The following is a 243,793-nucleotide window of genomic DNA, read 5'->3' on the forward strand; positions in this document are numbered from 1 at the left end:
TGAACTGGCTTGCTAGGTTACTAGGTGGCGCCTCTATCGACCAACGGATGAACTATCAATGACAAAATGGATGCACTTAATTCTCATGTTTCTTCGCCATTTTAATTAAAAAAAGTTGTCGAAATAAAAAATAATCACAGAAATTAATAATTGAAAGGAAAACCTTAAAAGGGATAGTTATGGCGGAAATTTGTCAAAATTTATCGACGCCATCTTAGAATCTTTCGCGTTATTCCTGAGGCCCTTTGAAATACTACAGCCGACAACTAAGTATAGACTAATCTAAAAGCGCAATGTAGATATATTTAATATTCTTATTAAACGGTTCTATTAATGCGATTTTTGTGTATTAACTGCGCCGCGTGCTTTGCGCATCATGCAATCTTACTGCGTATAAGTGAAAAAATAAATCTGCATCCATCAGAGTTACGATACGCTATTTTCGAATATATCGTGAATGTAAATACTGTGAATATACATGATGTATTTTACTTACAGATATTTTTGATAAATTTTCAATATTTTAGTAGAAGTTTTGGGAGCACAAATTTGTCACCACACCACACCACATGAAGTGTAAAAAAGAAAGAGGGAAATGAAATATTTGAGGTTAGGATGTGTTTCATGCGTTCGGCCTTTTCCAACTAGGCCGAAGAGGAGTCGATATTTCACGAAGAATATCCGTTAATATCGGTTGCTAGGCAACCATATAGAGAGAAAAATAATATTAAAAATAAAATAAAAATTAATCCGTTGAAATGGGTAGGCCATCATGTGGCGCCTCTATCGACCAACGGATGAACTATCAATAACGAAATGGATACACTTAATTTTCTTTTAAGTTTCTTCCCAATTTCAATTAAAAGAAGTTGTCGAAATAAAAAATGGGCACAGAAATTAATAATTGAAAGGAAAGACTTAAAACGGATAGTTATGGTTGAATTTTGTCAAAATTTATCGACATCGTCTTAGAATCCATCTCTAATCTCTAAATCCTGGGACCCTTTTATCTAAAACCGACGGGTACATATTTATAGTTTTATTAATACATAGATGTATTTAAGGCTTTGGTGTTTGCGCCGCTTGCTTTGCGCATCATGGAATCTTACTTAAGAGAGAAAATTGTTGAGAAAATAGAAATACTGCTATAGAGTATTTTAAGGGAATACGATTGTTCAAGTTTTCCTACTCGTCATCTGCAAAATAAAACTGTAATAAGGTGTTTGTGCCAGTATTGGTAACACTTATTCTATTTTCTTAACTAATTGAAAAGCAGGTCTTATTTTATACGAAGTTTCCGTTAAAAATATGAAAATAGTTATTATAATCCATAATAATATTCAATTATAAGACTACTTTGAATTGTACCATGTGATAGTAAAAATGATCAAAACTGATGGTGAATCATTATTTCAAAGGTTTTAAGTTTTGTTTGCTCATATTTAGCGATCGGTTAATATTCAGGCAGTTATTATAGAGTAAACCGGGAGAATATGCCGCATTGGGTAATACTTCTCAGTTCTATTCGAACTAGTATGGAAGGTTGACGCCGGCGCAGCAAGAGTCGCCTTTTTTATACGATGAAGCATGTTTCTACTTGATATTTCGTTTTATTGATACAATTTGGTGAATTGTGCCACAAAACCGGTACGTAACTTCCAAGAAATTTTGTTAAACTAAATTTAATAAGAGGTTTTTCAATCAAGTATTATTGATGTCATTTATATAGCATTATTGGTTCAAATTAGGCTTCTAACCCCACTTTTGCGATAGATAGTCTTTACTACGTTTAAACGGAAGATTGTGAATTTTTGAGTCAATTGTTTTCGTGCTCTTCATGGTAATATGCCACATCACAATGGTAGTGTGATATATTACCCCAAGAACTTTATTATCGAACCAGATCTAATCACTTATAGATTCTTTTATTGTTTTAGGTAAATAGATATAATACTATTTTACGTTCTTATGTACAAAGGAATCTAAGAGGGCAGTGGTCAATAATAGGTCAATTGAAAAGCCCGACCTGACACATAGATGGCGATACTAGAATTAAATCCATATGCTATATATCCATATAGCCCTAATCCTCAAAAGATGCGTATATAAATTTGATAGCTGTCGGATCGTTAGTTTGTGAATTACAGCATTTCGAGTGAAGCAACTTTTGTTGTTATGAAAAAAATTGATAAAAAACATGGCAAGGCATCACATGGCTTTGCTTTATTAGCTTTTGATATCAAAAAACTTGCGTATTTCTTTGTCATTCAGTAAATTATTCGCAATATTTTTAATAATTAGGCAATGGCAGGACAAGACTGGTTTCTGTCATTTATGAAAAGACATCGTGAGCTGGCAGTACGTAAAGCTAAAATACATTCAACCGTTAGAGCTAAGGGATTGACAAGACATAATATGCTAAATATTTCGAATTGCTAGAGAAGATTTTAAGAGAAAATATTCAGTTTAATAACCCACAGATAGCCATACCTTGATGAATCAGGATTGCAGCTGAATAATAATCCTGGAAAAGTTGTAACAAAGAAACGCGCTAAGATGGTGAGTTGTATTTCGAGAATTATCTGAAATAGCTAATAAGAAAAAAACAGATTAAAGTAGGTCATTTTTAATAGTTATTATTTTATATGAAAAAGTATTTTACATATATTTAATTTTTATTGTAAATTAAAGTTTATTTTAGTAAATTTGAGACTTTCTTTTAAAGACTGTATTTTCCAATTATAAATTGATGTTACCATATTACCCAATGCTACATGCCATATTGCAGTATGGGTAATATGTGTATTCATTTAACATTTATGGTTATCTTCACGACATCGAACACTTCACAACACATATCCGTATGTACACGCTCTAAGATACTACATTCACCGTGCGGGTAATGGGAGCGATGACCGTATGGGGGCAGCATTTACATCGGTGATATCTTTATATATTTATAGGGCCCTAATTTCAGTACAAGATGTGCAAGACAAACAATTAGTTATCGCCTCCGATTCAATGAGCTCCTTAAAGTGCCTCTAACCATATCTACCTCTACACTCCCTAGGAGTGCTTATGCGTGAACTAACCTCTAAAGTGGAGAGAAGCAGCAAAACTATAACCTTTATGTGGCTCCCTTCTCACTCTGGGATCATTAAAAATGAAAGAGCGGATTACTTAGCCAAGAAGAGGGAGGGGTCACTTGATGAAAATTTCCTCTTCTGGAGTAGAGATTCGAAGCACCACTCTACTAGAATCTTTAGATATCTAGACCAACTCAGATTGGATCTGACAGAAAATAACAAGTTGTGGGAGGTAAAAAAGAGTATTATCAATGCCTTAACACCAATAACGTCAGCAGGCGCAACTTAGGCTTATTCTCGCGTTTCAGAATTGGTCACTACAACCTGACCCATGAGTTTCTCATTAAGGGAAAAAGTCCATCACTGTGCATCGAATGTAGTTTCTCAGTGTCAACCAAACGCATACTAATCGATTGCCGAAGATATAACTCGCAAAGACGGTTGGTCAATCTGGGAGAGACGGTGGACCAGTGCCTTAGGCCGGAGAACCCCTACAAGCTGATTAATTTTCTTACCGTAACAGGACTATTACTAGAAATATAATGGAGTGCATTTTATAGTGTCGATATATCATTTACTTTTGATACTTGTCATTTAATATATATATATATATATATATATATATATATATATATATATATATATATATATATATATATATAATCCTATTTTGAGTTCCTTTGTGTAAAAGATCGACGTTTATCAGTTGATGGCCTTCTTGATCATTCTTTAGGCCTGTTTGGGATGGTAAAATCATCCAAATATATGACTTTCCTTTTGAAAGTGTTTCATTATTTTGATATGAATTTCTGCCTTAGTTAGCCAACAGCTTATAAGAGACTTTAATGCAGTGGTTAAGCTTGAGGAAAAATATGGCTTAGCATCAACGGTCTTGTAGGCTGTGGAACGGGATTTTCGAGATAAACGTAGTTCATGTTCCAATAATCCAAGGTTTTTAAGGGAAAAAGAATTATAATTATTGTAGACTCCCACAGTGATTTAAGTTATAGCTTCAGTTTTTAATATACCTTAATTGTAATGGATTTATAATGGTTTCGTTTATTTATGACTTATATGATGCTGACTTAATATATATGACGATCTTAAATTGAGAACACTTAGTGAATACACGACCTCTACGAGACTTCATTGTTTTGAATTGTGAAATAGGTAATTAAGCCATTTTAGAAATATTTGAAAACTTTATAAATATAAATATTTATTTTTCATAAATAAGCTAATTGTTATAGTTTGAAAATAAAGTTGAAAAATGTTTCTATTAATAATATATACTATTACATCTTGATTAAAAAGAAAACATTTTTGTAGATGCTTAATGGTTTGTCAAATATATTACATAGTTATACAAAAAGAGAGAACAGGAATTTCCTACAATTTTTTGTCCCCCCACTGGGCTCTAATTAATCTGAACCATCCCACTATCAACAGACTTCTTGATATCAAGCCGCCTCCCTTCCAAAAGTCGCAAAACATCCTCATTATTTAAACCTAGAACTTCTGAGTCATTAATGTCAGAATCCGAGGGAATATTTAGCAAATCACTAACTATGTACTGTTTCAACTCAAACGTCTCTGGAGGTGTTGTAATCGTGATCCACGAGTCATTAAACTTCCAAGCTTAATACGGAACTTGAAGCCGTTACTGTGAGTTGTTACTGAGCATACGCTGTATCTACCTTTCCCCATCCTCAGATAACTCATATAAATCGCTCACCTCCCTAATCTCCCAACTTCCCTTTCATTTGTACCGGGTGTTAACTTTAACTCTCATCACTTTTTATGAGATATAACCATCTCCAAAATGGATAGATTATAGGCCTATATCCCCTAACCCTTTCCTTAACCTATTTCTAGCAAATTAAGGAATAACGTTACTCCCACCGTACTCATTGCCCTGTTCCCTGGTGTAGCGACAGATGCCCCCCAGTAATTAGAGATATTAAACGAGCACTGTTATTATTAAGGTCCAGCCCATCGTTGGAACGTTTTATGGTCTCTAGAACCATCATCCAAGTCAAGACATCCTCTTGGTCAAATTTCACAAAATTACGTCCTACATTGTGCTTCTTCCGTAGACATCTTCTGCAACAGAATTGAAAAAAAAAGGGTTGCCCCTCCAACATGATATCAGGATCATATCCAGGCAATTCCTGGTGTTCAGATCAAACTGAAATCCTTAATGTCCTTGTTGAGCACTCTTTGTAGCCTCTACCCCTAGGCCCGACGAGATTTATAATGATTTTTGGACAATGGGCCATTTTTATCCTTATCTGGAAGAAGGGTAAACCCCGTTCGTCAGTTTCCCTCAGACCCACATATCTAACTTATTCGAAAGAATCATCCTTAATCTTCTTTCATGGTCCCTGGAAACCAATTCTTAACCCTCTCTCATTCAGTGTGGTTTTCGTCCAGTTAATCTACACTAAATCATCTCGTGGGGTTTGAAAGAGGCATCAGGAATACATTCAGTACCAAACATCATCTCATAGCACTATCTCTGGATCTGTAAAATGTGTTTGATCGAGTGAAAAGAGAGTAGATCATGAGTAGGCTTTACTACCTTGATTACAAAGGCAACCTTTCAATATTCATCCGCAGCTTCCTCAAAAATAAATCATTCCGAATATGTCTGAGAGGTGTCTTCTCCTCGGTCTATTCTATCTCAACCTCTATCTACACTGATTCTTAACTTATCGTCTTTTTGCGGAGGATATATTGGCCTACTGTGCAGTTTAGTCACCCAGTCTTGGAGGAAAACGTCTACAGAGAGTTCCATTCCACATCTCCCCGCCCAAGTCCTCAGACCACAAATATGGATGTTATTGTAGCCATTTTTGTCTTGATTCTCTTGTGTCCGCTTACTTGAAATCACCATATTGCTGAATTAAGGAAGTGCTACATTCGTGATCTTTTCACGCTGTTATGGCTTTACCATCGCCGCCCAGCTGCCAGGAAACTATATTAAAAATATATCTATCAATTATTCACCCAAGAATGGACTATGACTTGTTGGCTTAAACAACGTTGTCTTCTCTTATACAAAACCTACCTCAAGGCGCTTGAGGCCATTCAAAACTCGACACTCAGAATATCGTTGGGTGTCTTCCGGTCATCACTGAAAATAAGTTTGTTTAGCCTTACGTTTCTACTATTTCACTCTCACTTACTACCGAAAATACCTATTTTTAAAATTTTCTGTAAGATCGATTACTCTGTGTTCCTCAACCTCACTTATATCTCCTTGTACCTCCTTGACTCTTCAGTATGTTGTCGATAACATCAGACTTACTCTCCGAGGCTAGATTTAGTTTCCTTCATTTACTTCTTGTTGAATTTTTTATGTTTCATCACTTCATTGCTTCCTTTATTAATATTTATATCTTCCTCTACTATGAACACAAACATACTTATATTTGGTGATTGGTTGGTTGTGCTTTTGTTTCTAATGGGCGAACCTACCTTTTCAACTTTGCTGCACAGGAAACGATACTCACTGATGAATTATAAGTCTTACACCATGCTTAAATATATCTCTATATAACAATACAGGTAATAGGCCATCTTTTCTGATGCCTACAACTCTCTGGATTGCTTCTATGAACGGAAATGTAGTCATGCTTTAGTCTCCAAGTCCTTAATTTCCCACTATACTTCTTCCTAAACCTTTATCAGAGGCAACCTCTATCTGTACCCATGAATCGAAACTGAATCGGCTGATATTCAGACACTGTTACTTCTATTTATATTGCCCATTTGATGTCTTCGACCGCTCCAGTAAGTTATATCTTGTTATCTTTTACATCTTGAATAACTACTAGACCACTCTGATTGGTGATAATAATTATAGGTTGATGGGATTTATAAAAGATAATTATTACTATTCTAGGTCCTAGGATCCTATGAGTTAAACAAACAGTTTACTTAACTCCCAATAATAACAATAACAGGTCTATTCAAAAGTTCCCGGCCTGACACATATACGGCGCTACTAGGATTAAATCCATATGCTTTTTAGTTAGCCCTAACCCCCAAAAGATACGTGTATAAATTTGATAGCTGTCGGGTCATTAGTTGTTAGTGTGAACTGCAGCATTTTGAGTAAAGCAACTTTTATTATTGTACAAAAAAAATGAATAAAAAGGAATTTCGCGTTTTGATAAAATATTGCTTTTTGAAGGTAAAAAATACAGTTGAAGCAAAAACTTGGCTTGATGCCAAGTTTCCGGATACTGCCCCAGGAAAATCAACCATCAAAGATTGGTATGCTAAGTTTAGACGTGGCGAAATGAGTACCGAAGGCGGTGAACGCAGTGGTCGCTCAAAAGAGGTTGTTATCGACGAAAACATTTAAAAAATCCACAAAATGATGACCGTAAATTGAAATTGAGTGAAATAGCAGACACTCTAAAAATATGAACTGAACGTGTACATCATATTATTCACGAATATTTGGATATGAGAGAGCTCTATGCACAGTGGGTGCCGCGCGAGATTACTTTTTGAACAGTGTTTGAAGATGATCAAGTGTAATAAACCCGAGTTTTTGCATCGATATGTGACAATGGATGAAACATGGCTCCATCATTTCACTTCAAAGTCCAATCGACAGCCATCTGAGTGGACTGCACACGATGAACCCGCTCCAGAGCGTGGGAAAACGCAACAGTCTGCTGGTAAGGTTATGGCGTCTGTATTTTGGGATGCGCATGGAATAATTTTCATTGACTACCTTGAAAAAGGAAGGACCATCAACAGCGACTATTTGACCGTTTGAAGGACGAAATCGCCGAAGAACGGCCGCATTTGAAGAAAAAGAAAGTGCTGCTTCGCTGCTTCATCAAGACAATGCACCATACCACAAGTCAATGAAAACGATGGCAAAAATCCACGAATTGAACTTCGAATTGCTTCCTCATCCACCGTATTCTTCAGATCTATCAAATCAATATCTTCAAAATATTTAAATTAGACGGTTATTATTTTTTGTTTTACATACGCAGTAACATGTTCTTGAAATGGAATAAGCTGTACGTAAGGGATAAACGATTTTTATTTTAATTTTTTTATTTGATACACTTGAGTAGTACAATTTTCAATGACTCTTCCGCTGATAATAACAGATCAGGCTGAATTTGAACGATGACCTTAGTTATGTTAACTTATTGCTATAATCATTAATACAATAATACATTGCTACTAGTCCTTGCTAACTAACCTATAATTTGTTTCTACAATAACTTAAAAGCTAAGTATATAGCTAGGAGAATTAATCGATAGCATTGCCGTTTCTCGGTTAAATACATTTCTTTACACTACTTCTACTCCTATTACACCTACCTCAATTCAAATGGTTAAGTTTTTTGGAGTATGTAATCTGCTAGATTGTTTGAGTTGCAATACTTTCGTATTAACATGAGAGTAGAGATTTTCCTTATGTCTTTTTGTGATTCTTTTGATTTCCTGAGTATCAGCTGGTGTCTGAAGGTCTCCAAGTAAGTAATTATTTCTATAGTAAGTGATTGTATCTAACATAAGTGTTTTTCTGATTTTTTTTACTTTAGTTATGTTAGTTCTCGCATAACATCCCCATAACTGAATTCCATAAATCCATATCCGTGTTAGAGTTTGTTTATAGAACAGCAACTATTTTTGTACAGATAATTGAGATTGTTTTTCACTTAACCAATACATTTTTCTAATTTCATGACAATGATATGTAAAAATAATTGTTGAAGTTGAAAAGGCATAAGTAACTTCGAATTTCATTTAAAATTTATTTTATTAGTTAGACCCGGACCCTGCTGAGTTATAAATCTATATGAATAATAATAATTCCTATAAGCAGAAATGTTAATAAAATAAATTTTAGTTAGTTAGAGTTATCAACAATAAATTTATTATTAAATAATATAAACCATAGTATAATAAAGATATAATATTATATCAATATTAACAAAAAAATTAATTTAAATTTGATTTACAGTCTGTTTACGTACGTATTATATTTTATTAAGGTATGCAATCACTATTATATTCAATATATATTTTACACGATAGATATACACTTAATGTAAATATTTAAAAATTAATTATAATTAATGAACGAACGAATTTAATCATAATACTAGTAAATTAGCTTAATTGTGGGAATTAACAAAGTGGAATGTAAAGATACAATAAATGTAAACAATATGTAAAACAAGAACTTTAATTGTTTAGTATTTAGTCAGATAATTGGAAGAAATGAAGAAGTCATTATTATTTTGTTATTGTTCACACGCTAGATGAACAATATCACAATATTTGTTCCATTTTTACACAACGTTAGCCGCTAATTGTTTTTAAATTTAATTCAGTGAAAACCAGCAAAGCATGAATAACGGAAATTTATATATCGGCAATCGATTAATTCCGTAGAAGTACCCATGGTACTAGTCAGCTTCGGTTGGCGTACCAAATATTGCCTTGAAAGTAGGTTTGGCAACATAGTGACATACAGGGCGTCTGAGGTTGGGCTTAAAAACTGGTTTTGTTAACAGGCCAATATCGATGGGGAAAGCCAGAAGAGGCCATTTAGTCCGCAACGGTTGGTCAGTTCTTAAGATGTTTCCTTGGAGTCAATTGTCTTCCATTTCAAAAAAAAATTTACCTCTCTCAAACAACCATCTTTTTTTTCAGTCTTAAGGTGTAACTAGTGCGCGACAATTCACGTGGTTTGCTAACGATTAGAAGGATTTTGTTCCCAGTTCGATCACATATTGGTAACTATTCTTTAGCATATTACCCATTATTGGAATTGACATTTTCTTTGGTTATCTAGCTGTATGAGTGATTTGGACGTCATAAAGCTAGTTGACCGGAGTTAAAAACAATTCCACTCACGTCTAGCTTTTAGTTTGTAAGAATTTACGTATCGAATTTTTTATATTTACTCGAACAGTTTTCGTAATTTTTGGAATCAGGTACGAAAACAATATTTTTTTATTACTTTATGTCAATTTGCATACGTGTCCCTCCCTGTCTCTATAATTAGCTCAACATATGGACATATCTTTGTATAATATTGGTTTACTTGATGCATTAAAAAACATATGGCAGGTACGGCAATATTGAAATATTCTAGAAAATCCTATCTAATTATTTAAGTCAACAATATATTCAAACACTTCGACGTTTGCTCTTGTAGTATTTTATAATAACATAAAAATAAATTTACTATTACAAACTATTTATGTATTTACACGTATATGTCACTAAAATGTATTACAAAATTAGAAAATAAAATATGTCCAAATATAAGCAAACTTTCACAAATAAGAAAAACTAATTTAACTAGATAGAAATTAAATTCCCATGTCTTAAATTTGAATGTCGAGAATAGCAAAACAGAATATATCAATCATTAAAACTTATTCTCGAAAACCAAAAGTTAAAAATAGAACTTACTCAAATATATAGGATTATTAACAATAACATTCGAAAGGTTTTTCATAATTTACCACAAATTATAATACAGTTATTGATGTATAATGAATAATTTATAATGAATAAGATAATAATAATGCATTATAATTACAATATTTTATTAGGGACAACTTATATACATGCAAATTTTGATTAAAATTTAACCAAAAATTAAGTTGTTGGACTTTTTATTTATAACATATTAGACAGTCTTATTGTAACCGTATGTCATATTTATTAAGCCGTTTCAAATAATGTTTAACTGGTTTAATTAAAAAATATATTATATTTTATATATGTTGAATTATATACACATATGCAGTTGTGTAATTATGTAGTTATATAATTTATATAATAGATTTAGTAAAGTACTTCTTAATGTGGATACATATTTGTATTATGTGTATATATTGTACATACTGTGACTGATGACAGTACTAATTAATTAATTTACACTAATAATACAATATAATCTCCTTAATTATAAGTTTTATTCATAATAATGCAGAAGCAATAAAACAATATATAAAAGAACATATATTTATTAAAAAATAAATGTACAAAAGAATCCAGTTTTATATTTTTAAAATATTACTTATTTTAATAACACATAGTTTCAACAGTTTTGTTTCGCCATTCTTTAAAATTAACTAATTTAAAAATATTATAGAAACCGGAATAAATATTTCAATAAATTGAAAGAAGTTGGAGAAATAATTAATGAGGAACTGAATATTGTTATATTGTAATTAATGTAAACTTACGAATAGCGTTACTTTATGTAAAATTATTTAAAGTGTGAGAATATTTCTTAAAATAGTACAAAAGTGAGTAAAAACCACACTTAACTCACCCAAGTATTAACTGAAACATGTTAAAATCCTGTTGTTTTAACCATTCTTAATGTTGAAAATAAACCAATATAGCAATATATGTATACTAATTTAATAAATTCCGTCTAAATTCAGCTATTTGAAGAAATATAGTTGTAAATTTGATATTCATTTATAAATGATAGTATATCTAACTGCAACAATGTGGGTACACATTACTACTCATCGGCTATTGATTAAGAAGACCAATAAATAAAATGGACTAAACCGGATTATAACCGAAACTACAGGTGAGATTTTCATATAAAGACAATTTAATCATATTACATATACATTTTATAAATTTTATTTACCTCTTTCAACTTATATTCATCTTAGTTTTATATTAAATGTAAATGTATGTTATTTAAATCATATGTCTACAATTTTGTCATATATTAAATATATATATAGACCTATGTAAATTTATTTTAATAATATATCCTAAAGCCATAACAAAGGTTTGTATTAAAGCTATACGCATATTTATAAGTAAATTAGTTCAAGACGTATTATTAAAAAATAGGTACCTTTGTAATAATTGAACTACTATAATTTATAATAATTTTTATTGACCTTTGAACTATATAATAAGATTTATATATAAAAATATATTTTAAAATGTTCAAAATTTTTTGATTCGTTAATCAAAAATTACATTTATTTTTATTTATTTGCTGATCATATACCAGATTTATTTAATAACCATTAAATTAATTTTTAATTAATGAAATAAAATATTTAATTCCAATATATAATTTGTTTGTTTACTAGACACTATCAAATGTCCGTTCAATTAAATATTTTTAAACAAGCAACCAAAAAATCTGTTGAAATAACGTATTGAACATTTTAAAACAATTCTCATGTAATGACCAAACATTATTTAAAATTCCTTGCGTTTGATTGTAATAAAATGGAATTTACATTCAAAAAGTATAGCTGGTATTGTCATTGTCGACAAATAGGTATTTGCTCATCAGAATTACTTTTATTGGCTATGTCTATTTTATTTATAAATATTCGATTTAATAAATAGAGAATCATCTGCAGTTTTATTTTAATATTAAAACCCTTCCTTGTTTTATAAACTTTATCCTGTTTGACGGTAAATGAAGATATTAAAACAATAATTTATGTGTTATGATATATTCCTTAAATTAATTAGATTTCAATAAGCATATTTACTTTCGGAGTACCAAATAACTAAAGTTAAATCAAAATTGGGAAGGTACACCTTTAGTACCTTCTTGAAATATATTTTATCGATACGCCAAAAATAAAACTCAAATTTGCATTGTCTTTTACACTAGAATAATAATGATTTTCCGAGAAAACAGACTTCTTAGTAATGTTTGGGTTATTTTAGCATATAAATAATTCAATTTTGTTCATACTTTATTTACTATAAACGGAACTTCTGAATTTGTTTTTTATGGGGATATAATTTTATGATTTGAATAAAACGCTATTAATACGTTGATTTTCTAATTATAAATTAATTATAAATTATATCGGGGCCTATTTATTACAATCCTATCTTTCAACGATTAATAATTTAGCTACAAAAAATAATTTAGAATATATAAAGGCCAGTTTTTTTAATATAAAAGTCTCCTTTTACCACCTAGGGATTTATCTGGACTGGACTTACAGTTTAACGTGGGCTCTGAACCACGACCTTCGGCATTAAGCCTACCGACTGGCGAGTGACCAACTTAGACATCATCCCAGAAGACATCCGGTCTTAGTCTGGTTATTGGCGTCTCTGGGATCATTTCTTGTCGGATTTTGTACTCTTGCCTAGGATAATCACAAATATTAAACAATCACAAACATAAATGTACGACCATGCCACAGCAGGATTCGAACCCGCGACTATCGCAATAGTGGGTGGACCGTCCTGTCGCCTATGCCACCAAGCTGGCTAAATGCCAACTTGTTTTATAAGGAACATTTTGAAACACTACATTAGGTAGTGTAATAAAATATACAATATCCCTATAGGAGATCTAAAGAAAATCATAGAACTTGTCTACGGATCAACCTACGGTGAACACTATTCATGGATAAAAAAAATGTGAATATAGGTGTCGACGCCCTAGAAGTTGTAATTACTTTATTATAGGCAAGGCATAGAGGTAGAAATATATAATTTGCAGCTCAAAATCGTATGAATTATCTTCCGAGGGTATTATCCTCAGCAATCAAAACGTTTGAGTCGATTTTTTAAACATCCAAGTAGAAACTGAACAACTTCATATCACCAAACATGTTCTTACTAGTTAAAACTTATTTCGATTACATTTCCATTTTTCAAAGATATTCAAAAAGTATCGGTCTTGGATAGTTTCAAATGACGAGTCCGTCTCCTAACCTGAAACAAAAATACTACCAGAGAAATGTTAGTGTTTAGCCAAAGAAAATACTTATAGTTACTAATAATAATGTAAATAGTTTCTCAAAATATAACAATAAGAAATGCTGCTCGTTTAAAAGTAATTTACAGTGTTCATAATTGAATCTAATTAATTTGTTAAATTGTGTAGCTCCAATGATTTAGATGAAACTATAAATCGTATATCAAATACGTGTATAACATGTTGAAGTGTTGAAATAAAATAAATAAAACACATTATTATTCAATATCTCATTTATTTTTATTTATTCACCTAAACTTTTAATTTAATTTAATTAAAACTTGACATTTAATTAAGTTAAAATGCAATAACATACATATATACAATACAAGAAACATTTCAAAAAAATTTAGAGAATACATTTATTCTTAATTGAATATTATTGGCGCAATTAAATTCAATATTTTATTAATAAATAATAATAATCAAATATTTCAATATTAAGTTTATATGTTAAATTTAAATATCTCTTTAGTTCGTTATTCTTTTTTAAAAAAACGTTAATTAATATTTCACAAATTGCTTATATGTTTGTTGTTAACTATATAAATTTAAATGATAAATCTTGAGTATAAGAAATAAATTAGTTTTCAAAATAGCTAATAGCATAATAATAAAAAAAATGTATATGGTTAATAGCTTTAGAAATTCCATTTGTTAAATTTACTACTTTATTCATATTTTAGAGATGAAAAAGCTTTAAAAGTTTTGATGTTCTTCTATGATACTATAATATTATTGCACATTATAGAATTTAACTCATTTCTCAAAACCCATTTTGAATTTTAATGTATTTTAATCAATCTATTTTTATTAGTAAGTATAAAATTTATTTGCTAATAATTATTAAATTTAATACATTGGCTTCCATAATACAAACTGTAGCAATATTTTTTCAATATAATTCATATTTATATAAAATGGCGAAAATAAACAACTGTAGTTATCAAATTTCCAAGTTTCTTAAATGAATAAAAACTAATTATCTATATTAGCATGAATTAAAAAAACGATTTTATCTATTTTAATATTATTTGAAGCTAATTCAGCTTCTGATACAATTTGATTATGGCAACTTAGTTGCCTTATTACTTCTGTCTTATTTTAAACTTCCTACTTCCTCTTTTAGAATGTTTTATATTTTTTAATTAAGATCCTATACACCTGATGTGTTTATTTTAATCTACAATTAATCTAGAAAATTTAACAAAAATATCTCATAAGGTAATATTTTATTGAAATATTTTAATATTCATAAATATTTTCATTTATTGGGTGTAACATTAAAAATACTTGTATTGTTTTATAACTCAAAATTGAAAATATACTTTGGTAAAATTAGCATTACAATTAAGAGACTCATAACAAGTTATAAATATGATTTACAATTGGTACATTAATAAACACTAAAAAATAATACTTCCTAATTTAACTTACACGACTTATTTAACAATCTGGCAAACGTTGCACCATTAAAAACTAATCAGACTTAAAAGCTTATAGAAAACAGGTAAAAAAAATTAATGATAGGAAAAAGCCGGCTTTTAAATTTACTGAACTTGACGTGTAGGAATATGTTATGATCACCAATACCTGGTCAGGGTAACGACAGTCGTCCTCTGAAAAAGAAAAGAAGTCAGGTAGATAAAAATCGTTTTGAATACATGTCCGTTGCAAGTGCTTTTGACGTGCCCTTTTTAATGAATAGGAATTCTTTCGACATAGGGGTCCCACTGATTGATACAATCATGGACCCTTTAACAGGTACACTGCATTCCGTAGTGGGATACTGTGTTATTCTTAATTCTTGAATGACGTCTGTCATGTTTGAATAATGATACCTTACCCTTGATGTAAAAAATGTATTATTAAAAAAGAAATGCTTTCGTTTCAAAAGGCAATCAAATAATAAACAAATTAAAAAAAAATAGAATAACTACTAATAATAAATTAATTGTTAAAAGGATATGTACTAACATTAAATTATTAATTAATAAATATATTTAATAATATAAAATTAAATTATATAAACTTTATTTTTGTTTTTTTTATATTAGCCATAATTGTATGTATTTGATTGGTTAATTATCAGTATTGCGGCGAAACATATAAGAGTAAATTATATATTTAATAATAATAATATATTATTTTAATATCCTATAGTTATTAACTTTAATAAATTGAGTTCTCTGATAAAATCAACTGTTTTTGTAAAGATGATTAGCAGCATTAAAATATATTGGCAGGACCTATGTTTGTTTAAATATTACATAACAAATTTTCGGTGAATATTAAACTTAGTAAATTAATATATTGCATATATTAGTTTTATATAAGATAGGTTTAAATTTTAAAATTTTAAATCGTCCTTGCGTCAAAATAAAATGTTTAAATTATTTAAATACTTCCACTTAATCCTCTCTTTCTTAACTCTTTTATTGAACTCATTTTCTAAGTAAATGATTAACATGAAATTGATTGTTTCTAATTACCACATATAATAGAATAAAACACTAAATATATAAAGAGATAATCAAAAACTGCGCTATAGTATTAAAATTCTATATAATTATATTAGCATTCATATTTTAAAAAATTGTTCCTCAGATTTATTATCAAGTAATTTTGAGTTGTTATTTATCACATTTTTGCTCTTATAAAAACTCTAGCTTAATAGAACTTTGTATTCAAGCAATATTAGTAGGTTTTACTTTTAATTTCCTGTCTTTGCCTTGGCTAAAGTTTAAATATCAGCTAAGTTCTCAAATTATTGATTGAAATTGATGATACTGATACAAACATTTAAAAATGACAGTACTATAAACAGAAATGCAAGACACTAACAAGACATCGCTTAAGAGTAGGTTTTAGGTCGATAAATTCAAATGCTACCAAAAACATAAGAAAAGCTGCTGGTATAATAATATAATAATATAATAATATTATTACAATAAACCAAATTTTTGAAACAATATCACTGAAAATTAATTCTCGGTTTATGTATATTATTATTTTCAGAACATATATACCTATAACGAAAATGTTTAACTGTTACATTTGAATGGTAATAATTAACAAAAGCCAAGTTGAATATTATCATACTCTACTTTATATTAGAAAGAAAATATAGATTGTCACCGGTATAATTTCAATCTATTTTTCTGTAGTGGTGTGACATGCCCCCGCATTTGTTACGCCCATGACCTAAAAAAATAGCTTACCTGCACATATAACTTGACTGTTACTGGCTGTAACAGAATACTGAACGTCGCAAGCCGACTCTGTCGTGCATAAGCTACTTGATTTAAAACTGATCTCATTGTTTACCGTTACGTCTTGACACGATTTATTTACCTTTGACGTTTGGCTAGTAAAAGAGCATATAGAGAGATCACCATAGCCCTTATTTAGAAACTAAAACAAAATTAATAAGGTTAAAAGAACAATAAAAACATTGTTGAGTATAAAAAACAAATCATTAGCAAGACGAATTTGGAAATTTCAAAAAAACTTTATACAAAGGTCGTTCAATATGATTTTTAAGGTAAGCTGTTTCTAATTATTGTTATAATTAGTTATATATTGAATTATAATATTTATTAAAATATTCATTAGTAAAGTAAAAGTGGTTTAATATCTGTTAACCTCCGCTACATGAATATTTCGTGATAAAATATAACTCTTAATATAGTAAAAAGATATTTAGATTTAGTAATGTGAATATCAGACGCTGTCCAAATAGTTAAGAGTAAAATACTTAAGAAAGCATCTTGAGAGATGGAGCAAATTCTTCATGCAGCTCAGCTCTACAATCATGACCTTTCGTGGTACTAATAACTTCGCCAATAATGGAGTGGACCAAATATCAGCGGAAATTATCAACGCCGAGCGTAAACATGTTTTTGTATTTGGCTTCGGATGTGGTGAAGAATGTAAAATGTAATACAAATATATATATATATATATATATATATATATATATATATATATATATATATAATATGTATTAACAACTATTTATATCTAAAGCCGCTAAGGACGGTCCCAAACTCGACTGTAAAAGTATGATGGTTGCATTGCATCGGTGATTAGAACTAGGAAATCAGGCAGGATACCGATGGAGAAGAATATGATTGTTAGAAATAACAAATCCTATTGTATTCGGGGCCGCTGTGGCGGTGAGAAATGGACTACCGGCCAAGAAACACATACTACTGCATTCGGCGTAACCAATACGCCAGAATTAGGGAACCAGGGCGCTGGCAAAAAGTGGACTATTATTCAAAAACTAAAAACAACGAAAAGTAATTGATGAAATTTCTGTCGTCGAGGAAAAGGCCCCGCCTAGAACCATGGAATTCGGTACGAACGGTGCATCATTTTGGACAGAAAGAGACTATCGCTTTAGAATTTCCAAATGTAAAATCATCATGCATATCATTAACCTACAAACCAACCGATTAAGTGTACATACACACACAGTAATCGTCGGCTTCATGATCGATAAAAGAACGGCTTCTAGTGTCATGTGACTTTTCGACTTATACCAAAGTGTGCAGGCGTTCTCACTCTCTACAGTACAGTGAAAACATATTGTAACAATCATTGTATCTGTATATTGTACGACTCTAGTAAAACATGCCCAGATATAGTTAAAGATGACTTCTACAACCAATTTCAAGAAGTTTTTAGTTCATTCCTGTAATTGATCCACGTATTCTGGCTAGAGAAAATATCGGAAGGAGTTAAAAGGGGTCAAATCAAAACTACAAATAAGTTCTAGGTACTAGGATACCTATATCTGAAACAATTCTTGAGCGTGTCACAACAGTATGTTCAGCAATTCGTTATAACACACAGTCCTGGATATCTGACGAATGTGTACAGACCATAGATGATCGAAAACAAGCAAAACTAATTTATCCCGAACGAATTGAAATATCGAAAATTAAATAGAGCCAACTGGTCAACTGGAATAGTGTGGCAACCGATTTGGAAGTTGGTTTATTGAAACATGAATATCGGAGTTTATATCAAACATTTAAGAGGTTGAGCGTCAGAAACACTCTTTCACAAACCGTTACGAATCCTTCGTAAAGCTATACGAATTCTTCATACAATTCTACAATCATAACCCACCAGAGGACTTAGCAACCCCGCCAGAAATTGGCATTTCAGAAACTTTATTTCCTTATGATGAGCCGACAACGAACGAATTGCGAACGACAATAAAATTAGTGAAATGTTAAAGACCGCTGTAGTCGACTAAGTCACGACAAAAATGATCAAGACCAGTAGGGAAAGGCTGCTTCGATAGCTTCACGATGTTTTTGCTTTACACTGGCCTTCGATTTGGGCAGCTTTGGAATCTGTTCACCTAAAAGTTATTATTAAGCTGGGCTGAGCGAAATGGACTTAGGTTCTCAGTCGAGAAGTCCGTTAGTGACCAATTTTGTAGGCGGAGAAACTGCCCGCAGATGACTGCCTTAAAGATGGACGATAAAAACTTGGTAAATGAATCAGAGCATAAATTTCTGGGTCTGGTATTTGATTCTAAATTAAACTGCTTTCCACGTATAAAATACATTAAGGGCAAGTGCTCATCATATATACCCTTGATGATGACTCTCTCCAACATCTACTGGAGTGCACTAATTAATATGTACATAAAGCACTAATAAGAAGCAAACTAGACTATGGAAGCCGGTGGTACATCACCGCAGTCCCATCCTATGCGAAGAGACTAGATCCAGTACAAAACTCCGCAATGAGAATAATATTGGGAGCATTTCATACCAGCCCGGTAGAAAGCCTACAGTGTGGGGCAGAGATCCCTTCACTTGACAACCGGCGGGAGCTTCTATTGATGAACTACCCAAGTTCTTTTAGGTTTCACCAGCGGCTGAACCAGTTTGCCTTTTTCTATTCTGAAACCACATATAATGCCTCTACAAGGCAAAGGCATGTATTTTCGTTATTGGTTTTCTAGAAGATCTACGACCGATCTGCTTTCGATGATGATCACTGCCACTAACTACAATATGACGGATGTACCACCATGACAATTATCATATGCGCCTATAGGCATTTCAATAAAAGTCTTATGTAAAAAATAAGCAGTCCCTCCATAGTGAAACGGCTCTTCTTGCAGATGCTTGAGGAAAGCTACTCGAACCATCTCACCATTTACACAGATGGATCGAAGAGGAATGACTTTGTAGGCGCTGCCCGTACCTCAGATGTGTTTGAGGAGCACTTTTGGCTTCCTCCTCTGACTAGTGTCTTCTCTGCGGAGCTGCCGGCAATCTGCAAGACCCTATCTGATTTGAAAAAATCGTCAACGACCAGGTCAATACTGATAATATCAGACTCTATGAGTTCCTTGGAAAGCCTGAGGTCGACAAGAGCAACCCATCCACTGGTTAAACATATTAGGGGGCTGCACACAATACTGTAAAAGAATGGAACAAGAATCACATATTTTTGGGTTTCCTCTTACAGGGAAATACATGGAAATGAAAGAGCCGATCTTCCGGTGGGCGCAAAAGAGGACACGATCAGCCCGAATATGCTGTATTGCAGAAAGGGTGTTAAAAAGTATATGAAAGGCCTCTATAGACAGTTATATCAACTGAATTGGGACCTTCTTTTGAATAACAATAAACTATGGGAGGTTAAGGTCTTTACCAGCACACCATCATTGATAATATCAGTAGGTTCAGATTGAGTATCTTTGCTCGATTGAGAATAGAGCATTGCAAACTCACCCATGAGCACTTGCTAAAAGAATAAAAGCCCCCCATGTGTGGCTATTGTCAAACGCAGCTGAGTGTCAAACACAACTAGCTCTAGGGACTAGTTATTTTATTAATGTCTTTTTACGCTCTAAATTATTTGTTGCTTTAAACATGCTGTCTATATTTGTTACTTTACACTCATTTTATATTTATACCATATTTTATAGAATATTGTTTTATTTTTATAATTAGTGTCCCACTGTGCATTTGGTTCAAGTTTGTATAAAGGGTTTTATATTAAATACATACTGTAATCGACCCTAGATAGCCCAAGAGGCTGATTGGCTGTAAATATATAAATAAATAAATCAATAAAAGTTATTAAACTTCTTCAAGCTCTCTCAAAAACAGACACGGCGTTGAATATGATGCCACAAGCTCCTTGATCGATGTGGTATTCACTGATGTTAGCGTTATATTAGTTGGAGGATTTCAGCATTTGCCATGATTTAATTCGCACTGCAGAGCCTTATCACTTGAGAATTAACGAACAAAATACCAAAGTATTAAGTAATGACGAATTGCCTGCTGTCGAAAATCTCAACGGGATCCATGAAGTATTAAAGAATAGTACCATTGAAGTGATAAGCCGAATCGACAAAGCCGCAGGAGTTTTTTTCTTTTCTGGAAGATTATGCTTGTAGAATAGAAGAACTATTACAACCAAAACTAAACTCCGTTTCTTCCTCCTATATGGTTCCGATACTTAGACACTGTTATAGCCTGACGTTTAGAATCTTGAAATCTAAAAAATTCTATGTTTCTTTCCGAGATCGTATTAGATATGATGACATTTGTTTAAGATGCTACAGTAATTGCAAAATTGGGGAAAATAGTTAACAACGCAGATTACAATGATTTGGCCATTCCATTTAGAATTCCTGGCAGATTTCTGTAGCAAAATCGACCTTTTGGATTGAACATTTAGCGAATCAAGATCGAAGAAGACGATCTCAAAAATAGGAGACCAACATTATTCGAGGCCAGAACATCTGCGCGATAGCCAACTGTGGCGAGATTTAATGAATAATGGAGTCCTGCGGCATCAATAGCAGCGTATTGGTTGAAAAGTAGGCACTAACCCCAAACGCCGGGTATGGATTGATGATGATGATGATCAAAACTAATTAGAATAGAGATTAGCGAGGCTCTTCCTTAAAAATATTATATTCATTGGTAATAAATATAACTCAAAAACAATAATATATGATGATAATTATTATATAATTGTCATAAGTTTATCTATTTTATGAATAAAATAGAATAAAATGAAAAAACAGAAATATAATAACCATTTTTAAAGGATGAAATTTCATATACCTTACTCGAATCGTACATTTTTTATAAATATAGAAAGATAATGTGGAACACAAAACAACAGGTTGAGCAGTTTTGCATTTTATATTCTTGTAGCGCAAGAACGAATCTCATTCTAATGGTCTCCTTTTCTAGCGCATCGAAAAATCAATGACACCGAAAACATTACCATTCGTACTATTCAAAATTCGTAACAGGTTCATATTAACATTTATACCGCCGAGTTTAAATCAAAAAAACCTGTTTACCCGCAAATATTAAATGATTTGTAAGGTTTCAACAGAAATATTATATATCTTATATTAACGATATTAATTAGCATTTAATCCAATAAGTTTTAGTAGTTTTAGTTAGTTAAAGTTTTAGTAAAAGTTATATATATATATATATATATATATATATATACATATATATGCATATTCATTAACTGTGTTCTATCTCAAAAATATTGTATATAATCAAGAATTTAGTATTTTATATGTTGTAGAACAAGTACCATTGTTTTGTTGAACTCATTATATATGTCGTTGAGATAATATCTTTCAACCATTATTATTGTAATGCTGATATTAAACCTGCATTTTAATTATTTATTTTGGAAGTATATACTGATTTATTAATCCCGAACTCGCCTTGCTTGTGTATTAATACAAATACAACAGAACAGTAGTGATAAATTAATTTGTAAATTAAGATTGTACTAAGCATATCTAATGTAAGATGTAATTAATGAAAAAAAACATTTATACGAATTGCTCAATTAGTAACTCCATGGTCAAAGATTTCAGTATGACTTTAGCTTGAACTTTTTGGAAAATTAGTTTATGTGAATATTAGAGCTAATTTGGATTAACATTTCTAATGAAACAATACCACTATTATCTAGGTCTAAATATTTAGATGATGTCAATATAGATCAAGTTGCTAAATAGCAACTTTGAAGATCATTTGAATGATAGTATATATCTACACTAAATAATATTTGTAACATTGGTTATGCGCCATAGCAAATCTGAAATAAAACCCATTATTGTCTGAAGATAATAAAGAATGAGGATGGCATCAGAAGCTTTGAAAACAAGAACTAGCCTGCGATAGAGTCAAATTTTGGTAATGCACTAGTTTTCAATGTCAAAATTATTCAGATATTCGAAAACAAAGAAAAAAAATTAAATATCAGATAAAGCCAGCAACCTATTGAATCCTCGATTTGATATCAGGAAAAAAATTTACTTGTTTTTCTTTAACAACACGTGACATTAAAAGGGTTCCATCTTATTTCACGCGATTATAATGACTAAATGCTGATATACTGAAATTATAATTATAAGGATTTAATTTAATTTGTATATTCAATATCCAACAAAACGCTTGAGGTTTAGTTTTATTGAATTGAATTATTTTAAATAAAAATTTGAATAAACAGCTAAGAGTTAATATTCTTGATATAGAATCTTTGCATAGGAAAATTTGAGTATCTTGTCACTGACTAATTATAGAAGAACAAATACGCATTATAGAAGTTATAATATGAACGAATTGAATATTTCTTCCTTAATTTTGACAATTTATCGGCTACCAGATATTTCTTGGAACATTTAATGCTGCAATAACTTTAATATCAACTAAAATATATTACAGAAAAATTAATTGTATAAAAATCTTTAAATAATTAAATAAAATGATTGAATAACGCATTTAATAATCATTCCTGCATATAAAGCATAAAATCAGCTTTATCATAACTAATTATACTTTTATATTAAGCTTTTTTTTCCAGTTGCTAAACAAACGGAATGGTCTTTCTCCAAGAAACCAACATTTTTCCGTATAAATATGGATGAATCGTTAATATTCATCTAACAAAAGAGTTCAAGAATGAGAAATAACACAAGAATCCAGTCCGAATAAAGGGTTTCTCTCTCAACTTTAGTTCCAAACCAACACACCAGTAATATACACATTTTTAAGCTTAATAAATTAATTATATAATTACTGTACGGAATGTAGAGGAAAATGTTGTAACTGTAAAAATTGCGAAATATTATATAAAACGACGATTTAATTGAATGAATATTAAATCTTACAAGAATTATCTGTAAAGTGTTACACACTGGTAGCATATGTTATTATGTTATACTCCGAATAAACTACTTTCTTTGAAACGTGGCACCAATCAGGGAAAAACCAAAAGGCGTTCTCTCTTAGACCTATAAACCTAGTTTTAATATATTTTCCAAATCATTTTTGAATTGTATATAAAATTACTGATAAATGATGACAAATAATAGAAGAATATGTAAAAAAAAAATGAGATAGCTTGCCAATTTTTTAGTTACTAAATATTGTATTAAAATTCACTAACTATGCAAGATTGTAGTAATGTACACAATTTCCCGATGGTTTCCTCAATAATGTTGATTATAAGACCAATTTTTGTCATCTGATTTTTTACTAGCGTGTCCGATATAATATGGAAAATGTAGTGTAAAATCATTGCTATTCATTAATAACTAATATTGATTCATAATCCTCGACAAAATTTTTCTTAACTTGATTCAATAGATCGCGTCTATTATAAATAACTCATGAAACTCTATTAATAAGAACTATAAAGAAAAATTATTTGTTAATGTGTTTTTCAACATTTTCATCTTCAAAAGTTCAACAAAATGAGCATTTATTACCGCTTTAATTTTTATTGTTTTTTATATGTGGTGTGTTATAATGAATTCAAGTTTTATTGCAGTTGGTTTTACTATCGCTAAACTTATTTATATAATACTTTACTAAATATTATTTAATACTTTACTATAACATAGAATTTAAAACTAATAACATAACTATAACTTTAAATTCAATACAGGTGTATTTATTGTCAATTATAAGGCATTATTTGCATCCATCTTAGAAAAATTATCTTGTTCAATATTTAGTTCTTTTGGGTTTTGTTTATTATTCTAAATCCAAATGATTATCATGCCAAATCACTATAGGAAATTACAGAATATAATTTTGAATGAAAAATGCTTATTGAGTAGTTAGCCCAAATGATATAATTTTATTACCAAAATGTGCTTATGTTAGGACCTCTATTTTGGCCACCCAACATTAGATTTACCAGATGACAATCAGTCCACAAAATGTTAAGTAATTGATGCGTATTTTGATAAATTCGCCCAAACTACATCGTTTAGTTAGACTGGACAACTAACAATAAAAAGATGCCAAATCTGGTGAATTCGATAGTTATAGATGAAAATTTGACTTTTGAATTGTACTGGTTTATAATTCATCCTCTTTACTATATTAGATTATTATTCATTCACAAACTACCACATCAGAAAATTCTCGATATCTTTAAGCTGAGTTTATGTCCAATAATGATTTCATTACTTCATAAACAAGTTCTATGACAACTTTAATATGATTATCATCATCATGAACATCATCATAAATTGTCTCTATAAATATTTTGTTAAATGGAAGACCGCTCAAATTGCAATTATCATTAAAAAAATTAAAACATCTTTCAGACAGATCAGACTCAAACTTAAAGAACTGCACTGTCGGACGACATTTCCAACTTGACCTATGGCCAAAGAGGTTGGTTCATATGTCAATTAAAAAGTGTACTTGGGCTAATATGATGTAAATATGGGGTTGTACCAAAAAATAAGAGTAATAATAATCTTCGATTGTCAATACTTTTCACCACGTAACCAACAAAGAATTATACGATACCTCGAAACCGAAGATTTGTCCTTGAAAAGTGACATAAGGTTATTAAATCACAGCAACGTGGAAGTAATACATCTAATGGACAAGGCACAGGAAATTAAGAGATCGAAACGCACCAAACTACTCGAACTTCTATAGTGTATAAGCTTTACCCATAACTTTAGCTTAAATATTCTAATTTAATTTTAATTTAGGAAATATATACTGGTGTAAATTAATTTGCAAATTAAGATTGTTCTAAGAATATTTAATGTAAGATGTAATAAAAAGCTTTTAATCTATCACATATTTCTGTTATAAATTAATTATACTACGCTATGTTGGGTTAAGCTCCATTTTTACAAGTTGATTTATATCGAACTTGAAATTAACACAAAACGCAAAATGTATCATTGTTTTATATAAATAAAAAATATATGTATACCTTGGTAGTAACATATCCTCGTTTAATATATTCCTTGTTAATTTCAAATGTTTGCTCAATCCCCGGTGTTAGATATTTTTCGAATCGAACGTCTTCAGGGTTGCAGTAAAATTTAATTAGTGCTGCTGGTATGCCACTTAACTTTTTAATGATGCCATTTACCGTGGTTAATACGTTATCAGTTGTGGGATTTAACAGATAATCCTGATCGCCTACTGCCACTTCCTGTAAAGTAAATACATAGTGAAAGTTAAAGAATATCTATAAATAGAAATTGTCTCTACTAAATAAATCTTTTTTTTAATATCACCTAAAAATTATTACCTTTTTACTAAAAATTACTACATAAATTATAAGAAAATAATAAATTATTATATGAGTTATAAAATTTATTTAAAGTATGTGTTTATTTTTGGTTAAATTAATTAATAAAATAAATATTGTGTGAAAAGAAACTCTACTTCCTTGTAAAACTAGTATTTTTCAAATATTAGCACAGCAATGTTTAGAGCTCAGATCTCTATCTATCTAGAAAATTGTCACCTGCAGAAGACAAAAAGCATCTTGAACATTACTAATTGGCTTTTTTTCTTAGAGAAAATTTATTTTTAGAAATATACAGCACTGCCAATTAAATATTTATTATTTGTTTATCTATTTTTTAATTTAAAAATCCCATTTCTATTTTTGTAACTGAATGTTATACTGTTTTATATTATTGTTCTATAATTAAAAAACAAACAACTTAACGTTTAAAGATATGTTTAAACCTTTCATTGTGTACTCCTTAATAGCTAGTTATTAGATTTAACAATTTGATTTGATACACATCAGTCAGCAATGTAAAAAAAGAAAATAATATTAATGTATCTGAAGGCAGATATTCTTCATTCAATTTCCTGTTCTATATCTTTGTGAATATGTTAAACTTATTACTTATATTCAAATATTTTATTGATTTTGTAAAATTCTCCATGATTTATGGAACAAGATGTAAAGTTGACATGAAACCGTTGAATATTAAACTCACCTTAAAAAATCCATTCCGATCCGAACTGACGTATATCATTGATGTTTGCGGATATCGATCCTTAAGACTCTGTATTAACAATTTACTTCTGGAGGCGTCATTATCAGTTAATCTTCCTTCTCTACTAAATATTATCACGGCTTGTCCTATCGGTTTAATAACTGTTGAATTGCAGTCAATATTTGTTCGATTTTGATAATATGCTGCTACAGTTTCCAGACTTCGAGTAAGCGACAAAGTAGTAGGCCCTGAAATATAATTAAAGTCAATTATAAATAAAGTAAATTGGTATTGAAGGATATACAACAAACACTTTTGTTTGTAGCCACATTCATATTTTTTAAAAGTGTAAAAGTTATGCCTTCTCTTAACTTCTTCTCTTCTCTTGTGTAATTGTCTTCTTTACAGAGAAATATGATTGGCTTCGACTTTTTACAATATTTCCATAGATGTAGAAATTAAATAGAGCATTGAAAGAAAAAGATTACTCATGCAAAAATATGTCGGAAAGAAAATGTTGAAATGTTAGTAGTTGTTGGTAAAAAATTTTACAGTTATATATTTTGATTAAAATAGTAGCCCACCAAAAGGTCTAAAAGCTAGTATAGGCATATGACTTTAAACTATAAAGGTATGCAAAGTATGCAATATAAAAGTAAGTTCATTTATATTCATAAAAATCTAACTGATAATCAGTTAAACAAAGAGCAACCTAATGTCCCTTGTGAACTTAATGAACCTAATTAAAGTCACTGTCTCTAAATTGTCGAAGCCAATACTTTCACCGTACGTTTGTATTTAATCTATTCCTAAGGCATATACATTAACAACTAATATTACAATAGAAATATGACCCAATTTGGTCGAGTAACTAATGTTTTTGATCTTTTCAACTAAAAAACAGAACTCATGGTTTTAGTACTTTTCGACAAGGGCCTTTTGGATTTTTATATGCCTTGACCTTTGTTAAAATTACACCGAAACTCACGATGTTTTTGTAACGAGACAAGTGGCATAACTTCTTAGCTATATCAGCAGATACGTATAAACCCTACCTGCACATAAAAAATATGTAATAACAAAAATAATTGATCTGTGCATAGAGTGCGTGAATATCCTATTATCACTATTAATATTTTATGGTTCAGATAATCGATAGTCATCCACATAACTGAACTCCGAATAACAGAGTATCGCTGGTACACATATTTAAAAATATATCATGTTTTTTCAATATTCAATATACGTACAGGACTGTTGTCGATCCATATTTTCGAAGTTGCGAAACATTTCAAAATATTCTCGAGTGATATTTGTAATCCAGCCTCCTGTCTGTCCATTAATAATTCCAATACTGCTGCCATAATATGATAAATGGATAGAATCGGACATGGTACTAGAAAGAAAATAACATAAATTTTAAGTTAGATATTTTCCAAAGGTATACATAAAAAGCAACAGACGAACTTTGTTTAAACTGACAAGATATAAATAGATTTATAATATTCTTCAGTGATCAATTGAATTGTTTTATTGATTTTTTTTGCTGGTAATCTTATAGCAATTGAATAATTTCAGTATATATAGTATATGCAGAAATATGAAAATATACGTGAAGTGATTTAATATTATTAGCTACATTCACAGTGCAGGTTGGAATTTAATCGACCGATCGGAAAACATATTTTTTTACAATTTTCAAGAAAGTTTTGTGAATTAGCCTGTACTATAATATCTAATACTTAGCTACAAGATGCTCTTTTTTTAGATGTAACGAGAAAGAACTATCTACTTGGAAATAAGATATTAACGTTACTTTGTAAGCTTTCATTTTACCACTGTAAAGTACCATAGGAATAGCTCAGAACAGAGCTATTCTGCATTTTATAAGGGTGTTGTTAAAGCTTTCGTCAAATTACACTAAATGTACCAACTCCCGAACAATTTGGACTATTTGGTGAAACTACTCCTCAATTATAGTTTTAATTAATTAATTATTAAAATTATTAATAATATCTCTATTAATTGGGAACGTGTTCATCATTATGTCACTTGTAGATATACGGAGATAAAATATGCCATTAGGTGAAATAAAAGTTTGAAGGTTTCTTGCATCTTTAATACATTCCCAATGTAGTGTTTCGACTCATTATTATTTCAGCTAATTTAATTGCTCTTCGATTCTACACTTGCATCTATAGCGGTTCTTTTTCTGTATCTTTTTCTGTTAACTGTTAACTGTTAGTTCAAACAACTGCAGTTGTTATGCGCAGCAATACAAATTAGGGATTTATTAATCTTTGGTTTAGTTATTTCCGTAGAGTTGGTAGAATAATTGTGTTAATAATTTCCAAAACTATATTAAACTTGTTAGAGGTGCATGGTCTGTAGTAAGGACTAATTATATCTATTCAGGGAACCATCATATTCAAGAGTAGCTTTTTTCATTTCACGAGTCCTAATTTTGTCTTTATTTCTATATATTTGGAATTGTATATTGGGTTCAGTTTCCAGTTGTTCTTCCTGCGACTTTTTTTGTTAAACTCGTTTTCGGTCCCGTATCGGGCAACATATAGTCAAGCCTCAGGAATGAAGTCGTTACCAAGGAATTCTCGATATTTGTCAGCTGCTAATTGTTCTGTAATATGTAGATTAGAGTATATTTGAAAGAAATCGGTGTGTAGTTTTTGTCTATAACATAATATTTCTTTTCTCAAATGTGTAACTTTATAGTAAATACAAAATTAACTTTGCCCATAAAGATTCCTACACAGCATCTTTATATTAGTTATATAGCTTTCAAAACGTACTCTGCTGGCCTCCAGGCAAATGATTTTAATAGCGATATTATAAAGGTCTTATTATTATAAGCGACCAACGGGAGAATAATCTGGAGCAGGTATTCCAGAGGGCATATATTAGGAAGTACATCATAGGAAAAACAAGAAAGTGTTGAAAATACAGCAGAGTGTTAGTGATGTTGGTACTACCATCTACAGTTTACTGTAGCAATGGAATTATTTATTAATAATTTACAGTAACTACTATTGATTATTGAAATTGATTAAGGTCTAATAGAGTATCACCCTTTGAAAATTATTGCCGATGATTCTTTGTGACTGATACCATTTGACTGAAATATTTATTACACATTAATTTTTACGCCTTTACCACAAAATGTCAATAATAGAAATTCGGGATACTGTATTCGCATTAATAGCTATTTGAATTCTCTTTGAAATTAAGATTAACTTCTTTATTATTATTGTTTGTTTATAGGCAAGAATCTAAAACAGAGTAAGGAAATATCATCAGAGCTGTCAGTACCCCGGTCAGTACACCTAGGTCAGTAACCCGGCTAAATAATACTGAATGTCTTCTAAGATAATCTTGAATGTAATCATTCACCAATTAATGAATTGTAGTTAAGAAATGTATACCAGCCGAATGATGACTTTAAATAAATGTTATTAATAATTAATTGTCTCGAACAAATTTGAAATAATAATAACCTTAATTATTTTCAGTTATATAGTATTTTATCAACAATTTTACTTAATGATATTAATTATGTTAGGCCTATAAATTAATTTTAAAGGATTTTGAGTTGATGTTACTGTATATAAAATTATGTTAAAGCTTTTCAATATGTAATATTAACTTAAAGTTACAATTGATGTGTTTGAGCCAAGAACTGCGCGAATAATGCCCAGAATACGATAAAAGACACAACAATATTATTCTTCAGCAGGACAACGCTCAACCACATATTGCAAAACTGGTGAAAAATGAGAAGTGGTACCACACCCACTGCATTCTCCAGACCTTGCTCCTTTTGATTGCTACTTATTCCGACATACGAGTCGTGATCTGTCTAAACAGTTTCTCTCTTCTTATAAAGATACCAAAAAATGAGTCTATTCGTGGATAACCTCAAAGAATACATCGTCCTTTTGATATGGAATCCGTAAATTACCTGAAAGATGGAAAAACTAACGGCTATCGATAGACCATACTTTGAATAAAATATGTTGTATCAATTTGTCACTATAAAGCTGAAGAAAGATTATTTAAAACTAATTTGTAGACCTTAATCAAGCAATATATCATCAAAATCTATGAAAATAGATCTGATCATATCAATTTTCAAGAAAAACATATATAACTGTATATTATGTGATATTTAATTTCGATATATAGCTACAATTTATAATGTATAATAACATAAAGACACAAAGATGGAAACTTTCATATCTCTATACCAAATACTCAGCCACCAAATAGTTCAGAAACATTTTTGATATGGTCTAAGAGAAGATCTTCAGATGAAGATGCAGGTCAGCATAATCAGGTAAAACATTAAGATAATTTCAGTTAGGAACTCCACAAACTATTGAATAATCAAACGTTGCACCTTTTCAACTATGAACATCTCTAAATTTCTCAGGCTAACTAAACATTATTTGTAACAAATTTCAATTTTCTTCTTTAATTTAAAAACAGAAATCATCAAATTATTTGGTTAAAACTTAGGTTAAATATACTCGAATAATACAAACATGAAAATTCGTGGACACTGTTGACAAAAATGATATTAAAATGAAATGACAGAACAGAATTGATTATATTCGAGGTCTTAAAAATATTACTCAATTTTAGAAACAAAAGCGGTCTTTATACCAACATCAGCGAGACAAAATGAATTTAAAATCCGACATATCCAGCTATGTGTTGATCAAGTTTTGTAAAAACATATTTGCAAAATATTAGCTTTTTTCATCATAAGATTCAATTTACTAAAAAAATCGTTTTTTATAAATAAAATTAGAAAAATACTATTAAGCGAGGGAGAATGATGAAAAAAAAAATGTTTGCATATATTATTATCACAGTATAAAATACCAATACATAATAATAAAGCAAAAATACGAAACTAACATCTACCATTTCCCGTATTTGAACGTTTTGTTAGTAGCAAAACAAAAATAAAAATCCAATATAGCAACAACATCATATTTCTGGTTGTTTTGAACAGTATCCTCATCTAGAAGCTTTTTCGGGGCGGCTTTTATTACATCATGCAAAATTTGCATTTCAATTTCTGCTCTTTTTCCAAACAAAAATTGCCCTCAACTTTCACGAGGCAACGAATGCTTGTACTTTATCGTCTGAATTTTAAATTGGAAAAAATAATCAACTTTGTATCTTAATAGAGTCGTCTTTCTCGTCATTTTATTATTTTTAATCTTTATAACTCAAGAACGGTGTAAAACGATATTAACCCTCATCCCTCGTTCTAAGCTCCTTCCCATTTCAAAGGAGTTTCAGTTTTATTTTCGATGATATTTTGATGTACTAAACAACACAATTTCAGTTACGAGGTCTAAAACATGGAAATTATTGTGTTCTTTTTTTAGTGCGAAAACCAGTTGGTTAATATTAAGGAGCTGTTACTAACAACCATTTTATAACCGGTTTCAAATTAAAAAAAAAACTTCAGGCTAGCTAACGATTTTTGTAAATTAAAACTGTTAAACAACAATTAATAAAAAAAATGATGTGAAGTATTTTATAAAATAACAACTTCATTATTTTTAGAAAACCTATTTGTATTAATCGTTGAATTTAAAGATATTTTTATCCACAATCCCTAGTCGCCGTTTAGGAATGTCTACATAATAGATAATATAATTATAAATACTATACCAGGTGTAGCCTTAAGTAAGTAATGTTATTATTTCTCATATAGGTCATTTTATTCTACTGACATCAGGTATCATAGCTACACATATTATATTTTGCGAAAGTAACACCATCATAATCTTATACTTCTTGGAAAATCTCAAGTTTCGTGCTTGAAAACGTCCATTTGAGGCACGCATTATTTTTCTTATTTAATCAAAAGAATAAAGTCGCTGAAAGTCTTTGTTTGCTGGTAAGACAGTTATGGTGAACATGCTCTAATCTTAAAAACATGTGGTGCGTAGTTTTGAAAATTCAAAAGTGGTGAATTCGATGCGCTAGACAAAGAACGTTGTGGTAGACCGAAAAAGTTCGAAAATACGAAACTGCAAGATATATTGGATAAATGTGGCCCAAGAAACAATTGGTGACCGATTAGGAGCAATGGGGACATTCCAAAAGATGGGAAGATGGGTGCCACCTCAATTGAATGGTCGTCTGTGAAATGCCGCTTTTGGCGCTTTGCCTATTTCCATAAATTTAAAATCGCTGCTTAACATCTCTTAACATTATCTGCTCTACCCTGCTGACATTCCAACAACAAAAGAAACACTTCTTGGAACCTTTGCTGACGACTCAATTATTATGGCAAAAGATATATCTGTGCCTAGGGCAATACAAAAAGTGCAAGTGGCAGTCAACAAAATCTAGAAATGGACGAAAGATTGAAAAATTCAACTTAATAGCTCCAAATCTGTCCTCGATAATTATGCATTGAGGCGAAATAATAAAAACTTAATTATATCACTCAATGGATGCCCGTTTCCTCAAGCAGAATCAGCTAAATACCTTGGAATCCATCTTGACGGTAGATTAAATTGGAAGCATCACGTTGGACAAAAAGCAAAACACATTAGAACCAAAATAAAACAACTATACTGGTTAGTCTTAAGATACTCTCAACTTGATCTAAAATCAAAGAGGTTGGTCTATAATACAATTATAAACCCAATTTAGACCTATGGGGTGCAAATATGGGGTTGCACTAAAAATTCAAATCAACCAGTCATACAACGCTGTCAAAACAAGGTTCTTCGATTGATTACCATTGTTTATCGCTATGTAACCAACGAAGAATTGCACGATGATCTGGAAATTAAATGGATTTGCGAAGTTATCCAAGATTTCGCCTTGAAACACGAAAGAAGATTACTAAATCATACTAACGTGGAAGCAATACAACTGCTGGACAGCGCGCAGGATGTCAGGAGATTGAAGCGAACAAAACCATACGAACTTATATAAAGTGTATACATTTAGTGTAAACTATAGCTATAAGTCAATAATTAATAAATAATTATAATTTTATAATTGAGGAATACATACTGATGTATTTTCTCGCACTCATCTTGCTCGTTAATTAATCCAAGTACATAGGACAAGTAGTAATAAATTAAATGTAAATTAAGATTGTACTAAGCATATCTAATAAAGATGTTATAAAAAAAATTCCTAACATATTACTCTGGTTGAAAATACCGACGCTAAATAAATGTAAGTATTGATATTATTAAATATTAAGATGCTGGGGTTGTTACTGAAAATAATTTTATTGTGTTGCAGCTGCATTAAACAATAGTGCGGGCTCTATAACTAAAATCTTTCAAACTAAAGAAAAACCATTTAATTTTGGATTTACTGAAAAGAAAAAATCTACATACCTTGATGTTAGCTCTATCCAGGATTAAATTTATGAAATATATAAAAATGGTGAGTATTTTTTTCAATATAAACATAATTTAATACAATTATTTCAAAGGAAACTGTTAGTTTGGAAAGTATCCATCTAAAACTTTTAGAACACTATTAGGAAACAGGACTTAAATAGTATAAAGTTAACCCACAAAGAGGGTTAATGTAAGTTTCATTACTTTTAAAAAATAACATTTTTAAAAGCATATAACAAAATTAAGGGTGGCTAAATTTGTGTACAGGCATTGATGGAAAAAGGTAATAGTTAGAATAACATTTGATTAGATTTTATAAATCATAATATTTTTTAATAATTCATTGCAGATATATAGCTGTTCATGCCTGAAACAGGAATCCAACACAAGGATCCCAACAAGTGGTCGGCAGAAGCTGTGATTAAAGATTGGCTTGCGAAACATAAATTAAATTTTGCAGATACCATGTTAAAGAGTAAAGTATTTCAGGTTGTCGCTAGGTAAATATAAATGAAATATTTAATTGTTTTTTATGTAAATAATATGTCCACAGAGTGTAATATCTTCCTCCTTATCACTGCATATTCAATAAAATCGAATTGTTATGGTATGTGGTTAAGAATTACTACAGTATATATGCAGCCCGAGAAATATTAACAGACAAGAACTGTTACAGGACTAGTTAGGTGGAAAGCAATACACTCTCTACAATAACACTATTCGGTTTGGGTGAACTCCATCAAATACACAGAAGAAATAATTGACAAATGGTGGAATTGTGAACTAGTGTTAAATTGGAAATTAACAGTTTAGTTATTGACTTGAATAGTGGCTCAGGACTGAATGAAACTTTCTGGATGTGGGATTATGTTTCAGTGCTGACCATACCATGATAGGGTGACGAGAGTGAAAAAAACTAAAGGTGAGTATATAATTAATATAGCATATTTGTAGAAAACCGAATTGCAGGCTGTGTTCAGAATTGTTCAGAATATATATGAGCATTTGGTTAATATAAGGAAAGAATGAATATTAACTTTTTTTGCAGATATGGCAAATGCATTATTATAAATTATCTATTTTTATCAGCAGAAAAAAGCAGCAGGAACGTACACTATCGCAGTGTTTCTACACATCGAAAAAGCTTTTGTTTAGTTAGAGCAAACAATGTGCTGTATTTTGCTTTCTCGCAAGCTAATTGGACCGCAATGTTCTTCCATCGGCCCATTATTGTTTTTAATTGTAGTTAATTCAGTCAGTCAAGTTATCTCAAGTGATGTTAGTTACCGTTTGTTCGCCGACGATATAGTAATTTATCATACAGATATAGATGTAGATTACACCATGAGGGATCTTCCAAGAAATAATATAGCTCCTACAGTATTAGCTCCTTCTTCCAAATTAAAACAGATACCCTAAACCCCTGTTTAAGGATCTATATCAAGAGCAATGATTATGTGGGCGCTGCTTTTATATTATTGTTATCGCACAAGCACTTCAAGCTTCCCTCTTTATTGTGCAGCAGTTTGTACTTAATATTCAAAAAAACCCTATAGTGATCCTATTGTAACCTCATAGTGACCCATTGGGACCACCTATCCGCAAATTGACTGTAAATTTGAGAAGCAACGGTAAAACCGTAACATTTATGTAGCTTCTTTCTCATATTGGAATCGAGGGCAATAAAATAGCAGATTATCTAGCGGAGAGAAGAAAGGCGACCTTGTTGGAAAACTTCCTTTTCTGGAGCAGATATTTGAAATCCTTTGCTGCTCTTGGTTTTAGGCAATTGGATCGACTTTGGTGGGACCTGATGGAGAACTATAAACTATAGGAGGTGAAAAGATAGTTCTACCAGAGCTTTAATACTGACAATATTAGTAAAGGCTAACTGACTACATTTTCACGTCTTCTAATTGGCCACTGCAGATTAACCCATAAAAAAATTGCTCAAGAGACGGATGAGTCCTTAATAAATAATAACATTTTTATCAGTATGTTAACATTACCATATTTACTAGCTATCCATTCATAATAATAATAATTTTAAAAAATATTAAAAATGATATAATAATTATTATTTGAAACACGTACATTTAATTGCACGTAAACTCATTGGCAACCATGTTTTCTAGGAATAATTCTATTTTTATTGTCATTTTTGAATCGTTCAACGTATTTCCTAGTACAATGACCGATAAATTTCATGTGAATAAAAAATCCTAAGAGTTTCTGAAAATTTTAATGATTAACTATACTTTCATACGTGATTTTTTTTCATTCATCGTTGAGTATGCAACTTTCGTAGCTAAAGTAGTACTATGTAGGCGAACATATCGATGATGACTCATTTATTCCTTCAACATTTGCAATGATTCTGATAGAAATGATCTCAATAGGAAATTTTCTTAATACTATATTTGCTGATAATTTTAAAAAGAACTTATTTAACAAAATTATACTAATAAGCCACTGAATAATTCATGATTGTTTTTGTTGTATCCTCCATTTGAAATATTTTAATATTTTTCGATTTTTTTTCCTATACAATTCCCAGTTTATCCAGTTCTAGACAATATGTATGCTCAATATCAACATAATTTCCTTTAGAACAAGAATCAAGTTAGTTTTTTCACTGTTTTTATAACTTTTGTAAAGAACAATGAAAATGAGTAATAAACTAAATAATAAACTAAAAACAGCAATATTAATGGACAGACTCTATTTCAACAACCTGTTTCATGTATTTTAAAATAGTTGAAGTTTTAACCATTTGAACTAACCAATCATAAAATGCCACATTCTAAACATTTACCTAACGAAGTGAGCCAGAGTTTCAAATCCTACATATATATATATATATATATATATATATATATATATATATATATATAAATAAATATTTATTTAGCCTACCGATTGGCGAGTGACCCACTTTAGAAATCATCCCAGAAGACATCCGGTCTTACCCACCCTAGTTACTGGCGTGACTGGGATCATTTTCCTTGTGGGTTTTTACACTCTTGCCTAGAACATTTACAAATTTTAAACAATCACAAATATAAATTTACGACCATGCCCCAGCAGGATTCGAACCCGCAGCTATCGTAATAGTAGGAGTACTGTCCCATCGCCTTTACCATTGCGCCACCAAGCCGGCTCCTACATTTCTAATGATAACATCATTCATTTAGAATAAATTATGGCAACGAATATTCAGATTTAAAACATATGCGGCTGTACCATAAGGGCTGTACTTGAACCAATATTGGTTTGTTTTATACTAATGATATACCTAAATAAGTGGCCGCTTTTGCTGATGATACTGTTCTATTCGTTACAAGTAACAACTACATTAACATTACATATCACAACACATAACACAAATATAACGTATTGGAACAAATATAGAAAAACTATTCGTTTTCCCCTACTCTTAACAAATATTGATCTGTCCATCCCAAGCTTTTCATTCAGACTTTCCTTCCCCTATATATGCTATATATTATATATTTTGTATTTGATACACTTGCTCATTTAAATTTAAATTGAATTTTATATAGGGTGTGGCAAAAGTCCCGCTACCATTGAGACAATTTCCGATGAGTGGCAATAATGAAAGAATTATTTTCAATAATTATTGTTACTATTTCTGCTCGTTCTCTACGACGTATATTTATCCATAATAAAATTTAAACTTCTGTGCTATACAATGGTTAGAGCGAAACTGAGCTATACTTCACATAACCAAAACGACGCGCAATCAAAATAGTAGCGGGCCTTTTGCCCCACCCTATGCTATGTTGTAAAATTGGGAATAGATCGAAAATAGCCCAAGAGGCTGATGGCTCATTGATAAATAAATACATAAATCAAAGTTCTTCACATCATTGTTCACGCCCTAACGCCTAAGGGTAACTTAAATAAAAATCGAAAAATTAAGGATAAGCTATAAAGAAGCAACAATCAAATTTTAAATATGAGTTAATAAAATTGGTCTAATTAAACTAAATATATGTATGCAACAAAAGAGGTATTTCGAATCTGATATGTCCGTGGTTGTTTTACAAAATATTATTAACATTTAATTGGATCTATATTTAGTCCTAGTAAATTTAGGAGTTGTTATTTATTTTTTTTTAATTCGTTTCACAAACTGTACGGTATTAAATGTTTTTTTCAGTCAATATTATCATCTAAGACTAAGCAGTTCATAACTTGTAGTAATTATCAACTAAAAATAATTCCATTGAAATTATTCTATATCTTACTATTTAAAATGCTTTAAATTTCCTTCAAGGTTTCTTAACATAATTGATCGTTTCAAATATTATGAATGTTAATGACAAACGATTGAGTAATTTATCAGAATAACTCAAAAGTTAAGTATGGTATTATATAATATTTTCAATAAGAGTAATGGAGTTGATACAACCATTTTGGTTTGTTGGCGCCTGTTTAACTCATTTTTTTACTATTACGGTTGTTGTTCTAATGATTTATTATGTAAATGAGTATTCGTTAGAGCCCAAATTATCTTAGACACGAGATGAATTTGTGAACAAATGTCGTATATGAAATGAAACCAACTCTCACCGTGTTGGCCAGGTAGCAATGTATCCACAACTTTTCTATTTGGTACAGATTTCATCTTATCTTCTATCCCAAAGGTAGACTTCGCCTTGTAAAGAATTCGTTCACCGAATATGCATCAAACATTTGTTTCGGATTGTATGTACACTGTGGAATTTAAAAGACCTGAACCTTACAAATAGTATCCAAGCCGAAACAACTATATTTTAATCTTGATGTAATATTACCTCTCTTCAATAGACACCATCTTAGAAAAGCAAAATCTTCTGCAGCTTGGCTTCAGCTTAGTGCTTCAGTAGCAGATGCCACTTTCTTCTGTTGTTTTACTAATACCAAGTATCTTATTTCATACAATTGATATTTACAATAGCGATCTATCGATTTTCAATAATTTGATCTCTTTTTTATATATTTTCAATCAATATGGTTCAGCAATTGGAACTATACCGTGGAGAATGCTCAATGTCTCTATCAGCTAATATAGAGCTATTATCAGCAAACATCTGACCAGTCAAAGAGTGTGTAGCATCAAATTAAACGCCATGAATCTTTTCGCTTAATTGCATCCACTATAACAAATCATTTCTAATTCGTACACAGCAATAAGTCCATCGTAGAATGCTTAAAAATGTTTAATAATTTTTGGGAGAACATCTTGAGCTTCAAAACTCATCCAAATAAGAGCTTGTGTATAAGTAGAGAGAAAATCAATAAAAAATACAAATCGCACACTTTCCACATCCAATATGCTCCCTCAATAAACTGACGGAGTTCGAAAATCTTATCAATACAACTGCTACTCCGCCTATATACTTGCTGCTGTTCTTGGAACTTCTATTCGCGAGCACTTTGATGTCTCATTTGTATGATCTTCATAAACAACTTCCCGACAGCTGATATAGTTTAACAATATTTACTAAATTCCTTTTTCATTATAAGAACAATTATTGTTTTGTTCCATGCTAACAGTGATCTATTTGGCCAAATGTATGTAAACAGAACATCAAGCCGTTGACGTACAGGTAATATCAATTAAAAGTTTTCCTTAATATAGATGGTGTAAAAAATTGTGTATACTTGAAGATATATACATATTAAAACCTCACTTTAATATAAATCTAGAAGCCGTTTTCAAGAAAAAGTTTTAAAAATATTATTTTTCAGGGGGCCGAAATAGTATAGCCCCTTAAAAATAACACTTAACTGGTTATATATAATTGAAGGCGTTTTAGGACATTAATGATCTTTCACCGAGTTCTGAAATATAGCTATATTAAATATTTTTGTTACCAATTATTCTATATATAACCTAGTTATGTATTTTGAAAGGCATTAGAGATCAATTAATTCCGAAATCATTCTACGACATTCCGTTGAAATTATTTTGAATTTCCTTCAAAGTGTATTACCATTCTTATTCGCTTTAAATGCCGTCCGAAAGCTAAAACGCAATGTACTAAATATTCATCGTTCGGCGACAAACTCCAAGGTTTTCTTGCAAAACAGTTACAATTTATTTAATTATGTAAACCAAAATATATGCGAGACCGTTTGTTTCGGTTATTTTCTGATTTTACTTGCGGCTTAATAATTCAAATTAATTTGTGTTCGACTAATTCAATTATGTTTTTTAAATATTTGCCAATGAATATCTTCTTAACATAAGCGGATATAATTACTCATTGAACCGTTAATATTAAAACATGAAATCCAGATAGACGTTCATCAAAAAATGTTTTATTCATCATTTTTCGGTTATGTTTTTTTACTTCTATGTCTGTGAATTTATTTTGAGGGATATATAATAGGTGACTCATGCTTATTATCTCGATATGAAAACTTCTGTATATGTATTCAAGAAAAATTAAAACTATTAGTGTTTACCTTCAATTATTAGTTTTACCTCAAATCATAAGAATAGTCAATTACCAATTTTAGCTTTCTTTTTAATTTCATATGTTAGAAATGTTCATTTAATATATTTGTATTAATCTATAATATGTGAAATTAAAGCTCAAATAGAACTAAATCATTATGAAAAGTCAATGTTGATCATAAATGAACTGTGAATGACATTGAAATTAAGTCGCAAAATCATCGAAAATCTATATCAAGTTCGCTTCTACTTCACGTCCATATTACCAAACATTATAATAATATATATTATAATTATTTATCGAAACCACATGAAAGTGTGCCAAGGACCATCCCAAGTCAGAACTGACTGAGGAAGTGAAATCGACAATCAAATGGTATCACTCAATGCCCGATTCCTCAAGCAGAATCAGCTAAATACCTCGGCATCCATCTTGACGGTAGATTAAATTGGAAATATCATGTTAGACAAAAAGCAAAACACGTTAGAATCAAAATAAGCTGTTATAATACTGGTTATTCGGAAGACACTCTCAACTTGATCTAAAATCAAAGAGATTGATTTATCAGACAATCATAAAGCCAATTTGCACCTACAGGGTGCAAATATGGGGCTACACTAAAAATTCAAATCAACTAGTCATCCAACGCTGTCAAAACAAAATTCTTAATTATTTATTAACAATGCCTATCGCTACGTAACCAACAAAGAACTGCACGATATCCTGGAAATCAAATGTATTTGTGAAGTTATCCAAGATTTCGCCTTGAAACACGAAAGAATATTACTAGACAACGAACAGGATATCAGCTTAGCAACATATATATAGTGTGTAGCTTTAGTCTAAACTATAGCTTAAGTTATTATAATTTTATAATTGAGGAATACATATTGATGAATTTATCTTATACTCGTCTTACTTGTGAATTAATCCAAGTACAAATAAAATGTAGTAATAAATTAATTTATAATTAAAATTGTACTAAGCATATCTAATAAAGATGTTATCAAAAAAATGGTATCGCACCCTACCCACCAGCCAAGGAACATATGGTACATATCTTGGGATAGCCAGTGCAATACTATTAGAAAGAACTGGTAATATGTGTACTATTTATCAAAAACAACGAAACTTATTCACTCATTTTTCAAAGTTTTTGTCAACGTGAACACTTCGTATAGAGACGGATCAAGTATTACTCACGATAAATGAAGAAAAGATCAAAGTATAAACAACAAACGTATAATCTTCTAATGTAACTCTAATAGTTCACTCAGTTCACTCAGAGCAAGTGCATATAGAAAACTATTTTAATCAAGACTAAAATGTTATTAAATGAAAAATTAAATGGGGGAAATATGCATTTTTTCTCTATAAATAAAAAGATATTATTGTATTATGTAAGATGCGATATGGTCAGTTCAAAATTTAAAAAATATTTTTTAAGAAAGGTAATAGTCAGAAATAAATAATAGACAATAAATATAATATGGTACATAATTACTTCCAATAAAATTAGAATTAAAAAGTCCCTTAAATTATTAATTTATTGCCCTAATACATATTAAGGAATTCTAGAATTTACCAATATGTTTGAAAAACCAATTGATAACACTAATGTTCAATAACAAAATGTTTGATAACACACGACTACAAAAAATATCTAAGAGCTGTTTAGGTTTTGTCTTATGGTTTTGGGTGTTTTGAATCGAAAAATTACTTCTTTTTTGTCATAGGACGACACGGTTCTTGACAATTTTGGTTATTATGTTATACGAGTGATCACATTAAAATTAAAGAGTATAGACTTCAAAAATATTATTTCCAAACCTTTCAAGACACATATTTCTTTACCTAATATACGACCAGGATACACTAAAGCCCTTTCCTGTCCCAGAGCGGTTGTTCTTAATATATTTTCACTTGTGAAGAGAATCTGAAAGGTCTCTCTGAGGCATTCAACAGTGCTGATATCATTGAGACGTTCCATTTTCCTGGGTATTTTTCCCATCTCTTTAATGACCTGGTGAAATTGTTCACCTTGCTCTTCACTCCCATCTCCCAAATTATACAGAAAAGCACTTGAAGTAGGAATGAAGAAAATATACTTTTAGACACATTAGGCAATCTAAATCTTGAAATCCTTTTAGCACACTTTTAACAATTTTTTATAGTTAGGGTCTTCATAATGCCTAAAAATTAACCTCTATGACCTCCTTAAAAGTATTCTAGCCTTCTTTTTGAGGATCCATTATGATCGTAATCAACAGTCACTTGGGTCAATCATAAGTCAACTAATCTCTGATCGGACGAAAACACATTTGCTTCTGAGAGTCATAGAATATTTGAGAATATGTATTTGAAGCAATCTCTATCTTGGAAAGTGATTTCACAAATAGCTTCATCAATCGCAACTTTAACTTCAGCGTTTATAAAGAACTTGAATGTGAAGGTACCAATGTTTCTTATAATATTTAATATAAAGAATTTTATAATTTATAAAGAATTTTAATGCATAAGTTTTAGTACCAGTTAAGTAGTTATCAGGTTTTGCGCAAATTAAGCAATATTATGACTGAAAAATTTGCATATCGTTATAGAAATCGTTTGCTTACCATAATATTACTTTTAATCTTCGAATTATGTGAATGGTATAATAGTGATATATAAGTGCAATATTAACTGCACTATTCATATGCTAATGCAATAGCATTTATTATTCCATAGAAATGAAGCAACCCACAAATAAAGAATGTACAAATAACATTTGAATGGTTCAGGGATAACATTTAAGGAAGGAATATATATTCAATGCTAATCCAGAAAAATCAATGTTAAATAGGACATCCTAGCAAATTCACTGAGAATCATAAAGAATATTACTTTTGAAATCACCTAGCCCATTGATAGTAGAAACATAACAGAGATAAAATAATTTTAAAATGATTTTCTATAAAAAAAATTGCACTCGCTTATGAGATAATGTTCATATTATTAAAGTTAGAACTAATTGTTATTTTTTCTTGATTAAATGGCGAACTAAATTATAGTAACTTAACTAAAGTAAAGTTTTTCTTTGCAGTTAACTAACCCGTTTTCTTGTAGTTTCATTGAACATGAATAAACCATGTAGTATCGATCGAAATAAGTGTTAAGATATGATAACATGCAGATTAGTACATCATCGTCGTATATCTATTTATAGAGTAATACTTATTGGCTTAAACACATCAATTCCAATCCATTCCATTTTATTGATATGTATTAAGTCAACATATCTTCGACAAAGAGCAACCCAAACTATTTTATGACATTCAACAAAATAATAGCACTTTATAGCAATAAAAATAGCAAATAATAATAATAACAAATAATAATAATAACAAATAATTAATATACATACGAACAAAGCCAACTAAATTAAAAAAGTTAGCTGAGTTAAAAACTGAACCAAGTGATTTGCATAATCCCCTTTTGAAGCCTGCTTTACACCACTAAGATAGTTTTAGATTAAAACTTCCAGGCCAATATCTTTATTTTTTACATATTTTGTGTGGTCTAGCGTTACCATGGAAAACAAATAAATGATTGGTTGAATTCGGATCGTTTATATTTAGTCGCCTAATACAGTCGTATTAGTTTTTGATAGTGAAGAATCATGGTTGAACTAGGTTTAAGCACCTCACGTGTACCGTTCCTTTCCAATCGCACCAAACACTTAACAATACCCTAATCCTCAATTATCAGTTTGGATTCAGACAAAAACACCCGACAATCGATCAGGTTCATAGAATAACAGATACAATTGTTTTTTTTAAGAAAAAACAATTGTTTTGCCGTTTTTCAAAATGTAGCACAAGTCTACGATAAGATTTACCATGAAGTTCTGCCACATAAACTAAGCCAAATATGTCCAAACATCCTATGTCTCCAAAAATTTAGAACCAAACAAATGTCAAAACAAAATATTCTGAATTAAAAAAGATAGATGTAGTGAACCGAAAACTCGACTATCAGTAGTTTATAATGAAAAAGCATACATAAAAAGATTTCAGGCAACAAGAATTAAAATAATAGATAGAGCCAAACAATTTCAAATAAAAATAAACGAGCCCTGATCTGTTGCTATTAACTTTACCAACAAAGGAGTAAACAACCCACTAGTTTTGAGCTTAAACGCCATTATGATTTATATAATTTAATTTAATACTTTAATTTAATGTCAAGCTAGTATGAAATGAAAAAAAAATAAATTAGCTGAATTAAAAATAAAATATTCAGGATATTGGCTTCTTGAAAGAAATTCCAAAATGTCCGTATATAAAAAATATGACTTATCGCCAAATATTAAAAACAATATGGCTATATGATTGACAACTTTAGGGTTAAACCCAAGACAATAACCTAAGAAAAGTCTAAACATTTCAGAATAGAGTGTTCAGAAAAACGAAGTAAATGCAGTGAACGCAACCTGGCGTCTATATAATCAAGATTTCAATCAAAAGCAACAAAAACGAAATGACTAAAGAAATTCTGTTGCCTCTCAAATGCATTATAAGTGTTACTAGAGATATGGGATTTTAAATCCACCTATTAGGAAAAATCTTATATTCTTTTTTACTACTACCTGGTCATATTTACTGCTATTCTTAAACTGAAAAATGACAAATACGTCAGTCTGTGTATTATTTAACTTTATATGAAGCATAATAGGCCAAAAATATATGACCTGAAAAAAGTGCAGAGCCGATAAAAACAAGCACCAGTATGAGAATGATGTTAAATTGATTTCTCTTTTCGCTTCTTGATATAAAAGGATGAAAAATATAACAGATATAAATCCTGCGGTCAGTTGTAAGAAAATCCAACAATCCTTATAATCGGATAAAAATATATATATAAATTGATGATTAAATATTTCATATCATATGAACATTTTTTCCATTGAAAAGGTCTTGTTTTCTTTTTTTCGTGATTGTACAAATAATATAAAGCTACGTTTATGTCAAAATAAATCATCAACGCTTTAGTAAAATAAAATAAGCTTCTTACCAAGAGAGTTCATGTAGAGAGAAGATCGTTATAAATATATACTTGGGCATAACTCTGGATGCCTCAAGTCGAAAGAATATGTTAAGAAAAATCAATCAGAACTTTGTATGAGGCTCAAAAAAATGTAGTGTTTTTTTAGCAAATATAAACAAAATTGTATGTGGATCTGTGGTGTGCCAATATGAGGCTGCAGAAAGAAATCCAATATCAATATGATCTAAACTTATCAAAGCAAAATTCCTTGGAGTATTGTTAACACTGCCATTATACAACATTCTACCACACGCTAAAAATATTAAATGAGCTTGCATGAACATAAAAATGTCGAAGTGCTACGACTACTCGACAACAGTGAATTTACTGGTAAGTTCAATACACAAAAATCCTTTGAACTAGTATAACTCGCCGATATATAAAAAAGAGCCGAGTTCTACACTTATGAAAACTCCCATCAAGCACTAATTTGCTTTGAGTCTAAAACCTTAGATATGTACTTAAGAAAAATATTAATTAACATATGTCTCATATGCCATTTAAATTAAAAAAACTGTAAGTAAATATATTCTATAAAGAACTGAAAAGTGAAATATATATATATATATATATATATATATATATATATATATATATACAGTCACAGAAGATAGTCACATATATCGATAACTATTGCGTTCTAGATAAGAATAGTATAGTATAGATAGCCATCCAAAAAGAAATCATAAAGTAGTCCTACAATAAAAAAGATAGCGGAAAATAACGACCGAATAATTGCCTATGCCATAATTGGACCCTCGCAATTTAGATCAACATTACAGGACCATTTACATACCTATTTATTAACAGACACCTGGAAATTCAGAAAACCCCACAAAACAGTTGGCTAGAAGGCTTAAATCGCACTATTTTAGTGGTCAATTCATGTCATCGCTGCGAAGGATAATAATACCCCAAAATAATTTTTATTATTCTGAATGCCAATTATGTTGTCAAGGTTAATATAGTTCAATTTGGGCTAAAAGAAATCGCTTATCATCAAACGTCGTTTTCGAAAATCCAAAATCCAAAAATCTACACTAAACTAAATTTTGTAAATGCATTATCAGGAATTATACAAAGTTGGAGTCCTCTCCAAAAGCACCGAAGGCTCAGTGAATAAACAGCTTTATGTATAACTCTATGATCTCAGTCGACGCGAAACTTATTTCTCAAAGTAATGAGTTTAGATTTGAGAGCATGAAAAAACCAAACGGAAAAATGTTCTTCAGAAAAAAATCACTTTTCAGAAACCTGAATGGTAAACCGATGAAATTTTCTCTCAAAATCACAATCCTGGTCCAGATAAGCAGAGAGGACTATATTCAACAGACGGCTAGTTGATGAAACATCAAAGTACTCAAAACTCAAGTGAATGAAATAGCAAATATGAATGCACCCAGTGACTCATTTTCAGTGAAAACTCATTACATAGCTTACATTTAAATAATAAATATTAAATATATTACTTAAAATAGTCGCGATATATCTATATACAATTTTCAAACGATTAATATATATGTGCCGTCGTTTCAACAATGTATCATTTCTTTTTCATTTAATATAAAATAGTTCAAAATAAGCTAACAGTGCTTATTCCACAATTATTCAAACCATCTCTCAACATAGTTCACTGGATATCAGTTTAAAGAGGGATAACTGCAATTTCTCAAATACTCCTAACTATGAACTATTTAAATTTGAAAACATAGAAAATATGTAAAATATCCCTAATCCGTGGATTTCTAGTATAAGGTTACCATTAATGCAAGTCCTTCGAAACAGCTCTAACTGTGAGTTATTGAATGATGTGAATAATAAAGCTGAAGAAAGTACTCCAAAGCTGGAATATCCTAAAAATTTGGGTAGGAACATTAAAATTACGAAGATTATCTAAAGTAAACTTGCAGACGAAGATACAGACGATACTCACAAGAAAATTTATTACAACTGAAAGCTCAAGTCAAGACAACGACCACGAGTATTACCTTACTCCATCATAAGGGAGGTGTTACATCGCGCGACTGATAATTCTAAAGTGTTCGCTTATATTAGAAGAGATCATTAGAATGATCAATATATCGCAATTTTTGTTTCTTTTAAAATAAAACTTTCAAACAAATTAAAAGTGTTTTTTACATATTTCGTAACTTAAATACTTACTACAACAATCTCTGATTTTCGTATGGTGAAAACGTATCATCCAGTATAATAATAACTTCCAAATCACCCATCAACTGTACAGTTGTGTTAACGTATTCAATTTGGTCGTAACTATTGGAAATCGATGCTTTAACGAAACTAGTTAATTATCTGTTCAATTAAAATTAACATTCCGATTTACCTGACATAGTGGAATAGGTTTCACCAACCGCACTACTCAGCTGTTTGACATAATCATCGGCAAGTGTTACTGGGTAAACAGCTCTAATGGCTCGCAGTAATGTTGTGGCGCCATAAATCTGTAAAAACAAAAGAAAAATGACTTAATATACATACATCAAAGCATCTATTATATATAAATATATCTTTAATATTCCACAACCTACAAATACATTATTTAAATCAATAAAACTGCAGTCTGTATTATTTTATTTCTAATTGATTAATTTGTAAAAACATATTTATATACTTTAGTGCCACTTTTCTAGTGGTTATCTATTTATTTAACGAATACTGAATCGATTTATTATCATTACTAGTAACTAATTCTTATAACATATTGGTCAAAAACCAGTGATATAATCAATCATCATCTTGAGACTCGCGCGGTCATTAATATCTGAACTATTGGCTTCCGGAATGGATTGAAGCAATCGCTGAAGACTTCTTGAACTGTCCAACAGACAATAAAACTAGTGACAGGTACTTGCTCATATAGGAAAACCGTACTAGGAAAGCCTTAGTTTTACAGCTCCTGTCCTATAGATTCAATCTGTAATGATTACGAAGTATTGGAGAAACTAGTTAATCAATGCCAGTAGCTGAATATATTTCGAACAAATATCAACTTATTCATAAAATGATCTTCTTCAAAGATTTAATTAGTTAAATGCTTCTACCGCATTTATATGGCTTTTATGGGAATTTTGGTAGATTTTTCACTATTACATCTTCATTTGACCTAAACCTTTTTTAATGAGGCTAATATGGTATTGGCGGTGGATATGTAAAAATAAATTAATGTTAATCAAGTATCAGAGCTACAGATTTTGTATCCTAATTATAAAAAACAATTTTGGCATTTATATGCCTGTATAATAGTAGATACCATATAGATTGTTTTGTGTTCCATAAAAGATAGTGCTATTAGATTTATCGTTATAACAGAACAAGGTATTAAGAAACAATGGATGCTGTGTTCTCCAACTATGAAACAAAAAATTATTGAAATCGATTTAACAATCTTTAACTGGGCAGTTAATCTCAAGACTTCCAAATTTTTATGTTTTGGGCTATACAACGACTTGACCAAATAACTTAGTGCTTGAAGCATTATACCAAAGAAGTTTCAACTAAAACATATCAAATCAAACAATATATCCACTAGAACCTTGAATAGTTAGCTGTACCTTCTAAAAATTAATGTTTTATTTTGTTATCCCTCACAACTTTATGACAATACGTAAAATGTATCTTGAAAATTATTTTTGAAGAACTAAATGAGAGCTGACCAAATTTCATTATGAAGTTCTTCTTAGTAAGCAAAACATGTCTGTATATAAAACGGTATATCTGTATTAAAACACTATATAAAACTATTGATACAATAACTTATAACGTCCTGGTAACACATTCTATTGAAAAAGAATGTGAACTCTTTCAGGGTTCTAATAATTCGAGCATTACAAATATTTTATATGAATATTAATAAGAAAAAATCTTATAACTAAATAAAATATTTTGTTTACCTCTTTGGTGAAGTTTAAATTGTCTATCAGATATTTTAAGGACTTTTCCCTTTTTCCTACTTTAAAATCGAACTGATACGGAATTCCTCTATCTGAATAATACATATCTATTATTTGAGAGAGTCTTGTACTTTCTAAAATATTGACGAGATGTTGAACAGTTTTGCCAAGAACAGCACCTAAAAATTTAAATATTTATATTTTATTTTTATTTTAAATGATTATAATATAATCATTCGATAAATTGTAAAAATATGTAAAAAGCAATCTTTAATAATAATCGAAAGTTTAGTCAAGTTTAGGGACGTTAAGCTTAAGTGGTTTATAAACGGGACTAAACCAATTTTCTTGTCAGTAGAAGCAAAAAATAGCCTTTTGTCAATCTGAGGAAGTTGATCTATATAGATATTTTCCTGGCGATTTAAATTGGATTTTATCAAGCGCATAACAACAAAAATATAAATAAATAAACTTCCTCTATAAAGATCAGCGAAAATACGCAAGATAATACATTTTTCCGTTTTAGTATAATGGAATATTGAATCGAAATCTACGAGGACTCTATAACAAATACTTAGAATTCTTTAAGTAAAGGTTTTCCAACAATAAGTTATAAATTAACACTAAAATTGTTGTGGTGTTTATTGTTAATTATGACAGCAATAAAGCAGCCTTCAATACATTTATTGTATATCCAAAAGAACAAAACTTCTTACAGGTATTACGAACTGATTTTTCTTAGAGACTTTTGGATTTCATTTTGAGCCCTATATCTAGACTAGACCAAGTAATTACTTTTCAATCATTTATACCCTTTTATATCTCCAAAAGGATTTAAAAATGCCATTAGCATTGATAAATAAAAATTATTTCGAAATTATGCATAAATCTAAATTATAATTTTTGGTCATCACCTTTCACTCATTTACTTAATTTGTGCTTTAATACCTTTTACATACTTTTCAAATAATAAATAACATAAACTAGCCATATTATAGGAAAAACAATCTAGATGACAAGACATTCAAAAGCAAAAAATGCCAGCTAAGCAATCAATATCAGAGGGGGTGGAAATACCAATAAAGAATATAATCTTTTTCCTTTTTTTCTTAAATGACAACCCATCAAAAGATATTATAAGAGATAAAAAATATTACACACAAATTTATTAAATATCACTTCATTATTTATATTTATTAAAACTTTAATAATACTCACAATTTTATATATAGGATTATCATAAATTATTAAATACTCTTTAGTGTTATTTTTTTTCTTGAAGTGTGAATTACAATGGTATTTTAATTAAGTGAAATTAAGCACTGTTTAAATAATAAACTGTAGCGACCTTGAGCCATGTCGAATTTTACATAGTGAAATAACGGTCTACAAAATACCCAGAAATATAATCCTAGATGTTGAACACGGGCGGGGTGCCAGCAGCGCCAACTAGAACCCGATAACGAATAGCTGGCAACCCCCAGGCGTTTATCTGGGATGTCATTGAAGGGGATTTTCATTCAATCAGTACTCGACCATCGTTTGGTTTAGACGTGCCACCCTCGACTGCCCAAGCCTCATCTGCAGGTAACACCGCTGCCATCCGTTTTATCTATTTTGTATTTTCCACATTTTTATATTACTTGAATAAATAACGGTCACATAATGTAAACACCACTGTTTCATTTCGTTTTGCCTTCATTCACCGAGCCACATCATCTACCCTAAAAACAATTTTATCCATTTATGTGAAGTTTTGTTTCCATGACTTTTAAAAATCAACTTTATTTTCCCTTTTTTTTTAATATCAATAATCAACAATCGCATAAATTCCGCTCGAATTATTAATCAAAAAAAATCCGTTTATTTGAATTGAAATTATATCGGGAATATCTGCATTATTGTTTATTTAATAACTCCGGTTGCTTTATGGAGCCTGACTGGCCATTTGCGAAATTGATTTTTGTTAAAATAACAGTTCATTTTCTCACTTAATTGATATAGAACAAAGTATTGCCGGCTAATATTGGAAATTATTCGATATTGTTTCATTTTAAATATAAAATTGGGAATATTTTATTGAAACACAATGAATTGTTGAATAATAACAATATTATAATTAAATAAAATAAAAGTTATATAACTGCGGGTGCAAATACAGTTCCTGTACCACAAAACAAGAAGATACAAGTTATGTTAGAATTGTAACATATTATTTATATGTCATATCATATTGTGTCACATTATTTATCACTATGATATATATATATATATATATATATATATATATATATATATATATATATATATATATTGTTTTTATTCTCTTCGGAATTTTTTCTTTGATAATTGATATAATAGGAAGTTCCATTACCCTGCCATATTCAACACATATTGCTCCTACTGATATCTATCTAAGGAACATTTCCATATGCAGCTAAAAATTTAAGTAGACTCCATTGATTGCTTTAAAAAAATTAAGTATAATAACATGACAAATTCTACCAGAAAGTTGAGAAATTGTAGTGTCTACTACATGACAATATTGTTGTTATTGTATCCATATTAAATATTGTTTGAGACCTAAACTAAATATTTTCAATTATTATTTGAAGATTCTGGTCAACTTTGATTACACAAAATAAAAAGAAACTTTTTAATTTATACATTAAGATAAAGGACAATAATTCGAGAATATCATAAAAAAATTGTCTTAAGTTAAACTAAGATGAATGGCCGCAGACGACTGACAAATCTAAAATTCGTATCAGATAAAAAATGCCGTGTATCTGATGGGAATGGAAAGGAATTTTCCATTATAAAATGCTGCAGTTAATACAAAACCGATAAAAAATGACCAAAATTGATCAATTTAGAGGGAGTTATCTTTCATCGTGACAACGTCAGGCCTCACATAACTTTAAGAACCCGGTAAAAACCTCTACTCTATAGTCAGGACACAAAATTCTCGTGATAGATTAAAATTCGGCGTCAAAAGAAATCTGCGAAAATCACTTGTCTCAGTTATTCGCTCAAAAAAAAGTTAAAACTTTTACACTGGTGGAATAATGGCCCTATCCCATAAATGGCAAAAGGTCAATGGCCAAAGAGAAGCATTCTGTATTTATTAACGTAAATTCACAACAAAGAATATTAAAATATTATATTTTAGCACTTAACTTTGAGAATTCGAGTAAAATTAATATAATTATTTTATTTTTATGTTATTTTACTTGATATCAGATCATAATCAAAATTAAGGTAAGGCTGAGGCATGGTCGTAAATTATGTTTGTAATTGTTTAATATTTGTGGATATTCTAGGAAAGCTTGTAAAATCCGATAAGGAAAATGATCCCAGTCACGCCAGTAACCAGGCTGGGTAAGATCGGATATCTCCTGGGATGATTTCTAAAGTTAGTCACTCGCCAGTCGGTAGGCTTAATGCTGAGGACCGTGGTTCGGAGCTCACGTTAAACTTTAGGCCCAGTCCAGATAAACCCATAGTTGGTAAAAGGAGATATTAAAATAAATATAAAAAAAATTAAGTTAAGATCTGTCAGACATTCTTATAATCCAAGTCTAAAGTTGACATGTCACTGCATTTTTACTGTTACGTGTATCACTGCAGAATTTAATGATCATGGAAATTGTAAATGTCTTAAATGTATCTGCTCCTTCAAAGCAATGATCTTAAAGTAGGCTTCTTTAAAGATGGTAGTACAAGCATTGAAGACTAGCCACACACCCAACACAGGACACCCAAAAACAACATTATAACCAGAAATCGTTCTAAAAATACAGAATGAGTTTGATAAACTTTAATAAAATTTTAAAACTTTAAAAAAATTTAACTTTAGTAAAAGCTTTAGATATTTCAATAAATATAGTGTGCAATATTTTAAGTGAAGTGATTGGATTTAGAAAAAACTGCCCGAAAAATGAGTGCTAACAAAACAACAAAATTACATTCGAATGCAAGTCAGATATTAGAAATTATCTAAGAATTAATTATCATAAGTTTTTTTAGAATGCAAAAGGAATTTTGTTCGTTAGAATTAGTTCGCGTAGAATTATTCCAGAACCAGTAAAATATTGTTACTCAGATTATTAGCGTAACCTTTTAAGCCAACAAAAAAACTTTAAATTAATACTCAGACCTAGCATACTTATAAAATTCGAATGAGAACTAAACTTAAATTACTTGTGCTTATTTATATTTGTCCGGACTAGAAGTCTTACGGCATCCACAACTTTGAAACTGTCCTAAATTAACAAATAACTATAATTCCATGATAATTACGGCCTTTTTTAAATGTTATTAAGAAAGTCAGTTGCTTTATGCTGTCTCACTGGTAACTTCCAACGCTGATTTTTGTTAAAATAACAATTAATTCTCTCATATAGAGCAAATTATTTCCCGTCAATATGTCCTTATAAATTTAATACTAATGAATCGTTTAAAAATTAAGTTAGTTAAATAATTTTTGTACATATATGAATGTCAACATTTGCACCTTAATAATAAATACGATATTAAAATATAATTTAAGCTCTACGTACTTCATCTCGTATATTACGAATTATTTTATATAAACAAATAACAGGACATTTCGGTAATGTGAAATGTGAAAACCATACATATATAAAAGAAAAAAATTTATTACCATCTATTCCAGCTAATATTTCCGACTCCATCATGTCCCACTGCCGGGTTTTCAAGTAAAAAACCCGCGGGATAAGGGTATCGTTCAAATAGTCTCGATTGCCTATGACAGGCTGGTCAGTTACTTGGCTTAGAACCACTTCTGCGATATCGCCAACAATCGTTGCGAAAAGAACATTATCTACGTCATGGTTTATACTCGTTCTGTTGGTAGTAATAGATGGCGAACCTTTTTCAGAATCTGCAAAATATAACTTCTGTTTTATATAAAATAACATATATATATATATATTTAATATTTAAAATATATTTATATATTTAAATAGATAATTAGATAAACATATTTATATATTTTATATAATGTTTATGTATTCTGGCGAAAAACAAATTAAAATAAAAAAACAGGAACCAATGAGCCAACCATCGTGGACATGATGAAATTGCTCAGTGAATATCCGACTGAAATGCGATATAATTTCAGTCCGTTAGCAAACAGGGTACAAACATTAGAAAAATTCTCAAACAAGATAACGAAAAACAAAAATGAGTAATTCCTTCTTAAGAATCACAACATGGAACACAAATGGGCTAAGTCAGCGAGTCCGGGAACTAGAACTATTTCAGAAAACAAGTAACACAGATATACTCTCATATCGGAGACACATTATTTAAAAAAAAACATTAATATACAGGGTTATGATGCATACTGGGCAGTATACCCTAACAAATGTGCTTTAGGTGGCACAACAGCTGTTATTATAAAACAAATTATAAACAAAACAAGACATAATATTACAATCTACGATAGTTAGCATTGAAGAGAACGTCACTGAAATAAATATAGGAGCTATATACTGTTCACCAAGATATAAAATAACACAATATAGAGATTTATTTTTAAAATTAACCCCAAGGTTTATTATTGGAGGGGACTAACACACGGCTTGGGGTTCACGATTAACAACATCTGGAAAAGGAAACGAATTACTCGCAGCAATTAATATTACAAATTGTAACTATCATTCAGAGCGTGGACCCACTGACTGGCACACCCACAGTAATAAAGTGCCAGACCTACTAGACTTTTACACTTCTAAAGGCATATCATCAAATCAAATACAAATCTACAGCTTGGGCGAACTGTCATCTGATTACACTCCAGTATTGTTAACACTAGGCACAACAATTGTGGAAAAAAGAACAAAGAACCCTAATCTTACTAACAAATTCACTAACTGGAACAGATTTAGACTTATAATGCAGGAACAAATCGGTTTAAACGTAAGTCACAAAAGTATAGACGATTTTGAAATGTAAAGCCGAAATTTAATTAAACAAATTCGGTCTGCTGCAAAAGAAGCTACCCCGACATCAAGAAAGATATCAGACTATAAGGTAAATTACCTCCTTGAAATTAGGGAATTGATAAAAGGAAGAGTAAAAGCTAGAGTAGTATGGCACAGAACCAAAAATGCTGTAGACAAAATAATATTTTATGGAATTAGTAATCAGATAAATCAAAAGATTAAAGAATGTAAACCTGATACCTGTTTTAACTCTTTTATTTTGTAAATTTTTAACTATTTTATTAAGGTTCATATTCTCATATTTTCTTAAAACTTTTACTATTAACATTTTTATTTTTATTCATGTGATAAAAAATTATTGTGAAAACCGATATTAAAATGATTCACCCAAACATTCTATTTATATGTTTTAAGTTTTATACGATTATATGTTTGATGTTATATTTAAAATCATTATTTAGAGCAATTAAAATAGTTCTTATAAATGATACCTTCTGATATTTTACATTTCTGATATCCGGTAGTATTTACCGAAGAGTATACTTCGAGTTAACAATTTGTGGGCTTGTCAATATTACTGTGGTATAATTCTGTTCCTATTTGATATTTTCCCACAGCTAAGGACCCCTTTTGAACTAAATAAACAACTCGCAGATCTAGGAAAAGCAAACATAACAGGTCTGATTATTATAAGACAGAATAATATTTGCAATTCTATATTCCAGTTATATAATTGGGGTTTTTAAACATTATTTGGTTTGCTTATATTATATTCAACTTCCACATTTAACAATTATTAAATAGATATAGCTAATTATATTATTGTAAAACTATTTTGTCTTTCTTAATACAAATTGATGCATCATCCTACAGTTTTGTTAGAATTCCGCCTGTGTTTTGGTAAAGATTATGTTTCTAAAGCCATACGATGCTTATTGAAATGATCGGTAGAACGATTATAAACTGATACACAGGCTATGTTATCAAGGAACAATTTCTAGAATATCATATCTTGATTAGACATGACATATTAATATATTGATTTAACTAGCCCTCTTCATGTACTTATGTATTTAAATATTATTAGTTAAAACCTAAATAGTAACTTATAATATATTAACTAATAATAAAACCTTATTAGTTAAAAATCATCTCAAGAAGAATGAAATTTAAATTCGCAAAAGATACAACGGTACAACGTTGCCAGATTTTAATTTTAAAAATTAGGCGTCCGCGTCCTTTACGTGCTAAATTTTAACGAATGCTTTTTTAAACGACCTTTAGCTCCAGCGAGATTCGATCCTAGTACGTTATTGTTGGCGAGCTAAACTCTTAGCCCGAGTGTATAACCGCTGGGTTTGTTTATAATTTTTGTTTCGCCGATCTGACGGCTATTCCTGGTTGCTCGATTTGGACATATTTCGTTTTATTGGAATATATTTATTTGTAGCGCATATTACACAAAATATTAGGCCTAAAAATTCTTCATCGATATAAGCTTTAACAGTGCCAAATTTCACACCTTCAGGTGTCCCCTTTTTCCTCAAAAAGGGAAGCAAAAGGTTCGCTAAAACGATCAATAATGTTTTATGCAATTGCATTATCTCCAGACTGGCAAAACAATAAATTCTGATTATTATTGTAAGCTTCGGAATTAAAGTCAAAAATTTGTAAACACAGAGAGAAAAAGCGGTGAAACCGGCTTGGTGGCGCAGTGGTAAATGCGATAGGATAGTCCTCCTACTGTTGCGATAGCCGCGGATTTGAATCCTGCTGGGGTATGGTCGTAAATTTGTATTTGTGATTGTTTAAAATTTGTGATTGTCCTAGGCAAGAGTGTAAAATCCGACAAGGAAAATGATCTCAGTCACGCCAGTAGCCATGCTGGGTAAGACCGAATGTCTTCTGGGATAATTTCTAAAGTTAGTCACTCGCCAGTCGGTAGGCTTAATGCTGAGGACCGTGGTTCCGAACCCACGTTAAACTGTAGGTCCAGTCCAGATAAACCCATAGTTGGTAAAAGGAAACTTTAAAATATATTTTGAAAAAAGCGATGAATTAATAGACGAATGATTAACACATTTAACTACTAAAATACAAAATCTAACTTATTCGTCAAATTTATATCCCTCTGCGTTATGGCTCTTCTTATACCTGAAAAAATAATTTCAATTATCATTCATCGTCATTAAATGCAGATGCGGGTATTCCTAAAATGACATCCGTAAGTTGGAGGATCATTAGAATAAGTATATTGAAGTAACTATAAATACGTCTTTCATTTCCATTTTGAGCAATTTCACACTATAATTTGCTTAGAGCTACTTACATTTTATTTCTGTATATCCTGGCTTTTCATTTTAACAGAAACTAACCAATTACGGATATTTTCAATGCCCTATATAAAACTATAAAAAAATTTAATATTACTATACTAACCTGAACGAGATGTGATTGAATCTAAAATACGCTGATATGTAACTTGATTGGGCTCCAATCCCGTGGCAATACCAGCAATCAAATGGGACACCGATATAGAGCCCCAATTCGTTTTAATATTTCCCAATTTTAAAGGACAACTGCTTACAGCATCGCTCAATCGAGATCGGGATGGCCTATACGTAAAAAAATATATCAATATAACTTTACAACAAAGCTTCGATCGCTACAATTCAATTATTCTGCATAGAAATGTTGATAAAAGTTCTCATAAATTTTATTTTTAAAATGTTTTTAAACTATTTAGTAACCGTTCATAACAATAATAACAATTCACAATTATTTATATGATACAGTTGCTTGTGAGTGGTAACATCGAAGTGCTAATTATATTTTATATAATTTATGTAATTATGCTATTATTTACTAATTATTCGATGGCTTTAGTTCAACATAAACCAACTTATTCATCAGAATCTCGGAAATTAAGTTGACATAGAAAAATTAATTTCAACAAATTTAGCTTAACTTCAATAGAACTTGGTTTTACGATGAATAGCCTAGAAAGACTATTTTAAGACAATTCTACGGATTTACTTTACCTGAACTAAAATTTATTCTGATTTATTCTGAAAAAAAATGGATCTGAAAGACAAATTGACTAACACTCTAAAACGGTTTAAATCTACACAGGTTTTGTTTATATATAATGTTTTCGCTTGGCGAATAATGAACCTGGGATGTTGAAACGGTACAAAATAGAATGTATACCAATTTGGTAACCAATTTTTCACTTTTTGAATTTTCCCCATAACTTGTAAACGCCTGGAAAAGCATGATATGTTAAGCTGTGTATAAGCTCTTTGAGAGCTGGGTATTCATGTAATAAGTCATTTTAAGTATAATAAGTCAATTTATTGTGTCGAAACCTTTTTAGTCTTTTGGGCAGTTCTTTGCCATTGACATCAAAATAACCACTCTTAAACCTTTGAAATCAAAACCGCCGATTGCAATATGACAGAACAGTACGGTTGATAAGCTTCAGTTGTAGCATTTTTCAAATCAAACCACAAAAATAATGAAAGTCCGGAATTAAATAATTAGCGTTCTCATATACTAATAACTTTATAATACTAAATGGAATTTAATCCAATAACGAATTTAATCAATAGATTAGCAGTTTTTTATATTGATACTTCGCATTTTGACAAATAGGTATCACTATTGCAAAAGTTAGAACGATTGGAATCATCGTAGACTACCAAAGAAAAAGATTAATATTACAAATAGAAAGATCCCCTACGCAAAAAATCATTTAAGATAAGAAAATACTAAGAATAATTTAATCTATTTTTTATGCTAAACCTTTTTATAAAATTTCTATAAATAACGAAAATAATTTTATAAATATTAAAAAAGTAATTGTATATATACGTACATATTATTAAAAACATATTTTAACTAAAATCTACATAATAACTAAACAAGTAAATTTAGTAAACATTTTCTTACAGTAAAAACTCCTTATATTAAAATATAAATATAACTCCTATCTGCACGGTGGTACATCCATCCAAAAAGATACAATAAAACCTTTTCCGTACATAACATATTTAACGATCAAAGAGTTTTCTTCTTTGACGTCGCCTATATTCGAACCTATTTACTTCAAAACCGTATAAAGCTTTGTCAAAAACTAAATTTGAATTAGCATTTTATTGTTAAAAGGTAGACGAAACTTTATTATCTCGTCGTACGACCGTCCTAGCGATTTACGGAACGTAAAACTTAACCTGTTTAGGAAACCGTCAGATGCAAATGTGGGACGTCATAACATTGTAAACCGAAGAACCGCCGAATTCAGCTAATAAAATTAAATTTCAAATATTTTATTCATATAATAATATGCAGAAATTATAAAGTTAACCAAACTTGTAGATAGTATTTTAGTTATTAAATTTTTAATCAAACACGTTATTGAGTTTTAAACCGTTTTTAGAAAAATAAGAGAATGTCCCATCAAAATTAACATTTTGATTGACTTTTAGAACTTCATTTAAGATAGGAAACTCTAGGAAAGCTAAGTAAACAAATAATAAAACTCTATTACAAGAATAATATGATGCATCATATATAATGTTTCGATGTTTGTAATATTCAGTCAATTAAATAATATTTCAATATATAATGTTTCAACATACTGCTGTGATAATAAAAATGAACCAAAACAAATTTAATTCAAAGACAACCAGGAAGAGTGACGGTATTCGCATGGAAAAGACGATAATACTAAAACCACCAAGAAATCTCATATCAATTGTACGAATGGCATTTATGATAATATAAATGAGAGTTCAAATAGTCAAATTAATTTAAATTCAATAAGTACAATTGTAAACTTAATCTTTATAAACAATATAATTCTCTGAAATTATTCGCAGATGTTTAAACTGTTGCGCTCTTCATGGCTTGAGAATTAGTGAAAAGAAGATCAAAGTATAGACAATTGACGGATCGCCTTCTATTGTTAATGTCAACTGTATCCATCCAGTTAGAGTAACTGCAAAAGTTCAAGTACGTGGGATCAGTAATACAAAGGAACAAAGTGACACCTACAACTAAAGAAATATGCCAAATAGACTAAGCTGTAGGAGCTTTCTCTTCTGAGGGAGTGTAAAACATTTATTTGGCCAATTCTTCTGTATACCTCTTATGTATTTATATCTTATGTAATTATAGCCTGACATGTTTGAAGTTTGAAATATTTCAAAGGTAATGCTTAATGCAAATTTTGCATGTTTCCCTTCGGGATTATATTAATAAAGAAGTTAAGATGTTGTTTTAAGATATATAATCCGTACACACTTGGAGAACAAATCAAACATTGAGATTGCAACAGTCTGGACATGTATGTCGAATGAAAGATGAACTAATTCCTCACAAGTCTGATAGACCAACAGCAGCGTATTAGTTGAGAAGCACCTAAACATCCTTCCTGAGTACCAGCTATGGATTGATAATGATGAAATAATGCAGTCATTTTAAATCAAGAAAAAAATTATAAGACAATGAAAATATGATACATACCGAATAGAAGTACATAATAAAGCAATATGCTATAATATTACGTGTGTATATATAATGACAATGGTATTATAAACAAAAAAAAATTCGTTCTGTTTTTTTTTAACCATTATTGCATCACATTGATTTTTTACAATAAAAACACTCAAGCATATATTCTAGAATACTAACTCTGATATTCTATCACAAAAACATACATTATATGCAAACAAATGCATCAAATATGTTGTTACAAAACTTCGCTGAAAGGAACATATACAGAAGAAAAGAAAAAAACTAAGACTGGATTTGAAATATAGGAAAATGTATTAGCTAATTGGAAGAAAATCACAATACTCAGTACATAATAAATCGCTATTATATAAGTAAATACTGAAACATATATGGACATACGGAGTTCAATTATGGGGATGTTCTGCAAATAGTAACATAAACAAAGTACAAATTTATCAGAACAAATTCCTGAGAAGTTTTGTGGGCGCACTCAAATACTACAGGACTGACTACCTACATCGAGACCTTCAGATGCCCACAGTCGGTCAAGAAATCAAGAGAATTGCAAGGGGGAATGAGGGAAGACTCCATTATCATAAAAATATTGAAGTGTTGCAGCTTTTGGATACCATCAGAACAGGACACAGACTCAAAAGAATCAAACCATCTGATCTTGTGTAGTGTTGTGTAGTGAGGTGCATATAATAAAAAATAGAGCAGTGACATGTATAAACATTACTTCACGAGAGACTGAGATAGGGCCGATGGGTCATCCTAGTTATATACTTAGGTTGGAGTTATCATAAAAGACAAATTGTAGGTCAATCGGAAGTACGACTAGTAATAATAAAAAAATTTAATTAATATCTAAACAAGTAACAGCATTTGATTGACCTAATTTCCAAATATTTTCTGGGACAAAAAGGATTTTGCGCAATAAATCTCTCATGAAGAATAAATAATTGGTAATTTTAAAGCGATTTTTGTTTACTCTGTTTTGTTAAATTAAAAAAAAACCGCAATCTATTAGATGATTGTTGTAATGTATAATGATTGAATACCTGAAGAGTATAATTATATGCTACCTTCAGTTTATAATAGGTCACTCAACATTGTGACCCACAATACACCAGTCTACAAATCAAGAATAAATAATTTTTTCAGGTAATAAAATGAGTTACAGATATTTAGTAATTAATTTAAAATGTTTAAAATATTTTAAACCTTTTTTAGATCAAATTTGACATATTAGAATGTAATATAATTGTACCTCGTATATAAAAGTATCCAAGACATTGGAGAAACTGTTAAACCGGATATGGAATTGGAAATAAAATAAAGTAAATTCTTAGATATTTTGTGTTATAAAACCCGGCGTAGTTTCATAGTTCTTAGATCGTAAAGCAAGTAAATTAATAAACATCCATCATTGTTTGGATTCGGAAAATTGATCGATGTGAAAACCAAAAAGAACATTTTGAAATGTTATAAAATACAAGAAAAACTTTATATTAAGACCATAAGAAGTTTTTTCTCATAATCTCATAATATTATATATAATAATAGTTTGAGAAAAACTAATTTATGCTTTTCATATTCTTTAAGGCAAATTTATTCATATAAATTTCAAATACTAATCAATGATATATGTGCCGTTTTAATTGATAAAGTTTTTTCCACTTTTCTGGAAAAACCATCATTGCGTCAGACTGTAGATCTTCAAACATTTCTGAGCGAAAAATGTAATCAAGTGATTTTTCATAAGCCTCGTTTGATGTAGCTTTACACCTTTGAAATAATGTTGCTGATATCGGAGAAAACTGACTAGATGAAGCAACATCCGGATTATACAGTGGATGCAACTAAGAAAATTATTAAAAGTGTCTAAAGATGGATTAGCGTGGTCAACATGGAAGACCTTCTTTACTGATTAATTATGACCGTTTCTTTAAATTGTCTGCTTCAATCGCATTAGTTGTTGATAGTAGAGAATCGAGTTACCCCTCCTCATGGAAACATGCGTCAGGTCTATCGTCCGTCTGCAAAAATCGATCGTGCCTTTAACAGACGTTAAATGCTTGGACCGGTCATTTTGGATTCAACAAAACAAAAAATTAAACAAAGCCTTTGGTAATGTTTGGCCTGAATGGTTAGTGGCGAAATGCCGAAATGGTTAGGGTTACCCGAAGATCTAACCGCAGTTATCAAATATTTTTCTCAGGATGATCATTATAGGTGAAAATTAAAGATACTCTCTCCAATCGTAAACCTATTGATTCAGGAGTTCCACAACGTTCCTCCCTAGCACTCGCGCATATTTTTAATCTCTTTATTTCAGATACCCCGAGAAGACTCCAAGTTTATGCATCATTTTACGTGGACGATACTGCTTCTCTTGCTACTCTTCTTCGAATGTACCAAGGCGTATCCAAACCATCTTTCACAAGAAATGTTTTGCACCGTGCGTTTCAAGAACATTCTCATTCCATAGTCAGACCAAGCCTCCTATCTCGGTCTGCTCTTCGATCGGAAGTTCAGATTCAGAGGTCCCTTATAAAGGTCCAGGCACCATCAATTTGCTGTTCCCGCTCATCAAGACTCTTCTGTATAAGATTCTGATTCATTCAGTCATTTTATACGGTTCCAGTGTCTATTTTAAATACGTCTCACCCAGTCAGATGGAACGTCTCTAAATCGTCGAAAATAAAATTTTCAAAAGAATAATCAATGCCCTCTGGTTCGTCAGAAATAACCAAATTAATAGAGAATTAGATGTTCTTCAAGATTAAGAATTCATATCCGAGTTCTACTCGAGATATACTTCCACTCTTCGTACATCGGGTAATAATACTGGGCTGTCCGATGTTTAAGGCCATTAACTCATCTGGCTCTTCGTGTCCTCATTTTATTGTAGCCGACACTACCCCATCGTACAATCAATTTGTCGTGTCAATACGGATTTTCCAGTTTTTCATTAACAAATTTTCAAACGGAAATTTCCGAAACAAAAACGAGCAATTCAATTCTGATAGAGGTGGTACTCATAAAAAAACCCATACAATTTTACATTAAAATTCCCAATTTTCGTACAAATAAACAAGGCAATGTTGAAAATTTATGAAAAAATAATTTACAATGAAAATTATTCAATTGAAATCGATGAACAAATATCAGTAATTGAAGATCTTTATATTTTACAAACGGATATTGTTGGTCTTAACATATCCAGTGTTTATAAGTCAAAAAGATTTGTTAGAATAAAACAGGGACGCTGCGAACAATGTTACTCCTGGAACCTTAAGGTTCTGAGTCCTAATAGCTACTATACTAGAGCTCAATGATTTAATTATAAACTTCAAATAAAAGTTACGATTATTTAAATATAGCATAAGAACGTATATTCTATCAATATCACAAATATATTTTGACATGTTTCATTGAACATTATTTCATTTGAAAATGTATTTTTACTCTACATGTATATCCTTGTCATATCAAAAATGTTAACATGCAGAAAGGGACATATATTTCTTGTACATCTTTCTTCCTTATTTTCGTAAAAATATTTATCAAATTACGAGTATGTAAACGTATATGTAAAGCTTGTTAAGTAGAACGTATAAAAAACATATCAGTTTATCCAGAGATAATGCTTGAGGCAACTCTGCCTTCCTACATAGAACCATTATTAAAATGAAATTATTCGACCAACATCCAATAACCAAGCAACATCCATATGTATTATATAAAATTAGTTACATCTGTAATAGTCCGTAATTTTAAACGTGTAAGTATTGTTTTTTCTATTAAGTATTATTATTATAGAAATAGGAGCTTGAATGCCGTTGATAAAAACGCCTTCATAAATGAAAACATTTCCATGAAATATGCAGACAAATTAGTCAAAATTCATTTACATATTACATATTGAAATATTTATATGATACTTGTTTATATAATGGAAACTTTAAAGAGTATAAGGTTATGTCGGCTCAGTAGCTGCAGTGGTCGATAGAACGGTCTTCCCACTACTGCAATAGTCGCAGGTTCAAATCCTGCGGCAATATGATAAATATATGTACTGGCATTTTAATGTTTTGTAATGCTGATTTCTGAGATGCTGATCTATCGTCTCTAGTGTCGAGATTCTCGTATGATTCTTTTTACGTACGCATGATATTAGTATTGTTTTGGTGTTCTAAGGCCAAAAGCAGTCGAATTCTTGATTGACGCGTGAGCGGGCTCGAGTATATAAACCGCTTTTGGCAACACAAAAGTGTAATAGTCCTAGTAAAATAGTGTAGACTGCAATGTATGTTAAGCTCTCGGAACAATCGGACCTGGAGTAACGATGGGCAATCATTGTAAACAATTAGTGATGTATTGCATAGTAACAGTGTCTAGTGATATAATAGTTTATAGCAGTGTCATGCGATTGTACCGTTCATCGCAAACAATGAACTGAAACAAAAAAACAGAACTTCTGCTGCAATAAAATACAAGTCTCAAGCTACTGCTTGATGCATCTAACCTAACTCAGTTAACTCAGTTTAAAAAAACTACACGACTCCTATCGAAACAAATAATCAGCTTAACCAACAAGCTCGGCCACATAATTCTAGCTCCCTGAGACCAGAAACAAGGATCCAGTGAAAATCAATGATCAATAAATAATTCCTAATCAAACGAGGAATATGAAATCTCGGACTCCAATTTCAAAACAGTTATGAAATGGAAAAGAAAAGCCAACCCAGCCACGTCCAATGCTGATGTCCAATATTATCTCCCCCATCCAACTCAAAAAGTTGAAGAAGAGAAGAAAAAACCTTGAAAGGCAAATAAGCCAAAGCTGGCATACCCAAGACGGTAACAAAACAACCGATCGCACCTCCGACCAGAACAGTCCAAGCCGGATAAACAGCATATAGGCCAAATCCAGACCAGAACCTGCCCCCCATCACCAGAGCGTACTTGCTTAGGTAAATCGCCAAATTTCGTCTGCCACTAGCCGTTATACGACAAAAAGCGATATGCTGACATAACCTGCCGTTTAAGATAAACCTACTCAATTACGTTATGTTGTACCGTAAACAGAAAGGATAGAATACATTTTAACTATTTACCTCCAACTATCGAAGGTTTATTAATTTTTCCTGCCCTTATCACTCATTCTGTCCTCCATAAGAACGCAGCATCAGGGTAATTATCTGAAATGTACCTAAAATAGATAAAATCTACAAGATCATGAAATTCCTAACCCTAATTCCTATTCCTAATTCAAGGTTCTCACCCAAAAACAATTCAGGAGTGAAAAACAAGATTCGGGGACTCATCCCTCTACCCATATCAATCATTATATCCCCCATAAGAAGGCACTATCAGCATCAGGGTAATTATCTGAATTATACCTGAAACTATCGAAATCAACAAAATCAGGTAATTCCTAACGTTAATTCCTATACACAACCCAAGGGTGTGTATAGGAATTAAGCAATTTAGAGGTGGAAAACAAGATCCGGGGACGAAATTCATCTTGTACAAGTCATTGTTGCATAAGAGAAATGAAAAATCCTGGAAATTAGAATTATTGGCATGGAAATTGTCAACCGGGGCATTTCTATAACTTTTAACTATTCAGATATTCCAACTCCTAATGAAAAGACGTGTCTGCTGCTACGTGTCAAGTGTTCAAGGTACCTTAACACTAGGTCCTGAACCAAATCAAGGGAAACCTTCCTAAACACAGTACCTGCGACAATACACATACGACCACACTGCCCTCTGCGGAAGCGATTAGTATCTCGGCCTGCCCGGCTAATATCCTCCAGGCATATGAGACAGAAAATCTCTAGAGCATACAATTTTAAAATAATCTCATCCTCTGATAGCATTTCATTTATCTAAATAGCTGCTAACAGAGTGCTAAATATCATGTCTTCGAATTCAAACAGGCTCCGCGGAAAATAAACCGAACTGTACTGTGTAAACACCTTCAGCATCGACGTAGCGCTAATCCAGGAAACCTTCCTCAAATCATCCCATAGTTATTCAATTTCGAATTACAACTGATTACTGACCTACAGAGACGATAGAACTCAAGACCATAACTCTAATTTTTTTTAATTAAAACACCATCCCTTACCCTCCCCACTAGCAACTAATATTGTATCACCGTTCGAGCCTATCAACCCTCGAAAATTGCAGCACTATTGAGGTGCTTCACGTGCATTTAAAAAAAAGATCGAATGGAAAAAATTTAAGAGCTTTTCCTAAAATTCAATCCAATTCCGAAAATAAACTTCCAAGACCAATTGTCTTTCGAGACTTTCAGTTAGCGTTAAAATAGTTAAATTCCCTCTAAACCCAGGAGTCATAATTCCACTCAGCCACAACACCTAAGAGCTGAAAAATCACCTCTGCAAAAGACCCCGCACAATCCTCGACTTTACGGACAAGATAGAGGCAAATAGAGCCTGCAGGGAGTTCGGAATACCATTTACGTATGGAGAGCTGAGAAAAGGAATAAATTTCTCTCCAAGCAAAGGCTAAACGTTTCGTTTCCTTCTGGAGACTATCTAGACGAAAATTCAGACGTCACCCTAAGTGATGCTGTATCCTGAGAGACCAACTCTGTTCAAGTTTCCTTTTAACATACTTAGTCTCAACCAAATCTCTAGGGAATATGATCAGCAAATGACCTGTCAAGAAAGCAACAAGAAATACCAAAACTTGCTGAGAGGGCAATCCTCTTTGCCCTCAATAGCTTCATCAAGGCTAACTGCATTATCCCAAATGAACAATTCGGATTCAAAACCACTCGACTGGCCGCCAACGTCTGGCATGCTTTCAACCACTATCAGCAAGTAGACGTGATCCTTTTAGATCTTACCAAAGCTTTGGATAAGGTCTGGCATGATGGCTCAATAGCTAAATAGAAACGATTAGGTCTACCCAAAGACCTATTACCTAACCAGATCGTCCCTTCTTCAAGAGTTCTAACAATCTATATTATATCCTAAGTAGGTTGCAAAAACAACTTGACGAAAGGGTCCAGTGGTTGGAAATTTGGAATCTCTCTTCGCAGGACCTAGAAGCCTTTTATACAACCGGCTAATCAGAACCGTGGGTCTTTACGGTTCCAATTTTAGCCCTGAGTCAGTCCCACATAACCCAGGTAAACCCGTCGTTGAGGGCTATGTTTATAAAGTATGACTTTCCTGATTTCATAAAAAACACCCTGAGACCACTTCAGCTCGTATAACGAGAATTAAAGGACAAGGACAAGGAAACAAGACCTGAAGATGAGATGAGATGATAACTAGCAGGACCCATCGGCCCTATCTCAGTCTCTGGTGAAATGATGTTTATACATGTCACTGCTGAATTTTTTAATATATGCACCTCACTACACAACACTACACAAGATCAGATGGTTTGATTCTTTTGAGTCTGTGTCCTGTTCTGGTGGTATCGAATAGTTGTAATATTTCAATATTCGTGTGAGAATGGACTCTTTCCTCATGCCCCCTTGCGATTCTCTTGATTTCTTGACTGACTGTATGTATCTGAAGGTCTCTATGTAGATAATCAGTCCTATAGTATTTGGGTGCACCCACAATACCTCGCAGGACTTTGTTCTGAAAAATGTGTATTTTATTTATGTTACTTTTTGCAGAACATACCCATAATTGAACTCCGTATGTCGATATAGGTTTCAATATTTGCTTAAATAATAGCAATTTATTATGTACTGATAATTGTGATTTTCTTCCCATTAGCCAGTACATTTTCCTATATTTCAATTCCAGTTCTTTTCCGTTCTTTTTTATATGCTCCTTCCAGCGAAGTTTTGCATCGAGATTCATTCCGAGATATTTAGCGTTGTTGCTATATGGAATGATAGTATTATTTAATGATATGGGTGTTTGTACGGTCTGTTTATAGGTGAACTGCACATGTACAGATTCACTTTCATTAATTCTTATTTTCTAAGCTTGTGTCCAATTATTTATATTGTCACTTGCCTGTTGTAATTTTCATGAGGCTTCTTCACTATTGTCTCGGACAGCTATAATCGCAGTATCGTCAGCAAATGTAGCCATCGTAATATTTTCCGTTTGTGGTATATCACAAGTGTAAAGTTCTTCTTGTTTGACTCTAAACATTCTGGTTGTAATGTATGATTTTAATAGTTCGGTGTGTTGTTTTAGTAGCATTTTCTGTAATTTATGAATACGGTCTTCATGCCAAACCTTATCGAAAGCTTGTGCTACATCTAAAACTATAGCTGAACATACTTTTTTACCTTCGTAGGCAGGTATTATATGACGTGACCGCTACGGTATTGGTCATTATCTAGGTCAAATCTAGGTTGTGTGGGATGTAATCAGTAAATTATTTAGAATTAAGGGATTCGTTTATAAGCTTGCTTCAGCAATTTGGTCGTTCCAATAAGTGGCCACTTTTTTTGTTATTTTATTTTTAAGTTTTAAAATAAATCAAAAGTTTTTGTTTTGTACCCTACACGTGTCATAACTTATATAGAATCATAATTATAAAAACAAGTAATTCGATCTAAAGGAAATGAAAATACAACCATACGAAATATTAAACATCGATTAAAATCCAATTGAAAGGGTCCCATGTTAAAGCCGGACTAAGAATCAGTACAAAAAGGCATGATTAATGACACCTAAAATGTCGCGCAAATGTTACAGCAATTTATCATATATGTTTCAATATTTTCTGTATCGTGACAAGTGAAAAGTATATATTTAAATGAAATTTCATTCGATTTTATCAATTTTCCATAAAATCCCGAATTATTTAATTTAATTCGATACTCTAAAATCTTTCAACTCTTACTATAACAAACTAATTTAATATATAGTAATAAGAAATATATAACAATTAATAACTAATTAGTTAAGAAACTGAATTCAATTTAAGAGTAATAGGTGAATAACCATTATATAGATAAGAAAAAAAGCATTTCAATCGCAGGTAATTAATAATGACTTTAATTAAAACTTTTTATTGGAAAAAGTAAAAGTCGTTAGGAAATGTTCCGGAAGCCCTAAGCTTACGTGCTTTTAATTTAAAATATTTATATTACGATGAATTATCACCGTTAATATATAAAGTTTCAGCAAATTTGAAATGAAAAAAGTAATCAAGAATATTATTAGTTTGAACATTTTGGAACATTTTCTGTAAAATTTCAAAAATTTTCAAAATTTTCCGATATTCGTAAAAATACCTGAATTCTATATCAGAAATACAATATATTGTTTAAAACTAATCAAGATTCAATTCATAGTCAATAGATTATGTATTATATGCCCAAGCCTTTTCATAAATTACAATCAATATCGAAATCTCATGAAAGATTCCAGTCAAATATTAACAATAATGAAATTACAATTTCCTATTGACAGATGCCATATATTCAAAATTGTTATAAATATAATTTTAATCCTGATATGACATACTATAAAAAGTAAAACAATGTGCGTAGTCTCCCTTATCCATAAAATCCACACATTGTTATAAATTGATTTTCTTATATTGTTATATAACTAACACCTATTCACGTAAAAAAAAACTAGAGATATTTTTTCATCAAAATCAAGATTTAATCCACTTCCCAGCGAGTATTCTTTTGAGATCGGAGAACAGCAAATAGTCGCTGGTGGTCAGATCTGGAGAATACGGTGGATGAGGAAGCTATTTGAAGCCGAATTAATGAATTTTTGCCATCGTTTTCACTGACTTGTAACTTGTAACACGGTGAACTGTCTTGGTGAAGCAGCCCTTTCTTTTTCAAATGCAGCCGTTTTTCGGCGATTTTGTCCTTCAAACGGTCCAATAACGCTATGTAATAGTCGCTGTTGATGGTCCTTCCTTTTTCAAGGTAGTCAATGAAAATTATGCCATGCGTATCTCAAAATACAAACGCTATAACCTTGCCAGCCGACTGTTGCGTTTTCCCACGCTTTGGAGCGGGTTCATCGTGTGCAGTCCACTCGGGTGACTGTCGATTACACTTCAAAGTGAAATGATGGAGCCATGTTTCAGCCATTGTTAAATATTGACGCAAAAACTCGGGTTTATCACGCTTGATAATCTTCAAGCACTGCTCCAAATCATCAAGTCGTCGTACACAGCTTTCTCATACCCAAATATTCGAGAATGATATGATGTACACGTTTAGTTGATATCTTTAGAGTGTTTTCTATTTCATTCAGATTTAATTTACGGTTATTCAAAATCATTTTGTGGATATTTAGTTTTTGTTGGTAACAACCTCTTTTGAGCGCCCACTGCGTTCATCGCCTTCGGTGCTCTTTCACCACATCTAAACTTAGCATACCAATCCTTGATGGTTGAGTTTCCTGGGGCAGTATCCAGAAACTCGGCATCAAGACAAGTTTTTGCTTCAGCTGTAAATTCCTTTCAAAATTTGTAATTCACAAACTAATGATCCGACAGCTGTCAAATTTATACACGCATCTTTTGATGGTTAGAGATAACCAAAGAATATATGGATCTAATTCTAGTAACGCCATCTATGTGTCAGGCCGGGCAAATTTCAAATGACCTATTATAGAAAGTGATAGCACTCAAGCCAACAAAAGTCACTTTAAACTAATCGAAATATTATTAAATTTTTATAAGATGTTTCGACCACATTTTGTTATTTTAAGTTTTAAGCCATCACTGGAATGGAATTCTGTAAAACTTCATCCAGTAGAACTGCTCTTAAAAAGGCACATCGCTTTGTATTTAGGCAACAAATATGACAAACTATCTAAAGATAACCTTTTTACATGTCAATAATTCCTGCCATAAAATATGATCAGCAAAATCCTTATTTAAGTAGTTGTTTTTCGTCCTCCAATATTTGATCATGAAAAACTAGCTTGTACATTTTTTAAATATTTTCTGAGTTACCACATAATCGTTTATCAGGATGATCAACACCATTAGCGTGAGATTTCACTTATTATCAGTGCAAAAATGTATGTTTCTTGAATTTGTGTTACTCCCTATCCTTTCTGAACTTTATGTGCACCACTACTTTCAATTTGTTCAATTTATATTGGTAGACATCTGCGGTAACTCTTTTATTAGGTGTTAGCAGCTCGTAATACACCATATATTACTGATCAGACCATATGCACGGCAAAACTTAAATTAGAAATATCATCGAATTTAACGCTTGTTACATTATTTTTTTTTTCACCAGTAGATATTACTGATCAAAATACATTCAAGCACCTCATAATAGCGCAAAAAAATTGTTGTAATATTCATAAGACACGTATTTTCTTGTGATTCATGCACATTTGCTTATAGTATAAAAATGACAATAGAAAACTGCTAATAAAAATTATATCACAACGTTATATGGACTTAGATAAACATGTCTTAACAAGACAAATTAAGAACAAATTAACATAAACTCCAAAAGAACCTTCGGTTCATCCCACGTATAACTGTTTCCATTCGATAATCTAAAGAGTAATTTTTCCAAGTGAAAGAATCCAAATTAAAAATTAGAAGATAATCGATAAAAAATAAAATAATTTTTAAGGGACTAATGCCATGCCTTTGCCCGCCCTTTAATAATAAGACCAGCAGGAAATTACTCCATCAAAAAGAAATCATCAGCGTGAAATGAGGAAAAAATAACGAAAAGTATACCAGAATATTGTTTTTGGATCGATTTTGGACGGTTGTGAAAAAAATTGTTGTTCGGACAATTTTTAACATGATAACACTTATTCGTACTTTTTTTTATAAAAAAAGCACACAAAAACAAAACTGTTACATTAGTTATATATGACATGCCTATAATACAGGTTTTTCATACGATTTCAATTTATATATCGCACGGATGATGATCGGTAATATATTAAAATGCGCGTAAAACATAAATATACACAAATATCCACAGTATAATCTCAAACATATCTCACAAATATCAAGAATTAATTAATGGACAATCCGTAGATCTAGATACAAACTGGCAATTAAATTAGAATTAGAAATTGAAAATTTAGAAACTGTTACAAAATAATAACACTTAACTGACATATTAAATTAAAGCTTGTTTTACGAGCGTTAAAACTTTCGTAGCTACACTAAACAACTATCATTAACGCCTAAAACAAACAGCAAAACTAATTATACTTACATAGGAGAAAACGAATTATCCACACAATTAACTGAGCCTACTTCGGATTCATAAATCGAATTGGATGTAAGTTTGTGTAAGAAACAAAATTCGTCTAGGCTTAGAAATTCCAACGGAGATATAGTTGTTGTGGACTGGTCCAATAAGTAGTCATTGATGACTTTATATTTATGAAACTTGTTCAATGTTGCTGCATAAGGTATACCGACTCTTTCATCAACAACTCTGTCGGTTGCTCGAACAATTCCATCAATAATAACCCTTAAAAAATGAAAATATTAAATAATACAAAGAACAGTTTAATGTTAAATAATGCACCCAGAAATTGTGATGCTAATTTACAATCAAAAAGTAAATTATGGTGTCTCTATGATGCTGCTCTATGAACTTTCAGGATTCGTGAAATAAGAATTTATTAATAAGCTACTAATAAATAATAGTTTCTGCTAATGTATCAGAGTAAAGCGAACTATATAAGTAACGCGATGTACTAGTAAAGATTATGTACTTATGTAATTCTAATTCTAATTTTTATGCTTGTTCTTCGTTGTGTACTATAAAAAACTTTCTGCTATTTTATGTTGATTTAATATAAACTGAGAACAACAAAACCATTTATAACGTAAAATATCTCGTATACTGCAAAATAGTCGAACCCCGGAAGAAAAATCATAGTATTCCCCAATGCAAAAACTGCCTACAACTTGGGCATACTAAGAATTTCACCAGTAGAGAATCTAGATTCATAATTAATAACATCTGGAAAAAGAAGCGAATTACTCAATTACGAATTACAGCAATTTATACTACAAATTGTAATTATCATTCAGGGCGCGAACCCACTTACTCGCCCACCGACAGTAATAAAGTACCAAACCTACTGGATTTTTACATTCCCAAAGGCATTTCATCAAACTAAATACAAATCAAGAGCTTGTGCGAACTATCATCTGATAACACTCCATTACTGTTAATATTAGGCGCGACAATTCTGAAAAAAAAACAAAAAATCCTAATCTTACTAACATATTTACTAACTGGGACACATTTAGACTTCTTGTAATGCAGGAACAAAACAAAAACAAACAAAAACAGTTTAAACGCAAAACTCAAATGTATAAACAATCTTGAGCAACCTTAACAATTCTCAACAATTCAATTCTAAAAAGGCTTTTGGAATTGATGATAATTCATCTAGGTTCCGGAATGTTTTAAGGTAGCTCAAATAATTATGCATAAAAAGCCTGATAAACCTTAACAGCAGTTCTTGAAAAGACATTCAAAGAACAAAAATACTGCCCTGCAATATTTCTGGACGTCTCACAAGCTTTTGACCGGATATGGCATTTGTGATTAATATATAACATAAGTAAATTGCTACTGCGAAATTACTGTCGACTGCTGGAATCATATATTCTCGAAAAAAAAAAGAATATCCCTTGAAGAGGCATTCTCAACACTTTAACCCATTTCGGCTAGAGTTCCCCAGGGTAGTATCTTGGAACCACTCCTGTATCTGCTCTACATCGCTGATATGCCAACAACAAAAGAAACAGTATTTGAATTAGTAACAGTCAACAAGATCTACAAATGGACTGGAAAATACAGCTTCATAACATCAAATCTGTAAACGTTATTTTTGCGTTGTGGCGATATGACAGAACCTAATATTAATATATAATTTTTAACATAATTAAAACGTCACACATATTTTGCTACATTCCATCTCAACATCCATGTAAATAAACCTTAAATAGAGTTGGTTTATATATGGTTTGGCACGGAAAAAAAAAACTATAGACCTTTCAATAAAGCATGAAATAATAATATTACACATAGCAGAGATATTGTTATGAAAAATGTGGTGAACTTCTAGGTCTAGGTCAAGAAATTATAATGTCAGATTTATCCACCATATAAAAATACAGTTAGAAAGAACAAGAGAAGAACAAGAAAATCAGTAAATGAAAGTATAGGAAATAATGAAATTATAGAATATAATAAGCAAATATTTAAATATATCGAGTATCAAAACTATACAAGCTGTTTTAAGATTTCAGATAAATTCATAACTAAAAATAAATAACTAAAAATAAATAAATTTTTGAAAATAATAAAACTTATATATAGACCTATATCCAGTTCTACTAATATTTTCATTAATAATATCTTTAAATATAATTAAAACTCTTACCGAAATGTTTTTAATTTAATTAAATAAATTGCAAATAATTTAAGTGAAATTTAATGTAATTTTAAGCAAATTCTTATTAATCGTGTTAAGATATGCTAATTATATCAATTAATATAATATACCTACTTATGCATTAACCATGTCGTCAATCTTCGAGTATTCATAGTACAATTTGGGTTGATTTCAATCTTTCTTAGAAGTTCTAATAAAACAGGGACTGTCAACGGTGGTCTTGATACAGGGGTATAAGATTGACGGTAACATGGCTGTAATTCCTGCGGAACGGAAGTAGAAGTTTGTCCTCTGACATATCTATGACATACTGGCAAAACATGACATGTTAAAAGTAATAAAAATAATGTCAAGTATAAAGGAAAAGTATATATACGTAGTTCCTTTGGAAGACATTAATAGAAAATATATTTTTTATAAATGAATTGGTTTAGTTTTTTGAAAAATTTACAATAGTATATAATTATAAATTGTATAAAATATTGAACGTTATTGATTTATGTGCGAGCTCAGTAACAAAACATACATTCTACTAATATTATTTTGCAAAATTTGAATCCACGAAATGTTTCAATCATCCACAAAATATTAAACAAGAGTAATTAAAAATATTATATGGTCAAGATTTCAGGAAAGATACAATACAAGATGAGCTTGTTGAATTGTTGAATATTCATCCCCCTGCAGTCTGTGCATTCACTGTGATTCAAAATTGCTTCAACAGTAAACATTAATGAACAGAAATGTATTCGATGACGCGAAGAGTAATATATTTATATTTTAAGCGTTTTATTTACATTAAAATAAAATTGGACAGATTAATGTTATGTAGTATGAGCGGCTATAATCATGACTACCGAACGCCATACTTTAGCAAGAGCTCTAGAAAATAACTTTTCAATAATAACATTGATATTTATTATTAAAGATATTGCTGCAGCGAAAACTCACTTAAATAAGGCTTTATTCATCAGATATTATCTTTCATTGATCAATTCTTTTAATTCATATAATAGCAATAGTAAAGTACTAATGAATAGTGCTACAATGAACCCTATATAACCCTATAATAACTGATCAATTAAAAAGTCACTGGCCTACCATAGTAAAACACATTTTTTTAACAAAATTATTTTTTTATCCAACATAATTCCCTTCAAGAGTGATATACTGATAGCGACCCTCCAACTTTTCGATACCATTTGTGTAGTACGATGTGTCCTTTGCTCCAAAATAGGCCTCAGTTTCGGCGATCACGGCTTCATTCGACGAAAATTTCTTTCTAGCGAGCTTTCTTTTGAGATCTAAGAACAGAAAATAGTCGCTGGGGCCAGATCTGGACAATACGGTAGATGAGGAAGCAATTCGAAGCCCAATTCATAGATTTTTGCCATCGTTTTCACTGACTTGTGCCATGGTGCATTGTCATTTTGAAGCAGCACCTTATTTTTCTTCAAATGCTGCTCTTTTTCGGCGATTTCGTCCTTCAAACGGTCCAATAACGCTATGTAATAGTTGCTGTTGATGGTTCTTACTTTTTCAAGGTAGTAAATGAAAATTATTCCATAACCTTGCCAACCGACTGTTGCGTTTTCCCCACACTTTGGAGTGGATTCATCGTGTGCAGTCCACTCGGATGACTGTCGATTGGACATCGGATTGAAATGATATAGTCATTGTATATATATATATATATATATATATATATATATATATATATATATATATATATATATATATATATATATATATATATATATATATAATATTGCCATTGTCCCATATCGACATAAAAACTCGGGTTTATTACATTTGATCATCTTCAAACACTGCTCTGAATCATCAACTCGTCGTTGTTTTTGGTTAAAAGTGAGCTCGCGCGGCACCCACTTTGCACAGAGCTTTCTCATACACAAATATTAGTGAATGATATGATCATTCAAGGTCATTCAAAATCATTTTATGGATTTTTTAAATGTTTTCGTCGGTAACAACCTCTTTTGGGCATCCACTGCGTTCACCGTCTTCGGTGCTCATTTCACCACGTCTAAACTTAGTATACCAATCCTTGATGGTTGATTTTTCTGAGGGAGGGTCCAGAAGTTTTTTTCCCTCCAAAAAGCTATATATTTTCAACACGCGAAATTCCTTTTTATCAATTTTTTTCACAATCACAAAAGTTGCTTCACTCAAAATGCTATAATTCACAAACTAATGATCCTACAGCTGTCAAATTTATACGCGTATCTTTTGAGGGTTAAGGCTAACTAAAAAACATATGGAGTTAATTCTAGTAGCGCCATCTATGTGCTAGGCGGGGAATTTTTTAACTGAGTTGTTATTAACGTAATTATAAGGATCAAAAACAAATAAATATTTCACACTCATGGAGATATCTAGAAACATGCAAAATACTACATATACACACTGAAAATACTTTTTTTACACTTTATCTGATCAAATTTACTGAAAAAATGTATTCGAGGGCCAAAAACCATGTTAGATAAATAATTAGACATTATAAAAATGATATAAACACATAGGCCAAATAACAAAAGATTAAATTTTAGAATGCAGATAAAATGAGTCAATAATAGATTTACTATATATTTATAGCAAAATAGAAATTGATTTTTTAATAAATAGTATATGCTTATCTTAATACTCAAATATAAAAAAGTTTACATTCTTACAATATTAATAATCAACAAAGCAATAAATTAATTAAATTAAATTATAAATAAAAGTAGCGAAAAGGTTTTTTTCTTAATAAATATTGAATGTATACAACCAACTAAATATATACAGAAACAAGGGCTATAGAAATATGATACGTAACTTACGTAGCACATGGAAAACAAGAAGGCAAATCGAATATCCGTAGAAATTAGCCATTATATGTTCTAAATGAAAACTACCTTAATTTTCCGCTAGCAAGGTGGTCGAAACATTATCTTATCTCAGATGATTAACGTTTATTGACTGTATTTCGCAGCAAACGTTACATTCATTGTTCAAAATAACCTGATACGTTATGAATGATATGAAATTAAAGACGAGCTGATTCAAACAGAAAGTTGCGAAGATTATTTTATGATTTAATCAGTAACATAAAATAAACACAACCGTATATCCTATTTACTATTTATGTAAGATATATAAAATATTTGATTTTTATTACATAACGCTTCAAACAAGTTAAATATTATATGTTCTCGCTATTTTCTACGAAAATGTATGTTTTGTTAAATAATTATATCCAAAATTGAATATTCTTTGCTAGCTATTGTTTTCTTTACTAGGCTTCTAGTAAAGAACTTCTTTACTAGAAATTCGTTGAACGCTTTAAAGATGATAATGTTAATGGCAAGGATGAAGAAAATATTAAATTATGAATATTTTTTTAATTGAAGTTAAATAATATTTACGAAACCTTTTTGTATGGATAAACTTTCTTTATAGATCCGAAACTTGGGCACTGTTACAGTCTGACTACCATATGCAAACTTAAGGTCTTTAAAATCCGATATCTAAGGCAAATTCTACATCGCAGATCTTATTATAAATTAAATAATTTACAATAAATGCAGCAATAATATATAGTTGAGAAACAAATTGAGAAACGAAACTTTTGTGACAAAATCGACGATTTGGATGGAAGAAACAGCGAACAATTCCGAGGAGGTTATAGATCAAGATCATGGAAAGTTATTTAAAAAATAGGAGACTAACATTCTCCGGAGCCAAAACAGTTGCTTATTTTTTGGCTATTAATATTTCTTTATTGCTACCGAATTTGGGGAGATTTAGTGAAGAATATTCGAAATTTGCAGTATCAATAGCAGCATATTGTTGAGAAATAGATACTCTCTCCGAGCGCTTGCTATAGAATGATGATGATGATGAATGCAAGTATTACTTCATAGAAATTAATATCGATACTGAACTTAGAAAATAAATGAGAATTGATCATACGGCAGTTTCAAAAACTTGAAACCATTAAAAACAATTCAAACCGAATGACTTTAAACCATAAACTGATAAACGATAATTCTAAGCGTAAAGATAATGTTAAAGCACCTATCTTTCAAGAATCTGCTCAATGGACAGCAAGTATCCTATGTCATTTACATTATATAATGATATTGTAGAGGATCTCTTCGGTAAGCACATAATTTCACTACCATTTAATATATCTATTAATCAGGTGGGGTGGTAGTAAACGTCATTCACAAATGTCATTCATCAAACGGTTCACACTTCATTAACATCGCCACATTTATTTGTTTGGCGAGTGCATTCGGATTCACTCACACTCTTTTACAGTAAAACAGACAAAATAGGCCTAAAAATTGACTTATACACAGCAACATCTTATTTTCTAAGGATAATTTACATTAACGCCCTATAAAACAATACATATGGTTCAATTTAAGCCCAAATTGTTTACGCTTTATTAATATATATTTCTTCCAAGTTAAGCGTCGATCGCATTCCCATTTATTTAATATTATATACTTGCAGGACTTCATAGAAGAAGAAAGGAAATTGGATGTTGTAGCTGATATTGGATCCTCGTGAGTTGACACGATCGCTGTCAACATATGTAGTGGTTCTTGAAGTTGATATGGGAGGTATACAAGAAGTACAATAATGGGCTAAGAACACTGCCCTGCAGAAAACGTGAATATATTAGGTGTATTCTTCACCCTGTTTAACAATTAACTGTATATCTGTGAGGTATGATTTCAGTAGCTGGAAGTATGGATGGGATTTTTCAGTTCAACTTGCAGTCCAGTGTGTCACACCTTATCACAAGCTTGAGAAACATCGAAAAATGCAACCGATCATTTATGTTTTTATTTATTTGATTAACCAATCGGTAAACTTGTTCTATTCTAGGAAAATCGATGGCCTGGAATTATATTGCTTTCTTCTATGATTATTTTGAAAACTAAAATTAAATAAGAATATAAATCGAACAAATAAATTAAACTAAATAATACGTATATGAGTAAAGCGCATAATTATCCCATATAAATAATAAAATATATGCTGTATTAAAATACCGACGTCAAATTACCTTTTAACTTAACACGCAACGGTAAACTTAAAAAACCTCCCCAATACTTATATAATACAAGCAGACTTAAGTATATAAAGAAATTGAATCCATCATCAAGCAGCTCATATAATTATTCGCGTTGGGAATTATCGACTGAAAGCGACTATCGACTGTTTAGTAATTGATTACTTTTTACTATCGACTGTTTCGGCCAACTACCTTCAGTCGCTATTTTCAGTTCGACTGATTTGACTACTTTTTACTATCGACTGTCTCAGTCGTGTACTTTCAGTTACTATTTTCGGATCTACTAGTTTCATTCGACTGATTATTAACGTTCTAACTTTGCCGTCCTAGCAGCGACCTTGAAAGTAATGTGCCGAATTTATGCTTACATAGATTTATATGTAATATATATGGTTTTGTTTGTGGTGTGATTGTAAATAACAATTTACTGCACATTAATAGGGCAGCACTTCAGAACCTTATTTTTCAAGATTATTTATTAACCTAATAAGGTAAAAAGAACAATATTTTCATTGATAAATAGAAAATTAATTTTGATCTTTGAACTATAGGATCTTTTTTTGATTAAACCTTTCGATTTTCTAAGTCTCTCGATGTTTGTTGAAGCCTTTTGAATGTATATTGAATGAAACTCTACATTAATTTGTAACAAATGACAATTGTAACCCACAATTATAATTACTAGAACTATGAAAAAATGTTGGAAGATTTATAATAAATAGAATACTTATGGGTCTGAGATACTCATAATACTATAACTACATTCGTTACCATAATCAAGTGTATCAACAAATAGTTTCTTATTTTAAAGCATCTGAATATTGATGTTGACGTCTCGAAATGATAATTTAGAAATTATTTCAATTACAATAGAGTTGATGATGAAACTCTAGACAAGTAAAATTTTAAAGATAAACAATAAAAGGCTCAAAATAAGCGAAACCATTGTGTAAGATAACTATCGATTAAAATTGATGAGTTTAAACCAACCATTAAAATGAAAAGGATCTATTGTAGCCTATATTATAATGGATGTTTTACAAACAATATATATAAAAACATTGTCATAATAAAACCTAAAATATAGAAAAACATTAAAATGTATATAAATCTACTTGATATAGACTAACAGATTAACACACTGTGAATAATAACTCTGAAAACGATCCTTTTGGGTAACAAATTGGATAATACAATAATTTTATCTCGATATATTTGCAACAATCCTCGTATTTCAACCCTGATATGAAACCATTTTTCTTTTTTCACTAAACCCATCCAATTCACTCAATCTTTTCCGAAAATTTAATCAGATATCTTGACCCAACTGATATTTTGTCGAAAGACTTTTCCATTGGGAGAACCTTTGTAATTAATTTCATTGAAATTGTGCCCGGCCTTCATTACAAAAGGAAAATTAAACGATCCGCTAAATGCTCAGTGTCATTCAACTAATGATGGAAAATTGCGGTCAGAAAATCTTTACGGTGCGAGGACAGTATTTCATTACCAGGGTGATTAACAAAGTTTCTGGCTTGTAATCGTTCAAGGTCATTTGATAATTTAATCTATATATTATTTTGTATATATGTCATATTGCGTGATGAATACGGTACTGCTTATTTTAAGAAATCGAATTGTTACATGATAAAGGTGTCAGTTGAGTTGTTAAGGAGAGAAAATAATGTTGCAAATGAATTTAAATTTGTCCACTCTATTCCTTGCGTAAATAAATGCACAAAGACGAGCTTTTTTATTTAAATGAACAATATAAAAACATATACAATTAAAGATGATAAATCTATACGTAATAGTGAAAGAATTATGAATTGGATGGAAATGACTTACTAAATCGTCTGTCTGGTTTAAAATAAGACTGATTCCTTCATCGTACCCAACTGATTATTATACACACGACATAAGAATTCTACTGTTCTTGATTCTTGACTTCCATTCTTGATACCTTGTCTGACTTGATACCTGACTGTTTCTTAATTCGTGTTCTTTGTCTATTTCTCAGATCTCTTATTCTATTGACTCTCGCTAATTCTGCCTAATTCTTGATTCTTGTCATTTTATTCTTTCTTTGTTACTGTTTTCTTAGTTCTGCAATTCTTTAATTCTAATTTTGTTGCAAATTCTGTTGCAACACATGTAAGATAAACCTTTCAAGTTTCTGAATATTTTCCATATCGTGCAAAACTTTAGGTTCAAAGATTGAAGTTACCACTACCACAAGGTTTATGCCAATTGTTAGGCATTATTCTGTGGAATTATTAAGGATATAAAACAATGTTGTAAATAAAATACAATTTATTTTCTCTCTTCTTTACGTAAATTAATTCACAAAGACGAGCTTTTTTATTTAAATGAATAATATAAAAATATATACAATTAAAGATATTAACTCGATACGTAATAGTGAAAGAATGAATTGGATGGAAATGACTTACTAAATCGCTTGTATGGTTTAAGATGATACTGATTCGGTCATCACACTCAATTGATGATTATACACACGACATATAAGAATTCTACTGTTCTTGATTCTTGACTTGCATCCTCTATACTTTTACTTTTTTTTTAATTTTGATTAAAACTTGACCTTTGCTAATTCTATTGTCAATTCTATTATGATGGCAAACTCTGATGTTATTCAGTTCTGATTCTCGTTGTCGATGCATTGTGTTTTATCGCTGCAGCTCCTCCCTCGGATTCTTAATGATGATTGAGAAGGCTGATTCAAGAAACCCTTTTTCATCCTGATTCGTTCAAAATTTCGGGAAAAGAAAGACTCTTCCAGCTAGGAAATTAGTTTCCAGTAACAATTTTTTTGATTATCGACTAGTTCGACTGTTTTGCAACTATCGACTATTTTCAATCGATAGTTCCCAATTCTATTAATTACCAATAATTAGAAAATAGCTATTACAGAAATAAATAATGATTAACCGATACATATTCCAATGAAACCTCTTTGAGAAATCGATTATTAAAAGAGGCTCTTCATAAACAAGATTTATTAGAATTCAAGTCCCATATTAATAAATATGTCGTAGTGCAAATCAAAACTGAATTAAATGTCCTTCTTATGTAAATTGAACTAGAAAATATATTCTCTTAATCTAACCATGTTATAATAATTATTAAAAGCTAGTGAAAGCCACAATAAAAATTAATTGGTATTAAACAATTATTTTAAAAGGAAAGAAAAATAAAACAAATTCTTTGATAAGACGAAAATTAACATGGTCCTTCTCGACCAGAAATCGTTAAAAATAAAGTTTATAATTTAATCATAAACGCAGATCAGGAATTTTAGATAATTTTGTTTACATTGTTACATTTTGAAGGCAAAGTTTTAACCATCTACGCTACGACAATGTTACTGAATGTGATGTTTTATGATTGCATGACAAGTTTTCAGATCTCGCATAAAATTTATACAGAATCATCCAATTTGATTAAACAGTCTCCCTCATATTTAAGTCGTAAGTATAGTTAATAGAGTACTTTTATTAAATAATTAGTAATTTTTTAATTAAAAATTCAATTTAAAACAGATTTTATTCATTAATATGTTATTAGCATATTACTCGGACTTTTAAAGGAAGAAATTAAGTGTCAGTGTATGGTTATTCTTAACAAAAAATGGAAAACATTACTATTGGATAATTCGTCATGCTACTCTAGTTTCTTTATATTCTTCGTATTCAGTAAGTACGATAGTTTACTGCAATAAGTTAACACATGGCAAAAGTCCCGGGAGTAACAAAGAAAACTCTTTTTTTTGTTCATAATTGGCTTTATTCATCAACGTATCTCCATCAAGAGCCACACAATTATTCCAGCATCGCTCTAACATTTCAATACCACTTTTGTAGAACGATTTATTATTTTGCCTCAAAATAGAGTTGTCACCAGTTGCTGTCCATTCAGAGGACGAACGTTTTGATTTCGAAGTGAAGTTATGGATCCATGTTTCATGTCATGTCACATATCCACACAGAAATTCTAGTTTGTTACCTTTAAATATGGCCAAACACTGCTCAGAATCATCAACACGTTTTTGTTTTTGGTCAATAGTGAGCAAACACGGCACCCACTTTGACAGAGATTTCTCATAGTCAAATGCTATTGCAATATAAAACCAACACGTTTTTTTTATATCTTTGCGATGTTAACTATTTTAAGCAACTTCACTTTTCGACCATTCAAAACGATTTTGTGGATTATTTTGATGTTTTCTGGTATTACCACCCCATTTGGACGTCCACTTCGTTCTGCATCATTGGTGTCTCTACGACCACGTTAGAAGTCAACAATTTATTGTTGTTTCCGACGGAACGGAGTCCTCCTAACACTTTTCAAGCTATTACTTCTCTTGAACAGTATGTTTTCTCACCAAGAAGCAGTGTAAAATTAAAACAAGAAATTGTTTTTGATCCATTGTTTTGAAAATAATAAAAGTAGTTTCACTCTTAGCACAATAACTCACAAACTAACCCTTTTAGTACGGACGCTGGTGAAGTTATTACAGGAATCCAGGAAGAACTCATTGATTTCCAAAATAACAGAAACTGCAAGGATGTTTTGGTGTAAAAAACCAATTTTTTATACTAAGCTTAAATAAATCGCCTTGCTCTATTTTATGGTTTCCTCAACAACGTATTTATATGAACAAGGATTTTCTGCATTATTGGTAATTAAAACCAAGGCGAGGAATCATCTAAAAGTAAGTCATAATTTGCGTGTAACTTTGAGTAACAATATTAGTCCTAGGATAGCTGATCTCGTGCAGAAGAAACAAGCCCAGAAATCAATACAAAATTAGAGAAATTTATCCTAACATTTTATTATTTCTTTTTATCTAATTTCCTATTGCGTTATTAATTAAAGTTTCAATTTGGATTATTACAGATTATTTTTATTATACCTACCCCTGTGGTGAGTGAGTAGTCCCTGCTAACAAGAATAATATAAAAGTGGTCCCTCGCCAAGAAATTGTTGGGAATCGTTGCTCTAGAATCATTTCTACTGTTATAATTTCTTAAACAAGAATAACTTTTGAATGTGCTCCTCAGTCCTGTGTTTCCAAATATCCATCAAATTAATGCTACCTAAAATTTATATTATGAATCTAGAAGAGATGTTTGTGGAAATCTAATTTGATGAGAAAATTCTCTTGTGCATTAATTTGTAACTAAAAATATGATTTTTTAACTTTTTACGATCTTATACTATTTATAAAATTTTTTATCCTTTCTGACCGTTATCCTTCGACTGCGCTGCATCTCTGGTGGGTACCCATACCCGGCATACAATAAACAGAATGTAATTTCTATTTAGCACATGCGCATTTTAATTTATTTGAATTAATGATCTGAGGGAACAAGCGCTCTTCTTGTAAGTTCTGCGCACATGCTTTGTTTTGTAACTGATATTGAAAATTTTAGTTTAAAATATTATTCTATATATATTTTTCTTTGTCTATGAAACTAAAATCCGACCATAAAATAGTCTTCAACCATTTGAATAAGACTGGAAATCAAAAGAAGCTCTATACTTGGATTCCACATGAATAAACAGTTACAAAAATATTGGAATAAGTTTCCATTTATGAATCGTTACTGAACTGAATGGTTTTATCAAATGAATATTGGTGATGAAAAATAGATCTTGTCTTCATATGCGTTTGAAAAGTCGGCATTGACAAAAAAAAACCCTGCTTTTAGTGAACCAAGTATTTAGTGAGATCGGAACCGAATCGTTCATTTAATTCAAGGAATATAATTAACAGAGTTAAGTCATGATCTGCTCAAATGTGGGCAAACTACTATTTCATATATTTACTCTTGACAGTTGAAGCGGATGCAAAATAACATAAGAACAGCCAAAATTGATCAGCACAAACAAAAATTCAGAGCGAAAACCTGAGAAATGTTCATGCAACGACGGTATCGCCCGGACCTTGCCCTTTCGATGGCCATTTGCTCAGGAGTTTGCTATTTTAAAGCTCCAAAGCTACTTTAAAATGTGAAAACTGCTTCATTCAGTTTATCGCATAGAAATCTCCGAAGTTTCACAGTGATGGAATTATGACTGACCAAAAAGTGACAAAAGGTCGGTCATCGATAAAAACGTCACATCTATCATTAACTAGTTTTTGAAATTTACATGCATGAAGCCAAATCACTATTATTAAAGTAAAATAAGTCGCTAGTATAAAGCCATGTTTATTTAAATAAAAACAAGTCCAAATATAAATGAATTGTAATTACCTGTATAATTATTAATAATAAGTATATCCAAATAACTATAAAATATTATGTTTTGTTAAAATAGGAATAATGTTTCATGATTTTGTTATCGGTGGTTTAAAAAGTTATTAAAAATCTTGTGGGAGTGAACAAAACATTCTTAAAAAAGAAGTCATAAAAACCAAAAGTATTAGGGTATAATTTTTTATGATTTATTATATAGAAAAACGATCCAAATGAGTACGTATGAAAGTCTTATTGTTTTTAACTTTATTGGCTATAAAACGAACTGAATTTTCCTGAAATGTATGAGATTTTTCTTGAGAATATAGCAAAAAAAAATGAATTATTTATGTGTTAATAGAAACAAAAGTAAAAGGAAAAAGTAGCATTAATTAATTGTTTGTATCATATGAAAAGCATTACTTTAAATATGTTTATTTATTTCAATAAAAATGTTTCTTACGTTATATTACAATACATGCGACAAAACAAACATATAATATATAATATAAACAATTAAATACAACGCTTTGGCGGTGGTTGTCACTTGCGCGTTGATTATTCCCTTATCGAATTAAATGTTTACATTTTAAACTAGAATAATTAATTGTATATACTTTATGTTGTGAAATTCTTAGCGCAAAAAATTTACAAAACATATTATAAAAAGTATTAGACCACTATATCTGTAAACTGTTGATCCACTGGTACAACTACCTTGTTCCAACGTAATTGATACTTTAATATCGTCTGGGAAGCGACAGCTGGCTTCTGAAACAACATAGTACATATTTCAGTAAAGAATTTACTTAAATTTATGATATAATTGAAAAGTATTAACTAAAATTAAAGTACTTCAGAACTACAAACAAAAAATATAAAAAATAAATAAATAATATAAGATGTATGTAAACGTAAGATAATGGTCATTTCCAAGAATTCAAGTTTTCAAGTGGTGGCACGTGTTAATATATCTCGTTAATGGCTCTCGTTTAGTTCAAGATACAAAAAGATCTCATTATTGTTGGTGCCTCGATGAGTCCTACAGGTCACCACTTCTTATTCTTGAAATAATTTTTTTAAAGTAAAATAATGTGTATTTCATCCCTACGCAGAACAAAACTGACGCAATTGGTAGGATTATGCCGAAGAGATCGTAATGGTATTCTTTGAATTATTTCTAGTAACCGAAATCGACAAGAGGACAAGTTGAGGTTGGATCACCAATCATTCTGTAATTACTCAAATCAATTCTTCACCAATTTTTTTTTTGATATTCCAAAGTTGTAAAAACACTGTCTAACTCTGGTTTACTTGAACTTGTATCGATGCATAAGAGTTTCTAATGTACAGTTCAAGGTGTTGTAGTTCAAGGTGTATGACGGCCAAAAAACAGAAGCTTTGTTGCTCAGCTGTGATCTAGTGGCATTTTGAGAATACCCAGTCTTAGAAAACCACATCATAGGATGTCAGATATCCTTATTTCGTGACTGTACAATAGTACGCTGCGTTATATAGGGGGTTTGGACAGACATAAAGTGTATATATAAAATAATAAATTAATAATTAAATAAAATAAATAACACAAACAGGGTGATTAAAAGTATAAATAGTGTATATACAATTTAAAAATGATCACAAATACAGGACTACAAACACAACCATAACGAAGTAGAGGTTCTATCCAGGTAGCACATATCAGCACCCATACCGACATGGTAATGGTTATTTGGTCAGTAATACTTAACTGATCATGGGCTAGATTCTATGGAAAAAATCGATTTCTTGTAGAAATCCGAGGAGTCTACATTTTCTCCTGTAAAGACATTTCTAAAATGCAGACAGACAGACAGATTTGCAGCCCATACTTAGTTCTAATCTGGGAAAGCCGTGGACGTCAGTATGTGGTAGACTGTGATAAAACTTACGGCCTCACTGGCCCAATCTCAGTCGATTCAAAGTTACGGCATGGTGACGAAAGGAAGGAACGCGAAGATTGGAGACAAAATCAGCTTTTATCAAAGAGCCTATTGTTGTTGCCCTCCTGGACCCAACGACGTTGTACCTCGTTCTTTGTGAAACAACAAACGAATGGGATAAGGTCAGTATGGACACAATGTCAGTATGGGTCATCCGTGAGGGGAGGAGTGATGAGGCTGCCAATTTAGTCGCACTATCCGCGCGCTCATTTCCCGCTATACCAACGTGAAAAGGCAATCAGATAGAGGGTACGGATGATTGACAGTGAGTCGGTGACCAGGGGATGGTTGAACTTCTGTTCCGGGAAACATTCAAGAGCATTTCGAGAGTCGGTCAGGATTGGCCATTCTTTGAAGGATTGTGTTGTGATGTAGAATAAAGCTTTGAATATCGCGAAGAGTTCAGCGTTCTATATTAAACCCTGTTTAGGGAGCTTCAAACGAAATTCCGGGTTGTCCTTGGAACTTGGAACGAATAAGGTAAGGATAATGTTCTCTTTTATAAAATTGATATAAAAATATGTTTATCTAGCCCTGAAAAGAATATCAGCAATCATATGAGAGGTACGACAGGAGTAGTTGGGGATAAGACGGTCCAGGACGGATGGATGACTCCAAGTGGAGGTCAGATTTAAGGAAAGTAGAGGTGGGGTAGTGACATATATATATATATATATATATATATATATATATATATATATATATATATATATATATATATATATATAACGGATCAATTTTCTTACCTTGACAATTTGGAGTAGTTGTTGATTTTATGCCTGATAATGAAATATAAATGGGCGAGCAGGCACTTACACTTGTACCGGAACAATACCCACTGACGTCAACAGTGAAGCCTGAATTGCTGATGTTTTGACAGGTATCTGTTTGGTTATCAGGCTTGCTGTTTTCACGAGATATACAAACACTAACAGTAGCGCCATTTTGTTCCCGCACAATCAAATTTGAAGAACTATAAAAATAGTTTGTTGGGATCTTGTAATAGTTAACACCTTGGGGCTCTACATAATCAGTTAGACTGAAAGTTCCAGAGCCTTGGTAACTGCTACCACAAGCAGGGTTGACGATCGATCTAGGAACTGAAACACAAAATATAGATAAATATTTTAAAAAATTATATAAATTATTCATGTAGATATAAAAAAAGCACGATAATTCACGATGTAACGATAATTTCGTCAAAATTCTATCGTTACTATTTTTCTCGATAATAAACAACTATCAGAAAACGTATTCAAGTCCAAGATACTAATTTGAAACTTAGAAATACAAAAATATTGTTTTAGCAAATTTTCAAGTTATGAATTAAAATTAATTAAACTAGATGTATCAGTAAAATTCCTCCTTTACTAAATATATCTCCCTAAGATTTGTCTAAATCTATATAAGTTAAATAGATATTGATGTTAGATTGGATTACAGTCCTTCATTCACTATATTAGCCTTAGGCGATTAGCTAAAGCCGTCTTTACCAACTTCTGCTTGAAGAAGCTACCTGATTGACCCTTAGTACAGAGCAATTAAAATGTCCTAAAGTAGAAAATTTCATGAGACTTGTGCAAACATAAACAAACACATAACTAAAGGTGTAAACTATCCAGCAAATGTATGAGAATTAAACAAAAAGAAAACAAAAACGAAAAGATGACAAGAAAAACGATGAAACGTACAGCCTAATTACTCAATCTAGAGAGCAATTGAAAGGAAATATTTATTATTTAATATCCATCCTTTATTTAAGAAGTACCAATGAAAAATGGGTCGGAGCAGAAACCAGAACTCCTTGCCAAACATTTAGTTATGTCAAACAAGTATATGTTTTCAACCAGAGACAGGCGATCCGCGACATAATTAATAATTATAACTGGAAATCACACCAGCTACCCCAAAAAAAATTCTTTATAAAGGACTAGGATTCACTAAATCACTACATAAAACCTAGAATTTTACTCAATCAATTTGAATTCCGAAGAAAGCGAACGTTACTTAAAGAAAGAACCAATCTGCTATGCAGTGTTTCTGGATGTCAAACTAACTTTCGACAAAATTTGAGATGAAGAATGTCACTTTGGATGCTGTACCTTAATTCTTATGGTAAGAACAAAAGCAGATCTGGACAAAAACAAGTGGTGCTTCCAAGAAAAATAAATTTAAAGAAAGCAAAATAAGAAAACCTGAAGAAACTATCTGAATGAAAAGACAACCAAAAACAACGAAGTATGCACAACAAGCAGAGCAAAAGTAAAACGAATGATAAAAGCGTCAAAAAATGAGACAGAATAGAGACAAGCAGCAAAAGACAAAAAGTATATAATTGTAGACACATAAATGATAAAAAAAAGAGAATTAATAACTGAACACGAAAAAACAATGCAGAGATGGGAAGGATGCTTTTAGAAATTGTTCACGCTTTCTCCGCAGCGTACACCGACCAACAATAAAAGAACGTGAAATCACAAAGAAGATAATAATTAAAGAGTTGGGAAGAGATGGGAAGGAAGGAAGAAGAGAGGGAAGGAAAATATTGTACTCAGAAGACTCAGAAGACAAAATAAACCCAGTCAAGTTAAGGTAGTAGCAGAGTATCGAAACAGCCATGACAATATACGATACAGTTATAGAAAATCGTCTAAAATCAGTAATAGATAAATCTCTAACAGAAGTGTACTCAGAAGACTGAAGAACACAAAACCACCCAGTCAAGATAACATAGTATCAGAGTATCGAAACAGCCATGTAATATACGATATAGTTATAGAAAATCCTCTAAAATCAGTAATACATGAATATCTAACAGAATTGCAGAGTAAATTTCGAAAGAAAAGAAATGAAAAAATATATTTACTATAAGAAAATTAGTGGAAAACATTCTACAGATATATAAAAGAGACACACTATTCGTTGTATTAAAACAGTAATGAAATTGTAAGAACTATAAAATAAACAGCATAAATACCAATACCGTCCTTGCAGACAACATGTAATCAAAAACCTTCAAATCCCAAGCAGGACTAAGGTAAGGTGGAAGTTTAAACCCAACCCTGTAGTGTTGTGGTAATGACATTTGTATGTAGAATCTAAGTAGAGAAATAATGGCCAGGAGACGGAAACGAATATTGGAATTAGAATTGAAAATGGAACCATGAGTTTGTACTTCTCTATAATAGTAAATTCATTAATAAAATGGAAATATTAAGCAAAACTAAAATGTACACTTCCACTTCCACCCATTATTATATTGTATTGTATTACATTATTGGGTATTGTCAAAGAGAGATAAAATTAAGATATAAGCAGCAGAAATAAAATACCTTAGAAGGTAAATAAGAAAAGATCTCAATATTGAATCAATAGTATAATATCTAAAAAGAGAGAAAAGAAAGAGAGAGTTAGTGTGGACACTTACAGCGCATGGAAGACGCAAGACAGGTAAAGAGAATATAAGGACGGAGAAAAGAATAATCAGAGGGCGACCTAAACGAACCTGAGATGAATGTATCAGCAAAATACCTCCGACCTAACCAATACCTCCATATATAGAGGCACTAACATATCAGACAATCTATCCTAAACTAACCAGGAGATTAGGTCGAAAGTTATTGAACCCTTTGGTAGTAAATGGAGAAAACCATAATTAAGTAAAACATATTTCATAATTACCATTTTTGATGGAATTCACAACAGATTGTCCATATAACTTCACTTGTTCTTCGCTGGTCGATTGCTGTATAATATTAACATCTTTTTGTACATTTGTTACTAAATCTCCATAATCAGATTGAGAACCAGTTCCTGCCACTAAAATGCTTATATCTAAAATAAGGAGATTTTTAGAAATAATTTACGTGATATTTTATTGAAATTTTTTACATGATAAATATTCATTTATTACTGATTTCCTGCTTTGTAAAAATGTTACTTGATTACTGTTGATACTCGTTGTGGTGACAAACAAAAATATCGTTGATTCGCCGCCAGCATAACTTGCATTATTAAGTTTAGAATTGGCTATACTTTCAACTTTTTCGATTACCTTGTCATATGCAAAACCTCGGGTAACTGAAATTGACAGAATAATATGTGAGTTATAACAGATAACAAGAAGCAAAATATATCCACCATTACCATTATTATGGACGGCTTCATTATATTGGGAATGGAAGTTCGACAAGTAATATGTCTGGTTCACAATTGTTTCGATATCATTACCTCCATATATAGTATATCTTGTTCCAAATTTATTAACATCAATATTGTCCAACACATAACTAAAAATATCATTTTAGGTTAATTAATATAATAATATGACATAAATTATTTATTTATTAACAGATATATATATATATATATATATATATATATATATATATATATATATATATATATATATATATATATATATATTATGTTAGTTGTTTGTAAACATAGATAGTTTAAAGTAACTTGGAATTCTAAAAAATACAATAAACATTGTGAAATATGCTTCAAAAATATATCAGAATAATAATATATAGTATGGAAACTTTATTATAAAAAAACGGTAAAATGTTTTTTATACAAAGTATTGTCCATCGATACTTTTCCCCATCTTCCAGGCAACTTGCGAATTCCATCTTGAAAGAACGATATATCTTTTTAGGCTATCCAGGAACCGGCCCATTTTTTGGCATCATCATAAGAAGCGAACCGCTAGTCAACCAGATATATCGAAAAAGTAGTAATCACATCGAACAAGGTCTGCAGAATACGGCGGGTATAGTAGTACTTATAATTTTAATAATTCCAAGTATGTTTTCACCGGTTTTGAACCATATTCTCGAGAGTTGTCATGTTGAACAATAATATTGCTATATTTCGTATTTTGGTCGTTTTTTTTTTAATAATATCCAAGCTTTTGGATCATTCCCATGTTTTTCAAGCAATTGGAAATAGTTTCTTGTGTTACGCCCAACAATTCTGTATATTCTACATATCTTCCTTTTTACACGAATCGCCAACAAGTAGTGCCTTCAAATCATCGTCTTCAAACTTTTCTCACTGTCACTAGAATGTTCTTTGTCTTCGCCAACAATATCACCAGTCTCAAAACGTCAAAACCAGTATTCACGTGTTGAAACCGATGGTTGTTATAAGCTTCAAATTGAAGTAAAAAACTAAAACTTCCCACAAATACGTTTTACTCGGCACGAATTCAAATATTTTCAACACGCTGAAAATTTTTTTTTACACTTCGACGAAATGTGAAGAATATCAGTGAGGCTTCAACTTGAAATTGGTTACAAATATGCCCGATGAATAGTAACGCCATTTTTTGTAAATCCTTTAAAATTAATTTATAGACCAATACATAAACTAAATAAGCTAAATAAAATATAATACTTACGTTAACAAAAGTTGTACAGTACTATATGACCAAGTAGTATCAATAAAGATATGTAGATCGCTGGAAACTCTAGTGATTATTTGATTATTAGTACAAAGCAGATCCCTGGTCGTCAAAGTTGCTATAAAGTATTAAAATTTATCAGTGATATAGGAAAATATAAATAAAATCAGTAATATACATATGCATAAGTATTATTAACAATTTAGTTGTTGATATAATTTGTATGATCAAGAAATTGAGCAAAAAATTACTAGATTGTTCAACCAGTGTTTGGAATTCATCAACATTACAGCTAAATATTTTGCCAAGCCATTTTAATATTTCACTTCTGGAGGAACCAACATTTGTGAATTTAATTTAAACAGTTTAAAGGAAGAGCAAGCTGTGAGCACTATAGGTTCACAAATATATTCACAAAAGGGGTATGAGATCAATTTTTAAGAAAAAAAGTCAAACAAAATAGAAGTTTTCAATAAATGTTAGTATTATCCAAAACATAATGTAGTCCAAATCGGTATATGGCGGAACTAAATATATACTAATACACTTGAAGCAAACAAATGTATAAGATTGTATAATGCATCAATCGTATACTAAAGGAGTCTGTTATGAAAGAAAAAAATTAACACGAATGTCAAAAATCGTATATAAATATGTATAAATCAATAATTCGCGTCCGAGTTACACCCTAGAAATTAGCCAATAAGTGGTTCGTTGATTGGAAATATTTGTAAAAAATCAGATTTAAAGGCTCAAGGCTATAGATGAAACTAGTGAATTATATGCCAACTATATCAACATTATGTTTATTTGCCAGATTTAACCTGAATTTTCTCTGAATTGTGGCTTTATTCAAGCCTGCAGAAATTATTCTGTTGAGGGGTATATATTTCTTGATATGTATGAAATGAATATATTTATAAGAAGTTGGGATAAACATACCAATTAGGGAAATATTAAAAGTATCAGAAAACAACCAAATATTTAATCAGTTATAACTTAGAGTGACGTATGTAATAAATAATATTAGTAACCAGAGAACTGTAATAATTTAAATTATATTAATCAATAACTTCTTAGTGTTTCCAAATACAGTTTGATACAAAGCGTCACACAAAATCATTTTAGTCATTGTAAGTCTCACCTTAATAGTATACACATTATTTTGATTATCTAGCCTATTGAAAGCCTAAACAAATCTAGATGAAAATCAGTCTAATAAGAAACTTTATGGTTTAATGATTTAAATAGCCTAATTCAAAATTGTTCAGCAGTAGTCATTGAATAATAAGTTGGAGAAAAAAAATTAAAAATTGACTCAGCACTAACTGTGCAATATAAAACGTTTGTTGAAATTAATGAAGGACAAAGAAAATCATGAATTTGCACTTTGGAACCCTGTATTATTAAACTACATGGATCTTATTCGACAGCATTATGAATTTGGATATGTGAGACACACTTTCTTTACATCCATTAAGATGAAACAATCAACGAAAATATTGGCATGGACGATAAGTAAAAGTAAATAACAGCGATGATAAGATATCTTATATGATCTGCATGTCAAAATAAGTCGCAAAGCACAAGCTTCTTCATAATAACTAAATTGACAACATAAATTTTGTACTTAATAAGTTACTCAATATAAAAACACAAACGATCTTTCTAAACTTACGGATATAAAGTTGACTGGCATTGATTCCTGCTCTGGCTAGAACGGGAAAGGAATTGTTACTAAGAGAGACTCCTGAAATAGCTGCTCTATTAAGAACTGGAATAAAAGCCAGCAATTGGTTGTAAAAAGTATCCTGGGGTACCATTTCCGTAAATAGTATATTTCTGTTACAAGCTTTCATATAACTATTCAAAACTCCTTTTTCATACGGTGAGTAATATGCATCTAATATTTGCGATATTTTCAAATAGCTAAAAGATGTAATCCAACTATCCATTCGCAGAGCCATATATAAACCATCTAGAGCTCCGCGTATTTCCGCATCAGTTGCTTGCAAATAGTTATTGCTCTGCAAGAAAAGGTATTTGGGACTGATTGTACTATTCCAACCACCAACAGCACCAAGAGAAACAATTTCCTGTGCCTGGTATAAACTAGCTTCACCAATTTCACCTAAAATAAATAAACAATGCCGTATATCATATGAATAAATTACAAATATACAAAATAACAAGCTATACTTGTTCTCTAACTTATATATAATTTAAACAAAGATCAACAAGGTTAACAAAAACTTTCGTCATTATTTATTGATACTATAATATTCATATTTATTGATGTTATTATGATTTGATTATATTCCACTTTATTATTACATGAATAGAAACCTTTGATAATTGATATTAGAAACAGCTGAAAATTATTTGAAAAACTTGGAATTTGATGTCAGATAACACCTATAGCAATAAAAATATTCTTCCTATATATATATATATATATATATATATATATATATATATATATATATATATATATATATATATATATATATTAAGGTGTCCTTTTACCAACTATGGGTTTATCTAGACTGGACCCTAAAGTTTAACGTGGGTTCCGAACCACGGTCCTCAGCATTAAGCCTACCGACTGGCGAGTGACCAACTTTAGAAATCATCCCAGAAGACATTCGGTCTTACTCAGCCTGGTCACTGGCGTGACTGGGATCATTTTCCTTGTCGGATTTTACACTATTGTCTAGAACTTTCACAAATTTTAAACAATCATAAACATAAATTTACAACCATGCCCCAGCAGGATTTGAACCCACGGCTATCGCAACAGTAGGAGGACCGTCCCATCGCCTTTACCACTGCGCCACCAAGCCGGCCGTACATGGAATTGTTTTCAATTGAAATTATTTTTAAATGTCAATTATTTTAATAGTAATTATTTGAAATTCTAATTATCATACCTACGAGGGTACCAGCATATCTGTTATCAACCCCATCGACACTTTGTTGATTTAGTCCAGCAGCTATACCGGCCAAAACATCTCCAGTTTTAATAGCGCCGAATTGTGTGTATGTCACACCCAATTCTATAGGACATTGGCTAGTATTACTGTTGATTTGCGCTAATGACCCATGTGGATTTATGTTTGATATCGATTCTACATCAGAATTAGTTGGTTCGGCTTCTCTTCGAGTTATAATCCTCGAGGTGAATCGAGCTGATTTGCTACATTCAGTTGCTTCATTTGGCCGTCGGAAATCATCGATTGTGTTTGATATCATATAATGTAAAGCACACTAAAAAGAAAAACAGTCACTCTATAATTGTTTTAATTTCCATTTCCTTATACTATACCTTTTCTGGTGCCGACAATTCTCCAAAATCGAGCGTTGTTTCAGGATTTGGTATAAGGCGTGAAATAAACACTCTAAATTTGTATCGTTCTAATCTACTTGACGTGAAAGGTACACCGAAACGTTCATCAACTGTCCGGTCAGCCCAAGTAATTCCATCCTGTCTTAACCTGAAAGGATTTAACAAGATGTAATATGTAAAGAGCTATAGTAATCTTAGCATTTTCGAGCATCTCCCTGAAAATGTCTAAGAATAGGTCCACTTTCAGAAAGATGAAGTAATGAATGATAAAAGTAAGACTGGCCTTTTCAGAGTTTTTGAAAGGTTTTATTAGATAGATATTTTTGTTGTTTATTGGTTACGTGGTTAATCCAGAAAATACTCAAATATTCCAGGTAAATAATTGAAAGTGAAAAAACTTATTTATTCTGAATCAGTTTCATCATGGAACAGACTAAAACAAGTTCAAGCCTAATAAATAAGAGTTTTTTAACAATAAATAGCGTTGAGCATAATCCATATAAACAAATGTTAATTTATATTTTCGATTCAAATTTATTATTGGATCAATCAGCTGGAAAAGATCCACGCCCTTATCAATCTATATATTTCAATATATCTTAATATATATGATAGAAAAACGATAGTATTAAACAGAAACGATATATCAAATTGTAAATAGCTGGTGACAATCAACTGAGTGAAAGAAAACTGCACAAAAATATGATGAAAATATCAAGATCAAGGAGGTTGTCATTCGATATTGAAATATTTTTAAAAAATACAAGCTAAAATCTTATGGACATATTACAAGAATGGAACTATGAAGCTTGGAGTAAGGCCAAAGTTGAAACAATTAAATGGATCGCTGCAGTTAAGGGGGATCTGAAAAGAGCCAAAATAACATAACAAGAAATATAGAGTAGACAGGATTTTATACAGAAATTTTTCGACTGGGAGGTGGACCAGAGAGACAAATCCAGGAAACCTGGAACCGAGTGGTCAGATGCACGAAGAAGACCCCATTCTGAGAAATAGAAAGCAATATGAGCCGAGAAAAGAGGAAAAGATTACTAATATCTCGTGGTCCAGTAAGACCCAAACGTGCATATATATGAACTATTATGTATAGTACTTTAAAAAGGAAAAAAAGAGTTAGATCGATTGATATCACCTCTTCCGCAAACTAAAGTGTATTGTTCTGTGTATATAAAAAACGTGTAAATATTAACTTAGAGGTTTTGAAAGTGGTGATTTTGATAAAGTTGTCAAACAACTAGAGAAGATAGATAATTGGAAGCTCTACACAAACTAAGACATCAGAAGACCTAATATAAAGAGTCAATTTCACAAATCAATTTTACAAGATCATGTTTGTTCACGTATTATTGTACATACTTTGAAACTTATATCTCCAATGTTACCCTACCTTCTCTGTTCACTAGATATTGTAGTATTAATGGTTGCCATTATTGAATCGTCAATATAACAGTAATGAAGGTTCAAAAATACGTTAATTGTTTATGTCATTTTTTGGCACGGAACACAAAATTAGCGAGAATATGTGTTACCATAAAATATTGAATTTACAAAAAAATAGGATTTTTTTTATATATATTTTAAAGTCTCCTTTTACCAACTATGGATTTATCTGGACTGGACCTAAAGTTTAACGTGGACTCCACGGTCCTCAGCATTAAGCCTACCGACTGGCGAGTGACCAACTTTAGAAAATCATCCCAGAAAACATGCAGGTCTTACCCAGCCTGGTTACTGGCGTGACTGGGATCATTTTCCTTGTCGGATTTTACTTTACACTCTTCCGTAGAACATTCACAAATTTTAAACAATCACAAACATAATTTTACGACCATGCCCCAGCAGGATTCGAACCCGAGCTATCGCAACAGTAGGAGGACCGCCCCTTGGCCTTTACCACTGCGCCACCAAGCCGCCTAGGATGTTTTATTAATGCTTTGATACTTATTTATTAATTAGACCACATTTTACAGAGAGAAATATCATTTATTGTATTTCTACACTTACTAGTTCGTTACTATAAGTTACTGGTTTCTGTGTTTGTGTAGTAATAAATAATATATTTTACATATAAAGATTAAATATATCTTTCAAAAATCACGTTTCATAAGCACATAACTAATATTTCATCACAATCTGGTAATTTAATTAAAATTAACATGTCTGGGCATTTATAACAACGGAAAAAATTGAACATCATACAGTGAAACCGTTGCAAAATTACAGGATATAGTTTTTAAACAAGTATTATTAAACAAAAGACTTTTAGTACAAGCCTAAAAGTTTTAGTAAAAAATTCAGTATGTATGAGAATTAGGTCTTCAATATCCTCACAATCCACTAACCAGGTGTCAGTTTTTTTGAGATGAAAAAAAATTACTCATGAATCAAAAATTAGTCATCAAGATAACGCAAAAGCTTTATCAAACAAAAAGCTAATAGCTGAACAATTGTACAGACTTTACAAGACCACTGGGAGGAATTTTTCCTCATGTATATTTCGCGAACTTATTGAATTGATCAACCTAGTATTAATGTCAACATACCGTTGAATTATTTGCAAAGATAGTTCTCTTGCATTTAACGTCGGATTAGCATCTTCTAACTTCCTTATATACTCCACTAATAAATTTATACTTGATGGTGGTCTTTCATTGGCTATAGTTATACCTGGTATGGCAGTGTTATTGTAACAATCCAAAAGTAATTTTGCAACACCATTCTCTAAAAATAAATAAATATGTCTGAATTAATAAGTTTCTATATTTACCTTATGCAAATACCTGCATTATCCTGAGTAAATACACCTGAAATCGTTAATATAAGTAAAAATGCGTTTAACTTCATGTTTTGTTCTGCTATTCAACCTGCAAACGTTTATACATTAACTAAGTGACTAATAATTTTTAGATAATGTGTTAGGTGTAATGATTAGATAAAAATATTTACTCATTTGAGCCATAGATAAGTCAAATGTAATAAACTGCCTAAGCTATATATTTTAAAACTTCTATCTGGCACACCTACTTTATTAAGAGCTATATAATATAATAAAGAATTTCAGTTTTTAAGAACAGTGTAATAATAAGGACTATAATTTTATCAAATATTAGTGTTTTTTTGTAAATTTAAAAACGTGTAAATTAAAAAATATTAAAATTTGTAATGGAATTTGGTAGTAATTTTCCTTGAGGTAAAAAAACATTTAACCATGATGGTGTTGTTTTTTGATAATTATCCACACATCATCTCAGGCTTTTGACAAAGTATGGCCTACGGGCTTGCAGGTTAAACTAAAGAAACTTCTTCCTCATCCGGACTATCAGTTACTAAAATCGTATCTCACTGGTAGACATTTTATTGTAAATCAAGGCGATGAACATACCGAATTAAATTCCATATATTCAGGAGTTCCACAATGTAGTGTACTGGGTCCAGTACTGTATCTTCTGTATACGGCCGACCTGCCCACCAAAAAAATAACTACTGTGGCAACATACGCAGACGACACAGCAATCTTAGCATCCCATGAAGATCCAGTCACAGCATCAATACACCTACAAACCCACCTGGATCAAATACAATTATGGTTGAAGACATGGCGCATTAAAGCCAATGGAACAAAATCCACCCATGTAACGAATACTCTGAGTAGAAGAACATGTCCACCAGTGAATATCAATCATCGTCAACTCCCCCAAGCAAAGCATGTTAAATATCTTGGTATGCACTTAGATCGACGCCTAACCTGGAAGAAGCACATACTCTCTAAACGAAAACAACTTGGACTTAAATTATATCAAATGTATTGAATCATCGAGCGCAAATCCAAGTTATCATTAGATAACAAGGTGTTGCTATATGAGTCTATACTCAAGCCTATTTGGTCATATGGGATCCAACTGTGGGGTACCGCTAGCAAATCTAACATATCCATCAATCAACGGTTCCAAAATACAGTGTCCCTTCATCCCAACATACTCGCTAACCAGCTAAATATGGGACGTGATAGTGAAGTGCATAGACTAAAACGTTTAACACCATCTAATTTGATTACTAGACCTATATAGACTTTAGAATAAGCTTTAGATTAAGACTAATTAATTAAGATAATATTTTATAAAAGAGAGATCGCTTAATGAAGTGATTTTCTACATGCCATGTAGATATAATATAGACATAAGAAATACTTATTGCCTATAGGACAGATTGTGGAATCACAAAGAGTAAAAAAATCTACATATTTTTTAAGCTATAAAAATATGTTTACATAGCTTATCTGGACTTGACCTATCGCAAACAAGTCGTGAACACAAAATGGCGAGTGACCAACTTAGAAATCATCCCAGAAAACATCCGGTCTTACCCAGCATGGTTACTGGCGTGACTGGGATGATTTTCCTTGTCGGATTTTGCACTCTTGCCTTAAGGACAACCACTTATGACAAAATAAATTTACAACAATGCCTCAGAAGGTTTATAATTCGCGACTATCATAATAAAAGGAGTACCATCCTCTTGCATTGACCACTGTGCCAACTCAACCAAACAAACCATCAGATACAGTAATATTAACTTAATAAAATGCAAATGTAGGTGCTTATTTTTTATGTCTCCTTTTCTTTTCTCTGTAAAAGGTCTTGCATAGCTTCCTCTATGAAATAACCAACATTAATTACCGAACTCGTTAATATTTCATCACTTGATAAATATCATTTCGCCATCTCTTTTGTGTCCTGATGAAACCATTCTCCTTGATCTTCATTCACGTCACCCAAGTTTTCAGTAAAAAGTAAAAATGGTTGTGCAAAAAGTTGACTTTATAGCTGATCAGACAATCAAGAATTCTGAACTTGTCTATCATATTAGCTACAATAAGTTAATAGTTGTGGACTTTCACATTACCTAGAATCTTAGTCACAACTTCTTTAAACGATATCCAAGCCCCCCTTTCCTTTGTATTCATTATGCTTTCACACAGCATGTAATCATGAGATTTTATCGCAAGTTTCCTTTATATGGGCTGAATGAACTAGAGTCAATAAAGCATCGAAAATTTTAATATTGTCTTTGATATTGAAATATTAAAATTTGTAAAAATAATTAATATTTTTAATTATTATTTTCGAATTCAACGCACAAAATAACACAGGGGTAGGAAAATTCTAAAGGTTATATTATATATAAAACTATTTTTAGTTAAACATTTCTCTTTTAGCAACCGCAGTCCTCGACATTAAGCCTTCTGTCGAATGAGCAACTTCTGATGACTGGCTGGGTGACTGGGATAATTTTCCTTGTCAGATTTTGCACTTTTTTGTGAGTCACAATTACAATTACAAACATAAATTTAGGACCATGGCTCAGCAGTACTCGAACCCGAGACTATCACAACAGTAAGAAGACCATCCTATCGTATTAACCACTGCGCCAACCAAGTCAGTTAGTTAATCATTTATTTTTATACTCCGATACACACATCTTGTACAAAAAAATAAACATTACAAATTATTAGTAAAACAAAACGAATTCTCGAAAGACTAAACATATAAAAACAAAAAGTAATGTAAAATAAATTATTTAAAAATCTACTACTCTCCCAAGCTATATAATTTAGAATAGTAGACGGAAAATAATAATAACATTTTTCTGAATTAAAATTCACACTATATTCGTAAATCATAGGCAAAACAAAAATGTTTTGGAATAATTGATGATATGAACGTAATTCTGGGTATACAATCGGAAATCCAATATCGAAGTTACTAAATCATTCCAGAATACAACTTAAAGATGTCTATGGTTAATGATGAAGTTCTTAAGTACAGGTAAATATCGCTCACATTATTTTTCGATAACTGAAGATATTATACTCATTCTGATTTTACCACTATTTTCATACAATATTATTTAGGATACGGTTTCATTATTAGAATCATCGAGAAAATAACTCTTCGAATCTCGTGTTTTAAAAACCAGATTATATTTATAATTAATAAAGAAAGAGCTAATACTAGGAATATTATAAAAAGAGTCTGAAAATATAAAACCAAACATAGTCAACAACCAAATAACCTGATAAACGTTAAAATATAATGGCATTGATCTCCAAAAGTAAAATAATGAATCTTAAGAAACGTCGTACATCGATTCAATCATCGAAATCAATAATATATACAATATATAACTGATAACATAAATATTTTTTATCTATTATCACAAACAAACAGCCCCAAAACCAAGAATCTTTATGATATTAGTCAAAATACAAGCGAAGGTAAATATTCTCTAAGTAAACTGTAAAAACTCACATTAGTAGATTAATGAAAATTACAATAAGCAGGTGAATGAGATAGAAAGATCCAATAGAAGGATTGCCACATGAATTTAGTGAAAATGTTGTATCGGACCGTTTCAACACAAGGAAGTTGTAAATGTCGATGAAATGGGAATCTAGTATGCAAAAAATGATAGTCATAAAATCTTGCCGAAACTGTTACTGTAGATATCTCCACAACCTCAGCTGAATTACTTGAAGAACGCATTGTTGCAAAAAAATGGCAACAACAGTAACAGATGTAAACTCGTCCTCTTACATGAAAGCTCTTGACCACAAATTACAAGAGCTGCGAAAAATATACTATTTGGCTGACACAATTTCGAAATGACGAAGAAATAGAAAATAATTCGATGATCATATCACTGCCAAACCAACATGGTTCTTTCGATACAATATGATCATGTTGTCAGAAAGATGGAGGGAAAAGTTGTAGGAAATGATGGATAATATTTTAATTAATATTTATTAGAACAATTCTTCTCAATGAATGTCCCTTTAAACTGAAAAATGATGAGAATAGATTCAATAATCTGATTTTTTTATCATATTTTGATACGTGAACATCGGACATGGGTTTCGAACTTATTATGATGTTAATTAAAATTAATGTTTTTAAGAACTTAAACGCATATACGGTAACACAGAAAAATAGAAAGTCATTATGTTTGTCTTAAAATCTTCAGGATTTGTATTGTTACTTGTCAAACCATTAATCAGACATAAATCATTCTTATTAAGCTACGTTATATTTTATTTTTATTCTCAATAATTCAGAATACGACAGATGTATGTTCACCTATTTTCTATAGCATTTAATATATAGACATTAATATAATAATAATCCCTTTTAAAAGTATCACAAATGTATAATCACTAATACCTGTCTATGATAAAGGTTATCTAATTCTTAATAAATTACCAAGAAAAATGTTTAAAAATATTTTCGATAAACTTCATTCTTAGATCATAAAATAAAAATGATTATTTTGTCGCTTTTAAAATGACTTACAAGCTAAAATGTCTTTTATTTCTCAGATGAATTTAACGAATTTCATATGAGTCACGAAGCAATATTAATTGGCTATAAGTCAAAATATCAATTAAATCTCAACGTATAAGTAATGGCCTTTGGTCCGATTGTTCCGTCATTGTTTATTAATATTCTTTATAAAATTTTTCGAAATAACAATGATGGTAATTACTATTATTCGTTTGCTCGACCCGGAAGTTGTTTATTTAAAAAAAAATAGCAAAAGTAGCGAAGATTAAATCGTGCCGTTTTTATTAAAATAGTGATTAATATTACGGTATTGCATAAAAAACATAATTATACTTTAACAAGTACGATCACATCTTGGAAATACGAGGATTACAAAAAATAAAAAATTTATCATCTCTTTTAATTAAATAGTAAATAAAGTATAATTTAATACCTATTATCATCATATACATATTATCAAATACGTCAAATTCCCCCCAAATAAAATTATCTTACATAGAGCTTTACTTCGTTATTTTAATGTGAAAACATATTGCTAAAAATCATCATATTTAAGAGGAAATTCACACAGCTAGGGCGTATCAAACACTTCAAAAATTATCTAAACGATAGAGAGTTGACTGATCAAGAATACAGAAATGACTAAAACTTTTAGAATGGTAGAAAAAGGAAGGGATTGGATAATTTACAAATAACTTCAACGACAAAAAAGGATATTTTAATCGATTTGCCGAAAATAATGAATAATAGATCTATTGCAACAGTCCCAAGAGTTCCAGAAACCAAAAATATCAGATAAAAATCCAATATGTGTATTTAATGATATCAGAAGAATGTATTCAATAGATACATAAGTGAGGAGTATACAAACGTAGTATTAATAACGTAAGTATACGTTTGTAAGGAACTATTAAAGGCAATCATGATGAATTGAAAAACAAACAGCCAATTTGCTGTATTCTCCAAATATTATTCTTTCGAACTACCACTTGTTTCCATCAGTATGGCCCATGGGCTGTTGACGAAAAAAGTTCCCAAAAGAAGAATAAGTGTAACCAACTGTTGTCCGTGTTATTAACAATAATTCCGTATTATAATGTCCACAATTTTTTCTATATCAACTTAAATAAACTACATTTTAACAAAATAATGCCAATGATCAATTCCTATACTTGAAAATTATCTAACTTAGAACAGAGAAAGCGCCGCTAATTTTTAAAAAGTGATACTTTTGCTTCTCTAAAATCATCAGTCTGACAGTCCGACATTTGTAAGCTTAAGCTCTTTCAAATGCGTTTCTTAGTTCACACTTGAGGAACAGGGCTCAAGATAATAGAAAGCAATCTGAAAAATATGCGACTATCATTGTCTGGGACAGTTGGATAGCCAAATGTAATCTGCTATGAATAACATTCGGAGTCCTGCGACGCAAACAGCAACCTATTGGTTGAAAATAGACAGTTCCTGAGTGCCGGTAACGGATGATACGGTGACGATAATGATGATACTTTTTAAAAATATAAACCATCATAACCCTAAAGCTCACCAAGTTAAATAGAAAATAAAAGAAAAAGCTAATAAACCATCTTAAACTGTGTTTTTTTATTTTTTATAGTCGGACAACGTTCCGCATCACCCATATCTGCTTGATTAAATAAGCTGTAGAACAAGCCAAGGTTGAACTAAACTGAAACCTGAACACAACACAATATCTGTTAATAGTTTATACATATGACCGTATACTGCACAAAAATGAATTACTCATGTTGATAGTATATTAAATATAATATATATATATATATATATATATATATATATATATATATATATATATATATATATATATATATATATATAATGTATATAATATTTAAAATATATAATATGTTATGATTATGGATTAATTTTAATGAATTTATAATAGATGATTCAACTTTTATTGCATTTAGAACTATACTGTTGAAGCTCCTTAAGTTTGGGTTTTGACTTTACACCGAATACAGTTTTTCTAAAGTGTAAAGAAATTTTACTCCTCAAGTTTATTTTTTTTAATATTGCTGAAAATTATCTGAATGGCCTGTTTTTGAAAGATACAATTAATAAAACAAAACTCTGATTAAGCGAAAACGTTCGCAAATGACGAAATTGGAATTGCTGCTGATAACCAATTGTTCTGATATATGCGACGTGTTATAACAGAATACTTTTCTAATGAAACAAGAAGCTGACTTTTGATACTTAGATGCTGCGAAAATAATTAAAAAACATTAGCTAACGATAACAATACTTTGAAAAACAAACATGTACAGTTTTCACAATAAACAATAAAAAAGTTGCCCAAAATTCATTCACAATCCTTGTATAAAATTAATAATTATTTTATGGTAAAACTAAGAAGGATCAACCTACATAATAAGTTACTAACTTTTTATTAAGCAAACTTACTAGATAAGAAAGCAAAACATGACCTAAAATCTACAAATACTCATTGTTGAAATGTCTATGGTAAGCAGTAATAAGATAAAAGATAAAATAAGAATTGATACGTGATATGAGTTAAAAAATAATGCTAAAACAACTACTAAATATTGGAATTTCCCTAACTGTAGCAAGTACCTGATCTGAGATATTTTGCAACTATTCTCAAATAAACTCAGTGTAAATTAAACAATTTACATTGAAAACGTATACATGTTTTTAATGTATAGAGTACCTGTTACATAAGAAGGTAGAAAATACAAATTTAAAAAATTATTTATTGAAATATTATAATTTGAAAAATTCTGATTAAATTCAGTTCAACTTAATGTTTAAATCAATAGTATGAATAGCTAGAAAACTATTACCTCAAATATTTAAAGAGATGTAATTTATGATGTGATACTTTCTCTTTGATATAATTCTTTCAATATGTTAATTATTATAATTTATTGATATCCAGAAAAAGGTAACATTTCTTTAATACAATAATCAAAACATTATTTCAACATTACTATATTCGTAGACTCAACCAATAATTGATTTGGAAATGTTTTATTTTAAATGTTTAATTTATTTATCATATTTGATAACTACAAAAATTATATATTCTGCTCTTCATTGTTCTTTATAATTCTCCAAATTTAAGTGGATAATATAGTTAAACTGGTAAGCCAGAAGAAGCTAGAACAACCTATGCAATTTGTCAATTGCATAGATTGTGCATCTCCTATTTTAAATTGCATTTTATCAATCATTTAATGAGTTGGAATTATGCATAATATTATTCAATCAACTATATTCCGTATTGAATTATGTTTGGTGAAATAGAAACGTGTTATTCATATTCACAAAATATATAAATTAAAAATCAAATCTCATCTCATTCAAGAGGATTGCAATAAACCATTAGTTTAATTTGAGAGGATTTTTAAATATATGTATTATCATAATAATATACTTTTGTTTTGTATGTCTAAAATAATTGTTTGTCTGAGCTTATTAACCGACTCTATTATATTGAAACATCATTGCCGTAGTGATCATTATTATTAATATTAATAGAATTTAATGTACTTATTTAATAATTTAAATTATGTGTAATAAATGACATTAAATAAGTGAAATTTATGTGAAAATATATAATATTGTGAATAACATTATTGTCACTTAGATTATTGACATTTGATAATGAGATTGATTATGAAAACACACCTTATTTGTGCTTAGGAAAATGTTTTAAAAACCTTTTCCGTACTAAAATCGGTATTTGGTCTACTATAACTTATATAAGACAACTCACAACATTTCAAAACCTAACGACACAAAATTAAATATAATATAATGACTAGGTTATACATAACTGAATAATCAGTAAAAATACATACCAGTTAGGAACACTACTAACATGTTATTCAGTACAACCCGATTTTCTTGATAAGATAAAATTTATCAGTCTTGATTTCAATATTTTTATTTATTTAACAAATATATTCATATATACAAATTTCTTTAAACTTTTGGTATTTTTTGGATATGCGTTATATCTGATTTGATTTCACTATCAATAAAATTGTCATCACTTAGTTTATTATTATTCGGTTCTGATTTATCTCCCGATAAGTCAGAGAGGGGTCGTCCATAGGCCAATCTTCCATGCTTTTGTGCATTAAAATCAAATGCGTCGGCTAAATCTTGATCGATATCTTTCAGCGGTTTATCACCGGATCTAATAAAAACTGGCACAACACCTGGTGGGATTGAATATGATCTGTATACCTTCGAGTTTGGTCTACAATCTTAAACAACAAAGAACAATTATTAAATACAAAATAGCTAAATTAAAATATCTTTAAAATAATATGAGTATAGGTTTGGAAAATGATATGCAGAAATACATCTCTTTAAAATTGTTTAATAAATAAAAATAAGTCTTATTGTCTTATACACAGTCTGTTAAATAAAACAAAAGGTCTAGTGGAATAATGTGCAATAATAAACCAAAACAACCACTATATTGCAAAAAAAGGACTTGCCTATGACCTTGAGGATGTAACCATTTATTTTAATAATAATGAATTACATTATTTTATTAAGTTATAAAAAATTCACCATAATTATAATTTTCTGAATACATATTTATTAATATATCAAAAAGAACGAAATAATATTTAAGTCAACTATACGCACCAACAAAAACAACAAAAATCGCCAGAAGAACTGGTAAGAAAAGATGGTACAGCAACATTACGGAGCACAGAACCGATAACATGCATCAAACGACTAGCACTGACTGCTTCTCCCAAAGAGTACCTTTTATAACGGATCTATGTCTGATGATATTGGATTTAGATGCGACCTAATGTCATGCATCTACCAAAAAAATATAAAACCCTTATTCCACTCGTTTTAAATCACTCGCAAGAAAAATATGAAAAATTAATTGTTAATTAATTAATTAATTTTATCACATTTTGTTTAAACTGGCAATTAAGCATACAACATTATTTATATTATCCTATATCCTAAAATATAATCTTTATGTAATATTTATATATAAAAAATTATAAATTAAAAAAGAATAAATTATAATAGTAATAATTAAAGATAAAAGATTATTTGCATTATTATTATCATTATTAGAACCAAGAAATTACTATAAAATAAGTATTATTTTATAATTTCACACCTATATTAATTATTTGCCAATTCCTAAAACAAACACACCATAATTTACATTAATTAGTTTATTATAATTATATTCATATAAAAAATTGTTAAATTTCAGGATTTACTATAAACCACCAGTAATACAGCGCTTACCAATATAGTTCCAATATATATTCTATATATATTCGTTAAGTTTTTATATATCTTAGTAATTTCTAACATAATAATTGTTCTGTTGCCTTATTGCCTTAAAATAACACTTCTGAAAATAAAAATGAAAATTACTTTCTTAATCCAGTAAAATAGGATAAAATTTTAGATATAGGCAACCAATAATATAAACTATATAAATTATTTTAACATATTACAATCCTATCTTAAAACCCTCACATATAATTGAAATTGGTTTATTCTGTGGAAGCTGAAAAGTTCTATTAAGATTTTAATTAACAACATTAGGAATATATTATTACAGTTAAAATAACAAACATTAGTTAGTTTATAATGAATACTGATAATAAAAAACTACAAAAAATGATGATTTAGTACAAACAAATAAAAAAACATATCTTTCTTTTCTAATTTTCTCTTCATATATGTGTGTAAAAATTAGAAAATAAAGTTTAAACTAGAAAAATTGGTTTTTTTTCATTCATTATGTGAAAATTAAAATTATCAGTTCTCTTTAACATTGAGAAATAATAGTTCAATTATTAATATATTTTATCGTGAAATTATAACATAAATTATATGAAATACATTTTATAATGGCCTTCTTCTTTATATATGTACTGGATTAATGGTTAAAACAGTTAAAATTACAAATCAAAAAAGAAACAGGGTTATTTTGCTGACTACTACGAATTTAAATTGGCTATAATGATTGTATTACTTTCTAATTCAACCAAGTTCAATACCACTTGATGATTTTTAAACGAATCGCATATGTCTTGTAACTTCACGGTTATCCTAACAAATGAATAATAGGCGAAAATAAAATCGCAACCTGAGTTTCTGACGTGAACTTAACTGACCTTCTATCCCCAAACCAAAAATTTTTGTGTGTATTCTCTTTTATTAATGTTAAATAACTAAAGATCCCACTAATGAGAAGTTTTTTGATATTGTAGACTGGTTTTTCCGTTTAAATTTAAATGATTTGTTTGCTAGTAATGAATAGGTAGTGTTGTTTCGTCTAACATAGAAAAATGTTATTCCTATATTGATTAGTAGTTATTTATCCATGCAATATGAATAGTGTATTTATATTCGCTTGCTTACTATGTTTATCTAATGGTAAGTACTTCATTTGTTATTATTTTCTGCTAAATACAAAAATAATCATTTAAATCATATTTAAAATATTGTTATTGGTCCATATTTTCATTGTTTAAAATGCCACCCGCTTTTCTTATTATGAAAATTATTAATTAAACATTTTCATATGTATATACAACAAAATATCATGCGTAATATTTATTGCTTTATGATATTGAATTATTGATTACATTATATAATAGATGTTAATTCTTAAGGTTTTTATTTACGTTTATTTATTTAATTGTAATATTTACCGTTTTTATGTTATTGCATTATATAATAATTACAATAGTGAGTAAACCCATATTATTTTAATAAACTCTTAGTTATTTTTCTACCTTGCTGGACGTAAATATGTATATAATAAAGAAACACTTAAGATAAATTAGGAAACTTTATCATCACGTTTTATTAATATTTATGCTGTTTTATCTCAAAAATGCTAATGCCGTCACTGAAGTAATATATTTGAAGAAATCCGCATTTTTTGACACTCTTCGTCTAGTATTTTCCATCTATTAATTTCAAGGATTTTTTCCTTAATTCTTTGAAATATAATTTATTCAGTTCATATTTTCGAAAAAGTAGCTAATCTAATAAAAAGTTGCTTTATGGAAATATTGTATAGAGTTTAAACGACTGAATAATTAGATAATAATATTTATCAAACATGTCAAACTTTATCGTAATAGTGTTAACAATTCAATAATATTATTGTGAATTAACATTGTTTTTGCTAATTATTGGATTACGTAACGTTTGATTTGCTTAAATTTAAAGCATATTAGGTAAATGCACGTATTTTGATCATTTTTCAGAGAAAACTTTCTTCAGTATATTATTCAAGATATTTTTCATCATTTTCTACAACTTTCCTCCATCATGTCAATATGGCGACACCATGCCTAAAGAACAATGTTGATTTGACGGCGATCCAACCACCCATACAATTTCACACTTATCCAGCATTTCGAAACCGTGTGCCAGTCAAGCGACTAAGGTCACTAAATCAAGCAGCCAGGGGGCAACAGAACTTTTTGTTCAAGCTACATTAGTGTACCCTTCAAAAAACGTATGACAGAGCGTTGTCATGAAATAGGATAAATTTGCTTCTGCTACGTCAAAATCGCCATTGCCATAAGCTTTGCCATAAGTTTCTAAAAATGTTTGATGGGCTATAAACTTTTTAATTTTATTCTAATAATAGAAGGGGTACTTAACTATTGATTAGAGACCTAATTAAACTAATAAATATTTATTTATTAAATATTTGTAAATATTTGCACTCTATATATACCGAATGATAATTAAGTACTAATAACTATTGACATTATCATAGTTCAATTTATATTAAAAGATCTTTTATGCTAATTATGTTATTCGAAAATAACTAACTGTACACTTACATAAATTTTACTATAAATATTGGCCTCTATTAATAATACTGACAATACTAATGTAACTATAATTTCGGTGGAAAATGGCTATTTTGGCTTCGGTAAAGTTCCTGAGACTAATCACCTCAAGGATATCGAAAGCGAGAAAAAATATGAATATAATGATTGAATGGTTTTTAAATATTAATATATCGTTTTCGATATTTTTTAGTCATACTAGAGAGCAAGAAAAATTGTTTACAAAACTATTTGCTGAAAAACCATTGATCCAAATGAAATACGCATAAAAAATATCCACATATCTAAATGAAATATATGAATCAATAATATCGATATAACGAAAAACCTATTAACCCATTAACTAACAGTAGATGTAAATTTTGAACGCCATTTTTATTTATTTCCTAAAAATATAAACTGTATAATGCAATCTGTGTACACAGTAAGTTGTATACACAGTATAATAAACTGATTTGTGATCCCATTTCCAAATATTTACATAAAAGATAACCATGTCCGTTTAAAAACTTTAGCCCCTGTTATCATGAGAAAAGTTTGACGCGCATTTTTCTAAATTACACTTCTTCAATTTGTGGTCATTAAAAACCATTTTGTAGATAATATTTTCTAGAAAATTTGGTCCAATTAAAAATGAAATAGTCAAATGAATAGAAAAAATAACATTATCGATGTTACAGCCATATATTAAACGGTTACAATTAAACCGTACACTCAAGTCAATAATTGTTAATTTCCCTGTAGAACTGTTCCTCTAAGAGACAGAAAATTTCAATGTCTATTGGTTTTTTTTATTTATATTTTTTAAAGTCTCCTTTTACCAACTAGTATAGGATTTATCTGGACTGGACCTACAGTTTTAACGTGGGTTCCGAACCACGGTTATCAGCGTTAAGCCTACCGACTGGCGACTGACCAACTTTAAAAATCATCCCAGACATTCGGTCTTACCCAGCATTAATGACGTGACTGGGATCATTTTTCTTTTTAGATTTTACAGTCTTGCCTAGGACAATCACAAATTTTAAACAATCACAAACATAAATGTACAACCATGCACCAGCAGGATTCGAACCCGCAGCAATCGCGTCACCAAGCCGGCAACCTATTGGTTTTGAAATATTAATGATAGTGTCATCAAAGATACTCTAACATAATTAATTCTAACAGGTATCCTCAGGTACTAAGGTTGGTACAACGGGAATATATTATATTTTGATTGGAACCGTCATTTATGTGTAACAATAAAATATTTCACAGATATGTTATGTGATAAGTTTTAAAATACATAACAGTTGTCTAATTTATAAGTTATTTATTCAAACACTGTACAACATAATATTAACTTTTACACAACAAATGCATTATTCTAACATGTTTGAACATTTCTAATACAAAACTACAATCAAATTCTAACTCTAAAATATAAACAATGTGAATTATTTTTTTTTATTCGAAAAAAAACTTTACGTATTACTATTATAATCTATTTGTAGTCCATCACTGGTAACTATCTATATTTCTAAGTTCTTTTGCAATATTCGAATTACAGATCGAAATAACAACACGTTTTTAACAACTATTGATGCATTAGATTATATTTGGGTATCTTTATCAAAAGTGAGTATATTCGACAAGAACATGATACAAATATACTTGCCAATACGACAATTCTCATTTAAAAAATTTATTTCATTATTTTTGATTTTGAATACAATGGGTGTTCATGTATCCTAACTTTGTCATATTGCAACATCATTTTGTCAAATTAATGGTTTATAAGAACTGTATTTTCATCAAGACTTGGCTCAAGTTCAATTTTAATCGATGAGAGTTTTGGTTGATTTGAACTTTCACTTTTTCATCATTAATTTAATTTTTTTTATTTATTGGAATATTTGTTATCAACTCCATCGAATTTCTACTTCTAAAATATTCAAGCAAATATGCACGGTCATCTTATAGCGTAAAACACTACTGCCAATCCCTAAAAATTATTTACAAACTTGGTGAAATCAATTTCTAGTGGTGTTGCTTTTGGTAAATGCATGTTGAAAATCTGCTGAATTAAATTGGATAAACATAACCAGATATACTCCAACCGATCCAACAATCTGTAACAATTAAATCAATAAGAAAATGGAATAAATATTTTCAACTTATATAAAAAAATTGGCAAAGATAAAATGTACATAACACAAAATAAACATAAAAATAAAATTTAATGTGTGCGAATAATTAGAATTCAAATATGTTAAGTTTTTAAAAAGTACCTTTAGTTTTGATACAAAATGTCCACACTAATTCAACTTAACACATAATTACTAATTATTGAATATGAAATACATAACACATAATTAAAGTAAAATGAAAGTTAAAACCTGTTACATTTTTACCGTTTGTAATAGCGAAGCATCGATTGAAAAAAATCCACACGCCGTAAAATTGAATTCTTCATGTAACAAGTGTCGCGAAAATATGCTAATCTGCAATAAAAGAAGGTTAAAATTAAAGAGAACGACGACAAAATTTAAATTACCTTACTGCTAAAACGAACAAAAAAAACGGTTGTCTATTGATTTATATTGCGAAAAAAGAGTTCCAACAGAGTCATTGACATATATGTACGTATAGTATCTATATATAGTAATAAAAGACAAACTTTCTAGACATCGTTCAAATTACCACAAACTTTATTTAAAAAAACCACCTGAAGAGTTCAATCGATCTAACTTTTAACTAACTTTTTTTTGCAAAAAAAAGAGTTTTCAATAAAAACAGGTTGACAGTCAAGTTATTTTGGAGGCATCTGTTTAAATTATAGTTTATTATTCAGTTACTGATACACGCTAATTGATCGTCATAACAAACCGCACAATTGAACAGCACGTTCACATATTTTTTTATTAATTACACTTTACAATAAATAAGCTTAGTACATTCTTAACTTACAAATTAATTCATTACTACTGTTTTGTTGTACTTGCATTAATATACAAGCAAAGCGTGTACGGGATTAATACATCAGCATGTATATCCCAAATCAACATAAAACTAAACTACTTAAGCTAAAGTTAATAATACACTTATACACTATACATGTGGACTAATTTATGGTACCCGAAGACCGAGAAACCGTTTTGGGACCAGAGAGCCCTACGCGGGTTTTTACTGTCGCGTAAACAGCAGTGGAAAGTTTCACATATTTGGAAGAATGCTCTACTACCAGGTGTGAAAGCGGTAACAATGTAGCGAACTGTTTGAAAAGAGGCTGTAACAACGGCAAAATACAAAAAGGTACCATATTTTTGAAAAAGCGACAAAACAGACCTGTGATGGTGGCCCTATCTGGTGTTGATATCCGACTGGCTATGAAGTTATTTGGAGGCGGCGTGAGATGTACGTTGTATACAATAATTACCTCTCTTTGGAAGGTGACCATAAAATTGATTTGAGAGGACCATAAAGCTTTTCTGGTCACATAGGCGAATAGCTAGAAGGACGGGTTAGCATACTTGGGGGTTTCCGATGGGACAGTCTACCTGGGATAAAGCCCGCGATTTTGCCCGAGATAAAGCTAACCAATGAGGCAGGATATTTTTTTGGCGAGAGCAACAAAATCTCTCTGGATTTCCTCGATCCCGGCATCCCTTGTCATTGCTGGTGGGGCTAGCTGGCTGGCTAGTCTCTTTCCTCCTTGGTTTGCCCATATCTGGGGAGCTGGTGCAGGGATTTGTTGAGGTTTTAGTCTGTAACTCTTTGGTGGTGGTCGTTTTTTGCATCCTATAAAATTGGCGAGATGCTCCTTTTCGCAGTTGGAAAACTTGGCTGGCGTTCTTCTGTCATTTTTAAAGGATCAGGATTCATGATTACAGTCGCAATTTAATGCACTTTGGCAGTTGAAGCGTTGTGCCGGCTGTCCGGTGCCTCTTTGGAATTATTTTTTCTTTGTTCTGGCCTAAAACCAGGCGGTGGACCTGGACAAGGACAAGTTGGACCGGCTAATGTGGGATTGCCTCTGGGCTTACCAATACACTAAACCGAAACCGTCTCACAATTGACCCCTATGGATCACTATAGCTACTGCATTAAATTTGGAGATATGGCACCTGCTGATCAAGCAGCCATTATTGGGCACGAAAACCCGGCGAACTTGAATTAACACAAGACTGGATATTGTCCTACGGTGGCAAAAGTTATGACTGCACCAACGGATGAGTTCGCTTCAGCCTGGAAATGGGGAAGGTTAGCGGTGACGCGGTTTTAAGCATATCGACCACCTCACGAACAAGCGCGTTTTCAGAAGAACTTCAGCTGAGTTGTTGTTTGTGGAATGATTGAGATATGAAGTGCTTGATTTCTAGAGTGTCAGTTTCCCTATGAATTTGATTAATTCTGACAAACCATGGAGCATTTAAGATTCTCCTGAGGTGCTTATTTTGGAGAAGTTGAACCAGGTGAAACTGGTTGTGTGTAACAAACTTGAAGTAAACATTAGATCCATAGAGGAGTACAGACCGAATTAACATCTTCTAATATAAGCGTTTGATGGAGATGGGAAGTCTGTTAAAAGAGTAGTCTTTGAAATACAACTGTTACTCTCGGGTCCAGCAGATCTTAGTTTTTGGTGTAATAATATTTATGCATTAACACTTTTTTTCTATTAAATGCACCTCTCTACACTATACTACACAAGATCAAATGGCTTGATTCTTTTGAGCCTGTGTTCTGTTATAGTGTTATCCAAAGATGTATTAATATTGACATGATAATAACAGTCGGTATCTGCAGATCTCAATATAAGTAATCTGTCCTGTAGTATCTCGGTGCACCTACAATATCTCTCAGGGCTTTGTTCTGGAAAACTTGTATTGTATTTATATTAATTTTCGCGGAACATCCCCATAACCCAACCAATAAACCCAAACTGATGTGTAAATATCAGGTTTTTTCTCTCTATTATAGGTTTTATCCTTTTCATCAGGAATTTTTACAGTAACAAATACCTTAGATATTACTGGTAACAGTGAGCTTTTATTTCATTTGGTGATTTTCCCGATTTTGGAACCATGATAATTTCAGTCATCTTCCAAACGTCCGGAGCATGTTTTATTCGAAATGACACATTGATCAGGTTGGTGAGATTTGTAATTCCTATTCTTGGTAGTTTTTGCAGTGATTGTCCCGTTATTAAGTCATAACCTGGTGATTTCTTTGATTGTCAATCTTTCTGTGTGACTAGGAAAGTTCGGAAATTGTACTCAATATCAGTTTTGTTTGATTCCTCAAACCATACGTTTATGTAATATGAACTATAATATGAAGAGTTCTAGAAGCCTCAATATTTATATCAACGATATAGCGATCATTAACAAATCTCAGATGGGTTAAGAAGTTTGTAGCGCCACATTAAACACCATATCTCCATTTAAAGATATTTAGCAAAATTGCAACCTCTATTATGTTGAAAAGCAGTGGAATGGCGACATCTCCTTGGTGAACACAGAGTCGGCTCTCAAATGAATTAGACATATCATTTCACACTCGCGCGTAGCTAATGGAACCATCCTAAGATGCCTAAAGAAATTTTAGAAAATAAAAAAAAAATAAAGGGCCAATAGATACAGTTGAAAGTAGAACGAAAATCAATAAAAATAACAATTGAGCGCTTTCCACAGCTAATATGTTCCTCCATTCCAACAGCAGGAGTGCAAAAATATTATAAACACAACTGCTATTTGGTCCTTCCACATGTAAGGTCTTTGAAATCGCATAGTATTATTTTCATGAATAATTTTCCAACATTTAATAAAAGATTTATTTTCAAAACGTTTTTACATATGTCAGATGTTCATTTACGAATAGTTTTTACAATCAGAGATATATTTAAAAAATCACCACATAATTCTATATTTATCTTTTTTCTGAAGGCTTGATATACAATTATGATAATAAATTTAATAATAAATGTTTCATTCAGTAAATATGTCATAAACACCTACAGTAAATGTTAAAAATGTTGTAGTCGATAACCATATTTAAGTCTAATGCTAATGAAATCAAAAAACAAATACAATATCATTGACATATATATTTCAATGATCAATTATTTATTCAAAATACATGTGTGATATTATATTATTAAATTAACTTATTGACATTACCTTAATTGTATTTTAATATTTTGCATATATTTTGTTGTTTTTGTAGACTTCAAATTATTAATAAAATTGTAACTCAGTGTTTTTTCCCGTTTTAAATATACAATAAATTAATAATCTTTTTCAATATCACCAATATAATTAACAATTATACTGTATTTATACTACACTCTATATACTATATATCTATATATTGCAAGATTTATTAAATAATTTCTCTTTTTATACCTAAAATTGTTGAGTTTCAGAAATGCTATAACTTATATTTGATTTACGTAAACTTAGGCAATTCAAACTGAACAATATTCTAAAACGCTAAATGTGCAGAATAAAAGTTATATGTTCAAGGCATTTAGTATTCTGTTTACGTCAATTTAAAGCGGTTAAACTTAATGACAAAATACCAAAAATCAAACGAACAGGCTGTGCATAAAATCAATTAAATATAAGACCAGGTTTAAATGAGAATACATGACGAATATCACTAACAAAACGAATGTTCCAATTTTAATCTATTTACAATGTAAAATTTGTAAAATGCCTCAAATATAATGTACGCGACGTATTGATTTTTTTATGTTATTAAATATAGTTAAAATATAGGAAAATATATTAGTTAATTAGAAAAAAATCACAATTATCAGTAGGTAATACATTGCTATTAAACAAGCAAGTATTGAAACATATATAGATATACAAAATACGATTATGGGAATGTTTCGCGAAAACTAATATAAATGCAATACAAGTTTTTCAGAACAAAGTCAGGACACAGGCTCAAAAGAATCAAGCCATTTGATCTTGTGTAGTATAGTGTAGTGACGCGCATTTAATAGAAAAACAGCAATGTTAATACATAAACATTATTACCCCAGGGACTAAGATAGGGCCGATAAGTCCTCCTAGATTTACGTTATTGTAAAGACAAATTGTAGGTTAGTCGACAATGACTAGTAACAATGTAATAAATGAATTAAAAAAAAACATAACAATTGGAAGAAGATCGTATCGTCAGATGAAACATCGTTTATATTGTTTCCTACAAACGACCGAGTTGATGTATGGAGAAATACACATGTTTGACTTTTTTATTATTTAACTTATCTATGTATATTACTAGGAGGGCCCAACGGCCCTATCTCAGTTTCTGGTGAAATAATGTTTATATATGTCACTACTGTATTTTTTATTATATGCACCTCACTACACAACACTACACAAGATCAGATGGTTTGTTTCTTTTGAATCTGTGTCCTGTTCTTGTGGTATCCAAAAGCTGCAGTACTTCAATATTCTAATGAAAATGGACCCTTTCCTCATTCCCCTTGCAATTATCTTGATTTCTTGACTGGCTGTGGGTATCTGAAAGCCTCGATGTAGGTAATCAGTCCTATAGTATTTGGGTGCACCCACAATACCTCTTAGAGCCTTGTTCTGAATTTTTCTTATTTTGTTTATATTACTCTTTGCAGAATATCCCCATAAGTGAACTCCGTATGTCCATGTAGGTTTCAGTATTTGTTTATATAATAGCAATTTATTATGTATTGATAATTGTGATTTTCTCCCATTTAGCTAATACATTTTCCTATATTTCAATTCCAGTTCTTTTCTTCTCTTCTTTATAATTTCCTTCTAGCGAAGTTTTACATCAAGATTCATTCCGAGATATTTAGCGTTGTTGTTATATGGAATGATAGTATTATTTAATATTATTGGTGCTTGTACGGTCTGTTTGTAGGTGAACTATACATGCGCAGATTTACTTTCGTTAATATTTAGTTTCCAAGCTTGTGTCCAATAATTTATATTGACACTTGCATGTTGTAATTTTCGTGAGCCTTTTCCACTATTGTCTCCGACGGCTATAATCGCAGTATCATCAACAAATGTAACCATCGTATTATTCTCCATTTCTGGTATATCACAAGTGTAGAGTAGATAAAGCATTGGACCTAATACACTTCCTTATGTTATACCTGCTCTAGCTTCTTTTATTGTAGAGTAAGCTTATTCTTATTTGACTACAAACATTTATTCTAGGTGGATCGTCACCTTTCAAGGAAATATATATAGAGATATAGAATATAACTTTATTCGATAAGTATTGTTATAGATTTGCGATTTTAAAGTCAATCTATTAGAAAAAAAAATTTTCGTCAAGTTTATATAAAGTTTCAAACATTAATTCCTTGATTTAACTTATTATAACAATATTAAATCACAAACTCAAGAATAACTAACCAGATTCGACGTAAATTAAAACGTATTTTTTGTTAGATCTTGTCTGAATGGAGTTCAATAGGGGTCGATTTTTTACTGTATTATTCATATTCCAAAACATTGCAGACTAACCGAAACCGCAAATTGATTAGTTGCGACAAATCCAATTTTAACAAGTAACATTCTGCTTAATTATATATCGATCGGTTTAGACGGCTTCTAACAACATCAGATTAACATAATTTAGTTATCAGTTTACAGGTCAATTGAAAAGTTCCCGGCCTACCACAGTAAAACACATTTTTTGGCAAAATTACTTTTTTTTACTCAACATAATTCCCTTCAAGAGTGATACACTGATTGTAGCGACCCTCCAACTTTTCGATACCATTTTTGTAGTACGGTTTGTCCTTTGCTTCAAAATAAGCCTCAGTTTCTGCGATCACCTCTCCATTCGACGAAAATTTCTTCCCATCAAGCATTCTTTTGAGATCTGAGAACAGGAAATAGTTAAATCTGGCGAATACGGTGGATGAGGAAGCAATACGAAGCCCAATTCAAGGATTTTAGCCAACGTTTTCACTGACTTGTGACACAGTGTATTGCCTTGGTGAAGCATCATTTCCTTTTTCTTTAAATGCCGCCGTCTTTCGATGATTTCCTCCTTCGCGCGGTCCAATAACGTTATGTAATAGTCGCTGTCGATGGTCCTTCCTTTTTCAAGGTAGTCAATGAAAATCATTCCATGTGAATCCCAAAATACAGACGTCATAATCTTGCCAACCGACATCGGAGTGAAATGATGGAGCCGTGTTTCATCCATTGTCACATATCGACGTAAAAACTCAGGTTTATTACGCTTGATCATCTTCAAACACTGCTCCGAATCATCAACTCCTCGTTGTTTTTAGTCAAAAGTGAGCTTTCGCGCGCGGCGCGGTTCGTGAATGATATGATGTACACGCTCAGTTGATATCTTTAGAGTGTCTGCTATTTCATTCAATTTCAATTTACGGTCATTCAAAATTATATTGTGGATTTTTTTAATGTTTTCGTCGGTAACAACCTCTTTTGGGCGTCCACTGCGTTCACCGCTTTCGGTGCTCATTTCACTACGTCTAAACCTAGCATACTAATCCTTAATGGTTGATTTTCCTGGGATAGTGTCCGGAAACTCGGCATCAAGCCTAGTTTTTGCTATAGCTGTATTTTTTCCCTTCAATAAGCAATATTTTATAATTTAATAACTGATTTTAGTTACGTCAAAAACTTTGTATGAACTTTGGCCACCAAATATCCTCCATTAATGCACTAATCCCTGACAATTTGTGAAACAGCGTATACAACATGAAGATAATCTCAGAACGTATCTGGTCTTATCTAGCCGGATCAACGGCATGACGGATTATTTCTCCGTGTCAGATTCTACACTTTTGATATTTTTTTATATGAACTCACGATGCGCTTGTCACCCTGTTAAGAATCCACATATCTGTAAAAATCTGCGTATTGTTTAAAATTTTAAATTACTTAACTTTAACTATATAAGTTAATTAATTACATAATTGATTTTATTCAATTAAAATAAATTTGGTGTTGCATATTCCTCATTTAAAAACACTATAAATAACCCAAACATGAAGATATTGACAATGGACAAAAAATAAATGGAAAAATATATAAAATTAAATATTCGGATTACGTCAGATACCATTAGTCAAGCTATTTTAATCAACGCCGCAAATACAAAAAATAAACAAATTATACTGTTCTTATGTATGTGTTATATGTAAAACAGTAAAAGATCTAAAATTATTCATTTTCATATTTTGTATACGTATAATAAGTTATGTAATATTTGTAATATAAACGTAAATTTTTCAAATTATTAATTTTTTTCATAAAACATTAATTCTCATAAATAATTAGTGTTATACCACAAAATAAAATACACCATATTTCAGAAAAATAGGTTTAAGTAATCATGAAACATAACAAAATCAAAATCCATTATCGAAAATTAATTATCATACCATGCCATCAACATATATTCACTATGTGATTCCCAAGAAAAAAATAGTCAAATAAATTAACTATGTATGCTAATTTGTAATATATTAATAATAATATAATGTATTCAAGACATTTGTGAAAAGGTACATCAGAACTGTTAAAACGATTAAAGCAAATTATTTAATTACGTAAGTAAGCCATATAATTCGACTAAATATAATTCATCGAATATATTAAAATATAACGCAAATGTTCTTCATTTTCTAATTCACTAATCAACAAATCCTGACAGACAATATCTAATTCAGAGCAAATAAAACGTATTGAATCAGAAAAAATGATACGATATAAATTAATGAAATACTTTTCTATCCAATTCAACAACTTTTTGCCATTATATTGGCAACATGACAATACCGTCTTGAAGGAGTCATATTTGGTTTTGCTCTCCTGACTTTTTGCGCTAGGAATCCAGCAGTAGTAGTAGTAGTAGTAGATTAACTTCTTAATTACTTTTGAGAGAAAACTCGTCTTTTTGCCTCACAAGTAATCAAACCATGATATTGAAGCGATTCAAAATAGTGTTTTCACTCAAATGACGCGATATCATTTATGTAAAGCTCTGGAAACAGTTGATTCATCGTCTCCTAAGTTGCTTGGAAGTTTTTTAAGAGCCTTAACTGGCTTTTCGTACAAAAATCCTTACAATTCATTGTCCTCGAAATTGTTTAGATCCCAGGCTGTTTCTTGTCAATTGCATCAAAATCAGCACTTTAAAATTATAGGAAGTAAAAGTGATACTTGGAATATGATGAAACAGCATCACCATAAGTGTTTTATGGACTTTGAAAATGCACTTTTGAGCGTTCCATCATTAGCGTCTGTAAAATATTAAATAACTTTATAATACTAAATGGAAAACTGTTAATGTATGTAGTTAAAACCATCGAATTTCATAGTTCGGTTAAATTGTTTAACAGCTGATTACTTTGATATTTTGCATCTTCGCTCATAGATACCGCTGATCAAATATATGCAAACAACTTATGTTAAAATATATGATATACACAGAGTAAGATACTAAAAATACTACTAATAGTTCTAAAAACAAGTACCACTCATTTTTCTCATCTTTTATTATTAAGACCATCCTAGAGTCGATCTATTGATGAATATTTTTGTAACAATGAAAGCACTGCTCAGTTAGTAATGCAACACCGATTGAAGTAAGCAATAATGTAAATGAAAAATATCTAGAGCAAAAAAAGGAGTAGCCCCATTTAGCCTTTCCAAGTAGGTTCTCATATGATTTATAATATGTAGTCAAAGATCCGTATTTTATTGCTTTGAATGTTTAACTTTAATATAATTTTGTTATTAATAGCGGACTCCTATTATGGTTTCATTGTATCTGAACCGCCTATAATAACTACATCCAGCTAATCCCATAAAAGGCAATGCAGAAACTTCGAATAATCATTTGGCTTAAGATTAGACTATCGATTTCTTATCGCCCAGTCACGATAGGATACGTCACGATAGCATTTCCTTTCGTTTTATTTATCTTGGTACTGGTGTAATATCCAGTAACCTTGATTTTAAATAATTCCCCAATAGTTCAGTAATTCCTCGAGTTTTCCGTCATCAAACATTTTCAGTGCACCAGAAAATTATTTATGTTTGTCATTAAAATAATAATTTTAGAAGTCTCTAAATCAATTTCCGCATATTATAGCAGGTCAAATGAAAAGTCCCTGGCATATCATAGTAAAACACATTATTTTGACAAAATTAGTCTTTTTTTATTCAACATAATTCCCTTCAAGGGCGATACACTGATATAGCGACCCTCCAACTTTTCCATACCATTTTTGTAGTACGATTTGTCCTTTGCTTCAAAATAGGCCTCAGTTTCATCAATCACGTCTTCATTCGACGAAAATCTCTTCCCAGCGAGTATTCTTTTGAGATCTGAGAACAAAAAATAATCGCTGGGAGGCAGATCTGGAGAATGTGGTGGATGAGGAAGCAATTCGAAGCCCAATTCATGACTTGTGATATGGTGCATTATCTTGGTGAGGCAGTAATTTTTCTTCAAATGCGGCCGTTTTCACCGATTTCGTCCTTCAAACAGTCCAATAACGCTATGTAATAGTTGCTGTTGATGGTCCTTACTTTTTAAAGGTAGTCAATGAAAATTATTCCATGCGCATCCCAAAATACAGACGCCATAATCTTACCAATCGACTGTTGCGTTTTCTCACGCTTTGGAGCAGGTTCATCGTGTGCAGTCTACTCGAATGACTGTTGATTGGACTTCGGAGTGAAATGGTGGAGCCATGTTTAATCCATTGTCACATATTGACGCAAAAACTCGGGTTTATTACGCTTGATCATCTTCAAACACTGCTGAATCATCAACTCGTCGTTGTTTTTGGTCAAAAGTGAGCTCGCGCGGCACCCACTTTGCACAGAGCTTTCACATACCCAAATGTTCGTGAATGATATAATGTACACGTTCAGTTGATATCTTTAGAGTGTCTGCTATTTCATTCATTTTTAATTTGCGGTCATTCAAAATCATTTTGTTGATTTTTTTAATATTCTCCTCGATAGCAACCTCTTTTGGACATACACTGCGTTCACCGTCTTTGGTGCTCATTTCACCACGTCTAAATTTAGCATACCAATCCTTGATGGTTGATTTTCCTGAGACAGTCTCCGGAAACTCGGCATCAAGCCAAGTTTTTGCTTCAACTGTATTTTCTCCTTTCAAAAAGCAATATTTTATCAACACGCGAAATTCCTTTTTATCCATTTGTTTCACAATAACAAAAGTTGCTTTACTCAAAATGCTATCATTCACAAACTAATGATCCGACAGCTATCAAATTCATAGACATATCTTTGGAGGGTTATGACAACCTAAAAAACATATAGATTTAGTTCTAGTAGCGCCATCTATGTGTCAGGCTGGGAAGTTTTCAATTGACCTGTTATACTGTACATTTACACATAAATACGCAACTGTATTTGTTTTTAATAAAGTAGTTCAGTGCAATTTATCCTGATTTATCTGTTTAGAACTGACTTGGAAGTTTTAAGAGAACTCGTCTATGGAGAAATGAATGACAATGATACACTTAAATTAAAACTTTATGGTGGCTAACATTGTATTTTAACAGCCTCCGGAAAACCAGCTAACATGGAAAAATCCAATTAAAAAAATCTGAAACAGTTATTGCTATATTTCATAGAAATTATCACCACTGAATTAGAAGCTAGCTTATACGACATCTATTAAAAATACTACTAGAGTTTGTTGAAAATTCCAATTTTTGATGGTGTGATTTAAAACTTATAAAGAACAAAAATTTTACAACTTACCCTTCTTGTGACTAAATTATTCGAATAAATGGGAATTTTGGAAAGAATAAATTTCATTTCCTTGTACTCTCCAATAATAGTTTGACAAGCTGAGCAAAACAACAAGGTAAGATAAGCGGTTTCCAATGAAAATACAGCAGGCAGCATATACTTCCTTTCATTCGAATTCTTCAAAAATATATCATTAGCTGATTTACCTTGAAAAAGTAAATACATGCTGGTAAACAGATCTATTTGTTGATTCGTCACTTTTAAAAACAACGGAATACCGTGAATCTTCTCAATCAGTCGGTAGGTCTCCAATATCTTATAAAATATCTTCTGTATATTGCAAAGAAGTTGTTCCTCTTCTATTTGATTCTTCGATTTAGATAAATTCTCATAAATGTAATTTAAATTGCAATTGATCACTGATATCATATGCCTTAATAAAATTATATAGAGGCAAAATATCAAAATGTATATATCGTTGATTTTGGTAGAATAATATAAAATAGCCCAAACTTGGAAACATTTAATTTTAGATTCTTCGCACTCCCACATATTGTACAGCAAAAACGTACTCCAACCAATAAGAAGTAAACCAAATGACTTAAGAAAATATTTGTTTAATGATCGATATGATTTAGTCATTCGAAAATACTTTAAACTCGATTCCAGTTCATCAAAATTCAATCGTAACTTTAACAAATCTTTTTGATAATACATTGTACAAATAATAACACCCAGTGCAGCCACTGTTATACTTAAACTATCAAGGAATCGAGCTATACCCACTAAAGTATCTCTTTCGAAGGATGTTCTGTAAAAATTCCAATAAATCCAACCCGACGTTATCACATAACACACTGTTATATAAATTATTAAAAAGACCGAACCCCAGAGTGGTTGGTTTTTAATTTCTATTAAATTGTGACTTTGGCAAAACATAAAGCACAAAATCCAACAAGGCAGTAAACATTTCTTATAACCCTTTAGAGAAAATATTTCTTTTAATTTATTTACCCCGAACATACTCGCGGTCATACTTAATTCTGACATTATGTTCCTAACGTTTCAATGAACAGTATAATTGGATCAATTTGTTTAATGACATAAACTATCAGATCTATACTAACTATTTAAAATGGTTAAATGTGTTAAATGAATAATGTCTGAAAATACTATATAATCGATATAATGGAAGAAATATGTAGGTTAAAAAGAAAGTATATCCATCTTCTAACAACGTAATTTTATTCATAGCCATTATATTTAAATCAACATATCATTAGATGCTTGAAAATACTCTTGATTATTCTTTTCTTTCATTTAAAAAGGTGTGCATTGAGAAAAATTGGCACAATATATAGTAATCAAAATATTTCCCATCATTGTCTGAAACATTTTACCATCTTTCTAACAATATGGTGATATTCCGCTTCAGTATCAATCTGAATGATTCTCCTGAACTAACCCATAACTTATTGCATTTGGTATTGTCGTAGTAGATTCACTTTTGATCATCAGTCATAATACACCACAGAAAATTCTTTTTGTTTGTCTAGCAAGCAATTTATTTCATTATTGTTTGATTAATTCGTTTTTGCATTAAATTCATCTTACATCATCTTTAAACAATGTATTATTAGCCCAGTTATTTTGGAGGCATCTGTTTAAATTATAGTTTATTATTCAGTTACTGATACACGCTAATTGATCGTCATAACAAACCGCTCAATTGAACAGCACGTTCACATATTTTTTTATTAATTACATCTTACATTAAATAAGCTTAGTACATTCTTAATTCACAAATAAATTACTACTATTCTGTTGTATTTGCTTTAATAGACACGCAAGGCGAGTACGGGATGAATTTAGCAATCACTACATAGTATAAAACAAAGTCGCCTTTTCTGTCCCTATATCCCATGTGCGCTTAAATCTTTAAAACTACGCAACGGATTTTGATGCGATTTCAATAGATAGAGTGATTCAAGAGGAAGGTTTATATGTATAATACATGCATAATATACTAAGGCAACATTGCTAATTTTAGAGGTTTCTAACGTGATGTCGTAAATTAACCTATTTTTTTAGGCTTATTTAGCAATTAGCAAAAACGCTGCCTAACCCTACGAGTTAGATCAAATTAATGTACTACAGTATTGTACACCATAAAAAGGTCTACAAAAAAGTCCGCGATGGTATATGTTTATCTTTTAGGGATAACCCACATTAACCATTTTTATTGTTTACTTTTTACGTGAGAAAATGGCTTATTTACGAAGCTATTTTAAGCAATACGGCATTAATCCTTATCGAATTAAGTACCTTAAATACAGTGTGCAATTAATATAGATCAATATGGTTCCTTACAGCATGTAAATTAAACAAATATTTTCGGAGATATTACAAATTTAAAATTTGCGTTGTAATGTGTAATGTAATAAAAATTGTATGAATTTAGATATTCCAAAGATAGCAGGAAATCTTCATAGTAAGTATAGGGGAAGAGGAATTGTTTTACTCCAAATTTAATGCGTGCAGGCCAAGGGCAGTAATGAATGAACCAAAAATACTGGATCGATTTTAATCATGTTTTCATTGAGTGACATAGGCATATATATTTTATGCCCGTGCAAAGTCGGAGCGGGCCGCTATGTTTTTATATACAACGTTCATATTTTTTCTGTAGTGTATTTAATTTAGTATCAGCATTGTACCCGTGCGAAGCCGGGGCGGGTCGCTAGTTTAAAATAAAACTAAACTACTTAAGGTAAAGTTAAGTATATAAGTTATACTAAACGAGTTTATGGGGTATGATTCGCTTGAATCTTCTGTTTTCCTGCGTATTGTTCAGTAGCTGTATTGCTTCCACGTTGCTGTGATTTAGCAACCTTAATTCATACTTTAAGGCAAAATCTTGGATCACTTCGTATATCTATTTGATTTCGAGGTCATCGTACAGCTCTTCGTTGGCTACGTAGCGATAAGCATTGGTAATTAATAGTAGAACTTCGAATTTAACCTACCATCGAGATGTATTCCGAGGTATTTAGCTGATTCCACTTGAGGAATCGAGTATCGGTCAAGTGATATAATTAGATTTTCGTCATTTCGGCGCAACGCAAAATTAACACGGACAGATTGGGAGCTATTAAGCTCTAGTCCATTTTTAGTTCTTGTTAACTGCTACTTGTATATTTTCTACAGCCTTAGGCAGACAAATATCTTTCCATGATACATATGTCGTCGACAAATGTTCCAAGTACTGTTTATTTTATTGTTAGGATATCAGCAGATATAGGGGAGTGGTCCCATGATACTACCCTGTGGAACTCCAGCCGAAATAGATTTAAGTGTTAAAATTGCCCCTTCATGCGTGACTCTAAATTTTCTTTCAAAAAGATATGATTCCAGTAGTCAACAGTAATTACGCGGTAGGAATTTGCTTATTTTGTAGATTAATCCCAAATGCCATATCCGCTCAAAAGCTTAAGATATCCAGAAATATTGCAAAGCTGTATTTCTTTTCTTCGAATGCCTTTTCAACAGTTGCACAAGTTACTCTGTGCACTTGGTCAATTGTCGAGTGGTGATTTCGAAAGCCAAACTGGAAATCTGGTATTTCTGTAAATGGTTTATACGTTTTAAAAGCAGTTTCTCAAAAAATGTTGATACTGCAGGTAACAGCGAAATAGGCCTATAAGACCCAAATTCTTCGGCTGGTTTTTCAGATTTTTCAAACAAAATTATTCTATAAGTGGTTGTCAATTTCACGAGCCTTTTTAGGATTGAGGTTGTTGTCAATTTATGTGGCAACTTCCATTGAACAAGTCAGATTTACAGCTACATCTGGCTGATAAACAGAATTTGTACATATTGTAGATTCTATATCATTTGGTTAGAATACTTTAGCTAAATATTTTATAAATAATTCAGATTTTTCACCGTTCACAGCATGTCTTGTTCTGTGCTATACTCTTCTGATCTTTTGTCTTTCTTTTATCAATTCCTTAATTTCAAGGAAATAATTTCTTTTGATTTCGGGATAGCTTCTTTTGCAGCAGACCGAATTTTTTCAATTATATTTCGGGTTTGCTGCTCAAGATCGTCTATACTTTTGAGTATTACGTTTACACTGATTTGTTCCTGCATTATAAGTCTAAACATGTCCCAATTAGTAAATTTGTTAGTAAAATTATGCTTCTTTGTCTTTTTTAATTGTCGCGCCTAGTGTTAACAATATTTGAGTGTGATCAGATGATAGTTCGCACAAGCTCTCGATCAACAGTTACTAACCAACTGCCAAGATAGTTCCTTGAGACTTTGAGCTTAGTTCTCGCTCAATAAGTATCTAGGTCGCTCCTTCAATAGTCAATAACATCAAAATCGCCACTTTTCGTCCAATAACATAAAACTAGAATCAAATTTGGAATATGACCAGTATGTACAGAATTACTGTAAGCTTCTAAAAAATATTTTAGGAGTTTCGGCAGAAATAACATAAATAATGAATGTCGAAAACCCAATATTGAACGTACATGATTACATGATGGACTGTTATTTTATGTAGAGAAATGTCAAAACTACCAAATTTAACGGTAGTTACAATAGATATTGCTGATGATATGTGTAACCACCTAAAATAAGGATTAAACAAATAATTATGTGTGAATTATTTAATTAACTGCGAATTATTTTACAAGATTTTACGGTATATAGTGTAAGTATACATTACTGCAATGGATATTGAATTGAATAGAATGTGAAATATATGTTATAAATCGTAACTTTTTATATATATAATTTTATTGTAACAAAGAATAACAACATATTGATAAACCACATAACCCGCTACTAAAATCATAGAAGGCTCAAATCCCATTCTGATCATGTAACAGTTAATAGGCAAGAGTATGAAAGCTCACATGAAATAATATGTTAATATTATTAATACATAATAGCACCTCATTCGCTACAGTAAACCAATCAAGTTACCACAAAATCTTGGCAAAGACACGAGTAGTCTAACCATTTACTTGCTTATCCAATATTGGCTGACAATAATTTAACATGTTTTTAAATTAGTAATTTCTAAAATGAGTATAGATTAACATTCTCATCCCCCTAATAATTAAAATGGGTATATATTCAATTCAAGGACTCTTGGTACCTTTAGAGATTAGATATTATATTAGGTCTAGGTATTATCCAGGTCCTTATATAGTTCTTAGTGTAACTTCTTAATTCCCACCAAATATCCAAATCTTAAATTATTGAAATTTAATCAATTAATTAAAATTATTAATTAAGAATTGCTTCTGTGGAACATCAGCAAGCAACACTTATTCTTTCAATTCACTTTTTTCTATAGACTAATTCCTTACCATACATTTTATGAAAATAAGAGGCATCTCTAGATGTCTCATTCATCACCACTGTTCAGTCTTAACATAAATACCCCGCATCGTCTTCGAAAACACAGTTTTCGTAGTCAGGTCCTTAACATCGCATAACAGTCGGAAGGAACCGACTCAAGTTCAGCTCGTGTAACGAGGACATGCGAAACGAAAATAAACAAGACCTAAAGATGACAAATGAGGTTTTGCTGAAGCTTTGTTAAAATATGAAAAGTTATTTTCATAAACAAACGCGGATAGAATACTGGAATACTCCAACATGTAACACCTGCGGAAAAGCTCTTGGGAAAGGGTCAGAAAGTAAGATAGTGGTTACCAAATGAATTAATGCTGACAGACGTTGAATAATATTTCTTTCACATGTCAGCAACTATTCCAACGGCTGAAAACAAAGAAACTTTTGCAACACATAGTTACTAGAAACGAAAAGTGGAACCTCAAGTGTAAAAATAAGTGCAGATGGCGTAGCAATATTTCTACATTCACCATGAAGCTAAACATTCATGGAAGGTCTTGTTGTGTATATGATGGGACGTTAAAATGGGAGATTTTACCCTACCCGCTGTATTCTGTCGATCTTTCTCCTTCTGATTAGTTTTTATTCCAGGAAAACAGAATGAGTGAACAATAGTTTTGTTCTTTTGAAAATTGTAAAAGGTACGTAGCATAAATGTATTGCAAATATTAAATAGAACGTTTTAAATAAAATTAACTTTGCAATGTGAAAATCAAATCTTACCTGCTTTCTGACGAAAGATTTTAATCGAATGGAATACATCAACAACAATCGTCTATCCATTGCAGTTCGTACCATTTCGCAAGTACCAGTAAGAGTAACTAGTTGTGTAACTGGATAAACAACAAATAACAGTGGTATAACATATTCCACAAACTCTTTTGGTATCACAAACTTTCCATTGAGAGTATATCCGAATAAACAATAAAATAATGTAGCAAAAATATAAAGAAATTTATTGGCTACTATAAAGAGCACGGGTATAGAATAAACTCTATTGAATATAAGGAAAATTTGAAATATATCCTCGTAAGTTTTTTGCAAATTATCAGCAAAATATTCGGCTTTGATAGGATTCATGCGTGGCAGCAAACCAAGCGTACTATTAAGCTGGCTTACCTTGTCATAAATAACAAACACAAAACTGACGTATTGAAACAAGAAAACGTCGCCAACTTTTTGTGGTACATATATTTTCAGCCAGTTTTCAAAGCACACCCGACCATAATTTTCACAATAAATGACAGTATATTGAAGTAAAAAGAATGTATATATTACAACTTTGAAGATAAAATAAAACCACACAAAATGTTTTATTTTGTTGATACTGTTTTTGTGGTCATTATTTTTAACTAAGAAGCTAACAGATAAATCCAAATAAGATAATCTAAAAATCATATTTCTGATAGAGGAACGCATAAAAAATATGGTTAATATAGACACAATCATACAAAACAAATTACTTAGTATAATTATGATATCAGATATTTGCACAATCAAATTATAATCTTTATTTAATTTATAATCGAAGTTTTCATAAGTTAAATATGCCATAGTAGCAAATACAATCATGTAATAAAAAAAAGCATCTACAAAATAATACCGCCTCTTTTTAACATTTCTATATAACCTTATACCGAAAAAATAACTAAGAAATAAAACGGGATATAAGTTTCTGACTGTTTTACTCGTGTTCATTTTAATTACTGAACTAGAATAAGGTCATTTTACTTAGTTTCTAATCCACTTGTCCATTCTTTCAAACTTGTAATGCTTATTTAATTTAGTTTTAATATGTTTGTCTCTTAATGTACAAGTAAATAAATAATACTTTAATCGAAAAACAGTTATTCAATGTATCAGAATCGAAAATTACCCTTTACCAAGGGAAATTAAACAGTTTATCTATTGGATCATAAAATTAAAATTGATTTATGAATTTTTATATTAATTAATTGATTATATTCTTCGTTAATAAATTTCGCACATTTTTGGTTAAGAAATAATTTTGATCATCCTTCAAAATTTCACAATTCAACATAAACATATATCTTGAAATTATAAACATTTATTTACAGTTTCATTAGCCCATATCAGGATAGGCAACGAAGAATACACAGGATATCAAAATGTAATAATACCCTAATAATTAATTGTAAATAAAAGTACAGAACATTTTAAGTCATAATATAATCGTCTGGTTCTGAAAAACAATTAATATTTTGACGACATTAAGCAATATATATATAAAAACAATTTCATCACTATGTGTATTTATTTTTCAGGGTATTACTGCCAAAGACCGAATCAGTTTGGACTGAATATTTTGGGAATCGCATCTACGCTTCAACACTTAGCAGGAGATGTTTTATCAAATTTGCAACAAGGAAATCCTATCACTATTGAAGTGGCTAGCAACTTAGGAAATACAAATAACCAACAAAATCAGATGAACCAAAAATACCCACTTGGTCCTCTTATGCAGGGATCATTCGGAAAACCCAATTTTGCAAATTACAACATACCCGGAGCAACACCAGGGTGGCCAGGATATAGGCCAACTGGTATTTCAGGATTTGGACCTTCAGGTTTCGGACAGCATCCGCCAGGCCCTCCAGGACCTCCGGGTCCACCACCAGGGCCACCTGGTTTTGGTCCACCTGGTCCACCACCTGGACCACCGGGTTTTGGCCCACCTGGTCCACCACCAGGACCACCTGGTTTTGGCCCCTCTGGTCCACCGCCAGGGCCTCCTGGTTTTGGTCCACCGAGTTTCGGACCACCTTCAGGGCCTCCCGGACCTCCAGGGCCACCTGGTTATGGACCTCCTGGTAGACCAGGCTTTGGGCCTCCACCAGGGCCATCTCAGATTTATAAGCCAAGCCCAGATCAAACCACTACTCAAAACTCAGGATCTGAAAAACCTAACTTTTCTTTACCGCCAGGATATCCAGTTTCAAATGATCCAGATGAAGAAAAGGATAGGCAGAAAATAGCCGGATATATTGACGGCGATTTCCCCGTTATTTTACTTGAAGAAAACGATATTCGATAACAAGCTGTATAAAACGAAATCTATTTTGAATTAATAAAACCATAAAATATTTATTGAAAATTTTCGTATTTTTTGCACCTATCGGCAACTGTAATGGCTTTTTTACGCAATAATTTTAAAATGGTATAAAACACAAAACCTATTTAGAATACCAATATTTCAATTTTCAATAATTAGCCGACTTGGTTAGCGTAGTGGTCAAGGCAACAGAATGGTTTTGGGCATAGACGTAAATTAAGTATGCAAAATCTGACAAAAAAAATTAGGTGGAAATGACCGAGATCATTTCTAAGTTAGTCACTCGCCAGTCAGGAGACTTAATTCGAAAGAGCATGGTTGAAGTCTATGTTAAGCAGTAGGTCCATTCCATGTTAATCCTAGTTGGGAAAAAATAAACCCTAAAATATAACAAAAAATCGATAATTCAAAAATTTTTAAATTTACATAGACAACTAAAAATTCACGACAAATCTTATTACTTGCAATAATAAATACTTTTTTTAAATATTATTTAATTGTAACTTTTTCTATATTCATTAACACATTTCTTTAAATCTGTAAATTTCCTGATTAATATAGTCGATAAAAAAGCTTTCTGTAATCTTATATTTGTAGATTGGCATATAAAATGTCATCTAATTGGTGAAGTTTCTAGTTTCGTAAAGTTCTGTTAAAGTTTAGATATTTTTTTATTTAGTAAATTTTATTTTTGTTTTTGATTTTAAGTAATGGATAATCTTGAATTTGCCCATAGAGCACGAAAACGAATTAAGGAAGTTAAAAGAAAAGCTAGGCCGGGTACGTATTCGTTCAATTAACCTTAAAAAGACAAGAAACCATCAGCCGTTATTTGTTCTTTATCAATAAATTAACAATTTAAGGAGAGTATGTTTTAGAATTGAATACAAAAAAATCTTGGTACCTCCAAAATTATGCAGAGAACTTCGAGAAATTTAGTGATTTTGAAGATAATTGTGAGAGAATAGAACAATCAAAAGTTTCCCAAAAGGAATTTATATCTAATTATGAATTTCTTTACAAACCAGTTGTGATAACTGGTTGCCAAGTAGGATGGGCTGCCAATCATAAATGGACTTTACAAAAATTAGCCAAAAAATATAGAAACCAAAAATTTAAATGTGGAGAGGACAATGAGGGTTATAGTGTTAAAATGAAAATGAAATATTACATAGAATATATGCTCAGTACTAAGGATGATAGTCCTCTATATATTTTTGATAGCAGTTTCGGTGAGGTAGAATTAGTCATTATAATTACTTCTTCAGAATATTCATAAAATATTTATAGCATCGTCGCAGAAAAAAACTTTTAGAAGACTATGAAGTGCCGTTATATTTTCGAGATGATTTATTTAAATATTCAGGTGAAAGTCGGCGACCACCTTATAGATGGTTTGTAATGGGACCTGCTAGGTCCGGAACTGGAATTCATATTGATCCCCTTGGAACAAGTGCCTGGAATGCCTTAGTTGTAGGCCATAAAAGGTTCATACCATTTATTTCATGATAAAGATGTAGACTAACATTATATTTTAAGGTGGTGTTTATTTCCCACCCATACACCTAAGGAATTGCTTAAAGTAACAGGTAGTTTGGGTGGAAAACAAAGAGATGAAGCAATTACCTGGTTCAGTATTATTTATCCGAGAACAAAAGATCCATCTTGGCCAGAGAACTGTAAGCCTATAGAAATTTTACAAAAACCTGGTGAAACTGTGTTTGTACCAGGCGGTTGGTGGCATGTGGTTTTAAATTTAGATACTACAATTGCAGTCACTCAGAATTTTTGCAGCAGAACTAATTTTCCTGTGGTAATGGTATTGTGATATTTGATAAAACTTTTAATAATAAACGATTCATGTTTAGGTTTGGCACAAAACAGCAAGAGGCAGGCCGAAATTATCAAAAAAATGGTTGAAAGTATTACAAGAGCATGAACCTAATTTAGCTGCTTTAGCTGAGAGAATTCATTTAGAAGAACCATCAGGTAATTTATTCACATAGGTTTAGCAGAAAAACGATATTCAAATAATTATTTTATAGGAGTTGCTTCTGATAGTTCAAGTAATTCAGCTAGCTCTAGTTCAGAATCAGATAGTTCGGATTCAGATGATAAAGATAGCGGTCAAGAATCTCTCTCAGCCAAGAAAAAGAGAAAGAAGTCTGAGATAGAATCTGAGAAAAATAAAAAAAAGAAAACGGTAAATTACGTTCATACAATTTATTTAAGATTCATCATTAATTTTTGTTTTAGAATAGTGATAATCCTGAATGGCAAAATAAAGTAAATCCAAGAACTTCCATATCAGTTGATATATTAACAAGTAGTAACAATTAATTTTTTTACATGAATTGAAATATCCATTTAGTTCAATTACTATTTGTATCCTATGTTGAAGAATGCTCTCAGTTTTTTCAGGTCTATGTAGTAAAAATGCAAAACTATTTTTCCATATAATCTAATATTGAAAGGGACAGGAAAAAAATTGACAGCATGAAATAGTTATTTTTTACTATTATATCTAATAGCTAGTCTTTTCTAACCAAATATGGTGTGAATTATTGATTATATTTCAATTTCTACAATTTGTTCACATTTAGGAGTTTAAGAAAAGTTTTTGTTTTTTTTTTAGAAAGTGTTTGCATAAGCTACATTTTGTAAATAGATTTAGTTCGATCTAGTTTAGTAGTTAATGAAAAGGGGACGTTCTGGTATTTATAAAGCATTTCGAATTAAAAGGTATGTGATCTGTTAATGCAAATGAAAACTAATTGTTAGTTTAATATTTAATTATTTGTTTATTTTCAGATAGAAATATTATTTCTTTTAGGTTGTGTTGCGCTCAATTTTGTACATCAGTTTTAATTGCACCTTGATTTTACTGTATGTATTGTATCAGTATTAGTTTTATTTCAGAATAAATCCAATGACTTAGTGTTCTGTCTAAAATGTGGCTTATGTGACGAAATCGAATAGTATTGATTTTTTATTAAATTTACTTACCTAGCAAATTATTTTTTATTTGTAAAAAAAAAACTTGTGGTATTTCTATTATCATTGCTTAACATACATTTCAATTAAATATGTCAAGCAACAAGTAAATATCACAAGAGTATTTAAACACCAAATATTCTCCAGTAGTTCTGTGATACGGACGTGATACATTTTTCATTATTTCTGTAAAAGCAGTTATCCATCTGTTTTACATTATGAAAAAGTACACCTCTTAGCTACATCTTGTTTCAATTCCACTGCCAACACAGAACAAAAGTGCTTATTTGAAGAAGTATAACAAATCATATGAATATTATTTAGGGAATAGAAATATTGAAACAAATTTTTAAAGCAGAAAAATATTTTGTGATTACAATTAGTACATTTTTCTGTAACTATATTGTTGTGCCTTTTAAAATATGTATCATTTCTGTTAATAAACAATATAAAAATATTCATATATTTTTAATAGCAAAAACAACCATTGCCCAGATTACTTAACTTCCACAATTTGTTTATGATCTTACTATAGGTGACATTAAGAAACAATGGTCCGTTCTTCTATATGGATTAATAACAGTTCGATTACATCATCTAAGTAATTCTAATTTAAATAAATGCTGTATGCCCCACTGTTTAGCAAGGAAACCGTTATACTTTCGTTTACATTTTTATCATCAATTCTAGCGAGTGTGTTGTTTCTCTCAGCCAACACACTGATTTGATGCCAGAAGACTAGAACCTGCCATGGACGAGTTTGTCTTCAAATCAATCACTAAAAGATCCGCCACAACTTTCCTAGCCTCGGATACTGTTAAGCTTATATTTTTCAGATTGCTCTCTGTGAACTTAATCCAAAGATATGGATTTTGATCTGTTTGTAACGTCTTCCATCTCTGGATTTAATTCTCGGCTATGCATTGTTCGTTATATGTGAATCGAATTTGAATACAATCTTAAGCAGCGTATTTGAAACACTCTAAAAATACAAATGTCACACTGAAGCAGTATCAGAGCTATACACAAGCATTACTTAATTATAGTATTTCCCTCCCTCTGTTCACCTAGCCAGAACTTCATGCAACTGAACCAATTTGATTTTAAAAAGTTATGTTAATTCACATCATATTTCTATATCTTCCCATCTACAAAGTATAATACAAAATATGTCACAGAAGATGCAGCCAGTAAAGCGTAATAGCACGATCTGTTATCATATAGTCTAGTGAAAACTTTGAATAGTTGGCTAAAAGCAAAACCTCCAAACAAAATGGCGAAACATAAAAGACAATTATCAATCTCAACAACAGATTTGAAAATACTACTTAAGGAAAAAGATTTCCAAAGGAAAAGGCCTCTCAGACAACAAGTCAAAATAACGAACGAGGCGATCGAACCTCAACTTCTCAAAAACCTACAAAGGTTAAACAAAAACAATGAAAAAAATCCAACATCTGCCCCTGACAAAATGGGAAGTGAAAGTCATTAGATGATTACAATAGAAGGATAAAAAAAAGTATCAACTTCATGTCGGATGGATGCCAGCCGCAGGAAAATAAAACTAAGCATGCAGACTAAGTGACAGCTAGTTTAACTGTAGTCTCAACTAACATTCCAAGCCGAGTGACCGATTTAACCCAGAAGCTCCAAAATGAGAATGCGTTCCGCCAATCGTCGTACAGGACGATACCAAAACCTTGAAAGCAAATAACTTCAATGCCGATTCTACTGCAACTTGGACCGAAAGAGTTGCTTTGTACCTCTCCCACAGCAAATGATTATAACGGTTGTTTAATGTGCGTTTATCACATCTACCTATCAGAAAATCAATTCCACAGGGTCCAAAAAAAACGTTGGAAGATTCCCTGAAGGAGGACTAAACGTATGGCATTCATTTTTCTGTTTCAAAAAACAATACAAAAGTTATTAAAGCACCCACGACAACTAAAATCCATAGAAACTAGTTGAATTATTTTGTCAAATAAAAACTGGCATGATCTTGCTTTAATGTTCAAAACTAAATATAAGTAGTAGAATATTAGTCTTTTTGGAGTGATACTGTTTATAGCACATAGGCATTTCTGGTTAATTTAGTATATTGTTATATTTCTGTTGAATAAAAAATCAAACAAAGGGATTATGTTTCATACACACAATCTTTTAAGGGCATCTATCGGCCTGTTTTATTTTTAAATAACTTTTAAGATCAAGTTTTGTTTTGTACAAAGCTATCGGTCGAATACATACGAACAATAGTTGTATGATTTAATTAGTAAATAAAACAAGTAATTTAGTACCAATATGTAATACAAAAATATGGATGGAATACAAAACATTACAGTAAAACAACAATACTAAATGCTCTATATAACTGTTGCTAAAAATAAAAATACGTTAATAACATATACTCCAGAAATCATATCTTTAAAAATGATTAAAATACCTGCATTATTTGGAGTGATATAAATATAAAGTACAATAAACATTTACAATACAATAACAAAAATATAACATTAACAATAATAATGTTCATCTATTATTTATTAAAAATAAAAATATGTATAAAGTGTAAAAATAATTGTTTTATCACGTATACATGGTCCCCGATATATGTCAAGAGAGATGTGGCTGATATTGGGCATAATATATCAATAGTTAATATATCAGTTTAGGAATAAAGACTAGAATTATTTCGGAAAACAGAGAAACTATTAAAATGTATATTGTCAATGTGTCTAAGGCTATAATAAAATCCAAAAATAACGACAATTACAAATCATGAACAATCACAACTAAAAATGAATTGAAATATCGCTCATATAAGTAAAAAAAAAAAACAATTTACAAATGTGATTTGAGGAATGGCTTTAAATAAGAATTATAAGACTTATTAACTGGGTCGGTGTTAAGAGGGCTCTTTTGTGCGGCTTCATAAAGTCTCTCGTAAACGTTGCCATCGTAAGCTCCTAGGGCCGAGGCCAAAGATGCATCACAAATATCAAAACTGTCTACAATGCTCACTGCATTTGGTCTTATCAAAGCTAGTAATTCCTCCAACCATAACTGTAGCTTTTCGATGGTTTGGGCTGTTGTATCTGTGAACTAATTATTTTAAATTTTAAAATATAGATCAGTTTCAATTAGTACCATGATTTTATATAATCAAACGTAAATGTTATTTTATAAGTGGTAAATAATGGGTATTTTATATAGATATACGTGCTAGGCCAACACAGTATCAAAATCGTTGAATGATTGAGGATCTAAACAATTAGTGTAAATATCCAAATTATAGCATTCATCAAATACCAAAACTAGTTTGTAGAATCATTACGAAATTATCAGGCTGTTTTCTTTTGAATTTATTCCATTCACGGGAACGGGAATGAGAATCACATTTAACTAGTTGAAAAAAAAAACAGAATTAATTGCATCAACAAACGGATCGAAGTTTCCGAAAAGATTAGCCATGGGGGGTAAATATTTGGAAATCAACTATTAGCCTGTGATTATTTAAAGTGACACATTTCTGTTACAAAAATTTTTCTTAGCCTATGTATTTGGGTATAAGGCCACTGATATAGGAAACTATATTAATTCCAATAGAAATAATTCGTTCTAAAAATTGTATTGCAATAACAAAAAGATAAATATCTCTTAAAAGAAATCTGCTTAATACAACGAATCAATATTTGCAATTTATTTAAAGAACTTATGAATGAGATTTGAACCGATTTGTAATTGATAACACCTATTTTTTTATTGGCAATTCAAACGTATTTAGAGAAACTTTGACCTACCCTCTTAAAAATATATTGATATAAAATGTATATCAAAATCCACTTAAATCTCAGATAATCACATTTATTATATACAGAATAGAATTTTATGTAATAAATAGATGTTCCGGTAAGCATATATAATATTATTTGTGTAACAACTTACAAAACAAGATTGAATTTTAATCTCAAGTGTCCTTTACGTCACCGTCACCTTTAATAAAAAAGCCCAAAGTTCACCGCTATAATAGAAATTAGCGACAATAAAAAAAATGTGTAATTAGACAATTTTACAACATTAGGAACAGAATGATTTGATAAAAAAACAAACATGCTCGAAAGCCTATTAAATAGATATTTTCTAAACAATGTAGCATATTTTTAAGTAGTTTATGGCTTGAAATGTTAACAGATAATGTATAATGTTTACTACTCCACAATGTCAATGTCATGTCAGTATTATTATTTAATGAAATACTCACCAATAGAAGATGCCCAGACAGTTTTAATGCCTGAGAAACAGCATACAACTGATCCAGTTGTTTCAAAACTGTTTTTAATGAGTCTGATACGTCCAATTTCTGTACATATTGATGAAAAGTATCCACAATAAAGATTCTTCCATGAATCTCAGCTGCTTCTACTAATTCAATTGAGCTATTGTTCCATGCTTCTTCATAAGATTGTCCACTTTTAATTCTGTCATTTATATGCTTATTGGCTAGTTCAATTTTTCTACAAATTATACAATTACTTGTTGGCTTGTTTAATTAAATTAAATTTTTTATACCTAACAGCAGCTGTTTGTAAAACAGTCAGTATCCAATCAACTGTCTTGGAAAATGGCACCCTATGATTTAGAGCTGTTTCTAAATATTGAAGTGTTCTTAATTTAGAAATATCTTTTTTATTTTGCCATATTTTCACCAAAAATCTAGCGGTTTGTAACAAAAGAACTGTATTTTCACCTTCATAAGTACACATTGCAGTAACTAGACCATAGGTGGCTGGAAGATTAGAGGAAGCCATGTAACCATGACCACCGCAGGCCAATCTACAAGTTTCTATACCCAAAGCTGCATCAGCAGTACTAACAGCTTTCAGCACACATGATGTAGCATGAAGCTAAAAATAAAATCAAATAAATCCCTTATCATACAATTTCAAAAATTATCCTACCTCTGGTAAATTATCTAACTGACCAGTCTCTAATTGAGAATTTACTTCGTTATACACATCCCAAAGCCAATTAGCTGCATACTGAAGAGCAAAACAAGTTGCTATATTGGGAAATAATTTATGCTGTTGCGTAACATAATTTAAGATTTGAGTTTCGGGTTTGCTAAAATCATAAAAATTATATTGAAATAAACTGACATTATTTTAAAATTAAAAAATAAACACAATATGTACTAACTCAGGGTTTATTTGACACTGTCTTCTAACTGCGCTGTATCTAGTAGCAATAGTAACAGCTTTTTTAAGGTAAGTTGATGCATCTTGAACCAAAACCACTCGAACAAAAATCATAGTACCATAAGTCAATTTACTACTTGGGGAACTTTCATATGTACCATCCTATAAAATGAATTAATTAGAAAAGACAATACACAAAGTAATGACAAAGTTCTTTACTGGTAAAACTTTATTGTTCTTCATTAACATGTTTGTTCTTGGGATCCTGACATTTTCAAAGCCAAGATAACCATTATTGGTTGTATTCATACCTAATTTGCAGCCAATTTCACCAATTTTAATACCAGGTAGAGGCATATGTGTTTCTTCATCCCTCAGTTGCACTATAAACGGATGTATACCATGCCATTTACCTTTTGTATACAATTGTGCTACCACAACAGCATAATTTGCAGAGTGACCCACTGAAAACATTTAATAACAATGTTTGGAGTATAAATAAATGTATTTACTTACATCCTCCAGGCCACCATTTATATGAGGTAAGTGTAGGGCTATTTAATACAAATTCTTCTGTCTTAGGATCATAAACTGCAGTTGTTTCTAAACCTCTGATAAATGTGCCATGTCCTAATTCAGTCTAAAATATGAATATAACTGGTTTTCACTATAAATTTTATATAAGGATCATGACATACTTGTGCATATGTTCCAATAATCTTACAATCCCAAGCTTTCTCAATCCACTCAGCCTGTTGTTCAAATGTTCCCTGTCCCATAATTGTGGGTATAAACATAACAAAGTGTAGTGTTAATGGATTTCCATCCCCTAATATTGCAGAGCCTAGTCTGCCACCTAATATCTCTCTATAAAAACAAATAATTAAAGTTAAATTAAATACCAACATCTAATTATAATAATGAAACTGTTCATTTACATTTACAAAGAAATTACCTAAAATTGTCCATACCCCCTTTTCCCTCATTCTGTAATTGTTGTACTTTTTTAAAAACCAAACAAGCTTTTCTTACAGCTTCTTCATATTTTTCTTTATGACTAAGATATTCCATAGGTACCTTGGATTGAAGTTCAGGGTCTTCAAGAAAATATTTTTCTAAAACAAAATTTTATTACTTGCAAAACAACATCTACGTTAAATTATTTTAATTAAGCAATAGCAAAATATCTAAATGATTAGTTATTTCAGCAACATCAAAGAGAAATTTGGTAAACATCATTGCTGAGTATATTTTTAAGCAATCAAAAATATTAATAATTAGCCTATGATTATTTACCTCTGATTTTCCTTTCTTCCGTTTTTAATGCACCTCCATCTAAATGATGAGTTAATTCCAATGTATTGAAGGTACATTTCGTCCGTTCACTTGCTAAATCTGGGTTAACTTTATTTGGGGTATTTAACGACATTATCGGCACCTTAATAGAATGAACTCTGTACTGCGTTCAATTACACTGATACCTTTATTAATGACACTTGTAGAAATAACGTAGAATATCTTATTAAACGCCAAAGACTCATAAACTAGGAATACTACTCAGATATTTACATAGTCAATCCCTACTCTTAAATTTTTCACTGTATCAATGACATTGTAGCAACATTTGGTTCTCTCAGATTATGTATTACTAGTTGCCGGAATATAGAAAAATTTAATATTAATTAAAAATTCAAATATCTTAGGTGAAGAATTGGAGTTACTATTAAATTATTTTAAAATAAATTATAAAGTTATTAGTTAATATTAATGATCATAAATTAAGCTTGAAAACATTAAATATAAAAACTTATTAGCTGATTATAATTCTCTTTTTTTCAAATAAATATTTTTTTTAATATAAATAGTTTTTTGTTCTATGGAGACTTAAAATAATTTGGTTGAATAATTAAAATAATGTACATATATAGAATATTTATTTTCTCAGCCAATTAAATAAAATTGGTGGTTGATTTCTAAAATAACAAAATATTAATATAAATATTTGTATAGCTTTGTTAAATGTTTTACTATATCAAGAAGGACTAATTAATATTTAAAATATTAGTAATAATGCTATATTGATGTTGAAAAAAATAGTTCCAATTACAATCAAGCTATGGTAATTTTAAAAATACAAGTTTATTTCTATTAGGAAGCAGAAAATAATGTGCGTTGCTTTTAAAGTACTGAATAATTTTTGGCAATGGTCCCTATTTTTAGGTAAGCCACAGAACTTGGTACACAGGCTACTGTTCAATCTGACTTAACATAAAAATTGACGTCCCAAAGTTGCTTACTTTATTTTTGACTTTCCATAACTTCGTTTTTCGCTTCAAGTGTGTGTACATGTTTATAATACCGACTTTCAAATATTAGCATGATATTTACTGAGAGTTACCAGTGTTATGCAATTTTGACTATGTGAATAATAGAGATTCCAAAAAATTAGTGCTCGTTTAATATATTATCACTGTTTTATCATTGACAATTACAAAGTAAGTTAGTATTATTTGTAACGCAATACCGTTTGTATAAATAATTGTTTTTGACTGCATGCAGAAATCCCGAAAATTGAGTCGAACAACCCAAGCTGGCGCTATATATAGATATGTAGTTATCCCAACAACTAAAGCATTCTACACATTTCCCAGTCAGTGAATTAAAAAAAAAACGAGAAAAAATCCAACAGTTATTTTGTATTGGTATTTCAGATTTTTATTTTAAATTTTACTATCGTAATCATTATTGTTTAAAATAGTTTAAAGACAGGGCTGTACGATTTAACTGTTTATTTAATAAAAAAGGCATTTTGCTCTTACGCTTCTATGACGTAAGTATATTGAGGACATATATTTTTTATGCTTATTTTTGAGTGTGCATTTATTCCATATTGGATATTATATACCACTTTTTGTGCAAATAAAACCTTATATATTGTTTGTATATTAAGTATATAAAATTTAAATTGCTAATCCTAATTAAAATTAAACCCGAAAAACAGTATTAACTATTAAATGTAAATCATAACATTTCTATTAATATTTTATGATTTGATAAAATGTTCTGCTATAAAATTTACTTAAATATTTACATGGATTGTGTGTTTTCTGGGGAAAATAAGTATTATATCTGTATGCTTTTTTGCAGCTTTAAAATTAAAACGTTAAAGAAACAATCATGCAACATATGTATCCCTTAGCTAGAGGCGATCCTCTATGCCCTTTAGGTTTTCATCCACAAGTTAGATGGCCCACCAGATGTAAAAGATGTTTTAGGTATGTCTAAAAATAAATGTCATCCACCTGTTATTATCTGGTCTACATATTAATTATTTAGGTTTATTGATATAATACATACTGTACTATTATGATTTTAATTATTATAAGGATATTTTTGTTCCAATTGTCGCTGATAAGATTAGTTAATGAAAAACTGTTTTTTATATTTACAAAATTTGTTTATAATAGTAAATCATTTTAAGTATTTATAACGATATTTTTGTTCCAATTGTCGTTGATAAGATTAGTTAATGAAAAAAATGTTTTTTATATTTACAAAATTTATTTATAATAGTAAATAATTTTTAGTATTTATAACGATATTTTTGTTCCAATTGTCGTTGATAAGATTAGTTAATGAAAAAATGTTTTTTATATTTACAAAATTTGGTTATAATAGTAAATAAAGTTTTTTTTATATAACAGAGACTATAAAGAACACGGTGGTAAAAAACGCGAAGAACCAAATTTAAGGAAAGATAATTCAACAGCGTCCACACCTAGTTTATCCATAAATTTAAGGTAGGTTTAATTTCATTTAGTTTATTGTTGTAATGTTATGATAATAATTGATGATAAGAAAATTCTTGGTTGACGCTTGGCGTTATCGGTTATTACAATTACTTTTGCTGAATTAGCATTATATGTTGGATTTTAGCGATGGTAGCCCGAAACGAAGCTGGTTGTCTAGTACAAATTTAGCTAGCGAAAATGACAAATCCAGTAGTAGTAGCGAAAACGATTTTTCGAGCACATCTTCTTGGATATCCACTCCAGATCTTGCCAATCTGCAAGATGATACTCAGGCGGTTACCACAGTCAGTATTAAATTACCCAAAAGAAAACAGAAGCCTATTGATACTGGACAACGGACAGGTTTTTATTTAATTCCATCGAATGTAAATATGAAATTAATGTTGTTAAACAGTTTCAGATAGTTTCTCAATACTCAAAGATCGTAAAACGAATTTGTATGATAAGAACGATAGTTTGGCCGCAAGAGCGAAAAAGTTTCAAGCGATCAAAGAAGGTACGGAACCTGTATCGCGTCGTATACAAGTCAAAGAGGTGAAGACGGTATCAGAGGAGCCCAATAATCATGATGTACAATTTCTTATACAAGTAATTTAATGTGTTTGGTTTGTTTTAACCCCTGATGTTACTTTCAATAATGCAAGACATCACAAAATAATTTACTTACGTTTCCATTAAATTTGACTTTGTTAATATTGTGTATGCTGTTGTGGTGTCTTGCAGTCTGATGCTGTAGTGCTTTATTGTAGTTATATCCAAAACGAAAATTAATGTTCGGTAATGCTAATAATATTGTAGAAACTACCTGATACCACTAGCTTTGATGGCGCCAAGCAACACCATGGTAAGGACTGAAAAGAAGATAACAATAAATAGGCAGAATTATTTATACATTTTATTGGCTATAAAGCTTTTTGCATTCGAATTTGAAATTGATCGGTGTTGATTATTTTTTTATATATATTGGTAATCAATGGTATTAACCGTTATTTTATTGAGGTTTACTTGATCTTGACTTTCTTCAGAACAATTAATAAATTAAATTTCACCACTTTTTATTGTTATAAAGTCAATGCTAATATTGCATTATCTATTTAAAATTAATATGGATGCTAATAAGCTGACAATCAAAACTTATTGCATGAACTAATCAAATAAAACATTTCCACCGATTAGAAAGAAATTAAATAACCTTAATAATCATATCTCTCATTAAGGTAAAAAGAAACGTTCGGCCACAAGAATCCCTGGATGAGAGTGGATCAGGATCAGAAAACGAAGACACAATCAGTAATGCAGGAACGGAAACAACGGACACTACATTGATAGGACCCGATAACGAACTCAGGGAACAATTAGATGCTGTTAAGAAGGAATTAGAAGCGACCAAATTTAAATGCGATAGATTGGAAAGGGAGAAAAGTGACATTCTGTTAAGAAGGTTAGCTGCAATGGAAACCACTACCAGCAAGACGACGGCCACCGAGGTATTAAAGCTCCAACAGAAATGCAATGAACTCCAACAACAACTGGAAGATTACAAAGATGATAAAAGAAGTCTATCATTGAAAGTAAAAGAACTGGAAGCGGATCTGGACCTTCGACCGACAGTCCATGAAACCCAAAAAATTTCCGAGGAATTAAAATCGAAATTATTAGCAGCTGAAACATTATGTGAAGAACTGATGGATGAAAATGAAGATATGAAGAAGGAAATTCGAGATATGGAGGAACAAATTGATGAAATGCAAGACAATTTCAGGTAGTGTAACAATTCAATTAAACCAAGTGGTGAAAATGTAATAAATATTTCTTTTTAAAATTGTTAGAGAAGACCAAGCGGTAGAGTACACGTCGATGAAGAAGGAATTAGATGTAACTACGAAAAATTGTCGAATATTATCGTTTAAATTACGTAAAGCGGAGAAAAAAGCTGAACAGTTAGAATATGAGAAAGTGGAGTTGGAGAAGAAAATGAATGAGGTAAAAAAGATTTCTTGTATGAATGATATTTTAATTAAGAACGTTCCAGGTGTCAGGTGGGGGAAATGCGTTATCGTCACTGGAAAGAATAAGACAATTGGAACAAGAACTGAAAGTTTCCAACGAGGTTTCCTTGCGATTACAACGCGAACTCGAAGATTCTAATAAAAAACTAGAAGACGTCACCAAGATACCTGCCCCAGCCAAAAAAAAAGCATTACTCTTAGGTTCTATAGGAAAAACGGTTTCTCACGATGGCGTAAGTACGAGGGATATATGATAAGTACCTGACCTTGACAAGAAGAATACTTCTAGATGTTAAACATATTTTATACGACGTGTGAATTATTCTGAGGTTTATCTCAATTCTATTGCCTACGATATTAATTTTCAAAATATTATCCATTGCTAGTCATTAATTACTCTTGTTTTTCTGATACAATTAGATACAAGAATTGCAAGGAACATGCGACATTGATCGAAATATATAATAATCGGAAGGATGAAGCATTTAGAATCCCGTAGATTTACAGGATGTTTCAAATTTACCGCAATTTGTTTATTCAAAGAAAATTCAATTGCAATGAATAGCTATCTCTCATGATGGTTGCGTTTAATCAAACTTCAAATTATTTATTAATAACGCACTGGATGATTTTTTAAATAATTTCCTTCAAATATCAAGAAAAGCAACTTTCCAAAATTGATATTTTGTTGGCTGATAATTTGATATTGCTTTGGAAAATACGATTGCCCGTACCTTTCAATAAAAATGATTAAAACTAGTCCACGAAATCATAGCAAGACACAATCGCTAAGTACTAAATCTGACGAATTTTATGGACTGCTCTGTATTCAATGTATTCGCTATAAAACTACAAAAAAAAACACAAAATTTATACTATTCGTGAACTAAACCATCTGATGACTCGATAGGTTGACTGCAATATTATGAAACGTATATTAGGTGCTTGTATGTGTATGTTTTGATCATTGCTGAAAATGCGAAGTATTAATGTAAATAGTATTATAAAATTCGATGGTTTTGATATAACTCTACATAAAATTGAATGAAACTGTTTTCCATTTACTGTTATTGAGTTATTCAGTGGATACAGATGATAACATGGAGCGTTCACAATGCGTCATTAATTACTTTTGTGCATTTTCATCATTCATTATTGTTGTTTGTTTATTTGAAGTCCATTAAACACTTTTACACTTTTAAACACTTATAGAGTCATTTTTGTCCATTATATCCAAATTGTCGGTTTTAGTTTTACCGGTTTAAAAATGGCGATTGATGTCAATGGTAAAGAAGGATTAAAAAAGTTGGAAAACAGTGAATTTCAAGACTTATTGCACGAAAACCTAGTTCAAACTCTGAAAGAACTTTCAGATACCTGAGCAGTAGATACATTAACTGTTTAAAGACGTTAGATGAGAAAAATTCAAAAGGAGTAAAATGGCTACTCTACGAATTTACTGAAAATGCCATTTTAAACCATTTGTGATGAAAAGTGAATCTACTATTACAACACCAAGCTCAAAAGTCATGAGTTTTGCGGAATATTCATAACTATAAAATATTGCTGTGCAAATGATGGATTAATACAGTATGGCGCATTACGAGCTATTAAAACCGAATAAAGCTGTTACTGCAGTATCAACATAAATTGAACAAAATGAACAAAATATTTTTACAAAAAAAACAGCAACAACGAATAACAGACAGTTGTATTAGTATTGAATGTATACTAATGCAGCTCGAATAGGAAATTATGTCGCACCCAGCGTACTGACCAGAAAAGCGTCTTCTGATTACCACTTATTTTGAAATGCTGAAGAAGTGCAGAAATTGATTCATGCAGTTTTTTCGATAATTGGTTTTTACAGTGAAAACATGATCAGAATATATTCAAGTACTTAATATCTACGAAAAATGTCAGTTTTTAAGAACTAGTATTTGCATCTTCATTATAGGTCAGGTACTTATAATACTATTTTTGTAATTTAACATTTGGTGTATGACTTTTTACAGATTCTTCAGCTAATTAATTTAATTTCTACAAATGCCAACTATAGACTTAATCTGGGAAATATTGCCCATTACATTATATGATCATGCGCATCTCTCAGATATATATGAATCATGTCTTCCGAAAACAAACTTTCAAGCTTTAAGCGATCGACGAACTTACGCACATGCAATATGTCCTTCTAGTTAATTCTAGAGGGTCTCTTGAATTTCCCGAGCATTGTCATGGTTCCTTCCCCAGTAGATTACCTTTTCTGATAAAATTTTTGTTCAGCTTCCTTACCTATTGCTAACTGTAGCGTTCCATCGCCATAAACTGGCAAATTTACAGAACTTTATATCTCACCGGATATCTGGTTCTGCTCCTTGAAGTGGAAACCCTGAAAACAGGACATCAATATTCTGAATTATGCGAGGATTTTTTGTTTCTGGATAATCAGTAAAAGCATGTATACGAGTAATGAAATATGAAGGATTTAAAATAACAAAAACTTCTGTGTTACTTTAAAAACTGTTTTATTTTACGGAAAGAAGTGACGACTGTTGATCGACGAACACAAAACGATATTGAGGGTTTAAATATATTGTAATATAAACCAAACCCCTGTACCTAGACGTCTCGCTCATCACACCGTTTAGTCTTAGCACAAATACACTGCCTCGTTTCTTCGAATACACAGTCAGCTGTTAAGGAAGAAAAATATATTAAGAAACGATCAAAGGGATGTAGGTGATTGCTGTCTAAACTAGACAATTCATAATTCCATTCAAATTGTTTGTGTGTATCGCCCGTACCTTCGCCCGCCAGTTTGCCTTTAATGGTCTACTGAATATCATTATTTTTATCGAAATTTCCATGATTTATCCTTATGGGATGGTTTCCCAAGTTTTGGTGACTCCAAATTTCAATCTCTTAAAGTCTACGACTGAGAAACTGAGCTTCTGCAATCCGCCTTTGGTAGTTGTACACCCATAACTGCAAACTTCTGTCCAAATCCCAGTAAACTATGTTAGTTCATAAAAACTTCAGTCCGCCTTTGGTGGTGGCCTTACACCCTGAACTGTGATAATTGGGCCGGGAATCCAAGGACTAAAGGTGTTTTTTAAAACTGTTTCTTCCTTTCCGCTTTTTGTAACACAGCTTCAGTTGTAATAATTTTGTCCGAACTCCACGTAACTACGCCAAGAAGTGCTTCGAATAACTGTTGGTAACTAATTTTATTCTGGTTAATTAAATAAATTCAAAAGAGAACATCCTTATGATATCGCCAGAGTTCTACTGACTGCACCAGTTTTGAAATGTGAAGCGTTGAAAACAAGAAAAATATTTCTTTTCCTTTGAAAGCTAGAAAAGAGGTTAAGCGATTGTTGAGCGGCAAGCACAAAACGATACTGAGTGTTTAAATCTATTCTAAGATAAACCAAAGCCCTATATCGTCTCACTCATCAGTCTTAACATGAACACACCGCCTTGTTCCTTAGAATACATGGTCTTCGTAGTCAGAGCCGTATCAGAACTCCGTCCCCCATGGTTGATCTCTGACCCCAAATCGTCTTACATAATAAATGAATGATCTCTAGATTGTGTTCGATCAACACATCTAAGATCCACCTTTCAACTTTCCGAATATTTTTCATATCATGCAAAACTTTAGATTCAAAGATTGAAGTCACCACTTCCACAAGGTTTATACCAATTGTTAGGCGTTTCATAAAACACAGAGCCGCCATTAAGAAAACTGGGAGTGGATTTCGGTGTTTTAAAGTCATTTGTATAAAATGAGTATTTTGAATATTTTATTTTTCAGTTACCATCGTAAACTCTGCTATTATTTCTAGAGAGGTTATGTAACTCGCATCGTCGCTTATCATTCGATGTTGCAAACTTTGCGTTAGATCCTTTCAAAATAACAAAGCACCGTGTAAATTCATATTTATGTATAAATTTAAATTGTGTATCATTCTATTGAGTTGTTAAGGAGAGAAAACAATGTTGTAAATGAAATACAATTAATTTTTTTACTGATTCCTTCATCGGACCCAACTGATTATTATACACACGACATAAGAATTCTACTGTTCTTGATTCTTGACTTCAATTCCTAATACCTTATCTGACTTGATACCTGACTGTTTCTTAATTCGTGTTCTTTGACTAATTCTCAGATCTGTTATTTTGTTGACTCTCGCTAATTCTCTAATTCTTTAATTCTAATTCTGTTGCCACACATGTAAGATCCACCTTTCAAGTTTTTAAATATTTTTCATATCGTGCAAAACTTAAGATTGATTTCAAAATTCAAAGATTGAGTCACCACTAGCACAAGGTTTATGCCAATTGTTAAGCGTTATTCTGTGGAGTTCTTAAGGAGATAAAACAATGTTGTAAATGAAATACAATTTATTTTCTCTCTTCTTTGCGTAAATTAATGCACAAAGACGAGTTTATTTATTTAAATGGATAATATTAAAATATATACAATTAAAGATGTTATATTGATACGTAATGGTGAAAGAATTATGAATTGGATGGAAATGACTTATTAAATCGTCTGTCTGGTTTTGGATAATACTCATTCCTTCATCGGACTTGATTCGTTCTTGATTCTTGACTTCCATTCTTGATACCTTGTCTGACTTAGTACCTGACTGTTTCTTAATTCGTGTTCTTTGGCTATTTCTCAGATCTGTTATCCTGTTGATTCTCGCTAATTCTGGCTAATTCTCGACTCTTAACATTTTACTGTTTCTTTGTTACTGTTGTTTTGGTTCTGCAACTCTTCTAATTTTTGTTATTTTTTTTAATTCGAATTTTGTTGCAAATTCTGTTGCAACACATGTAAGATTCACCTTTCAAGTTTCTGAATATTTTTCATATCGTGCAAAACTTTAGATTCAAAGATTGAAGTCACCACTTCCACAAGGTTTATACCAATTGTTAGGCGTTTCATAAAACATAAAACCGCCATTAAGCAAAATGTGAGTGGATTTCGGTGTTTTAGAGGCATTTGTAACTCTAATTTATTCTTTCTAGAGAGGTTATGTAACTCATATCGTCGCTTATCATTCGATGTTGCAAACCTTGCGGTAGATTCTTTCAAAATAACAAAGCACCATGTAAATTCATATTTATGGTCATTCATTCATTATTGGTCAACTGATTATTATACACACGACATAAGAATTCTACTGTTGATTCTTAACTTCCATTTTTAATACCTTAACGGATTTGATACCTGACTATTTCTTAATTCGTGTTGTTTGACTAATTCTCAGATCTGTTATTCTCGACTCTTAACATTTTACTGTTTCTTTGTTACTGTTTTCTTGGTTCTGCAAGTCTTTAATTCAAGTAGTAACCCTTCTCCTGTGTCACAAATATTACAAAAACAGTTAAATGATCTAATAAATTAGACCTCTAACCCATATAAAAGAAAAAACATTATAATTTTCGTAAACTTAAAATTAAACAATTTTCTTAAATAAAAGTAAATGTAATTATTCGCAACAATTCATATTTAACAAAATCTCTAAAAATAAAGTCATACGCCTAATAAAAAAAATAATTTGGACGAGTACGGCAATAATTAAAATTAATTATTTCAGAAAAAAGTGTCCAGGGAATCATTAACGAGAGGTGGTTCCCAGGATGATCCAGCTCAACTTCTGCGGGATCTTCAAGACTCACTGGAGAGAGAGGCTGACCTACGAGAACAATTAAAGTTCGCCGAAGAAGAGGTACTAACAGGCATTATTCTCGACAGTTTTAGGCTAACGTTAAGGAATTTTACTCTAGAGTAATCGAGTTTTTCGTCGAAAATTCTCAACCGTACGAAAACCCATTCGTGTGGAAAATAAATATACTCAAAGTCTTGTTCAATGCGTCGAGCTGAAAATTAAATCCACTCAAACTGAAGACGTTCATCGAGTATCTTCTGAAGATCATAGATTCATGTCATGTAAAAATTTGATCGCGTCATTGCATTTACGTGATATGCCAATGACAAAAATCTATCAATCGTCATTCCGATTATTTTCGCCAATGGATACATTGGCGGCCATGTTGGGTAATGAAGATGTTTGATTGTTTTCCTTTTTTTCTGGTTTTAGGGTGAAAATTTACGCAAGAAGGTCTCACGGATTGAGGACGATAACGAATCATTGGTTTTGCAGCTGAAAAAAATGGCCACAAGAGCACGAAGTATGTTGTAACCGAGAGATGACAAACCAAACTAACTCACGCATCATACACGCATGTTGCTAAATTTATCGTTTTCGTTTTTAACCCGCTGACGGCTAGCTTTATGTTAAAATGCCATTTTCTACAGTTGCAGTCGCAATGATTTTTCCCCTAACGGTCTTGCTTAAATTTTCCTTTTTGTTCTTCTGTAACTACTACTCTAACGTGTTCAATGAAGAGAGTCATTCATTTTTATTTTATTAAACTAATCAATTACATAACATAAAAACAATGTTGTTAAAAGAAAACAGTTTTTACTTGACACTACATATGCTGGATAAAATTATAAGGTTTTTTTTAAATTTATTCGTAATTTATATTACTAAATATATTATTATGAAGTGTTCTATATGGGATGATTGAACGAAATATAATGTATTATCTGTTACAATATTTAATTGAAAAAGCTGCAAAAGTGGAAACTTAGCATTATTTTTAACTAACATAGTATGTATAACTATTATTTGTTTTTCCTTCTAACACTAATTATAGTTAGAATCCTTCTGGGCACATTTCGGATCTTCTCGTGGAGAATTTGACTTCAATGACTTCAATTTATAATACTGTAATTGAATGAAAAGATGCATCTTAAACTATAGTCTATCCAAAGTGGCCGTGAACCCACGTCATCTAAATTTATGGCGTCAAAACGTCGCGATATTGCCGAATGAATTATAGAAAGTAATCAGGATATGATTAATATATATTGTACCAATTTTTTATATAAATGCCTTTTTAAACTGACAAAATTATCAGAATACATGCAAATACCTAATTTATCATATAAATGATCGATATTCGCTAAATTTAAATATATTAGGAGTATGACATATTTTTTACCGATATTTTTAGGCTTAAAATGATATTTGTCCACTCATCTAAGTTTTTTCATTATTCAGTAATTGATAGCAAATGACCATGGTAAATTAAACGATCTTTTTTTTTCTTTTTTTTTTGTTCTGGCCTAAAACCAGGCGGTGGAATGCACGACGCATACCTGTTCGCGGAAACTTGCCCGGGAGTGACAAGTTGGACCGGTTGATGTGGAATTGCCTCTGGGCTTACCAATACACTAAACCGAAACCGCCTCACAGGTGACCCCTGTGGTTCGCTACTGCTACCGCATTAAATTTGGGGATATGACACCCCCTGATCGGGCAGACGTTATTGGGCACGAGGGCCCGGCGATTCTATTGATTCGCGAACCTGAGTTAACACACAACTGGATACTATCGTATGGGGGCAAAAGTTATGACTGTAGCGACGGATGAGATCGTTTCAGCCGCTTAGCGAAGACGCGTGCTAAGCTCCCAGCATGTCGACCAGCTCGCGAACAAGCGCGTTTTCAGAAGAACTGGAGCTGAGTTGTTGTTTGTGGAATGATGTGCTTGATTTCTGGAGTGTCAGTTTCCCTATGAATTTGATTATTTCTGACAAACCATGGAGCGTTTAATATTTTCCTGGTTGGGTGTAACAAACTTGAGGTAGACATTAGATCCGTAGAGGAGTACGGACCGAATTAACATCTTGTAAAATAAGCATTTGATGGAAGTCTGCTAGAAGAGCAGATCAGAGAATATAGCAGGTTTGCTATTCCCGAACCTTTCTGGATTTGGGAATGCCAACCGAACCGCCGGTCGAAGTGGAGACGTGACGTTATCCAGCCATGAAATTATTGCCGTGTCGATCTTAAGTTGCCGTAATGCTTCTTATGGAAAATGATGACCTGGATTTTTAGGGAGTTGATTTGCAACTTCCAGAATTTGAACCACTTGACCGCATGATCGAGCTGCTTCTGTAAACGTTCATGAATTGTAACTTGGAACCTGGCGGCCATGCAGAAAGCAGTGTCGTCAGCCTAAAACGCGACGTCAATGTGCTCTTTTCTCGGCTGATCTGAAATAAAGAGGTTATCTATAAAGAGCATCGATTTGTTTTCCACTGTAAAGTGTTTTCCTGATATTGACCTGGAAAGATCTGTCCGAGAGATAGGACTTGATAATTACACGATCGAACAGCAGATCTAAATAATAAAACTCTTCATAAAACTCTTCAATAAAACCGATCATATCTATATTCCATATATAATAATGCCATACACGGACTTCAAGTTAAATAAAAATTTAATTAATTCCTCGAACACGCTTGTTCCAACTTATTTTTACATCGACCTGTGCTTATTGAAAACCCATTTAGAAATAATTTTGATATTCTATGGCTTTGCAAGAATCAAACGCAAGAGTTCAAAAAATCGACATATTTTACGATAGCTCCGAGAAAGAAAAGATGCTTCAAAAAGCACTTCAGAATCAATTTATAGTGTTTTCAACGTTACATCCTACGAATGACTGTGAATGTATTTACAACAAGATACGGATCACCTAAGAGACTAAGAGACCAAATAGAATATTTAAAAAAATAGATGTATTGACCGAGCATATCCTGAATCAACAGATGATCATGTGTGTTTAACTTATTATCCATTAACAAAAAGGGGCATCAGTTAATTATTAGGATCAATCAACAACTTCAACGAGGAAAAACGATTTACTAGACCAGGAAGCAAAAAATTAAGATCATCTTTAATTTATGATTGAGTTGTTCATTTATTTAGGTGTATCATATCTTAGTGCTAGAGCTAGTGAAAAACAATGAATAATATTTACCAATATATAGTCCGTTGTTATCTATTTTTATTTATAATATAATAATTCCTGAAATATTTATGAATTATTGAGTCATACACCTAATATTAAAGCTGTATAAGCTCAATTCCTCTAAACAGTATATCGTTTCAATATATGAAAGAATAAATGGTATTATATAGTCGTGTACTAGTACAAATCCCTTACACCAATAGATCCATGTTTTTATGTTATATTGTTGATTTATTAGCTAGCATTCATTCTTAAATTCACTTCAAGAAGCCCCGAAAGATAACAACTGATACTATCTTACGGCATTTAGCACGGTTTTCTATACACTCTATCAGATATAATAAAAAGAAACAAAAGAATAGTTCTATGAATCACCAAAATATTTTAGTTCGATATCCAGACATATATTATTTAAAATATATAAACTGAGGAGACTTTAGAATAACAGACTTAGTATTCAGAAATGTACAAATATTTTGGCAATGGGAACAGCCTTTATAATAATTATCCATCCATACTCCTCTTCAGAGCAATCTGAATCAATATTACCTAATCACCAAACAGCAGGTTACGCTACTTTTGTCAACGGGATCAAATCTAACTCAAACGTCGGGACTACTATTTACCATCAAATTACCGCAAATCTGTCATCTTCATCTTCTCCATCCCTTTTCCCTACACGCTACATACCATTGCATATGTTTTATTGGCCGCTACTACATTCAAGGAAATATCTCCCCACTCATTCCCGCCAATAAGCAAGCTGACCAAACTTACTTAACACCTGTTTTTAAACTCTAAAATGAACAGGTAAGTTCAACTTGATTGAGACATACTTGAGGAAGGCACTGGCCACTCAGACCAGATTATTTTATTCCATAATACTCCAAAGTAACTGCCACGCGTAAATCAATCCCTGTTCCAAAATCAATCAATCCTCAAAACTGTTCACTACCGATTTACAGATTCTCTCGCCTGCCGCTATTATGAGCACCCATGAATTGTCATTCACATCATATGCAACCTAACCTACCTGACCTTTCTTCTGCTGTAATCTCTCGAACAAAGTGACACATAACTTCAAAACCTTACCATGTTAAGTTGACTACTGCAAAACCGCCCTCAATCTCAGTTCTACTGCCCCCATTTCCCAATTCACCATGTAGTACACAATAATCATCATGAAAAACAATGTATGTAAAAATCAGTCACTATTAACGCTAATGCGTTGAAATGACACTAATTAAAACAAAAAAAAATGTACATCTAATGTTTTTTGTCGAGCTGTGTATATGATAAACTGATTTTTTGTTCATACTAATCGAATAACTAATAATCGCTCTTCAATTAATTTCGAAAACACATTTATTTTCATTTAGGTCGCAAATTGAGTCCCACTAATCAAAGACTGACACCTGAACCACCAGAAAACAAAGACAACAACGACGATGAAGATCCAGCCGAACTGAAACTACAATTGGAACTTAGTGAGCAAGAAGCTTCAGTTCTTCGGAGGAAAGTTGAAGAACTGGAAGCTGACAATAGAACGTTAAAAAGCAAAAATAAAGACCTGCAGGATAAAGTGAACAGTAAAGGTTCTGCTAGAAAAACCCTGGTGAGCAGTGAGAGGACGAACTCAATTGATAATCAAAAAATTAAGGTAATATTTCTAAAAGTTTTATTTATTAGGACTCTTAAATTAATTTTAAATTTTTACATATGAGATGTAAACATATTTTCTCATCATCTACGATGTCGAATTAGGAGGCTATAAAACAATATTTGACAACATCTTCATACAAACCTAATTTCAGGACCTTAAAAATGAGGCCAACGTACTTAATCAATGTAGTTAATACAACACATGGGCTGAAAAGTTCCAGGCCTAACACATTCCAGGCGCTAGTTTTATTGCATTAACAGCTTTTTCAGTTAGTACTAACCTTCAAAAGAAAGCTGTTATAATTTCATAATATTCTACTCATAAGTTTGTGACTTATTGTGCTAAAATTGACACAACCTTTGTTATTTTCAAAACAATGGATCAAAAACAATTTCGCGTTTTAATTTTACACTGCTTCTTGATGGGAAAAATACCATTCAAACGAAGCAATGATTTGAAAAGTGTTAAAAGGACTCCGCTCCATCAGAAACAACAATGAAACGTTGGTTCGCTGACTTCAAACGTGGTTGTATAGACCCCGATGATGCAGTGGACGTCCAAATGAGGTGGTAAGACCAGAAAACATAAAAAAAAACACAAAATAGTTTTGAATGATCGAAAAATGAAGTTGAGTGAGGTAGCTAACATCTCAAAGACATAAAAAGAACGTGTTGTTTTTATATTGCATGAGCGTTTAACTATCAGAAAGTTCTCTTCAAAGTGGGTTACTCACTGTTGATCAAAAATAAAAACGTGTTGATGATTCTAAGCAGTGTTTTAACAATGATGAATAATGTTTGACAATGGATGAAGCATGGATCTATCCCTTCACTTTGGAATCAAAACGATCGTTATCTGAGTGGACAGCAACCTCGTTCAATATGCCCGAAAGCACAACAATCGGCTCGATAGGTTATGGACTCGGTATTTTGGGATGTGCGTGGAGTAATATTCATCGACTATCTTAAGAAAGGAAATACCTTCAACAGTGAATATTATATAGCACTATTAGAACGTTTGAAGGCCGAAATTGCAAAGAAACGACCGCATATGGCAAAGAAAAAAAAATTTCATCAAGACAACATAACGTGTCATAAAGTCAATCAAAACAATGACAAAAATACATCCATTAAACTTTCAATTGCTCCCACATCTATCATATTCGCCAGATCTGGCTTCTAACGATTACTGGCTGTTCACAGACCTCAAAAAATGCTTATCGCTGAAACTTAGTTCTTTAGTTACCTTCGTCTGTTGCACAAATGGATCATCATAAAGTTTTTAACCAATGAAGGCGTTAAACCATCGGAAATTTTCACTCGTTTGAAGAGCACAGTTTGGGGATGCTACACCGTCTCAGAATCGAGTGTATACCTGAAATAAAGAATTCAGGGATGTGCGAGAACATGTCGAAAATAAAAGTCATGATCGATGCATTGAAATTAATGGCCGATTAAGGATCGAAGAAATCTCATCAGAATTAGGTATCAGCTATGGAAGTGTTCAATCCATCATCACTAATCAACTTGGCTTTAAAAAAACACACCATAGTTTTGACAAGGAATAAATTGGAAGAAATGCACTGGGAAACTGCACTACTCTCCTACAGTTACCAGGATTTTTTCAACTCGCCAGTCTTCGGACTTCAGAAGAGGAGGATAATATATCCATGGCCGTTTCAGCAAAAGTTCTCCAAATCATCCTATAAAAATTACATCTTTGGTTTCGGATCTAACTTTGTTTTTAGGATATAATATACCACAAGCTTCTTTGACGAATCTGTTTTGTAATAGATCAATTGAAAAGTCCCAGGCCTACAATAGTAAAACGCATTTTTTTGGCAAAATTAGTTTTTTTATTCAACATAATTCCCTTCAAGGGTGATATACTGATTATAACGACCCTCCAACTTTTCGATTTCATTTTTGTAGTACGATTTGTCCTTTGCTTCAAAATAGGACCCAGTTTGGACGATCACCTTTTCATTCGACGAAAATTTCATCCCAGCGAGCATTCTTTTGAGATCTAAGAACAGGAAATAGTCACTGGAGGCCAGATCTGGAGAATACGGTGAATGAGGAAGCAATTTGAAACCCAATTCATGGATTTTTGCCACCGTTTTTACTGATTTGTGACACAATGCATTGTCTTAGTAAAGCAGCACATTATTTTTCTTCAAATGCGGCCGTTTTTCGACAATTTCGTCCTTCAAACGGTTCAATAACGCTATGTAATAGTCACTGTTGATGTTCCTTCCATTTTCAAGATAGTCTATGAAAATTATTCCATGCGCATCCCAACGGATGACTGTTGATTGGACTTAAAAATAATGGAGCCATGTTTGAACCATTGTCACATATCGACGCAAAAACTCGGGTTTATTACGCTTGATCATTCTCAAACACTGCTCCGAATCATCAACTCGTCATTGTTTTTGGTCAAAAGTGAGCTCGCGTGGCACCCACTTTGCATAGAGCTTTCTCATACCCAAATATTCGTGAATGATATGATGTACACGTTCAGTTGATATCTTTAGAGTGTCTGCTATTTCATTCAATTTCAATTTACGGTCATTCAAAAGCATTTTGTGGATTTTTTTTAATGTTTTCGTCGGTAACAACCTCTTTTGGGCGTCTTCAGTGCTCATTTCACCACGTCTAAACTTAGCATACCAATCCTTGATGATTGATTTTCCTGGGGCAGTGTCGGAAAACTCAGCATCAAGCAAAACTTGGCGTGCTTCAACTGTATTTTTTCCCTTCAAAAAGCAATATTTTATCAACACGATAAATTCCTTTTTATCTATTTTTTTCATAATAACAAAAATTGCTTCACTCAAGATGCTATAATTCACAAACTAATGATCCGAGAACTGTCAAACTTATACACGGATCTTTTGAGGGTTAGGACTAACCAAAAAACATATTTTATTCTAGTAGCGCCATCTATGTATCAGACCGGGGACTTTTCATTTGACTTGTTACATAAAGGTGAGCGATATTATTTTACAGGAGACTTTTGCCATTATCATTACTACCGGCGACCTAATATTACTAACATCGACCTAGTATTACAACAGGCATGTAGTTTTGTTATAGTTTTACTTTGTACGATATATAGAATATATAGGGAAGGCTCACAAAAAAATTCAAGTAATTTCAAGATCTTGAGCTTATCTTCAACCGTCTCGAAAAAAAGTGGTTGTTTACGAGCCAGTTTAGATTCCACGTCATTAAAACAGCTATATCTCCGAAAATAATGTAAACGTTGAAATATCCTCTTAAAGGCATATTCGCGAAGGATTAAGCTTTGAAGATATTAAATCAAATTTCTTGAGTAGAATTCCCCCTTAAGCTGCTGTAAAGCTTATCTATAATTGTAGATCAATGATAGTTCTTTTATAAAATGTGATGCCGTTAAACAACACTTAAGCACAATAGCTTCAATTTGAATAATTCGCATTAAATAATGAAATGTGTATAGACGATGTGAAAGTTGCCTTTAAAGAAAGCATTCCCCTTGCTACAATTCTACAGGGTGTACTAGCGATTAGTTAATTTAGTTCATTAACATTAATATAGACAAGTTTATCTAAAATATGTCTATAGCAATTACAAAGGCATTAAAAACAGATTAAGAACTAAATTGAGAAGCTTTTGGATGCCCGTGGACTTTTAAATAACTAAAGTAATTCGTCCTATATGTTATAAAATCATACAGCTATAACCAAAAATTTCGTTTATATTCTCTATTCCTATGAACTGATATTTCTTCCTAATCCATAATAGGATGCGTATCCTTCAATTATTAGGTGCTTGCATTATATTTTTGCTGAAAGTGAAAGGATTTTTTCAACGGTACAGAAGTGAAGTTTTTGATGACAAAAAAACGGTCTGGAGTACCAAAATAGTTCAAAGACAGCTCAAACTCTCAAAAAAGACGACTTTCAGACGGCTTAGCAATTGATGAATTAATTTCTGTCAGGCATTTACATGCGATGGACAAACTTCAAAAAGAAAGAAAATTACTAACACACACATTGCTGATAAAGATTTGGAACCGTTTCAACATCGCAGTTTTTTTTCTAGCCAAGCTAAAAAGAATAGCTTTCTGTAGCATATTGTGCTTGGCGATATAAATAGTGGACCTGTTACAACAAATTATGAAAAGCATTAAAAAATTATGGATTAATCCAGGAGAGTCTATTATTCGATTATATCCCTCCGATTAAAATTGATTACGAACTTTTAAAACCGAATGAAACTGTTACTGCAGATGTCTCTCGTCATTAATTGAATGATGTATTTGTTACAAAAACACAAACAATAACCAATAACAAACTCTTGCTTCACATATCACCACCACACTTTGTAACAGTTGTAAAATATTCACTATTGCAGCTCGAACGAAAGGTTCTGCCGTATCCAGCGTACATAACAAACATAGTGCCTTCTGATTGCAGGTATACGGTCAGTAAATGTTAAAGAAGTGCCAAAATGAATCGCTGATTGGATAGCTGCTAAACCAACGATCTATCGACACGGTATCGCCATGTTGTCAGAAAGATAGGAAAAATGTATAGAAAGTGATGAGAAATATAGAAATAGAAATGTTTGATGCCTTGTTGGATGTTGTGCTTTATGTTTTGTCAAAGTCACAATTTAATATAAATGAATATGTATATATATATATATATATATATATATATATATATATATATATATATATATACATATTCATATACATATATATATATATATATATATATATATATATATATATATACATATTCATATACATATATATATATATATATATATATATATATATATATATATATATATATATATATGGAGAAGTAAAACAAAAGCAAGCAATATCTGAAGATGGCAGATAAGATATCATCAATACAAACACCTACCATATTTAGAATATTATATTTGGTTTTATTCTAATTATATTCTATCTATTATATTCTTCTTTAAGCCATTCGTGGATATTTTTCTATCTATATCTTTTATATCTTTATATCATATCTTTTGAGTCTCTACATTCCATCTGAATGACCGCTCAAAATCAGTTGCTTGTATTGAGGATTCAAAAACTGATCCAAATAGTCTAATCAAAAACAATATTGGGGACAACGGAGACTGTTATCTCCTACATTTATAACAAATAATTTTTGTTTAAAGGTTTTGGAGGATGAAACCAACGACCTTAGAAAGAAATTAATTGAAAAAGAACGAGATTGCGAGAGACTTCACGCTGAATTAGCTGTTAATCAAAAACGATCGAAGAGCATTCAAAAGAGCAAGTAAATACATTAATATACTAATCATATATATTTCGTCGCCAAATGTTAATTTCCACCGTGTTCTCTCTTTTTTAGGTCGTTGGATATGGATCAGCAGACTTTGGACATGAAGAGGCAGCTTCAAGTTATAGAACAAGAGGCTTATGTTTTACGAAACAAAGTACAAAGTTTAGAAACGGAAAATGAGAAATTAACAGCTGAAAATAAAAAACTAAACTTGTTGAAAGGAACCAAAAGTATCAAAAACAGCGATAAAATTATGGACAAGTATATCGATCAAATAGCTATGCTGGAAATCGAACTGGCCGAAGCCAAACAAAAAGTGAAAGATTCTGAAATGAACAACGCCAAATCGACAATGGATATTGACCTTAAAAGCGATATAAATAAATTCTTTTCGCGCACGCCTAAAAAAGTATCAGCTCTAACGTCCAGAGATCAACTAAAAACGATGGTAGCCGATTTAGAAAAAGAAATAACTGATATTATAAACCATTTGAAGGCTATACAGAAAGAGAAACTGAAACTTGAAGAAGAAACTAAAAAGGGAACGACAAAATCTGATGTTGAAAAAATTAGAACTGATTTAGCAGAAAGTAACAAGAAGTATGAGGAGGTCCTGAAACAGTTCAATGACGAAAAAAATAAACACAACATAGATTCAAAGAGGAACAATGAATTAATAACAGAAATGAATGAAATTAGAGAAACTTTAGAAAAAGTTATAAGTGAAAAGAAAAAATTAAAGGAACAAGTTGATAAACAACAAAAAGAGAATAAAAAGATTCAAGAAGATAAGAAAACAGTTCAAGAAGAATTAAACAAATTAAAGTCACAACTTGGTAAGTCGATCTCATAATTCTATGACACTCTAAAATGTTAGTTTGTATATAGAATTATGTATTTTGATTAAGTTTTGTCGATGTTTCTAATGTAAATTCGTAGATTTATTTAAACTATAAATTCTCTTTCCAGAATTCATTGACAAATCGATATATTTTTTTTTTCATTTGATGAATGTAAAAATTGATCAATAATACAATTATTTTTTAATAATGCTTAATTAGTTGTTCCGATTCTTTTAGGTTTGTCTTTTGAAGAAGAACTAATGCCTTTTATGTCGTGTAGTTTAGGCTGATATGGTCTAAAGGATTTTCGGTTCCACTGTATAATGCTTGCTGCTATTTTCAGCAGTGATTTGGGGAGGACAATCTTTCTTTGCTTAATAAAGCGTAGGATTATGAAGATTCATGTTTCTCTGATTTTTGAAACTCCAATAGATGATGGTCTAGGTCCATTTTAATTAATCCGTCTTCAAATTTTCCTGATCCGGAGTAGAAATTGAAGGCTTTTGGCTTTCTCTCGAGCATCTTCCGCTTCTTGATGCGGGTTCTTTGTCGGAGTCTTCTTCATATCATTTACGAGGGAGTGGAAGGTAGCACATTGGGAAGTACGGGTTGTATGACTGTCTGGTCAAGGAGGAGGAAATGTGGGAAAAGTAATAGAGCTCGAAGATAGGGTAAAGGGAAGAAAGTTAGATTGAATTCTAGGGATGTGGGGTGAAATTTCTCTAGCAGAAGAGGCTATTGACGAAAATGAACTTCCATATGCAGTAGAGTGCTCTTTAATGAACAGTTTAGCATCTCTATACGAGATAGTTTTGCCATAGTTTTAACTTTTTGTATGAGAAACCCTATTTATATCTGAGGCAGCTCTTGTAACTCAGTGACTGTTCTTCTTCACAGTTAGTGCACACTGGAGGAAGTGTGGGGAATTCATGCTTTCGTTAGCCACATGACAAATAGGCAGGGTTCAAACGACATTGAATAAAATTGATGGCCAAATTTTGACAGTTGTAGCACATCATGTGATTTGGTATATATGGTATATGTGCTTCTAATAAATTCTATATAGGAGTTCCATAAGGGAATAGCAAGCTTAGATGATATTAGATGTATATTTGTGTAGATAAGTTTATAGTTTTATTACGTCTACAACTGTTTGAATTGCCAGGTTATATGGGATTTCTTCTTTGGTACGAAATCAGGGTAGTATACGACTACTCTATTCTATGCGGACATGTATTTGTTCGATTTTGGTTTCTTTAAGTCATTAGGTAAAGGAATTAAACTGATAGAGCTCTATGAATTGCAAATAGAGATGTATTGTTTAGGTTACCTTCTTTGGGAATGATAATGTGGAATAATTCAGATTGTGTATTGACCTGCCTGGTCTCTTTTTGAGTTATTAACTATTGATTCGACATCCATACTGTATCTTTTGTGCATTTGAGTAGTATTTGCAGTAAAGTGACTAATTGACTTGGTTTCCCACTGATTCAATCTCTCAGTAGACAGATGTCAGTCAAGATGAGCCTGCTCCTACACCCTGGGTATCAGAGCTGAGAAACTGAGAAGACCCCCTACGGGTTTTGAAACTATCCCTATTTGATGTAAAAGCTTAAAAATAATTTTCTAAAGTGTTCAAGTAACGTTTACTAATATCGAATGCTATTAAAACCATAATCACCCTACATCTAAACCATTTTTACCCATAATTATAGATTTTGGAAGACACAATGTGGATAATTCATATTTAATACAGTTCTTGAACAAATTGTGATCAAAATCAAAAAAAAAATATTCGAAAATATTTGTATTTTAAACAATTTAAAGTTCAAAGAAAGAAATAAGTCAATCGGTTAAAATTAAATTAATACAGTCAGGTTATAATGTATATAGAAAAATCCGTATTTTTTTACAGATGAGTTAGAATCATCAAAACATGAGATTAACCGTTTAAACAGTACAGTAACATCTCTGAAACAAAACCTAAGTGAAAAAATATCAGAAATAGAAAAACTGAAAGAAAATGAGAAGGAAATCGATAAACTTACAGCTGAAGTAAGTAATTCTTATTGAAAATATATATATTCTATAATAAAATAAACGACTATTTTCAGAATAATTCCAAAATTAAAAAAATCAACGACCTAGATGAACAATTAATTAAATTTGAAAATAAGTACAGTGAGTGCGATCGTAAATTAAGGGAACAAAATAAGGATTTCGAAAATAAGGTAATGTGACTATTTATTTGAAATATTTTTTTGCTAAAATTAATAAATCTTTACAGATAGACAAGGAGAAACAAAAAATAAGGAGCCTTGAAGATGACCAAGCAAAATGGGAGGAGGAAAAGAAGAAACTAAACTTTAACATCGAAAACTCTTTGATGAGAATAAAGGGTCTCGAAAATACAATTAGTCAAAAAGACAAGCTGATCAAACAATTAGAAGAGAGCCTGAATCAAGAACGAGAAATAATCTCGAAAACAAGTCTAAAGATGGAGGAACTAGAAGGTCGAGAAATGAGCAGGTTAAAAGATGATTTGAGTAAGAAAGCTGTGATTGTGTCAGAATTGGAGTCTAAACTCGAAATATCCAACAAAAACCAAAAGAATTTGGAAGAAAAAATCAAAAAATCGGAATTGGAGAAGAAGAACTCGAAATTAGATCACGACAAGAAAATCAAGGAATTGGAGATCGATTTGCAAAATGAGAAAAAGAAGGTTGATATTCTAAAACAGAATGCAGAAAAGGAACATAAAAATAGAGAAATGGAACTTGGCGCCTTGAGAAATAAAATTAAAAAACTCGAAATGAACTCGACAGGAAATGTTAAGAAAGAATTAGAAGTTAAACATTTCCAAGAAGCAATTGAAAGTATGTTATAGCAAAATTTCTGCCATTTCTTTTTAGCAAAATTCATTGTTTTCTTAACTACTAGGTGCTTGTATGTATTACGATCATTTTTTACCTTAAAAGGGCATTTATTGATATAAATTGGTATTATATATTAATCGAAATATTTTCCATAATTTTCTAAAACATTTTCCAACATTTTAACCACATGGCGATACCAAGCATCTTCGCACTTATTCGGCATTTCTAAACAGTGTTTCAGCATGTAAAGCCATGCTGCATCGATGTAGAAAAGTGGTGATCAGAAAACGCAATGGTAAGTATGCTGGGTTCTGCAGGACTTCTCACTGGAGTTGCAACAGTATATGCTTCACCGCAACAGTGACCGAGCGTTTTCATGATTATTACTGGTATTTTTTGTAACATTACATCATTCAGTTAGCTCAGTTGACGTCGGTAGGCATCTGTAGTTTTATTATTGTCATAGTAGATTTACTTTTTATCACATCACAATACATCCATTTCCAGTAAATTGATTTGGTAGGCATTTCCCCTCCTTTTAGGCTCTTCTCATCGCATATAAACGTCTGAATATAGTTCATTCATCAATTGCTAAGCTGTCTGCCAAAGTCAGTCAAGAGTTTGATTTGAGTTTTCATGTAATAAGTCTTGTAATTGATTGTCTTCGAGGTTATTTAGCTCTACAGGTCGTTCTTTGTTATTCACATCTAAATTACCACTTTGAAATCGTTATAATCAGAACCTGCAGTTCCTAATAATATTTGATTTGCTTCGGCAGCAGATTTTTCCAAACCGATCAACAAAAGTATTTATGTACACAAGAATTTGAATGTAAAAGTGCAATTTTGATCGTTTTATGATAAGCGCCTATAGAAACTGAACAACTCAATAATATTAAGTGGAAAACTATTATTCTGTGTAGAGGAACATTAAAACAATCGAATTTAACAGTTGTTTTCTTACTACGCTGCATTTTCACCAATAAATATCGCGTATCAAAATACATGCAAGCACCTAACAAATATGTTCCACTATTATTAACAATTTTTCACCATTTTTCGAATAAAACTCTGTAGAACTTCTCTAGTTTCTCGTTTAAAAACAGAACCAAGTGATTTTCAAAAGCTTCATTTGAAAGCATCTTAATTCCATTGAGAGCAATTCTGCAGAAATCAGAACGAGAGATAGTTAGAGGTGCTATATCTCGGTTGTAGAGACAGTAGATGTATCAAAACTTCCCAACCAAACTATAACAATATTTGGCGAGTCCTCAAATTAGTTTGTTATTTAGTTCATAGTTTACTGTTTACTGCCACGATAGAAGACAAATGCATTTTTCTATTCATTCAAGTCCTTTTCTCTAAATTAACCAGCAACTGGCCAACTAAAAGTAGTTCATGGTAAACAATTCCCGAAATGTCTCACCACATATCCGGCATCGCCTTTTTCAGTATTGGTTTCGGAAACATTTATGGGTTTAGCATCTCTTGCTCACAATGTTTGACTCTTCCGACTATCGTATTTAATCTACTTTTCATCGTCGATTATAATATGTTTCGCAAATGGCTTATTTTCATTGAATTTTAGTAACCCATTAAGGATATCAAGTTTTCCTATCAATTTTTTCGCGCTCTTGTGAAGAATTTTACGTAAATAGTTCAAAACAGTTTTGTTATCAATGCCTAACTCAATTCCAATTAACATTGTTGATCTCAATTAAAATCGTTATATATCAGGATATCGTTTTCTCGTTTCCTCAAATCGGCTAAGGTCTAAAAACTTATTTGGAATGCCCCATGGTATGTTAGAAGCAAACGAATACATCGATATCATCGATAAAACTTCCAACATCAATATTAGCTTAATTCGGTTTATTCCCTCTCTGCTACTGTAATGTCATGTTGCACAATTTGCACTAGTCTCCCGATTAGTAATTAAGAAAGGTCTCCATACTTTTCTCGTTAAGTCAAGTTATCTTGTCCAGAAATTAACAAACGTCCTTGACTCATACTTTGGGTACCCTATCATAATCTTAGAAAAAAACAACTTTTCAACTATTTCTCGAATTAGATTATTATACATACACCCAATATTTATAAAATATAGTCGTTGCGATCTGCGTCCTGATTTCGAACACCAACTGTTGTTTTTGCAGAATTAGAAAATACAAATACCAGGGAAAGGCAGAAATATGATGATCTGACTGCTAAGTATGAGATTTTGGAAGAAGAACATGTTGTTACTAAAGCCAAATTGGTGATGGAAAAAGAAACTCTGGAAAAGTAAGTTTAGGATTGACAGTAAATTTAGTTTAATAAAATCAATTTCCAGCCAATATAAAAACCTGAAAAGGGAAGTAGATCAGCTTGAATTAGAACTGAAAACTATTCGTGAAACTTACAACACGAAACAAGACACATGGATCAAAGAGAAACTGGATATGGAGCAGAAACTAAAAGATATTATGAAACCATCATACAATGGAAATGATTATGAGAAACAAAGATTTAAGGCGTTGTTTGAGGAAAAACAATCCGAACTGGAACAAGTTAAGAAGGAATACGATCATATACACGACCAAATGGAATATATGAGGAGAGAAAACGACGAACTAAATAAAAAACTCGACGATTACGAAAAAGTCAATAAGATCCAGAGAAATATCAGTGCCGATACATCAGCGATGGAAAAAGAAATAAAACAATTAAGATTAAAGTATGAAGATAATTAATCGTTGTTAAATCTATATTGAAATTAAATTTTCTTTTAGATTAAACAGTGCTGATAAATCCAAGAAAAGTGATGTAGCTGAATGTAAAATGAGATATGAAAGTCAATTAAGTTTAATGAACAAAGAACTACAATCTCTTCAAAACCAAGTAATGAGATTTAAAAGGGAACGCGACACATACAAACATATGTTGGAGTCGGCTCAGAAAACTATAGGGGAATTAAAGCAGTCTCCTAAATCAAATAGAAATAAGAATCCAAAAGAACAGCTACACTATGATGAGGTAAACCATTTGTTTTATTATGAGGCTTCAATCACTAAAATTGCTTTTTCTAGCTTGAAGAATCGAAAACCAAAGTGGCAACGTTAGAACAACAAATCAGTTGTATGGAGGATGAATTATCGGAGTCTCGCTTAGAAAGTTCGCGGCTCAAAACTGAATTAATATCAGAAAGATCGTCATGGGAGGTACGTCTCTCTGAACTGCATTCGAAGGTCAATGAACTTGAAGAAGAAAAAGTTCTCAACAGCGGACGTACCAAAATAATGGGATTGAGAACAAAAATGGAACTTGCCTGGCAAAAAGAGCGTGAAGAACAACAAAGGCTACTACAAGAAACTGCTACTTTGGCTAGAGATCTACGCCAAACTCTCTTTGAAGTAGAAAGAGAAAGAGACAAGGAACGTTTGGAAGCAAAGAGGAAACAAGACCAATTTAAAAAATCATCTGAAGAGGAACAAGAAGAAAATAAACGAAAAATAACTGAATTACAGTGTGACCTGTTAGAATTGCGAGACGCTCACGCCAAATTAAGAACAACTAATGAAAAACTACGTAGAGAAAAGGAAAGATATGAAAAAGAACGAGAAGAATTACGAAATGCAAAAGTTGATAAAAGAAAGAACGAATTCATTGACGAGAGAAAGATAGAAATGATTGTTGAACAAGTTGACATTCTTAAACAACTAGCCCCTGAACTCTTCTTCTCTAAAGAACAAGAAGCACCATACACACCAACGCCTCCACGAAGAACAAAATCAAAATCGAGGGAAACCTCACCGGCATTGGATTATCGAGAAAGTTCCCAAACACCGGAAGATAAACAACAACAGATCTACAAAATAATGCAAAGGCTGGTACATACAACTGAAGATTTGAGAAAGAGGCAAAAATATTATGAGGACGAGGATGAAAGAGAACGACTTCGACGAATGGGAATGAGACGAGCGACTTCAACGGAAGCGGAACCACTTGGTACATCGCGATATAGTAAATCAACACTAAGGAAACAGTCTTCTATCATTTCTCAAGGCAGCTTGCACAGAAAAAGTTTATCGTTAGAGCATAACATTCAAACGGATCAGAAAATATGGAGATCAGACAATGACAGCATGTCCAGTCTCCAATCATTTGAATCCGATATCGATATAAAACGAAATAAGAGAGACTCCAGTTTGGATAGCAGATTATCCGCCGGTTCGACACAAAGCGATGTCGGAGAGAAAAAGAAGAAGACGAGTTTAATGGGAAAATTGAAAAAGCTAACAAAATCAAGAAGTATCGACGATCAAGATCCGGGAACATTTCCTAATCCGCGGCAATTAAGTTCAAGAGTAAGTGTTTTTAATTATTTTATGGATAATATCGTAATATAATCATATATTAACAGGCCAGCTCTAGAAATAATTCAAACTCCGATGTAAACGAAGAAACTGGAAGTAAACGGGATTTAAAAGATAGAATAACAGGAATATTTCGGCGAGCTGGCTCCTCGTCCAGAAGCAACAGGTAACAAAAGTCACTAATAATATGAATGCTTAATTCACATTTAAAAATTAATATTTTTGGGCCAGTGTGGAAAGAAAACATGAAACCAGTTCCACTCAACGTCCATTAGTTAGAAATGGAAGTAATGGAAACGTACATTCACATTCTGGAGTCAGTTAGTCATAACCTAATCTAAATAAAAGTTAATAAATTATCAATCCCAATAGAATAAGAATATATATAGGTATGTATTTCAGAACTTTTTTAGATCTAACTATATATTAATACAAAATTTATTGATACTGTAAAAAAGTTCCGAAATCACTGTAAATGCAATCCCTAAATATTTTGTTGTTATTTGTTTTAATTTTAGATGTATATTATAAAGTTGTTTAATAAATAACTTGTTACTTGTCCAACAATATGCTTCAAATTATTATACATCACTTCATTATGATACTATAATAAAATATTTGTATTATATTTAATAAAATATAATTCATATTATAAATTATTATAATTTGAAATGCAGCAATTACTATTATAAAACAGAACAGTAAATTAACGAAAAAAATTAAATATAGATATATTTATTACAATAAAACATAATTAATTAGTATTTTAATATGTATTGCTGGTTCTCTAAAATAAAATGTGACTATCCAACTTTTTTTCCTCAAATTTAAATAAAAATTAAATAAATATTCTGGATAGATAATTATTTTGCAAAATAAACCTATATCAAAATATTGAATATGTATAACCTATCTATTCCTATTATTATTAAGTTACATTTACTTGGAAAGATTGAATTCAAATTCCGCTTTTTTAATAAAAATGAAAAATCCATATAAAAGTAAATTCATTCAAAAAAACAACCAAAGACAAAAATAAAAACGTCTTATTCCACATTTCATTGGCAATATTGAATTTAGCGGCGCATAAGTAGACAAACATGTCTGTCAGTCATTATCAAATTTGGCAACATTGTTCCAAAGTTGATTTTGCATTTTGTATAGTTGAGAATCCGGAGAAAATTTTGTACCTACCATTTTTTTGCTACTTTACATTATCTTTCTATTTTTCAACTTTGTTTTGTTGTACTTCTCTTTGAATTATGTTTTAAGTGTACATATGTCTAAATATAAACATGATAATATATTAACAAAGCAGCTAACCTATAAAATTGTATGTGTAATATACATTGGATAGTTTAAAAGTACAACTTCTGTGATTATTTCCTTGATATTAGAGCAGTTTTCATCTTAAATCATGGCTAGTGTATCGTATCAAATAGGAAATCTTTTGGAAAAGGTTAGTAATTTTTTGATAACAATAATATCATGGAGGTGGATATTGCTTAGGCTATATGTTAAAAACAAATAAGCCAGTTGTCATTTAACCACTGGACGTTAAAGTGAACTAAGATAACAGTTCCTCACTAAAGTTGTATTTGTGTGGTGTATAATATTTAGCAATATGCCTAAAAGGGCACATTGTTTAAATCAAAATTCAATGGAGAAAGAATTTTCACAGCTTAATTTGCAAGCAAGCAGAAACTTATCTCCTAACAAAATACAGAGATATGCCTCTGAGGTTTATGTTGTTGATTTTATAAATTCAATTGTGAACTCGGTATATTAAAAAGTTAACTCAGAACATATATATATCTAATATAATACTTTTGAAATTATAGATGCAGTCCTCAGACAAGGATTTTCGTTTTATGGCAACCAATGATCTTATGACAGAATTACAAAAGGATAGTATTAAATTAGATGATGATTCTGAACGTAAGGTTGTTAGAATGTTATTAAAACTTCTTGAAGATAAGAATGGAGAAGTTCAAAATTTAGCTGTTAAATGGTAAGAGCTAATAGTTTTAGCTCATGTGATATACTATTAATGTTTATAATATTTTATTAGTTTGGGCCCTTTAGTCAACAAAGTTAAGGAATACCAAGTAGATACTATTGTTGAGGCTCTTTGTGCTAATATGGTCTCAGAGAAAGAACAATTAAGGGACATATCTAGTATTGGATTAAAAACAGTTATAGCAGAACTTCCTCAGTCTCTTGGAGGTATGTCAGGTACTATTTGCAAAAGAATTACAGGAAGATTAACTACAGCTATTGAAAGGGTAAGTTTGTATTGGAAGATAAGATTAAGCATAATTATAAATAATAAATCACGAACACATATTTTAGCAAGAAGATGTTTCTGTTCAATTAGAAGCATTAGATATAATAGCAGATTTGCTTCTGCGTTTTGGCCCACTACTAAGTTCTTTTCACCAATCAATATTAGCAGCTCTTTTGCCACAATTAGAATCTCAGAGGCAAGCAGTTAGAAAACGTACCATTGGCGCTTTAAGTAACCTGGTATTGTCATGTAACAATATTTTATATACTAAGCTGATTGATCATTTAAATGATGGTTTGAATGCAAACAGAATTAATTCTCAAACGCGTACTTACATTCAGTGTGTGGCTGCAGTCTGGTAAGTTTACTATTATTTAAAGTTTTATTTAATATCAAATATACATATATATTTGTTTCTTAGCCGCCAATCTGGTCACAAATTTGGTGAACATATTGACAAATTTGTACCTATTATTTTGGAGCGTTGTAACATAGATGATGAGGAATTAAGAGAATTCTGCCTGCAGGCTTTTGAAAGTTTTGTTAACAGATGTCCAAAAGAAATTACTCCTAATATCCCTAAAGTAATATTATATTTAAACTGATTTTAAGTTATAACATTTTTATATTTTGCGTGGACATTTTAGATTACTGAACTTTGCTTAAAATATATGACATATGATCCAAACTACAACTATGATGAAGATGAAGGATCTGAAAATGTTGAGGCTGAGGAAGAAGATGATGATGAAGAAAATGATGAGTACAGTGACGACGATGATATGAGTTGGAAAGTTCGTAGGTCTGCTGCTAAATGCCTGGAAGCTATAATTACTACGCGACATGAGCTTTTACCAGAATTTTACAAAGTACTGTCACCAGCTTTAATATCTCGTTTCAAAGGTAAACTAAAAAAAAATAAGGCAATCAAATTAATTGATATTTTATGATTTCCTTTTTTAGAGCGCGAGGAGAATGTTAAATCTGACATTTTCCATGCTTATATTGCTTTACTAAAGCAGACGAAATCAACCGTTAATGTCAACATTGATCCGAACGCTATGGTTATGGATGATGAAGAAGAAAGTCCTATGAGCCTTCTTCAAGGACAAATAGCTCTTCTGGTAAAAGGCATTCAGGCACAAATGAAGGAAAAAAGTATGAAAACAAGGTAAGAGACAAACTGTGTTTTATTGATATATTTATTTTTATCTATTATTATCTGTAATCAACACTTTCAATAGCTTTATTACTTTCTAGAACATATATTATTAATGAAGCTTGGTATTTTAAATATACTTTTATCATGATTTTTCATTTGTAAGCATTTATTTACTATACATAATTTAGTTTGCATAATAACCATTATATACATCCTGTTGATAACAAACCTCACACTCTATGTTATATTTGAAAGCCCTGTGTATTAAATTATGAATATTATGTTTTTGTTTTAGACAAGATTGTTTTCAACTCCTTAAGGAAGTTTGCACTGTACTTCCAGGGGCGTTAAGTGCTCATATTGGTGACTTAATACCAGGAATCTTGTATTCTTTGAGCGAGAAAAATGCCAGCAGTAACATGAAAATTGATGCTTTATCTTTTATTTATTGTCTTTTAACTACTCATTCGCCTTCTGTATTTCATCCTTTTATCGATACCCTATTACAGCCTGTTGTCACTGCAGTTGGCGACAGTTTCTACAAAATAACAGCTGAAGCCCTTGGTGTTTTGCAAGAACTAGTTAAAGTCATCAGGCCCATGCAGGTATAGAAGCAATATATTTAAAAATGCATTTTTTAAAAATTCAACTTCCTATAGGATTATACTGGCTTTGATTTCACGCCATTTACGAAAGATATTTACGCATGTACATTGGTACGTTTAAAAGCATCTGATATAGATCAGGAGGTCAAAGAGAAGGCAATTTCTACTATGGGACAAGTTATTTGTAATTTAGGCGATCAACTGATAGGAGAATTGCCGTTTTGTTTGCCATTATTTTTGGACAGGCTTAAAAATGAAATAACACGCCTAACAACAGTCAAAGCCTTAAGAAAAATTGCGGGATCCCCGCTTGGCATTGATTTACCCATCTTACCTGAAGCAATGCCTATTTTAGGCCTGTTCCTGAGGAAAAACCAAAGAGCTCTAAAACTGAGTACCCTTCAATTAATTGACTGCCTCATTCAAAATTATCACAAGAAGTTGAATGTACATTTACTACAACCAATTATTGCTGAAATACCTCCATTATTGGACGAATCTGATTTACATATTGCACAGTGGACTTTGATTATTCTAAAATCAATTGCTGTTGAACATCCTAAAGCTTTGCTGGACATAAATAGCGGTATAATGCCTCAAGTTCTAATTCTGGTCAAAAGTCCTTTGCTACAAGGTAAACCTTGAACTATAACAAATTTTCAAACTTATATATTTATGATTAATTTTTTTAAGGAACTGCTTTACAAGCAATGCTTGATTTCTTTAAATCTCTAGTCAAATGCAACCTACCGGGTTTGTCATATGATAGTTTGTTAAGACTGTTACTTACACCTATAACAAATTTATCTGTTAATCAGTCAGCAACCTTACATAAACAAGCATTTTATTCTCTTGCCAAGTGTGTAGCAGCTACTACTGTTGTATGTCAATCTCATGCCCTTCCAGTGGTACCACAATTTATCAGTGAAATCCAAAACGCCAATTCTGATTCCAAACAGATATTTGCTCTTTTGGTTGTAGGAGAAATTGGAAGAGAAATGTAAGTGCTTGACAAAGTGTAAATCAGACATCCATATACAATATTAGCCTTTTCTTTCAGTGACTTAACGTCAGTGCCTGATTTAAAACAAGTTATTTTGAATGCATTTTCAGCTGTTTCTGAAGAAGTAAAATCAGCTGCAAGTTATGCTTTAGGTAGTATCTGCATTGGTAACCTTCAGCAATACTTGCCATTTATTCTAAAAGAAAGTCAAGATCAACCGAAGAGACAGTACTTACTTTTGCATTCTGTTAAGGAGGTAAGTTCAACAGTCAGAGCATCGACTCACTTTGAATATAATTTCTTAGTATGATTTTTTATAATATGTATATATAAATATAATATTTTTAAGGTCATTACATGTCTTTCACAAAACAATGAAGGTATCCAACAGCTACTTCCTTTTGTTCCTGATATATGGGACCAACTGTACTGCCACTGTGAATGCCAGGAAGAGGGTACAAGAAATGTTGTTGCTGAGTGTCTTGGAAAATTAACATTGATAGACCCCGCTAAATTGCTTCCCAAGTTGAAACGATCTCTAAACTCGCCATCACCATTAATGCGAACAACTGTTGTAACAGCAGTCAAATTTACTATATCTGATCAGGTATAAAGAGACTTGATTAAAATTTATTAATGAAATATTTATTATATTCTCTATTCACACAGCCATCGCCTATTGATCAATTATTAAGACAATGTATTGGAGAGTTCTTGAAAACTTTACAAGACCCAGACCTAAATGTTCGAAGAGTAGCTTTAGTAGCTTTTAACTCTGCTGCTCATAATAAACCATCATTGATCAGAGATCTACTTGAAACTATATTACCACAACTTTATAATGAAACTAATATTAAAGTAAGCATTTATATCTTAATTATTTCAAATAGTTTTCATCTAATTAGCGTTATGTACGATTTTTCTTGTATAAGATGCATTTCAAATGCTTACATTCAACTATTTCAGAGGGAGTTAATACGTGAGGTGGAAATGGGTCCATTCAAACATACTGTTGATGATGGTTTAGATATAAGAAAAGCAGCTTTTGAGTGTATGTACACACTCTTAGATTCATGCTTAGATAAAATAGACATATTTGACTTCATAAACCACGTTGAGTCTGGATTAAAAGATCACTATGACATCAAAATGCTTACTTACTTGATGGTGGCGAGATTAGCTCAAATATGCCCGGGATTTGTATTACAACGTAAGGGCACTTTATTTAAAAGTATATTTTTATATTAATAATTTTTTTTAGGATTGGATAGACTGATAGAACCTTTGAGAGCTACTTTAACACAGAAAGTTAAAGCTAATTCTGTTAAACAAGAATATGAGAAGCAAGATGAACTTAAACGATCTGCCATGCGTGCTGTAGCAGCTCTTTTAAGTATTCCAGATGCTGGTAAGTAATTTTATTATAGAAGATGAGATACATGTAAGGATCATAAATATTTCAGATAAAAATCCCCACTTAAACGACTTCGTGAATCAAATCAAAAACTCATCAGATTTACAACCAATATTCGAGTCGATTCAAAAGGATTCTTCATCTGCACACGCGGACTTTTTGATGGATCAGAGTTGAGCCATAGTTCATATTTCTGCAGCATCAATGTGAAGGTTTTAGTTTTATTTTTGCGTTTAGAATGTTTAATGATAATTTATTACGTCTTTGAGTCTTAAACTTTTCATAAATCATTTTATTAATTTAAATTTTAGTCACACAGTTGCATGCCGATAGCGTATCAGTTTTGAGCAGTTAATTAAAAAATCCTAATTTTATCCTGTTAATTTGTTAAAAATATATGTTGAACAAATATTTGATTATCATATTTTTATTGATACTTGAAAACAATGTGTTTCATAAATTCCTTAATAAATATATATAAAATGTATTGTTTTTTTTTTATTTATATTGCACGAATTGCCACTTTTATTCTTACTAATGGATTGCACCAAATTTTACTTATTTTATTTATAGAAACTACATTTAGTATCAGATCAGATTTCTTTTTGCAGATTTGATGTTGTCTTGTCAAATGTTTTAATTTATTCATTCTCCAAGTCTTATTTCAATTCATATAACAGTCTTTTAAAATGAAGTGCTTAGAATATAAATTTACAAGAAATAGGAAGTCAGTTACTTTTACAATATGAATTTTAAAAGCATATTTGACACTTCCCTTAAATTAAAATTTTAAACACGTTTAAAATCAAGGTCTTCTGATACAACATGGATACTAATTGAGGTTACTTTGCCAAAACCAATATACGTTTTTGTATAATTTTCAATAGTTTATAACCAATGTACTTTAACAGTTAATTATACAAAATAAAACAATGCATACAAATACGGACTCTATATTACTTAAAATGAGAAAAAATGTCCTAAACAAAAATTTAAGCAAGATATATATTTTAATTAAGAACACATACTAAATACAATACAAATTTATTGAAAAATGATATGTATAAACTAGAAAAAAACTATAAATTATTAATAAAAAATCAGCTCCTAAAATAAACAGAAACCTATAGATTCAACTTAAATCTAAAACCATAACTGTTCTATTTGATTTTATTCCTCGTTAAGAATGTTATATACTTTTTGTTCTTGATATATAAAAAAGCTGTTAATTGTTATTTTAGAGCACAATATGAATATGATTACAAATACATTTTACAAAAATTGGCTTTCATCAGGGAAACAGTAACGGTATGTAAGAAATAACAGTAGGGAAGTGCATCAACATCAAATCTGATAACAAAAACCTTAAATATTATTGCCTTTATGATATATAAATTTATTAATAACTATTCCTAAAGTCTAAGTTTAGAATTTTTTATTGTACCTATTTTAAGTACAGTACTTCTCAGCAATGAGTTAGTAGTGTAGCTTTAAAGCACTATGTAATTCCTGACACAATATTATCACATTATTCTTAATGTTCACGGACTCTGCTTATAAAATATTTTCAAATATAATTAATATTTCAAGAAAATAATATGAATAGAATAAATATCCCCAGTAAATACGAGTCAAAGCAGCGATTATTGTTTTTAAAGTATGCTCTGCAATTTATTATGCGTTCTATCACAGTTTCGTTCAATGAAAATATCTATAAGCAAGGCCCACCTTTAATCAGGAAAAGATTTTGTTGTTAAATTACATAAAAAACACAAGTCAGAAACATAACTGTTATTTCTTACAAAAATTACATGGAGCAATATAATGAAGTACAATTCAATAATATATGATTAAAAACGAACATCTATTAATTACTAATAATTTACCAAGTCAATAGACAAAATCAGGTGATCTTTTTTAATTATTATTTAGGAATATATCATTTTTCAGTCTAGACTAAAAGTCCTTTTGTTTTTTCTTATTTGAATCACAGGTTAATAAAAAAACATCCTAAATATTTCAATTATTTTAAGACTTGGTATGAAACCACTAAACGTTAAAATGAAACAAATTAATGTATATCAAATAACATTACTTTAATTATCTAAAATTTAAGAATGTGGAAAGGTATATGTGCCTTAAAATGGTTTTGAATACCAAATAGGAGCTATTGGTTTGTGTAAAAAATTGGTGGTATTTCTGAAATAAAATCTCAATAATATTAATCATTAAATATTACTCTCATAAATATTAATATTTGAAAAATTTAATGAAAAAGATACCTTTTCTTAGAAATAGCCGCTGATTTATATTTAAAGAATGAAATTCGTGAATTTCAGAATTTGTAAGGATAAAACAATGTGGTTTTGGCATACTATATCACCTACATGGAAATATGATAAGAACCTCAATCACCTAAACAATACACTGTGATAAAATTTATAAGTACTGTATAAGACTTTAATACTACAATTTTGGTCAGATAGTCAATCTACCAGTTTAAAAAAGTATCCTAAATATGATGATAGCTTTGTATGTATCAACACAAAGGATAAATTTAAATTTTGTATAAATATAATGATACATGATAGTTAACACACATATGTTTATACAACACAACCTTACAGTTACACAGTTAAAAGAACTAAACAATGACAACAGTAATAAAAATATCCTTTCCATGTATGCAACAAATAGTTCTTTATTACCTTAATATAATAGATTGTCTTTATACAGGATATGTTATACGCCTCTTAACTACAATCATCAAAAGGAAAACAATCTCAAAAGATGGCTTTGAAGTCTTAGACCAGCAAATTCTATGGTAATTGATCTATTCAAAATAATAATAAAATAAAACATATCTAGCTTGAACAAGCTATATCACAGACACTTAAGTCTAAGAAATAGATTTACTATTATTAAAAACTTGTTATTAATTAAGTATATTTAGGAATGGCCAGTCCGATGAGATCCATCTTTTAAATTGTTATATTGATATTCAGTCAGGATATTGTATAATTAAAAGTGTTGCATAAAAATATCTTCTGCAAAGACGTATAATGATACCTGTATATAAATTATTAATTTAAGAGTCCACGTTAAAAGTTCATACTTATGTACACATTATCATTCGCTACTAACAAGTAGTCTCAAGCAGAAGGCAGTGGCACACCACTAGACACACCGGTGGTACACTGTGGCATATGGTAGCCAAAGTCAATTTTGAACATGAAGAGCTGTTTTTGCAGGCTGACGGCTTCACAAATGGAGCGTTACATTCTGATGTTTGAATTCCATTTTTTAAGTTAGCCGAACCTGCAGCTATTGGCTATAGTAATTTTTCAGCAACTGAACTGGATGTTCCAGAACTGAAAGTGCAATCTTCGCCGTTCAGTAGTTGTCAGTTGTCCAATTCAACCGTTATAAATTGTTTTAGTCTTTCAAGATAAACAGGATACAACTCAACATCATTGTGACCAGCACCCTATAACAAAAAATTATTTTATCAGTACCATAATGAAATCATTATCGTTTAAAAATCGCAATGACATTTTAAGTTTCTTTACATTTTAGAGGTTTCATATCCTGGACTTATACCCATACATATGAAAAATAGAAAATATACTTTTGATGAATTTAATGATTAATGTGGTATAAATAATTAATTAGATGCATATATCTTAAATGTCGATAAACGATAACATTATTAATTTAACGTTACATTGTTCAGACAATTGAATATTTTAACACAGGACACACATTTATAAGGACACACCAACACATAAAAATATTATACGTTAGAAAAATGTTCCATATGTTATTCTTTCAAGGAAATTTTTTTAGGAATTCTAAATGACCCTAATGCCCATTCGTTTTGTTTCGTTAGTTTGTCAGTACTTTTTTTCTGTGAAAATCACAATGATTCAAATGAATAAAATGTATATAACCTTTTGATTAAATTAATGTACAAATAAAAAATAATGTATCATGATAAAAACCAAACAGAATCGTCACAAAATCTTATTATTATAGAGGGTGATATTTCTCAGATCATTAAATACATTAAACAATTCTGTTTATATTTTTTCCATTTATCCATTTATGAATTTTCCATTTTTTATAAAAAATATTTTATGATACAATTATGAATAAATATTATTATTTAAATTTTTTAAATATGAACGTTACTTTTAAACAGACAGGAAATTATAATCACAGGGTATTAAAACAGCCGAGTAATTGAAAAAAATTAAATATATTTGTGAGTTAAACAGGGAAATGAAAAACATCCCATTCAATAATTAATAGAATTTATCAAGTTATGTGTTTGTACAAAATAGTCATGGATCACATACAAATGTATATAAAAACAATCCGCACGCTCACACACACATTTTCTACCGCAGCTTTTGGGGTTTTAATTTTGTTAAGAGGTATGTTTTTGCCAGTTGGTGGTCTGAACTTCAACTTTTGCCAGCAAGTTAGTTCTCCAATTCAACACTTATAAATTGTTTTAGTCTCTTGCGATATACAGAATACAACTCAATGTCATTGTGTCCCGCTCCCTATAATAAAAATGGTCTTGTTTCAATAAAGCTTGTTACATCAACTGTGCTATTTGCAACTAGACATGCAGTTAAGGATTTTGAACCACGGTCATAAAACTATCGATATTCTAAGATCAGCAACTGCTTACATCGTTATCATTATCGATAAACCAACACAATTTGTATGTATTTCAAGTTTACTTACAATAAAGTTACGTAGTTTCTTACAAACTTAGAAGAATGCAAACCTACTCAACAATTAATTTATATTCAGCAACAATCAAAAATGTAATCCACAGTTTATATTATATATATGAATACAATGCATTTGGAATGTTAAATAATGTACATTGTTAAATAATACAAATATAGATATATAAGCTACAATCAACTACGAAATTTAAGACAAAATGACCGTGCTTTAGAACCCATTTATATATAATGGTATATTTAAAAAATAATATTTTTATATAAATACCATAGTTTCAAATGGAGAATTTAAGCGATTTTATTGTATTCTGTTTACACATAAATAATACTGCCAAAATATCTACATACAGCTTTTATGGTATCAAATAAGTTATAAAATAAATAGACGTTAGATAGCTCAAGAATAAAAAATTATAAAAATTAAAATCGGAACAAGGAAATGTATATTAAAAATGCCGATATATATCAATAGGTTTACAAGAACAACTTGTTCTAATTATCTGTTATTATATTATCTTTAAATGATATTTCAATCAATATAAAAAGTACGTAGTTTCCATACATATATTATAAATAAGCTAAAAACTATATATAGAATTATTTTACCTTTGATCGAAGTCCAAGGCCTTTCATTAAAGAGTAAAAATCAAAATATTTATCTAATCATTTGAAGATTATTATTCTTAATATAGACAAATACACAAAATTAATCAAATTATTTTTTCAAAAAATATTTCAAAAAAACAAAGCAAGATAAATAACCAAAATAATAAGATAAATATTCTTTTAACCTGGGAACAGGTTAATTTAAAAAATCATTGATTATTTTTATGTTATCTTTATTTGAAATATTTCTATTGGGTTTTATATATATTTATATCTAATTTTTCAACATTAACCAATTAGTAAACAAGTACTATATCCAGATTTCAAGGAATACTCTGATTCATTCGGCTTGTAGTATAACGCCTTCAAAATTTCAAGGAGTAATGGAGGTCAATAGAAATCTCAACTACAGAGTGTGTCACCCACCAATTACTATTTGGGAAATACTTAATTGATTATGACAAGAAATGACACACTAGTGTTTCTTTTAATGTATGGTTATAGAGTTATATAACTCCGATCTGTTTCTACAATATTGCAAATAACAATTAAATTTTATAACGACAAAATAATACGTTTATAGACAAAATAAACAAAACCGGAAAAAAACAGATAAAATACAACAAAAATACGTCACAAAACTTCCAGCTAAAATAAAATAGAAACATAAAAAATGAATAAAATCACCATAAATAATTAGCTAAATAAAAGTAAGTTACATACTAGTTTATATTGTAAAAAAAAAGGAATTTCAAATGATGTCAATACATATGAATTTGATACGTATGGAATAATCGCTAAATACACTTAGGCATGTCTCAAATTAATTCCTATTATTTATCAAGATTTTAAAACAGAAAGTTTTTTTAAATATCTTACATTATCGAATGTCAAGAATTTTAAGTATATGTTCAAATTCACTGAGAAATACCTGTAATAACCAATGTATCATTTGAAATGAAAAAGAGAGAGCATTATTTACCAGGGCATAAAAAACCGTTTCAGTTCTTCGACCCCATAATCCTTTATCAGATTTAAACAATGAATATATTTCGTAAAACATTGAATTGAATATATCGTAAAAAGGTTAAAACGGAGATCGTTGCTAAGCAAGGAAGTGAAGTTTTATGGTGTTTAATCAATTTAACATATGTATTGTGCACTTTATTATAACATATATATATATATATATATATATATATATATATATATATATATATATATATATATATATGTATATATATATGTGTGTATATTACCAAATTAAGAAAACATTTTCAAATATTACAGTATCAAATAAAATAATTTTAATAGTTTATGTTTAGTAATTGTTTACTCATATTGTAATATTTATTAAAATTAATAACTCTCTTGATGAATGAGAGATGTTTAATTTACTTCATTGATTAATAAAATAATTGCTAGGAAAACAATTGAAATATAACTAAAATTACACTAACTATACTTATATTTAATTAAATTACAACTAATTAAGGAAAACAGCAGGCATTACTACTAGCTTCATCTAAAATTATATTTGCAACCATGACTAAAACATTTAATATAGTACAGAATAATTATAATTTTATTGCTATTTGAAGGAGTTTTCTTGCCTTTATAACAATTGTATTTGTTAAGTAGACTTTCAATTCAAAGATGAAATGACATATTAAGATATTCTATTCTAATATAACTCCAAAATATATTTATCTATAAATAGATATATAAGTATGTCACAAATGTTTTAAAAACCTTTTCAAATATACTGCCCAGCAAAAACTACAAACGTGTTTAAAGCAATATCTATAAAATTGAAATTATAACACCCCGTATATCAAAATAATTAAAAATAAGTTTTGGAACCTTGTATTTATTATAATTATTTTCATTAAATGTATGACAAGATTTGTTTTACAACTGTAACCTACCCACTTTAATGAATAGACATATGTTGTAGGTGTTGCTTTATAACCATAAAATTAAACTGATCTATATTCTCTAAATTGTGTAACTACAACTGAAGATTAAAAGACTTACCTCAACCCATAATGGCTCAACTGCTTTGGGACACTTTTCAAAAATAGTTAACCCATGTGAAAAGTCTATAACTTCATCTTGTGTTCCATGTATAATTAAAGTTGGAGACATAACTTTAGGTACCTTATCAATACTAAAAATGAACAGGCTTTAATTAAGTAATATATAAATTAAAAATATATTGGCCTGTTAATAAAAATAAACACATTTGTTATTAACAAATGTGTTTATCTTGTCTTCAATTGATTGAATTGATAAGTCAATTACTACTATCTTAATAAAGCACTTCTTCACTAACAATTACAAGCTATTATTAAATCTATTTTTATCTGAAATATTTGAAGCTAAAAATAGCAAAAAATGCAGACATTTTTAGCGCTAAATTTGTCAATAAAATTACAATAAAATATAATTACCTTGGGAAGGCATCGAAGAACCATGTTCTTTTTGTATTTGGAAATGCTACTTTCATGCCCGAAATTAGGGGAGAATGTAATATCACAGCCCCAACCTCATACCGAGCAGCTAAATCAACTGTAGGTACAGTTCCAATACTTTGTCCATATAAAATAATATTTTCTGGACTAATTCCATATCTAGTTCTTAAAGCTTGCCATGCTGCATCAATATCGGCATATAAATTCCTTTCTGAGGGTTTACCACCACTTACTCCATATCCTGAATAATCATAACTAAATATATTACAGTTCATTTGAGTTCCTAAACCCCAATAAAAACTACTCATTTGACCGAGATCAACAGCATTGGCGTGAGAAAACAAGATTGTAAATCTGGCAGTGCTGCAACATCTTATAAACAAACAAGCAATTCTATTGCCTCTGGTTGTTCTAGTAAAAAATGCATCAATAAACTCCTTTTCTCTCTCAGTAAATTGCCATTCTGCCCGCTCCGTAAGAGCAAAACTGCATTTCCCATTTTCATCCGAAACAAATTCGTAAGTTGGCTCTGGTGGTATAAAAGCTAATTTTGCAGCTATCCTGCTGGGGCAAGGTGGACAACAAAATAATGAACAAAACTCACTAAAAGTTAGACCGTTCATCTTTCATAAATGTATCTTCGAAACGACAAATGAACAACTAAATTCTCGAACTTTGAAAAATTACTAAATACATCAATACAAAAAAACTTTGCTTTTCATTGTTGACAACGCCATTTTAAAAGGCACGTCCACACAACACAACCATTCATTCACTCCACCACATTTTCAAACACAGGTTGGTTGGTCTAGACGTTGGCGTTTGTGACGTCAACTATAATTTTAAGAACCTTAATTTTCAATTCCAATTTTAATTTAATTTTAGTCCTATTCACATAGGTATCACAATAATTTAGAAAATTTTTATTTTAAAAATAAATATTTCTGTTTTGATAAGATATATTACTAACTTTGAGAAAGGAAACTTTGATTCTACATTAGCGTCATCTATTAACAAGTTGTGATAATAAGCAGTTTTACAGTTTTTATTTGAATTATTTTTAATTCCTAAAAAATACGATCGTATTTAAAAATATGTATAATTTCATGTAAAAAATAATGTTTTATACAAAAATCAATTTATTGCACAAGACAGTGCTGCCAAGATGACACACCAACCATCTAACTTATTCTTGTATATTGACATTTTATAAACGACATACGTTTATATCTTTATTTTTAATTTTGAAAAGGATGTGTAACAATTTCCAAAATTAACTTATCTGAAATCACATAAATTAAATACATCTCAAGCATAGATTCCCATAATTGACAATGGCAACAGCAAGTAAATTGTTCACAAAATATTTGAAACGAACTAAAGTCATTAATGTTTTCAACAAATATTGGGGATCTTCCAAAAAAAATTATCCAATATCTTTCGTCTATGTTGTTGCTGGAGGATTGGTATTTAATGCGGCTATCAAATATCGCTATATAGGAAACGTGTATGCCTCTCAATTAAAACTTGTAAGTGTACTAGATTATAAACAAATAAAGTATTACCAGCAGTAACAAAGTTTTGTAGGATGATGAAAATTCTATTGTAAAATTAACTTCAAGAGAAAAAAGGTTTATACGATTTGCGTCAGTAGAATTTGATGGTCAACTTTATATGACTCCTCAAGACTTCTTAGAATCTGTTGTTGAATCTGAGCCACGACGTATGTAATATAATTTTTATAACATATGACAATTTTTTAATATCACTATTTTAGCTAGATTTAAAAGAAAAATATTACAGCAAAATGATGTAGATGAAATTAAAGACTACACTCCCCCATTGAATGAAGGCTCCCAGCAGTTGTTTAGGAGTTTGAGAGATAAAGGTAAGTCTACACACCTATTAAAAATTAAACAAATATTTATGTGTATTTATAGGAATTATTTCTTATACTGAGTATCTCTTCCTTTTGTCAATACTTACAAGTAAGTTAGTAAAAGTAGATTAAGCTATAATTCTATCTAGTAATCTACTCTGATGGTATTCTAATTTTATAGAACCTGAGTCAGGTTTTCGAATTGCATTTAATATGTTTGATACTGATGGAAATCAAAGAGTTGACAAAAATGAATTTCTTGTTGTAAGTATTTGATAGTATTATTAATTTATCCCCACTATTATTTTGTATTTATTTTTATTTGATTTTCATTTCCTATATAGATAAAAAGTCTTTTGGCTGGTAAAAAATTTGAAGATTCTGAACCAGTAAGTTAACATGTTTTAATGATAACAAAAACAGATGATACATTAGCAGCTTTAACATTGCTACGTGTTCTTGTGCTTTAACACCCTAGTGAGTGTTCTGAATTTTATATATTATTAACACATTTGAGTTTCCTACTGTATAAATCACAGGTAATTTTTAAATATTGTATTTTGGTATTCTGTCTCATAATTTTCATTTAATAATTTCGAGTCATTGAAATTGATCATTTGTGTGATTGATCATTTTTTACTACTAACACAATTTAAGTTTTTATGTAGACACCTGTCTCGTCTAGAGTATTTTTATTGTAATTAATGGTATTTAAATGTATACAATATTTCGTGGAACGAACTTCACTGTTTTGTAATAAACTTTAGCATCTACTTTTAAACTAAAAATGGGTACCTGGCAAAGTAATTAAAAAAAACCGTTTATGTGTAAAACAAAAGTTCTCAAAATAATATTTATTTAAACTATATGGAATTTATCCACTGAGCTACTTAACGCAACCCAATTTAATGCAAGGCCAATTACTAAAAACGTTATTTTCAAGCTTACAAAAATATGTATAAGTTTATTTTAAACGATAGATAATTTATTAAAATAGATATATAATTAAAAAGAAATTTAAGATTGATCGTTAGAATTAAGAAATTGTATTACTAATTTTTGATTTACTTTTTCAAGTACCTAGTAATTGAACAGAGCCACTTTGGGTATAATGGAATTATTCACGAGAAATGTTTCTTATAATAGAGCAAATAAAACTAACATTGCTTATTTTGTTTAACCTTAGCTATTGGGACTGTTTTGTCAGCTTTTACAAATAGCATTTTTATTTAGATGGAAAAAATATTTAGCCACGCTTGGAAAGGAAAACGAGGCATTACAACTGAAGGAGAACCTTTGCAATCTGTTCCAGTCCAAGAACAGTACGTGAACGATGAACAAGGATTACAGCGAAAGCATACTGTTGATACGACTTTACTGATACATTTTTTTGGCCCTAAGGGTAATACTGATTTGAATTTTGAAAGTTTCCGAAAGTTTATGCTTCATTTACAAACGGAAGTATTAGAACTAGAGTTTAGTGAATTTGCTAGAGGTCTACCAACTATATCTGAAGTTGATTTTGCGAAAATACTATTACGGTATACTCATTTAGAGACTGATCAATATGATATGTACTTGGACAGGTTATTAGAACGTATCAAAGATTCGCAGGGAATAACGTTTGAGGAATTCTATGTATTCTGTCAGTTTTTAAATAATTTAGAAGACTTCAGTATCGCTATGAGAATGTATACCTTAGCCGACCATCCCATCTCGAAAGGTAAATGCAACAATACATATATTCCCAGGTGAAATATTATTATTTCAGATGAGTTCCATCGAGCTGTTAAAATCTGTACTGGGACAAATTTGAGTTCCCACATAGTTCACACAGTATTTTCAATTTTTGATGAAGACGGCGACGGTCTGTTAAGTTATCGAGAATTTATCGCTATCATGAAAGATCGACTTCATCGGGGCTTTAAGGTAAAAAACGTAACATTCAAATACAAATTTTATCAGAAAACATTTTGTTTTAGTCTTATACGAAAAATGAAGGATGGCCAGCCTTTAAACATTGCGTAAAACAGGAAATGAAATCGACTTAAACTCTATTAACGGTTAGATTCTTATTTAAAAATGTTGCTTTATGGAGAATTCTTCTAGTCATATTGATTCCATTATTGTTGTGCTATTTTGTGATAATATTTCACTTATACGGGCTGTTGTTAATTCACTTCTAGTCATATAATTTATTTGTGTTAATATACATTGATTTGATTAATTGTATAGTCTATAAAAATTGTTATATATTTGATTGAGTCTTTTGTCTCATAATTTAAACAATAAAATAAAGCATTATAATGCAGTATAATTATTTGGTGTTTATTTTGGAAAAAAATTAATTTTCCCTATATTAAAATTAATAAACAACTTTAATTTTGAAAAGTTTAATAACATTGGAAACATTCACATTAACTTTAGCTTATAAACATTTAATTATATTAACAACTTAAATTAACAGATATCATCTAGTGGCAGTCAAAATTATTAAATACTTCGAAATTATTATTAAAATCGCTTGGACAAAGAAATTAACAGCATGTATTTGGATGTAAAGGCATGGTAAAACCAGCTTTTGTTTCAGCGCATTTTTGTTTTACCAAGTATATGCTGAGTATTTCTGCTACTTGGTGTGGCTGATCTTCTTGGACTGCATGACCGGTCTTAGCCAACACTTGCAGTTGGAATTTGCCTAAAGACAAGTAATGAAAATCGGAAATTTCGTTTATAAAACATTTAAAATAAATACCTTGCATTTGACCCACAGTCAGTTTAGTGTCCAAACCATGAATATTTGCCAAAATCAGTATTTTAGGTATTTTTGTTCCAAGAAACTTTACTGATAAACCTTGAAACCAATGCTGCCAATATGTCTCTGTTTTACTTAAATCAATTCTCCATGTATATTGTGGTCCATCAACTTATAAAACAGTAACTAATTAAAAAAAAAAATACAGCATTTAATATAGATTTACCTTCATCTGGAGTTGTTTTAGGAACTTTGAATTTTTTTCCTTGCGGAAGTGGAGGTTTGCCCTCAGTCTGACCTTCAGTTTCTTTTTTACCATCATCTTCATCAACTTCCGTTAGAGTAAATTCAGATGCTCTTAATTCTGAACTAGGCAAATTTGTCAGGTTTGTTCCGTCCATCTTGTCAAAGTCTTCCCATTCATCAGATCCAAGTTTACCGGTTTTGACACTTAAAAGCGTAGGTTGATTTAAAAAATAATAATAAAGTATTATAAAAGCAATTATCTTACTTAACAATTTGTCCAGGCATTGATACCCTTGCTGCTTCCAAATTATGGCACTGTCCACCTTTATAACTAAATGTATTTATTAATAACATGAAGTAGAGGTCCACATTAACTTACCACCACTGTATAGCATGAGGTATAGTCTTAAAATAAGATGGTCTGCCCCTTAATATACTTTGCATAGATGATAAAGCGTCTAAAGCTGTTCCTTCAACAACGTCAATAACACAGAGACCCACCAAATTATTTATTTTATAAGAAGCATTAACAGCTATCGCTCCGCCCATGCTATGACCAACTAAAACCATCGAAGTATTTTCCCTTTCGCAAAGGATATTTGCAATCGTGGCTATATCTCTAAAAGAACAAAATTGTCAGAAATTGATTACATTTGCAGTACAGTATATGTACTCTGTTAAGGTTTCTAATGAAAGGTCGCCATCATTATCAGTCTTTGTATTTCCATGACCACGGAAATCGACTGCTATAACTTGACACTCAATATTGGCATATATTTCTTTCTATAAAAATAATTTAATTATATACTAAAATACCGATATCTATTTTGAAACTATTTACAGTAAAAAGACTCCAAGTAAGACCATTATAACCACCGCCATGAAGACAAAATATTATCGGTCCTTTGGAACCTTTTTTATAAATATGATGTTGACCAGAAGGAGTCGTAATATACTCCTCATTTTCAAAATAATCTTGCCATTTCAACGGTGTATAGTTAGGTTTATTGTTACCAAATGTTGGTGGCATCCTAAAATTAATTTCTGAAAATATTTTTGAACTTACACAAAATTACTCTTACGATCTTTTATGATGGAGTCCTAGAACTGATTTTCTTAGATCTGACATGTTATCATTTACCGTCTGTAACAATGTTATTTAACTTTAAAAATGTAATTATTTATGGCATTACAATGTAATATGACATGTAAAACTACCAAATGTTTGTATTAAAACAATTGCTACATAACATAACCTTATAGTCAAAGTCACCAATACTATAAAAAAAAGTATTTAATAGTAACTGTTATCCCGTAGTAACATTTCATACCTAATATTGACAGCACTGTAGGGATCAATTTCGGACCTACGTAACGGGACTTTATAAGTTGTCAAATTGATAGTTTTTTTCGGACGGACGCTGCGTTGCAGCTGTCGCATTCAAACAGGAAAAAATATCATTTTTATATCAAAAGACAAATACTTTATCACTAAATCTACGTTTTCAAGAGTCATTCAATAATTTTCATAGGTAAGATAATTTTATCTCACAGGAATAGTGAATAATTGTATACACATGTTTATAGTTAGAGGTTAAGTATTGTAATATATGTGAAACATTTATAGGGTATATGTAGGGGTGTATAAGTATTTATGTATACATGTGTATATACAGATACTTTATATTCTGCTCTATGTTTCATTAGCTGTTAACTATAAAAGACGAAATTTTATTTCAGTTTTGAATCAATAAAATGGCTAGAGGACAACAGAAAGTGCAATCGCAGCAAAAGGCTGCCGAAAAAGCCGCGAAAATGAAAAAACAGCAGGGACACAGTGCCAGTGATCAAAAAAAGGCAGCCCAAAAAGCTCTAGTACATGTCTGCTCAGTTTGCAAGGTAAATATCATATTTGTTATACAAAAATGAAAGGATTTTATCTAATTAACATTTTTCAATAAAAAAAAAGTGTTAATACTTTCACCTTTCACTAATTTTAAACAAGCAGTTCTAACTATGACCTGTAAAATACAAGTTGATAAGAATATAACTTCCCTTTTGTGTATTTTATGACTGAAAGTTACCAGCACAATATTAGTTTTAATATTATCAAATATGCTTATCTAGTTTTTTTATTTTAAATATTAGTAGCTTTAGTAATGAACTATAAAAATCCTCTTTTCAGGCACAAATGCCAGATCCCAAAACCTACAAACAACATTTTGAAAACAAACATCCGAAGAATGACATGCCAGAAGAACTAAAAGGCATTTGAGAACGTGATTTTTGAAAGATATATATTTATATCATTTACAGATTCATATTTTTACCAACATTTCCTATTCTTAACAGTTACAGTTTTTTAAAAATGTTGTGCTACACAGGATGTAAACATTTTGTTTGATGTTTTGGTCTCCCTTTTTTAAAGTTTGTGATGTTTTCATACATTTATAAAATAAATTAAAACCCGTTCAAGAAAGCAAATTTTTGTTTTGCTTATTGGTTGTGTTTATAATGATTCCTTTTCTCTTTAAGTATTATTATTCTAGATATAAAAACTATTGACATTAGATTTTAATTTAATTATATCTTTTATATATATATAAAGTTATTTTATTTATACTTTTAACTAATGACATGTTATTGGTGGTTTATCCTCTAAGGTTGTTAATTTAAGTTTTAACATTGTAGTTTTCCTATATTCATAATAGCACTATAATTAATTTACATTGGGTAGTTTGCATACAATTTTAAAGTGTCCTAAATTCATAATTTTACTCTAAAAAATGAGTATTTTTTATGAAAGATTATTAAAAATCAGTGTTACTATCAATCTTAATTTAACTAAAATATTTGTTGACAATTTGTACTTTGAACATCTTTTAAATATATAACATTTTTCTGTACTGTTAACGTAGCACTTAGTAAATGTGCCACATTGAATTGAGGTATGGTAATTAAAATAAAAATAATATAATTTTCATCATCTATTTGAATTAAACACAATTAATATAACATATACAGTTTTTATTATAGCTCTGACTCTGACTATTGGAGTTATTAACATCTTAGGAGTATTTATAAATTGAATAAGTTTCATGCAACATCTTTAAAATACTTTAGGAAAACATTTTCCCTTTATCTATAAATTCATATTCTACAAAAGTACCTACAAATTATATATGGCCATTTTTTAGCAGCAGCACTAAGTACAATAAATATTTGAAATACTAAAAAAAAATCACAGCTCAAAATACATTTTTTTATATTTAAAATCGTACTAAAGTGTACTCAATTAAATTATATTATGAAAAAATCCAATTATAAGATAGCTTATTGATACTGGAAATTTTATAATGACAAGTACATATTTGAGGTTATCTATAATAAAATCAATATTAATACTCAATGAAATATTTTATGTATGAGATAAATCTATAAATTATCTAAGAATCATTCAAAAATAGGTAAGAGTAGGAGATAATTTTAACAAATGGAGTTAATGATTAGTTTTTATTGTAAATTGTTAAGGAATCACATAATTAAATTGTTTACATTGTTGGCATTGCTTTAATCATTCAAATAAGAAAGCCAGAAAGGAATGTATTTTTTAATTTTAAATGCATAATTATTTCATTGTTTTAAATTTTGAGGATATGACTTAAAATTAAAATTATGAAACATCTTAATTTCCATTTGTCAAATGATTATCAAGTACTCTATCAAGTAAAAATTTCCTCAAAATACTATAGGCCTCATTCAAATCATTATTGACAATATTTAGATCAAAATTACCAGGAGTTTCTCCATACTTTAATTCTTCCCCCGCTATCCTTAGTCTCTCCCTAAGACTCTCTTCAGTTTCTGTGTTTCTGCCACGAAGACGTACTTCAAGTTCATGTAAACTGGGAGGTGAAACAAAAATATACCACGGTTTAAAGGATGTAGTCTTAATTTGCTTCACACCTTGGACATCAATATCCAATACACAAACCTATAAACACAAACACCAGATTAGCAATTATGTATGTATGTATATATATACAGTGTAACTGTATTTGTGAAATATATATGTGTATATACATATATATATATATATATATATATATATATATGCTGGAATAGTCTTCTCGGTTTCTATCTGCATTTGGTTCTTAAAAATAACCCTTAATATTTTGACATTTCGTCAGAATCTCATCTGCCATCTCTGAAGATCTGAGTCTTGCTTCCTCTTCTTCTACCCCTTGTTACATGAGCTGAACTGTTATAATGTTCGTTATCAAAATATCAAAGGTTCTTTTCATAACTAAACATGTACAAAAACCCAGAAGACTATGCCAGCATGAAACACCAACAGAACTACATATGTACTTACTCTTCCACTATTTATCACTGATTCAACAGCAGATTTACTTGTGCCATATATATTACCACTGAAAACAGCTGTTTCAATAAAATTCCCATCTGCAACAGACTTTTGAATTTCTTCTTTTGTTGTAAAAAAATAATGTTCTCCTTCGAATTCTCCAGGTCTTGGTTTTCTAGTAGTATGACTTACACTAAAACCAAATTTCTCTGGAAATTCTTGCATCATTTTGCCAACTAGTGTACTTTTTCCAGAGCCAGATGGACCACAAAAGACCAATAATTTGTGATGGGCCATTTTCTAAAAAATAATTTTATTTATTATTATATTTCTAATACATATTAAATTTAATTACTCTGCCCATTGTTTCAGCTTACCTGAACTTTTTACTCACTGTAAATTAAAAATTATAAGAAATATTTCAGTACTGATTGAATCAATACTGATTGTATATTTTTACATGTACTAGGTAATAGTTTTCATTACATAACTTATAGATATTTAATCCATGCAATTTTAAAAGAGAAAAATTAATACCGGCTTAATACTGGTGACGGAAATGCAATATAAGATTAGTTGGATTTCCGTTGACATTTAAAATGTCATGTGTCGACGGCCGATACAGAAAATACACCTTTGCGCATTATTTAAATTTAAAATAAACGCAAGCCGTGGTTATAATAAATCATAGCTTTTATCAAATACTAGCTCATAAAATTAAATAACAATTTATAGCATAAAGTCAATAGATGAAGTTTTGATTAAGTTTTCAAGGCTACTAAATAAAAAAATACCCGTTATTTAATGAGTTATTTAATTTGATTTTGATACGGTTGTACCACCTTCTTTGTCACTTAAAGGTCGTTAATTTACGTTACCTTGACTGATCGAAATTATTTAACTTTTATAATTCCCTATCCGTTTAAGTAACAATTATTTATTACTGTTTTATTGTGATATTATAAGAGTTGTCTTGATTTTAATTAGAAAATTTAAATGCAAATTCTTTGAGTTAAAACAAAAATATTTGAAAATTAAAAAGGAGGGTAAAAAGAACGATCAATTACTACATTCTATAACTTGTCGAATTAAAAAAACCCACATATCTTTAAGATTAAATATATAATGCAAGAAAACATTTTTGCTTATACAAATATATACAAAGCCTATCAAAACTAAAATTGAATTTGTACTTTGTTTTATTATTATCTTCAATTGCAGACGCCCGCTATTTGTCAAATTATAATAAATGTAATTAAAAATGCATTTTTTAGTATTACTAAACGTTCATCGGAAGAAATATAGTCTATGTTATGTACTATATATATATATATATATATATATATATATATATATATATATAAACAACAAAGAACAACATTACAGCATTAGATAAGTTCAGAGAGATTGTAGGTAGTATTTATATTTATGTATCTATATAAAGATCTCTTATTTCTACCAAGGCAATTATATAGTGTAGTCAGTCGGCATGTATACAAGGTAAGCTAATATATTTTTACTTCACGTCGTTTGACTCCATTTGTAACAGAGAACACAGTTGAAATATCGTGAAGTGAGCTATAAGTTTACATTTTCTTGCATTTTTCATTAAATAATACAGGTGATAGTATATAGTACATAGTAGAATTCAAGCTCCATCTTTTTTTACTTTCGAATTAGTTGCTCCCAATTTTTAATTTCAATTTTTAGTTTGAATAACAAAAAAGAATTTCTCAATTCAAAAAAAAACAATATTTTTAACATAACATTTAAATACATACCTATTTGCTTATTATTAGGAATATCAATATTAGAAGGTTGTGCGTTAAAAGTGAACAAAACGATGGAAACGACAAGAGTTAATTAAAATTTTATTCGGGTAATGCCTAACCCTTTTGCGTGTCTGAGTAGTATAAGTTCATTTATTAGATAATCATAATAAAATTAATTAGTAACTATCTTTTTTCAAATAGCCTTTTAATTTCAGATAAATAGGTATGATACTAAATATGATATATATAAAAATATAAAACCCAATTAATTGCCCATAAATTTACATTATTTAGAATTGCATTAGTGACCTTGACTGAAACAAGAATACACTGTTACTGTATGATAGCTTTCTTTATATTGGGAGTTGTATACCGAGCAAAGGGTAAAAACAGGTTGAAAACATAAGTTTTAAAAGATATTTTTGATTACTTACTAGTGTACTAGTGTTTAAATTTAAATTCTAAAGAAAAACAGTATATAAAGGTTAATTCAAATTAATTATATACATTTTACCCACATAAGATTTTTTATGTAGAAGCATGCCTTTTTGAGTAGGTAAATGTCAATTTAAATATAAAAAAAATTATTAAAATGTTCTAAAACAAATAACGGAACTTTTCATGTTCACAGGCGGATAAAAACCCAGAAACAAGATAATGTATGATTTAATGGGATTTTTAATTAAAAATTATTTTGTCTTTTTATAGAATGCTAAAATTAATAATATTGGGGTGTTTGCTTTTTACTGCACCAGCAATGGCTCGATCTCCACGGATATATAATGTTCTTATCAGTTCCAAGAAGAACCTTTCCCCTAGTCATGCACAACCTGTATATGAGCCTGTCCTAAGGACCACATCTGTAGGATATGCGTTTCCTACTTTGTTTTATCATTCAACTTTTGTACAAGGCCTTCCTTTATCATATGTAAGCAAATCAAATATGTATTTTATTAACTAAGTTATGTGTGATGACAATTTTTTTTAGATTAACACAGGATTTCCTGATTATAGAAGAATTGATCCTCCATATTCACTTCACGGAGAAAATTATTTGCAGTCGCCAGTAAGTATTATTGTTCACTTTTGAGTAACTAACTAAAAATGTATTATTTTAAATGAAAGTGATACAAAAACAACTGGAACATAACATTATGTCATAACTATTTTTTAATTTAATTAATAATTGTACTATTTCAGGTATCTCTTCCATATAATCAAAATCCACAGTTATCGGATTTACAAAAAGCTGGACCAAATGGAAGGCCAGATTCTTATGCTCTGAATTATGCTAAATATTTGCCAAATGATCAAAGTGAAAGACAAGGATTGTCCAACAATTCAGAAGACAAAGAGGACCTAAAAACTGTAGTAGCTAATTTGAAAAAAAATCCAAATATCCCTGATGTTCCTCCACCACCTCTACCAGTGAAAACTTCATCACCAAAATAAATATACAATAAGTAAACAATGAGCATCTTAACAAAATTTTATTTATAACATTGTCAAAATATTTTGGAGGACATATATTTATAAGTAAAATAAGACACTACAAATACATATTTTTGAAATCTAATTGAAATTATTTATCTGAAATTTGCTTTTCTAGTTTCAACTTAACATCATCAACGGACATTCCAGATATTTTTAGAACTTTTTCTCTTGATTTGTGACCCTATAGATGTAAAACTATATAAATATAACAAACAATAAGGAAAAAAGAAACTTTACCCTATCTAAGTGAACTGCACTTGACTTTAGACCTAATACTGATGCAATATATTTTACCAACTCAGTATTGGCAGAACCGTCAACAGGTGGAGCATTTATTTGAACATTTATACTTTCATCTCCAATGCCTCAAAAAATATATGACATTAAACATTTATTCTGAGTAAAAGACAATATTAAATAATTTACCAGTAATAGTATTTTGCTTTGCTCCTGGCTTTGCATGAATGTGTAGTTCAACATCATCATTTTTAGGAATTATTGGACCAGAAATTTTCTATAAAAAAATTATATATAACATTTATTATTGTCAAATAAAAATAACTTACGCTGGGTGTGCCTAAGGCATCGTTTTGTTTACTGGACTTTCCCTTTGACTTCTTCGACATACTGCTTCTAAATGGAGTGGTCAACACTGAATAACTGCATATATAGCTACTCTGAATAGAAAATTTAAAAAGTTCTTTTGTAATAAAAAGTTTATCTTTCATTAGATTCAAGGAGTTATTTATTTAAGCCAATTTTATACATATTTTTTTAATAAAATTTATCACGTAATAATGATTTTTGTGATGATATAAAAAAAAACATTATATGTATATACAAAGATTAATTTTCAACTATTTTGAAATTTCAATTATATCTTTATTTCTTTTGTGTACACAAAAATACTATGATTGGTTATAAATTGTGAACTTAGGACCTCATCTTTTTTGTTGGATAGGTTTTAAGTTTTAACATATTGATTAATATATAACTTATATATTTAATTATATCAGATATAAATAAAATATCAAAATAAATTAAAATCGAAGTAATCTATCTAGAGAATAATTAAGGTTCAAGAAAATTCAAGTGTTAGTTAGCTAGTTTATAACATATGTGATTCATAGCTGTCAAAGACCTATTATTATAAAAGACGATCATCTCATTTTGTTTACAAAATGAATTCAAACTGTGGTGAGTATATATTTATTATCGTTTTATTATTTAAAATAATTGTACAATTTCCTTAGATTATACAAATCGATTGAATGAGATTGATCAAGAAATTGAGAAATTGGAGGATCAAAAAAAATATATCGACAATAAATTAAAAGCTCTCAAAGTTGAAAAAGAGGAACTAAGAGTTCAATACATAATAAATAGTCGAGTAAAAAAAGCAGATATTTCGGAATGGACAAAACAAGATTATCCTTGGTCAAAGAAAGTTTATGATATATTAAAAAGCAAATTTAAATATCAAAATTTTAGACCAAATCAATTAGCATGTCTGAATGCGATATTATCAAAAAACAATGTTTTATTGGTCATGCCCACTGGAGGTGGTAAAAGTTTAATATACCAGTTGGCTTCCTTAGTAACTGATAATTTGTCAGTTGTTATCTCACCATTAATTTCCTTAATTGAAGATCAATTAATGGCTCTTGAAAAGTTTGGAATATCGGCAGCGACAGTCAATTCAAGTATTCCAAAAGAGATAAAAAAGGAAGCCACGAAGAAAATGTTAGATAACAAACTTAATATAATATTTGTCACTCCAGAATATATTAGTAATGCAATGATTTTTATAAAAAATTTAACAAACCTCCATAAGAAGGGGCTTTTAGATAGATTTGTAATAGGTAGGTTAAATATATACATATATTTGTTTTATTATAATAAATATACTTTTAGATGAAGTACATTGTTGTTCCAATTGGGGTCATGATTTTAGACCAGATTATTTAGGTCTCTCTCTGTTAAAATATCAATTTCCCAGTGTCCCAATTCTCGGTTTGACTGCAACAGCAACATCACACACTCTAGTTGATATTCAAAAGATATTGGAAATACCAGATGCTGTGATCATTACAGCACCATATAATAGGCCTAATTTATTTTATAAAGTAAAATATAATTGCATACATGTCTAAACTAACAACAATTTCTTTAAAATGTACATGTTTAAGGTAATAAATAAATCAGATGAAAAAAGTAAATGTATAGAATATATGGCAAAACTAATTAAAGAAAAGTATGCCAATCAAAGTGGAATAATATATGCAGGTACACAAAAAGATTGTGAAGAGATTGCAACAGAATTGAAAAAGTGTGGCATTAAAGTTGCTCCATATCATGCAAATTTAGAAAACAATGTTAAGAGTAAAATTCATAGGAAATGGACTGAAAATGTATATCAGGTTGTTGTGGCTACTATTGCGTTCGGCATGGGAATTGGTGAGTGATTATTATATCATAATATTAGTTTTTGAGATGCCTTTATAATTGTTAACAAATAATATTGCAATATAGTGTATAATTGTAAAGCATTTATATTGATTTGTATTCAAGTTATTTTAAATTGGATGCTAAACATTTATTTTGGCAAACTTGCCAAATATCTGTTTCTTTCTTAAGATATATTATCTGTTTGTCCTTACAGAGTTACTCATTGTCTTGGCATCGAATAAGCTTGTTTTTTTTTTAAGTTAAAACCTAATAAAATACTTTGCTGTATTTATTATTTACTTAGAGGTACTAACAAATATTTTAGTAGCAGATTGATTTTAAAATTTTTAATTTAATATATTTTGTATGTTATAATTTTTGTATGTTACAGATAAGCCTGATGTTAGATTTGTTATCCATTATACTGTACCAAAATCTTTAGAAGGTTTGTATCAAGAAAGCGGTAGAGCTGGACGCGATGGTAAAAGAGCAGATTGTTTCCTCATGTTTAACTTCGCAGATTGGTTAAAAATTATTGCCAATGTTCGAAGTGTTAGAGAGGAAACTAGTGTTACTAATATACTGAGTTATTGCATTGATATTTCGACGTATGTTGTTATATTTTATAATATTCATCATTATTTTTAATATTTGCTTTAGATGTCGTCGAAAATTGATTTCAAAATATTTCGATGATGATTGGAGATCAAGTGATTGTTCAAAAATGTGCGACAATTGTAAAAAAGATACTGACACAATTAAGTCCTATGATATAACGACATATACTAGCGATTTATTAAAAGTACTAGATAAAGATATTAATTGGACTCTGAAGAAGTTTTTGGATGCTTGGTTTCAATCAGGACCGAAGAATCTCCAAAATTCTTCAGTACCCAAACCACACTTTACTAGAGATGATGCAAAGTATATTTTAGCATATCTTTTAACAAAAAATATCCTAAAAATAAATAGGGGCCATTCTTTAGTTTCTGTAATTCCATATATTGGAATTAATAGGACATTATCCAGTGGTGACAAAATTATTATGAATTATTCCAGTGCCCTTCGTGGAGCAACAGTACATTTGAAACAAATTGCCGAAGAAAAGGAATCGTTATCCGGCGAAAAGATTCAAAATAAGAGAAGAAAATTATTATAGATATTATTTTTTTCATTGTTTTTATTTATTAATTAAATCATAAATTATAAACATTTGTTTTATTTCAAAAATATTCTGGCTAATTTTTTAAAACAGGTACTTTTCTATCAATAATTTGGGTAATAACAGAAATATTGGGTAACATACTCAAATTTAACTATTTATCGGCGTTCTTATTGACCTTATAATTTTTTTTATATTATGAGGCATATAATTAATACATAAAATTAGCAATACAAGGCATACATAATTTTACCATTTTCTGGTAAAAGTATAATTATTTAATTCATTAAAATTGATTACGCATCGAAGTTTTCATAAATTACCTTTTTGTGTTGGAAAATAAAATTAAAAAAATATTTATTTGCTAATACATTTATTAAATAATAATATACATTGAGATAAATACATAATACATAGTAATTAGTTTGTTATTAAAAAATAATACTTCATATGGGCAACTTTCAGATAGAAGACTTTTTTAGTTGGAATATTTTTCACATTCCAAAAGCTTTTGAGCTTCATTCTGCAACAAAGTAGTAAACATTTATAATAATATTGTGAATAAAATTACTTTTCTAAATACTTACTTGAATAATTTTATAAATTAACAATAATGTATCAACGGATTCTTTACACCTATTTTCATTTTCATCTGCTGGATTATTAAGAGCTCTCTTACCCCAATTTGGTGAAAAGTTTACTTGTGCCGAACAAAATCCAAGGAAAAACATTATACTGATTATAATAATGATTTGACGCATTGTTAAGAAATGTATAAACTTTTAAACTACACAACTCGGAACTGTATATTGGAATGAAGTTTCTGGTCCAGAATCGGTGTTTATATAGCTGGATAGATTGCGCATCTCTTTAGGCGATTGTAGGAATTCATTAACTGAAACCTATAATATGCCCTTTTTATAATTGTACGTCATGTTATTGTATATTAGTGTAATTATTAGAGATTTGTTTATCGTGTAGAAATAGAAGCTTTAGTATAACATGTTAATTCTTCATTTTTAACATTGTTGTCAAGATAGATCGTTAAAAATTGTATACGTGATTTTTTAACAGTAGAAATTAATAATTACATGACCCCCATTTAGATATAATACTTATTCATCCAAGTATGCCGACTTAATATAAAATGTTAAATATGATGCTGTTAAATAGGGTGTCGTAGAATATTTTCGGTTAAAACGGGCGATTTATAAAATTTTATGTTATCTGTTATCTAATTTTATACTGTTATTAATTCTAAATATATATATATTTTCCTTTTGCGACATTTTAAAAGAACTCGAAACCTCCATTGAATAATCAACATCAATACTCTTATCAATACAATTGAGAAAGAACGTAGGCATCACGGGCAATCAGTTGCAATTTATACGTTTAATTCGAGGATTGAAGGTAAATTTGTTGGTATGCTGGTAAACATTGAAGATATTCTGACGATCAAATAAACCAGTAGCTTGTCAAAAATTTTCATCCAACGTTAAAAAATGATTTGAAGATTGGGTTTTCTCTCCTCATCATATTCGATGCAATTTACCAAAATCTTCTGAAAGCCGAAAAGGTTTTTACTTGATTTGTTTATAAAAAGATATTCTTTATTATGGTCAATACTCGATTAAATATTTTGTATAAACAAATTTTGAATGAAAAAGAAGTATTAAATCAAAAGGGATAATATATTATAAATATAAATATGTATTATTTTTATTTTTGATTGGGATTGGGATTTTTTAGTTTTGATTGGGTCATCAATAATTCAACAAATGTAAAATAAATAGTAATAGTAGTAAATAACGCTAATAGTAAATACGCTAATTTTCTATAATTAACCATTATTAAATCAAATATTATTAAAGCCGGCTTGGTGGTGAAGGCGGTGGGATAGTCCAGATAAACCCCTAGTTGGTATTTAAAATATTTTATTTACGTTAGATTTTGAAAGTTTTTATATTTTTTATAAGTCTCCTTTTACCAACTATGGGTTTATCTCGACTGGGCCTAAAGTTTAACGTGGGCTCCGAACCACGGTTCTCAGCATTAAGCCTACCGACTGGCGAGTGACCAACTTTAGAAAATCATCCCAGAAAACATGCAGGTCTTACCCAGCCTGGTTACTGGCGTGACTGGGATCATTTTCTTTGTCGGATTTTACACTCTTGCCTAGAACATTCACAAATATTAAACAATTACAAACATAAATTTACGACTATGCCCCATCATGATTTGAACCCGCGGCTATCGTAACAGTAGGAGGACCGTCCTATCGCCTTTACCACCGCGCCACCAAGCCGGCAATTTTTTGAAAGTTTTGATCGAGTATCAGATGGGTTGTATAATTAACGACTAAATAAAAAATAAAAAATATAGTGGTCCGGCCAAATCGTAGAATATACTATTTTAGCGTCCAAAGAAATCGTAGGATCTAACAGAGATTAAAAATCATCTATTTAAGGATTTTACACATTAGATTGGACGCAGGTTTGGAAATAACTTCATTTTAATGTTGGTATATATTTATGTCATTATTCGGTTAAGTGTTTAATATTAGTACTTGGTTTAATTCTCAAAAAATCACATATTAACCCTATATGGTTTGTTTTATTTGAACGCTATGACTACTTATTAAATAATTAGATCAGTGGGTACCTTACATACTTTATTAAGGCAGACTTAATGCAGAAAAAAGTGGTCCGGAACCCACTTGAAGCCGTGAGTCCAGTCGAGATAAACTCTAGTTAGTAAAAAGGAGACTAAAATAAAAAACCCAACTACATCCATCATATAGTCAAGATATATTTTCATAGGATTATTAATTATTTTTGTCTTAATCTATGTGTTTTATTTAAGTCTTTTGTCAAAGAACGAAAGTATGTATTATTGTCTGATAAATACTGTTTTTTGAAATTATTATTAATTTGTTGTTCCTTATATATTTTTTATTTAAATCCTTAAAAACGTGGAATATTTTTTATACAATTGATAAACGCATAAGTATTGAGATGAACGGGAATATTTAAAAATAAAATATATATTTAATGCTTCAATCTAATTTATTTCCTACACATATTCAAATAAATATAATCAACATTTTTTTAGAAAATAAAATTTATATGGGCAAACTTGTAGCGTGGATTTGTCAATTAGTTGGAGTATTTCTCACATTCCAGCAGTTTCTGAGCTTCACTCTACAATTAAAAGAATAAAGTATAATGAACACGCCCAAAAAATGTAAATAATACGAATACTTCGAATTGTTATATACTTACTTGAATAATTTTGTAGATTTGTAAAAGAGTATCGACTGATTCCTTGCATTTGTTTTCTGTGTCGTCTGATGGATTAGTAAGAGCTCTTTTACCCCAGTTTGGTGAAAAATTTACTTGTGCCGAACAAAAACAAACAAAAACAATAAATAAAACCAAAGCGATAATTTGACGCATTATTGTTGTGGTTGTGAAATAAAATACGAACTATAAAGCTCAAAAATGACAATGGAAATGATATTCTCTAGTTCGAACCAGCGTTTTTATAGTTGGATAAAATGTATTTTTTTTCCAGAAGTCATGAATAGAAACCTTTCATAAGCACTTGTAATTAATTTTTTTTTTTTTTGTAAATGTTTTGTGGAAATACTGTTATTTCTACAAGCTTTATCCTAGTTATTCTTAATATAGGCTCTTAATTCTATTTCTTTAAAATATTAGTGATATAATTATTTCAATAACATAATATAACTATTAATATTTATAATATTTCAATATTATAATTGCCGGCTTGGTTGGTGTAGTGGTAAAGGCGATTGCTGTAGTCGCGGGTTCGAATCCTGCTGGGGCATGGTCGTAAATTTATGTTTGTGATTGTCCTTAGGCAAAAGTGCAAAATCCGACAAGGAAAATGATCATCCTAGTCAAGTCAGTAAACAAGCTGGGTAATATTGGATGCCTTCTCGGATGATTTCTAAGTTGGTCAGTCGCCAATCGATAGGCTTAATGCCGAGGACCGTGGTTCGGAGCCCACTTTGAACTGTATGTCCAGTCCAGATAAACCCTTGTTGGTAAAAGGAGACTTTAAAATATATATAAAAAGAAAATATTATAATTATTCCAACAACCTAAAGAATTCAAGATATTGATATGACTAAAATCTGTACACTAGACAGTGTTTCCTAAATATTGTACTTCCATGACCCGGCAATTTTCACAGTGCCCCTTTGTGGCCCACTTAATACTGTTAAACATATTTTGGTATCGCCTATTTAGTCATTAAATTTTAGTAGGAAGTATGGTGCCGCTGCTTATTTTTTACAAAGGAATTCAAGTTCCCGTAAATGACGAGTGTTTTATCCTAAGGTCTGGTTTCACTTCAAGTCGAATTAGTGTTGAAAAGCCAGCTTAACATTTATAAGTTGTGACAAAAAGCATTAAAAAACTTATTGCTTGATGAGCTAATTTTGTGTATTTTTGACAAGAAAACAATAAATCTATCAATAGTCTTGTCACATATATCTTTGAATGCAAATATTACATCTCTGGCTGTCGGGGCATGTTATTCTAAAAAAACTTTTATTTCTTCTTTTAATTCAATAAGTCTTTTTAAGACATTACTTCTTGAGAGCCATTGCACCTTGCAGTGTAAAATAGTAATTACATAGTAACAAAATCAGTCGGACCGAAAATAGCGACTGAAAACAGTCGACTGAAACAGTCGATAGTAAAAAGTAATCAATTACTAAACAGTCGATAGTCAATTTCAGTCGTTAGTTCCCAACACTACGATTTTTATTTTTTTCTTAAAAATATCCATATATATTATTTTAAATTTCTTCAGCTATCGTTCGTGTTGGCAAAGATTTACAATATAAAAGCTCTTCATTAATAGAATTAAAAAAAATTAACCCACACTTTAAATGCACTAATTTAATATTGCAATGAAATTAATTTTACATTAGAAGTAGCTTGTTTTTTTTGAAATTATGTTTTTTTATGATACAATCTATCGAATACCTTATTTTATAAATGTTTTTATTTACCATTTGGTGTTTCTGATTTAAAAATTTATCACGTTCATTTTTATATATGAAACAAACATAATTCGGAATTAGGGTATAATTTAATTTTAGATCTCTGTATATGGCTCAAAATTGATTTTTCCTTTATTTCATTTAATTACGTTGTTCATATTTAATTTATCGATACTAACTAAATAAAAATATATAGATATAGATAAAACTAAATAAAGGCAGGTATCTACGATACTTAAAATACGTCTTTATAATAAAATAAAGTTTTTAAATAATATTAGTACTTTGTATATGTTAGATATGTAGATAAATATTTGAAACTTCATGGTCTTTAAGTGCATGTAAAAATTAAATTGTTAAATATAGTAACACAGGCACATTAATTTATTCATCCAAAGTTATGTTGTCCTTTTCAGTTCAGTACAATGTATTTGTACATGTCCGTACAAAATATAGAGAACTATATTTTCTATATTTCACCTACCACCACTACTTAATGGTACAAACGATGTTTTTTGATTATATGTATATTTTTTCCTATACTTTATTTTATTCTTTTTTAATATTTTGGAGTCTCCTTTTTACCAACTAGGGTTTATCTAATCTGGACCTACGGTCCTCGGCATTAAGCCGCCTACCGACTGGCGAGTGACCAACGTTGGAGATCCATTCCTGAAGACCGGTTTTACCCAGCCTAGTTACTGGCGTCACTGAGATCATTTTCCTTGTCGGATTTTACACTTTTGTCTAAGGACAATCACAAATGTTAAACAAACAAACAACAGAAGCATAAATTTATGACCAAGTCCGACCAGCAGGATTCGAACCCGTGACTATCGAGGACACTTACTGCGCCAACTAAGCCGGATTTATATTTTATTACCGCTATTATACTCCATATTTGTGTAGCGCGTAACTCAATTCTTCATACATTTTTGGTAAATTAATTGATGAATGACCTTCAACCCCTCTTACATATTTTTGTTATGGCCTAATGGTGATGTTTAATGACAAATCTCATCAAAAATCCATCTATTCTGAAAGTGGTGATTTTTATGTGTGTGGCACAGAACGGTCTGGAGAACCAAAGAAAGAAATATTCTATGACATATTCTGGCTTGCACCCAGTGTTGAAATGCCGAATAAATGCGAAAATGGGTCGATGATTGGATAGCTGCCAAAATTAATATCGTTATTTCGACAAAGTACAAAATGATGAAACATATTCTGATTAATTATATTCAATTTCTCTTATTAAATGCCTTTCTAAGATGAAACAATAATTAGAATATCTGCAAGTTTCATACAATAATGGCTTAAATAAATTAAGTTGTAGACCTTTTCATATTGTCGTATTTAACTGATACTCTCGCATCTAAACCTAATCAAAAAGTGCAAAAATGTTGTATATGTAAACCCATGTTTCGTTAATTTAAGTAATACGTTTCTTGAAGGTGAAGTTGCAGGTTCTCACGAAATTAAATTTTTAACAATCAACTTCCGATGCAGTTTTTGAACAAAATTAAAAGGATTTCGATCTAGTGGCGCGGGTTATCTCCAAAATATTAATTATATTGGATGGTCTTTACATATAGGTCTAAATCTACACATTACATATTCTGTATGATCTATGTAAATATAGACCATAGAAAAAATATATAGAAAAAGACAACTAGCTTTTAACCTGTTACTTAGTGTTTTTATGTGACCAGTAAAACATTATGAACATATTGATTATTCAGTGAATATATATATATATAATTTATAACTAAAAATGGTAACGGACAGGCCACTAATAATATAGTACTTTAAATAGAGAAAACTGAGTCTTTGTGCCATGGGATTTTGTACGAGAAGACACTTGTTTCTTACATTCTGTGTTATTCAAATAGTAAGTAATTGTTTAAATAATTATAGACACACCTCTACATTCTCCTTATTTTTTTATAGAGGTATAAAATATTTGATTGATAATTGTCATTTTGTTATATAAATTCTTTATAAAGTTGTTAAAATATTATTTAAATTATTAATTTAATTTTAATAAGTATTTATTACTGTAATAAAGTCTTTATTAGTGTACTGAAAATTGAAAGGGACATGATCATAACAAAAATTTTAAACACTTCAAATGATGTCATCTTAATAGCATTTAAGTAGATTTAATTTTTTTTATTTGAACAGATATCAGTTGTTGAGAGGCAGGTTTTTGATTTTTTGGGATTCCTATGGATTCCAATACTGGTCAACTTCTTTGAAATAATATTCATCATCTTTGGATTCTTTGGAGTATACCAATATCGGCCAAAATATATAATAGCTGTAAGTCTTTATGTTAAATAAATATATATGATACTATATACTATTTCTTGTAGTATTTGTTATGGCATTTGCTTTGGATTGCTTGGAATATTTTCCTTATATGTTTATATTTAAATGTAGCTGGACTTGACCATGGGGTATGATTTATACACATTTTAAATAAAAATAATAGATGCACTACTTAAATTTTAGACAAATATAATTCTCAAGTTGGACCAAACTAGTGATAGTTGGTGGAAAAAAGAAGGACCAGGATGTATAGTTGTTAATGTTGATGAATCTAAGTATGAAGGATGTCTTTTTGATTATGTTTATGTTGAAGTATTTCATTCTGGTTTGCAACTGTTTTTAACGGTATGAAATCAAGTATATTAAGAATAAGAATATTTTTGAATATAAATATATTCTAGGTTTTGAATTCTTTAATTGGAATATGTTTAAGCAGAACATTTCTAGAAGAAGATGACACTTGTAAGTTTCTAAAAATATTAAAACTATAGAATAGAATAATATTCTACTAACAAGCCTGATAAATACAAGTCACATTTAGTTAGATAGTGTAGTTGAAAGGATATTTCTGCAAATTATTTCTTTAAAGGTATAAGGTACTTCAGAAATTTTTTTCAACTACTTATATAAATAAGTATTATAAAAAAACAAATATGCTTGCAGTTGATTTCATTGGTGGATTTGATCCGCAAACTATTTGGTAAGTTTGGTGAATGGTCATGCACCCTGAAAATGTTTTCTTATATGCATGTAGGGACAACCATATTCTTATATTCTTAGTAAATAATTATCTTCTGTAACATTCAAAGTAAACCACTAGAATTGGTGATGATTGGCGATTGAGCATATATGGTTTGGGTTTGATTTAATTTTTCTCTATTGTATATAAATCTGATTTTATGTAGTAACCTCAATTCAATATAAATGGGCGAATTGTTACTAGCCCTATTTTGTGCATTATTAATTTATTATGTCAAAAATTGACAATGAATATTGTAACATTATGCCAAATCTATAACAGGCCTTAAATTACTAATTAACAAATTTCATATTTTATTTTGTCACTTTTGCCTTGATTATAAATAGTGAATATAGTGATAAAAATTTTATTACTATTATTGAGTATTATATATTATATATTACCCTTATAGTATACTCTTACTGAATTCTACTCAATATAATACACAATGTAACACCAACTGTTTTTTTATAATTCAGGGGTTTACTCTGAAAGTTTCTATTTATTTCACATTGATCATACTTTGCATATATTTCTTTTCAGTTAATTTCGAGAAAGCAGATGGTCCAGATAATTTTCTATTGCATCCAATGTATGTTAGCCGTAGTGGAAGTTTAGATGGAATGATATCGCATTTCAATTCAAAGCACAAAATGCAAGAGCTTTCTGATTTGCATAGTTGCAATAAGCACGAATATCGAACAAAACAGCTAAAACGCGTTTATGCAGATGCTATTAGGGGTCCTATGGCCCGAAGCAGCTCATTTGATGCCATAACCCCATCTTCTAAAGATAAGATCACACGCCCTAAATCACTATGCTCGAATGCTTATTATGTTGATTAGCTCATATTTGCTTTTGCGCTTTGGTCAATGAATAACATTTTTTTTTGCTTCGTGAGATGAATAGTATTGACAATCATCCATTTTTATTCATGAGTAGTTGTTTGTTTATGTTAATTGTTGCTAATTTCTCATGTGATTTTATATGGTGTTTATTCCCTTTTTAACAGCATCACATAGATCAAGCAGGAAAAGTTCAAAACAACGCATGTCTTTGTATTCCATTGAGTTTAGTTCTCATTTGGATAATCGACAAACCGAAAGCGATAATGAATTTGATCATGTGCCTTCTTCACCAAAACCGATGACTCCACGACGTGTAAAAAGAAGGAGCGTGATGCAAAGGGGTTCTTCAGGAAGGCATAGTACTAGCAGTAGAAGACAGTCACATAATAGGTCTTCAGTAAGAAGTTCAAGGAGAATGCAGAATCCTGTTACAAAACTTTTGGAACAACAGCAAAAATGTCAAGCTTATGAAAGTACTACAAGTCAGTCTCCAATTGAATCTCCCACAGTTAGTTATTATGTTAACTCTACCATAGGTAGTAATCCAAATTGGGGTAGTACAATGGGACATAATAATCCTTCGTATCAACAGTCTACCACGTCACTTAATGAAGATTTTGATGAACTTTATAACAACAGACCAGCTTCTGTTAGATCGAGTTACTCGAACTTTCATGGGGCTCGAGCTAATTATTCGCCTCCCAAGCAATATCATAGTCATGCAACTCCTCAGGTACCTCAGAAGAGAGGTAATCCTGCTAGAAATAGTATGAGATCTATGGCATTTTTAAATAGTGGCCCACCAGCTTATACAGTGCAGAACGTTATTCCACCTGACACTGAAACACCTATGTGATAGACGACCCATGAGAATTAAAACCTTTAACATTGGTATATAGTGCTGTTTTCACATTGTTATTGTTATGTACTAGGCAGTTAATGAATTGTATCTTCTGTGTAGTATTCTATTGTTCAAGTTTTTTTTACACGATGTAACATCTGATTTGAGATAATTATTTTCTAAATAACTCAGGTTTGATCTTTTTGCAGATCTAGATACCTCGCCAATGACATTATGTTGCTTGATGTTGTTTCAAGTTTTTAATATTCATTATATCCTTTACAGAAATTTCTACTATAGTTTTGCAATTTGACAGCGTCTTTCGCATATCGGTTGTGTATATATTATGGTGTAAGTTTTGTACATTTTTTGTATAGTTGTAGGAAAAGTTTATATATAAGCTTTATTATTTATTTTTCTATGTCCATAGACAGCTTTATATGTTATCTGTCGAGTGTTTGGTTTACTTAGAAGTCGCAATTGGTTTCTAATATTTAGCTCATATTCATTATTGTGATACATTCTTAGAATTTAGGTATGATATAATTAAATGCCAATATTTACATAGACATGTATTTTAATATGCAAAGACTGGTACATAAGCTCAAAAATATTTTTAGAACCTTTATATATCTCTGAGTAATGATAATTCACATTTACATATCATATGGAGTTGATCAAGCTGATAGACAATAAAATATCCCATAGATCATACTTGTATTACACATATATTTTGCTATCACAATACTATTGTAATTAATATACTGTTATTTATGAGTGTTATATCATTTTTATCCACTTTTACCATATCTCTATTAGGAAGTACAAACTATGATTTGTGTTCATGACAATGTATTTTTTCTGTATGTAAATATGGCTTATAGATGTAAGTATATCTTTACCAAAGTATTACCTAAAATATATTTTATTATATATATAATTGTAGCAATAATTTAATATACAATTATTAATTGAGTAAAATTGTTTTATTTTGTTAGTCTTATAGCAAAATAAAAATACTCTATATGCATATATTATATGTTTATTCATTTAGCATTACCATCACCTAGTGTCAATTCCAATTTGCAATCAAGACTTTTTTCATACATTATTGTAGTATAAGTTGAGTTTCATGAGTACATTAAGTTTGATCACAGTCCAAATTTGATTGTTTCAAATCTGTCTGATTCAGTCTGATTTTTCAGTCTTTGATCTTTTCAGTCTGATTGTTTCAAAAATGTCTTGATTTCGTTTCGTTTCAGCAGCAATTAGACATGGAAACGTTTGACTGGCTGCTTTTGATATCCAGTCCTATGTAAATGATTCAAAACTGTTTTATGGTCGATATTCAGTTCCGTAGTGATGGCGGGAGATAATATATGCCGGTTTACTTCGATATTTTAAAAAAGTAATCGACTCTTTCACCGATTGGCATGCTACGAGGTTTATCTTTCACATAACGAAATATTCAGAATGAAACTCAGCCATTCAGACGTTAGCGTTCATTTAGGCTTTCTTAACGCATTCTTACCAAAAGATCGCTTAATATTTGGCGAAAGCAGCATTTTCCCCGTCTTGTCAGTAAAAAAGTAGTGTTGGGAACAATCGACTGTTCAGTAATTGACTAATTTTTACTATCGACTATTTCAGTCGCTATTTTTGGTTCAACTGATTTTATTACTATTTACTATCGACTGTTTCAGTGCTTTACTTTTAGTTACTATTTTCGGTTCTATTAGTTCATTCGATCGTTTTTTAACGTTCTGGCCTTCCGTCCTAGCCGCGACCTTAAAAGTAATGCGCCGAATTTATGCTTATATAGATTTATATGTAATATATGTGGTTTTATGTTTTTTTTTGTAGTTTGCTTGTGAATAACTATATATTGTAAAATAATATAGCAGCATTTTGGAACACTAGTTTTCGAGTAATAAGATTTCGAATAGTAAGATACTTTTGACTGGCATAATAGGTAATATTTTTTGATAAACTTCCCCGATTTTTGTCGAAACTTTTTTCCTAAAATCTTGAAAACTAAAATTAGGTTCCAAAGGTTTCAGAAAATGCATAGATCCAAAAGATTTGAAGAATTTTTTACAGTAGCAGTTGGTAAATTTCTTTTAAAAATCTTAACAATAATGAGGTGAACAAAGTATATTAAATATTTATAATAAATACATTTTCTGATAGGAAAACTCTATTTTAATATTCAACAATTTATTTTGTTGGCTATTAAGAAGAGCACCACAGTTTTTATTTGTTAACGAATGGACTATCTTAACAGAATGTGTTCAACTTTTAAAGCCCATTGAAATAATGACCACCGAGTTATCTGGTGAAGGATATCCCAACGATGTCTTTAATTATATGGTTAATAAGAGGACTGTGACATTCCATCAAATCCAAGATTTTAACAAGTGACTGGGGAAAAAATTACAAAATTGTCTATTAGATAGATGTCATCAATAAAAGACTGGCAATTTTAGAAATGAATACGATATGCGGGAAAACCACATTTTTAGATCCTAGATTTAAAAAAGCAGGATTTGGTATGGCAAATAATGCTGAGGCGATACAAAAAGTTATCACAAAAGGGGTATCTTCTATTCTAACTTCAAAAAATACAAATATAGTTCCACAACTCGAAATTCAAGAAAAAACTACTGACCAAGAATGTATTGACATCTGGAGATATTTTGATAAAAAAATGGTTAGAATGAAAGAAGTAATTACTCCAAGTACTGCGGCAATTTTACAGATTTAGCAGTATTTGGAAATTCCATTTATTGGGCGTTTAGAAAACCCATTGGATTTTGGCAAACCGATAAAATGAAACTACCTGAATTATATCAGTTACATGTAAAATATTCCTCTATACCCGCAACATCTGTCCCCTGGGAACGAGTTTTTTCAAAAACTGGGCAAATAATTAACGATCGAAGAAATAGCCTCACGGGAGAAAAGTTGAACATGATAATATTCACAGTAATTTAAAAATATTTCCGTTCAAAAATAAATAAAACTTTTATTTAAAATGGGTTTGGTAGTTATTGTATGATCATTTTTAGGTTCATCATGGTTTAGATTTTTCAATGATTAGGTATACGTTTACATTTTATTTAGTAGTTATGGTTATTGAAAATTTTTAGTTTTTAGGTTTTATTTAAGTTGTATTGTACTATTTATTTTTATTATGCTATGTTATTTAAAAATAGCAATTAATATATTAAAACACGATAAAATATTTGTGGTGTTATTATTCCATTCCTTTTTACACATCCACAGAACATTCAGTATAAAAGTAATCCTACTTCCTTTAAAATCATATTATTTATTACATCATAATAGAAATTAGTAAATTTTTTTCCTTTTCTTTTTTAATGTTATCAAGTGAATGAATATATATACACCTTTGTCTCGCTTATACCACCATTAGAGAATATAGACATTTAAAATTAACTGCTCCAAGCATTTATCTCCATCCTTTCCTATCTCACATTTTATACAGACAAGAATTCGTACATCTTCGTCTGACATCACTAATGGAAAAAATCAGTCGAACCGTGCATTTGACTGAAAATAGTTATTACTATTTTCAGTCGCAATTTTGTTGACTATCGACTGTTTCGACCGTTTTGCGACTATCGACTGTTTTCAGTCGATAGTTCCCAACGCTATAAAAAGCAAGATATGATCAAAATTGTCATTTTCAAAGCGTAATAAAATTTCACGGAGTAATATCTTTATATCCATAATGTTTCGTATGGCTATAATTTGACTGGAATACGTATTACTTATTAGGAAAACCTAAATTACCTTTTCCCTAACCTAATATTTTAGATAACAGTTGTATTCAATTGTTTTGTTATATATATATATCTACTTCATTAAATTATAAAAAAATACGTATCAGCTGCACCTAATTATAGTTGTATAATAGAACTAATTTTTTCAATGTATCTTTGATAAAAAGTAAGAAGTAGGCTTTTCAATAAGGGCGGTTCGATATCGGAATGAAATGAAACAATCTGTAACATTACTCCAATTTTCAATGACTCCTGAATATGAGGGCTGTATTTAATTTTTAAAAATAAAAAGAAAAAATTTTCATTAAATTTTCATAAAAATGTTAAGTGGGAACCAATTCATCTCATTTCTTCAATAAATATACTTAACTTAAATTGTTTATCCGGATGTCTATTGAGATGTCCGCTTTCCTGTTTTTTTTTCACATATTTCTCTTTTTTATTAATAAGCGTTTATCTGGACTGGATCTACTGTTTAACGTGGGCTCCGAGCCATGGTCCCCGGCATTAAGCCTACCGACTGGTCAGTAACCAACTTAGAGACCATCCCAGAAGACATCCGGTCTTACTCAGCCTGGTTACTGACGTGACTAGGATTGTCTATAAATACATTTATAATTACAATCACAAACATAAAGTACACCCATGCCCTGCAGGAATCGAGCCCTCGACTATAGTGACAGTAGAAGGACCGTCCTGTCGCCTTAACCACTACGCCATCCTGTTCGAATTAAATGTTGTCTACCTCCAAAAAATTTGAAGTTGGCGAAAAGTCGAGTTCTTGTATAAAGCAACTTGACTTTCTCGGCAAACTTTTCTTGCAACGAACACTTATTTAGATAATAAAGTTTTATTATTTGGACGTGCTGCTGACTTGGTGTGATAATTTGGCATCAGTGATTAAATAATAACATATTTTATCCTGTCAATGTCCATTCATCCTAACTGAATAATTCTATACTTGGCTATTCACAGTTTGCGTAACTTATCGTATTCGGTTCTTCGTGATATATTAATTAAACATTTAACAGTTCATTTTTTTCATCGACTTCCATTTTGTTGTTTGTTAGCTAAAATGTCCATAATCCTTTCACCAGGAACTTTCCCAATGTTGTTCGTTATAGTTTCGACAAGTTTTTGATTATAGACCTGTAAAAAGTAATCATAATTCTGGTAACGGAAGTAGTCATTCCACATGTCTACGCAATTAAATAATAACTTCCATTCTTGCTACTACTTACTTGCATGGCTACTGAAATGGCACCTGGAAGGAGTAAATATTAACTATCCATGTGTGACAGTTCTCTATACCACGTTGTAGGATGTATAACTAGTCCAAAATAATATGTTCACAGTTATGTACAATTAAAAAAAAATATTATTGATATATTTTTATAGAAGTATTATGTTAATATTGCTTCTCTTATGTAAAAGTATTCTTTATCATAATTATTTGATCAACAATTGTATAAAATGTTACTTTGACGGGAAATTAAATGTATTTAAAAACATGTATCTTTACTTAGAGATATAGATAGTGAGTCTAGGTAAATATCGCTTCATTATATTCGTAAACTGCGTATATCTATGGAAATATATTTTAGATACAACTTGTACAATTCTTTGGTCGGTTATTACATTTGTGCTAGAAAGAATAGTTCGTTGCATTTTTAGTGTAACATAAGTGTTTTTCTATTTCTTATCATAAATGCCTTGTATTCGATATTGAATAAATAATATTGTTATCTGGTGAATCGGAAATGATTTGAGACAAAAATAGTTCTTGTAAATTTAGTTCATCCTTTCGTTATACATTACAGTGTACATTTTGCTTACGTGGTTATAAAGAAAACTGCAGGTAAGGGATTGTGTCTATTTAACTTTTCTATCTAAAAAATCATACCATGTAGATAAGGTTTGTATGTACTTTTTATACTAAATTTGATCTAATTATTGCTAAGTTTAAATCTGTACATCTGCTTTGTTGCTGATGTGCTAATTATAGTAACATAAATATCAAGTATCAATTTATAGAAATACATGATTATTAATTATGTCAATATATTGTCGATAAGTTACAATTCATACGTATAGACATCTTAACCAAATAATCAAGTTAAATATCAAACTTATTGTTATTTCAGTTATCGGTTATTGGCATGACCTATATTTGAAAATTTCTGAAGACTATTTTTACGAATTTTTATACCATTTTTCCCCATAACTCGAAATAAAAATATGAATATGAGAATATTCTGTAAAATATAAATACTATTATTGATCTCCAATTACCCCAAATTTTGAAATATTTAATTTATCCTTTCTTATATAACGTACTGGATATTTTTAAAAAATTTGATTTTGGTGGACTGATATCTCAAGCTTATGTATAATGACGAATATTAGTGTATGATTATGTCATATTATTACAATACAAAATTGTTGTTTTTGGTTTTTCTAATTATCATATTTCTTAGATATGTAAGTCACGTGTGAGAACAACACGTAAAATGATCTAGAACATGCTAATAGACACTATTTAATCAGTATTTCGGTAGTGTCATTCAGTTCCTATGGTAGCAATTTATGTCAATATTTGAAATTCTTTGTTTTCTACTATTTACTTATTTGGTAATGGAAACATTTAAATTTTGATAACGATTTATTACCTGAAAATGCAACTTTAAATATTAAAATGTTAAATATTTTTATATTTAAAAAAAATACAATAATCATAATTTAATTATAAATAATTAATAATACAAAGGACCTAAAAAATATTAGGTGCTACTCTAATCATATTCTCACTTTAAAAAGGCATCTACTGAGAAAAATTAGTATAAATTGGTATTCTTTTTCTACATATTTTTTCTCCTTTCTCATGAAGATGCCGTGTCTAAAGAACGATGTTAGTTTGGCTTGAAGATAGAAATAATCGATATTAGAAAAACACCTATGTTAACATCGAATCAAAAGTATGTACATAAAAAGAATTACAATCGAATCGATTGAAAAACATCGATGTTTTCGGTAACAAATAAAACTTTTTTTGGACTGGGCCTAAAATTTAACGTGGGATCCGAACCACGGTCCTCAGTATTAAGCCTACAGATTGGCGAGGGACCAACTTTAGAAATCATCCCAGAAGAAATCCGGTCTTACCCAGCCTGGTTACTGGCCTGACTGGGATAATTTTCCTTGTCGGATTTTATATTCTTGCCTAGAACAAACATAAATTTACGACCATGCCCCAGCAGGATTCGACTCGCGGCTATCGCAACAGTAGGAGGACCGTCCTATCGCCTTTACCACTGCCGCCAAGCCGACAGCAACAAATAAGACGGTCTATTATATTTATGAAATGTGTTTATAGTTATTGAAATTACAAAAGTTAAAGAAATAAATTAACATTCACAGTATTTTTTGGGCACACTCTGTAAAAAAAATTAACAGGTGTTATCCCTTTACTCTGTTCCGTTGCTGGTGCAGGTGTTGGTCAGCTTTGCAACCCAAATACTTTTTTTTTGGCCTGGAACCGGGTAGGGGAATCCTGTTACGGATACCTGGTCGGGAAGACCCGCAAGAGTAAGCGAGTTGGACTGGTTATGTGGAGACTGCCTCTGGGCTACCCAATAAACCCCACCCTATCAGCTGATCCAATGACCCTAACTGATACTTCTTACTGTTAGTAACCCAAATACTTAAGAGCTATTTTATTTATATGGGGGTAGGTAGATTCTAGTACTTTCCATAAAAGTAATGGATCTTGTTTTAAATCAGCTACCAAGATTGTAATTCCATAGACGTATTCGTGTCACGTTGACCGGACAAAATGCTTTTCTTTTCGTTAATAAGTTTATAATGATCTTTCCATATATCTACAGCTTGGTCTTCTTCCACTTGTGTTGTAGAATTCTGTGCCAATTGACCATTTTCCATTTGTTCATTCATCTGAATATCTGAAATCAATTCTTTGATACTCCTAATAGCTCGTGGAATTAGGAACAGCCTAATGCATCTTGAAAATGTATATTTTTGAAAGGAGGATCTAAGAGAGTGGCGACAGCCAGGATATAAACATTTTTTGTTGGTAGCAATCGTTTCTTTATTTATTTAATTACGTTATTTCTCTCCCCGATTGTCTGTTTTGGTTAGAAGCCTGTCATTTTTATAGTAAGTAATCTGGTAAGTGGTATAACTTTACTATAGGTTACATGTTTTTTACCACAGACTTCACGTATTTACTTATTTTACTATTACTTATACTTATTTTCATTCGTCGTAAAATCTCACAAACTTCAATTACATTAAGAATGATTGACGTTTCGATATGTTATTCTTATAACATCGATATGTAGATGATACCGATATCAAAACATCGATGTTTAGCTGGAAATTCATTCGATGGATATCGATCATCTCTACTTGAAAAACAAGACTGTGTCTGTTACTCGTTATTGTTGGTGACACTACGTCGTTCAATTTCTTCAATTGATATCTGGGATTTTTGCGCTTGGTACTTTCGTAGTAAATTCATTTTTCATCACTAACCACAATACATCACAAACAACCCCTCTTTTACCTGACAAGCAATAAAGCCGAGATGATGAAATAGTTTAACATGGAATTTTTAGCTAATTCGTGTATCAGTTTCATACCTTTTGGAACTTTCCTGTGGCATTTAAACACCTGAATACAGCGGATTCATCATCTATTAATCTGCCTGAAAGTTCTTTGATAATTTAAGCTGGATTTTGGTCCATAAGTTTTGCAATTAATTGTAATCGAACTTATTTGGCCATAATTGATGAAACCAAAATAAGTAGTAAACAAGTATTACTCTACCTTTCTAAAAGTGATTTTATCTAGAGAAATGTCAAAAGATATCTAACTTAACAGATCGTTTATGTTAATACTTCCCATTTTCGCTAATATACCAAATACATACAAAACTAAATACAATTACTTAAGGTCTGGGAAATCAACGACTAATATACGTTGTCGGTAAAAACGTATGGGTGGGTATTAGTTTTGACGTTTTTTGTGGTGATATTTTAAGTATATTAGGTGTGTAACTGAATTTTTACAGATTATTCAGTAAGTTTATTTCATAGAAAAACAGAAGAACAAAATAAACAAATTATATTTTAAAATCTCCTTATACCGACTAGGGATTATTGATGGGAAAAAATACCGTTCAAGCCAAGCAATGGCTTGAAAAATGTTATAAGGACTCCGCTTCATCAGAAACAACAATGAAACATTGGTTTGCTGACTTAAAACGTGGTCGTAGAGACACCGATGACGCATTCACAAAATTGTTTTGACAAATTGAATAGTATATGAGAATAAGCGAATATGAGAACGCTCTGTTCAGAATGGGTGCCGCGTTTGTTCATTGTTCACCAAAGAACGTGTTGATGATTTTGAGCAGTGTTTGGCCACCTTTAAACGTAACAAATCGGAATTTTTGCCTCGATATGTGACAATGAATGAAACATGGATGCATCACTTCACATCCACCGTATTCGCCGGATTTGACTCCCAGCAACTACTGACTATTCGCAGACCCCAAAAAATACTCACTGGTAAGAAATTTCGCTCGAATGAAGAGGTTATCGCTGAAACTGAGGCCTATTTTGAGGCAAAAGATAAATAGTCCTACAAAAGTGATATTAAAATGTTAGAGTGGCGCTGGAGATGAATAAAGCCCATTTTGAACAAAAAACGCATTTTATTTGTTACTCCCGGGACTTTTCAGCCTCTCTGTTACAATGTGACCAGTTTTTAGGAGTTGATAACAAAGCATCCCATTAAATCTATAAAAACATTCTTTTAGTGGCCGTTCTGCTTTGGCATCGATGTTCTTGATCCCAGGTTGTTTGAGATCTACACTGAGTTTTTTACGTTTGAATTATCTAAACATCTCATTAGTCTTTATAGTTTTCTAGAAAAAATACTTTCGAATTTGTTAGTGAAAGGACTGTCTTCATATGGTGTCCTAGGTTGTGTTCGGTCAGTACATATGGGATTCATCTTCTTTGTTTTTGAATTGTTTTTTGTTGAAAAGCTGCAAAATTTCTTATAATTGTGTTTCTTTTGAATCAGCAGAGTTTCTGAAATTCCGTATCTCCAAACCGCCGAAAGTAAAAAAGGAGCCGGTAAATACTAGTACCGAAATGTTCTAAAATGTTTGCAACAATAATTAAATGTTTCATAAAATAAGTTGTTGAAATTCGTATAGAATACAGTGTCAAATATGTTATTTATTAGTTGCCATCGTAAACACTCCTGTTATGAGAGGATACGTATCTCATGTAAACTTGTTCAGTGTTGCTTGGTTCTTTGAAAACTACAAAAGACTGCGAACTGACTGAAAATCGCGGTAAAAGATAGAAGCAATGCTGAACAATAAATGAATTACTTGTAATTAAAATACGTAATTGAAATACAAATACATATTTTTTATTTGTTATTCAACTATTATTGAAGTCATAAAATAGTGTTTTAGACACCAGTTATGAGAAGTGATCACTTTCTTGGCCATAGAACATTTTTTAAAACTACCACCTGAAATAAATGGAGTCATATTGTCATGGAGTCATAAAATGTGTTGGCTGTCAGAAAACATCACCATCACATCAACATATGAGAGGCAAATAATTCAAAATCTTGCAATTTACGCCTTAGAGACAAATTACAAGTATTATGAAATAATGCCTGGCAGTAACGGAGTGGTACTAGTAAAGAAGGTGATAATTTTATTGTTTTTGCGAATAGGTATAGTGATCAACCATAGACATCAAAATCAGCTTCTTAAACGATAAAAGCAAAAATATTCTAGTTCTTGAACACCAAATAAATATAAAAATGTGTTCGTACAATATAACACAAGTTTGAGCTCAATAAGACCTGCAGAAAGATTTCTTTAGCAGGTTTTATTAATTCCCAGCAGGAGCTTGTTTGTCCGATACATTTAAAAATCTAATGTTCATGTAACGATATTCTTATTTTACTGATTAATCTAACATCTGATTGTATTTTGTATTTTAAATAAAAATAGTTAAAATGTTGTATTTTACGTTTTAAATACACGACTTAAATATGTTTTGTATTTTCAATATTAAATACACGCGAGATAGTTTTTGTGATTTATAATTTAATTAAAGCAAAACATGTATCTTAACTTGCGATTTAAATAATAGAAATAGCTTCGATCAAAATACATAATATGATGCAGGAGTATAGTATATGATCAACATCTTCATGACATGCTAGAGACTATTAACACAACTAGAGCAGATCTTCGAGAAAAGACCAAAAATATATTATTTTCACTAAGACAAAGCCGGATTCAAAAGATCTGGATCATGGCCAGATAGGAATTAATGCCAAAAAATATTGTTATGAAATAATGGTTCGTAAAATGGCCAAAATAAAATGTAGATATTACATATTGTTCGTAAAAATTCATTAATTTGGAAGTAGTTCTTTTAAATATGGAGTAAAATACAATTTATTGTAGTTAACAATATATACATTATTGATTATCAACTAGTTTAAATCAACTGTTAAAAAAATTAAAATTTAATAGTTTTGGCTAACCCTGGTATATTATAATGTATGTATGTCTTCTTTTTTATTAAAGATGTAACAAAATTAAGATAATGAAAAATAATAATTATTGAAGCGATAAAATATGTAGATATAGATTCAGCAGAGATAAATTTAATATAACACTTTTTTGTTATTGAAGAGTTTGGTTAGAAATAGTTGATGTACGTTTCATGTCATAGTTGTTATTAGTGAAATGATAACGTGTTTTGTATTGTAAATGGAAATGAATTAAAAGATAATTTTAGTGTTTTTATAAAATTCTTTTAAACTTATCATTAATAAGCAACAAGCGACGTCTCACTGTAGTTTCGAGTGCATTTCACTGGGGTACAACTAAGATTCTTTTATTTATTTAAGATGTGTATTTTAGGATTAAAGAAAAACGTGTGCTTGGTTAAACAAAATACTGGCAAAATGTATAATAAGGAGGAAAAACGGAATATCACGTATATATTGCACATTACATAGTAAAAGCCTGAAACATCATATTATAACTTTTTAGTAGCATGGCAGGTACAAATAATTATGGGTCTACTGACGATAATTCTAAAGCTGTTATAAATGGTACAACATCGCCAAGAAAAGTTATTTATTGTGTTCACGGTAAACCCAGTGATGGATGTTGTAAAGTATTGGAGGGTGAAATTATTGACGTTGAGCCTAATACGGAAAATATTGTTAGTATAACAAGAGAAAATACTAATACTTCTGATCTAGGTAAGCATAATTATTTTCTTACAGTTTATTTCAATAATTATAGCCCATTACAATAATTAACAGTAATTTTTACAATTATATATTACAAAAATAATTGGTATGTTAAGACGTTTATGTATTTTAATTTTTATAATTTATGTGAATATTAAGTTGCATAATCTAAGGATCTTGATTTTTAAATTTAATAATAGAAATTAAGGGCTAAAATATAATATATTATTGAATTATAATATAGTACTTATTAAAGCTGTTTTTTAGTATCTTTGAATAATATTTCTGGTGGTTTTTATTATTTGGACTATATTAAAAAAGGAGAAAATAATAATTTCGGTACTTTATTGTCAAAGAAATTTTAGAATTAAATGTTCTGGAGCAGTATACTTATTAAGGTCTTAATTAAAAGAAAATTTGAATAGAACATATGCATTTTCTGTTGCATATATATTATACGTAGAAGTTGTAACCTTTTTATTGTTAGCATAAAACTATTAAGGAAAAACATTATTTCTTTATAAAGAAAAATAATAATTATAGCTGGACATTGTTGAACATTTTGGACTGTCATTAAACAAAAACGACTTCCTTAATGTTCTTTAAATAAAATATGTATGTTTTATTAATCACTAATTCTCATCAGTTATAATTATGTTAGTGTGTGAAAATGTTGCAAAGAAAATGTTAATATAATATTATTAGTGTCGTATAATAACATAGAAAATGTTAACACAACCTAACACATGTAAAACAAAGGTATGATTATGGCTATGTAGATATTTTTATGGCTTTTTATTTTTAGTGAATAAACATTGTCATAGATCCGCTGCACCGGGCATAGACCGAAATGCCAGAAGAAAACTCATTATTGCTAGTATATTATGCGTTATATTTATGGTAGCTGAAATAATTGGTAAGAGTTATATTATTTTGATTAATTTGTAAAAATAATTCTATTTAAATAATTTACATTATTGCTAATTACAAGTTCGAATAATGTCTATGACCATTTCTTTTATTAAATTTTAAGGTGGCTATTTATCAAATAGCTTGGCCATAGCATCAGATGCTGCTCATTTATTGACTGATTTTGCCAGTTTTATGATCTCCCTGTTTTCGTTATATATGGCGAACCGTCCTAAGACAAAGCAAATGTCTTTCGGATATTATAGAGCAGAAGTCATTGGGGCTATGACATCTGTGTTGTTAATTTGGGTTGTAACTGGTATATTAGTGTACATGGCTGTACAAAGGATTATTTATGAAGATTTTGAGATTGATGCAATTGTCATGCTCATTACTTCAGGAATTGGAGTTATAGTTAACATTATGTGAGTAATATGTTCAGCATTTATAAATATTTATGATACATTATTGCGATTTCATTTTTAGTATGGGTTGTTCACTACATCATGGACATGGACATTCGCACGATTCTAGTCATGGCACTAAAGGTAAAAAACAAGAGAATATTAATGTAAGAGCAGCTTTCATACATGTCCTTGGCGATTTCCTACAGAGCTTTGGTGTATTAATGGCTGCTATAGCAATTTATTTTAAGGTAAAATATATAGGTTATGTTAAATTTAATTGACAGTTTCTACGATTATTAATTAATATAAAAGTAGAAAGGTTTTTTTAAAAATTTAACGTTTTGTTTTGAAAACTATATATAGTCACTTCTCTTACCTATATTTCTGGTAGTATTTGATGTTTGAGACGATGAAACAATCGACACAAATAATTTATTGATAACCTGAACTGCAACATATCATTATTTTGAGAATGGAAAAGATATATAATTATGTTTGTTGCTAAATGGAAATTTAATTTAATGTAACAAATTCCCATTAAAATATTTCTTATTTTATTTCAAAACTTTGCTCGAGAGCTACTTACTCGGTTTTGGAGAGTTAAATTTTCACCATAATTTGCTAAAACACTTTTAGCTTCCCTTATATTTTATTGATGACCTGTACTGCAACAGATCATTATTTTCAGAATGGAAAAGATATATAAATATGTTTGTTGCTAAATGGAAATTTAAACTAACAAATTCCAGGATACCATATCTAATATATATATTTATATATATTAGATCACCAGTTATTTATATATCATTTTATCATCAGTTCTAAAAGGTCGAATATATTTCCTTAAGGATTTTTTTGAATTAAATAGAAAAAATTGTTCTGTGGAATAATAACTTTGGAAATAAGAAAAAATAGGAAGTAGTAGGAACACTAAGGGGCTGTTGATTTAGTCCTCTATGGTTTTGTATTTAATTGGGCGATATCTGCTTCAACAAAATAAGAATAAAGCTTATTGATGAAGCTTGGACATAAATATCGCCAAAGAAATGAACATTGTCGGAAACGGAAATAAATAAACCGATTTTCAGTTCTAAATCATTTTATTTTTCAATATAATTTCCTCAATTTCATTCAAAGTTTGTCCAATTAATAGAAAAGTGATTTATTCTGTAAACTAGTTATTGTTTTATCACTTTTGCATTCCAAAAACGTATGCAAACTGTTTTGGCTCTTAAACACCACTCCTTATGTTAATTTTAATTCAGGATCATAGCCATAAGGTTCATCTATATCGATAAAACAATGAACAGAATATTTCATATAACATTTAGTAGAAATTTATTTCAATTTGAATGTATTTTTATTCCATTGTTAGCAGATACCATTTCGGTATAAATTTCCTTTAAACCTTTCTTGACAAAGAATTTAATCACTGTATGATGTTCCATTTTTTCCATTATTAACAATGTACTGCCACACCAACTTTAAATGGCCTCTAGACAAATATCGCCATTTAAATCTTATCAAACCTAAGAATATATACATTTTTGGCAAAATTAGTTTTTTTTTATTCAACATAATTCCTTTCAAGGGTGATACACTGATTATAGCGACCCTCCAACTTTTCGATATTATTTTTGTAGTACGATTTGTCTTTTGCTTCAAAATAGGCTTCAGTTTCAGCGATCACCTTTTCATTCGACGAAAATTTCTTCCCAGAGAGCATTCTTTTGAGATCTGAGAACAGGAAATAGTCGCTGGGGGCCGGATCTGGGGAATACGGTGAACGAGGAAGCAATTCGAATCTCAATTCATAAATTTTTGCCATTGTTTTCACTGACTTGTGACACGGTGCATTGTCTTCAGTGTCAAGCAGCACTTCCTTTTTCTTCAAATGCGGCCGTTTTTCCGCGATTTCGTCCTTCAAACGGTCAAATAACGCTATGTAATAGTCGCTGTTGATGGTCTTTCCTTTTTTAAGGCAGTCAATGAAAATTATTCCATGCGCATCCCAAAATACAGACGCCATAACCTTGCCAGCGGACTGTTGCGTTTTACCACGCTTTGGAGCGGGTTCATCGTATGCGGTCCACTTGGATGACTGTCGATTGGACTTCGGAGTGAAATAATAGAGCCATGTGTCATCCATTGTTACATATCGATGCAAAAGCACGGGATTATTACGCTTGATCATCTTCAAACACTGCTCTGAATCATCAACTCGTCGTTGTTTTTGGTCAAAGGTGAGCTCGCGCGGCACCCACTTTGCACAGAGCTTTCTCATATCCAAATAATCGTGAATGATATGATGTACGCGTTCAGTTGATATCCTTAAAGTATCTGCTATTTCATTTAATTTCAATTTACGGTCATTCAAAATCATTTTGTGGATTTTTAAAATGTTTTCGTCGGCAACAACCTCTTTTTGGCGTCCGCTGCGTGCACTGTCTTCGATACTCATTTCACCACGTCTAAACTTAGCATATCAATCCTTGATGGTTGATTTCCCTGGGACAGTGTCCGAAAAAAAAAGTTTTTGCTTCAACTGTATTTTTCCTTTCAAAAAGCAATATTTTATCAACAGGTGAAATTTATTTTTATCCATTTTTTTCACAATAAAAAAATTGTTTCAGTCAAAATACTATAATTCACAAACTAATGATCCAAACTGTCAAATTTATACACGCATCTTTTGAGATTTAGGGCTAACTAAAAAACATACCGAGTGTCAGACCGGGGACTTTTCAATTGTCCTGTTAAACGTTAATTTTATTAAAAAAAAACTATTAGTAAAAACTCTTCTCAAATTAATTAAACCTGTCTAATTTGTTTTTTAGCCTGAATGGGTTATGGTAGATCCCATAATGACGTTCATATTCTCAGTTTTTGTTTTAATAACGACATTTGCCATTATCAAAGATACTCTCTTAGTGTTGATGGAGGCATTGCCTAAAGGTATTGATTTCGAAGATGTCATGAATATTCTATTGTCAATAGAGGGTGTGAAGAAAGTACACAACTTACGTATATGGGCCTTAAGTCTCGATAAGATTGCAATGTCAGCTCACGTTGCTATTAGTAAGTATATATTTTATTTTTTCTTTTCAAAATCTCTAAATCTATTCTCTTTGAAGGTTCCGATACAAATCCACAAAATGTTCTGGTTGTCGCAACGAAAAATATTCACGATAAATTTAACTTTTTCGAGATGACACTGCAAATAGAGGAATTTGAAGACATAATGGAGGACTGCAAACAATGCCAGAATCCTTAAGTTTTATGTTTTATTTATTTTATTATAGAAATAAAATTTCTTTTAAAAATTTAGTGTATTTAATTTGATGATGCCAAAATGACGCAAAATTTATTAGTAGTTGATCAACAGGTCACACACATTTGAAGTATTATTACACTATATAGTTTCTTGTTAGTTTAATGATATTATTGGTTATGTTTAGATGTTTCCTGTAGAGTGACACATATATCTGTGATATTGAAACTTTAAAATCGCCAATCAAGTCATATATATGAAGACAAAGGCTGATCAATCAAGATTTTCAAGATATTACAATCGATAAATGAGAAAATAAAGATATTTCCTAGACAACCAGTTTAACTTCATTACCTTGTTGGTAAATTTACTGAATCTGAATTTACCTGAATCTGAAACTGTATTGATATAGTGTATCAAGTTACGTTATTGTATATGATGCCATATATTGTAAATGCCTCAAAACTAACTTGTATTTCTAGAAAACATGAGAATAAAATAGTCTGTAAGCACAAGCTCACGGAATTATATCAACGCAGATTTTGCATCTATTGTCTAGGAGAAACAAAAAATACATAAGCGTTTATTACTGCCCTGTCTGCAGTAAATATAGATAGCTAGCATACCATACCACTTTAACTTGAAAATATACGGAGCATACATTCATTTTGAGAGATTTTGTTATAAATTCAACGGTATTGTAATAATAGTGTGTATTGTATATTGTTATTTCTCAAAATATTGCCTATAGTAGATCTCTATTAACTATTTGGTTGTAAATGCAGGAAACTATGGACCAACAAAAAAAAAACGAAAGAAAAGAGCCAATCTTACGAGGCTAGGAAAATTATCAGGAAAAGGTATAAACGCGGTAGATGAAAAAAAATAATGAAAGGCTAGAGAAATTTGAGTGAGTTTGTAATTGAGGAAGATATGCGAGTTGTATCAGTATATTTTTAAAAGAAATACATTTACAAAGGAACACGGGTAGTACCGAACGGCAAGCGATAACTTGAAATGTGTGAACTTATTTGTTATACCGTATTATACTTAATCGACGGAAAATAATATATAACCTATATAAGAATCTACTAGAGTGCAGATACAGACAGCGATTATCTATTAGTGAGAGTAAATTTAAAGTATAAATAATCATGCAAAACCACTGCATATAAGAGGATCAGTAGATACAAAGTAAAAAAAGAACGAGGAGGTAATATTGAGGACAAATGGAACACATTTGAATAAACGAGCTAATTGTTACAAACTGTTTAAAAAAGGAGGCAAGGATTGAAAAAGTGAATCAAAGTAAATTAGAAAATAGTGTGCTAGAAAAGTGAAAACAATTTGCAGAATAAAGAAATTAAAGTACATGGAAAAGTAAATGAAAATAAGGTAGAATAATATTAAGAAAAACAAGTGACAAATTTCATTCGACAGATAAAACAAGTAAGGACGATTGACCAGAAGTGATTGGTATTTTTGAAAAATAAACAAAGATTGAAAAAATTCAAAATTCAGCGGTGGGTGCACATCTTGTTTGTGCTCAGTTCAGCATCTTGAAGATTTATTTATGGAGAAATAAGAAAATTATGCATTAGAAAACTTATCTGAAAGAAGTAGAAACAGATAGAATGGGGCATCACTAATTGTTAAAAAAACACAGGTGGTCATAGATATCTTCAAGAATAATTAATCACTTAGAGAAAATATAGTGACAGTTGAAATATTAAGGTTTGCAGAGATGAAACTGGAGCGTAACTGTGTACAATTACAGAATAAGTATGGAAGAATACCAAATATATATATATATATATATATATATATATATATATATATATATATATATATTCTCTTTTGAATTCACTCAGTTAATCGTTTTCAATCGTTAATTAGTTATTATTTTTTGATTAATCAACTTCCTTATCAAGTAGACTAAGCCTAATCTGATTGACGAATCGATACTAACTCCGCAGTTATTCGAAACATTTTTTAACAGAGTTAAGGTCATTAGAGGGGGGCCCGCACGTTTGGAAAATGGCTGAAACTATCATGATCCCAAAACCTGGAAAATCACTAAATTAAATAAAAGCCTATGGTATATGAAAAACTCCTGTTGGAAAGAATAAAACTAATTATAGAGAGAAAAACCTAATACCTACACATCAGTTTGGGTTTGTTAACACACCATAGGTAATGTATAACAAGGTGCGTAGATTAACAGATGTGATTGCAGAAGCCTATGGAGGTAGAAAAGGTACGTTCAGCTATATTCTTAGATGTAGCATAAGCCTTCGATAAGGTGACGATATGACGACCTATCATATTAAATTATATCATATATATTAAAATCATACATTACAGCCAGAATGTTTAGAGTCAAACAAGAGGAGGCCTACTCTACAATAAAAGAAACTGAAGCAAGTGTATCACAAGGGAGGGCATTGGGTTCAATTCTTTACCTACTCTACTCTACATGTGATATACCATATACATTTGCTGGTGATACTGCGATCCTTGCTGTTGAAAATAATAGCGAAGGAGCCACACGAAAATAACAACAAGCAAGTGACATATAAATATAAATAAGTGAACCCCTAACCTGGAAAATAAAAATTATCGAAAGTAAACCTGTGCATATACAGTTCACGTACAATCGTATCGTACACGCACCAATAACAATAAATAATACTATCATTCTATATAGTAACAAGGCTAAGTATCTCGAATGAATCTTAATACAAAACTTCGCTGGAAGGAACACATAAAATAGAAAAGGAAAGAACTGAAGTTCAAATATAGGAAAATGTATTAGTTAATAGGAAGAAAATCACAATTATCAGTACATAATAAATTGCTATTATACAAGCAAGTATTGAATCCTATATGGACGTATGGAATTTAAGGAGACGTAAGGAGAGATTCCTTTCTCATGTCTATATCGAAATAACACAACTCTTGGATGTCACCAGAATAGGACACAGGCTCAAAATTATCAAACGATTTAATCTTATTTAGTGTAGTGAGATGCATTTAATAGGAAAACAGTAAAGTTAATACGAAAACATTATTACATCAGATACTAATATATGGCCGATGGGTCCTTCTAGATATATACCTAGATTTAAATTATTGTAAAGATACATTGTAGGTTAGTCGGCAAAGGCTAGCAACAACGATTAGTAAACTAAAATAATAGGTGGGCACTAGTCCGGGCACAAATATCGTACTTTAGGGTATAAGGCTACTAATGTCGGTCTGAAGTCGATGTGAACTAACTTAGACTACCGGAATTTGGACAGAGGATTCAAGTCGAAAACTATTGGAATTTGAAGTCACCTACTTTTTTCTGTTAAAATAAAATAGTTTTAAAGTAACATAGGTTTAAAATGTAGGTAGGTTTGTTAGGTTTATTAGGTATAGGTATAAAAGGTTTTGTTTTTAAAATATTTATTATTTTATATTAATTTATTTCCTTATTATTTCTTGTTCGTCAAATCAAATGTTAACAATCAATATTTTATACAAAATCAGCTCTAATAGTTAATTATAAAATAGTTAAAATAGTTAATTGTCAGTCAGGTTGTTCCAGCCAATAAAACATACAAACGATTGGTGTAACTAAAATTCATGTACAAAATATATTTTCGGACACTTATTGCTTCTTGTTACAAATGAATTTAATAAAACTACTTCTTAAGAAACTGGAAGTATATTTAATTACATCGGTAACTATTTATCAAAATAGTCAATTACAAAACATCAGATTTAATAAAACAAATACTATATTAAATTTTCCTAACTACAAACATTACAAATGTCAATAGTTAACAAGTAACATTTATATTATTCATAGAATATGTCTACATATTTCCTATTAAACTGATGGCAATACAATTTGGGATTTATATCCCTAGAGAAGTGGAAATTTTATACCAGTATAGTAAGTTGAGTATCAATTATATATAGATTTAAAACAATTTTATAATACTCCAGATATACAATATAGAGATCTAATATTAACATATATATATATACTATAAAAATATATTCATACAATAAATAGTTCTGTTTATATATTACACAATGTATTGCTAAAAAACTATGATATCACTAATACAGCTGAGATTAACGTACAGTTTAAAAACTAGATGGCATTGGTTTAAGGTTTGCTACGGAACTCATTCGTCTCACTTTAATACCTGCTAACTTTCTTTCGATATCTGCCAAACTTTGACCCCTTGTTTCTGGTACAAAGAATATCGTGAAAAGTAGCGCTAGGAACACGATTCCACCGAATATCCAGAATGTAAAATGAAATCCGATGACTTCGGCTAATAGTAGGAATATTTTTGTAACTATAAAAGTACAAGTCCAGTTGAAAGCAGTTGCCACTGAAGCTGCCGGGCCTCTAATTTTAGCTGGTAGTATTTCTCCCATCATTAGCCATGGTATTGGACCAAAGCCAAGTGAAAATCCTAAGACGTATACAACGAAACTGATCAGAGGCAAGTATCCCAAAAATGTAACATCAGTTTTACTAACATCTTTAACGAAAAAGTAAGCACCTAATATACCCAGTGATACAACCATAGATACCGCTGATATATACAGTAAAATTTTTCTACCAAGTTTATCGATTAATAGAGCAGCAATGAAAGTGGACACAAAATTAACGACACCCACTATAGTAGTACAAATGGATTCGTTTAATGTTGATCCAGACTCTTGGAAAATTTTGGTTGTGTAAAATATGACGGCATTAATTCCGCTCCATTGCTGAAAAGCCATCAGGCCTAATACGATGCCCATTAATTTGAGATTGTTCATTGAAAATAAAATTTTTAAACTAGCGGTTTCCTTGTCGGATTCTTCTTGGCTTTTCTTCAGTTCTTGGAATTCTTTTTCGATATTAGTGTTAGCTCCGCGCAGCCATTGTAAAGCTTCTTGAGTCTCTTCTTCTTTATCTTTGGATATTAAGTATCTAGGGGTTTCTCTGATTATCCAGAAAACTATCACAAAAGGTATAGATAGAATAACGCCCACTAAAGCCAGTGCTCGCCATTCATAAAAGGTACCAAATAAGTAGCACAATAAGATACCAATGTTACCAAAAGCTGTGGGCAACAGTCCAAGGGTACCTCTTACTTCTGGTTGTATAGTCTCTGCTAAGTACACTGGAAGTGTTAGCGACAGAACACCAACACTCAAGCCGGCAAGAACGCGACTTATATACATATATATATAATTTTGGGCAAAAAAGTTTATAAGGAAAGCAACTAAAAATAATAGGTCTGTGCTTAATATTGTCCATTTTCTTCCTAAATTCTCTATTAAGGTGCCTCCTAATACACCACCAGCTAAAGCCCCCAATGGCATTAAACTAGTTATCCATGTCACCTGAAAAAAAAACAAACATGTCAAAAATGATTTTTCATAATTTTATCGATACATTACGTGCATTAAAATGTAATAGAGCGTTTATAGATCCTCATTATTTATAGACAAACATAATTATACGTATCTTTTATATTCTTGAATGTTTTTTTCAGATTGACAAAAAATAAAAACAATTCAAAAACTAGTTAATTGGGTTAGTAGTTTGTGATAAAAAATAAATTTATTAAAGAAGAACATAAATGTATATTAATAAAATCCTTATCTGTGCACTTTATGTTATTATAAATACGTTTATAAGCTTGCTTTTCTGATATCGTAAATATAATATTATATACTGTCATCAATGGGAATAATTTTGGTATGTTATAGTAGGAACAGATGGCGTAATTTACGCTATATCGCTTCGGACATTTTTTAATTACATTCATGTCAAAGTTTTCTCGTTAAGCTTTATTTTTTGCTAAGATTTTACTAATGCATAAGAAACGCATTTTTTGCTCAACACTTTATTTTTCCTATTTCCGTCATATATCTGACATAATCAAAATAAACAAATATGCTGTTGAACTATTAGAAATAATTGTTTCCATATAACAAGGATGACAAAAATGCCTTAGCTAACTGAAAAATTGGAAGTCGACAAAGTCTGAGAAATTAGAGTCTAAAATAGACTTTATAGAAGAAGAAACTGAGAAAAGTCATTTTACAACTTATTTACGATAACTTAAATGAAAACCTACTTTTATTTTTATTAGCAGACTCAAATATAAGGTTACTATTAAACTGATTAAAACTTATGTGGTCAGTATTATTGACACAATTTAATAATTTTACTAAATCGCAATAATAATTTTTAAATATAATAATAGTAATTTTAAATCCTCCATAATTAATCGTCAGTTTATAATAATTTAGCTTATTTAAGAGATTTGGATAAATTTATATTACATTTATATTTTAATAATTGTTGCTTAATAATCAAATAAAAAACTATTTGTTAAATATTGGAATTAAATTACTTGTACATTTTACATAAAATATAGAAACAATTAGATTCATAATGGAATAATTTGAAGTGAATAACATTTATATTTTTATTAATATTTTGGATAAATCTATGTTACATTTATGTTTTAATAATTGTTGCTTAATAATCGAATCAAAAACTACTAGTTAAATGTTAAAATAAATTAAATTACTTGTACATTTTACACAAAATATAGAAACAATTAGATTCATTATGGATTAATTTGAAGTCAATAACATTTACCCATTGATTGTGAATCATTTTCTTTCACTAGGACCATTATACTTTATTAAAATTTGATACGACAGAAAGTTAATTTTCTTTAATTCATAAGGTCTCTCTATTGACGCGATTCCCAAGGTCATTTAAATTACGTCGCCCAGTTCTTTAATTGTTAAATACAAACTTTAAACAACACAAAACTTACTTTGAGTATTACAATGGCCATATTACTAAGAGATATATTTAAATGGTGTCAACATAGTTAACACAATATTTTTAATATGTGCTTGTACGATTATATTTTTTTATGGCATGGTTTGCTGCTGTATAATATTTTATAGTTGATATTTTTGGAAGCTTACAGGGAAATCTTACCCAAAAATAATAACATTGAAATCGTTTTCTATTTATATAATATTCTTAATTTTAAGTGTTAAATACGAGTAATAGATGATATAAACATATTTCTAAATAATTTCGTGTCTTAATATTATAATTGTTACTAGTTAATAAAGTTTTATCAAACGCCGATAATAACAAACGTAAACGTATTTATTTTTGTATGGAAAAGTAAACGTAATATACAATTTCCAAATATTTGACTTTTGATTTGCTATAAGCCATTAGGATAAACACTTCTTCAGATGTATAAAAACATTAAATATGATTTAAGTGAATAATAACGATAAGACGATGCATTTTAATCAACTAAATAGAACCGTTTACGACATAAACAACTTGCGTACAATAACATAGAAATGAAAACGGTTTTCACGATAATTTTCAAACCTATTGTATCATTTTAAAACACAATGGAATGATAATAAACATAAATCACCGTCTTCAGTTCATAAGATTTAACTTTTTTTGTAAAATTCGGGTTTTGATCATAAATTTAAATTTGGCATATCAACTAAATCTTTTTGGAAACGAAATATGTCACACGGATATTTTCAATGAGAAATTCTATCTAATTCATTATTTAAGAACGTGATTTCTCTAAGGTTAACATTTAGTGCGATTGGAATGCATACATATTAAAATATACTTGAAATATCAATAGTCAACTTGAGGAATAATTAAAATATCGGCTTCCTTGAGTTAAAATTTGGTCTTAGCTTAGTCACAATACGTTTATAATACAGGGTACAGAAAATAGATACAATAATTTTATAAAATATGAGCCGTACTGTTAATAATAATATACAGATACAGATTAGCGTTATGTTTGCACTGTATGTTTATATATTGGTAAATTCATAGATAGATGATGTTAATTAATAAATATAAAAAATATTTTATCTGCACGAGTTGAAATTGTGCATTAAGGAGATACGATGTTTATATTATTTAAATTGGCTAGTACCCATCTTCATAATACTGGGTGTTATAACCTAATTTTATTTTGTTATAACAAAATTAAATAATAAACTAAGTTATATTACTTTTATTGTTTTTATTATTTTTTGATTAAAGTATTCATAAAAATATAATAATGTTAATGCCAGATAATTTTATTGGAAGGTAATTAAAATTATTAAAAAATTTCAGAAATCTTTAACCATATGATATATTTTGAACTTCAATATACACGTGTATGACTTAAAACATAATTTTGCCAATTGGCCAACAATAGGCTTGACATTATTGAACAGTCAGTGATATGTGTGAGTTATATTAATAGATAGTTCAATATTAAACAAAACGAAATAAGGAAACTGATTAGTTTAATAAAATTTCTAGATTAATGGTGTTAATCTAAAACATGCACAGGCCCAAATAAAAATTTCCTGACTGTATACTTGTTAAAATATGGTTGATTCTTACCTTAGAATATTCTAGTTGGAAATCCCTTTCCAGAGAAATAGATGCTGGTGAAGTATACGCCGAACAGTATCCGATTATCATTGACACCCATGATACAGCTATAGCCGTTATAAGCTGCAAGAGAAACAAGAAATAAGGTTTTGGTAACTGGAGATTAAGACGGTTTATTGCAGACCTGCGACCAAGTGCATTTAGGCTTGGGTTCAGTATCCGGTAATGAGAATGTAACATGTGTATCAGCGCGCACTAACACTCTCATTGTTCTTAACTTTAAACGAAATGATGTTTATTTAAACACTACTGGATCAATTATCCCGACGTTTTGTTCAATCAACTTGCCCAACTAGCGTTTTTATAATGATTCCCACTCTATATTCTGTACCGTAATATATTTGAAACACGTTGTTATTTTGTCCTTATTGTTCATTAAATGTATTTAATACTATTTATGTGAGACCTTTATTATTTTGTTGTCGATGTTGCCCGTCCATTTATTTAATTAATATTCACATCGTTCATTCGCTGAAATCAATTGCGATTGTGCGAACTGCTTTTAGTCTTTACTTCAACCACCCCGGAAATATTTTTAGTCCTATTTGTTTCTCTAGTGGTGACGCAGTATTTATAAGGGATAATTAAAGTATGTTTTTTTACCCTCTCAGTTATGTAATAGATATAGTGTTTACTTTTTGAATTCTTTCTATTGTTTTCAATAAAATAGTTCATTTGTATAACTTTATAATATACTACGTGGCAGTACAGTACTTTTCATACGGAGTAAGTTAAAATTAATGAAAATATATATGAAGTATATATGCGGAGTGGCACAACTGTTAATAGAATAAACTGTTATCTTTTATTGTATAAGTAAAGGTTGACACCACAATAACATTTACAAAATTTCTGTGTCTTATCAATTTTATACAGTACTTGATTGTTATGCAATTTTTTGAAATTTTGATTAACCCGTTATGCAAACAAGCAGAATCCTCGTATTTAGAGTGAAAAAAATCTTTAAAAAATTGGCCACAGGCTCTTATTTTATAAATAATTTGATTTATTTTTATTTCAATTGATAATTTTATTGCTCGAAAATTAACTCTTTACATCTATTTTAATTCTTTAGATGATTATTCAAAATATGTATCTACACTGTACTAATCAATTGGTTACTTTAATAATTATTGGGTGCTTGTATGTATTTTGATCAGCAATATCTATTAGAGTAATGCAATGGATCATGTATATAATTGATACTTTAGTTGCTTAAATTGAATAAATCTGTTTTGAAAGTCCATCAAATACTTTTAGAGAGCTATGAGGATACTGCTGCATCATATCCCAATTATCAGTCTTGGTTCCAACTATTTAAAAGTGACGGGATCAAGAAAGTTAGAAGCCAATGAATTGGAAGTTCGGATGAAAATCCAGGTAAAACTGTTAAAGGACGAGCAGTTTAGCATTTTAGAATCAACTATTTCCAGGCGTTTGACTGAAAAAAAGCTTTTACATTGAAAATGTAATTTTCAACCGTTTTAACATTGCGGTTTCATTGCTTGCTATGTAAAAATAGAGATTTTTATGTGATTGTGCAGAAATCATAAGAATTAGTTCAAGAGAACCATCGTCATCGTCACGAAGCAGAGTACTCATGGCCATAAAGGTGTAGTGTATTACGAGCTGCCCAAAACCCAATGAAACTGTTACTCTAGATGTTTACTGGCGACATTTGACAAATTAATCGACGTATTGTTGCAAAAAATACCAGCAATAATTAGTAAAACACCTCTTGCGCGACAACGCTCGGACATACGTTTCAAAAGTTGTGAAGAATACGCTATTGCAGTTGGAATGGGAAGTTCTGTTGCTGTCAGCGTACTCACCAGATGTGGCTCTTTCTGATTATGACTTGTTCAGATCGATGTAGCAATGCTTGGCTGGCCCACTGTTTCGAAACATTGGAAACATTGAAGTGTTAAAATGGGTCGACAAGGGTCAAATCAAAATTGTAACGTCATATATATATATATATATATATATATATATATATATATATATATATATATATATATATATATATATATATATATCCCGCTAAATGTCTTTTTAAAATGAAAACTAAATCAGAGTACATACAAGCAACTAGTATAAATTATAATAATCGTAATTATAAATATATATTATAGTAAAATTATAATAAATAAATTAATAAAACTATAATAATTAAAATAATAAATTATAATAATACAAATATAGAATTAGTAATAATAAATTCACAATTCACTGATAAAAAATTACAAATCCCTTAAATACTGATATTGATCATTTTGAGTGAAACTTTTGCTAGATAAATGAATTTTGGAAAATTTTTTTTGGAGAATGAATAATCCGCATTTTGATCCACTAGTTAGATAAATTTTAAATATGATTGATAGTAGTTTGATGCACTTACCTGTGTTTTTATTTGTCGTAACGGTACTTTTTGTCGTGTAGGCACTTCAACCACCACGTGCCCATCGTTAGTTTTCTCCCTTAACTGTAATGGTTCTATTTCAGGTATTGTCATCTTTAGATTTTCTTCCAAGTTCATTCTGTGAAATTTGTAGATCGTTGAGTTTGACTGCAAATCGGCAAGTGATGATAGATTCGTTGCCGTAGTGCAAGTAGAAATAGACGGGCTTTCTTGGACATGGAGTCTTTGATGTTGTCCATTCTGTAAACAAACAGTATTGATAATTTAATGACCTAAGGTTAAATAATGAAAATTCTCAATAATAGACCATAAAGCTTGTCAGTTTCGTGGAGATAAGAAGATTATGCGTCAGTAATGAGGCCATTTTAAAGAATTTTTCTCAAGCTAAGTTCTTTTTTTAATTAAATTGACTTTATCTAGTTAAGGCTATACTACCATGACCAAACCAACATCAGCAATACAAGAATTTTATTGTTCAATGATAAAAAATAGAAAACTTCCGCTGTCTTCAGTTCTATTATTACAAATTTCAATTGATGCCGGTTCATACGTTTCAAACAATTAGTTTTGTTTTTTTTTGGCTGGTTATTCAAAATCTCTACCCACCGTGTACTAATTAAATGCATGCTTAATTTTATTTAATTACTTTAAAACACTTCCGTTGAACAACTATATATTACAAATAAAAACACAACATTTTATAGGCGCGATGTAAAATCTGTAGCTGCAAAGGTCATCTGGTTTTTAAAATTGTAAAGACTATATAAATCAGTGTTTTTAACGTCCCTGTATTATAACCGAATTTCAAGCTCATTTAAATCTGTTTTCCCTGTACTGATATTTATATGATAGCAAATTTACGATTATTTTCAAATACAGCTTGCATCATATCTATAACAGACTATACGTATACAAAACACCTTATCAGGTAACATTTCTGATTAACTATTTTATTTGTATGGGAAAGTGCGTAATAGGAAATATTTTTATAATACATTGTTTTACCAAATTAGAATACGGTAAAATAAATTGCATGAAAAGAATATAAACAAGTATAAAATAACCTATATGAGTTTGAAATATCACCTGTATTATAATATTTTGGTATGTGTTTTCAATAAAATCACACAAAACAATGAACAATAACAAATAAATACACAATGTTTTACGATACCTTCTATTAAATGTTCCACTTAAATGGTTAAGGGTGATTTTATTAAGGGTTAAATTTATTTTATAGGAAAATAGATAACCCAAAATACACGTCTATATTATTTGTAGTCGAGCACCTTCACCTGATTGTAGTACAAAGGTAATATACATAACGGACGGCCTTTTTAACATAAATTTTAACATTCACTAAATATTTATAAGCTAATCATTAGAAAAAAAAAATATTATAATTTTTAAATAATTTAATGGGCCTCATTATTTATATCACAAAAAGAACTATACATGGTTTCATAAAATTAATTTAAACTCATTTGCAAATTAAAAGGAAAAAATGTTAAATAAAATATGGTTTAATTACCCAATTCCTGGGGCCCCATTGATCTAAAAATATTGTTGCCCATCCTGGATGATTTACTTTATGTCTGCTATTTGACTGAACACCGTAATATATTTTACTTGTGTTATTATCAGATCTTCTCATAATCACTGTTTGCTCATAAAAAAAACACGATCAAACAATAAGATAAACACTTCGTTTTCAACAACCGCAACTAGATGGAACGAGATGCTTTCTTGTCGTAGGTACAGATTCGAATGAACTGAATTTGTATGTCTTGCTTAGTTTATTGTAGACTACCTGTCCCCTACTACCATTACTACCTATGTGAATCACTTTCATTGAAGACATTTCAATATTTTTCTTGAAATTAATTACATATTTTTGTCAACTGTATTTTTAACAGGGTACATATATTAGAAATGATTAAATTATAAGCCTGATTTCGGAATTTATCTCAAAATTTACGTATTTACATATAGAATTACTTTCATTCGCGAACATTCTTGCGTCTCTATTGAACACATTTACGGATATTTTTACAGATTATTTATTTATTGATATATTTTTTTCACTCGTTTTATTAATAATTGTTTATATATATATCCGTTTTTATATTATATATATAAATATATATATAAATTAAATAATATAAATAATATAAATTATATAAAAATTATTATATATAAAAATTATTATATATATAAATATATTATATATATAAATATATTATATATATAAATATATTATATATATAAATATTTTATATATATATATATATATATAATATATATATATATATATATATATATATATATATATATATATATATATATATATATATCCTTTTTTATATTTT

At 30.5% G+C, this 243,793-nt stretch overlaps 21 protein-coding genes across 53 annotated transcripts; 10 read left to right on the forward strand and 11 right to left on the reverse strand.

Moving 5' to 3' along the window:
• Positions 1-15,221: 15,221 nt before the first annotated feature.
• Positions 15,222-78,905, reverse strand: LOC143197278 (uncharacterized). Of its 2 annotated transcripts, XM_076405589.1 has the most exons (13): positions 78,785-78,905; positions 76,056-76,251; positions 73,736-73,996; positions 58,459-58,634; positions 54,714-54,953; positions 50,048-50,226; positions 48,481-48,598; positions 48,300-48,426; positions 28,423-28,568; positions 27,173-27,420; positions 26,143-26,367; positions 17,085-17,277; positions 15,222-15,482 (listed from the first exon to the last, which is right to left on the reverse strand). In XM_076405589.1, the coding sequence occupies exons 1-13, from the start codon at positions 78,834-78,836 to the stop codon at positions 15,361-15,363; spliced, it is 2,283 nt and encodes a 760-aa protein (XP_076261704.1). In that variant the 5' UTR covers positions 78,837-78,905; the 3' UTR covers positions 15,222-15,360. The 2 variants fall into 2 exon arrangements, with proteins under 2 accessions (XP_076261704.1, XP_076261705.1); XM_076405590.1 differs by lacking the exon at positions 73,736-73,996.
• Positions 78,906-87,719: 8,814 nt separating this feature from the next.
• LOC143197282 (uncharacterized) lies at positions 87,720-133,707 on the reverse strand. 4 transcript variants are annotated; one of them, XM_076405608.1, is made up of 12 exons: positions 133,597-133,707; positions 100,830-100,913; positions 100,593-100,770; positions 98,008-98,176; positions 97,613-97,949; positions 96,361-96,813; positions 94,680-94,800; positions 93,422-93,564; positions 93,167-93,355; positions 92,957-93,109; positions 90,022-90,375; positions 87,720-88,067 (listed from the first exon to the last, which is right to left on the reverse strand). In XM_076405608.1, the coding sequence occupies exons 2-12, from the start codon at positions 100,891-100,893 to the stop codon at positions 87,931-87,933; spliced, it is 2,298 nt and encodes a 765-aa protein (XP_076261723.1). In that variant the 5' UTR covers positions 100,894-100,913; positions 133,597-133,707; the 3' UTR covers positions 87,720-87,930. The 4 variants fall into 4 exon arrangements, with proteins under 4 accessions (XP_076261723.1, XP_076261724.1, XP_076261722.1 ...); XM_076405609.1 differs by lacking the exon at positions 133,597-133,707 and adding an exon at positions 133,201-133,280; XM_076405607.1 differs by lacking the exon at positions 133,597-133,707 and adding an exon at positions 109,080-109,132.
• LOC143197299 (uncharacterized) lies at positions 109,323-110,215 on the reverse strand. The gene is made up of 2 exons (XM_076405654.1): positions 110,055-110,215; positions 109,323-109,663 (listed from the first exon to the last, which is right to left on the reverse strand). Exons 1-2 carry the CDS (start codon positions 110,134-110,136, stop codon positions 109,377-109,379), a joined length of 369 nt encoding a protein of 122 aa, XP_076261769.1. The 5' UTR covers positions 110,137-110,215; the 3' UTR covers positions 109,323-109,376.
• Positions 111,672-135,592, forward strand: LOC143197294 (uncharacterized). The gene is made up of 2 exons (XM_076405640.1): positions 111,672-111,830; positions 134,763-135,592. The coding sequence occupies exons 1-2, from the start codon at positions 111,785-111,787 to the stop codon at positions 135,530-135,532; spliced, it is 816 nt and encodes a 271-aa protein (XP_076261755.1). The 5' UTR covers positions 111,672-111,784; the 3' UTR covers positions 135,533-135,592.
• A 558-nt stretch (positions 135,593-136,150) lies between these two features.
• On the forward strand, positions 136,151-139,001 carry PSR (Bifunctional arginine demethylase and lysyl-hydroxylase PSR). Of its 2 annotated transcripts, none has more exons than XM_076405630.1 (7): positions 136,151-136,330; positions 136,429-136,787; positions 136,841-137,037; positions 137,090-137,363; positions 137,419-137,539; positions 137,596-137,753; positions 137,807-139,001. In XM_076405630.1, exons 1-7 carry the CDS (start codon positions 136,261-136,263, stop codon positions 137,888-137,890), a joined length of 1,263 nt encoding a protein of 420 aa, XP_076261745.1. In that variant the 5' UTR covers positions 136,151-136,260; the 3' UTR covers positions 137,891-139,001. The 2 variants fall into 2 exon arrangements, with proteins under 2 accessions (XP_076261745.1, XP_076261746.1); XM_076405631.1 differs by having other exon boundaries at positions 137,812-139,001.
• Positions 139,002-140,836: 1,835 nt separating this feature from the next.
• On the reverse strand, positions 140,837-145,389 carry ACOX1 (acyl-CoA oxidase 1). The gene is made up of 10 exons (XM_076405610.1): positions 145,039-145,389; positions 144,698-144,857; positions 144,441-144,609; positions 144,259-144,382; positions 143,962-144,206; positions 143,744-143,904; positions 143,506-143,668; positions 143,117-143,451; positions 142,809-143,061; positions 140,837-141,649 (listed from the first exon to the last, which is right to left on the reverse strand). Exons 1-10 carry the CDS (start codon positions 145,169-145,171, stop codon positions 141,389-141,391), a joined length of 2,004 nt encoding a protein of 667 aa, XP_076261725.1. The 5' UTR covers positions 145,172-145,389; the 3' UTR covers positions 140,837-141,388.
• Positions 145,390-145,954: 565 nt separating this feature from the next.
• Positions 145,955-174,094, forward strand: LOC143197279 (uncharacterized). 9 transcript variants are annotated; one of them, XM_076405599.1, is made up of 23 exons: positions 145,955-146,237; positions 146,302-146,572; positions 146,890-147,017; positions 147,447-147,542; positions 147,679-147,896; positions 147,949-148,124; positions 148,772-149,316; positions 149,384-149,537; positions 149,587-149,796; positions 155,182-155,313; positions 155,686-155,776; positions 159,852-160,132; positions 165,328-165,449; positions 165,525-166,291; positions 168,213-168,352; positions 168,412-168,528; positions 168,585-169,173; positions 171,329-171,455; positions 171,505-171,888; positions 171,944-172,187; positions 172,241-173,518; positions 173,575-173,693; positions 173,759-174,094. In XM_076405599.1, exons 3-23 carry the CDS (start codon positions 146,920-146,922, stop codon positions 173,850-173,852), a joined length of 5,982 nt encoding a protein of 1,993 aa, XP_076261714.1. In that variant the 5' UTR covers positions 145,955-146,237; positions 146,302-146,572; positions 146,890-146,919; the 3' UTR covers positions 173,853-174,094. The 9 variants fall into 9 exon arrangements, with proteins under 9 accessions (XP_076261714.1, XP_076261708.1, XP_076261706.1 ...); XM_076405593.1 differs by lacking the exon at positions 155,686-155,776 and adding an exon at positions 155,372-155,642 and having other exon boundaries at positions 145,957-146,237; XM_076405591.1 differs by lacking the exon at positions 155,686-155,776 and adding an exon at positions 155,372-155,642 and having other exon boundaries at positions 145,961-146,237; positions 147,949-148,142.
• Positions 174,095-174,617: 523 nt separating this feature from the next.
• Positions 174,618-180,485, forward strand: Cand1 (Cullin-associated and neddylation-dissociated 1). The gene is made up of 16 exons (XM_076405602.1): positions 174,618-174,986; positions 175,369-175,538; positions 175,599-175,812; positions 175,880-176,172; positions 176,236-176,398; positions 176,462-176,717; positions 176,778-176,985; positions 177,272-177,581; positions 177,636-178,215; positions 178,275-178,581; positions 178,642-178,840; positions 178,934-179,191; positions 179,254-179,442; positions 179,551-179,794; positions 179,846-179,992; positions 180,048-180,485. The coding sequence occupies exons 1-16, from the start codon at positions 174,945-174,947 to the stop codon at positions 180,173-180,175; spliced, it is 3,708 nt and encodes a 1,235-aa protein (XP_076261717.1). The 5' UTR covers positions 174,618-174,944; the 3' UTR covers positions 180,176-180,485.
• A 450-nt stretch (positions 180,486-180,935) lies between these two features.
• On the reverse strand, positions 180,936-188,789 carry LOC143197293 (alpha/beta hydrolase domain-containing protein 17B). Of its 2 annotated transcripts, none has more exons than XM_076405639.1 (3): positions 187,818-188,789; positions 187,402-187,534; positions 180,936-183,485 (listed from the first exon to the last, which is right to left on the reverse strand). In XM_076405639.1, exons 1-3 carry the CDS (start codon positions 188,459-188,461, stop codon positions 183,402-183,404), a joined length of 861 nt encoding a protein of 286 aa, XP_076261754.1. In that variant the 5' UTR covers positions 188,462-188,789; the 3' UTR covers positions 180,936-183,401. The 2 variants fall into 2 exon arrangements, with proteins under 2 accessions (XP_076261754.1, XP_076261753.1); XM_076405638.1 differs by lacking the exon at positions 180,936-183,485 and adding an exon at positions 184,238-184,566 and having other exon boundaries at positions 187,818-188,778.
• A 197-nt stretch (positions 188,790-188,986) lies between these two features.
• MICU3 (Mitochondrial calcium uptake 3) lies at positions 188,987-192,034 on the forward strand. Of its 3 annotated transcripts, none has more exons than XM_076405618.1 (9): positions 188,987-189,367; positions 189,426-189,561; positions 189,616-189,726; positions 189,779-189,826; positions 189,899-189,981; positions 190,062-190,106; positions 190,951-191,440; positions 191,489-191,646; positions 191,700-192,034. In XM_076405618.1, the coding sequence occupies exons 1-9, from the start codon at positions 189,173-189,175 to the stop codon at positions 191,766-191,768; spliced, it is 1,335 nt and encodes a 444-aa protein (XP_076261733.1). In that variant the 5' UTR covers positions 188,987-189,172; the 3' UTR covers positions 191,769-192,034. The 3 variants fall into 3 exon arrangements, with proteins under 3 accessions (XP_076261733.1, XP_076261734.1, XP_076261735.1); XM_076405620.1 differs by having other exon boundaries at positions 189,022-189,367; positions 189,418-189,561; XM_076405619.1 differs by lacking the exon at positions 190,062-190,106.
• A 60-nt stretch (positions 192,035-192,094) lies between these two features.
• On the reverse strand, positions 192,095-194,182 carry LOC143197287 (protein phosphatase methylesterase 1). Of its 2 annotated transcripts, XM_076405616.1 has the most exons (10): positions 194,050-194,182; positions 193,975-193,996; positions 193,801-193,862; positions 193,560-193,749; positions 193,392-193,501; positions 193,098-193,337; positions 192,984-193,049; positions 192,699-192,922; positions 192,473-192,643; positions 192,095-192,415 (listed from the first exon to the last, which is right to left on the reverse strand). In XM_076405616.1, exons 1-10 carry the CDS (start codon positions 194,157-194,159, stop codon positions 192,255-192,257), a joined length of 1,356 nt encoding a protein of 451 aa, XP_076261731.1. In that variant the 5' UTR covers positions 194,160-194,182; the 3' UTR covers positions 192,095-192,254. The 2 variants fall into 2 exon arrangements, with proteins under 2 accessions (XP_076261731.1, XP_076261732.1); XM_076405617.1 differs by lacking the exon at positions 193,975-193,996 and having other exon boundaries at positions 194,050-194,148.
• On the forward strand, positions 194,112-195,202 carry LOC143197300 (zinc finger protein 706). The gene is made up of 3 exons (XM_076405655.1): positions 194,112-194,250; positions 194,459-194,617; positions 194,904-195,202. The coding sequence occupies exons 2-3, from the start codon at positions 194,474-194,476 to the stop codon at positions 194,991-194,993; spliced, it is 234 nt and encodes a 77-aa protein (XP_076261770.1). The 5' UTR covers positions 194,112-194,250; positions 194,459-194,473; the 3' UTR covers positions 194,994-195,202.
• A 490-nt stretch (positions 195,203-195,692) lies between these two features.
• Positions 195,693-198,947, reverse strand: LOC143197296 (guanylate kinase). 3 transcript variants are annotated; one of them, XM_076405644.1, is made up of 3 exons: positions 197,462-197,658; positions 197,094-197,384; positions 195,693-196,712 (listed from the first exon to the last, which is right to left on the reverse strand). In XM_076405644.1, exons 2-3 carry the CDS (start codon positions 197,379-197,381, stop codon positions 196,404-196,406), a joined length of 597 nt encoding a protein of 198 aa, XP_076261759.1. In that variant the 5' UTR covers positions 197,382-197,384; positions 197,462-197,658; the 3' UTR covers positions 195,693-196,403. The 3 variants fall into 3 exon arrangements, with proteins under 3 accessions (XP_076261759.1, XP_076261760.1, XP_076261758.1); XM_076405645.1 differs by lacking the exon at positions 197,462-197,658 and adding an exon at positions 198,866-198,947 and having other exon boundaries at positions 196,263-196,712; XM_076405643.1 differs by having other exon boundaries at positions 196,263-196,712; positions 197,440-197,565.
• On the forward strand, positions 198,454-200,923 carry LOC143197297 (uncharacterized). 6 transcript variants are annotated; one of them, XM_076405649.1, is made up of 5 exons: positions 199,195-199,412; positions 199,488-199,515; positions 199,565-199,784; positions 199,845-199,922; positions 200,057-200,923. In XM_076405649.1, the coding sequence occupies exons 3-5, from the start codon at positions 199,566-199,568 to the stop codon at positions 200,306-200,308; spliced, it is 549 nt and encodes a 182-aa protein (XP_076261764.1). In that variant the 5' UTR covers positions 199,195-199,412; positions 199,488-199,515; position 199,565; the 3' UTR covers positions 200,309-200,923. The 6 variants fall into 6 exon arrangements, with proteins under 6 accessions (XP_076261761.1, XP_076261762.1, XP_076261763.1 ...); XM_076405646.1 differs by lacking the exons at positions 199,195-199,412; positions 199,488-199,515 and adding an exon at positions 198,454-198,584; XM_076405647.1 differs by lacking the exons at positions 199,195-199,412; positions 199,488-199,515 and adding an exon at positions 198,591-198,705.
• Positions 200,334-201,272, reverse strand: LOC143197298 (UPF0235 protein Daro_3887). The gene is made up of 4 exons (XM_076405653.1): positions 200,917-201,272; positions 200,777-200,864; positions 200,588-200,715; positions 200,334-200,531 (listed from the first exon to the last, which is right to left on the reverse strand). The coding sequence occupies exons 1-4, from the start codon at positions 201,076-201,078 to the stop codon at positions 200,439-200,441; spliced, it is 471 nt and encodes a 156-aa protein (XP_076261768.1). The 5' UTR covers positions 201,079-201,272; the 3' UTR covers positions 200,334-200,438.
• A 143-nt stretch (positions 201,273-201,415) lies between these two features.
• LOC143197284 (ATP-dependent DNA helicase Q1) lies at positions 201,416-204,008 on the forward strand. The gene is made up of 6 exons (XM_076405611.1): positions 201,416-201,547; positions 201,604-202,212; positions 202,265-202,476; positions 202,540-202,807; positions 203,190-203,406; positions 203,459-204,008. Exons 1-6 carry the CDS (start codon positions 201,532-201,534, stop codon positions 203,955-203,957), a joined length of 1,821 nt encoding a protein of 606 aa, XP_076261726.1. The 5' UTR covers positions 201,416-201,531; the 3' UTR covers positions 203,958-204,008.
• A 308-nt stretch (positions 204,009-204,316) lies between these two features.
• LOC143196841 (hypertrehalosaemic prohormone-like) lies at positions 204,317-204,769 on the reverse strand. The gene is made up of 2 exons (XM_076404710.1): positions 204,548-204,769; positions 204,317-204,483 (listed from the first exon to the last, which is right to left on the reverse strand). Exons 1-2 carry the CDS (start codon positions 204,719-204,721, stop codon positions 204,439-204,441), a joined length of 219 nt encoding a protein of 72 aa, XP_076260825.1. The 5' UTR covers positions 204,722-204,769; the 3' UTR covers positions 204,317-204,438.
• A 2,240-nt stretch (positions 204,770-207,009) lies between these two features.
• LOC143197301 (hypertrehalosaemic prohormone-like) lies at positions 207,010-207,472 on the reverse strand. Its single transcript, XM_076405656.1, has 2 exons — positions 207,245-207,472; positions 207,010-207,163 (listed from the first exon to the last, which is right to left on the reverse strand). The coding sequence occupies exons 1-2, from the start codon at positions 207,416-207,418 to the stop codon at positions 207,119-207,121; spliced, it is 219 nt and encodes a 72-aa protein (XP_076261771.1). The 5' UTR covers positions 207,419-207,472; the 3' UTR covers positions 207,010-207,118.
• A 3,253-nt stretch (positions 207,473-210,725) lies between these two features.
• NKAIN (Sodium/potassium-transporting ATPase subunit beta-1-interacting protein) lies at positions 210,726-214,738 on the forward strand. The gene is made up of 6 exons (XM_076405632.1): positions 210,726-210,889; positions 211,183-211,320; positions 211,374-211,457; positions 211,513-211,674; positions 211,731-211,791; positions 213,081-214,738. Exons 1-6 carry the CDS (start codon positions 210,836-210,838, stop codon positions 213,770-213,772), a joined length of 1,191 nt encoding a protein of 396 aa, XP_076261747.1. The 5' UTR covers positions 210,726-210,835; the 3' UTR covers positions 213,773-214,738.
• A 4,426-nt stretch (positions 214,739-219,164) lies between these two features.
• LOC143197289 (proton-coupled zinc antiporter SLC30A2) lies at positions 219,165-230,527 on the forward strand. 8 transcript variants are annotated; one of them, XM_076405624.1, is made up of 8 exons: positions 219,165-219,421; positions 225,551-225,626; positions 225,683-225,897; positions 226,694-226,804; positions 226,922-227,222; positions 227,284-227,452; positions 230,042-230,282; positions 230,339-230,527. In XM_076405624.1, the coding sequence occupies exons 2-8, from the start codon at positions 225,595-225,597 to the stop codon at positions 230,476-230,478; spliced, it is 1,209 nt and encodes a 402-aa protein (XP_076261739.1). In that variant the 5' UTR covers positions 219,165-219,421; positions 225,551-225,594; the 3' UTR covers positions 230,479-230,527. The 8 variants fall into 8 exon arrangements, with proteins under 8 accessions (XP_076261739.1, XP_076261743.1, XP_076261740.1 ...); XM_076405628.1 differs by having other exon boundaries at positions 219,284-219,421; positions 225,686-225,897; XM_076405625.1 differs by lacking the exon at positions 219,165-219,421 and adding an exon at positions 224,297-224,315.
• Positions 230,528-234,171: 3,644 nt separating this feature from the next.
• On the reverse strand, positions 234,172-243,214 carry LOC143197286 (facilitated trehalose transporter Tret1). Of its 2 annotated transcripts, XM_076405614.1 has the most exons (4): positions 242,956-243,214; positions 241,404-241,664; positions 238,952-239,065; positions 234,172-235,875 (listed from the first exon to the last, which is right to left on the reverse strand). In XM_076405614.1, exons 1-4 carry the CDS (start codon positions 243,076-243,078, stop codon positions 234,616-234,618), a joined length of 1,758 nt encoding a protein of 585 aa, XP_076261729.1. In that variant the 5' UTR covers positions 243,079-243,214; the 3' UTR covers positions 234,172-234,615. The 2 variants fall into 2 exon arrangements, with proteins under 2 accessions (XP_076261729.1, XP_076261730.1); XM_076405615.1 differs by lacking the exons at positions 241,404-241,664; positions 242,956-243,214 and adding an exon at positions 239,127-239,313.
• Between the last annotated feature and the right edge of the window lie 579 nt (positions 243,215-243,793).

The sequence above is a fragment of the Rhynchophorus ferrugineus genome, unplaced genomic scaffold (assembly GCF_030347505.1).
Source record: "Rhynchophorus ferrugineus isolate W39M unplaced genomic scaffold, kcgeb_rfMv2 rfM5, whole genome shotgun sequence".
Classification (NCBI taxonomy): domain Eukaryota; kingdom Metazoa; phylum Arthropoda; class Insecta; order Coleoptera; family Curculionidae; genus Rhynchophorus; species Rhynchophorus ferrugineus.

Coding starts and splice junctions, on each gene's coding strand:
- LOC143197299 (XM_076405654.1), bottom strand. CDS start 110,136: ATGTTATCGGTTCTGTGCTCCGTAATGTTGCTGTACCATCTTTTCTTA. Junction 109,664..110,054: donor GATTTTTGTTGTTTTTGTTG/GTGCGTATAGTT, acceptor TTGTTGTTTAAG/ATTGTAGACCAAACTCGAAG.
- LOC143197286 (XM_076405614.1), bottom strand. CDS start 243,078: ATGAGAAGATCTGATAATAACACAAGTAAAATATATTACGGTGTTCAG. Junction 241,665..242,955: donor AATGGGGCCCCAGGAATTGG/GTAATTAAACCA, acceptor GTTTGTTTACAG/AATGGACAACATCAAAGACT. Junction 235,876..238,951: donor TCCAACTAGAATATTCTAAG/GTAAGAATCAAC, acceptor TTTTTTTTTCAG/GTGACATGGATAACTAGTTT.
- LOC143196841 (XM_076404710.1), bottom strand. CDS start 204,721: ATGCGTCAAATCATTATTATAATCAGTATAATGTTTTTCCTTGGATTT. Junction 204,484..204,547: donor TAATTTATAAAATTATTCAA/GTAAGTATTTAG, acceptor ACTTTGTTGCAG/AATGAAGCTCAAAAGCTTTT.
- LOC143197294 (XM_076405640.1), top strand. CDS start 111,785: ATGAATAGTGTATTTATATTCGCTTGCTTACTATGTTTATCTAATG. Junction 111,831..134,762: donor CTTACTATGTTTATCTAATG/GTAAGTACTTCA, acceptor TTTATTTTTCAG/GGTATTACTGCCAAAGACCG.
- Cand1 (XM_076405602.1), top strand. CDS start 174,945: ATGGCTAGTGTATCGTATCAAATAGGAAATCTTTTGGAAAAG. Junction 176,399..176,461: donor TTACTCCTAATATCCCTAAA/GTAATATTATAT, acceptor TGGACATTTTAG/ATTACTGAACTTTGCTTAAA. Junction 179,993..180,047: donor TTTAAGTATTCCAGATGCTG/GTAAGTAATTTT, acceptor TAAATATTTCAG/ATAAAAATCCCCACTTAAAC.
- LOC143197300 (XM_076405655.1), top strand. CDS start 194,474: ATGGCTAGAGGACAACAGAAAGTGCAATCGCAGCAAAAGGCTGCCGAA. Junction 194,618..194,903: donor ATGTCTGCTCAGTTTGCAAG/GTAAATATCATA, acceptor TCCTCTTTTCAG/GCACAAATGCCAGATCCCAA.
- LOC143197296 (XM_076405643.1), bottom strand. Junction 196,713..197,093: donor CAGTGATAAATAGTGGAAGA/GTAAGTACATAT, acceptor TTGTGTTTATAG/GTTTGTGTATTGGATATTGA.
- LOC143197289 (XM_076405621.1), top strand. CDS start 225,538: ATGTGTATTTTAGGATTAAAGAAAAACGTGTGCTTGGTTAAACAAAAT. Junction 225,898..226,693: donor TACTAATACTTCTGATCTAG/GTAAGCATAATT, acceptor TTTTATTTTTAG/TGAATAAACATTGTCATAGA. Junction 226,805..226,921: donor TATGGTAGCTGAAATAATTG/GTAAGAGTTATA, acceptor TTAAATTTTAAG/GTGGCTATTTATCAAATAGC.
- LOC143197282 (XM_076405608.1), bottom strand. CDS start 100,893: ATGAAGTTAAACGCATTTTTACTTATATTAACGATTTCAGGTGTATTT. Junction 93,565..94,679: donor ACTGTACAACTTTTGTTAAC/GTAAGTATTATA, acceptor TGATATTTTTAG/TTATGTGTTGGACAATATTG. Junction 93,356..93,421: donor TGAAGCCGTCCATAATAATG/GTAATGGTGGAT, acceptor TGTCAATTTCAG/TTACCCGAGGTTTTGCATAT.
- LOC143197297 (XM_076405646.1), top strand. Junction 199,785..199,844: donor AAGGCCTTCCTTTATCATAT/GTAAGCAAATCA, acceptor AATTTTTTTTAG/ATTAACACAGGATTTCCTGA. Junction 199,923..200,056: donor AAAATTATTTGCAGTCGCCA/GTAAGTATTATT, acceptor GTACTATTTCAG/GTATCTCTTCCATATAATCA.
- LOC143197301 (XM_076405656.1), bottom strand. CDS start 207,418: ATGCGTCAAATTATCGCTTTGGTTTTATTTATTGTTTTTGTTTGTTTT. Junction 207,164..207,244: donor AAATCTACAAAATTATTCAA/GTAAGTATATAA, acceptor TTTTAATTGTAG/AGTGAAGCTCAGAAACTGCT.
- MICU3 (XM_076405618.1), top strand. CDS start 189,173: ATGGCAACAGCAAGTAAATTGTTCACAAAATATTTGAAACGAACTAAA. Junction 189,368..189,425: donor ATGCCTCTCAATTAAAACTT/GTAAGTGTACTA, acceptor AAAGTTTTGTAG/GATGATGAAAATTCTATTGT. Junction 191,441..191,488: donor CGACCATCCCATCTCGAAAG/GTAAATGCAACA, acceptor TTATTATTTCAG/ATGAGTTCCATCGAGCTGTT.
- LOC143197293 (XM_076405639.1), bottom strand. CDS start 188,461: ATGAACGGTCTAACTTTTAGTGAGTTTTGTTCATTATTTTGTTGTCCA. Junction 187,535..187,817: donor TTCTTCGATGCCTTCCCAAG/GTAATTATATTT, acceptor GTTCATTTTTAG/TATTGATAAGGTACCTAAAG. Junction 183,486..187,401: donor TTGAGCCATTATGGGTTGAG/GTAAGTCTTTTA, acceptor TTTTTGTTATAG/GGTGCTGGTCACAATGATGT.
- LOC143197278 (XM_076405589.1), bottom strand. CDS start 78,836: ATGGCTAATTTCTACGGATATTCGATTTGCCTTCTTGTTTTCCATGTG. Junction 76,252..78,784: donor TCTTGTTTTCCATGTGCTAC/GTAAGTTACGTA, acceptor ATGTTTTGCCAG/TATGTCATAGATATGTCAGA. Junction 50,227..54,713: donor AATATTAGCTGGAATAGATG/GTAATAAATTTT, acceptor TTAAATTTTTAG/GTGCTGTTCTTGGCAAAACT.
- LOC143197279 (XM_076405591.1), top strand. CDS start 146,920: ATGCAACATATGTATCCCTTAGCTAGAGGCGATCCTCTATGCCCTTTA. Junction 168,353..168,411: donor TCGATAAACTTACAGCTGAA/GTAAGTAATTCT, acceptor GACTATTTTCAG/AATAATTCCAAAATTAAAAA. Junction 171,889..171,943: donor ATAAAACAATTAAGATTAAA/GTATGAAGATAA, acceptor ATTTTCTTTTAG/ATTAAACAGTGCTGATAAAT.
- PSR (XM_076405630.1), top strand. CDS start 136,261: ATGGATAATCTTGAATTTGCCCATAGAGCACGAAAACGAATTAAGGAA. Junction 136,331..136,428: donor TAAAAGAAAAGCTAGGCCGG/GTACGTATTCGT, acceptor AGTATGTTTTAG/AATTGAATACAAAAAAATCT. Junction 137,754..137,806: donor AAAATAAAAAAAAGAAAACG/GTAAATTACGTT, acceptor TTTTTGTTTTAG/AATAGTGATAATCCTGAATG.
- ACOX1 (XM_076405610.1), bottom strand. CDS start 145,171: ATGTCGTTAAATACCCCAAATAAAGTTAACCCAGATTTAGCAAGTGAA. Junction 144,610..144,697: donor GGGGGTATGGACAATTTTAG/GTAATTTCTTTG, acceptor TTGTTTTTATAG/AGAGATATTAGGTGGCAGAC. Junction 143,905..143,961: donor AGAACAATAAAGTTTTACCA/GTAAAGAACTTT, acceptor TTCATTTTATAG/GATGGTACATATGAAAGTTC.
- LOC143197298 (XM_076405653.1), bottom strand. CDS start 201,078: ATGAAAGATAAACTTTTTATTACAAAAGAACTTTTTAAATTTTCTATT. Junction 200,865..200,916: donor ATGCCTTAGGCACACCCAGC/GTAAGTTATTTT, acceptor ATTTTTTTATAG/AAAATTTCTGGTCCAATAAT. Junction 200,532..200,587: donor GTGCAGTTCACTTAGATAGG/GTAAAGTTTCTT, acceptor TTACATCTATAG/GGTCACAAATCAAGAGAAAA.
- LOC143197284 (XM_076405611.1), top strand. Junction 202,213..202,264: donor TTTAGATAGATTTGTAATAG/GTAGGTTAAATA, acceptor ATATACTTTTAG/ATGAAGTACATTGTTGTTCC. Junction 202,477..202,539: donor GGCCTAATTTATTTTATAAA/GTAAAATATAAT, acceptor TACATGTTTAAG/GTAATAAATAAATCAGATGA.
- NKAIN (XM_076405632.1), top strand. CDS start 210,836: ATGGGATTTTGTACGAGAAGACACTTGTTTCTTACATTCTGTGTTATT. Junction 210,890..211,182: donor CATTCTGTGTTATTCAAATA/GTAAGTAATTGT, acceptor TTATTTGAACAG/ATATCAGTTGTTGAGAGGCA. Junction 211,675..211,730: donor GTTTGCAACTGTTTTTAACG/GTATGAAATCAA, acceptor AATATATTCTAG/GTTTTGAATTCTTTAATTGG.
- LOC143197287 (XM_076405616.1), bottom strand. CDS start 194,159: ATGCGACAGCTGCAACGCAGCGTCCGTCCGAAAAAAACTATCAATTTG. Junction 193,863..193,974: donor TTGGTGACTTTGACTATAAG/GTTATGTTATGT, acceptor ACATTGTTACAG/ACGGTAAATGATAACATGTC. Junction 192,923..192,983: donor ATGCCTGGACAAATTGTTAA/GTAAGATAATTG, acceptor TACGCTTTTAAG/TGTCAAAACCGGTAAACTTG.